General features: G+C 43.4%; 2 protein-coding genes, 3 long non-coding RNA genes and 1 other non-coding gene across 7 annotated transcripts; 3 read left to right on the top strand and 3 right to left on the bottom strand.

Annotated features, from left to right (window-relative positions):
• The first annotated feature begins 1,041 nt into the window (after positions 1 to 1,041).
• LOC133252385 (uncharacterized) lies at positions 1,042 to 16,548 on the top strand. Its single transcript, XR_009737898.1, has 2 exons — positions 1,042 to 1,565; positions 16,255 to 16,548. It is a non-coding gene; the product is annotated as an uncharacterized LOC133252385 (long non-coding RNA).
• On the bottom strand, positions 11,844 to 65,109 carry MFAP3L (microfibril associated protein 3 like). Of its 2 annotated transcripts, none has more exons than XM_061424932.1 (3): positions 64,948 to 65,109; positions 31,623 to 32,045; positions 11,844 to 17,907 (listed from the first exon to the last, which is right to left on the bottom strand). In XM_061424932.1, exons 2-3 carry the CDS (start codon positions 31,912 to 31,914, stop codon positions 16,994 to 16,996), a joined length of 1,206 nt encoding a protein of 401 aa, XP_061280916.1. In that variant the 5' UTR covers positions 31,915 to 32,045; positions 64,948 to 65,109; the 3' UTR covers positions 11,844 to 16,993. The 2 variants fall into 2 exon arrangements, with proteins under 2 accessions (XP_061280916.1, XP_061280914.1); XM_061424930.1 differs by lacking the exon at positions 64,948 to 65,109 and adding an exon at positions 32,550 to 33,968.
• Positions 65,110 to 65,610: 501 nt separating this feature from the next.
• Positions 65,611 to 213,630, top strand: LOC133252384 (uncharacterized). The gene is made up of 3 exons (XR_009737897.1): positions 65,611 to 66,050; positions 66,344 to 66,540; positions 209,513 to 213,630. It is a non-coding gene; the product is annotated as an uncharacterized LOC133252384 (long non-coding RNA).
• Positions 113,909 to 137,477, bottom strand: AADAT (aminoadipate aminotransferase). Its single transcript, XM_061424929.1, has 13 exons — positions 137,041 to 137,477; positions 136,306 to 136,474; positions 134,830 to 134,962; positions 129,785 to 129,859; positions 127,764 to 127,973; positions 126,636 to 126,701; positions 124,936 to 125,018; positions 124,447 to 124,543; positions 123,166 to 123,227; positions 122,834 to 122,898; positions 119,023 to 119,129; positions 115,164 to 115,265; positions 113,909 to 114,247 (listed from the first exon to the last, which is right to left on the bottom strand). Exons 1-13 carry the CDS (start codon positions 137,105 to 137,107, stop codon positions 114,206 to 114,208), a joined length of 1,278 nt encoding a protein of 425 aa, XP_061280913.1. The 5' UTR covers positions 137,108 to 137,477; the 3' UTR covers positions 113,909 to 114,205.
• Positions 213,631 to 219,860: 6,230 nt separating the features above from the next.
• On the bottom strand, positions 219,861 to 219,933 carry TRNAC-ACA (transfer RNA cysteine (anticodon ACA)). The gene has a single exon. It is a non-coding gene; the product is annotated as a tRNA-Cys (tRNA).
• A 38,593-nt stretch (positions 219,934 to 258,526) lies between these two features.
• On the top strand, positions 258,527 to 265,194 carry LOC133252386 (uncharacterized). Its single transcript, XR_009737899.1, has 3 exons — positions 258,527 to 258,703; positions 264,752 to 264,794; positions 264,962 to 265,194. It is a non-coding gene; the product is annotated as an uncharacterized LOC133252386 (long non-coding RNA).
• The last annotated feature ends 23,164 nt before the right edge of the window (positions 265,195 to 288,358 follow it).

The raw sequence follows: 288,358 nt of genomic DNA on the forward strand, positions 1-288,358 counted from the left end.
CAAATCCAGGCCCCCTGCATTAGGAGTGCAGAGTCTTAGCCACTGGGCTACCAGGGAAGTCCCAGGAAGAATTCTTTAAGGGGAGATGAATTCAGAATCATGTTAACTGCAAACGAGGAGAGATACCTTTGTTTTCTATTTCAGAGACATTCTTAATCTGAAAGACAGTTTGAATAACATCCATACTTCAGGATGATTCTCCAAATTTATAAGTACTTTTGGCCTTTCATTTGAAGTTTATCACTGGAACTTTACCAAAAAATGACTGTTTTGCTTTAGTGAAAAATACCACTTTTCAGTGAGTCAAGAGGTTGTATATACCCATATCAAAATGAAGGATCCTTTAAAACAAATGCCTATTTCTTTGCTGGGTGGACTTCTCTACTGATGAAGGTGATACTCTGCTATTCTTCTGCAGGCACCATGAGAGGATGAGATGCATGTTATCTAGTCACCAGTTAACACCGGGAGGTCTGATTGGACCGCAGGAACCTCTGCTCAGCTGGTCTGCAGGAAAAAATGCACCCCAGGCTCATGCTGGGGAGACTCTGAGACACATCTAGGATAATCCTCCACATCTTCTTACCCTTACTTTTTTCCCTGCTGTTTAGCTTCAATCTGGGGCCTCTCTGGTGGCTCAGCAGTAAAAGAATCCACCTGCAATGCAGGAGATGTGGGTTTGATCCCTGGGTCAGGAAGATCCCCTGGAGGAGGGCCTGGCAACTCACTCCAGAATTCTTGTCTGGAGAATCCTTATGAATAGAGGAGTCTGGTGGGCTACATTCCATAGGGTCACAAGAGTCAGACAGCTTAAATTTAATACACAGTATAAAATAGAAGTAGATCCAGAGGTTATCAGATCAGGAAAACCATAGAGTAAATAAACCCTATTCATTTCCATGAACTTACTGCTTATTGGGTAAGCAGATAAGGTAACCAGATAATAGAGTAGGATTTATTTTGACTCAGTTTAAGGACCATTTACAAAGTAAGCACTTGATAACTGGCGAAACAGAATTCTTGAGTATTCAGTAAGAGCAATTAAGATTTTATTTGCACAGTATTTGCATAAAAGTAAAAACCAGCTGGGCCTATTTTGGTTCCACATCCAGTGGGGATAAAGGCAGCTCAGAGACACACAGTCAAGAAGCAGAGGAAAGTTGAGTTACAAAGGATCAAAAAGATGTCTGCCCTGTAATTAAGTAACACCTAGGGGTTAGCCTCCATGATTGTAAATATCAGGAAAGGGGATTTGCCAAGGGGTGGGCAGGGCTGAGGTCAGCAGGACTGAGGTCAGCAGGACTGAGGTCTGCCAGATGACGGGCGGACAGAGCTCGGGATCCGCGCCTGTCTTGGATCCGGGCGGCAGCGATTACAGAACCAGACATCACAGGGGAGTGTGGCCATTTGGCTGCCCCGGAGCCTGGCAGAAACGTGTAGAATCTGGCCAGGAATTCCCCGTTCACCACTGCCTCTGGATTGTTACTCAACCTTCAGATGGAAAGCTGGCGTTGGAACCAAGACCGAGATCTGGCCGATCCAGTCGTGGGTGCGTTTCTGCCCAGGTAGGTGACGCGGGGTGAAGGCGTTGACAGGGATTCTCACAATTCAGATGTCAGCCTCCCCACAGCAAGTGTGCGCATGTGCCCCGTGGTGACGCAGTTCTGCCTTTACAGGACCATCCTCTTGATTTTCCACAGTTGCTTCTTTTTAAGAAAGATAACTGTATTTATTTATTTTAGGCTGTGCTGGGTCTTCGTTGTTCGCGGGACTTTTCTCTAGTTGTGGCTCGTGGGGGCTGCTCTTCATTGCGGTGCTCTGGCTTCTCAATGCAGTGGCTTCCCTTGTTGCGGAGCCCAGGGCCCGTGGGCTCAGTAACTGACTCGGCTCCTGACTCCAGAGCACAGGCTCAGTACTTGCAGCGCATGTGGGGTCTTCCCTGACCAGGGATCGAACCCGCGTCTCCTGCACCGGCAGGCGGATTCTCAATCTCTGGGTCCCCAGGGAAGCTCCATAGCTGCTGTTTCTGAGACAGATCAGCAGGGATTATGGCCCTGGGATGACGTGCCTGCTGTGCCCTGTCCAGGGCCTCCTCAACCCTGAAATAATTTCCTCACATAATAAGGCGTGTCGTCCTGCTCCTCCAACAAGGCCAGCGGGCAGTGCTGCCCTGTTTGTGCCCTGAAAGCAGGTCAGGGAGAGGACACACCCCTGGTTGTTTAGGGAGCATTTAAAGCTCTCAGTTGTGTGTGGTTCCTTTTCCTCCGGGGTGGGTCTATCCTGGCAAAGGCTGAAGGAGAGTGCAGGATGGGCTTCTGGAATGGGATCCTCCATGAGAATTTTGTTTGAGATTAAAAGAAACCCAGGAGGCAGTCAGGGCAGCCTGGGCAGTTAAGCTGTAACCTCTCCCGAGGGCAAGGGGGCTGTCCCCGCCAGTCCCTGAGCTGCAGAAAGGCTGCGCTTTTATTTTACTTAACCCTCCAGGATCTGAAAAGTGCCCGCAGAGAACACGGCATGAAAACACAGAGGTGATTCCAGTGTGACTGTTCCTTTTTCTTGAATTCACCGCAGGTTTCTAATTGTGGAAAGCGGTCTCACCAAGACAGCCCCAGAGTGGACAAAAGACCTTTAAACATCCCTTTAAAAGATATATATTAAGTTAAAGTTGACAGAAAGAGAAGAGTTATATTCCATTTTTTGAAAAAGAAATCTACCCCATCCTGAGAATGGGGGAAGACTCTACAAGCATGGTTTTAGCTTCAAAGAGATTCTTCAAAATGTACATTTTATCCTTCACTGGGCCCTGTGAATGAAGACATTTAATCCATTACCAATAGATCCTAATTAGCTGCAAGACGTGTTTGTTTTCATTTAATGTTGACTAGAGGCTTGGCATCTTTCTGCTTCTGCTGGGAGCACTGTGGGGGTTCAGACATGGTTGTTATCTGCACAGAGCTCTGTCTGGTAGCTGGAGAATCTCCTACGGTCTCAGGGAAAATGACTCAACTATTTCGTTCTTCAGAACATGGGACCATCTTTTGGGCTACACTGCCTGTAGGACAGGGAGGAAGAGGGGTGTCCTGTTATAAAGGGGAAACCAAAGAAAAGACTTAAGGGTTTACCCAGGTGTATCTGGTGGCTCAGACAGTAAAGAATCTGCCTGCAACACAGGAGACTCGGGTTTGATCCCTGGGTAGGAAAGATCCCCTGGAGAAGGGAACCCGCTCCAGTATTCCTGCCTGGGAAATCCCGAGACAGAGGAGACTGGCGGGCTATAGTCTATGTGGTTGCCAAGGGTCGGACAGGACTCAGCGACTAACACTTTCACTTTCTTTCCAGCTTTATCTAAATAGTCTGACATGAAAATTGACAGGAAATGTTCCATCTCAGTGTTGATGAATGGGCATAAATAATTTCGTAAGGCTGTGACATAACAGCCTGTGCGCAGGAAACACAGTTAAACTTAGATAACACATCTGAACATCATGGTTAGACTGAGGTGTGCAGACTTGGTGTTTTGCCCAGAGTGGAAAACACAACAGCAAGGTTACTGCAGCGGCAGTTATGAAAAAGACACTTTCGATCTTGATGGAGACAAAATATTCCAATTAATGCATCACAGTCAAAATAAACAAACATTTGAAAGAGGCTTCAGTGTTGCTCCTTAAAGGGAAGTCTGCCCTCCCCACTACCACAGGGCATCATTTCTTAGAAATGGTTTAATAACCTGAGTTCTGTAACAGGAGCCCACTGATTAGCTTAGCACAAAACACTTTGGGCATTGGGGTTCATGTCACCGAGGAGATGACCAGGACCTAAACTGGAGGTTTCTTGGCTAGAAATTAGGTGGGTAGCCATTCCCTTCTCCAGGGGATCTCCCCAACCCAGGGATTGAACACTGGCCTCCTGCATTGCAGCCAGTTTCTTTACCATCTGAGCCACCAGGGAAGCCCAAGGAGTGTAATTTCTGTAATTTTAATAATGGATTCACACAAGCTAATGCATTTACCAGCTGGCATATTTTAAAAATTCACTTTTATCCAGGCTGGCTAACAGTACAGAGATCGGTTTCTCAGTTTCCCTCTGCTTCCTTCAGGCAGCTCCTTTGAAGCTTTCAAGAGGTTGGCATCCAGATCAGGCTGCTCAGGTCCTCCAGCCGTGGCTGGCCTCCCAGAAGTCCCCTTGGGACCTTCATCCCTCCTCCCCACTCTCCTCCATGATCTGAGTCCTGGGCACTCAGATTTCAGCTGCTTGGTAGGTAAAATCACTGGAGTAAACCAATCCAGACCACTTATCCATAATGCCTGATGTGATTACAAGTCCGGGTATTTGCACAGTAGAACAATGTTATCTGGAACGAAGGAATCTTTCCTGGTGCCATTTCAGTGGCTTTGAATGAGGACTCTTCAAGGCTCATCAGATGATCCTGTTCTGGAAGCTGTCTCCTACACTTTCCTGGGTTGGGCAGAGGACCTTTAACTGTGGCCAGCTATCCTGGTCTCAACACCTGAGACGGTAACTGGCATTCATGCTTTCCTAATGTGACATCAGAAGTGACAGGCTGGGGACTGGCACTGCTCTCCAGCTCCTGTCTTACCCTGGGGAGGCTAACGAGATCAGCAGCGTCAGAAGGTGTCCGAGCCTTTCCCACTGACCGTTACCACTCTGTGCCTTAGCTGTGGAACTTCTGGAGTATATGTCGCCCTTGTGGAGGGAGGACATTATCTCTGAGACTCGCCAAGGCACAGAGCCCCCACGCCTCTGTTTGCTGCTCTGCATCTTCCGGCCGCACTCGGGTGCAGGCTGTGATCTGGGAGTCCGAGGACCCTGCCAACAAGACACCTGCCTTGAGCCCCTCCTTCTCAAGGGCTTTCCAGGGACTCATGTGTCTGGTGGTCTTTCCTTGGTTTCAGAAACCACACCTGTCTGCCTACATTGAACCAGAATTTCTAAAGCAACAGGAACTCAGACACCAAGAAACAGAAATCTGCACTCTTATTTCTATTGGAAAATATGATGCTAAAGCTGAAGCTTCAATATCTTGGCCCCCTTATGGGAAGAGTCGACTCATTGGAAAAGACCCGGATGCTGGGAAAAGATTGAGGGCAGGAGGTGACAGAGGATGAGATGGTTGGATGGCATCACTGACTCAATCAGTTCAGTTCAGTCCAGTCACTTAGTTGTATCTGACTCTTTGCGACCCCATGAACTGAAGCACGCCAAGCCTCCCTGTCCATCACCAACTCCCAGAGTTCACTCAGATTCACGTCCATCGAGTCAGTGATGCCATCCAGCCATCTCATCCTCTGTCGGCCCCTTCTCCTCCTGCCCCCAATCCCTCCCAGCATCAGAGTCTTTTCCAATGAGTCAACTCTTTGCATGAGGTGGCCAAAGTACTGGAGTTTCAGCTTTAGCATCATTCCTTCCAAAGAAATCCCAGGGCTGATCTCCTTCAGAATGGACTGGTTGGATCTCCTTGCAGTCCAAGGGACTCTCAAGAGTCTTCTCCAACACCACAGTTCAAAAGCATCAATTCTTTGGCACTAAGCCTTCTTCACAGTCCAACTCTCACATCCATACATGACCATTGGAAAAACCATAGCCTTGACTAGATGGACCTTTGTTGGCAAAGTAATGTCTCTGCTTTTCAATATGCTATCTAGGTTGGTCACAACTTTCCTTCCAAGGAGTAAGTGTCTTTTAATTTCATGGCTGCAGTCACCATCTGCAGTGATTTTGGAACCCCAAAAAATAAAGTCTGACACTGTTTCCACTGTTTCCTCATCTATTTCCCATGAAGTGATGGGACCAGATGCCATGATCTTCGTTTTTTGAATTTTGAGCTTTAAGCCAACTTTTTCACTCTCCACTTTCACTTTCATCAAAAGGCTTTTGAGTTCCTCTTCACTTTCTGCCATAAGGGTGGTATCATCTGCATATCTGAGGCTATTGATATTTCTCCCGGCAATCTTGATTCCAGCTTGTGTTTCTTCCAGTCCAGCGTTTCTCATGATGTACTCTGCATAGAAGTTAAATAAGCAGGGTGACAATACACAGCCTGGACATACTCCTTTTCCTATTTGGAACCAGTCTGTTGTTCCATGTCCAGTTCTAACTGTTGCTTCCTAACCTGCATACAGATTTCTCAAGAGGCAGGTCAGGTGGTCTGGTATTCCCATCTCTTTTCAGAATTTTCCACAGTTTATTGTGATCCACACAGTCAAAGGCTTTAGCATAGTCAATAAAGCAGAAATAGATGTTTTTCTGGAACTCTCTTGCTTTTTCCATGATCCAGCAGATTTTGGCAATTTGATCTCTGGTTCCTCTGCCTTTTTTAAAACCAGCTTGAACATCAGAAAGTTCATGGTTCACGTATTGCTGAAGCCTGGCTTGGAGAATTTTGAGCATTACTTTCCTAGTGTGTGAGATGAGCAAACTCAGGGAGATAGTGAAAGACAGTGAAGCTTGGTGTGCTGTAGTCCATGGGGTCGCACAGTTGGACACGACTGAGACACTGAACAACTACTATTGGAAAAACACACTGATTACAGTTGGTTCCAGAGAAACTTGTTATCTAATTAAGTTTACTGCATATTAAAAAAAAAAAAAGTGTGTTCTGGGTGGGAAGGAGGAAGGTGTGGTTATCAAAGGGAAACTGAGGGATCCTTGACCTCCTGGAATTTCTGTGTCTTGGAGGTGGTGGTGGTGGATGTGCAGACATACACATGTGGTGAAGTGTCACAGAACTACATGCACACACACACACACAGTGTGTAAAACCAGAGCCACCTGGTCGACACTGGAGACTGCTCCAGTGTTGGGGCCCCGACTGTGATGGTGTACGATGCTTCTGTTAAGAGGTGACCCCTGGGGGAACTGGTCAAGTGTACATGACATCTCTCTGTGCTGTTTCTTACAACCCCACAGGCACCCAGAATTCTCAGCATAGAAAGTCTGATTATCACACACTGGCAGCTTAAACAAAAAACATTCATTGCTCACGGTTCTGGAGGCTGCAGAGTTTGTAACCAAGGCTCTGAAGATGCACTGTTTGCTGAGGCCGGCTTCGTGGTTCAGAGATGGCTGTCTTCTCGCTGTGTCCTTGGAGCCCTCTGGGCCTCTTTTCTAAGGACACAAACCCCATTCCTGAGGGCTCCACCCTCACAACCTCACTACCCTCCAGAGGCCTCATGGCCAAATACATCACGCTGGGGTTTGGGATTTCCCTGGTTTCTGAGGGGATCCAAACATCCAGTCTGTGAGCATGGCATCATCGTCTTCTGCTCCACAAAACCTTCCATTTTCAGCTACCGACAAGAGCATTTCTAGATCATAAGATGATTACACCGCTGTCCTGCTTCTAGAGTCATTCTTAAAGTCTCTTACTGATTCAAGATGATTGGGAGTAAAATCTTTGATTAATATGGTAGTCGGGTTACTGAGTTAGTGAGCCTGTGTCAGACACAGCAGTTCCAAACTTCAAAGGATGCACAGAAAGTAAAATATATTTAACTCAATCACCTCTAACCCATTATGGGATGGGAGAAGGAAACATAGAATAGCACGATGTAAGAATTATCCATCTATAAGTATTTTTAAAGACATGTTAAATTTTTTTTCTAGGACCCACCCGGCAGAATTTCATAAATATCACTAATGTATCTCAATAATTACTGTAATGACAAAAAGCTAGGATAGTTATATTCTGCACATAAAAAAAATGTAATGATCCCAGATTCCTCACATCAGCCGTCACCTTTCTTTTCTCCTACAAATTTAAATTTCTAAGGTCGTAACACTTTCAAAATGACTTCTACTAATAGAAGTAATCTAATCTACAAATATGGTTGTTGTTATTGTTTAGTTGCTGAGCTGTGTCTGACTGTTTTGCGACACCATGGACTGTAGCCTGTCAGGCTCCTCTGTCTATGGGATTCTCCAGGCAGGAATACTGGAGTGGGTTGCCATTCCCTTCTCCAGGGGATCTTCCTGACCCAGGGATTGAACTTGAGTCTCCTGCACTGGCAGGCAGATTCTTTACCACTGAGCCAGCAGGAAGCCCACAGATGTGGTTCAGTTCAGTTTAGTTGTGTCTGACTCTTTGCAATCCCATGGACTGCAACGCGCCAGGCTTCCCTTTTCATCACCAACTCCTGGAGCCTACCCAAACTCATGTGTATTGAGTTGGTGATGCCATCCAACCATCTCATCCTCTGTCGTCCCCTTCTCCTCCCGCCTGTGTCATCCCCTTCTCCTCCCGCCTTCAATCTTTCTCAGCATCAGGGTGTTTTCCACTGAGTCAGTTCTTTGCATCAGGTGGCCAAAGTATTGGAGTTTCAGCCTCAACATTAGTCCTTCCAATGAATATTTAGGACTGATCTCCTTGAGGATGGACTGGTTGGATCTCCTTGCAGTCCAAGGGACTCTCAAGAGTCTTCTCCAATACCACAGTTCAAAAGCATCATTCATCTGTGCTCAGCTTTCTTTATAGTCCAACTCTCACATCCATTCATGACTATTGGAAAAACCACAGCTTTAAACCATATTTTGTTGGCAAAGTAATGTCTCTGCTGTTTAATATGCTGTCTAGGTTGGTCATAACTTTTCCTCCAAGGAGCAAGCGTCTTTTAATTTCATGGCTGCAGTCACTATCTGTAGTGATTTGGGAGCCCCCCAAAATAAGTCAGTCACTGTTTCCAGTGTTTCTCCATCTATTTGCCATGAAGTGATGGGACTGGATGCCATGATCTTAATTTTCTGAATGTTGACTTTTAAGCCAACTTTTTCACTCTCCTCTTTCACTTTCATCAAGAGTCTCTTTAGTTCTTCACTTTCTGCCATAAGAGTTGTGTCATCTGGTGCCAGATTCTAACTTTTGTAAAGCTTCAGGTTTAAAATAATTTTAAATACAGCCAACATTAAAATGCACCTCTTTTATGTTCAAGGGCCTAATACATGGTGGATGAATTTTCTCACAGTCTCTATCTGTAATCAAGCCATTTACTTCATGCATAATAGCCTCGTCCTCTGGCCCAGAGGGTAAGGAATGCTATGGCAGGAAAGACAGGAGACATCACCCCACGGTGAGGGCCACGTGACCAGCTGGAACTGAAGACTTCTCTTTGTTCAAACGAACTTGTCTTTTTTTCCCCACTTCATGTAAAAACCTTAATGTTTAGAATTAAGAGTACTTTTAAAGCTTTGGGACAACTTTAGTCACCTCATCAAATGGCTGGGAGGAATAAGTGTGCCACAGCAGGTGTAATAATCTATCAGACTTAAGAGTCAGAGACACGGATCCCCTCGGGGTCTCCAATGCACCTGAGCTTCACAGGAGTCATGAGAACTTTCAAGAAATAGATGTTGTAAACTGAACAACAACAAAAATCCCTTAATCTAGCTAAAGGTCAATGTACAGGTGATTTTTTGCATGATTCACGGGGATCTCTATTCCATAAATGAGCTTTAAAATTAAGTTCATTATAAGAAAACTCTCTAAGAAAAACATCACAAGAAATTTGCTTGTTGAAAAATTCATATGCTATCAGCCTTTGTGCTTATTTTTTAGCTTATTTAATATGAGTTAATATCTTAAGAAAATTCTTACTCTTGGCATCTTCATGTTACCTAATAGTTAAATGCAGTTGGTACAGGCTTTACTTCACCTGTTATTTAAAAATACCTCAATAAACCACAAACACATACATATACTTCATTCAATTTTTGTTTGTTGTTTAGTTGCTAAGTCACATCCAACTCTTTTGTGATCACATGGACTGTAGCCTACCAGCTCCTCTGTCTGTGGGATTTCCCAGGCAAGAATACTGGAGTGGGTTGCCATTTCCTCCTCCAGGGGATCTTCCCCACCTAGGGATTGAACCTGCGTCTCCTGCATTGCAGGTAGATTCTTTACCACTGAGCCACCTGGGAAGCCCACATTTCTTTCAGCACGTCAGTTCTAATGGTCTTTCCAAAACATACTCATCTACTGAGCTTTCATTTCAATCATCTGCTGATTCTTTCATTTTTCTAGCCATTGAACTATCTTTCTATTTAATGAACTGCAGCCTCAGGGTATCTCAGGGGCCGAGGGAGCACCAGAATCATTTGACTTCTGCCTCCAACACCCCGCTGGCAGAAACCATCTAAACTCAAAAGAGTGTGAGCCACGTGATCTGTAATTAACATAGTGGTGCCAGTGAAGTGAAAGTGCTAGTGGCTCAGTCGTGTCCGACTCCTTGCAGCCCCATGGACTGTAGCCTACCAGGCTCCTTTGTCCATGGGATTTCCCAGGCAAGAATACTGGAGTGGGTAGCCATTCCCTTCTCCAGGGGATCTTTCAGACCCAGGGATCGAACCCGCGTTTCCTGCATTGCCAGCAGATTCTTTACCGTCTGAGCCAGTTGGGAAGCCTTAGTGGTGTCAGGAGCACCCACATTTTTTGGTAATCCTCTCTTCGACACAAATACATTTATAACTGTCTTTTTAGGTTGATGGTAAAAGGATGGCTTCATTGTGGCAGGACAAACTCATGCTTTCTGTTCCAAATGGCTGGACAAGGACCAGTGTAGCACCATTTTTAAGATTTTTGACTTGGCACTTAAAACCTACCAACACCAGAGTATGTCCTCCATGCGGTCAAGGGCTCCGCTTCACCAGTGGTTTTCAAGTAGAGAGGAACCATGTGTGTTAGCTACTCTGCCTTAAAAGATAGGGAAATCAGAAAACCTGACATTTAATTTCCAACTCTGTGACTAAACACTTGAAAATCCCTCAGATGAAGCCTTACCTAGGCTCTTTTGATTAAGGCCCATGAAAGAATGGACTATTCCAAAACCTGTTAAAAATAAAAGCACAAAAATTAGCAGCTGTTTGTCCTGAATCTGAAAATATCTACCAGTCAACATTACACAGTTAGGACAAAACTTTCCTATTTTCTCTTCCCTAATGGCACATTTGTTAAAGTTTCCATAATGCCACTGCAGTTCTCTTAAAGCCTGTTTTGTTTGAAGAACTTACAGATATTAGTTATGTGCATAGTTTATTGGGTAACCCACTCAAAATTTTGTTTGCCTCTTCAGATTGTATCAAAATTTAATTTCTTTTCCATCTGGTGTTGTTCAGTCTTGTCTCATATACACAGCCTTATCTCAACCCTGAATATTCACTAGAAGGACTGATGCTGAAGCTTGAATACTTTGGCCACCTGATGTGAACTGGTGACTCATTAGAAAAGACCTTGATGCAGGGAAAGACTGAGGGCAAGAAAAGAAGCTGGTGACAGAGGATGAAATGGTTGGATGGCATCACCGAGCCAATGGACATCAATCTGAGCAAAATCCGGGAGATAGTGAAGGACAAGGAAGCCTGGTGTGATGCAGTCCATGGGGTCACAGAGTCAGACACCACTTAGCAGCTGAACAACAATCTCAGCTTATCTGAGAGGAACCCAGCTTTGAGAACTCTCATTGGGCACGTTCAGAGCAATCTGGCCTGAACTGAGTGCTCTCAGGTTTCTGCGTGAGGTCTGCAACTAACACCTTCTCTTGGGTGAGTTTCCTGGTCTTTGCGGATCTTCTGCAATCAGCTTGATGTTACATGTTAAAATTCCCTCTTGATATAAATAAATGGCCATCAAGTTCGTTAGGACAGAGTTAAGATTTTTGACTTTGGATAAAGTTTGTAGATTCACATGAAAATTACTTCCTTTACCCCATTTCCCCTAAGATATGCCACAGATGCAAAAGGTAGGGATGCACACTGCCCACATACTTCTTACACAAGTAAAAAGTAAATCAGGCCACATGCACACAGCCTTGACCAGGGACATGGCACGCTCGGCACACCTGTGCAAATCCTTTATTAAAGCAACAACCAAAGTACAGGATGGCTCACATGTTTTTTTTTTTTTTTGCTGCTATATCAAATTAAATATTAATCATTTGTTTATACATTTAAATTATTTTAAAAAGGTGAACATTTATAGCTCACAAATCAACGGAGTGACATTTCCACCCAGATACATTTTTCCATCTTAGTTCCCAGTTTTAACAACGGACATTCAGAACCAGAGGGACAGCACATCAAAGGTAAGTGGCAGCACCTTCTGTGAGCAGCGCCAGGGTGTCTGAGAGATACACTGAAGGTTTACATTCTTCATTAAATAAAAACAATTTATGCAGGAATATTCTTAGACCTATTTGCTTTATTTTTACATTCTCTATGAGCTTTAAGTTTGGTGGTGGCATTCTGAGCATTAGACCTCTTACAAACGACATCTCTGAAAAAGTCTTAATTAAAGGTCATTATCACTGTCATATGATATTTTCTTGTATAACAGACACTCAGTCTTTCAGAAAGCAAAATAAGCAATTTTATTTGATTTTTCACCCCACCACTGATTTGTTTAATCCAGATCTTGTTAATCACTGTAGAAACCCTATAAGTCATTAGGAAGATGAACTTTGTTATCTACTAGAGGATTTTACAATGAATAGGTGAATGTAAAAATGACTAATACCTTGAAGATGGTGGTGGTTTAGTTGCTAAGTTTTATCCAACTCTTTGCCCCTGTAGCCCGCCAGTCTCCTCTGTCCATGGGATTCTCCAGGTGAGAATACTGGAGTGGGTTGCCATTCCCTTCTCCAGGGGATCTTCCCTACCCAGGGATCAAACTCGCATTTCCTGCATTGCAGGTGGATTCTTTACTGCTGAGCCACTAGAGACACCCAACCTTGGAAACAACAGAGATCAAAATATGTGGGTGACTATACAATGAGATTTGGTGGCTATTTAAAGAGTACCAATGAATTAGTCTAAAGAGCCAGAACAGAAACAGGGATTATGACGTAAAGGAAATGCAAAAAGGGTGTGTGAAGATGGATACTGGGTAGTCATTGAACTGTGCTGAGTATAAAATAGAGTATCTGAAAGATACGTGAAATGCTGTGTTTTCTCACCCAATGAAACACTGAGACGAAACCCCTGTTCACAGAACGACTGGGGCTGTGAGGAGTTTGAGCACTGGTGAAAAAGTAAAAGTGGCAGTCACACAGTCGTGTCCGCCTCTTTGTGACCCCGTGGACTGAAGCCTGCTAGGGTCCTCCATCCATGGGATTCCCCAGGCAAGAATACTGGCGTGGGTTGCCATTCCCTTCTCCAGGGGATCTTCCCCACCCAGGGACTGAACCCAGGTCTCCCGTGTTGTAGGCAGATTTTTTACTGTATGAGACACCAGGGAAGCCCTGGTATAAGACTGAAATTCAACCTGCACATACAGGTGGGCTGGTTTGCCTTTCTGAAACAGCTCCTCAGCCAGCAGGGATTGGGGTCTCTAGGGTTGAGCTGGTTTGTGTCGGTGGCACTACATTTAGAGGCTATCTGTTCAAAACAGGCAAACATTCTTTCTGCCTTACGCTTTCTTCATGGGCTAAAGAGCTGAACAGATTCAAGGTTACCAATAAGTAACAATCCATGTATTATATTTGAAATGTTATCAGTCCAGTGAATAAGCTACATAGCCATCATTCAAGCCCAGTCTCCACCAAACTGCTTTCTTATCACATGTGCCCTTCAAAGGAAGTCTGAACAACACAGATGTCTACAGTTAAAAATGAAACACACAATAAAGAAGCAAAGGATTCCAGACTCCACTGTGTGGGAGGTCAGGACTTTTGGCCTTGGCTTTGGGGAAAAAAACACAAACGCCCATCAGCAATCATTCTGGGTGTAATGACAGTACAGTAATGCTCAGGACGAGCGAGGACATTCAGGTGTTTCTAGAGCGATTTCTATATGTTACAGATGTCACATTTGGTTCCTAGAGATTTAGTCAAGTATTAGTATCTCGTTTTGTCAAGTATGATATACAAAAAGATGAGAATAGTAGATGTGCCCTAAAGATATGAAAATATATATAAAACAAAACCATTATAAATTACATAGATTTGCAATATAAAATTGTTTTTCCCCCATTTAGAATAAATACCATCCAAGTTTATAGGTCATTGCAGTGAATTAAATATGCACACATATCTGAATCATTTTCAGAACTTCAAGAAAAAAAATTGTTATAGATATGACCAGCTGACTTGGAAACCAGAAACTGCTTGCTTTTGAGAAGAATGACCTAAGACCCAAGGGACATGGCTTGGGATTCAGTGTTAAGCTGCAAAACTGCCCCAAAGAGCCATATGTAGCCATACTTCTATAAATTTCTATGAAGCTGAACAATTTATCTTTGAAAAACCAGGTGAAAGTCATGAGACTGTCTCTGTCCCGTATTCTAGTGGGAGAGCATTTCTATTTCGTAAAGAAGCTATAGCATAAACAAGAAGAGACAGAGACATCTTTGTGGTAAGCCAGCCTCATCTCTGGTTGGCTATTAATATTATTCTATCAAGAGCTTTCTGATGCCTTAAAGGGGAACATTTTAAAAATCTACATAATCTCCCCAGTCTAAAGAAGCTAAAACCAACCTGAAAACATTCTTTGGTCACTCAGTTCTGCTCCTGCTTTAAGAAAAATCTGCCTGTGTTTAACTATCTGTATCCGACATCCAGGTGGGAGATGCCTTCTCCTGTCATTTCCACGTGGAAACCTGTATGTGGGTTTCGGTGGAGGGAGAAGGGGACGGAATGGGAAAAAGTTTATTTGCGGACCCCCTATTGTGGCTTTGGGTGCATAGATCCATGGTAAGGATCTGCTGACCTCCACAAGTGGAAAAATGTTTACATTCTAAGACGTATGATTAAACTTCTCCACAGGCCAAATACAGAAAACCTTTGTCCAGGGAGCCCATGCGGGGGTCAAGGTTTCTCTGGACTGTTCACTTCTCATGTTTTAGGTGACCACCCAAGACACTCCAAACTGATGGCAATGGGTCATCTGAGGCCAAGAGGAATCTGACCCAACTGTGTGTGTGTCAGACCACCTTTCACATCAGTTATCTCTACATAGAAAAGCCACTGAAGCCAAGCCCTCTGTTCTCAGCTCCAGACCCAGATGAGTTTCCTGAAAAAGTTGGCAGCAAAAGCATCTAATAACATCACAGGCCCATTTCTGCTCCTAAGACTCCTTGTCTCGTGTAAGGGGGGCCATCATGGGAGATGACAAGCTTTCCACAAAACTCTAAATGTCAGAACCAGGTGGGATCTGGGGACCCAAGTACCACCTCCGTGTTTGGCAGACGAGAAAGATTCAACCCAGGGACGCGGCGAAGTCTCACTCACGCAGACAGTGAGGACGTGAGGACTAAGCCTTGGGTCTGTTCACCAACCGTGCAGCCCAAGGGAACTTTGTGGACCCATGACGTGGCCATGACACTCATGACGACCTCAAGGTTATGGCACTCCTGCTCATAAATGGCAAGGAAGTTATACCTCTCCTTTTCATGGTTACATCTAAACTGCGGACGTTGCTCTAATGCTTTGGGGGGCAGAAGATCCACAACTGTCTTAAAAAGCTTTGAGTTTTGTAAGCTGGTTCCTTGAATTTGCAACAGTACTGATTTTCAGCATAAAAAATGTTAGAAGAACCACAGAGGACAGTGGAAACCTGAAAGCAATTGTGGAGAAGGGCAGGGTGATGATGCTGGTTTGGTAATGTGGGCAAGGGAAGCACTTAGATGGAGCCGGGGAGTGCGTGGGGTGCCCCCCACTTGCACAAAGCCCACCGTGGTTACCAGCACAGGCCAGTGAGGTGTGGGCCTGAGGCAACTAGCTTCGGCTTCTTTCTAGAACATCACTCTGGCCTCACACACAGCTGCCTTCTTTGGGGGCTAAAAATGAATTCAAGAATGCTGGCATGATGATGCCATTATCCTAACCTGTCTCTGCCCCCTTCAAGGATGGACAAGTCAGCCATGCAGCTAACAGGAGTGGGCCTGGTGGGGCGACCCCCAGGACCCTCACGCTTGCTGCCCTAACCCAAGCATTGGGGTCCCCTGACATCCGTGGTCCATGGCAGCCGTGGCGGGAGCCGCACGCTCCCCACTTAAACAGATTCCTCAGGCGCCTCTGTCTCTGGAGGTGACATGCCTTCCAGATGAAGCAGCAGCTGGCTTGGAGGGGGACACTGCTCAGACATAAGAACAGGGCTTTCCACGGGCAGTCTGGGCAGATTCAAGTTCATGGTCTCCCTCCAACCTCAGCTGAGCTCACCCAAAGGCTCTCAGAATGGGACGGGTAAACCTATTTTTATTTGGCTATTAAAGTGCTATTCCTGGGCAAGGTTTTATTTTTTTTCTTCTCTCAGTTTCACCACAGCAGCTTCACTGGAAATGAACGAACAAAAAAAGCAACGATGGAGACAGGCCTGGGAAACGACAAACATCAGGAGGCTGGTAGCTAGCTGCTTTGGAATGTTAAGATGACTCGTGGGAATCAGCCCTGACACCAAAGCCTGGGAGGTAAAAGTCTGGGGTGTGCGTTAGACGGTGGAGGTGGGGGGCGGGAATAAGGACAGAGTGGCCAAGGGAACAGACCCGCAGGAACGGTCAGCATTCAAGTCACAATGCCTGGGTTATAAAGCGACAGTGATGGGGCAAAACTGAGAAGAAAGTGCAACAGAGCCGCGGAGGGATGGACTACAGCTGCTCCCTTAGCAGACCCATTTTTCAAAAGAAGAGCGGCGCCCTGTGCCCCAGGCAGGGCTGTGAACTCAGAGTCTCTGACAGTCAGTGTTCTCTGCCAAAAGGGCAGCGGCGGTTAAGGTTATCTGGCGGAGAAGAGCCTCTGAGGTTCATGTCATGTGGACAGACACCTGCCCAAGGTCACCACCCCGCTCCCCGACGATGCTCGCATCCCCCTTGGCTGGGGGTCGACTGGGGCGTGCGTGCGGGGGCCTGACTCATACGTGCGTGCGTGCGGGGCCAGACTCCTACCTACGACTGGCGTCTCCGGTAAGGCTTAGCGGCGAGGGTGGCCTGCATCTGTCCCGAGGGGTGGCCCTGAATCTCGGGGTGTGCATAGCTTCAGGGTTGGGGGGTACACTGTTAGACATGGCTTTCATAGACGACATGGGTGCTTCCGTCCCGCGGCCTGGCTGGCTCCGCGGCCTCTAGCAGACCAGGCGGCAGGACGTGGTCCGGCACCTCGACGGGCGTTGGTTCCTCGGAGGTCAGCGCTGCTGACGTGACCTCGGTGGAGGGCGCCGCGGACTCCGGGGAGTGCTCGGCCGACGGCTCGGTGTCCTCCTCCTCGTCTCCGGCCTCGAGGGCCCCGGCGGCCCGGTCGTCTGAGGGCTCCCGGTGGGCTGGGGGGTGCACAGACACCTCGATGGCGATCTGCTGGGGCTGCTCGTGCAGCGACGAGGCATCAGAGTCGGCGTCGGGGATGGTGTAGACCTCGTCCCCGTCGGCGGCTGCGGCCTCCTGGCCCTCAGGCGTGTGGCGCACGAAGTTCTGGTGGCCATGCTCATCCAGGCCCACCACTTCCATGAGCTCCTCCACGATGGTCCTGCAGTTCATGATGAGTGGGGGCAGCGGCACACTGCGTGCCAGCTCCTCGATGTAGCGGGCGAACTCCATTGTCTTGAACTGCGTGACCTTGGCCAGCTCCAGCGTCTTGGCTGAGGTGATGATTGGGATGCGCTTAGCGATCTCGAAGGCCTTCTGCAGCTTCTCAGCGCCCTCCGTGCGGAAGAACTCGTTGATGGCCTTCTCGGTCTTCTTCAGGTGGCTGCTCATCATGCAGAGGCGGGTGACGTTGAGCACCAGCACGACGGCGAAGGCCACCAGGCACACCACCATGTAGTACACACCCATGTCGCCCGACGTGAAGACCACCCGCAGCGTCACCGTGTTGTTCACAGAACCGTGCACGTTGGAGGCCATGCACGTGTATCTCCCTCGGTCTGAGAAGGACACCTTGGTGATGTTCAGGAGGCCGTCATGCATCTGCCACTTTCCTGTGGGAGAAGGAGGACAGGGTCAGCTGGGCCCTCCGCTCCCCGCAGTGACCATCCACGTGGCACTGTGTGTGCCTCACACCACTACCGAGGCCGGCAGTGAACAGTGAACACCTCCCTCCACCACTGACGGTATGCACGGTGAGCTCTGAGCACACCTCCGACAACCAGATCTGCTGCTGCTGACGATGGGGACAGTGAATGGTGACCTCGACAGACGGGGAGGGGAACAGTTCTTAATCCACAGAACTCAGGTAAAAGTCACGAGCACCAGCCCATTTTATAGGACAGAGAAACTGAGGGAGGGGCCTCTAAGGAATCAGGAATTGGAATTAGGAATCAGTTGAGCTAGATGCGAATTCAAGCCCAACAAGTTAGACTCTGAACACCAAATCATACTGTGCAATTCCACACTCTAGAGAAAAATTAGAAACACAGTCAGTCTGGAAAAACACTGTGCTATTACTAGGGAATTCCTTAATGTGGCATCTGATTTTCTCCCCTGCCTGTGAGCATGGCACTGCAGATACTGCAGAATATATGTTCACTGGAAAGTTTTTGTTTATAAAGTATTAAGAATATAAAGTACATTGGGATCAACCTAAGAAACAGAGTGAAAGTGTTAGTCACTCAGTGTCTGACTCTTTGTGACCCCATGGACTGTAGCCTCCCAGGCTCCTCTCTCCATGAAATTCTCCAGGCAAGAACACTGCTTGCCATGCCTTCCTTCAGGGATCTTCCCAACCGAGGGATTGAACCCAGGTCTCCTGCACTGCAGGCAGACTCTTTACCATCTGAGCCACCAGGGAAGTAAATCAGTTAAATTATAATTGTTTACCTGGGTTTCTCATATTTGAGATTGAAGTTATCCTCAGTTGATGGAAACATGACTTAAATCATTCATTCAGAGACTCTACAATGAACTACATCACTTACATTGTGCAGATTCAGAAGCTGGGTGTGAATAAATATAAATTTGGTTTTGCTTTGCAAATAAACAATAGACCCATCAGGTTGAATGGAGAAGGAAATGGCAACCCACTCCAGTATTCCTGCCTGGAGCATCCCGTGGACAGAAGAGCCCAGTGGGTTACAGTCCATGGGGTCGCAGAGTCAGGCATGACTGAGCAACTGAACAACAAATTAGGTTGAAAGCAGGCCTCACACCATGGAGAACACATGATAAAAAGTATTGAAACAGAGACAAACTCTTCCCTGTCTGGCCTGGAAAGGATCCAGCACTGCCCTGGGAATCAGGTTCTTAATCTGAACTAATCTTTGCTAGGAGAAGGCAATGGCACCCCACTCCAGTACTCTTGCCTGGAGAACCCCATGGATGGAGGAGCCTGGTAGGCTGCAGTCCACGCGGTCGTGAAGAGTCGGACACGACTGAATGACTTCACTTTCACTTTTCACTTTCATGCATTGGAGAAGGAAATGGCAACCCACTCCAGTGTTCTTGCCTGGAGAATCCCAGGGATGGGGGAGCCTGGTGGGCTCTGGGGTCGCACAAAGTCGGACACGACTGAAGCGACTTAGCAGCAGCAGCAGCAGCAGGGGTTCATCCTTAATCTGCCTGTGTACCCGCAGGTCAAAAGACCCGACCCCAGGGCCCCAGGAAACATGACCCTAGGTCTGCCTTTCAGGTTTTGGGTCTGAGTCTTCTGCAGCCCCTCCATCTCCCCAGATGGGCCCTCAGAGACACAAGGCCAGGCCCGGCCCTGGGAGAGTTCTGAGAGCTGGCTGATATTTCTGTAAAAGCACTAATGTCCCCAAGCGAGCCAGAGAAGCTCTCCTGAGAGATGGGGCAACTTAACTATAGTTTCCTTCCAAGTGTCTGTTATCACATTGCATTTTTGTTTGTTTCATCCCCCTCTGGCATAAACTTAAGCCTAATGAGAAGTCTGATAGTTCCCCAAAGCAACTAGCGACTGTTTTAAAATAATAAAACAATCTGTAAGCATTAAAGTGACGAGGGTCCCCAGGGAGTGTGAGACAGGAAATAGCCTGCATCACTCCAGGTCCTCTGCCTCAGGGACCGTCCTCAGGGAAGCTGGCTGGAGCCGTGGGGGCCTGCAGCACCACCTCCCCCTCCCGCCCCCGCTAGCCTGGGGAACCTGGCGGGAAGCCTGCCATAGAAGGCGCTGTCACATTTTCTGGAGGAACATCTGTGGAGAGGGGCTCTTGGCGTCCCTGAGCACCCGGCTTCTAACAACTTAGCCAGTGTCCTCTCTGAGAGTAGAAGACGTGGGAAATCTAGTTAATTTCAATCTCCTGTGAGTGTGCGCAGACAGACCAACCTGTACCCACTGTGTGAAACCTCCCCTTGTCCACATGGGCAGGGGCCAGCCTCCTACTCTATTTACTCCTTGAATATCAGGCTTCAGATGTGATACAGCAGACTTATCCAAATATAAAAGCATCTGAGCAAGGGAAATGATCAACTTGATCTTCCTGACCCAGGGATCAAACCCACATCTCCTGTGTTCCCCTGCGTTGGCAGGTGGATTCTTTACCAACGGCACCACCTGGGATCAAACCAGACTATAGAAGGCACAGAAAAAAAGAACACGTCTCGTTGACTCAAAGTTTATGACAGACAGGGAAGGTGCTGAGCTCAAGAGGACTGCAGATTCTATCTGTGGGAACTTCTCACACTGACCTTCCTCACTTCGGTGGGAAATACAGCAGCAATAGGACAGGAGAAGGTGACATTATTTGCATGGGGAACACTTGGGATCAATCTGTTCACCTCCTACCCTTTCATCCCCACTCCCTCTGTGGAGGAATCATCTACGAGTTCAAGGTCAGAGAAGGAGGAACCTGGGTGTAGAAGAGGAGGAGCAGAAAAGAGAGCTGAAGTCAGGAGGCAGGCACCTGACGGGAACATAAATGGCTTTTCCCAAATATCTCAGCTATGCTTTTAGTGATGGCTGTATTCTAACTGTTACAGAAAAGTGAAACTCAGAAATGCATATTAGTTACAAGTATTGACTATTCAAAGGGTTTCTGAACTTGGATTTTATAGTTATCTTCAGGGATGTGTTCAACTGTCTCAGTTCAGTCCAGTTCAGCTCAGTCGCTCAGTCATGTCCGACTCTTTGCGACCCCATGGACAGCAAACACACCAGGCCTTGCTCTCCATCACCAACTCCTGGAGCTTACTCAAACTCATGTCCATTGAGTCGGTGATGCCATCCAACCATCTCATCCTCTGTCGTCCCCTTCTCCTCCCACTTTCAATCTTTCCCAGCATCAGGGTCTTTTCCAATGAGTCAGTTCTTCTCAACAGGTGGCCAAAGTATTGGAGTTTCAGCTTCAGCATCAGTCCTTCCAATGAACACTCAGGACTGATTTCCTTTAGGATGGACTGGTTGGATCTCCTTGCAGTCCAAGGGACTCTCAAGAGTCTTTTTCAATACCACAGTTCAAAAGCACGAATTCTTTGGTGCTCAGCTTTCTTTATAGTCCAACTCTCACATCCATACATGACCACTGGAAAAACCACAGCTTTGACTGGAAACTGTCCACAGACATGTATTTATCTGGCCTGGGCCCAAGCGATTCAATGCAGATACAGACTCAAACACGTCAGAAGTTCCTAGTCACAGGTCAAAACAGGCCCCGTCTGCAGTAAACACAATTAGGTGACACTTGTGATTCGTTTGGGGGAAACCAGTGGGATAGTCAGTGCATAAATTGTTAGTTTCGTGCATATTCTGCTTCTTAGCCCAGAACAATGGGTCCTTAGACTAACACCTATTGTAGACTTTATCCAGTAATGAACCTTGTTTATTCTTGAAGTCTGAAGCCTCTCTGTGTGATAAAGTTGACGTCTTTAGAAGGACAGCTGTCTTTTTTATCTTGTTCATGCATTCAACAAACTTTAGTTTACAAATTGTCTGTCACCAGGCTCCCTAACAGATAATGCAGATGCAAAGATGAATCAGACATGACCCCTGGCTGCAGAGACCAGTCATGTGGAGAGGGACGCAGACTCCCTGCCAAACCGGGGTGCATGGCACGTGCCCTGAGTGGGCAGGGCACCAAGGATGCTGCTGGATGAGAGGATGCAGTCCTGAGTGGGGCTGGGGTTGTTGGGAGACGAACAGGAGGAAGAGAAAGCACTCCAAGGCCAGAGCAGGTGATGGGACATGTGAGAAAAGGAGGGGAGCCCATGTGCTGCAGGGGCAGAGAACTGCGGGCAGAGGCCTGGCCACCCTACCTCTTCCCCTGCTCTGAGCCCTGGTTCAACCAGCGGAGAAAACCTAAAGGTCCAGACGCAGATGCCGGAAAGCGGGGGGATTTTAAATTAAGGAAGATGTCATTTCAAATCAAGGGGGCTTGTTTGAAAAAAAAATAAAGTTAAATTCCTAGTTTAGTGACACATAAAAATAAATCCCAAGTACTCTGAAGATCCAAATGTAAAACTATAAGTATAATATCAATAGAAGACATGAAAATATTTCTATGGCCTTGGGACAGGTAAGCCTTTTTCAGCATTTCAAGAATCCCAGAAACTGCCAACAGAGAACCCTAATGGATCAGACTTCTCCCCAGTTAAAAGTTCCACACTATGATATATGCTATACTAAAGTTATAAGCAAATGATAGAGTAGGAGAAAATTCTAGAATATCCGACAATTGCTCAGTAACTAGAAACCAAGAAGAACTCCTACATGTGTGTGTGTTGAGTTGCTTCAGTTGTGTCTGACTCTTTGTCACCCCATGGATTGCAGACCATCAGGCTCCTTCAGGCTCCTCTGTCCATGAGATTCTCCAAGCAAGAACACTGGAGTGGTAGCCAGTCCCTGCTCCAGGGGATCTTCCCAACCTAGGGATCCAACACATCTCCTGTGCCTCCTGCACTGCAGGTGAGTTTGTTACCACTGAACCACCTGGGAAGCCCAAAGAATGCCTAAAAATCAAGACAATAACCCAAAAGGAAAAAAAAAGGTAGGGGGAGGATTTGGACGAATAAGTCACAGAAAAATGGAACGCAGGTAGCGCCTAAGTACACAAAATCACCTGTGGTTAAATCATAGCAAAATTTAAAGAAATTCAAGTAATTTCTAAAACAGGTAACTTTTCCACCTTGCAGAGTACCAGAGGAGGGATGCAGGGGCGGTCATGGGAGGATGAGAAAGACATACTGCCCACAGATGCGGCTGCTGTGGGGACGCTGCTGCAAGGCTGCTTTCTGGAATCTACCGAAGTTCAAGATGAGTGTATCTGTTACCCACCTCTAGGATTCTTGAAATGCTTCAAATCAGGCAGGCCTAGATCTGATCGGGAAAATATTACTGAATGTAAGAAAATCAAGGGCGTGGAAATATCTTTTCAGCATCTGTCTCCTTGGGGACACAGTTCTGGGACCTTCCTCCCAGCTAACACCCTCTGGGTGAAGCCGACATCTGGGTCCCAGGCCGGGAAAGCGGCTGAGCTTGTATCGCTTGTCACCTCGGGGCCTGGGCACACGGATGGTGAGTCACTCAGGGCAGCACAAGCTCACGTCCACAGAACTGGGTCAGGGGACCAGTCTAGCAACTAGAGAAGCGGTCAACAGCATCGTGTGGTGACAGCTAAACCTATGGTCCCAAGAAATGCCACGGTACATGGGATACTATGATTCGACATGACAGGTCAGGAATAACACCCATGCCAACACCTTCCAGTCAAATGACCACTGGACAGAACCAGAGTACCAACCTCTCCCGGAAGTGAAGCAGCTTGAGAAAGCTGGCAGTACAGCCATGGAGATGCTGTAAGCATATTTCTCCTCCAAACCCATGTCTGCCAAAACCCCCATCTGTCCAGCTATCTTGAGGACCACTCAGCATCAACAATTAACATCATGCCCATGAAAGCATTCAGTTCAGTTCAGTTGCTCAGTTGTGTCTGACTCTTTGCAACCCCATGGACTGCGGCACACCAGGCCTCCCTGTCCATCACCAACTCCTGGAGCTTACTCAAACTCATGTCCATGGAGTTGGTGATGCCATCCAACCATCTCATCCTCTGTCATCCCCTTCTCCTCCTGCCTTCAATCTTTCCCAGCATCAGGGTCTTTTCTAATGAGTTAGTTCTTCGTATCAGGTGGCCAAAGTATTGGAATTTCAGCTTCAGCATCAGTCCTTCTAATGAACACCCAGGACTGATCTCCTTTAGGATGGACTGGTTGGATCTCTTTGCAGTCCAAGGGACTCTCAAGAGTCTTTTCCAACACTACAGTTCAAAAGCATCAATTCTTCGGTGCTCAGCTTTCTTTATAGTCCAACTCTCACATCCATACATGACTACTGGAAAAACCATAGCCTTGACTATATGGACCTTTGTTAGCAAAGTAATATCTCTGCTTTTTAATATGCTATCTAGGTTGGTCATCGCTTTTCTTCCAAGGAGCAAGCGTCTTTTAATTTCATGGCTGCAATCACCATTTGCAGTGATTTTGGAGCCCCCCCCCCCAAATAAAGTCTGCCACTGTTTCCACTGTTTACCCATCTATTTCCCATGAAGTGATGGGACCAGATGCCATGATCTTAGTTTTCTGAATGTTGAGTTTTAAGCCAATTTTTTCATTGTTCTCTTTCACATTCATCAAGAGGCTCTTTAGTTATTCTTTGCTTTCTGCCATAAGGGTGGTGTCATCTGCATATCTGAGGTTATTGCTATTTCTCCCGGCAATCTTGATTCCAGTTTGTGCTTCCTCCAGCCCAGCGTTTCTCATGATGTACTCTGCATAGAAGTTAAATAAGCAGTGACAATATACAGCCTTGACGTACACTGACATGAAAAGCATACACACTAGCATGTGTAAAATAGAGAGCCAGTGGAAATTTGCTGTTTTGACTGGGCACTCAAAACAGGGCTCTGTAACAACCTACAGGGGTGGGAAAGAGGGGGAGGAGGGAGGGAGGTTCAAGAGGGAGGGCACAGATGTACACCTATGGTTAATTCATGTTGATGCATGGCAGAAATCAAAGCAATATTGTAAAGCAATTATCTTTCAATTAAAAATAAATTTAAAAAATTAACATCATGACCAAATACAAAGCTCTTAGAATTTCCCTTAAATTATTTCTTAGAAGGAAAGGATTTCTCTTTTTCCTTGGAGAGGTCTTTCTGTGAAAGGGTAAACCACTAATGTATGGTTAATCTACTCATGGATAGGAGTAGATATTGTTTAGTCCTTAAGTCACGTCCGACTCTGTAGTGACTCCATGGACTATAGCCCGCCAGGCCCCTCTGTCCATGGGATTCTCCAGGCAAGAATACTGGAGGGGGTTGCCATTTCCTGCTCCAAGGGATCTTCCTGATCTGGAGACTGAACCTACATCACCCCTGTCTCCTGCATTGCAGGTAGATTCTTTACCACTGAGCCACCTGGGAAACCCTGATAGGTGGTACAAGAAGGTTAAGTCTCTGCTCACAACCTCATTTAGACATGAAGGATCCGTTCAAACAAGGTTATTTTCATGAAACCAACTGAAGACTTTCCAGGAGGTGAGGGTCCTGACAGCGTTTACACAGACAGAAAGGAAGTGCAAACACTCAGTCGAATGGCGCCGCACTGAGTCCACACTTGTCTGGAAGTGTGGGGCCTGTTGTCCAGTATGTGAAATAGAGGAGACTCAGGGAAGGCATCCAGCCTTTCTACAAAACAGACCTGAACACGAACGGAGCCCCACATGGCTGTCATGGGGCTTCTGCAACAGGTGCGAGCCACCCTTCCCGCCTCCCCAGAGCCCAGCCACTGCAGAGACCCAGGGCACAGACACCGTAGCAGCCAGGCCCCCGTGCCCCAGGGTCCCATCCTCCTGGGTGGCCTCTTCAGCCAGTCCTGGGGCTGCTAACAAGCTTCTTCCTACATCACATGGGGCCAAGGAGCCTGGGATCATCCCGGCTTAGTTCAGCTCTCTGCTCAGGAATGGGGGGGAGGGACAGGGGAAAGCTCAGGGTGTACACAGCCTGCTGTTGTGCTCCGCTTTAAAGGATCAAGAATACCTGAAAAGAAGCCATCTTTTCATTTCCTGGCAAGGGAAACATCTGACTCACCAGCTAATTCAACCTGATAATCTTCATTTTTATAAAAGTGCCAAGCACACCACTCCATGCAGGCTGGCAAGAGTCTCTTCTGAGAGCGCCCAGCACTGGGTGGAGAGAAATAACTTCCCGTTTTGGCATCTTGGCTCTCCTCATCTGAGAGTGATAGGGAAGGCTCTTCCCACTGCTCAGACTAAAAGCTGTCTGGGCTCACATCCCAAAGGGAGCACCACTCTGAAGAAACACTACACACGGCGGCCCGTTAGCAGGCTGGCCTCTGACATGATTCCTTCTGGAAAATGAACCAAAGTACCACTTTTATGGGAGACTACATTACCGGTTCTCACAGGTGACTTAACTGACTGTGGAATGATTCTTTAGCTGGCTAAGATGCTTCTTTAGGTGGGACCAGGGTTTCTCCAGTTGATGATGGACAGAGAAGCCTGGTGTACATGGGGTTGCAAAGAGTTGGACATGACTTGAGCAACTGAAATGAACTGAACTGAACTAAGGGTTTTTCCACTTGGGCTGGCATGTTGCATCAGATAATTCTTTGGAGGGCTTCGCTGGTGACTCAGGGGTAAAGAACCTGCCTGCCAATGCAGGAGACACGGGTTTGATCCCTGGGTGGGGAAGATCCCCTGGAGAAGGAAATTGCAACCCACTCCAGTATTCTTGCCTGGGAAATCCCATGGACAGAGGAGCCTAGCGGGAAACAGTTCCTGGGGTCTCAAAGAGCTGGACATGACTAAGTGACTGAGCAACAACAACACTTCTCTGTAGCGGGCTGTCCTGTGCATTGTGGGATGTTGAGAATATTCCCGTTTTCTACCCACTAGATGTCAGTAGCATCATCTCCCCCTCCTTCCTCTCCTGCCCTGTCCGCGACTACCAAAGACGCCTCCAGACTTGGCTGGTATCCTCTGGGTGAGAGAACCACTGGTTCTGGCAAAAGGAAAGTACACTGTGTGCATAACACCCCCCAAAGCATCCACATGCACTGCTTTCTCCACGGCCGGAGCACATGGGGGTCAGCGGGCCTCTGTATACGGAGGGAACGTGCCAGGAAGGGGAGGTGGCTGACGGAAGAGAAGGTGCCTCCCTTGCCATCACAGTGTCATCTCAAGATTTTAAATAACACTGCAGGGATAGACATGCTTTTTAGTTTTTGGTTTTAAGGTTGAGAACTTGAGAGAGTGAATACGAAATTGCTCAGAAATGTATTTTCTTTCTTTACAAAACACACCGTCCTATGAAGCAGAGACAGAAGCACTTGGGATCTTGACTGTGACAACACAGAACGAGGATGAAGTGACCGGTAACAGTGATGCAGCTGCCGTTTCCTGATGTCGTGGTGTATTCTAGGTACCATTGTTGTTCAGTCATTAAGTTGTGTCCGACTCTTTGTGACCCCATGGACTGTAGCCCGCCAGGCTCCCCGGTCCATGGAATTTTCCAGGCAAGCATACTGGTGGGTTGCCATTTCCTTCTCCAGGAGATCTTCCTGACCCACGGATCGAATCTGTATCTCCAGCATTGCAGGCAGATTCTTTACCACTCAGCCACCTGGGAAGCCTCTCCAGGTACCATACTGAGCATCTAATACATCATGGAAGGCTCACAACCCTCCCTGGAGGTACAAGAGGATTATCTCTGCTTTACAGATGGGAAAACTGGCTCCAAAAAGTGGAGGAACTTGCTCAAAGAGCCGTCATTGTTCTGTTCTGCTGAATTTCCAGTGGTATATTTACAGTTACACAAATTTTGTCTAATTTTGAGGAATCAACTTTTTAAATCTCAAATATTTAACTTCCTAAAAGAAGAATTTAGTGTAGCACTTTCATGGGTTCACACACTATTCCTTGCTTCATCAGAGAGGCAAACAATGATGTACACTTAATGCTGTGGGCACGGACTCCCTCCTGGATATGCTGGATTGGGGGGAGATTCACTCAGGTCTGAAGATGTGACCAGCACAGTTTTCTGTGATCCCTTGGCAGGAGGAGGTAAAAGCATCTCACAGGCTACTAAAAACATCTGCAGGAGCAGAGGATAAAAACACCAGAGCAATGTAAACTAAACCAAAATTCATAACAATGAATTCTACAAAGGTGGAGCAGCCATGAAAGAACTGTGAACTTCATAGAACTCAGCTAACTCTGGGTGTGCTTATTTTCAGAGATAATTCTTAATTATTTTTGGTGACAGAATGCTATAAGAGAATGGAGAGCAAATCCACAGGGAAACCTAAACCCTCACTTGAAGTAAGAATTTCCAGCATAATTGAGCCAGGCATGATTGCCAGGCCTGTGCCTTTTCCGGAGCAGACTTTCTTGAAATTCTTGTTATTTATTATCTGATAAAGGTGCCAATGTGCATTTTCATGGTTTAAAGTCAGAGTAAGAAACTACAGCAAAAATACACTGGAGAATTCATGCCTGAAATAATAGGGGCATTTTTATAACACTTGCTGGCACTTACATATGGCTACTCACCTGTAGCAAAAGAAAAACTGAAAAAAGGACATTTTGTGGCCATGTGTGGTTACTCACATTATTGGAGCTCTGGGTTATTTTTGTAAAATGGTGGACCACCTCAAACATGTCCTTTGCATGTGTGCTAAGTCGCTTCAGTTGTGTCTCACTCTTTGTGACCCCATGGACTGTAGCCCACCAGGCTCCTCTGTTCATGGGATTTTCCAGGCAAGAATACTGGAGTGGGTTGCCATTTCCTCCTTCAGGGAATTGTCCTGATTGAACCTGGGTCTCTTACATCTCCTGTGTTGGCAGGTGGGTTCTTTACGACTAGCTCTACCTGGGAAGCCCAGGTGCATCCTTCGGTGAACTCCAAAAAAAAAAAAAAGAGTCCCCCAGAAACAGATCATACAGTGGCCTCTCCTGATCTGTGGCATTGAAATGACAACACGAGGGACACAAAGCAAGCCAGCTGCTGCTCCCACCAGCGAGGGGCAACAACCGATGCCTTCTAGGACCCGCAGGGCTGGCACCAGGAACAGTTGCGTCACTTTCTCAGCACCAGCAAGAAATGGAACTATTAAACACTCCTGGAATCACAGAGCACGCATGGCGGGCGACTCACCAAATGGTTCTGAACACACCTGGTGTATGCATGCTTCGTGTATGCATCACGGTGGGGGCCTAGCACTGCCTCTTGGTGACGGTGATGGGGCTGGTGCACCAACCATCCAGCCTCTCATCTGTTCTGTCTGCTCAGGGGCTTTCACCACCCCTTGCCTGCTGACAGCTGGAGGAGGAGCAGGTGCTGGTAGGCACAGAGGGAGAATAAAGCCCAACCTGGCCACGCCCTGCTGAATACTGTCTTCTCCATCCCCCTGCTTCTCAATCCAGACCCGTGAGGATCAAGGCCACGAAACCCTCACGCCCACTGTAAGGACCAGAAACAAACTGGGCAACACGGTACAGGGCTTAGTCAAAAGGGTGGTTGCTAATGGGAGTTACGCTCGCCTTGTTTGATTTCAGCAGTGGTCTGTGGCTCAGTGGTAAAGAACCTGCCTGCAGGAGATGCAAGAGATGAGGGTTCAATCCCTGGGTTGGGAAGCTCTCCTGGAGAAGGGAATGGCAATCCACTCCAGTAATCTTGCCTGGAGAATCCCATGGACAGAGGAGCCTGGTGGGCTACAGGGGCCTTGGGGTCACAAAGAGTCGGACGCGACTGAGCGACTGAGCACAGCACCAGGCAGCACTGCAGCGTACGCATGTAACTGACATTCTAGGATGTTAGCGCTGTTCCCACACTGTGGCAACCACCTCTTTGTTGAGTTATTAATGAAATACCACTCCATGTAAACTCCTAGCTGATCAGCCCAGATCTACATCCTGGTTAGAAGGTGGACATCTTCCTGTCATAAATGAAGACTTTAAGACCTTGGCTCCTCGAGTGGCACACTGATGCTCAAATTTTATGCTGAGGATAAACGTTCCATTTCCTCTGTCTTGCTCGGTGGTTCTGAATTTTACCCCGTGTTACTTGTGTCCTGAAATGACTGTTATTATGTGAGGTAATCACTAGAGCTGAGCTGGCACGTTAAGTACCAATATTACAAGTTCTTCTAAAAAATCTAGTGTGTCTTTCCTCATGAGGCTTTAGAATAGCCAAGGGATTTGTCAGCACGAATGCAGCTACAAACAGGACTGGAGGGCTCTGGAAAACGAGCCATGAACCTAGCCTCTGCCTCCAGGCCACCTGTGTCTGCTCCTTCCACCCCCGGTGCCCACAGATGGAAGGGAAGTGACCCCAGGTGACTCCAGGGCATTCAACCACCCAAAGCACAGAGAGAGCCATGAAGCACAGGTCCACCTGCCGAGACTGACTGGTCACCATCGAGATCTCCTTGGAGTGGTCAGTACGACTCCAAGACAGACCTCGAAACATCACTGCTGAAGTCCAGGCCCGCTCTGTGCCCATACTCTCCTCTTGCCAGGACACAGGGCTCAGAGTCCCTGCCATGGCCCTCTATACGTGGGACCACCTCTGCTCCAGGCCCAAGGGGGCAGCAGACTCAGTCTGGAGTCCCTGGTCACTTCAGTGTCCTTGGAATCCCTAGCCCTGCAGAAAAACCCTTGGGGTCCAGGGACTTGAATATGTGCACATTGCCGTGGTTACCGTCCCCTCACAGGTGTGACGTCACTTCCTCCTGACTTACAGTGAGAGGAAGGGGCTGGACTGTTCCGTCTGCTCACCGTCAGTATGGATCAGCTCTGTGACCAGAGTAGTATCAGCAGGGAAGGTTCTGGTCACAGCTAACGACCACAGGACCAGGGAAAAATCACATGAGAGAGGGGCTTCGCCTGTGCAGTCTCCAGGGTTCCTTCTAGTGGGCAAGTTCTGTGGTCCCATCATTGCTTCTCCCTCTTGCAGCCTCCCCCCCACCTCCTGGCCAACAGTCTAGAAACTTCAGCCAGGTTGCCAGGAAACACAGGTGATCTGTGGCTGCTAGCGAGAAGCTGCACAGAGCCTGCTTTCAAAAAACGTGACCTCGAGGGACTTCCCTGGTGGTCCAGTGGTTAAGAATCCACCTGCTGATGCAGAGGATATGGGTTCAGTCGCCCGTCCAGGAAGATCCCACACGCATCGGAGCAACCAAGCCTGTGCACCTCAACTACTGAGCCTGAGCTCTAGAGTCCACGTGCCTCAACGCCTGAAGCCCGTGGGCCCTAGAGCCTGTGCTCCAGAGCCAGAGAAGTCACCACAGTGAGTAGCCCCTGCTTGAACAACCAGAGAAATATGGCACAGCAACAAAGACCCAGCACAACCCAAATAAATAAAACGTTTTAAAAAAGCATGGCCTTTAACAACCGCTACATTCCATGAAACCAAGGAAAACTCCCTTATGAATGAGACACGTAAGGAAAACCCACTATATTCCACCCCTACAGCAATTAGTATGCATTATACTGTAACATTTTAAGAGGTTTTTTAAAAGACACTAATGCTTGCCTTTTGTTTTCTGAGTCAAGAGCGAAAAAAATGAATTCATTACCGCTGTGAATCCTTATCTAGTTCTCTCTCTTTCCTGAGAAAAACAAGACTCAAGAAGAGCCTGAAATGACATGATTAAGAACCAGAGACGTCTGGGGCACCCGCCCAACCCCTCCTCGTTTTTCTGACCCTGGACTAGTGGGATGGCCTACCTCCCCCTTGATCCTCCTCATTCTCGCTCAGCAGTTTGCCCGCCGAATTGTACCACTTGAACTGGGGTTCGGGAAGGCCGGAGACGCTGCAGTTGATCAAGGCACTGTTCCCTTCCTTGACGATGATATGGTCAGTTCTGGCAACGACCACGGGCGCCGAGCCCACAGCCACGTCGGTGCCGTTTAAAGTGCTGCTGGTCACACTGCTGGCGGTCGCCAGAGTGGATACTAGGATTAACAAGGGCACAGGAGGCAGGAAGCACACAGGCAGATGTCTCTTCACTCCATCCATCTTCTTCGCTTGTTCTTTACGGAGGCAGAGCCAGCTGGCCGGGGGAATCCTCTAGTGGGTGACACTCTGCTCATAGCAGGCCAGGGGCCAAACCTGGCCTGGCTCCATGGAGTTGGCTCCTGATTAAAAACCTGTTTAGAAAAAAAAAAAAGAAATGCATAAATACTAGCATTCATACTTTAAAATGATTATTTATGTTAGAAACCCAGCTAAAACACATATCTGGCTAATTTTTAAATAGCACACCAAATATGAAGTTGTTCCAAACGTTCATGGAAATCATGATATATGAGTTTGTTACTTCTGCTACTGAAGCATAAGACTCCTAGCAGAAACAGCGTAACTTTGTATCACACGACTTGCAGGGCTCAAAGGCCGGCCCGGCTTTCCTCAGTCAGCACCTCGAGGCCTCCTCTCACCCCCTACCTGTCTGCTTGTGGACCCCGGGGTGCACTGGGTACTTAGAATCTCTCTCTGCCGCTGGACAGGCCCTCTTCCTGCTGCAGTGCGCCCGGGGGTCTCCCCCAGCATCAGCTGGCGTGTCCCTCCCCCGACTGGGACGCCCTACCCCTTTCAGGCAACCACTCCCGCGCCCTCTGCCCCGGCGACCCTCCCCACCCCCCGACGTCACTCACTGAACTCCTCGGTCTCCATCTTCATGTGCCTCCTGGGACGCAGGATGTGACATGGTGGGTGGCTGCACTTGCTCACCCAAGATCTAACCCCCGCCTACTGCCCTCCCCTCCATCTCACCCACTAAGCACATGGCCACACCCCGGGGCCTTTCTCCTCTCCACATTCTAAATTCTGAAGTTCCAGGTCATCCTGAGGTTCTCAGTAGCCGTCCTGCCCTGTACCCCCCCTGCTCAGTGCCCTCTCTGGGTTCCTGGTCTCCCGACTCCCCTCAGGCTGCCCCTGCTGCCCCGGCCAGCACCCGGGCACACAGACCACCCCCCCCCCCACCAAGACCACGTCCTCCTGCCAGCATCCAGCGGGATGCAACCCACCCCGGGATGTCCTGGCTCTCACCACAGAGGCCTGCGCAGAACTGGGGATGAACTACACCCATGACGTGCTCGCAGAAACCAAGGCACGTCTCCGGCCCAGCCAGGATCCCAGCTTGCTGGTCCACTGTCCTCTTCCCTCCATGGTCTCTCCAGCTTCAGAACCAACACTGTGGCCCAGCGTGGTACAGCCTGCCCCCCGCAGGGTGCGGGGCTGAGTCCCCTTGTCCGCCTCCCACCCACTGGGGAGGCCTCCTGCCTCTCAGCCGCAAGCTGTCAGCTGCCATCAGCTCCTCTAATGGGGACACTCGGTGTCCACCTGCTCTCTGTTGAAGCGGATCCTGTTCACATCACCAGTCTCTTCCTTACCAGACCTGTGGCAACTATCACTGTGACAGCGGCTCTCCCCAGCCTCTCCTCCTGTGGGGTCTCTGTACTCCACCCCCCACTGATGGTGCTCCCTGTTCTTCCCCAGCCCCTCTCCTCCCCCTGCGGCTAGTCCTGCCACCTCCCACCCAAGCACCCTCTGGGCCAGATTCCTGGTTCTGACCCCCTCCCTGCGGACAGTACCACCCACAGCTCATGCACTTCCTCACCAGGATGCTCTGTGGGGACTTGCGTCAGGCCCTCAGACCAGCCGGTCAATCTGCCAAACAGGCTGTGGCACCGTCTATGCAGGAAGGCACAGGGACAGTCCTCAACTCCACCATCACCCTCTTCCTCTCTGAACGTCCCTAACACCACACTGTGAACTCCACCTGCTGAACACTGCTTGGGTGGGCCCCCCGTTTCTGTGTCCTCTGAGGCCCTCCCCGGGGGTCTCCGTGTCCCCCTCCTAGGAGCAGGGAGGGAGCCTTCTGGGCTGACCGCCAGCCTTCAGTCTTGGCCCAGGTTCCAGGCCGACCCCTCCAGCCGCTCTAAACACGAGCCACACGGTGCCCCTACTTTCTGTAGCAAGAATCTGCATCTTTGCGCTGCTGTGCTACACAATCTGGATTCCTTATCTCTTCTATTTAAAAAGAGTTACTGAACATCTACTATGAAAGTGAAAGTGTTGGTTGCTCAGTCTTCTCTGACTCTTTGCGACTCTTATGCACGGCAGGCCCCCAGGCTCCTGTGTCCGTTGGATTTCCCAGGCAAGAATACTGGAGTGGGTTGCCATTTCCTTCTCCACTGGGTTGAACTCACGTCTCCTGCACGCAGGCAGATCCTGCACCTGAGACACCAGGAAACATCTACTATGGGCAGACGTTATTCTAGGTCCCCGAGACAGACGAACAGACAATACAGATCTTTCCTGTAGAGGTTATATCCTCATGGGAAAAGCAGAGTAAACACCATGGGTATAAGAACTTCGGATAACCACATATGCTTTGAAAAACACACCATGATGCACCTGAGTGCCAAATGAGGCAGTCCTAGAGAACTTCCCTGAGGGGGTGGCCTCGGAGCTCTTTGGGGATCACCCAGGCTCCAGAAAAGGGCACTCCAGGAAGAGCCAACCACTAAAGCAAATGGGGCACTACCAGATGTGTCAAAGAGGACGGGTCCAGATCTCCTAGGGCTCTAGAGGACAGACTAAGGAACCTGGATTTTATCAGACGTTCATCGAAAAATGTTATGCAGGGGAGACAGAGGATATGATTTCTCTTTTAAAATCAACTTTGCTCATGCTCAGTCACGTCTGACTCTTTGCGACCCCTGGACTGTAGCCTGCCAGACTCCTCTGTCCATGGGCTTCTCTAGGCAAGAATACTGGAGAGGGTTGATATTTTCTCCTCCAGAGTCTTTCCAACTCAGGGATCAAACTCACATCTCTTGCGCATACTGCACTGGCGGGCAGATTCTTTACTGCCAAGCCACTCACATCAGATCAGATCAGTTGTTCAGTCGTGTCCGACTCTTTGCGACCCCATGAATTGCAGCACGCCAGGCCTCCCTGTCCATCACCAACTCCCGGAGTTCACCCAGACTCACGTCCATCTCATCCTCTGTTGTCCCCTTCTCCTCATGCCCCCAATCCCTCCCAGCATCAGAGTCTTTTCCAATGAGTCAACTCTTCGCATGAGGTGGCCAAAGTACTGGAGTTTCAGCTTTAGCATCATTCCTTCCAAAGAAATCCCAGGGCTGATCTCCTTCAGAATGGACTGGTTGGATCTCCTTGCAGTCCAAGGGACTCTCAAGAGTCTTCTCCAACACCACAGTTCAAAAGCACCAATTCTTCGGCCCTCAGCCTTCTTCACAGTCCAACTCTCACATCCATACATGACCACAGGAAAAACCATAGCCTTAACTAGACGAACCTGTGTTGGCAAAGTAATGTCTTTGCTTTTGAATATGCTATTTAGGTTGGTCATAACTTTCCTTTCAAGGAGTAAGCGTCTTTTAATTTCATGGCTGCAGTCACCATCTATAGTGATTTTGGAGCCCAGAAAAATAAAGTCTGACACTGTTTCCACTGTTTCTCCACCTATTTCCCATGAAATGCCGAGCCACTGGGGAAGCCAAAAATCAACTTTACTGTGCTGTAATTTACAAATTAATACAAGTACCCATTTAGGGTATGCATTTTAATAGGTTTGGGCAGATTTACGCACCCATGTAACCACAACAATACACAAGATGTGGAATGCTTCCATCATAACCAGAAGCACTCTCGTGCACCTTCCAGTTTTAGCTTTTCCATGGACCCACTTTGGTTACTTTGTATGTGGTGTAAGGAAGAACCAAGGTTCATTTCCTCCCCACAGGGGCATCCAGCTGTGTTTGCATCATCTATAGAAAATACCCTCCTTTTTCAGTGGCTGGCCTTGCCCCCTTGTCAAACACAATGAGTCTGTTTCTACACTCCTCCTGTTCCACTAGTGCTGATGTCTTTCCCGAGGCCAATACCATCCGGACCATACTGTCGACCTCAACATGTCTCTGTGGAGTCTTACATGTTCCCTGACACTTTAGATGCCCAAAGAATTGTTGAATGAATGAATCTGTCTTCAAAAGCAGAAATCATCATTCCAACTGTGTGGATAAAAACACTGAAGAGGTACTGGGGATGATAAGGCAGCTTCAGGTCACAGATTTCTTCAGTAGGAAAGACACACAGTCCCCACAGGGCTGGGTGCCTTCCTGTCCTGGACAGCCCACATGTGACTCTCCAGCAGCAACTAGGGGGCCCAGGATCATGACACATTACCCCCTGAGACTATGGTTTTCTCTACGTGGCTCATCTTGTGGTTTTCTTTCAGCAGAAGTTATCAAGCTGACCTGCTCCTTACCCAACAGTTAAGACATGGCCTCAGGTTTGAGAGCAACTAGGCGAGGATCCTGGAGTAGGCAATGGCACCCCACTCCAGTACTCTTGCCTGGAAAATCCCATGGATGGAGGAGCCTGGTGGGCTGCAGTCCATGGGGTCGCTAAGAGTCGGACACGACTGAGTGACTTCACACTCACTTTTCACTTTCATGCATTGGAGAAGGAAATGGCAACCCACTCCAGTGTTCTTGCCTGGAGAATCCCAGGGATGGGGGAGCCTGGTGGGCTGCTGTCTATGGGGTTGTACAGAGTCGGACATGACTGAAGCAACTTAGCAGCAGCAGCAGCAGGCAAGGATCCTGGATCTAACCCCCCTGACAACCAGGCTGTCTGTTACTACTGGTAACAGACTTACCAGTAAAGACTGTTACAAGGATTTATGATCACATGTATGTCAAACATGCACTGCTTGGCTTGATAAATAAAAATTACTAATACAATGTACAAAGAATCCTTCACTGAAATTAATGCTTCTTGAGTTTACTCTAAGTTATATCACATCTTGTTTTCAGCTCTGTTGAATACATTGTGACTGCCATCCCACCACTGGAAATCATGACAACTGATTTGCAGCCATGGTTCCTCTGAAGGGGCTCAGATCCGAGAAGTGCGAGCACCATGGCCAGCACCTGTGGTCACTCCAACTCCCTAGAGGCAGGCGAGGACAGATGCTGACCAAGGACCTCAGGGAGAATGAGAAAGAAGTCATAGCAGGAGACAGGTTCTCATGAATATGTGCTGTAAATACACCGTGAGTTTTTTTTTTTTTTTTTGCAATTAGAGAGAATGCAGTAAATGCAGACTTTCAGTCAGTTCAGTCGCTCAGTCATGTCCGACTCTTTGTGACCCCACGAATCGCAGCACGCCAGGCCTCCCTGTCCATCACCAACTCCCGGAGTTCACTCAGACTCACGTCCATCGAGTCAGTGATGCCATCCAGCCATCTCATCCTCTGTTGTCCCCTTCTCCTCCTGCTCCCAATCCCTCCCAGCATCAGGGTCTTTTCCAATGAGTCAACTCTTCGCATGAGGTGGCCAAAGTACTGGAGCTTCAGCTTTAGCATCATTCCTTCCAAAGAACACCCAGGACTGATCACCTTCAGAATGGACTGGTTGGATCTCCTTGCAGTCCAAGGGACTCTCAAGAGTCTTCTCCAACACCATAGTTCAAAAGCATCAATTCTTCGGCACTCAGCTTTCTTCACAGTCCAACTCTCACATCTATACATGACTACTGGAAAAACCATAGCCTGACAAGACGGACCTTTGTTGGCAAAGTAATGTCTCTGCTTTAAGCATAGTCAAAGCTATGGTTTTTTTCAATAGTCGTGTACAGGTGTGAGAGCTGGGCCATAAAGAAGGCTGAGCACTGAAGAATTGATGCTTTCAAACTGCAGTGCAGGAGAAGACTCTTCAGGGTTGCTTGAACTGCAAGAAAATGAAACCAGTCAATCCTAAAAGAAATTAACCCTGAATATTCATTGGAAGGACTGATGCTGAAGCTGAAGCTCCAATACTTTGGTCACTTGACATGAAGAGCTGACTCACTGGAAAAGACCCTGATGCTGGGAAAGACTGAGGGCAAAGAAGAGGGGGGCAGCAGAGGATGAGATGGTTGGATGGCATTGCCAACTCAATGGACATCCGTTTGAGCAAGCTCTGGCAGACAGTGAACAGGGGAGCCTGGCATGCTGCAGTGCATGCAGTTGCAAAGAGTTGGACACGACTTAACAAATGATCAACCACAGGTCTGAGAAGCATGAGCACCATGGACAGAGCGTGGGGTCAGTCTGACTCCCTGGAGTGGGGGGACGCCTGTGCAGATGCTGACCAAGGACCTCAGAGAGAAACAGAAAGAAGACACAGTAGGAGAGGTTCTCGTGCATATGTGCAGTGAGCACACTATGACATTTTTTTCTCCCCCGCAATTAGGAAGAATATGGTAAATGGGAGATCGTACTAGGCTTTAAGATGCATAAATCAGACGTACTTTCAAACAAAAGCTGGCCACATGGTTTCTACTTTCCAAGACACTGTGCAGGCCAGGACAAAGAGAAGAGGAGACTACTGTCCAATCATTTTCCAATCATGTTCATCAATGTTCTGGGCTAGAAACATAGTAACTGTTCCGGACTGGCATCTGGTTCCCTCAGAGACCTTACCAGGTAAGGGGCGGGGGCATCCCCTCCCACCCCACCCCCATGCAGGCCAAGTAGGGAGCTGACTCATCCCTCCCCTCCTTCCCCATCTGAAAAGTCACTGAGGCACTTAGAGAACAGAATGTGTCATTTATGGGCTGTTTGTAATCCAGGCGTTTTTACTGTAAAAACTCTCTGTGAACATTTATTTTTGAAAAGAAAGCATTTAATGCACATGAATGAATTAACAGTTTTTAATTAAGAATTCATCCTATTTCATGCAGTGCCCTTTCAAGTTCAGATTTTTACAAAAGTGTCTATTATGTGCCGGGCACACTGCCAGGGACCTGCGGAGTCAACACGCCATAGAATGCAGAGTTATAGGCCGTGTCTACTTACAGTGGCCTGCGGTGAGAGCCAGCAGTTAGTTCAGCGTGCTCTGCCAGTGCCGGGAGCATGGGGGTGGGCTGACGACACTGGGAATGGGTGTTTTCTGTTGGCCTCCCCAGTACCCAGCCCCACTCCAGCTCTGTCCCCACCCCCGGAGTCCCATGGTGCAGACCCGAGTCCTAATTGTCCCAGGGCAGGTACAGCTTGTTCCAGACTCCCTGACACCCCTCCCACACAAGCCCTTGGCTTCTCAGGGACGCGGGGCAGCTCAGCAGACTCTTCTCCCTCCCCAGCACCCAAGGTCCTGCCTCCTTCCTTCCACACCTGCTCTGCAGCCACACTGGGGTGGAAGCCCCAGGTAGCTGCTCAAGAGGCAGGAGTCGCCAAAAGAACAGAAAGGCATCATGTCCCTTTGCACGCTGGGAAAACGTTCCACAAACGGACTTTGTTCAGCTTGTCAGACTTTGCACATGGTATCGCGAGGAGTTCACTTAATATCACCGTCACACTCAGAAAGACATTTCAGCTTCTGAAGAATAAATCACGAGGGCTAAAATCCACCAGCTTAAAACACAGTCCTTCAGAATACAACAAGGAAGGCCACAGATCCCCAAAACCAGGCTTACCCACAGCCACAATAGACGAATTGTTGAGGTTCATGGGTAAGCTCGGAAAACTTTCACAGAATACTTGACTTTAAAAATAAATGAAACGAAAGAGAAAACAGTTAGCAAGCATCAAAGGTCCTTTCTTCAGCTTGGCCCTTCCCCTACTTCCAAACAACTGCATTTTATCTAAATGCATTTTAATAAAATGCTTTGTGGCGTCTTATTTGCTATCTCTTCACCTATAATAAAACAGGACTATTGACCATGAAGCTCTGGAGTTGGAAGGGAAAGGGCCTCTTGTGTCAGGGTGTTCTGAACTACATGAATGTACATGATTGTTTTTTTCTTGGCAGGGTCCATGCTGGCGCTTCCCCATCAACTGTGATGAATAATTTTATACTTCATACAATGGCATTTTGTCACAACATCTACAAAGAGTCATCACTGGCTCTCACTTGTGCAGAAGTGATGTAAGCAGCACAGAGGCCTCCCCTTAGATAAGACGCATTCTTGATCGGTCCCTATTCCTCAGGTGTGGTGGGAAATCTCAACTTCCTGCGGAATGGAGAGGGCCGGACACAGTACGTCGTAGATGCTAACATTGAAAACTGACAGCCTTGGGACTTCCTTGGCCGTCCAGTGGTGAAGACTCTGCCTTCCAGGGCAGGCGGGACAGATTCAGTCCCTGGCTGGGGAGCTAAGAATCCCACATGCCTTACAGCCACCCCTCACCCCCACAAAAAACCCCATAAAACAGAAGCAATATTGTAACAAATTCAATAAAGACTTAAAAACAAAAAGAGTAGTCCGAATTGAAAAAAAAAAAACCCCAAAATAAAAAAACACAAGACAACTGATAGCCAGCTGCCACCACCCTGGTTTGGCTATCTTCCCGGAGCTTCCTTTCCTGTGTCTTAGAATCAGTGAAAAACACCCACACTAACCTTTTTAACCTGGGCTTCCCTGGTGGCTCAGCAATAAAGGACCCACGTGCCAGTGCAGGAGATGCAGGTTGGGTCCCTGGGTTGGGAAGATCTCCTGGAGAAGGAAATGGCAACCACTTCCAGCATCCTTGCCTGGGAAGTCCCATGGACAGAGGAGCTCGGTGGGCCATGGGGTCACAACAGTAGGACACAACTGAGCGACTAAACAAGAACAAACCTTCTTTTACAAACATGGTTTTAAAATGACTTTCTTTTGCAATTTTAAAGAAAAATGAAAAATTCTACCAGCCCATTCTTTCTCCAGTCACTTAAGTATTTAGGTAGTGAAGGTGACGTCTGAACATGGGCTGTGCTGTGTGCTGTGCTTAGTCGCTCAGTCGTGTCTGACTCTTTGTGACCCCATGGACTGTAGCCGGGCAGGCTCCTCTGTCCATGTGATTTCCCAGGCAAGAATACTGGAGTGGGTTGTCATTTCCTTCTCCAGGGGATCTTCCAACCCAGCAATCGAACCTGGGTCTTCTGCACTGCAGGCAGATCAGGCAGATTCTTGACCAACTGAGCTACAAGGGAGATGCCCAAACACAAGCTAAGGGCGTCTAAAGCCAAGATGAAGAGTTGTGTGGAGCAAGCATGTTCCTGCATGGGTGACTGCAGCCCAGCCACAGCATTTAAGTCCTAAATCAGCTGAGTTCTGTCTCAATGTCCAAAGTCATGTTAGAGAAATAGGGTCACGCAGTCCTTCTTTCTTCCTGACATGTACTCTGGCATGTATGCCTGTGCAGGGATCCTGATGCCTCTCATCACACAAAGCTAACTCCCCACCCGGACGGAGATGTGAAGGTTACAGAAAAGTAGGAAGAGCATCTTTGGAGGCACCAAGCATCCGTCCACACCACTGCGCAGTAACTGAGGAGATTCCCTATGCCAGGCACACTGCTGTGGAGCACACGGGGAGGACAGGTCCTTACCCCAGTCCTCCAGAGTCAGGAAGGAGGACTCAGAGAGTGAACCAACAGTGACAGGGCAGTGGGACAACTGCCCCATCAGACAGGGCCCAAAGAGCCATGTGGTACCGCACAGGAGACTGCAGTGGTGCAGGCTCCAGGAAGAACCTTCTACAGGAAGTGACCCTGGGATCTAATGACAAAGGAGTTCGCCAAGAAGGCCAGGGGCCAAAGAGACCACAGTGCTTGGAGAGGACCTGGCATGTGGGGAAATGGATATGACGGTGATGGGTGGCTGAGTCACTAAGTCATGTCCGACTCTTGCAACCCATGTGCACTGGACCCCATGTGCACTGGTAGCCCCGTGCACTCAGGCTCCTCTGTCCACTGGATGCTCCAGGGAAGAGTACTGGAGCGCGGTGTCCTTTCCGCTTCCAGGGGATCTTCCACACCCAGGGATCGAAACTGTGTCTCTTGCATTGGCAGGCGAGATTTTTTTTTTACCACTGAGCCACCAGGGAAGCCCCAGTTCAGTTCAGTTCAGTCGCTCAGTCGTGTCCAACTCTTTGTGACCCCATGAATCGCAGCACGCCAGGCCTCCCTGTCCATCACCAACTCCCAGAGTTCACCCAGACTCACATCCATCGAGTCAGTGATGCCATCCAGCCATCTCATCCTCTGTCGTCCCCTTCTCCTCCTGCCCCCAATCCCTCCCAGCATGAGGGTCTTTTCCAATGAGTCAACTCTTCGCATGAGGTGGCCCAAATTTTGGAGTTTCAGCTTTAGCATCATTCCTTCCAAAGAAATCCCAGGGCTGATCTCCTTCAGAATGGACTGGTTGGATCTCCTTGCAGTCCAAGGGACTCTCAAGAGTCTTCTTCAACACCACAGTTCAAAGGCATCAATTCTTTGGCCCTCAGCCTTCTTCACAGTCCAACTCTCACATCCATATATGACCACAAGAAAAACCATAGCCTTGACTAGACGAACCTTTGTTGGCAAAGTTAAGTCTGCTTTTAAATATGCTATCTAGGTTGGTCATAACTTTCCTTCCAAGGAGTAAGCGTCTTTTAATTTCATGGCTGCAATCACCACCTGTGGTGATTTTGGAGCCCCCAAAAATAAAGTCTGACACTGTTTCCACTGTTTCCCCATCTATTTCCCACGAAGTGATGGGACCAGATGCCATGATCTTCGTTTTCTGAATGTTGAGCTTTAAGCCAACTTTTTCACTCTCCACTTTCACCTTCATCAAGAGGCTTTTGAGTTCCTCTTCACTTTCTGCCATAAGGGTGGTGTCATCTGCATATCTGAGGCTATTGATATTTCTCCCAGCAATCTTGATTCCAGCTTGTGTTTCTTCCAGTCCAGCATTTCTCATGATACACTCTGCATATAAATTAAATAAGCAGGGTGACAATATACAGCCTTGACGTACTCCTTTTCCTATTTGGAACCAGTCTGTTGTTCCATGTCCAGTTCTAACTGTTGCTTGCTGACCTGCATACAAATTTCTCAAGAGGCAGATCAGGTGGTCTGGTATTCCCATCTCTTTCAGAATTTTCTACAGTTTATTGTGATCTACACAGTCAAAGGCTTTGGCATAGTCAATAAAGAAGAAATAGATGTTTTTCTGGAACTCTCTTGCTTTTTCCATGATCCAGTGCATGTTGGCAATTTGATCTCTGGTTCCTCTGCCTTTTTTAAAACCAGCTTGAACATCAGGAAGTTCACGGTTCACATATTGCTGAAGCCTGGCTTGGAGAATTTTGAGCATTATTTTACTAGCATGTGAGATGAGTGCAATTGTGTGGTAGTTTGAGCATTCTTTGGCATTGCCTTTCTTTGGGATTGGAATGAAAACTGACCTTTCCCAGTCCTGTGGCCACTGCTGAGTTTTCCAAATTTGCTGGTATATTGAGTGCAGCACTTTCACAGCATCATCTTTCAGGATTTGAAATAGCTCAACTGGAATTCCATCACCTCCACTAGCTTTGTTCATAGTGATGCTTTCTAAGACCCACTTGACTTCACATTCCAGGATGTCTGGCTCTAGGTCAGTGATCACACCATCGTGATTATCTGGGTCATGACCAACATTATACAAATTTGTACATCAAGGATGAGCTGCACACAGGTAACGAGGGAGTGACCCCCAGATGAGGTTGGCTGCTGCTGCTGCTAAGTCGTTTCAGTCATGTCCGACTCTGTGCGACCCCATAGACTGCAGCCCACCAGGCTCCCTCATCCCTGGGATTCTCCAGGCAAGAACACTGGAGTGGGTTGCCATTTCCTTCTCCAATGCATGAAAATTGAAAAGTGAAAGTGAAGTCGCTCAATCGTGTCTGACTCTTAGCGACCCCATGCACTGCAGCCTACCAGGCTCCTCCATCCATGGGATTTTCCAGGCAAGAGTACTGGGAGTGGGGTGCCATTGCCTTCTTCAGATGAGGTTGGCAAGGTCACTGAACAATTCAGAAGGAGCTAGAACAAAAAGGTCTCATTCTACACTATGAACTACACTGATGTTCAGGCCTGTACAGCATCGTACGCTTGGTTATTTTTCTGATACACAAAAGGCACCTAACTTTTCAAAAATGGATGTTTTAAATCACTGTTTTTCAAACCTAACAATGAATGAGAAGTGCCAAGATGTCATCTCTGTAATACTTAATTTTTTTAATGGATCCAGCATAAAAAGAAACCCTTCTTGGGTCTTCATTTTTTTCCACATGCTGTGCCTTTTCTGATTAAAAGTTAGAATCATCTTACTCCTCTGCCATCATCTTCCACTTTTCCATGGAGAGTGGCATGGAAGCACATACACTGCCATATGTAAAACAGAGCCAATGGAAATTTGCTGTATGACTCAGGGAACCCAAACTGGACCTACAGGGGTGGGAAAGGGTGGGAGGTGGGAGGGAGGTACCAGACCGAGGGGACACATGTATACCTATGGCTGATTCATTTTGATGTTTGACAGACAACAAAATTCTGTAAACCAATTATCCTTCAATTAAAAAACAAATAAATTTAAAATAAATAAATAAATATTTTAAAAAGAGGAATAAAGTAGGAGTCATATAAAATAAAACTCATAAATATAATGTTTAGAAAAGGAGAAAGAGAAAAGGAACAGTATTAAAGGTTTTCCACTAGTGTTAGTTGCTCAGTCGTGTCCGACTCTTTGCGACCCCATGGACTGTCGCCTACCAGGCTCCTCTGTCCATGGGATTCTCCAGGCAAGAGTACTGGCGTGGGTTGCCATTCCCTTCTTTACGGGATCTTCACCTAAGACAATTGTCAGGCAAGATAAAAACAGGTCTATTGCATGTATCTGTTCACAGAACAAGAATGTTAGGTCTGGAAAACCCTGGGCGTCTCTTCTCAAAGGTTTTTTTGTTTTTGGTGGGGATTTCTGTTTGTTTTAGTTTTTTAACACAAGGTAATCATGATGGTGTGATCACTCACCTAGAGCCAGACATCCTGGAATGTGAAGTCAAGTGGGCCTTAGGGAGCATGACTGTGAACAAAGCTAGTGGAGGTGATGGAATTCCAGTTGAGCTATTTCAAATCCTGAAGTATGCTGCTGTGAAAGTGCTGCACTCAATATACCAGCAAATTTGGAAAACTCAGCAGTGGCCACAGGACTGGAAAAGGTCAATTTTCATTCCAATCCCAAAGAAAGGCAATGCCAAAGAATGCTCAAACTACCACACAATTGCACTCATCTCACAGGCTAGTAAAGTAATGCTCAAAATTCTCCAAGCCAGGCTTCAGCAATACGTGAACCGTGAACTTCCAGATGTTCAAGCCAAATTTAGAAAAGGCAGAGGAACCAGAGATCAAATTGCCAACATGCACTGGATCATGGAAAAAGCAAGAGAGTTCCAGAAAAACATCTATTTCTGCTTTACTGACTACACCAAAGCCTTTGACTGTGTGGATCACAATAAACTGTGGAAAATTCTGAAAGAGATGGGAATACCAGACCACCTGATCTGCCTCTTGAGAAACCTATATGCAGGTCAGGAAGCAACAGTTAGAACTGGACATGGAACAACAGACTGGTTCCAAATAGGAAAAGGAGTACATCAAGGCTGTATATTGTCACCCTGCTTATTTAACTTATATGCAGAGTACATCATGAGAAACACTGGGCTGGGAGAAGTACAAGCTGGAATCAAGATTGCCGGGAGAAATATCAATAACCTCAGATATGCAGATGACACCACCTTTATGGCAGAAAGTGAAGAGGAACTAAAAAGCCTCTTGATGAAAGTGAAAGAGGAGAGTGAAAAAGTTGGCTTAAAGCTCGACATTCAGAAAACGAAGATCATGGCATCTGGTCCCATCACTTCATGGGAAATAGATGGGGAAACAGTGCAAACAGTGTCAGACTTTCTTTTTCTGGGCTCCAAAATCACCACAGATGGTGACTGCAGCCATGAAATTAAAAGACGCTTACTCCTTGGAAGGAAAGTTATGACCAACCTAGATAGCATATTAAAAAGCAGAGATATTACTCTGTCAACAAAGGTCCATCTAGTCAAGGCTATGGTTTTTTCAGTGGTCATGTATGGATGTGAGAGTTGGACTGTGAAGAAAGCTGAGTGCCAAAGAATTGATGCTTTTGAACTGTGGTGTTGGAGAAGACTCTTGAGAGTCCCTTGGACTGCAAGGAGATCCAACCAGTCCATTCTAAAGGAGACCAGTCAGTCCTGAATATTCATTGGAAGGATTGATGCTGATGCTGAAACTCCAATACTTTGGCCACCTCATGTGAAGAGCTGACTCATTGGAAAAGACCCTGATGCTGGGGGGGATTGGGGGCAGGAGGAGAAGGGAACGACAGAGGATGAGATGGCTGGATGGCATCACTGACTTGATGGACATGAGTTAGGGTAAACTCCAGGAGTTGGTGATGGACAGGGAGGCCTTGTGTCCTGGGATTCATGGGGTCGCAAAAAGTTGGACACGACTGAGCCACTGAACTGAACTGAATTGAAGACAGAGAGACCAAAGAAGGTAAGAGACTGCCTGGGGACACACAGTTTAGTGGCTTCAAACCAGGATAAAAAGCCATGCCCATATCAGATCTGATAACATATTAAAACCTCTTGGCTCCATAAAGGTAGTTTTTCATTGTTCTGGCAGCTGAGACAGACACTGAGGGCTGTTCTAATCACAAGAGTATCTTTCAGAAGAGTTTATTGATGTTTTGGCCTGTATTTTACATCTTTGAATTCTCATTTCAAATGATCAGGCTAAAACAGTTTGGGGCCCAATTAATGAAAATCATTACTTGATCAGAGAGATACTTCCTCAGAAATCTGACAGTGCAGGGAATAAACCAGACCTGGGGACTGAATACAAATGGGATCAACCACTGGTGAGGGGGTGCACTGTGCTGCCAAACCTGTTCCCGAAGCATGGCAGGAGGTGGACAGAAGGTGAGGATGCTGCGTTGGCATTCTTCTCTCACCTCGGACCCCGTGATGATCAGATCACGTATCAGACTTAAAGCTGGTACAGAAGCACCTTGAGCTGTTTCTCACTTTCTCCTCCTGTCTCTATCACTAGGCATTTTCCCAGATTCTCCTTCTACTTATAAAAAAAAAAAAAAAACCTGAAACTAAATTATGTCCTTTCAAAACATTCTTCCTATCCTTTGGAGAGTGTATATAGGGAGATTCGATCAAACTTAAGTTTGATCCCTGGGTGGGAAGATCTCCTGGAGAAGGAAATGGTAACCCACTCCAGTATTCTTGCCTGGAGAATGCCATGGACAGAGGAGCCTGGGGGGCAACAGTCCATGGGGTAGCACAGAGTCAGAGATGACTGAGCATGCACGCATGCTGCTATAGGGAGATTCAAATTTTCATTCGAGAGCAATTAATTTTCTCTTATTGGCTAATCTACAGCATAGCTTCAGCTGACCTTCTATCCTTCCTTGTTTAATTTCACTGTGAGTCCATTTTCAAGACACTCATGATGTACTTTGTAAATAAGCTCCTCCGTGCAAAGTGAGACCAGGCAGGAGCTGGGGCGCATCTGGGAGCCTAGACGTCTCCACAGGCCAGAACTGCCTTCCCGCCTGGAACAACAGGCAGAGGCGCCCACGTTCTGGAGTGATGCGTGATGGATGTGCTGATCCTGAGCCCTGCCCACGAGTCCAGTGCTCTGCCTTGATAGAGGGGTAGCCTCCTCCCCCGACAGGCTGCATAAACCAGAGACCAATATTCTTAACCTGCTTCCTAAATATGATGTTCAGGCTTGAAGCGACTGTGCACTTAGATTTTCTCAGATTCTGGCATACATAGTAAACACTTAAGGCCATGGCAGAGAAAGCCCTTTTCTCAACCAATCTGCCTGTACATGGACGACCTCCCACTGGTCAATGGTGATGCCCCGTGTGGACTGGGTGGGGAAGGGGGGTTTCTCCACTGACTGGGGTGCATGGCTGGTTATTTCTTCTCCAAACCCACCATCCTGTGACCACAACAAGCAGGGGTGTGGCTGTGCTGTGGAGGGAGGGAGCTGGGAGGTGTCAGTCTGCAGACGAAGGTCCTCCTGCAGGAAATTAAGCGGGACAGAACACCAGATTGCCAGCTGCCTCTGAGCTCTTCCTTTTGATAGACTACCTTACTGGTTTTCCAAATGGCTCAGTGGTAAAGAATCTGCCTGCAATGCAGGAGACACGCGTTCGATCCCTGGGTCGGAAAGATCCCCTGGAGAAGGGAATGGCTCCCCACTCCAGTATTCTTGCCTGGGAAATCCCATGGACAGAGGAGCCTGGTGGGCTACAGTCCATGGGGTCGGGCTGCAAAGGGTCATACACAAGTGAGTATACACACATACACACACCTTACTGGGCATCCACGCAGACCCTGCTTTCCTCCAAATTCCACCCATTTCTTAGGAATTCTAGGTAACTGTGCCCATTCTTTACCACAAATCTAAGTTTAAAACATAAATCGCGGTTTCCCTAGAGCTCAGCCATCAACATATACTTGTGGGAGAGGCAGGGCACTGCCCATGAGCCCCTGGACGTGGGCAGGGCCAAGGACTCAGGCCTGCGAGGTGAGTGAGGTTTATTGGGACTCTGGTACGTACCTATGATTGAGGAAATGGCATTTATATTTCACAGAGTCAAAACCACCCCTCATTCCTGGTCTCCCTGGTGTCTGATTAGTGCCATTGAGAGTTACCGCAGAGGGACTGGATCACCTGGGGAGTCTTCCTTCATCAGAATAAAATCTCATCTATTTGAGAAAATATGCTCATAACTGCAGAGAGCAGTTAGAAAGCTTTTATTCTCCTTACCAGTCCCGCTGCCACAAAGTGGTCACATGAGTGCTCTTAACAGGCTCTCTCTAAGAACCAGGTCTTAACAAAGACAGAAGAGATGTTGTAATTCCAACTCTACTAGATTCAATTCTTGTTCACAGTATGAAAACAACATCCCTTATACTCATCCGGCATTTATGATTTATAAGACACACCCTCGGATACTACCTCTTAGAGCCTTGCCATGACCCTATGACATGGGAAGGACCGTGTAGATCTGTCTACACTGACAGCGAAAGAGGCCAAGGCCAAGCTGCCCGCTGTACAGGGAGGCCCCGCGGACCCTGTGGCCCTGGCTGGGGCTCCTGCCACCTGGCCACAGTGACTGGGGGTCGGAGGTCACGGCCAGGGCACACTGGGTAAATGCCACTAATGGCCAAACTGCCGTGACTGCCATTTTCAAATGGTGATTTTTAAATATTTTCATATTTTTTAAGTTATTGTTTTAAAATTTGGGATATAGAGCAATAATTTCCAAAATGCATTTGAACCAGAATAACCTTCTAGCTGAGTTCAATGCATATGTCTTAAGGTCAATCTTCCCTAAAGTTTAAGTGTGTTTCAATGTGACACTGTGGAAAATTATCTTCACAAAAATACCAGAAGAAAAGTCGAAAACGTGGATTTAGTGTTTTCCATCACAATAAACTGGAAAATTCTTACAGAGATGGGAATACCAGACCACCTTACCAGCCTCCTGAGAAACCTGTATGCAGGTCAAGAAGCAACAGTTGGAATCAGACATGGAACAACAGACTGGTTCCAGATTGGGAAAGGAGTACGTCAAGGCTGTATGTTGTCACCTTGCTTATTTAACTTATACGCAGAGTACAGCATGTGAAATGCCAGGCTGGATGAGGCACAAGCTGGAATCAAGATTGCCCAAAGAAATATCAATAGCCTCAGATATGCAGATGACACCACCCTTATGCCAGAAAGTGAAGAAGAACTACAGAGCCTCTTGATGAAGGTGAAAGAGGAGAGTGAAAAAGCTGGCTTAAAACTCAACATTAAAAAAACTAAGATCATGGAATCCAGTCCCATCACTTCATGGCAAATAGATAGGGAAAAAAATGGAAGCAGTGACAGACTTTATTTTCTTGGGCTCCAAGAAAATCTGCACCATCACTGCAGATGGTGACTGCACCCGTGAAATTAAAATATGCTTGTTCTTTGGAAGAAAAGCTATGACCAATCGATACAACATATTAAGAAGCAGAGATATTACTTTGCCAACAAAGGTTTTTTCAGTAGTCAAGTATGGATGTGAGAATTGGACCATAAAGAAGGCTGAGTGCCGAGGACCTGAGGCTTTCGAACCCTGGTGTTTGAGAAGACTCTCGAGAGTCCCTTGGATTGCAAGGAGATACAACCAGTCCATCCTAAAGGAAATCAGTCCTGGGTGTTCATTGGAAGGACTGATGTTGAAGCTGAAACTCCAATATTTTGGCTACTTGCTGCGAAGAGCTGACTCATTTGAAAAGACCCTGATGCTGGGAAAGATTGAAGGTGGGAGGAGAAGGGACGACAGAGGATGAGATGGTTGGACGGCATCACTGACTCAATGGACATGAGTGTGAGCAGGCTCTGGGAGTTGGTGAAGGACACAGAAGCCTGGTATTGCAGAGTCAGACACGACTGAGCAACTGAACAGCAACAATGCACTCTCTGAAGGAAGCTTTGCCTCTCTAGGCTCTAACGGGAGAAGGCCCTGCTAGGCTGAGCACACTCTCCAGGTGTTCTCGATGACTTGTCAGGTGGGCAGTTAGATTCCTCTCAGTGATAAAAACAATTAAGACTCAGTCATCTCAATCAACTGGAACTCAAAGTATTTAGGCGGCCCACTGTTATCAGTTCATACTGCTCTGGGGCTTAAGAAATTTCTTAAGACCAGATCTTTACACTCAAGGCACTTATATTCTTGGTGATACCTGTATACAGAGCAATACATAATTAAGTGCTAAACTGAGTAAATACTGCAGAAATTTAGAGAAAGACCAGCTGGAAAGGTCCCAGAATGTTCACTGGGGTTGGCCAGGACTTGAAGGGCAAGAAATGGAGACAGGAGAGTTTTCCAGCAGGAGCAATGGCTTGGTTTAGCCAGGAGGGCGTGGCCCACCCATTAAAAACAAACATCTTTCTCACAGTACATTTTAGCAGGACTCATGCAGCAAGAGCCAAGTCATTGGAAAAGACTCTGACACTGGGAAAGAGTGAGGGTAGGAGGAGAAGCAGACACAGAGGATGAGATGGTTGGATGGCATCACCAACTCAACTGACATGAGTTTGAGCAAATTCCCTGAGAAAGTCAAGGACAGAGATCCTGGCAAGCTGCAGTCCATGGGTCACAAAGAGTCAGACACACTTAGCCACTGAATCAGCATCAACAACATGCAATGCATCTGCTGTGCATGCTCATCTTGAGAATGCCAGCATATCAAGGTGCTCCTTCAGTCCAGGGCTTCTTAGGAGCAATGATAAAGGATCAGGACAGAGATCCATTACTCCAGTGGAGGAAGAGGAGATAACCAGAACCCAGAGAAAGGAAGAGATGGACCCGCTACAAAGGCAGAAGGGTCAAGCCTACCAGAGGTCCTGGGGTCAGACATACAGGGGAAGAAGCCCAGCCCCCAGTAAAGCAGAGGATTAGTAATATTCAAGCATTTTCTGGAAATTAATTTCAAGTTCCTCAAAAGCATTTTAAAATGGATTTCAAAAGCCAGGTTATCTTTGGGATGTCTAATGAGAGCTAGACTCACTCAGAGACCAACACCTAGGGTTGTCCAAGCCCCGAAGGACAAAAACCTTCCTTCCACCCAGTCCAGGAACAGAAATCTATAGGATGAAACTAACAACAGCATCTGAGAAGCAAGAAAGCTCCACAGGTACTGGAAGTTTAAGCCATTCCACGGCCATCCTGGGGTGTGCACACCCAGAGTGAAGACCTGGGTGAAGCTTGGAGCCAAACCCTATGGCCGTCTTCACTCCAATGCCTTCTCCTGCTAAGGGCCAGAGAAAGTGGGCTCTTTACCTTTAGAAAGCATCACTATGAACAAAGCTAGTGGAGGTGATGGAATTCCAGTTGAGCTATTTCAAATCCTGAAAGATGATTCTGTGAAAGTGCTGCACTCAATATGCCAGCAAATTTGGAAAACTCAGCAGTGGCCACAGGACTGGAAAAGGTCAGTTTTCATTCCAATCCCAAAGAAAGGCAATGCCAAAGAATGCTCAAACTACCACACAATTGCACTCATCTCACACGCTAGTAAAGTAATGCTCAAAATTCTCCAAGCCAGGCTTCAGCAATATGTGAACCGTGAACTTCCAGATGTTCAAGCTGGTTTTAGAAAAGGCAGAGGAACCAGAGATCAAATTGCCAACATCCACTGGATCATGGAAAAAGCAAGAGAGTTCCAGAAAAACATCTATTTCTGCTTTACTGACTACACCAAAGCCTTTGACTGTGTGGATCACAATAAACTGTGGAAAATTCTGAAAGAGATGGGAATACCAGACCACCTGATCTGCCTCTTGAGAAACCTATATGCAGGTCAGGAAGCAACAGTTAGAACTGGACATGGAACAACAGACTGGTTCCAAATAGGAAAAGGAGTACGTCAAGGCTATATATTGTCACCCTGTTTATTTAACTTATATGCAGAGTGCATCATGAGGAACGCTGGACTGGAAGAAACACAAGCTGGAATCAAGATTGTCGGGAGAAATATCAATAACCTCAGATATGCAGATGACACTACCCTTATGGCAGAAAGTGAAGAGGAACTAAAAAGCCTCTTGATGAAGGTGAAAGTGGGGAGTGAAAAAGTTGGCTTAAAGCTCAACATTCAGAAAACGAAGATCATGGCATCTGGTCCCATCACTTCATGGGAAATAGATGGGGAAACAGTGGAAACAGTGTCAGACTTTCTTTTTCTGGGCTCCAAAATCACTGCAGATGGTGACTGCAGCCATGAAATTAAAAGACACTTACTCCTTGGAAGGAAAGTTATGACCAACCTAGATAGCATATCTAGAAGCAGAGACATTACTTTGCCAACAAAGGTTCGTCTAGTCAAGGCTATGGTTTTTCCTGTGGTCATGTATGGATGTGAGAGTTGAGCTGTGAAGAAGGCTGAGCGCCGAAGTTGATGCTTTTGAACTGTGGTGTTGGAGAAGACTCTTGAGAGTCCCTTGGACTGCAAGGAGATCCAACCAGTCCATTCTGAAGGAGATCAGCCCTGGGATTTCTTTGGAAGGAACGATGCTAAAGCTGAAACTCCAGTACTTTGGACACCTCATGCGAAGAGTTGACTCATTGAAAAACACTCTGATGCTGGGAGGGATTGGGGGCAAGAGGAGAAGGGGACGACAGAGGATGAGATGGCTGGATGGCATCACTGACTCGATGGACATAAGTCTGAGTGAACTCCAGGAGTTGGTGATGGACAGGGTGGCCTGGCATGCTACGATTCATGGGGTCGCAAAGAGTCAGACATGACTGAGCAACTGACTTGATCTGATCTGATCTGATTACCTTTAAGAAAGCACAACTACCCCTTTAGAGTAGACAAAGGAGTCAGTGGGCCAACGTGGGATGGTCCCCACTGCCACAAATGTCACAGAGCTCTTGGCACATTCAAGAAAGTAGGGGGAAAGTGTTAATCAGAGGGAGAAACACTTAAATCAGGCACAGCCCTGGACACAGCAGCCATGTGGGCAGAAGGGAGAAGAGGCATCATAACTCCTGCATGGTTGGAGCATCTGTCAGCTGTGTGACGACCCCTTCCAGAGGGACTGAGGGCAGAGAGACTGTCCACCACAATGTTTAACCAGAGAGATGGAAGCGGCAGGCGGGAGGGGGAGGTGGGGGCAGGAAAGCCCAGGTTAGTGTTAGCTGCTCAGTCATGTCTCTTTGTGACCCTGTGGACTGTAGCCCACCAGGCTCCTCTGTAAAGGGACAGGCATGGAAATAATCATGTCCCATCTCTTATAGGAGACTTACTGCTTTAAGGAGCTCCAGTCTGCTACCTCCAGCTCTGTCAGTGGGTACCGACTCCAATTCTTTGATTTTTTTTTTTTTAAGGAGCAAACGATTCCCTTACACTTTTCCTCAAACCATCAACCACCTCAAATCCTCAATAGAAGGAAAGGGTTGTGACACTATTTAGACATCTGCCCAGCAAGCTTCCTCTTTCCCACTGATGACAAAGAAGCAACTTCAGCCGAGTGTCTAACAGAGCGCACAGCTCAGTCGTTTCAGTCATGTCCAACTCTCTGCGACCCAATGGGCTGCAGCCTGCCAGACTCTGTCCATGGGATGCTCCAGGCAAGAATACTGGAGTGGGTTGGCATTTCCTTTTCCCAGTTTCTAAAAGAGTCACCTTCTAAATCCAGAATTAGGAATTCTACCCACACTGATTTCCTTTCAGTCTCCCTGGAAAGCCCCAGACTTCTGACCAGAAGCTGGATAATCGGTTCAGTTCAGTACAGTTGCTCAGTCCTGTCTGAATCTTTGCAATCCCATGGACCACAGCACGTCAGGCCTCCCTGTCCATCACCAACTCCCAGAGTTTACTCAAACTCATGTCATTGAGTCCATAATGCCATCCAACCATCTCATCCTCTGTTGTCCCCTTCTCTTCCTGCCTTCAATCTTTTCCAGCATCAGGGTCTTTTCCAATGAGTCACTTCTTCACATCAGGTGGCCAGAGTATTGGAGTTTCAGCTTCAACATCAGTCCTTCCAATGAATATTCAGGACTGATTTCCTTCAGGATGGACTGGTTGCATCTCCTTGCTGACCACAGGACTCTCAAGAGTCTTCTCCAACACCACAGTTCAAAAGTATCAATTTTTCGGTGCTCAGCTTTCTTTATAGTCCAACTCTCACATCCATACCTGACTCTGGAAAAACCATAGCTTTGACTAGATGGACCTTTGTTGGCAAAGTAATGTCTCTGCTTTTGAATATGCTATCTAGGTTGGTCATAACTTTTCTTCCAAGGAGTAAGCGTCTTTTAATTTCATGGCTGCAGTCACCATCTGTGGTGATTTTGGAGCCCCCCAAAATAAAGTCTGTCACTGTTTCCAGTGTTTCCCCATCTATTTGCCATGAAGTGATGGGACTGGATGCTATGATCTTAGTTTCCTGAGTGTTGAGTTTTAAGCCAACCTTTTCACTCTCCTCTTTCACTTGCATCAAGAGGCTCTTTAGTTCTTTTTAGCTTTCTGCCATAAGGGTTGTATCATCTGCATATATGAGGTTATTGATATTTCTCCTGGAAATCTTGATTCCAGTTTGTGCTTCATCCAGTCCAGCATTTCTCATGATGTACTGTGCATGTTGGGGGCCAGACTGAGGTACTCCGCCCGTGGCAAAGGTCATGAGGAAGGAGGCTCGACATACGCAAAGGCAGGATCGAGCCTCAGGAGTCCCCCTGGAAATCCTTGAGCATCTACCCCCGTAACCGGAGCCTGCCTACTTTACTACTTTGTGCTCACCTACACCTCTGACTTTATGGGGGGCTGTCCCCCACCACCTCTTTCAGAGAAGGAGTTAACTTAGAGCTCCAGTTAATAATAATTCCTGGGCGTGATAAGAGTGTTTTAACCTACAAACTCCTCGGAAGGTTCTCTGGCCTGCCTGACAGGCTTGTCCAGCCACATGTGATCGCTCACAGCCTCCCAACCGTGAGAGGCACAAGATGCTTTAAACCTTCTAAAAACAGGTTGCTTAGAAAAGTTAGAAAACTATTAGTATAAGTATAATGGGCTGATTAGAAATTGTATTGGTGAAGGGTTTTTCATTTGTTGAGCCAATGTTTGTTGCTAAGTCTCCATATCCCCTGCCCTTACACACATTAATGAATATATAGAAGAAATAAGTATTAACCTTTGATATTAATCACGTTAGACCTTAGGCTAAGTAAATTCTTTCCTTAACTAAAACCCACTATACCCTCACCCTGTAACTTTATTTGGGTGGCGTCTGTTTTGAGAATAATCACCCCGGAGAAATAAGTGTCCTGGTTGACTGACCACTGTCACAAGGAGAGGGTCATAAATTGTCAGCAGGCCCCCTGGCCAGAAGATGATGTAACACCCCTAAGACCTCTGTATACATTTGTATGAAGCACCTGACTTTGATAAAAGTCAGGACTGCTGACCCCGCGTGACTTTTGCGTAACATCTCAGTGTATAAAAGTAGACCATGGAAAATAAAGAATTGGGATCAGTTTCTCGAAATACTGGTCTCCCCATGTCGCTCTCTCTCCCACTCTGGCTGAGTCTCCATCTGGAGCGCGGAACCCACCATGCTTACTAATTATGCCTGGGCTTCTAAGATCCGACCGGGGAGGCCTCAGTGTCTCCTCTCCTTCGGGAGAACGGAAGGACGCCTACGGCCTACGTAAGTGGTGCAAACTTCTTGTCTTGAAGTTTTATTGGTCTCCCGCGTAAACCAAGCTACTCAGCCTCTTTTCTCCACTGAATTTTCCTACTGAGCTATCCTCATCCTATTACTCTTTGTATCTTTGATAAAATATTTAAATAAATAGGTCGCCGACGCCGTCCCCGCTTCGAATACCCTGGATCAGCCAGGGCTGGACCCCGGCATGTGCATATAAATTAAATAAGCAGGGTGACAATATACAGCCTTGATGTAACTCCTTTCCCAATTTGAAACCAGTCTGTTGTTCCATGTCCAGTTCTAACTGTTGTTTCTTGACCTGCATACAGATTTCTCAGGAGGCATGTAAGGTGGTCTGGTATTCCTATCTCTTTCAGAATTTTCCATAGTTTGTGGTGATCCACACAGTCAAAGGCTTTGGTGTAGTCAATAAAGCAGAAGTAGATGTTTTTCTGGAACTCTCTTGCTTTTTCAATGATCCAACGGATGTTGGCAATTTGATCTCTGGTTCCTCTGCCTTTTCTAAATCTAGCTTGAACATCTGGAAGTTCACTGTTCACATACTGTTGAAGCCTAGCTTGGAGAATTTTGAACATTACTTTGCTAGTGTGTGAGATGAATGCAATTGTGCAGGAGTTTGAGCATTCTTTGGCACTGGAATGAAAACTGACCAACCAAGCTGGATAATCACCAGAGAATTAATCCCTTCTTTCTTTCTCCCTTGCCTGGCTTAGGAAGTCTGTGCCCTGCAGTAATGCAGTTCTGACTACAGCCCTGGGGCTTCCCTGGTGGCTCAAATGGTAAACAATCTGCTTATAATGCAGGAGACCATGATTCCATCTCTGGGTGTGACGATCCCCTGGAGAAGGGAATGGCAACCCACTCCAGTATTCTCGCCTGGAGATTCCCAGGGACAGAGGAGCCTGGTGGGCTCCAGTCCCATGGGGCTGTGAAGAGTGGGACATGACTGAGCGACACTAACTAACCTGGGCTTTCCTGCTCTGCTCCCATCAGCTTCAGTTCCGTCTGGTTAAACCAGTCTCGTGGCCCATAATCCCTCTAGAAGCAGCTGTCACACACCTGACAAATGCGCCTCCTCCCTCCTCCTGGTTTAAGCGCTCACTCCTGACTAGCACTGCCTGATGGATCCCGTCCTGCCGGCCTGCCTGCAATCCACACACTGAGGGGCTGCTGAAGCGGGCTGACTCTGAGAGATCCGATTCAGACATCCTCCAGGTCCTCATCCCGCCACTAGTATAAAACTGAAGTCCATGGCAGGACACACAGGATCCTCCATTCGGACTCCTGCCTGCAAGCCTCTATAGCCTTGTTCAGAGCTCTCTCAGCACCCATGTCCTCTAGACGTGCTGCCTTCCACAGTCTCACACACCTGGAACCCCCTACTCAGCCCTCAAGTCTCGGTTCAAAGCCAACCAGGACTTCCCAGATAGCCCCAGACACTCCTCTACTCACTGAGCTTCACCCAGAACCTCACAGTTTCACTGCAATCATCTTTGTGCACAGCTGTCCTTCCCCTCGATTATAAGCTCTCAGGTTATCAATATTTGCTGAGATGAATCAGTGAATGGATGAGACAGGCTTATCTGAAGGCAGAGATTTGGGGACACTGGCGTGTGGGTGACTGGTATGGTCATGGAGAAAAATAGATCACCCAGAAGGAACAAAATGGACCTCATGACGAGAGGAGTAAGGTTAGTGAAATGAAGTCGCTCAGTCGTGTCCGACTCTTTGCAACCCCATGGACTACCAGGCTACCAGGCTCCTCTGTCCATGGGGTTTCCCAGGCAATAGCACTGGAGTGGATTGCCATTTCCTTCTCCAGGGGATCTTCCTGACCCAGGGATCGAACCCAGGTCTCCTGCATTGTAGACAGACGCTTTACCATCTGAGCCACCAGGGAAGTGTTAGAAACCAGCAAAGGAAAGATAAACCCTTAGAGAATGACAAACCTGTATCCCAGAGCCTAAGGGAGAGGAGCATCAAGACAGAACAGCTTATACTGAGCTTGTCCTGCGCAGTGTAAAATAATAGTTAGTGCATTTTTATACTCAATTAAGGAAGTCCAGGTATAAACCTTACAAAGTTATGCAGATGGAAGCTAAACTGTAGATTCACAGCTGTGTTTCCATTAAGGTAAGTTTCGATCACGTCTCAGTGTTGGTCCTAGGGTTGGATTTTGTCAGCACAGGGCTTCCTTTACCATGTTGTTGGAAAAATCTGTTCTCCCTTACTAATTTTTCTACATGTAGTTCCGTTTCAACTTGGAGCTACTCTTGTCACACCTAAGGTAGAAGATTTCTTCAGATTTGGTTTTCCAGACACACAGAGATGTAAATTTACCCCAATTACAGGTTTTTACAGGACCGATATTAAGCCCTTGTATGTGAAAGAGACTGTATATAAAAGAGACTGGAAAGAATGATTGGATTTCTTAACATTTAAATCCGTAAGTTAGGGTGCCTGGTATGATAACTGTCACTTGCCCCCCAGCAAATGCAGAGCCTACAGAAACACTGCTGATGGGGGTAGCAGTTTCTCAGTGGAGTCCCTATGAGCCCATGACATGACAGACAGCTCCCGCCCACTGGTCAGAGTTGGCCCAGTGACCTGGCATCGCCTCAAGGTAGCACGTTCAACCTGACTTGCCCACAGACTCATGTCTTTATGTCTGCTGTGCTCCGTGTGTATTCAGCAGAGCAGCTGTCTGTTGGGAGGACAGTGACAGGAAGCTCAGTTTGGCGCTCTGTGACGCACTAGAGGGGTGGAGCGGGGAGGGGAGGCTCAGGAGGGAGTGGATGTATTAATATGTATCATTATGGCTGATTTGCATTGTTGTAAGCAGAGACACAACACTGTAAAAATTAGATAACAAAATAAGCTACAAGGATATACTGTAAAATATGGGAACACAATCAAATTTTACAATAACTACAGATGAAGCACAACCTTTAAAAAAGTGTGAATCATTGTATTGTATACCTGTAATTTATATAATAGTGTACAACTATGCTGCTGCTGCTGCTAAGTCACTTCAGTCGTGTCCGACTCTGTGCGACCCCATAGACAGCCTCCTACCAGGCTCCTCTGTTTCTGGGATTCTCCAGGCAAGAACACTGGAGTGGGTTGCCATTTCCTTCTCCAATGCATGAAAAGTGAAAAGTGAAAGTGAAGTCGCTCAGTCGTGTCCGACTCTTAGCGACCCCATGGACTGTAGCCCACCAGGCTCCTCCGTCCATGGGATTTTCCAGGCAAGAGTACTGGAGTGGGGTGCCATAGTGTACAACTATACTTTAATAAAAAAAGAGGACAACGAACAGAAACAAAATAGTCAAAATGTGACCACTCCACTGCTTTACTGTCTCCGTTCTTCCTGTACTAATGAATTGTGAATGCAAGTTTTCTTAAGCTCTTTTTTAAAATTAGTTCTTTGGCTGCATTGGGTCTTAGCTGCAGCCCATGGCATCTTCCATCTTGTGTGCTGCACTCGGGATCTTTAGTTGGAGCATGTGGACTCTCAGCTGCGACGTGTGGGATCTAGTTCCCTGGACAAGAGAGTGAAGCTAAGGCCCTCCCACGTTGGGAGCAAGGAGTCTCACCCACTGGACCACCACGGAGGTCCTATTTTAAGCTGTTAATTTCACACATGCATACTAAGGCCATTTCAGATTAAAGAGGAGAACTGAGTTATACGACACACTGGTTCCAGATTCCCCACTGCCACGGATGACCTCCGGTTACACACCCTTTGTCGAACTGCCCTGTGAATCCTGGGGTTTAGGAAGATAAAACGGCAGCAGTTTGTCTGTCACAGGCTCCTGTTTAAAAGTCCTTAGGTCTTTTTAAAAGTCCCATATTTATCAAGAATATGATGAAATCCAAACTCCTCTGCCCCAGCTCCCGATCCCATCACACCAGACCTTTCCTCGTGTACGGTCAGATGACCTTTCTTGGGCTCCCTCCTAAGGCACCAAGTCACAAACCTAGTGACTTAGAACACACCCCTGTTATCTTTCGATCCTGCAGGTGAAAAGTTCCGCATGGTCAGGACGGGCTAAGCAAGGAACTGGCAGGGGGTGGGGGAGGGACATCCGTGTCCTCACCTTCACCAGCTTCCATAGGCTGTCCCGCCCCCGCCTCCCTCCTCGTTCCCTGGCCCTTCCATCTTCAAGGGCAGCAATGGCCAGCGAGTCTTCCTCACACGCATCTGACACTGAGTGGGCTTCCCTGGTGGCTCAGCAGTAAAGAAGCTGTCTGAAATACAGGAGATGTAGGAGACTCAGGTTCAGTCCCTGGGTTGGGAAGATCCCTGGAGAAGGGAATGGCAACCCACTCCAGTATTCTTGCCTGGGAAATCCCATGGACAGAAGAGCCTGGTGGGCTCCAGTCCATGGTGAAGTCGCTCAGTCGTGTCTGACTCTTTGCGACCCCGTGGACTGTAGCCCACCAGGCTCCTCTGTCCATGGGATTCTCCAGGCAAGAATACTGGAGTGGGTTGCCATTTCCTTCTTCAGGGGATCTTCCCGACCCAGGGATTGAACCTGGGTCTTCTGCATTGAAGGCAGACGCTTCACCCTCTGAGCCACCAGGTCCATGCGGTCGCAAAAAAGTCAAACGTGACTGAGCATGCACACACACACACACACACACACTCTGCTTCTCTCTTCCACTTGTAAGCACGCTTGTGATGACATGGGGCCCACTGGATAACTCAGAACAATCTCTCCATCTCCAGACCCTCCATCTAATCACACCTGCAAAGTCCAGAAGTGGACATCTTGGGCAGGGAGGGAGGGCATTGGCTTAACTACCATCATGGTGGTCTGTCTGGAGAGCCCACTTCCAGCCAGAAGACGCCTATCCAATTCCTCAGGCATTCCTATTATTATCACTATTATCATGAAGCCTCCTCCCCTCCACCCCAAGGGCCTCCTTCCTGCACATTTTCTGCTCCTGGTTCAGATGCCTCTTGGGCAGCACTTACCTTGTTATTTGTGCTCAAGCCTGTCTCTCTGACTAGATTGTGAATCACCATGTCTTACTCACTTCTGCAGCCTTAGGGGCTTGACTATAAAGATGGTGGGGAGAAAAAATGAATGTGATGTTTTAAAGAGTAAAGACCTCAGGTAGAGGCAAGACCAATAAACACACAGGGCTTCTGTGCTGAGTATAACTTAGAAACTAGTTCTGACAGCTCTTTACTGGTCCTTATCACATCATCAACCAAGCCCTTTAATCCTTTAACTATTCCAGGGAGGTTTTCCAGCAAACTTAAAATCAACCATTTGCATCTAAGGCTGTTTCTAACTTTATAATTTTATTTATTTATTTTTTGGCTGTGGTGGATCTTCATTGCTACACAAGCTTTTCTCGAGTTGCAGCGAACAGGCTTCTCATTGCAGAGGTTTCTCATGTTGCAAAGCACAGGCTCTAGGGCACATGGGTTTCAGCAGTTGTGGAGCACAGGCTCAGGTGCCGCACGGCACGTGTGATTCTCCCAGATCAGGGATCGAACTCGTGTCTCCTCCAAGGCACGTGTGATTCTCCCAGATCAGGGATCAAACTCGTGTCTCCTCCAAGGCACGTGTGATTCTCCCAGATCAGGGATCGAACTCGTGTCTCCTCCAAGGCACGTGTGATTCTCCCAGATCAGGGATCGAACTCGTGTCTCCTGCAAGGCACGTGTGATTCTCCCAGATCAGGGATCAAACTTGTGTCTCCTCCAAGGCACGTGTGATTCTCTCAGATCAGGGATCAAACTCGTGTCTCCTCCAAGGCACGTGTGATTCTCTCAGATCAGGGATCAAACTCGCGTCTCCTCCAAGGCACGTGTGATTCTCCCAGATCAGGGATCGAACTCGCGTCTCCTGCAAGCCACGTGTGATTCTCCCAGATCAGGGATCGAACTCGTGTCTCCTGCAAGCCACGTGTGATTCTCCCAGATCAGGGATCAAACTCGTGTCTCTTCCAAGGCACGTGTGATTCTCCCAGATCAGGGATCGAACTCGTGTCTCCTCCAAGGCACGTGTGATTCTCTCAGATCAGGGATCAAACTCGTGTCTCCTCCAAGGCACGTGTGATTCTCCCAGATCAGGGATCAAACTCGTGTCTCCTCCAAGGCACGTGTGATTCTCCCAGATCAGGGATCGAACTCGCGTCTCCTGCAAGCCACGTGTGATTCTCCCAGATCAGGGATCGAACTCGTGTCTCCTGCAAGCCACGTGTGATTCTCCCAGATCAGGGATCAAACTCGTGTCTCTTCCAAGGCACGTGTGATTCTCCCAGATCAGGGATCGAACTCGTGTCTCCTCCAAGGCACGTGTGATTCTCCCAGATCAGGGATCAAACTCGTGTCTCTTCCAAGGCACGTGTGATTCTCCCAGATCAGGGATCGAACTCGTGTCTCCTGCAAGGCACGTGTGATTCTCCCAGATCAGGGATCAAACTTGTGTCTCCTCCAAGGCACGTGTGATTCTCTCAGATCAGGGATCAAACTCGTGTCTCCTCCAAGGCACGTGTGATTCTCCCAGATCAGGGATCAAACTCGTGTCTCCTCCAAGGCACGTGTGATTCTCCCAGATCAGGGATCGAACTCGTGTCTCCTCCAAGGCACGTGTGATTCTCCCAGATCAGGGATCGAACTCGTGTCTCCTCCAAGGCACGTGTGATTCTCCCAGATCAGGGATCGAACTCATGTCTCCTGCACTGGCAAGCAGATTCTTTACCAGTGAGCTACCAGGGAAGCCCTTCTCTAACTTTTCTGTGATTTGCCATGGATCACAAAGTTCTGTCAAATGTCCTCCTGGGCTTGGCTAGAAAAGGGCGAGCCACACACCAAATGCTTGGTTAGATGCTGCATTGGGGAATTATTATCTGCACTATTTCTGCCCAAGGAGAAGGAAAGGGCAACCCACTCCAGTATTCTTGCCTGAGAAATCCCATGGACAGAGAAGGAGCCTGGGGAACTACAGTCCACAGGGTCACAGAGTCGGACACAAGTTAGTGACTGGGCACATGCACTACTTCTGAATTCCAAGAAATGATTCTTGACCAAATCTGACTACTGTGTTGTGGGTTAAAAGCAACTTCGCCACAATAATTATTTGGTATTAGGAAGCAGCCTGAGAACACGAGTCCCATCATACCAGGTAAGCTTTACATGTATGTAATATACACAGGAGATTTTGAACTGGATGTACTTCTACAGAAAGGGGAAGCACATTTTCTCAATATTTGACTTGGTTCTTTCTCAAACTTCTAAAATTTTCTACAAACACATTAAGAAAAATGTTTAGGAGCAATGAACACCACCAACCAAACTTTTTGACTAAAATGAAGAATTGCAGGTCTAATTTGCAGAAAGAGTCAGCATGTTGCTGTTCTTGTGGTCTGGACACTTGCAACCTGTTTTCCCATTCCATGACATGAAGCAAGTAATTCAATGTCAACTTGCTATGGAGTCAAATGCTCTTGTTATTAAATCTCAGTCACCTACAGGCAGGGCACACAGCCCGCATGGGGAAATGGTTTAGAGCATCTGGAATGAGAGCTGGCACCATCTCACCCACGAACAAACATTAAAAGCTATTCACAACCAATGAAAAGCAAATGCACCTCAAAAGTCTACTAGAATCTATAAAGAGCACAAAGCAGATGTTTTGTAACACGCTTAATAAACAAAACAACTGTATCCACTAAGTGGTGCTTTTGGCCACCAGCTTGAGAATCAGAACTTTAGTTAGAGGCAGAACTATTCCCCACTGGAATAAGGATTGTTTTCCTTGCTCCCGAAATCCAGTAACCATAAGGGTAGTAATGGTGCCAAATGTTTCAAGAACCAGCAAAAACTGTGGTGGGACCTACAAACTGCATTTGTCATGAAAATTATAAGCCCAGTAGAACTACATTGTTCTAACTTACTCCTTTCTGAAAACATTTTTTCCCCCATCTTCCATTTCATCCTGAACAATTTTACTATGTTCAGCATAGTAGCAACTGAGAAAACATGTTTCATTTAGAAACAAAAGTGAGAAAACTTTATAAAAAAAAAACACTGTGCTTCTGCCACATGGTATTTCCAAGTTCTTATACGTATAAAATATCGCACAATAAAGATGGCTACAGTAACCCAACTTCTGAAAAACAATGACAATTCAACCATAACAGATTATTTTCTACACTGTGAGCAGATAGTGCACCTACAAACATTTTGTTTTTCCTTTTTGCTAGTTTTCTTTATAAATCTTGCAGACTCAAGTTTTTCTCTTTTTTTGGACTGGAAGGCGGGTTAATGGTCGAGCTTAAAATAAATCGGCTTTGCAATTACTCTGTTTTTTAAGCCTATGAAGCACGTTTTCCCATTTCACGCCATGAAGCAATTCGATGTCAACTTGCTATGGAGTCAAATGCGACAAACTCCGGGAGCTCCAGCGGAGGCGGCGGCTCCCTGAGCGCATAGCTCCCCGCTTTCCTGCGGCACCAGGATGCGCCGCCAGCACTCGGGGCCTGCGGGGCCCAGGACAGTGCACACCCCCCATCCCGGTCACTAAGGTCCGGTGACCCGGGCAGCCGGAATCGGCGAAGGCCCCACCGTGGCTTGACGTCCCCTTTCCTCCGAGACCTGCCGGCTCCTCGGCTGCGCGCGGTGCACACCGTGCTCCTCGCCATGGGAGGGCTACGACACGAGCCTGGGACGCGATGTCCCCACACCGCTGCTCTGGGATCCCGCAACATCTTGCGACCCTGGAGCCCACTGCGGGGACCCGGGCGCCTCCCAGAGCGCAGCCCCAGCCGCGGGCTCCTCCAGCCCCAGCACCCCAAAGTTGGGTGGCCGCTACCGCGGCGACTCGGCCACCACGCGGTGCAGGGCTCCCCACCGCCCGCGCCCCGCCCGCCGGCGCCCAGCTAACCCGGCTAACCTGACGCCGCCTCGCCACTCCGGCGGCTGCCGTGCGCTCCTCGCCATGGCCAGCCCGGGAGCCGCGCCGTGTCGACGCCCGCAGCCTCTCGGCGGCTGTCCCTGCCCCCGCGCCGGCTGATGTGCGGGCTGCGGAGCCTCCCGGAGCCCAGCCTCCCAGAGCAGAGCGGAGCGGAGCGGAGCCCAGCGGCCGGGCGGAGCATGCCCAGTGCGCGCGCCGCGGCGCCGCCGGGTCTTCGCTGCAGCGCGGCGGGGCGGGGCGACCGGCGGGGCTGGGGGCGGTGGGCAGGCCCGCGGGGGAGGGACCAGGGCCGGGAGGTGGGGCGCGGCCCCTTGGTCCTAGCGGACCCGCGGCGGGACCCCGCGCCCGGCCGTCCCCGTCCAGTGCCGGCTCCGTGCGGCCTTGGCAGTCCCGGGGGAGTCCCGGGCTCCCGCCCTCAAGGCTGGGGACCCGCGCTGGACACGCGACGCTGCACCGCTCCTGCACCTACCCTTGCAGGGACCCTGTGCGGCCGCGAGGAGCCGCAGGAGCGGGACGTCAACCGGCGGCTTCTGAGCCGGAGCTCGGGATTCTAGACCTCCTTCTAGACTACTTGTAGTTTCTAAGTTTTCTCTAGTGACCACTGCGGGGCTATTTCAGTAAGAAAGACAGATTTTCCAAGGCGCCTGCAGAAGTTGAGCGGCCCGGCCTCGCTCTGCAAGCTCGCCTCTTTGCAGACCCGCCGGACCCCGCGATGCGGGGACCCGGACCAGGCTCCTTCTAGGGCCGCCCCCGCCGCGGCGGCCACGCCCAGACACGCCCACATCAGCTTCCCGGGTCCCGCCCCCAGGGCTGCGGCGAAAACCCGGCGCGGCGGACTTCTCGCGGCGCCGCGGGGGCCGACGTTCGCCGGGCTGGAGCCCCACGAGGGCAGGCTGACCCTGCTCGGCTCTCCCCACGCCGCTCTCTCCCCGTCCCCTGTGAGCCTCGCGGGCGAGCGTCCCGACCCCCGCCGCGTCCCGGCCGCAGAAGCGGGTCAGGACCCGACTGAGCATGCTCGCCCGCTCGCCGCCGCGTCTGGACGCAGCCGGGCCTCTGGATCCGGCCGCACAGGGGCGGCGCAGGTGCGCGGTCCGGGCGCAGGTGCGCGGGAAGCGGCCGCGCCGGGCGTGGAGGGGGTCTGGCTCACGGGCGAGTGGACCTAGAAACCCTATTTTAACATTACTTTCATGACCTCAGGAACTTTCGGCTGGTTTTTTCTTTCAAGAAGCCTGAACCCTTCATTCCCGTCTCCAGGGTAGGAAGCATCTTTGACAACCACACGAGGACACGACATTGTCATCTGGTTTTTCAAACATTAAGGCCTTGTCCTCACTCTCAGGTCATTTTGCAATATGATAGTCCTCTTTGTCTTCAGACAGGTCTTCCTTTGAGACCCCACACTCTCCAGGGCCCTGCAGGACTGCGCTCGGCCACCTTGGACGAACTTGAGGTGGGCGTGGGAACTTCTGGGGTCATGGTTACGGAGGAGAGGACGGAAATGGAGAGCTTCCAGCGAGGAGAGTCTGCAGGCTGGAGAGGCATCAACTAAAGACCCCAGAGAGATGCCTTCAGGTCAGTGGGGTGAGGCCTGTTTCCCGTCTGGGGTGGGATGCGGGGAGCCGGGAGCGCTGGCCCCACCAGGTTCTGCGCTATGGTGGGGTCCCCTATGTGGGGCGGCATCACTTTCCCCTCGTCCGGTCCCAGGGCAGCGCCAGCGTCCTAGGAGACACCACCTGTCGTGGAAGGTCACGCAGGCAAAGAACTTCCTGGGAAGCTTACTTACGCTGGTACTTCTCAGAGCCCTACCTTGTGCTGGGGTCCCCGCCTCTCTCCCCCGTCATTGTCCCTGCCTCCTGAGCCCTGCTCTTGAGCTTGCCCAGGCTCCTTGGCAGTCCTCAGCGCGAAGAGTCTAGCCTGGGAGACGATGGGTGAGAATTTGCACCCGGCCTGTCCCCAGCAGAACTGGTGAGCTGTGGTTGCCCCTCACCCTCATGTCCTAGCTCGGTGACCGGTACCCTTCTTCTCAGCTGTACACCCTTACGGATGTTGTCCCGGAGTCCTCATCCACTTTCCCCTGTTGTCTAGCTAGTTGCTGGCCCACTCACTTGCCGGTAGACGTCGCTGGGGGCAGACCCACCACCTGCCCCACCCTCTTCAGTCGCATGATCTTGGCCATCAACCAGAGTAACGACGCTCCAGAAGGATACTCCCTTAGTGATCTCTTCAATCCATCCTGTCTCCACACACTCTTCTTTCTAAGCAAATTGTATTTCAATATGTCTGCTAAAAATTCTTACATGGATTCCCAGTGCCTTCAGGATAAAGTCCGAGTTTAAGCATGAACTGGCCCCCAGCTCCCTCTCTGAATTAGCATGTCCCCCATCCCAGTGACTTACCATGCAAAGTCATACCTCTGTGTTCCTGTAGCTTTCCTGTGCCTCCTTTTGTCTTGCTCACCCCTTTGCTGACTTACTTCTTCAACACCCAGCACAGGTTGGGTGTTCTCTGACTTTCCCAGGGCTTCCTGGTGGGCACCTTGCCTGTTCCATATGCTTTGTCTCCATCTGACACACCTGACCTTGATTTATTTTCCTTCATCTCCACTGAACCGAGGCAGCATGGCTGCACAAGCTCCTGTGGACACTCTCTGTCTTCATTAAGACTATGCTTAATTAGTGAATGATAGATTTATGCACCCCTATAATATTTCAACTTCATTAATTTAAAAAACTCTTTTCAAGATTACACATTGTGTTTTGTTGCATTGAGCAGCTTCAGCTGCATGCAACAAATTCTGGTACAAATATTTTCTAATTTTCCTTGTTACAGCTTCTTGGTCTTCTATGTGCTCAGTTGTGTCTGACTGTTTGTGGCCCCATGGACTGTGGCCCACCAGGCTCCTCTGTCCATAGGATTTCCTAGGGAAGAATACTGGAGAGGGTTGCTATTTCCTCCTCCAGGGGATCATCCCAACCCAGGGATAGGACCCGCATCTCCTGCATCTTCTGCATTGGCAGGCAGATTCTTTACCACTGTGACACCTGGGAAGCCCATGGCTTCTTAAATACACTCATCATTTAAAAGTGGACATTTAATTTCCAAATACATGGGGATTTTAAAGTATCTTTGATATTAATTTCTCATTTAAATGCTTTCTTCTCTGTAATCACCCTCTGTGTTTTTTCATTCTTCTAATTTTATTGAGGCTTTTGATGATTAAGTCAAAGATCTCTCCTTGTCACATTGCACTTGAAAACATGTGAGTTATTTTCAAGTATCTTTTGACGTTGATTTCTAACATAACTCCACAGTGATAGAACAGATTCTGTATGATTTCAATACCTTTAGCCCATGAAATTTTTGCACCTGGTTTTACATCCCTGTGCATGTTCCAGTGTCTCCTAGTTTACAGTCTATGGGAACTTGAATAGAATTTGTATTATACTGTTTTGTGAAAATTGTATAAATCTTAATTATATTGAATTGGCTCATGGTACTTTTCAGGTCTACTGTATCCTTCTACTTTTCTATATTTTCATTCTGTTAATTTTTGAGCTTTTTATATTGAAACTCCAACTAAAAATCTTAATTTAGCTACTTAAAAATAATTGTAATATATAGTGAAACTATATGTAACTTTGTTCTGTGTTTTCTGAGCCTCCCAGAAATGTGTTGTCATACCTTCATAATTTTAAAAAATGACAGTAAAAAAAATAATGCTGCAAAAAATATCCTTTCTGAGAATTGTAAGGAAAAATACTAGAATAAAGTTACATCATATGCAATTTGCTGAATGGCTGTGCTCCTCGGTGATGTAAGTGAGACCTCAGATCTGACCTCTGGCCCAGTGGATTTTCTTCAGCTTCAGAGGTCAGGGCGTGTTTGCCGAGCCAGTCTCAGGCCCTTGTTTATCAGTCTGTGGCTGCAGAGTTCCACATGGTATTGCTCATTAATCCGCAAACTCCTGTGTCCTCTCTCCTCGGTTCCTTCTACAGCGTAGTCATAGCCTTCTAATTATGGGTTACTCTTAGAATAGATTGTGTTTGTTTTTTTTTCCTGTTGAGAGTGTGGCACCAGGGAGGGCAGATTAACCGTTTAGAAGGAACGTACTTTCTGCGTCTCTCCTGGATCTCGTTGCTTGCCTGGCAGGACCAGCACTTGGAGCTGACTGTGGCAGGACTGGCCCCCTACTTCAGATTAGCTGGGGCTGGTTGGCACGCCCAGACCTCCTGGGCAGAGTGGACCGGAGCCGGCAAGTCCAACAGGCTGTCCGGGTGACACCTGGGTTCATTTGAGAAACACAGTTGTATGTCATTTGGGTAAAAGAAAAACACTGACGAGTCCAGAACTTCAAGTTGCCCCTGTCGTGGTTTTCTCGGGTGGAGAGCTGCATGTGGGCGGGAAGCGTGTCAGGTCAGCTGTCTCAGAAGTGTTACCCGTGTGTCTGCTTGTTGATCAGCCGGCACTTGTGTTAGGGAGTCTGGGGGTCCTCACCAGCACAAAATAAGGCAGCTGCTTGCTCCTCTGTGTGCTTTACTTGGTGGCTGTTAGGCCACGTGTGAGTCCCTGGCACTCGCGTCCTCAGGGCAGCCCCCCTTGAAGGGGGTTGGGGGCTGTGGATGCTCTGACCTGACCCCTTCCCGGAAGAGTCTGGGAGGTGCAGCGTGACTCTCATTAGGCAGTGTCCTTGTTCCTGGGAGCCTGAACAGGCATGGGGCGGGTGGGGGAAGCCTGAGTCAGTGTTAGGAAGCATTCCCTTCCTTGTTCTGGATGTAGACGGAGCACTGATGCTGATCCTCTGAGGGTGTGTGCACGTGTGTGGTCAGACCAGTCAGCCGGACACTGGCAGAGCAAAGGGCTGCCTGTGGCTCACGCAGGACTGGTGACCCAGCTGGGGCTCACACCCTCTCCGACTGCCTTCTGAGGCCATGGCAAAGCCCTGGTCACCTTCCAGCGGAGCCTGCTGCCCACCAGATTTCATTCCAGATTGTGACTCGGATTAGGAACATGGTTTATGGGCAGGAGAGGGATGAATCTGGGAGTCGCCTCTGTGTGCAGGGCCTTCCCCAGAGGAGAGGTGTTGGTGCAGGAAGGTCAGGGGAGGGCATCTCTCTGCAGAGAGCCTACATGGGAGGTAGGTGGGGGTGGAGGCTTTCTAAAACAAGACTTCAGAGCTGTGTTTCCTGTGGATTCTGAGAAAGTGATCTCTTGTGTGTAGCCTTTGTTCTGGTCTTTGAGTTTAGAGTCACCTCTGGAAGGAGGAAGGGAAGACATCCCCTTCCCCACCGTGGGTTAAAGTTGAGTGACCCGTGTAATGAAACTGACAACCATGTCGCTGATCGGCAAGTGAGAAACAGAGACGCAGAGAGGTGCCCCAGGAACTCCAGTCGGGAGACCCTGTGCCCACGTCGGGAGACCCTGTGCCCACGTCGAGTGCCGCTCTGCCCTGGACTTTGCCCAGAGGGGCACCTGCAGCCTGCAAACTGGGTGGGAGGGACCGTGGACCCAGCACCTGAGAACTCCAAGGGGAAGCGAGAGAGTCGAGGTGTGGTTTTTGTGCTGGTGATTCCACGCTTCACTCATTTTTCAGCAATTATGTGCTAGAACTAGGAAGGGGCTTCCCAGGTGGTGCTAGTGGTAAAGAACTCCCCTGCCCACGCTGGAGACATCAGTTCAGTTCAGTTCAGTTGCTCAGTCATGTCCGACTCTTTGCGACCCCATGAATCGCAGCACGCCAGGCCTCCCTGTCCATCACCAACTCCCAGAGTTCACTCAGACTCACGTCCATCGAGTCAGTGATGTCATCCAGCCATCTCATCCTCTGTCGTCCCCTTCTCCTCCTGCCCCCAATCCCTCCCAGCATCAGAGTCTTTTCCAATGAGTCAACTCTTCGCATGAGGTGGCCAAAGTACTGGAGTTTCAGCTTTAGCATCATTCCTTCCAAAGAAATCCCAGGGCTGATCTCCTTCAGAATGGACTGGTTGGATCTCCTTGCAGTCCAAGGGACTCTCAAGAGTCTTCTCCAACACCACAGTTCAAAAGCATCAATTCTTCGGTGCTCAGCCTTCTCCACAGTCCAACTCTCACATCCATACATGACCACTGGAAAAACCATAGCCTTGACTAGACGGACCTTAGTTGGCAAAAGTAATGTCTCTGCTTTTGAATATGCTATCTAGGTTGGTCATAACTTTCCTTCCAAGGAGTAAGTGTCTTTTAATTTCATGGCTGCAGTCACCATCTGCAGTGATTTTGGAGCCCAGAAAAAGAAAGTCTTGACACTGTTTCCACTGTTTCCCCATCTATTTCCCATTAAGTGATGGGACCAGATGCCATGATCTTCGTTTTCTGAATGTTCAGCTTTTAAGCCAACATTTTCACTCTCCTCTTTCACTTTCATCAAGGTGCTTTTGAGTTCCTCTTCACTTTCTGCCATAAGGGTGGTGTCATCTGCATATCTGAGGTTATTGATATTTCTCCCGGCAATCTTGATTCCAGCTTGTGTTTCTTCCAGTCCAGCATTTCTCATGATGTACTCTGTGTATAAATTAAATAAGCAGGGTGACAATATACAGCCTTGACGTACTCCTTTTCCTATTTGGAACCAGTCTGTTGTTCCATGTCCAGTTCTAACTGTTGCTTCCTGACCTGCATACAGATTTCTCAAGAGGAAGGTCAGGTGATCTGGTATTCCCATCTCTTTCAGAATTTTCCACAGTTTATTGTGATCCACACAGTCAAAGGCTTTGGCATAGTCAATAAAGCAGAAATAGATGTTTTTCTGGAACGCTCTTGCTTTTTCCATGATCCAGCGCATGTTGGCAATTTGGTCTCTGGTTCCTCTGCCTTTTCTAAAACCAGCTTGAACATCAGGAAGTTCATGGTTCACGTATTGCTGAAGCCTGGCTTGGAGAATTTTGAGCATTACTTTACTAGCGTGTGAGATGAGTGCAATTGTGCGGTAGTTTGAGCACTCATCTCACATGCTAGAGTCCCTTGGACTGCAAGGAGATCCAACCAGTCCATTCTGAAGGAGATCAGCCCTGGGATTTCTTTGGAAGGAATGATGCTAAAGCTGAAACTTCAGTACTTTGGCCACCTCATGCGAAGAGTTGACTCATTGGAAAAGACTCTGATGCTGGGAGGGATTGGGGGCAGGAGGAGAAGGGGACGACAGAGGATGAGATGGATGTGAGTCTGGGTGAACTCCGGGAGTTGGTGATGGACAGGGAGGCCTGGCGTGCTGCGATTCATGGGGTCGCAAAGAGTTGGACACGACTGAGCAACTGAACTGAACTGAACTTGAGCATTCTTTGTCATTGCCTTTTTTGGGATTGGAATGAAAACTGACCTTTTCTAGTCCTGTGGCCACTGCTGAGTTGTCCAAATTTGCTAGCATATTGAATGCAGCACTTTCACAGCATCATCTTTCAGGATTTGAAAGAGCTCCACTGGAATTCCATCACCTCCATTAGCTTTGTTCATAGTGATGCTTTCTAAGGCCCACTTGACTTTACATTCCAGGATGTCTGGCTCTAGGTCAGTGATCACACCATCGTGATTATATGGGTCGTGAGGATCCTTTTTGCATAGTTCTTCTGTGTATTCTTGCCACCTCTTCTTAATATCTTCTGCTTCTGTTAGGTCCATACCATTTCTATCATTTATCGAGCCTATCTTTGCATGAAATGTTCCCTTGGTATCTCTAATTTTCTTGAAGAGATCTCTAGTCTTTCCCATTCTGTTGTTTTCCTCTATTTCTTTGCATTGATCACTGAGGAAGGCTTTCTTATCTCTTGCTATTCTTTGGTACTCTGCATTCAGATGCTTATATCTTTCCTTTTCTCCTTTGCTTTTCGCTTCTCTTTTTTTCACAGCTATCTGTAAGGCCTCCCCAGACAGCCATTTTGCTTTTTTGCATTTCTTTTCTGTGGGGATTGTCTTGATTCCTGTCTCCTGTACAATGTCATGAACCTCAGTCCATAGTTCATCAGGCACTCAATCTATCAGATCTAGGCCCTTAAATCTATTTCTCACTTCCACTGTATAATCATAAGGGATTTGATGGTCTAGTGGTTTTCCCTACTTTCTTCAATTTAAGTCTGAATTTGGTAATAAGGAGTTCATGATCTGAGCCACAGTCAGCTCCTGGTCTTGTTTTTGTTGACAGTATAGAGCTTCTCCATCTTTGGCTGCAAAGAATATAATCAGTCTGATTTCGGTGTTGACCATCTGGTGATGTCCATGTATAGAGTCTTGTCTTGTGTTGTTGGAAGAGGGTGTTTGTTATGACCAGTGCATTTTCTTGGCAAAACTCTATTAGTCTTTGCCCTGCTTCATTCTGTATTCCAAGGCCAAATTTGCCTGTTACTCCAGGCGATTGTTGACTTCCTACTTTTGCATTCCAATCCCCTATAATGAAAAGGACACTTTTTTGGGTGTTAGTTCTAAAAGGTCTTGTAGGTCTTCACAGATCTGTTCAACTTCAGCTTCTTCAACGTTACTGGTTGGGGCATAGACTTGGATTACTGTGATATTGAATGGTTTGCCTTGGAAACGAACAGAGATCATTCTGTCGTTTTTGAGATTGCATCCAAGTACTGCATTTAGGACTCTTTTGTTGACCATCATGGCTACTCCATTTCTTCTAAGGGATTCCTGCCCACAGTAGTAGATATAATGGTCATCTGAGTTAAATTCACACATTCCAGTCCATTTTAGTTCGCTGATTACTAGAATGTCGACATTCACTCTTGCCATCTCTTGTTTGACCACTTCCAATTTGCCTTGATTCATGGACCTGACATTCCAGGTTCCTATGCAATATTACTCTTTACAGCATTGGACCTTGCTTCTATCACCAGTCACACCCACAGCTGGGTATTGTTTTTGCTTTGGCTCCATCCCTTCATTCTTTCTGGAGTTATTTCTCCACTGATCTCCAGTAGCATATTGGGCACCTACTGACCTGGGGAGTTTCTCTTTCAGTATCCTATCATTTTGCCTTTTCATACTGTTCATGGGGTTCTCAAAGCAAGAATACTGAAGTGGTTTGCCATTCCTTTCTCCAGTGGACCACATTCTGTCAGATCTCTCCACCATGACCCGCCTGTAAAAGACTCAAATTAGATCCCCGGGTTGGGAAGAACCCCTGGAGGAGGGCATGGCAACCCACTCCAGTATTCTTGCCTGGAGAATCCCACAGACAGAGGAAGCTGGTGGGCTCCAGTCCATGGGATCTCAGAGAGTCAGATACGACTCTGAAGCGACTTAGCATGCACACAGGAAGGAAGGAAAGGAATTCTGTCCTCTGTTTATCTTGTGGGTGCTTATGATAAAAAGTGGCTCCAGCTGGGACAAAGGCTGAGGGGAGCCCCAAGGTGCAGCTGAACCTGGTGGGCAGAGGCCCAGGTGGATGGCAGTGGAGAGGAGCCTGGTGAGGAGAAACAAAGGGCGTGGGGATAATGGGTGCTGGCTCTGCAAAAGGCAAAAAGAGCTGGTTTAGGAGAACTGAAGGACTGGGAGGCCCAGAGGCCCTGCTTTCCATGGGTACTGGCTTCCTCTTGGGCCTTCCCCTCTGCCAGGTTCCGGTCCTGGCAGTCCAAGCCTTGCCCTGGGGCAGCAAGGTGGGGGGAGGCGATGGGGGCTGGGGGGTCAGGTTCTGGAGCCAGCAGCATGGGGGCATTGGACAGCCACACAGGAATTATCACCACAGTGATAGGATGGGGCTGAACTTACTTCTGATGCTGGTACCACTGTAACTTGAGCCCTGTCAAGGAAATGAAGTCTCCCAATAGATTGAAAGTCCTCCCCTGTCACAGGAGACACACTGAAGTGTGCCAAGCTTCATTCTGATCCCTGCCCCATCTCCCTAACAAGTGCAGTGTCTACCATTGCTACAGGAACAGTTGTGGGGTGTATTCTCCATGGTGGGCAAGTGTGCTTGTGAATCGTTCTTCACTGCTTCCAGCCACACAGGGGTTGACCCAGCTGAATCATCCGACCCAGTGCAGAAGAGTCTCCTCCTGGCTGGACCACACCAGAGTTTCAGACAGACACAAATTCTGCAGCTTCTCTTCAGCAGGCATTTCAATCTCATCGCATATAGATTCTGGCGTGTAAGCTAGGCCAATACATTTTGCTGAATAAAATGTTGGAATTGGTGTTAGACCCACATGTTGGAGTATTTTGGAGGCGGGCGTGTAAAAATACAAAATCTGTCATTCAGTTGGTTAGTGGGAAATGCCATCCAGGCTTTGGGCTCCATCTATGTCATGTTGATTTGGCTTTTCTCTCTGGTGAAGTGCTTTAGATCCGTTACCAGTGTGTTTCTCCCTTACTTGGGGCAGCTGGCAAAAAGGCAGAGCTGCGAATAAATCCTGGATGAGTGTGGGACTGAATTCATGTAAATTTTTGCAGAAGGTTACTAAGTGGCTGGTTTTTTCAGCATCATGGTTCAAGGGCCCTCTATTGTGATAGATGAGCGTTTCTGCTATTAATTTCAACGAACCTTTCCTTTTGCTTTAATAGGAATCCTAACATGTCTTGGAATCAGCCCTTCCTTGGGGAATGTTGTGATTGTGCATATGAACTGAATGCGCCAGTTTGCTCATGTTGAATGGAAATGGGCTGTAGGATCAGGGAGAAAGGCAGTCAGAAATTGCTGACACACCCAATGACACTGGCTGGTGATGTCCTGCATCATCAGAGCGGAGTTAGGAGAGTGCTCTGCAAGGCTGGGTCCACGTGGCTGACTTCAGTGAGTTATAGGTCCATGGGTCTGTGCTTGGCCTGTAGTGCTAATGACTGCAGATGGACTGAGCTAGCCAGCCGGTCTTCAGGAACCTCTGGCTGGTACATGAATATAACATTTAATTATGTTAAAAGTCCACTGTCGCTTATTCCCCATAAGAGACAGAGGAGATGATGGCCCGTCATCTGCTAGCCGCTTATCGATGTGTAATTCACCTGCCACTGGGCCCGCAGTCCTCTGGCGCCAGAGAAGTGGGAGAGCCAGGGCGGCTCTGAAGGTGTCCTGAGCCCCAGACTAGCCCGGCCGCAGCCTGGAGTCGTTTCCATGGGCAGGGTCAACATCTGCCTTCCAGCCTTCGGGGCTTCGGTTCTGAAGGTCCGGTCTGGTTTTCTGTCTCTCTCGTTTTCGCTTGTATTGACTCTCACCCTACTCATTCTCTTGAGGGTGTCATTTCTTTCCTTTCGTCCTGTCGTGGGATGACTCCTGAGAAGACTTACCGGAAAAGGAGGAGCCACATCAGTGCTGAGACCCCAGGGATGGGGGGAGGCCAGGCTGCAGCCCCTGATGGCGGTCTCCCTAGCCTCTCGTCCAGGACGGCTCCCAAGACCGCACACAGGGCATGCTGAATTGATTTATCTGTAACGAGATTCTGGCTCAGGTTTCCCTTGAATAGTAGTTGTTACCTAACTTGGAGGATTCAGAATGTGACCTGACAGGCCAGTCAGGAGCATTGAATTACACAATTCAAGCCCTGCCAGCTTTCAGACCCCCTGGAAATACACCTTTGTCTGCTGTGATGTGCTGTGTTGGATTGTCAGGAATCAGTTAGGACCGCGGGACCGCGGCCCCAGCTTCACCGAAAGCCCTCCCGTTGCTGGGTCTGCCTGGGCCTCACCTCCTCTGGGAGGAGCCTCTGTCTATGTGGGCCTCTGCTGGCAGGGCCTGGGGGCCAGGGGGCTGAAGGCCGAAAGCGCAGGGTGATGGGCACCTTCTGGGGCCCACGGTTCCGGAGTTTAGGAGGGGATGTGTGTCTGCACTTCATCCTCTTGTCAGTGGAGTACGATGTTTTTATGGACTCTGTATGTCTAATATTTATAAACGCATGTTTATACTTTTAGAGGGAGAATATTTTTCGTTTGCTGCACCAGGAGTCAAGCTGCATCCTCCTAAACAGCTGGGCTTCCCTGGTGGCTCAGTGGTAAATAATCCACCTGCAATGCAGGAGACATGAGAGATGCAGGTTCGACCCCTCAGTTGGGAAGATCCCCTGGAGAAGGAAACGGCAAATCACTCCAATGTTCTTGCCTGGAGAATCCCGTGGGCAGAGGAGCCTGGAGGGCTATAGTCCATGAGGTCGCAAAGAGTCAGGGCAATGATATATGAGCATCATGACAATTTGCTCTGAATGTCAGCACAAGAAATTAGTCACAGAACTTGTGACTTTTAGAAAGGATTAGATGCAATATTTTGGACCAGTGAAAGTCATATTGCACATAAGTGAGAAAATAGAGTCTAATGCATGCATTTTAATTTATTACAAAATAAATATGCCAAATTTGTCTAACAATTTAGAGACATTGCATAATTTATAGTGACAGTTCATTTACGAAAGAACTAGGGTATCTTTTTTTTTTTTTTAAGTCATAAAACAAAGTGGAGAGTGACTCTTATCCCATGAGTGATTTATGGCAGAAGATTAATAAAAAAAAATTAAGCATAATGAATGTACTTGCATGACAGGATTATAGCAGGAATAAATATCACAATAAATAGCAACAAATTTTACATTTTTAATCAGTCTAAGGAATTTTACTACACAGCAAATTAATTTTGTTTTTATCTGGCACAACATTAAAATTGTTTTATCAAGCAAACTGCATTGAACACACATTGCCCGTCCTCCCAAACTAGTTGAAACTCCTTGGGGACGGAAGCCTGTCTCTGGTTTATGCAGCCTCTGCATCCAGGGTGTTACTCTGCGTGATCGATACTGGCTCAGTGTCTGCTGGGTCAAACCTGACTGTAAGGTTTTTTATTTTGGACTATAGTTGATTTACAATGATGTATTAGTGTCTGCTGTTAATATATATATATATTAGCAAAGTGAATCATATATATATACACATACATACACACATGTGCTCACGTGTACTCAGTCATGTCTGACTCTTTGCGACTCCATGGGCTATAGCCCTCCAGACTCTTCTGTCCAGGATTCTCCAGGCAATAAATTGGATTAAAGATTTATTGAGCATGGTCCCACCCATCAGAACAAGACCCAGTTAACCCTCAGTCAGTCTCTCCCATAAGGAAGTTTCCATAAGCCTCTTATCCTTCTCCATCAGAGGGCAGACAGACTGAAAACCACAATGACAGAAAACTAACCAATCTAATCACATGGACCACAGCCTTGTCTAACTCAATGAAACTATGAGCCATGCCATGTAGGGCCACCCAAGACGAACGGGTCATGGTGGAGAATTCTGACAAAATGTGGTCCACTGGAGAAGGGAGTGGCAAACCACTTCATTACTGTTGCCTTGAGAACCCCATGAACAGTATGAGAAGGCAGAAAGATAGGACATTAAAAGATGAACTCCCTAGGTCGGTAGGTCCCCAATATGCTACTGGAGATCAGTGGAGAAATAATTCCAGAAAGAATGAAGAGACAGAGCCAAAGCAAAAACAACACCCAGTTGTGGGTGTGACTGGTAATGGAAGCAAGGTCCGGTGCTGTAAAGAACAATATTGCATAGGAACCTGGAATGTCAGGTCCATGGATCAAGGCAAACTGGAAGTGGTCAAACAGGAGATGGCAAGAGTGAACGTCGACATTCTAGTAATCAGCGAGCTAAAATGGACTGGAATGGGTGAATTTAACTCAGATGACCATTATATCTACTACTGCAGGCAGGAATCCCTTAGAAGAAATGGAGTAGCCATGATGGTCAACAAAAGAGTCCTAAATGCAGTACTTGGATGCAATCTCAAAAACAACAGAATGATCTCTGTTCGTTTCCAAGGCAAACCATTCAATATCATGGTAATCCAAGTTTATGCCCCAACCAGTAAGGCTGAAGAAGCTGAAGTTGAACAGTTCTGTGAAGACCTACAAAACCTTCTAGAACTAACACCCCCCAAAGATGTCCTTTTCATTATAGGCGACTGGAATGCAAAAGTAGGAAGTCAAGAAACACCTGGAGTAACAGGCAAATTTGGCCTTGGAATACAGAATGAAGCAGGGCAAAGGCTAACAGAGTTTTGTCAAGAGAATGCACTGTCATAGCAAACACCCTCTTCCAACAAGACAAGAGAAGACTCTACACATGGACATCACCAGATGGTCAACACCAAAATCAGATTGATTATATTCTTTGCAGCCAAAGGTGGACAAGCTCTATACAGTCAGCAAAAACAAGACTGGGAGCTGACTGTGGCTCAGATCATGAACTCCTTATTGTCAAATCCAGACTTAAATTGAAGAAAGTAGGGAAAACCATTAGGTCATTCAGGTATGACCTAAATCAAATCCCTTATGATTATACAGTGGACATGAGAAATAGATTTAAGGGATTAAAGCTGATAGAGTGCCTGATGAACTATGGAATGAGGTTCGTGACACTGTACAGGAGACAGTAATCAAGACCATCCCCAAGAGAAAGAAATGCAAAAAAAGCAAATTGGCTGTCTGACAAATAGCTGTGGAAAGAAGAGAAATGAAAAGCAAAGGAGAAAAGGAAAGATACCCATCTGAAGGGAGAGTTCCAAAGAATAGCAAGGAGAGATAAGAAAGCCTTCCTCAGTGATCAATGCAAAGAAATAGAGGAAAACAACAGAATGGGAAAGACTGGAGATCTCTTCAAGAAAATTAGAGATACCAAGGGAACATTTCTTGCAAAGCTGGGCTAGATAAAGGACAGAAATCGTATAGACCTAACAGAAGCAGAAGATATTAAGAAGAGGTGGCAAGAATACACAGAACTATTCAAAAAAGATCTTCATGACCCAGATAATCACAATGGTGTGATCACTCACCTAGAGCCAGACTTCCTGGAGTGCAAAGTGAAGTGGGCCTTAGGAAGCATCACTACGAACAAAGCTAGTGGAGGTGATGGAATTCCAGCTGAGCTATTTCAAATCCTAAAAGATGATCCTGTGAAAGTTCTGCACTCAGTATGCCAGCAAATATGGAAAACTCAGCAGTGGCCGCAGGACTGGAAAAGATCAGTTTTCATTCCAATCCCAAAGAAAGGCAATGCCAAAGAATGCTCAAACTCCCACACAATTGCACTCATCTCACATGCTAGCAAGGAAATGGCAACCAACTCCAGTACTTTTGCCTGGAGAATCCCATGGATGGAGGAGCCTGGTGGGCTACAGTCCACGGGGTCGCAAAGAATAGGACACTACTGAGTGACTTCACTTTCTTTCTTTCATATGCTGGCAAAGTAATGGTCAAAATTACAATACATGAACCATGAACTTCCAGATGTTCAAGCTGAATTTAGAAAAGGCAAAAGAACCAGAGAACAATTTGCCAACATCTGTTGGATCATTGAAAAACCAAGAGAGTTCCAGAAAAACATCTATTTCTGCTTTATTGACTTTGCCAAAGCCTTTGACTGTGTGGATCACCGCAAACTGTGGAAAATTCTGAAAGAGATGGAAATACCAGACCACCTGTCTTGCCTCCTGAGAGCTCTGTATGCAGGTCAGGAAGCAATGGTTAGAACTGGACATGGAACAACAGACTAGTTCCAAATAGGAAAAGGAGTACATCAAGGCTGTATATTGTCACTGTGCTTATTTAACTTCTATGCAGAGTACATCATGAGAAACGCTGGGCTGGAGGAAGCACAAGCTGGAATCAAGATTGCCAGGAGAAATATCAGTAACCTCAGATATGCAGATGACATCACCCTTATGGCAGAAAGTGAAGAAGAACTAAAGAGCCTCTTGATGAAAGTCAAAGAGGAGAGTGAAAAAGTTGGCTTAAAACTCAACATTCAGAAAACTTAGATCACGGCATCCAGTCCCATCACTTCATGGCAAATAGATGGGGAAACAGTGGAAATAGTGTCAGACTTTATTTTTCTGGGCTCCCAAATCACTGCAGATGGTGATTGCAGCCATGAAATTAAAAGATGCTTACTCCTTGGAAGAGAAGTTATGACCAACCTAGACAGCGTATTAAAAAGTAGAGACATTACTTTGCCAACAAAGGTCCTCCTAGTCAAGGCTATGGTTTTTCCAGTAGTCATGTATGGATGTGAGAGTTGGACTATAAAGAAAGAAAGCTGAGCACCGAAGAATTGATGCTTTTGAACTGTGGTGTTGGAGAAGACGCTTAAGAGTCCCTTGGACTGCAAGGAGATCCAGTCAGTCCATCCTAAAGGAAATCAGTGCTGAGTATTCATTGGAAGGACTGATGTTGAAGCTGAAACTCCAATACTTGGGCCACGTGATGTGAAGAAGTGACTCATTGGAAAAGACCCTGATGCTGGGAAAGATTGAAAGCAGAAGGAGAAGGGGATGACAGAGGATGAGGTCATTGGATGGCATCACCAACTCAATGGACATGAGTTTGAGTAAACTCTGGGAGTTGGTGATGGACAGGGAGGCCTGGTGTGCTGCTGTTCATGGGGTCGCAGAGAGCTGGACACTACTGAGTGACTGAACATTTGCATGAGTAAAAAGTACTGGTTTGTCAAGTTGCTTCTGAGTCTTGGGCAGAATGGACTTGAAGACAGTCTTTGGTAAATATATAGTTCATTAACATAGCTTAAGACAAACATTGCCATAAGGAAAATGCATTGGTCAGGTCAAGGTTTGAGAAGAATTAAGTTCAGGTGGAGCCAGGTGTTGTCATGGCAACACAGAACTTTAAAAGGAACCTCTCTTTAAATTTGTATAGAAAAAGAAAAAATCTAGGACTTGTAGTTTGTTTCCTCCTGCAGCTAAAGAGAGAGATAAAAAATGTCTGACACTTGCAGCCAATTTCCTCCATTTGGAGACCCCTGGCCTTCCTGCCTGTTACCCTCTCATGTCTGGGCAGTAAAATCCACAGCACTGTATTGAAGAAACCTCTCAAATTCCTAGGTAGCTGGCGGCTGGGGAGATGCCCCAGGGTCCCTGATCACCCACAGGATCTAATCTGTTCTGCCTTAGTAGTAAACCTTCAGAAACTTCATTGGTGGTCCAGTGGTTAGGAGTCCAGGCTTCAAATGCAGGAGGCACAGGATCAGTCCTCGATCAGGGAACTAGGGTCCCACATGCCATGCAAAGTGGCCAAAAAAAGAAAAAAAAAAACCTTTATGCTTCAGTGCATTTTACTATAAGGATTAGACTTAAGTCACATTTTCTCCATCGCATGCAAGAAAGGGTCAGATGCAGGAGTCAGAGACCACACTGCCTTTTGTCCTCTAAGGAAGGTTTCTGTGATGTGAAGGAGACTGGAGATCACAGCAGATCTTTCATTGAGGTGTGTTATTGGAGGGGCAGCCATTCAGCAGCCTGGCTATGCACAGAGGTTTTGATCTAGCTTGAACTTTTCAAGGGAGGCCTGCTTGATTGGCCACTGCTCTCAGATCATAGGACATGTGACAGTAAAAGCAGGGTATTATTTATGATTAGAATTTAGTCTCACTCTATTCTGGTTTTAAGACCATCACAGGAGGTTGCTTGAGGCAGAGATGACCTGTGAGATCTGATGGGTGGTCCCAAGTTCATCAATATTGTCTTTGGACCAGAGGCACAGTATTTCTGTTCTAGCTGTGTGAGTGAGTTTCTCCATCTGCCCTTTGTTTCTTGACCTTTCCTTTAACAGGGACCTTGCTAATCTCACTGCCTTCAGAGTCCTGTGTGTAATCTGCTAAGGAATCTGGGGGATCACAGCCAGTGCGAGATTCATCCTGAAACAACCAGATGGTCTAAACGCCAGGGATGCCGCTTCAGTTTATGCTCCCGGACCAGGGACCGTGATGGCTTATGTTATAGCGAGATGCCTGCTGACAGTGCCGTGAGGGTACCACGTGCAGGAAGCGTCCCTGGGGCCACTGCGCTGAAGGCGCCCCCATGCCGAGTAAGAACTGCACATGGAGGCTGTGCATTCCAGGAGCTCTGTGACTTGGTTGTCTTCTCATTAAAGTACATTTAATCTTGAATAAGTACATTTCGTTTTTGTCAATTAAATTTCATTTTTATTAGTAATTACATTTGACTTAATAATAATTGCATCTAATAGTGGCCTTCCCAGATGGCTAAAGAATCTGCCTGCTAAACAGGAGACACGTGTTCAATCTCTGGGTTGGAAAGATCCCCTGGAAAAGGAAATGACAACCCACTCCAGTATTCTTGTCTGGAGGATTCCATGGGCAGGGGAGCTTGGCAGGCTACGGTCCATGGGGCTGCAAAAGAGTAGGACCTGACTTAGGGACTAAATAGCAGCAGCAGCAGTGTTTAATATTTCCAATAACGAACCCTTCCCAGCAGCCTGGTGTCCTCTGGGGGCCAAGCAGCTTGGGTCCATGTACTCAGTTCCCTAGACATCAGATGCTCCATGTCCTGGCCGGTGGCCCCTGGCCAGCCTGCAGATGGGGTGTCTCTCTCCAACACATGCAGTCCTGCCATCTGAGCTGCCTGCGTTTACCAGGGCAGCTGGTCCTTCCCTGACATGTTGTGACATTGTGTCCAAGGGTGTGCCCTGCATGGCCGTATGTGCTGTGTCCCTGCGTCCTAGCACCTGGGTGGGGGCAGACCCCAAGCCCACTGGAGTGAGTCTGTTGCAGGAAGGAGGACCCCTTCCAGGGCCTGAAACCAGGCTCTTGTCTAACACTCGGAAATGAATTGTCTGAGGAGACACATGTGCTGACAAAGCAAGAGATTTTATTGGGAAAGGGCACCCGGGCAGAGAGCAGTAGGGTAAGGGAACCCAGGAGAACAGCTCTGCCACATGGCTTGCAGTCTTGGGTTTTATGGTGATAGAATTAGTTTCTGGGTTGTCCTTAGCCAATCATTCTGACTCAGAGTCCTTCCTGGTGGTGCACGCCTTGTTCAGCCAAGATTGATGCCAGACAGAAGGATTCTGGGAGGTGGTCGGACATGTGGCGTCTCCTTCTGACCTTTCTGGAACTCTTCCAGTTGGTGGTGGCGTATTAGTTCCGAGTTCTTTACCAGGACCTCCTGTTGTAAAACAACTCATGCGTATGGTTACTATGGTGCCTGGCCAGGGTGGGCAATTTCAGTCAGTGTGCTTCCCCTAACAAGTCCTGCTGGGCTTGTGCCAAGTGTGCACCGAGGGGTGATGTCCATGGGCTGGTCCGCACAGGCTGGCAGGTGGGGTCCATCCTTCTCTGTGCCATGGATGGAGTCCTGTTTCCCCCAGAGTTTCCCACGTGGGAGCCTAATTCCCAACGGGCTGGTCTTAGGAAGGGTGGATGGGTGCTGAGGGTGAGCTCTCCTTCTGGGCTGGCACTCCTGTGAGCAGAGTCAGAGAGGGCCCTCCTCACATGGGGACACAGCAGAGGCAGCTGTGCAGGCTGGGAACACTGCCCCCAGCCCTGCCAGAAGCTGACCCGTGGACTCCCAGCCTCCAGAGTGTAACAGTAATGTCTGCTGTTTAAGCTCCCAGCCCAGGCAATTGTGACAGCAGCTTAGGCTGACTGAGATGCCATGTTTCCAGGGGAGGTTTGTCTAGAACATGGTCTTTCTGTCAGCTCACAGCAGGGTTACTGGGAGGCCAGCTATGGGGGTGGCAGCATTCGGGTCGCCCTTAGCACAGATACTGCTGTGGGGTTGTTTGTACTTGGTGTTTATGGGCCTGTGACTCCAGTGCAGGGGCCTTAGATCCAACTTTTGAACTGGTTCTGGATTTTGCTCATTTTGAGACACTTTGTTAGTCACTCAGTCATGCCCAACTCTTTGTCTTCCCATTGACTAGCCTGCCAGTCTGCTCTGTCCATGGGATTCTTCAGGCAAGAATACTGGAGTGGGTAGCCTTTCCCTTCTCCAAGGGATCTTCCTGACTCAGGGATTGAACCCAGGTCTCCTGCATTGGCAGTTGGGTTCTTTACCGTCTGAACTACCAGGGAAGCCTTTATGATAATTCAAAAGCTCTCTTACAGAAGAGGTGTATAATGTATTTGTTCACACTGAAACTCTTGGATTCTGAGTTTTTGTTTTAAAATTTTCTTGCAAAATCATTTGTTAAAATTATTAAATTAAAAAAAAACCTTAAAATTTGTTAAAATTATAAAAATTAAAAAAGAAAAATTTCCAGGTTATTCCCATCTGTGAGCTCATCCAACCCCTCGACTGTTTCATTGGTCTCCACCGGCAACCAGGCTAGGTTTTAAGACAGCAAAAGAGGCTTACCCAGAGTCTTTGAATTGATCTAGCCTCTGCACAGTCACCCCCTCCCCCACCCACCATCTGCAGTTCTAATGGCTGACTCCTTCTGCTTACTTCTGCTGGGTCTCACTGTGTGTATTTACACATAACCAAATATATTGAGATAAAGGTAGTGAAATTTAGGTGATGAGTGTTAGTAGTTTGCTAGGGTTGTGGTAACAAAGTTTCACAAACTGAGTTTCACAAAGGGAAACTTGTCTCTTAGTTCTGGAGGCTAGAAACCCAAGATCAAGGCGTCAGTCAGCAGGACCATTGTCCCTCCGGGAAGGGGTCCGTCAGGACTTCAGTGTATGAATTTGGGGGGACACAATTCCACACATAACTGTGATTGGCGTGAAGACAGTCTGCTTATGGAGGCTTAGAACCAGTGGGGTCCTGGGAGATTATTGGATGCAACCTTAAAATTTGGACATGAGCTCAGTGGGCAGTAAAGACCTTATTATATTCAAAATTAAATCAGGTGATTTGTCATTGTTTAGTCATGCCTGGCTCTTTGTGACCCCATGGACTGTAGCCCGCCAGGCTCCTCTGTCCATGAGATTTCCCAGGCAAAATTATGGAGTGGGTTGCCATGTCCTCCTCCAAGGGATCTTTCTGACCCAGGAATCGAACCCGTGTCTCTTATATCTTCTGCATTGGCAGGTGGGTTCTTTACCTTCTGAGCCACCAGGGAACTCCTTAATCAGCTAAACCATCCTCCAAATGCTCCAAAATAATGAACGCTCCCTGCTGTCTGCCCATGTCTCTTCTCCAGCCCCAGTGGGCATTCTCTTTCTCCAACTGCCCATCCTCCTGGTTCCAGCCCACCTCCACTGCCCCAGGAAACATTCCACCCAACCCTGCACCACCAGCCTTGTAGTAACTAGGTCCCTTCTGTCTCCTGATTTTTATTCACTGAAATTTTCAATGTACACACCACTTTATGTTTTAATCATGTTGTGCATTTTTAGGCTCTGTGCATTTGTCTATGGAAAAGTTTCTGGTTCTGTTATTAAAAGGAACTCTGATACTTAGGCACGTGAAATTTTTCTGAAATATAGTTTTTTTCCTTTTTCCTTTTTTTTTTTTTTTTTTTAGCTGTATCAAGTAGCATGTGGGATCTTAGTGCCAGGACCAGGGATCAAACCCAAGCTCCCTGCATTGGAAGCACAGGGTCCCAACCACTGGACAGCCAGGGAAGTCCCCTGAAATACAAGTGTTAGTCACCTGGATTTTGAAGAGTGGATGTGTGTGGCTGGGCTGTGGAGTGGATAGTAATGAGTGTCTGGCTGGCCATTCCTCACCCATACGTGAAACATGCTGCTCATTTGCACTTTGACAATGGCAGGCCTTTTGTTGGGACTGTATGTGCAATCACATATTTAGGAACTTTAGGGAGTCCTCAGGGGCAGACTCTGTTGGTCTTATCTCTATAACAAGGCTGTGTGCTCCTCAAAGGCATAAGCCTTCTCTTTCCTGCTTGGTGATGACTTCCTGCTGGGGCAGGGCTGTGCTTGGGGACCTGTCACCGTAGCTAGGGAAGCCAGAGGTCGTCTTAATGTAAGTAAGGTCAATGGGGGAAAAGGTGTTGTCTCACTGGACTAGACCCAGCCAATATTTTGAGAGTAAATGTATTTACCATGATTATCCTATGGGGTTTGCCATTTGAATTTTGAATACAATGTGAAATATACTTTTAAATATTGTAAAAATTACAGCCACATTAATCTTTCTGAAAAGTTAAAGGTAAGTTTTATTATTTCTCTACAATGAATGAAAATGCACATCTTTAAAAAAATTAAATGAGACACAGGAGTATGCAGCATACAATTACTGACATGCCTTACACAGGAAGACAAAATAGATTAAATGTCTTAATGGGAAAATCAATGTTTAAATATATTACTTCCCCCACTATGACTTATAATGGCCTAGATGTTAATGCTTTATGTGAAATGTGCAGAATTGTCTTGATTAATTCTCTTAATACCTACTACATATATTATCTTGTATTCTTGCAGTTAATGGAATGAACAAATTTAAAAACATTACTCACGAAACTCCAGGCAACATTATGATTAAATAATGTTACATTCATAATTCCTGCTAAATATGAGACACATTTGGATTTTTGACTCAGAATCAAAAATTTACTGTAATCTGGCTTCAAGCTTTTGAAGAAATCATGAGGCAAGCCTGCCACCTGCTGGCCAAGACTTGTTACTTCAGTCTACATTTCAAATAATCTGGGCATTTTTGATTACAGCAAAAGAATGTAATACAACTTGAAGCAATCCTACATGTGGACTTTTGAGATTTCCCAAGCTGTCATGAATTACTGAAGCCTGAACATCCCAACAATTTTCATTCCCACAAGCCTTTCATGTTTATTCTTCCTTCTTGATGACCACTGATGATAAATCTAGGGCTACGTTTCTGAGCCTTTGATACAGAGTCCAAGTACAATTCGGGCTTCTTTCTCTTGAGCAGTTATGTGCCAAGAACCTAACTGTAAGTGCTCCCACCGTCCTGCAGGATTGCACTCCTCTGCCTCTTCTTTCCTGACCACACCGCACACACACACTGGCGGAGTCACCATGTCCCCGTCATGGAGGACCCCAGGGGGGCTGCACCCCCAGAGCCACCTGGGAAACCCCCGTTCCATTAACAGAAGACCCTTGTGGCTCTGTTTTGAAAAATCTGGACACCAGCCTTTCCTAACTATCTGGCTGCCCTCTTCTGGGTCCGAGTCACTGTCCTCCCAAGTCTGAGTTAGTGCAGTAGCCCTTCGACAGGCCTCCCTACCTCTCCTGTTCCCCTCAATTCAGCAGCCAGAGCCGCCCACTCAAGCTGGAGGCCTCCTCTTTTTCATGGTCAACATCCCACCATGGTTCCCCCGCTTGCAGGGTAAAAGCCAGAGTCCTCACCGGGGCAACAAGATGCCACCCCACCCTCCTTTCCCAGTGGGTCCCTCTTGTTTGCTCTGTTGCAGTCACCCTGGTCCTTTGGCTGTCCCCTGAATGAAAAGGCTCAAATCTGAGGTCTTACTCCTCCACTAGATACCCGTTTGGGTCCAGTCTAGCGTCCTGAATTCACCCTGCACCATGCTCCCTGCCTGCATCTCAGCCCTCTCTGCCAGGCAGCACCCACACGGCCCTTTGTCCCGTCTAAGATGCTATATGATATACTTGTGTATTGTGCTTATTACTTATGGTCAGCCTCCTCGGTGAAAAGGTAAGCTCTGTGATAACAAGGATCGTCATTCACTGATGGGTCACAAACACTTAGAACTGTGCCCACAAATATAGGCATTCAGAAATACTAAATATGTGGATATATCCCTTTGTTAAGCCAAAAAAAAAAAAAAAGAAAACAACCAAAAACAGCAACAAAATATCAGGTTTATATTGTAAAACAAACTGCTTTATCAAAACTCTTTTGCATAGTATTTCCTGAATATTTTCCCATGTCAATAGACATGCACCTCATTTTTTTCTAACTACATTGAATGCCACTGTATGGTAATTGACTTTGTGTTAGTCGCTCAGTCATGTCTGACTTTTTGTGACCCCATGGACAGTAGCCCGCCAGGCTCCTCCATCCATGGGGTTCTCCAGGCAAGAACACTGGTGTGGGTTGCCATTCCCTTCTCCAGGGGATCTTCCATACCCAAGGATCGAACCCAGGTCTGCTGCATTGCAGGCAGATTCTTTACCATCTGAGCCACAATTAGTTTACTGTTTAATTAATTAATTTGTTTTAATGGTAACCTTTTAAAACTAGCTTTGTTGAGATGTAATTCATACAACACAAACTTCCCCATTTAAAGTGTATGATCCAAGGGACTTCCCTGGCCATCCAGTGGTTAAAGTGTCCCAAATAAAGTGCAGAACCCAAGGGCAGGAATCACTTACTGAAGACCTGCCCCCCGGCCAGGCGCTGAGGATGAGCCCTGAGGATGCGGCCACGAGGAGCGTGGCTTGGCTCCTGTCCTCAGGGCCTGGGAGGAGAACGCTGATTAACAGCAGCAGGGAGAGTTACTGACCATGGGAAGAGCTGCAAGGAAAAGTGGTGCTGCCTGATGGCGGCCCTGTCCTGGCCAGTGCAGGGTGATGGCGATCTGGGCCTCCCCTCCACGAGCAGGGGGCCGCAGGACCCGAGTCCTCAGCGTGAGCCGGGGTGGGCGGTGGGACGGGGGGCACTGGAAGGAAGTTGCTGTGGTCGGCCGCCTGGGCCGCTTCTTTCTTAAGGTGCTGTGATGAAGGGCCTTCAACTGTCTCCATCCGTGAACTCGGAGCTTCAGGTGCTCCGACAAGACGTATGCAGGTCTGGCCTTCCTGCCTTTGTTCGTCCTCTGCTTTCTGAAAATTTTAAGAAGAATTGCTGGAAGGGTGTCTAGGGAATCCTTGGTGTCCCTGTGGCTTCGTTGTCTCCGTCCTGGGACTGTTCACAGGCAGTTAGAGGCACCTGGGGAGAAGCCCCAAGGCAGGTCTTTGCAGGTGAAGGCTGTCCCGGGGGCAGCCTCAACCTGGACTCTCAGTCAGGCTCCAGTGTTCTTGAATTTTAGCCAGACTTGTTTTTATTTTCTCCTGGTTTCTTCCTTGAATGTAAAATCACTAAGAGCCCCGTGAAGTTCTCATCTGAAGTGCTTTTTCAATGACTCTAATAAACATATGACTGTAGTGTCTGGGCAATCCAGCTTGTAAATACTCAATGTTACTGGAATTATGACTGTATTACGAGCTAGTACTTAAATTTTCAGTGTCAGTTATAAATTTCAAGATTTAAAAAGGACATGAAACATTTACGAGAAGTATGAAATACAGAAAAAAAAAAAAAACCAAAAAAAAAAAAAACAAACCATGAAAGCAGGAATACAAAAGAAAAGCAAATGAGCCAAACCAAGCTAGTAAGTGAGAAAATGAGTTACATATTCAGAGCAGATGAGAGCAGGAACCGTGCAATACTTGCTTCACCCTCAATTCATTGTTGTTCAGTTACTCAGTTGTGTCCGACTCTTTGTGACCGCACACCAGGCTTCCCTGTCCTTCACTGTCTCCTGGAGTTTGCTCAAACTCATGTCCATTGAGTCAATGATGCCATCCAACCATTTCATCCCCTGTCGTCCCCTTCTCCTCCTGCCTTCAATCTTTCCCAGCATCAGGTCTTTTCCAACGAGTCAACTCTTCAAATCAGGTGGCCAGAGTATTGGACCTTCAGCTTCGGCATCAATCCTTCCAATGAATATTCAGGGTTAATTTCCTTTAGGATTGACTGGTTTGATCTCCTTAAGTAGCCTTTTAAAATTTCATTTGTATTGAAAGGTCATTTTGCTTCTTTTCCTCAAGTATCTGCCCTTTATTCAGATTTCGCTTTAGAGGCTGCGTTGGAAGAGTTTGTCCTGATCCCCTAGTTGAGATGGAATGTCCCATCTGCAGGCTCCTCGGGGCTCCCTCAGTGCTTCTCCTGCTCCATGGTGACCCATTTTCTGGTCAGGATGGCCTTCGAAAGCCAAGTCAGTTCCGCCATTCTCCTGCTTAGAACCCTGCAGTGGCTCCCACGTTCTTGGGCTAATTCCAGATCTTGCATGGCCTGTAAGGCCTTACCTGGTCGAGCACCCCTCCACCTGCTCTCTGTCTCGTATCACTTTTCTTATGGGCTGAGTTGGGGTGGGGTATTCATATGTTGATATTCTAACCCCCAGGACCTTAGGATGCGCCTGTATTTGGTTGGAAAGCCTCTAAAGAGGTGATTAATTTAAACTGAGGTCATTAGGGTGGGTCCTGGTCCCTTAGGACACCTGTGACCATGGTCCTTATAGGGAGAGGTGAGGACACAATCATGCACAGAGGGATGACCACTTGAACGCAAAGGGAGAGGCAGCCATCCAACCATAAGCCAAAGGGGGAGGCCTCAGAAGAAACAGCCCTGCCTGCCCTGGATCTCAGACTTCCGGTCTGCAGACTGTGGGCAAATACATTTCTGTTGCTGAAGCCAGCTCTCTGCAGGGCTTTCCCCACCTCCACTGACCCTGCAGCCTCTCTGAGCTCTTCACAGTTACTTCTCAGGCCCCTGGGCTCCACGGCCACGTGTGTGGTGTCTGCAGTCTGCCCTCTGCCAGCCTCACCTGCCCTCTCCAGCCCCCACTACAGGAGCACCCCAGCTTTACATCACCCTTTATCTTGAATTGCTTTCTTTGTTGTGCTTAGTACTGCATAAAACACTAATAAATTTCTTTACTCTCCATCTTCCTCTGCCAACTCTTCTTTGCCCCAAATGTAAGGATCTCTCTGTTTTGTTCACTGCTTTAGATTCAGTGCTTAGAGTAGTACGTGTACGGTGAGTTCAGAGAAAAAGAGAATGATCCAAGCAGTCGGACAAGAAAAGGGAATTTATTAGAGGGGAAGCCAGAGGATGACTGGCCCTTGAGAAGAACCCGTGTCCTCCCTTTCTGACCCGGTCTTTTTTATACCCCGCCAATGAAAAATTCTCTGAAGGGATGGTTAATTTTTAGCCTGTAGCTGAGTCCTGCAGTCATGTAGCCAGAGGTCTGGAATCTGGTGGTCTCGTAGCCTTGAAAAAGTAAGTGCCAGTGGGAAAACAGAATGTCCTTTGGACAACTTGGTCAGTCTCAAGGGTCACTGTGGCTTTATTCTTTGGTTTTTGAGGTCAACATAATGAGCCATTTCAACCATGGGCCCCCATGTAGACCCTATCAGTAGGCACTCAGTAAATATTTACTACCTGAATGAATAAAATGAATAAATGAAATGTTAAATTGGGAAGCGTCGAAGTAAGGTAACTCTAAAGGCACACCAGTCAATGGGTATGTTCTGCCACCTGAGCCACCAAGGAAGCCCCAGTACATACATTAAAACATAATATTCCCCTAGTTAGTGTGGGGTTTCAGAAAAAGGGGTTAAGGTCCATGACTTCAGGAATCTTGATACACATTACCAGTTAAAATGAGATATTTAGTCAATATTTGATTTTCATGGAGATTAGATTCTCCAAAATTTTTAATGAAACCTACTTTTGTTAAAGTCAGTAATTGCTACCCACTGATGGTTTAACTGGACTTCTCTGTTGGCTCAGATGGTGAAGAATCTGCCTGCAATGCAGGAGATCTGGGTTCAATCCCTGGGTTGGGAAATCCCCTGGCTAAAGGCATGGCAACCCACTTCGGTATTCTTGCCTGGAGAATCCCATGGACAGGGGAGCCTGGCGAGCTACACTTCATTTGGAAAGGAATTTGAAGATACACCATGCTGTAGAAGTATTGTAGGAAAGCATGAAAGGTTTAAGGAAGTGTGGCAGGAGTGTGGAATTCCTTAAGTGGACAAGTCAATACTTGAATTTAAATGAGAAGAAAACCATGCAGAGTGACAACTGTTGACTTCAGGTCAATTTGAATCAGTCCTGTTAATTCCCACCAGGACCTAACAGCTCTGGCTCTTTAGGTGGCTGTGGACCAGGGTGGTGACCCCGGGGCTGCCATGGAAGGTCCGGGCACCAACAGCAGGAAATCCACACAGACCACAGGTCCGACCGTGCATTTGGTTTTCCCTCTGGTAGTGGTCACCCCACTCCAGTACTCTTGTCTGGAAAATCCCATGGACGAAGGAGCCTGGTGGGCTGCAGTCTATGGGGTCGCTAGGAGTCGGACACGACTGAGCGACTTCACTTTCCCTTTTCACTTTCATGCATTGGAGAAGGAAATGGCAACCCACTCCAGTGTTCCTGCCTGGAGAATCCCAGGGACGGGGGAGCCTGGTGGGCTGCCGTCTACGGGGTCGCACAGGGTCGGCCACGACTGAAGCGACTTAGCAGCAGCAGCAGCGGCAGTGGTCGCCCCCACGTGCTGGCTCCATAGGTGCTTTGTACCACTGCCTTTCAGAACGTCTGTGTATTTGAGTGAGAGAAGTGTGATTGGCTTGCTTAGGGTATGAAAAAGTAAATTCATTATTTCAGCTCTTAAAGAACCATGTTAGAGAAGGTTTTGTGAATAAAGAAAAGAAGTGACCCCACTGTTACCCTCCGCCCCTCACCCCCTCCTTTTTTTGGTAAATGTCTCAGCTTTTACACAGTTGTAATTCAAATTATCTAATCTGGGTGGGGAGACCCTTAGGTAACGGATCCTGAGAGAGTCATTTCCTAGGCAGGTTGATAAGAAGTCTAGGGGTCCCCAAGGAGACAGGGGTCTGGAATTCTCAAGGAGGAAGAAAGGACAAACTTTTTCCCTCTACATTCTTAGGATTATGTATCCTGCCTGAGGACAGTCTCTGGATTAAACCTGGCTAATCATGTTATCTTAAAATGTAAATTATGGGAGTAGGTCTGGTCTTTACAAGGATTATACAACAATAATGTATCCTGCCTGAAGGCAGTCTCTGGACTAAACCTTCTAGCTAATCCTGTTATCTTAAAATGTAAATTATGGGAGTAGGTATGATGAGATCTTTGCAACCTCCAGACATTCTTTGGATTCATTGGAGAGTATGTAATTCCATTGCTAACACTAGCAAGGGGGTACTCTTTTTACCCACTCTGATGTCTATGTAAGAAGCTTTCTCTATCTCCTTTATACTTTAATAAAACTTTATTACACAAAAGTTCTGAGCGATCAAGCCTAGTCTCTGGCCCCAGATTGAATTCTTCTCCTCCGGAGGCCAAGGATCCCGGAGTCTTTGTGTAATTCAGCAACAAACTTTCATCTTGGGGGCTCAACTGGGATTCTTCAGGACAAGGTAAGGATGCTTGGAGCTCTAGTTCTTCGTTCTCCTAGCGAACATGTTTTCTGCTGCACTTTACTAACTCTACAGTGTGCTTGCGTGGATGAATGAAACACCCTGTGTGAAGCAAGTGAGGAGCCCTGCTCTGTGGTTCCGTGGTGACCTCGTACAGCTTATGGCAGAAACCTGTCGGGGTTTATACTGACCTGCCATTGCCAAGAGGCACCCAACGTGTCTGACTGTTTGCGACCCCATAAACTGCAGCCTGCCAGGCTCCTCTGTCCATGGGGATTCTCCAGGCAAGAATACTAAAGTGGGTTGCTCTGCCCTCCTCCAGGGGATCTTCCCAACCAGAGATCTAACCCAGCTCTCCCACACTGCAGGTGGATTCTTTATTGACGGAGCCAACAGGGAAGCCCAAGAATTCTTGAGCGGGTAGTCTATCCCTTCTCCAGGGGATGTTCCTGACCCAGAAATTGAATTGGGGTCTCGTACATTGCAGGTGGATTCTTTACGAGCTGAGCTACCAGGGAAGCCCAGATTTAAGTATCAGTTCAATTCGGTTCAGTCGCTCAGTCGTGTCTGACTCTTTGTGACCCCATGAATCACAGCACGCCAGGCCTCCCTGTCCGTCACCAACTCCCAGAGTTTACTCAGACTCATATCCATTGAGTCGGTGATGCCGTCTAGCTATCTCATCCTCTGTCGTCCCCTTCTCCTCCTGCCCCCAATCCCTCCCAGCATCAGGGTCTTTTCCAATGAGTCAACTCTCTGCATGAGGTGGCCAAAGTGTTGGAGCTTCAGCCTTAGCATTAGTCCTTCCAATGAACACCCAGGACTGATCTCCTTCAGAATGGACTGGTTGGATCTCCTTGAAGTCCACGGGACTCTCGAGTCTTCTCCAGCACCACAGTTCAAAAGCATCAGTTCTTCAGCGCTCTGCTTTCTTCACAGTCCAACTCTCACATCCATACATGACCACTGGAAAAACCATAGCTTTGACTAGACGGACCTTTGTTGGCAAAATCATGCCTCTGCTTTTCAGTTGGTCATAACTTTCCTTCCAAGGAGTCTTTTAATTTCATGGCTAGGTATACATTTCTCAAAGAAGTCATGCAGATGGCCAACAGGCACATGGAAGGGTGCTCAACATCACAATTATCAGAGAAATGCAAATGAAAACTGCAGTGACAGCCACACCTGTCAGAATGGCTATGGTTGAAAAATCTACAAATAACAAATACTGGAAAGGGTAGGGAGAAAGGGAACCCTCCTATACTGTTGGTGAGCAAGTAAATTGGTGTTGCCACTCTGAAGAACAATGTGGAGGTTCCTTAAAAAACTGAAAACATGAGTATCATATGGTCCAGCAATCTCATTCCTGGACATATATCTGAAGAAAAGCATAATTTGAAAAGATACAGGCATTTAATGTTCTTTGTAGCACTATTTACAATAGGAAGACATGGAAGCAACCTAAAAGTCTATTGATAGATGAATTGATATAGGTGTGGTGCATGGGTGCGTGCTCAGTTGCTTCAGTCATGTCCGACTCTCTGCGACCCTGTGGATTATAGCCTGCCAACCTCCTCTCTCCATGGGGATTCTCCATGCAAGAATACTGGAGTGGGTTGCCATCCTTCCTCCAGGGAATCTTCCCAACCCAGGGATCGAACCCGTGTCTCTTACATCTCCTGCATTGGCAGCCAGGTTCTTTACCGCTAGTACTACCTACATATGTGGTACACAGACACAGACACAGACACACACACACACACACACACACACACACACACAGAGGAGTATTACTGAGTCATGAAAAAGAATGAAATAATGCCATTTTTAGCAACATTCATGGACCTACAGTTTATCATATGAAGTAAGTCAGATGATGAAAGACAAATATCATGATATCACTTATACATGGAATCTAAAAAATGATACAAAGGAACATATTTACAAAGGAAATAGATATCACAGACATACAAAACAAACTTATGAGTACTAAAGGGAAAGAGGAGGGGAGAAATAAATTAGGAGTTTGGGATTAAAATATACATACTACTATATATAAAATAGATAACCCACAAAAGCTTATAGCACAGGGAAATGTATTGACCCTCTTGTAATGACCTATAATGGAAAATAATCAGAAAGTCTGTGACCCCATGGACTGCAGCCTCCCAGACTCTTCCCTCGATGGGATTTTCCAGGCAAGAGTACTGGAATGGGTTGCCATTTCCTTCTCCAGGGGATCTTCCCGACTCAGGGATTGAATCTGGGTCTCCCTCATTGCAGGTGGATGCTTTACCCTCTAAGCCACCAGGGAAGCCCTGTATAACTCAATTGCTTTGCTGTATATCTGAAACTAAGACAACATTGAAAATAGACTATATTTCAATAAAAATTTAAAAATAACAATAATTGAGTGAAAAAAATTTTTACAACGGATAAGCAAACACTTTTCTTAGCAGTCAAATGTAAAATTGTTCACTAAATGAGAGTTATCCAGACTGCACTTATGGTGAACTGAAAAGGTCTTAGACTTGAAAATCAGATGCTATATGAAAGTGAAAGTGTTAGTTGCTCAGTCTTTACTCATATTAAACTTGTCTTAAGCCTGGGGTTAGGATTAGATTGTATAATTTGTTGTTGTTGTGCTCAGTTGTGTCCGACTCTTTGTGACTCCCTGGACTGTAGCCCATCAGGCTCCTCTGCAAGAATACTGGAGTAGATTGCCATTCCCTTCTCCAGGGGATTTCCCAGATCCAGGAATCAAACCTGGATCTCCTGCATTGCAGGCAGATTCTTTACCGTCTGAGCCACCAAACATGAATGAAAGAAGTCAATACTGGATCATGAAATAAACAATATGGACATCAGCATGTTCCCTCACAGCCTGGCATTGTTCTCTGGACATGTGAAAATGTGTGTGCACGTGAACAATTTGCACAGACACAAGTCTTATATTTATAGGCATTGTGTAATCTTATGCCTAAGAAGTTTAGGAAAATAATTAACACTCAGTATCCACTAACTAAGAAAAGGCAATTATTTTAACTTAGTTTTTAAAATTATGACCAAATACATAAATAATAAAAAGTTGCCATTTTAAGGTGAGGGATTCAGTGGCATTAACTACAGTCACATGTGTACATCCATCGTTACTATTATTTTCCAAAATCTTTCATCACTACAAACAGACCCCTTGTACCCATTAAGCATGAACCCCTCATTTCCAACTCCCCCCCGCCCCGGTTCCTGTAACCTCTGATCAACTCTCAGTCTCTATGAATTTGCCTATTTCAGATATTGTGTATAGTGGAATCACACAATGTTTGTCCTTTAGTGTCTCGCTTCTTTCATTTGGCATCACGTTTTCAAGGTTTATCTGTGTTGTAGGAGGTACCAGAACTCCCTTCCTTTTCCTGGCTGAATAATCTTCCACTGTGTGGACAGACCACATTAATCCATCCACTGATGTACACTTGGAAAAACCCATATTTTGGCTATTATATTGCTGCTATGAACATTTACATTTCTGTTTGACCCCCAGGTTTTCAGTCTTTTTTGGTATGTACTAGGAGCAAAATGTTGAGGCACTGATAAACTGTTTTTTACAGGGGGCTACACCATTTTGCATTTTAACCAGCAATGTACATTTTCACCAGCAATTTCTATGACTTGCTATGTTCCATTAAAAAATATAATAGACATCCTGGTTGGTGTGAAGTAGTATCTCATTGTGGTTTTGACTTTCATTCCTCTAAGGACTAGTGATACTGAGTATTTTTCATGTACTTATTGGCCATTTATGTATCTTCCTTGGAGAAATGTCTGTTCAAGTCCTTTGTCTAGTTTTAAATTACTTTTGTTGTCTTTTGCTATTCAGTTGTAGGAGGTCTTTATAGACTCTGGATATTGAACTCTTATCATATATATGATTTGCAGGTGTTTTCTCCTACTCTCTAGGCTGTCTTTTCACTGTTTTCATGATGTCCTTTGATTCGGAAAAGATTTTAATTTTTGATGAAGTCCAATTCATCTATATTTATGTTGTTGTTGCTTGTATTTTTGTTGTTATGTCTTAGTGCCAAATCCAAAGTCAAGAAGATTTGCCATTATGTTTTCCTCTAAGAATTTATAGTTTTAGCTCTTATATTTAAGTGTTTGATCCGTTTTGAGTTACATTTTTATACAGGGTGAGGAAAAGGTCTGATTTCTTTCTTTTGTACATGGAAATCCAGTTATTCCTGCACAATTCATTGAAGAGATTATTTTTTTTTCCTATTGAGTGGTGCCCGTGTCAAAATCAATTGGCCACAGCTGTATGGTTTATTTCTGGATTCTCAGTTCTATTTCATTGGAATATCTGTCTATCCTTATGCCAGAACCACCTGATTTGGATTAGTATAGCTTTGCAGTTGATTTGAAATTGGGAACCGTGGAGTCCACTAACTTTGCTCTTTTTCAGGAATGTTTTGGCTATTTAGACATCTTCCAATCCCAAATGAATTTGAAGATTGGCTTTTCTATTTTGCAAGAAAAGCCATTGCACTTTTGATAGGGACTGTGTGGAAGGTGTGTTTCACTTTGGTAGTATTGACCTCTGAACAGTATTAAGTCTTCCTATCTGGGAGAAGGTGATGGCTTTCTGTTTACGGGAGTCTTCTCTAATCTCTTTCATCGATGTTTTATAGTTGTTAATGTGGACATCTTTCACTTATTTTGTTAGATTTATTTCCAGATATTTTATTCTTTTGGGTGCTATTATAAATGGAATTGTTTTCTTAATTTCCTTTTCAGTTTGTTCATTAGAAAAGCAATGTTTATAAATAATTTTACCTCTACCCAGGAGTGTTGAGGAAATATGCCTTTCATCAAGACAAGGTAATTGCTTTATACATATTCAGTTTTACAAAGACAATATTAAATTAGAAAAAAGATAATCCATGAAATTAAGACCAGTGAAGCATGAGAATCACGTCATTAAGTCACCTAGTCTAAGCTGGAATTACTTTGCTAGCATTTGTGTGAGGTGGCCGTGAGTTACTTTGTGCGCCTGCAGTGATGGGCCTGCTCTCCTCCTCAGAGAGCAGGTAAGGCTGTGCTTAGAAAGTTACACTGACATGAACTTGCTTCCCTGTAGTTTTCGCCCTTTGGTTCCAGTTTCGTCAACCTAAGGACGTGCACAGACAAATCTAACTCCTCTGTGACACGGCTAACTTTAATGTAGTTGAGGACAATTGTCACGTTTCGATGGAGTCTTCTCTTTCTGGGAAATAGAGTAGTTCCTAAAACCATTCATCGTGTGTTTCCAGTTCGTTGTTTACTCTGGTTGCTTCTCTCTGACTGTGCTCCAGTCTGTGTTTATATCGACCCAAAAGCATTGTGCCCCAGACAGTGCTGTGTTCTGGCCAGGGCCCACAGACCAGGTGATCCGCCTCCTTATTCTGGATATTGGGATCTGTTAGTTAACACTGGATATCAAAGTACTAGACTTAACATATTAGTTTTCAGTTATATTGACATATGCTTATACTTTGACTTGTGGGAATACAGATGGTAATAAAAAACGTCTTTGTCAATTGTCACATTTCAAGTGAAATAATAAGAAATCTGGACATGATTTTGTACAATCCAATTTTAACACCTCTACATTTAGACTGTCAAGGACATATATAAATAGAGGGTATATACATTTGACATATTTTGCACATGTTAAAGATTCTGTTACAGAAGAAATATGCTATTTTATTTTTCAGTGGAAAGATAATTCTAAAGTTGTGGTGTTTTCTCCTTATTTATTATGAGAGACAGAGAGTAGCCTTTTGTAGGAATTTGTACTCACGGCATGAATTGTTCCTGAATAAGTAGGTTCGTTTACAAGGATATTATCTCCAGGATTAACGATCATTTCAAACATCTAACAAAAGAAGCACAGGTTAGCTTGTATGCTTTCCAGCCATAGAAACCCCCACAACATTTTTTTTTTTTTTTAAATTTTGAGCTCACTAGTGTTCTAGAGTAGGCATTGGCAGGTTTTCTGTAAATACTACATGGGGCGTGTTCTGTGGCCCTGGTGTCAGCGTTGCCACTGCTCATCTCTGTCTCTGTGGTGAGAACGCAGCCATAGGCCACGTGTAAGCCGATGGTGTGGCTGAGTTCCAGTAAAGCTCTACTCACAGGATCAGACAAGGGCTGGTTTTGCTCTCAAGCCACAGTTTGCCAACCTGTGTTGAAAAACAAAACGTAACTGATTTGGCTCCTACAATTCATTTCTTCCTTATTTGTAAACATTTTAAATATTTGCTAGAAACCACATCTGTGTAAATGATGGAGATAAAGTGGTGAGAACAACTGTATAGTTTTTACCCTTATGGCAGTGCTCGGCCACCGTGATGACTCAGTTTGCAGAAGTCCCAGAAACATGGGCTTCCCAGGTGGCACTAGTGGTAAAGAACCCACCCGCCAATGCAGGAGACACAGGAGATGCTGGTTTGATACCTGGGTGGGGAAGATCCCCTGGTGGAGGGCATGGCAACCCATGCCCAGGAATACTCCAGTATTCTTGCCTGGAGAATCCCATGGACAGAGGAGCCTGGCAGGCTACGTCCTTGGGTTGGCAAAGAGTTGGACACAATTGAAGCAACTTAGCGCTCATAGAACCGTCCTTTCCTACCCTGGGATGTTTCATAGTCCCCAGGCCAAGAGTCTCCTCTGTATCATTTTAACAACCCAGAGCTCTTGATAAACAGCAGGGCCGTTATCCATTGAGACAGAAGATCTGACTTTAGTTTCCTGATATGGTCTCAGATCTTCCATTTACCATTCCTCATGAGCTTTTGGCATTTTAAGACAAAAACAGCGTCCTTCTCTGAAGAGTTTCTAACTGAGTCAGGATTTACAGGACCTCCTTTGTTGTTGTCATTGTGTAGTCACTAAGCCGTATCTGACTCTTCTGTGACTCTGTGGACTGTAGCCCGCCAGGCTCATCTGCCCATGGGATTTTCTAGGCAAGGTTGCCATTTCCTCCTCCAGGGGATCTTCCTGACCCAAGGATCAAACCTGAATCTGTTTAACTGGCAGGCAGGTTCTTTACCACTGAGCCACCTGGGAAGCACACAGGACCTTTAAGGGCCAAACAAGTCACTAGGGTGGCTTGTGTATTATCCAGGAATCAGATGAAAAACCTCATCACAGACATTTCCCATGTTGATGAGGGACATGAGAAAGTCCAATATCCTAAATGAGGAGGGAGGGCTGTTTATTATCTGAGACACAGGCATCTAAAATAATATCTATCCTGGAGAACAAAGTGGAAGAAAGATTGAACTGGATTCCCAGGAGATCTTGGTAACAGCATGGCGACAAGCCAGTGAGTTACTGGTACATTTGGCCACCTTTGCTGCCTTTCTTCTTCATATGACCAGTGTTGAGACAGACAAAAAAGAAACTTTCTTGTGCATCTTTCTGGGGAGAAAAAAAGGCTCGCAGTATACCTTCTTAAGAAAAGAATTTCACTGAAAAGAACTTTTTCTCCTACTATTCTGGGGCATCACAAATGTTTGTATTCAAGAAAAAGACTCAAACAGCAGCTAATCCTTTTATTTTTTGCTTGTTAAGTCCAAAAAGAGGGGAAAAATGTGAAGTCTTATTACTTTAATATATTATTCTTAATAATAATTTAATTAAAATTCATTGAAACTGACCAGATTATGTCTTTCATATTTACATAAAAAAGGAGCAAGAAAGCTACTCTTGTTTGATATAAACAAGAGTCAGACTTTAATCTAGAGGTAAAGACTGAATTAGAGTCTTATCCAGGACTAATTATTCAAGAAAAAGAAAAGAAAAAGATATATGAAACTGAGAACTATATACGCAGTCTCTTTATCAGGGGAACCCCCAGTGGTGGTTACCTCGGTGGACTTCCTGGAATCCAGAAGAGAGGCAGAGAGAGAGACAGACAAACAGAGAGAGAGAGAGAGAGAGAGAAAGAGAAGACGCTAACGCAGAGGAGAGGTCAGCCACAGACCAGACGTACCCTTAGATCTGGAGAAGCACAGCCAAGAGGGAGACTGGGTACAAGAGGCAGCTGGTACAGACGATGGCAGCAACAGACACACAAAGGGACGAGGCCTCAGCTCAGGAGGGTCAGGACGCACCCTCGAGGAATTAAACAGTCGTACAGACATAACCACGGCCTAACTCAACGTGGCCTGAATCTCTGAGCCACATGAAAGTGATCCTTGCTCACTAAGCTGCAGGGAATCTTGTCTGAAGGACTCAGAGCTCTGGGCTCTCTGTTTAAGAGAAACCAGGTTGGTTTCCTGGTCTTCAAGTTCTACTTATGATTCTAGTGAAGACCTGGTGTCCCACAAAACATGCTGCTCTGTGGTTAAGGGAGAGATGGCTGTATGGGTGCACATGTTAGATTCTTGCCATGGGTGCCCTTCCCCTCCAGTCTTACCTTACAGAGATCTTCTTGGCTGCCACATATGACACGTATGTCCATCTGTCCTTGGCTGGGTGCATAATGGATGATGGGTGGATTATGCAATTTTCTTGTAACTGTTTTAACCAGGATAACAGTTCTGGGTATCTAAAGCAAAAAATGCATTTTGAAATTGACATTAGTGAAAATCATAATAGTAGTAGATAGCAACCATATGGTAGCTTCATGGTGGTGGTGGTTTTCTTGCTAAGTTGTGTCTGACTCTTGTGACTCCATGGACTGTAGCCTGTCAGGCTCCTCTGTCCATGGGATTTCACAGGTGAGAATACTGGAGTGGGTTGCCATTTCCTTCTTCAGGTGGCTTCGTACCAGGGACTTTATACATTCAGTTTAAAAATCCTTAAATGCTTTTTGCTGATATTAATATCTTACTTAAAATATAAGGCAACAAAGTTATAGATTAAGAAAATCCACATAAAGTTCATCAGCTGGTGGTTTAATGAGCTGAGACTTGAATCTGCTGCTTTCTTATTCAAAGCCTGTACTTTTTCTTTTACATCAGAGAATTCACTGTGTATATGATTTTTTGTTTTTCTTAGGGAGATTTTTGTAGGATACCTAGAAGTTTGGGTTCAGTAAGTTGTTTGCATCACAGAAAGAAAAGCCTAGGTATTCATTATGTACAGTACTATTGTTATGCCCCCAATGTGTATTAATCCTTCAATCACAGAGGAAATAAACTCTGATAAAGTATAGTTAATAGACATTCTGTAAGTTACCCTTCATCACTGGAAGAAGACCAGCTAAAGAAAGCTGTATAATATTTGTTCTGTTTCCTTTATGAAATTAAACACATCTGAATTGTTGGGAAATGTGTTTCCATAGCTGCCTGTTAGAATAGAAATATAATTAGTGAAAAATTCCCAAGGCCCTAAAGTGTTTTCTGGGTCATCTTTTTCCTCCTCTCTTCTCCCCTGCTTCTTCTCCTAGTTTATCTTCTTTCTGTCTTTCCAGTCTCAGATCAAATGGTACCTGCTTTTGAAAACTTCTCCTTCTCCAGGTGACTACTTTTAAGGTTGAAAAGCAGGCACTGAGGAGTGTTAAGCAGTCAGTATCATTCCTGCTGTTAATTTCTCTTGAACAACTCTTCCCCAAATCTTCCTAACTGTTGAATATCCAGTTAAAAAAGACACAGTCATTTATCAGCTGGCTGCAGACTACTGCTCATGAAAATGAACCAACTAAGTTAAATTATCTACTGATCAGATTGAGGGCAGGAAGAGAAGATGGCAACAGAGGATCAGATGGCTGGAGAGCATCACTGACTCAGTAGACATGAGTTTGAGCGAACTGTGGGAGGTAGTGAAGGAGAGGGAAGCCAGGCTTGCTGCAGGCCATGGGATCGTAAAGAGTCGGCATGCCTTAGTGGCTGAACTACTGATCAGTACCCAGCACTCTGAGAATACTGCAGTGCTCTCTTCATCATCTGTTCATTAAATTGGAAGGGTTTTCCGTTTTCTATGGTGATGACCACAGTCTTGAAAGGGAACGTGTTGGGGTTTGGTGCCCCAGTTGCCAAGCAGAGGACAGATTTTGGTGCCTTGCCCAGTTTCTCACTTTCAACAAAGGGAAGAGAGTAAGAAACATGTGTTTTGTAAACCGAGAGGGTATGTTGCATTAAAGGCAATAAAACTTTACAGTGTAACTATGTCTAGTGATAGAATGCTAGTCTGAAAGAAACATAAGATGACTTTGTACGGACCTCACTAGTAGAGGAACTGAGGAATCAACACGTGCCACTGAGAAGGCGGACTGATCGTCCAGACAAAGCAGAGGCCACAGTGACAGAAAACCCTCCTCCACTCGGCCCCTCCCTGCCTGCCAGGCTCCCTGCAGCCCCTTCTGTCCTGTGTACCCGCCCTCCCCGCTCTGCACGCGCCTGCAGGCTGTGCTGAACCCTGACTCCTGTGCCAGAAGAGCCCCCTGAACTCTAACCATGACCGTGACCTGGCCTCTCTCTGTTGTGATTTACTGCCCTTGTGCCAGTTCCAACTGAGTTCTCTGAGAGCGAGGGCAGTGCCTGTCCCAAGTCTTCTCAGAGCCGGGTTCAGACCTCCTGGAGCAGCTCTGCGGGGACCCCTCCCTCCTAATGGAGAGCTGCACCCCAACTCACCAATGACTCGAAGGGCAAAAGACTTTCTGGCTGCGCTTCTAGCCATGATGAGCCGTGTGTAATTCATTATCGAATCTAAGCACCAAGCCCCTCCTTTGGTAGTTGAAGACTAGGAAAGCTAAGGATCCACCTCAATCGTTCCTCCTAAATCTTGCCCTGAAAAGGTCACCTCCTCTGTCCCCTGAGTCTGAGTCTGGTGCTTGGAGCAGGAGAGGCCGGAGAAGCCCTGGCTACAGGTGTTGCTTGAACTTGGTTAGGAACCGGCTGCAGCGGATGGCAGGACTGGCAAAGTCCATGGCAGTGGCAATATACGTACCCCTTCCTGCCCCGCGGCCTTTGGTACCTCCCTTCGTCATGCCCATCTTCTGGCCACCGCCCCCGGCCTTGCCTCCATCCTGGTCTAGGTCCTGACTGCTCCTCCAGCCTGGTCATCGGTCTTGGCACAGGCAGTGTGGGAACCTGGCCCTCCAGCATTGCAGCCCTAACCAGGGTTAAAAATCCAGTCAGATTCCTGACTCTGCAGCTGGAGTTGCAGAAGAAAGTGGCGGATTGACTGGGGAGCCACCTGGATCCAGGCGAGAGGCTGGTGGAGGGCTCTTAGTCTGCCCTGCTCAGGTCCTGGAGGAAGGCCACCTGCCTGGCTTCACACCGTGACCAAATCAGATGCAAAGTTCTCCTTTCAGCAGTGCAGACTGTAGACCCTCTCCTGGCAGGTCACCAAAGTGAACTGACGATTTCCAGAGCCTCTGTCTCCAAGACCTGAGAGTTTCACAGTTTTAAAACCACGTTTTAAACTCTGTTTCTGCCGAGTGCATGTCTTTCCCTGGTTGTCGGCCGTGGGTGCTTGTCTCCAGGTGCCCTAGTCTTCTTGATGTGGGGGGTGCTTCTCTTGTAGCAGGGCACAGGCACCCTGGCCTCTGGGCTAGGCAGCTGTGGCCTGGTGGGCTTAGCTTCCCAGGGCAGGTGGGATCTTAGTTCCCTCATCTAACCCAAGCTCACCCAAGCGGCCTTCACTGGAAGGCCTAGGACCCAGGGAAGTCGCAACCAGAGTATTGTAGAGTGAGGATTCAGTGTTGATGCAAACTTTGCAGGAACCACTCTGAGGGTCTCCTCAGATTTTACTATCTCCTCTTCCCTTGGGTCCTCTGACCATCCATTATAGATTTAGGTTGGAAGTGTAGATCCAAAAAGATTCAGGACTTTGGGGCTAACACCTTGTCCCCCTTTTCTTATAGAATAATCCTCCTCCCCACACCCTCCACCAGTTTTCTCTGTGATTTCTCTTTTCTGAATCATCAAAATGGAATGCACAGGCTTCCATGGGAGCCCTTAATGAGAGATTTGTAAACAGTCCTTTTCTTTTTAAATTCTTAAATGGGTATTAAGTCATTTCTTTTTAACCAAATTCCTAACTGGATTCATTCATTTGGTAAACACTGTTGAGTTCTTCCTGAATGAGTGAGTATTGACCCTCTGCCAAAGGACTTTCTTAGACATAATAGTTTGATCTTGGAGTCCCTTCTGCTCTTATCTAGGTCCTGGCAACAGCAGGATGAGACCAGGAAAATCTTTATGCCCCCAGCTTGCGTGCTCAGTCATGTTTGACTCTAGTGACCCTATTGACTGTAACCTGCCAGGCTCCTCTGTCCGTGGGATTTTCCAGGCAAGAATACTGGAGTGGGTTGCCATTTCCTTCTCTAGGAAATGGCAGATCTTCCTGACCCAGGGATCGAACCTGCATCTCCTGAATCTACTGCCTTGCAGGCAGGTTCTTTACTTGCTAAGCCCCTGGGGAAGCCCCTAGCTTAGGAACACAAGGGAATATATTATTAAAGCTGCTAGAAACCTAAAAGGCAATGATGGCGTTCTGGATTCAGAGACCTCAAGTGGTTTAAATCCCACTTAATGAAGTTATTTAATCTTGCTGTGCATCAGTTTGCTCCCGCTGTGAGCGGGATTAAATCAGAGAATCTCTGAGGCTTATCAGCACAGTGGCCTGATCTTATAAAAGTACTCAGTGACTCTTAGCTGTTATATGACTAGTAACACTGTCCTTGGAGAAGGAAATGGCAACCCACTCCGACCTGGAGAATCCCAGGGACAGAGGAGCCTTGTGGGCTGCTGTCTATGGGGTCGCACAGAGTCGGACACGACTGAAGTGACTTAGCAGCAGCAGCAACAACAACAAGGTTCTAAGCAAACCTAAGAACTCAGCCTGCTGATGGCATTGGCTAGAGAAACTATATGGCAACTTTTAAGGAAAATTATGTCCTTTGTTAATTCATATATGCAATTAAGAATCTTTGTGAGGTTACCTATTTAGAAAAGTGTTGCCTCTGAATGTTTCTAGAAATTAGCTCAAGAAGCTCTAACTTTTAAAATTAACTAAGTTATAAGCAATAGTTAATTATGAAATAAAACTGCAGATACTGATGTTACTAGAGATTCAGGATCCTCCCCCCGCCCCCATTAGTGTGATTCCCTTGATACTTAATATAAATCCAAACTTCTTCCCTTTGGCAGCAGGAAAGTGTTTGGTGAAAGGTATTTGGTGTTCTGAGCCAAGAAGAAAACTAGAATTTAGCCTTTGTAGCCATATTCTTGCACAGGTCTGTGCTTCTCATAATATTTATTATAAAGTTTTTTTTTAAGTATGGAACTAATCTCCACCCACACTTTCAGTCAATGATAACAGAACTAAAGGAGTCCAGAGTAAAGAGATTTTAGGCCAGCTTGTCATATCATGCAGGCGCTCAACCTTCATCAGTTTGCTGAATTTTATACTTGGCTGTAGGAATGCTGATTCACTGTGAGGTGGTGATCATTGAGGTCATGCAGAGAAGCAGAGAAGTAACCCATCAGAGCAGATACTGAATGCAGGGGACCTGAGGCTGTGCTTGGAAATTCAAGGCAGAGAATGGCCAGTGTGGTGGGAAAGGGTAGGCAAAGGCTAAGCTAGGGACAGCTCACCTAAGAATCAGAAGCTGAGGAGATGATTGGTTGCTAGAAAATCAAAGAGACCAGACTTTGAAATTGTCAGGAGCAACCGCAGGAGGAATGAGTGATCAAGGTTCGCAGCTCAGGCTGCCTTTTAAAGGCTTGGCTTAGGACTCTTGGGTACAGAATGAATTATAAGGCCAGGTGTTCTGGACCCAGTCATTCTCTAAACATTTGTTGAGTGCTTGCCCTGTGCTGGGAGCTGTATCACGTTTAAAAGTGATGATGGAGACGAGCCACAGGTCCAGAGGCTGTAAGTACAGGATGAAGGCATCGGCAGGCATGGTTCTCTCCGAGACCTGTGACCCAGAATCTGTTCCAGGTCTCTCTCCTAGATGCTGGTGGTGTGTGGTATGGTTGAACGTTCCTTGTCTTGTGGCTGCATCACCATGATGTGGCCTTGGTCTTCACGTGGCGTCTCCCTGTTGTGTGCACACCCCTGCTGTCAAACTCCTTATAAGGACACCAGTCTCATTAGACCAGGGCTCACCTTCATCGCCTCGTGTTAACTTGGTTACCTCCGTAAGGACTTTGTGTTCAAATAAAGTCATACTCCTAGGTACTAGGGGTTAAGACTCCAAAGTATCTATTTTAAAACATTGAAGTGTAGTTAATTTACAATGTTCTGTTAGTCTCAAGTGTACAACAAAGTGATTCAGTTATGTATACATACATGTGTATTCTTTTTCAGATTTTTCCATTATAGGTAATCACAAGATATTGAATGTAGTTCTCTGTGCTGTACAGTAGGTTCTTATTGTTTATCTATCTTACGTATGCTCCGTTGCTCAGTTGTGTCTGACTCTTTGTGACCCCATGGACTGTAGCCCTCCAGGCTCCTCTGTCCATGGGATTTTTTCTAGGCAAGAATACTGGAGTGGGTTGCCATTTATATTTTAATCTCAGACACTCCTGCGTAAGCTTCTTCTTCTCCCTGTCATCTCTCCATCCCCATTAGAAACACTAATTTTATGTTCTATGTCTGTGACTCTTTTCCTGTTTTGTAAATAAGTTCATTTGTATCATTAAAAAAAAATTCCATATATAAGTGATATACAATATTTGTTTCTTTGTCTTCATTTAATATAATACCTAGGTCTGCCTATGTTGCTGCAAATGGCATTATTTCATTCTATTTTGTTTTTTAATGGCTGAGTAATATGTACCAGATTTTCTTTTTCCATTTATCTGTGATGTCCATTTAAGTTGTTTCCATGTCTTGGCTATGTAAATAGTGCTGCTATGAACATTGGGGTGCATGCATCTATTTGGACTAGAATTTTCTCCATATATATACACCCGGGAGTGGGATTGCAGGATCATATAACAACTCCACTTTTAGTTTTAAAAATAAGCTACATAGAATTTTCCACATGGATATACCAGCTTACATTCCCACCAATAATGTAGGAGGGTTCCTTTTTCTCCACACCCTCTGGAAAATTTTATTTTGTAGACTTTTTAATGATGACCATTCTGACCAATGTGACATGGTACTTCATTGAAATTTGGATTTTCATTTCTGTAATAAATAGTGATGTTGAACATCTTTTCATGTGCTTGTTGGCCATGTATATTTTCTTTGCAGAAGTGTCTATTTAGGTCTCTTGACCTTTTTTTTTTTTTTTGACTGGGTTGTTTTTTTCATGTTAAACTGTAATAGTTCTTCGTATATTTTGGAAATTAATTTTTTGTCAGTAGCATCTTTTGCAAATATTGTCTCCTATTCCCTAAGTGGTCTTTTCTCATTTTTATGGTTTCCTTTGCTCTGTAAAAGCTTTTAAATTTAATTAGGTTCCATTTATTGTTTTTCTTTTTATTTTCATTAGTCTAGGATTGATCCAAAAAGATATTGCTGCCATTTATGTCCAAGAATATTCTCCCTAAGATTTCCTTTAGAAGTTTCATAGTATCTATTCTTACATTTAGATCTGTAAGCTATTTCCAATTTATTTTTGTTTACGGTATTAGCGAATTTTCTAATTAATTTCATTCTTTAACATGTAGCTGTCCACTTTTCCCTGTACCGCCTGTTGAAGAGACTGTCTCTTCTCCATTGCATATTCTTGCCTCTTTTGTCACAGATCACTTGACCATACATTTGTGGGTTTGTTTCTTGGCATTCTATGCTATTCCACTGGTCTGTATTTCTGTTTTTGTGCCAGTTCTATAGTGTTCTGATGACTCCCTTATATCAGTAGTCAGGGAGCATGATTCCTCCGGCCCCATTCTTCTTTCTTAAGATTGATTTGGGTATTTGCGGTGGGGGGGGGGGGGCGGTCTTCTGTGTTTCCATACATTAAAAACATTATTTATTTGTTTCCTTTTGGCTGTGCTGGGTCTTGGCTGCTGTGTGAGGGCTTTCTCTCGCTGCAGCAAGCAGTGGCTACGCGTCACTGCAGTGCGCGGGCTCCTCATTGTGGTGGCTTCTCTTGCTGCGGAGCACGGGCTCGCTTGGTTGCCCCTCAGCAAATGTGATATTCCCACCAAGCATCGAACCTGTGTCCCCTGCATCAGTAGGCAGATTCTTAACCACTTAACAGAACACCAGGGAAGCCCTCCATACATATTTTATTTTCTCAAGTTCTGTGAAAAATGTCTTTGGTAATTTGAGTGGTATTGCATTGAATCTGTAGATTGGCTTGAATAGTATCATTTGAACAATATTGATGCTTCCAGTCCAAGAACAAGGTGTCTCTTTATACCTGCTTGTGTCGTCTTCTAAATCTTTTATCATTATCTAACAGTTTTCGGAGTAGAAGTCTTTGTCTCCTTAGGTAGGTTTAATCCTAAGTATTCTATTCTTTTTGATACTGTAGTAAATGAAATTGTTTCCTTAATTTCTCTTTTGATATTTCCTTGTTTGTGTACAGAAATGCAACAGATTTCTGTATGTGAATTTTGTGTCCTGAAAATTTACAGAATTTATTAATGAGCCCTAATAGTTTCCTGGTAGGGTCTTTAGGATTTTCTACGTATAGCAGCATGTCATATGCAAACCGTGATAGTTTTACTTTCTTCTTTTCCACCTTGGATTCCTTTTATTTTTCCTGTGTGATTGCATGGCTAGGAGTTCCAAATCTATGTAGAATAAAAAAGTTGAGGGGACATTATCTTCTTGTTTCTGAGCTTAATGGAAATGCTTTCAGCTTTTCACTGTTGAATATGAGATAAGCTACTGGTTTGTCACATATGGCCTTAGTATGTTGAGATATGGTCCCATTATGCCCACTTTCTGAGGAGTTTTTAATCATAAATGGATGTTGAATTTTATTAAAAGCTTTTTCTGCATCTGAGATGATAATACGGTTTTAATTTTTCAGTTTGTTAATATAATGCATCACATTGATTGATTTCTAAATAATGAAAACTTCTAGCACCCCTGTAATAAATCCCCTTGATCATGGTGTGTGATCTTTATATTGTATTGTTGGAGTTGATTTGCTAGTATTCTGTTGAGTATTTTTGTATCTGTGTTCATCAGTGATATTGGCCTATAATTTTCTTTTTTTGTGATATCTTTGTCTGGTTTTGTTATTAGGGTGACAGTGGCCTCATAGAATGAGTTTGGAACTGTTCCTTTCTCTGCAATTGTTTTGAAATAGTTTTAGAAGGATGATTGTTAACTCTTCTTCAAATGTTTGGTAGAATTCACCTGTGAAACCATCTGGTCCTGGGCTTTTGTTTGGAGTTTAAAATTTTCTGATTCAATTTCAGTGTTGATAACTGGTCTGTTCATATTTTCTATTTCGTCCTCATTCAGTCTCGGTACCTTCCTAAGCATTTGTCCCATTTCCTCTGGCTTTCCGTTTTATTGGTGTATACTTGCTCACAGTAGTCTTTTAGGGTCCTTCTTATTTCTGTAGTGTCAGTTGTAGCTTCTCTCTTTTCATTTCTAATTTTATTGATTTGAATCCTCTTTTTTTTTTTTTCTTTCTGAGTGTGGCTAGTGGGCTTCCCTGGTGGCTCAGATGGTAAAGTGTCTGCCTGCAGTGTGAGAGACCCGGGTTCTATCCCTAGGTTGGGAAGATCCCCTGGAGAAGGAAATGGCAACCCGCTCCAGTACTCTTACCTAGAAATTCCATGGATGGAGGAGCCTGGTGGGCTACAGTCCATGAGGTCACAAAGAGTCAGACACGACTGAGCAACTTCAGTGGTTTATCCATTTTTCTCATCATTTCAAAGAACCAGCTTTTAGTTTCATTGATCCATAGGGAAGCATAAAAGACTTTCTTACACTGGGGGGAGGGACTCCTAAAGTGGACATGTCAATATTTAAATTTAAATTTGAAGGAAACCATGCTGAGTGACAACTGTTCCCTGTGTATGGCTGTTTCTATTTGCATCATATATTCAGGTGTACCTGTGTTGGTTGCATAGATATTTATACATGTATATCTTCATCTTGGATTGATCCCTTGATCATTATATAGTGTCCTCCTCTGCCTCTTGTAACAGTCTTTAAAGTCTATTTTGTCTGGGTATTGCCACTCTAGCTTTCTTTTGGTTTCCAGTTACATGGAATACCTTTTTCGAACTCCTCATTTTCAGTCTGTATGTGTCCCTAGATCTGAAGTGGTGCTTGTGTAGACAGCGTCTTATGTTTCTGTCCACTGAGCCAGTCAGTGTCTCTCATTCAAAGCATTAAATTCATTTACATTTAAAGTAATTATCCATAGGTATGTCCTTATTACCTCTTTGTTAATTGTTCGTTTTTACGAACCTTTTTTCCCCCTTCCTCTTTTGTTCTCCTCTCTGATAATTTGATAGCTAACTTTAGTGTTGTATATGGATCCTTTTTTATGTTTGTGTCTATTGTAGATTTTCAGTTTGTGGTGATCAGCGGGTTTTGATATAGCATCTATATATAAACACGATTATTTTAAGTTGCTGGTCTTTTAATTTAAATGCATCTCCAGGACCCTGCATTGCGCTCTCCTCACGACTGATGCTTTTGGTATCGTAGTTAGGAGTGGCTGATTTCCTATGTTTACCATGTGTATCTTTACCAGTGAGCTTGTCCATTCATAATTTTCTTTTTTCTAGCTGTGGCCTTTTCTTTTCCACCTAGAGAAGTTCCTTTGGCATTTGTTGTAAAGCTGGTCTGGTGGTGCTGAGTTCTCTTAGCTTTTGCTTATCTGTAAAGCTTTTGATTTTTCTGGCAAATGCATGAAAGCCTTGCTAGGTATTCACTTTCTTCCCTTTCTTCACTTTAAAGCTATCATGTCACTCCCTCCTGGCCAATGTTTCTGCTGAGAAATCAGCTGATAACCCTATGGGAATTACATTGTATGTTATTTTTTGCTTTCCCTTTTTTAACTTTTAATATTTTTCTTTGTCTTTAATTTTTGTCAGTTTGATTTGTATGTATATCTTCATGTTCCCCTCAATTTATTCTGCCTGTGACTCTGTGCTTCCTGACAGTTAGTTCTTCATTTTAAGTCAGCTTGAAATAGCTATAGTGATGACCACCAGGACCAAACGCTCCAGCTCATTCACATGGTGGAAAAATAACAACTGTCATGGAGGTTTTTATGTACATAAGGATCTTGGGAATGACAGTGACCTATACTTCTCATTCCTTACAGGACCTGATAACTTCACAGTGACTAGATTGGAATGCTGGTAAATTGTTCTATAGGGACAGAAAATGGATACAGGGTGTTTATGATACTGTCCTAATGACATCCTATGCTCATGTACATGCACAGAAACATCTAAAAGGATGGATGATAAATGGTGTAATGAGACAGGCAGTGGCTTTTACTTTATCCTTTACATTTCTAGGATTATCTGAAAAATTACATGAGCATATTTTTAATAATCAGATGGGAAAATAAAGATAGTAAAAGATGAGAAAGAAAATCATTAAAAAGTATATCCTGAGTACCTCAAAGGTATGTAGTAGCTTGAAATCACATAACTGGTAAGAATGTGTTTTTGAAGTTGTGTAAAATCATAAAATACAATGTAGTCCATTTTTCAAAGTCCTCAGTCTCCCCTCCTCAGAATTAATAGGAACATCTTTAGGTATGTTTAGTTTTAGAATTTCATGTTATAGAGATTTTTATATTATATAATGTCTGTGATACTCTTACTGAAAATTATGCATAATGGTCAAATTCTAACAACTTTTGCAATAAGCTTTCATTGAGTGAGTGCTCAGTCATGTCAGACTCTTTGTGACCCCATGGACTGTAACCAGCAAGGCTCCTCTGTCCATGGGATTTCCCAGTAAGAATACTGGAGTGGGTCACCATTTCCTACTCCAGGGGATCTTCCCAATCCAGGGATTGAACCTGAGTCTCGTGAATTGGTGGGCAGATTCTTTTACTACTGCTCCAGGTGGAAGCTTTCATAACATTTCCTTAAAAAGAGATAAAGTTCACATTATATGCCATTTTAAACTTATTGGCTTATAAATAATTTACTATAAAATGTCAGTTTCAAAGAAGATTTATGGGAAATTATAAAGTGAATACAGAGTTCTTTACAATAAAACCCAGGATAAAATTAACTGTGTGGGTTGAATATTTATCAAAAAGTATGGATGAATTATATTTTGGAGATCTGATGGGTTCAAGGGCACTTTGAAAGCTGTGTAGTTAAATGACTACAGGCATGACATATTTAGTGAAACCCTGTCTGTAAATCTAGCACCAATGATTGTTTCTTCTTGCTGAAATACAGAAATAATTTATCTGAAATCCATGAGTGCTATGAAGAGTTTGATTTCTTCATAAAGATTCTTTTATAAGTTGGGCCAGTCTCTGAAAGGCCTAAAATAGAACAGAGAGAAGAATTAAGAAAATTAGATGCCATTTAGGAAAAGTCTGTCATAACTTAAAAAATTCAAACAAAGAGATCAGACCATGTAAGGTCAGGCTTAAACCTCAGCTCTATCTGAGTCAGACGCCATCATGTCCACTAATATAGGAAGATGGAAGCATATCAGAGTCCCAGGAATTTTTAAAAATTCTTATTCCTTCAAGATCATCTTTTTCTGTCACAACACAAATTGGTTTTTGCGTATACTCCCTCACTTGCATATGCCTTCTGTATAGTTTCAATTGTCCAACTCTATTCACATACAACTTACGAAAAGCATATTTAATGATGTGAGAAAGCAAGTAAATCAAGAACACACCCAGAAGCACCCCATCTCCAAGGATAAGTATACACTCTTCTCACAGTTACTGGATCTCAGTGTATGGCTCTTCTGTGAGTTCCCAACACATCAGTCAGTGCCTAGGAACTTGCTTTCTGTTATCTTGGTTGAAGATGGACTTTGTGATTAATCAATTAATTAACTCTAATCATTAATATTATTTTATTTGGCCTTTGCTGAATTTTTCCTTCAGAGATAGAGAGAGATGACTTAATGAATTTATACTTTTGGCTCATGTTAATTCCATGAAGGAGTGAAAGAGTTTCTCTTTGTAACATGTTGATAATCTGCAAACAATGTTGAGTAAGTCTGAAAACTTCATGAAGACAATAAAAATTCAACTGCAACTTGCTCTCATCATTTTTCTAAAGAAGTCTGGCAATTTCTTTGAATGGTAACTTATGACTTTCCAATTATTCTAGCTTTTCAGAAAACAAGGAAGACAACAAATAATGTTGTAACTCACAAAATGAACACAAAAAATAAATTGATATCTAGTGTTTCTCTAAAGAGAATATGGTACTCACCAAGTCCATCTGTTCTGGAGAAGCTGAAGAGAAGGATGCTCTGAAGTACGGGCAAGGAGCTGAACTGTCAGTGTAGAAACCACATCCCGGAAGCATGAATATCTGAGAGAGTTTATGGAAAATGGGTGATATTCCATTAAAGGGACAATAAAAACAGAGGAAAATCTAACCTGAGTAGGGGAAGACTTTTTAAGTTTAAAAGCAATTGAAGAAATCACAAGAGAAAAATCAATTTATATAAAAATTCTGCATGTCTTACAATAAACAAAACTAAAAGCATAGAAACTGGGAAAGTGTATAAATATTTAATGTAACCAGAAAAGTGAAATAAATCCAAACCGCTTTTTAAGGTATCAAATTTGGAGGTGACCTTTAAGCTGGGACTTGAGAGATAAGTAGGTGTTGGTCAAGCAAAAGTAAGGGAAGAGTCCTTCAAGGAGAAGATATAGAGTATGGAGGCCCCGAGTGGAAAGAAAACTGATCACTCAAAGAGGTGGTAACACTTCATACATAGAGTGATGGAATAAAAATGTCAAGTAATGTGTCCAAATGGTGGGACAGCTGCTCTACTTGGTGACCTCTGTGGCTGACAGCTCGCTGCCCTAGAGCACATGTCCGCTGCTTCCTGGCCATGAAAACACTGTTGCCAGCCTCTTTCTAGATGCCTGTGGCTGAGTGCTCGAATCCCAGCCAGGAGAGGGGACGTCTTGGTGCTCCTTCTCAGCCTGGCCCCGAACACCTCCTGTGTGACCCACCATGCCCTCTGCAGTGTGCAGTCATCATGGATCTGTGTGCTGAAAAATGCAGAGCAAGAAGGTGGCATGAACCCAGGTCTCAGACTCATGGCAGGAGCAGAGGAGCCTGCAGACCATGTCTTTGAAAATCGTTCCCGAGTGAGAAACAAAATCCTTGAGACGATTGTCTAGTACAATCATGACATTCAAAGTTTTAAGTAACTGCTTGTTGTTACATGGTGTGAGTGTGGGACCTCTGTGCTGAAGTTAGATGAGGTGGGAATGAAATGATCTGGGGCATTCTGGGGAGAAGGTTTCAAGGCAGAAGATGAGTTTTGTGTCTTGATTAACGTGCTAACTCGCTTCAGTTGTGTCTGACTCTGTGTGAGACTATGGACAGTAGCCCACCAGGCTCCTCTGTCTATGGGATTCTCCAGGCAAGAATACTGGTGTGGATCGTCATGCCCCCTCCAAGGGATCTTCCCGACCCAGGGATCACACCCATGTCTCCTGCAGGTTCTTTACCACTAGTGCCTCCTGGGAAGCATCTAGAATGAAAACCGTAATTTCTTTCAATATTGTGGGACTCTTTTGGAATGTGCCAGAAGCAAATTTCTGTAGAGAAGGAGGAAGTGGTAGTAATTTCCTTCCAATATGGTCAAAATCTAGATTAAGAGAGTGGTAATAAAGTTGATGATTATTTAGAAAAGTTAAAGGTACATGCAACAGGGAATAGGGAATAAATGAAGGGGACTGAAAAAACTATGATAAAACATGAAGTCTGTATCCTTAGCTCAGGGATACACACAAATAGCCATTCATCAAATGTTCCAGATGATTATGGCATTGATAAGAAAGCAAACAAAATGTTATAAAATTGACTTATTATACTAAAATGCACTTCTTTGAGTCAGGTAAGTATTTATTAAGCATTTACTATGTGCTGTCATTAGAATTAAAAAATTCATAAAGCACGAGTCCTGTGCTCAAGTACAACAGTTAGAGAAGGTGAGTGACTTTCCCAGGGGAGTGGATTTGGCCTCAGGTCCAGTCAGCCAGTTCCCAGCTCTGACCTCTAGACTGCCTCATCTCTTATGCTCTAGCATGGGAGTTGGCCAATATCAACAGTCTGTTCTTTTGTACGCATTGCTTCAAGAAAAAAGGTATTCTAGAAACAGATCTGGGTGTTTAGAAAAGAGTGACAAAAACCATAAAGGAATTAATTAATAGAGAAAGGATAATTTATTTGGTAAATTGGAAAGCCAGACAAAAATGTTTAGATTTCCCAGTGTAATCAATGTCTCTGAATGAGAGGGGATGTATATCTAAGTATTCTTATGATTTAAGTATAAAAGGAGAGAAAAACCCAGAAGAAATCCTTGCAGGATAATTTTAAGTAAAAAAGCAGGATGTAAACTTTTCTGTGTAATTTTAATCATTTAAAACAATTGCATAGCCATATTAAAAACTTGATTAAAAAATGCACATCACCCACAAGTGCATGAGAAGATGCTCAACATCACTAATCATCAGAGAAATGCAAAGTAAAACCACAATGAGATATCATCTCACACTTCTCAGAATGGCTATAAACAAAAAGAACACAAATAACTAGTGTTGGCAAGGATGTGGAGAAAAGGGAACACTCATGTACTATTGGTGGAAAAGTAAATTGGTGCAGCCACTATGGAAAACAATATTGAGGTTCCTCAAAAAATTAAAAATAGAGCTACCAAATGATCCAGCAATTCCAATCCAATCATATATCTGGAAGAATAGAAAACTCTAATCTGAAAAGATACATGTACCCCAATATTATTTACAATACACAAGATAAAAGAACAACTTAAGTGTTCATCAAACATGAATGAATAAAGAAGATGTGCTACACATATACATCGGAACTCAGCCAGAAGAAAACGAAGTCCTGCCACTTGTGACAACATGAATGGACTTGGAGGGTATTATGCCTAGTGAAATAATTCAGAAGAAGAGAAACACCATGTTATCACTTATATGCAGATAACAGAAAGAAACAGACCCATGCCTATAGAGAACAAACTCGTGGTTACCACTGGGAAGAGAGAAGCAGGGAGGGGCAACACAGAAGCAGAGGAATACGATGTACAAACCACTGTGCATAAAGTAAATAAGATACAGGGATGTATTATACAGCATAGGGAATATAGCCGAGATTTTATAACTTTAAATGAAGTCTAACCTTCAAAAATTTTGAATCAGTATGGTGTACACCTAAAACTAATGTAATATTGTAAATCAACTATACTTTAGAAAATAATTTCATAGCCAAAATACTAGGTATATACAAACTCTTTAAGAAAATATATCACAAATGGTAATAAAATCTGGGTGGTAAAACTATGGGCTATTTAAAATTTTTTCATTATGCTTTAATGAAGTATGATGCTACAGTGAATATGCTTTACTTTCTTTTTATTTTATTTTATTTTATTTTTTTTTTGCTTTACTTTCATAGTCAGGAAAAAAAATGTACTTTAAATATTATAATGGCCAATACTTAGCATTTACGATGTTCCAAGCATTAGTTTAAGTGTTTTTTTCCGTGTTGATGCCTGTCATCATCATAGCAACTCTAAGAGGGAAAGAGTCCTATTACCTGCATTTTCCAGATGAGACTTGGTGAGGGCACCTCACCCAGCACCACATATCAGGGCAGGGCTGGAGCTGGGGTTCACTCCTAAGGACTGAGGCTCCAGAGACTGTGCTCTTAGCCACTAGGCTAACCAGTAGCTGAGCTGAATGACTGTATTTCCCCTAGTTTAGACCAGAAGACTAGTTCTGTAACCCCAAATCTATCATGATCTCAGGACTTCTCCTAATGCAGAGGCTCTGGGTTCGATCTCTGGTTGGGGAACTAGATTGCACATGCCACAGTGATGTTTTTATGCTGAAACTAAGTAAATAAGTAAATATTAAAAAAAACAGCCCCCCCCCCAATCTATTATGATCTTAATAATAAGATATTGTAACTGATACACAAAATCATCCTTCAGTTGGTGGGCAGTGATAAACATCTCTTGCTGTTTTTGTTAAGATACCACCTTACAGAAAAAGTATAGCTTCCCCCCCACCCCCTGTTTTACCTCTTTCTTAAAGGCTTTTTCTTCAATCAGTTTTCTTACATCATGAATGCCCTTAATTTTAACCCATAGAAACATTCCTGCAGTAGGAACATGCCATTCTGCCAAACCTACAAAGAGAAGAAATATTTCCTAAGGCCATTGTTGATGATGTCAACTATATTGCTTAAATGATGTATTGCAGTAACTGTAAACTAGTATTTCCAAAAAAGTTCCCTTGGAGATAGCATTTTTTAAAAAAACATAGTTTTTATGAGTCCTGAAGAATGAGTGTTACAGTTTTATTTCAAAAAGCAAGGGGAACATTTGAAAGGGAGAGAGGAGACTCATGTATACTTAAGATTTTAGTGGGTCTCAGGGCCATTCAGGAACTCCAATGTCATGCTTGCCTCCCTTCCTTAGAGCTGCCCCTAAGACACTCTTTCAATTTTAGGAGAGGATTCTTCAACTCTTTCTAGAGTCTTCTAGTATTTCAATAAATCCTATCATTTATATAGCTGTTCAGAAGTCCAATAAAGTTCTTTTTTTTTTTTTTTTTTTAAATCAGAATGTACTAATAATTAAGAAGTATGGGCTTCCCAGGTAGCTCAGTGATAAAGAATCCATCTGCCAATGCAGGAGATGCAAATTCGATTTCTTGGTTTGGGAAGATCCCCTGGAGAAGGAAATAGCAACCCATGCCAGTATTCTGGTCCAGGAAATCGTATGTCCAAAGAGTTCAACCAAAGAGTTGAACATGACTTAGCAACTCAGCATGCATGCACAATTAAGAAGTACTTAAAATTCAGGAATTCCAGGTATATTTGTAGGTTTTGTTTCATTGAATATAAGCATAGAGAAACCAAGAAGGAACAAGAGTTACTTTGATTTTAGTCATTACTCTTTAGGGGAAAAAAAAAAAAACAAAACATGGATGAGGATTAAAACCTTTTTTTCAGCACAACAGAAGTGATGCAATAGTACTCTTATCAAAAAGATAAGACTTCATAGGGAAGCAGATATGATGGAAACAAGGAATTGATACTTTGTATATACTATTATTCTTGCCAAAGGCATTTTCAGTGGGATAATTAAAGCCATGCAATTCATTTTACTTTCTTTGTCAATAGACAATTAAATCTAAACTATTCTGAAATCAGATTAGTGATAAAAAATATTAGATAAATGAAGTTAATAATTACAAGGCAAATCATCTGTAATGAGAAATCCACCTTAGATTGCATTTAGCTTGTACTATAGTACTATTTTGTCTTTACGGAGTCAGGTTAGAAAAGGAATATATTGCTTATGTCACAATTCCTCTTCTATTTGGAGCAAAATTTTGAAAATCTTTCAATACAGATGTTGGCTTTAAGTAGGTTATTGATAGTTGATTGTTAGCTTAATTGATCTTTTTTTCTGAAAACCATAGATCCTTTCCTGAAGCCAGGTATAGACTTCATATATAGAAATATGTAGAGTTGTGTCAGGGTTTGTGCTGTTGTTCAGTCGCTCAGCTGTGTCCGACTCTGTGACCCCATAGACTGCAGCAAGCAGGGCTTTCTGTCCTTCACTATCTTTTGGAATTTGCTCAGACTCGTGTCCATTGACTAGATGATGCCATCCAACCATCTCATCCTCTGTCATCCCCTTTTCCTCCTGCCTTCAATCTTTTCCAGCATCAGGGCCTTTTCCACTGAGTCAGTTCTTTGCATCAGGTGGCCAAAGTATTGGAGCTTCAGCTTCAGCATCAGTCCTTCCAATGAATATTCAGGACTGATTTCCTTTAGGATAGACTGGTTGGATCTCCTTGCAGTCCAAGGGACTCTCAAGAGTCTTCTCCAACACCACAGTTCAAAAGCATCAATCCTTCAGCACTCAGATTGCTTTATGGTCCATCACATCCATACATGACTACTGGAAAAACCATTCAGTTCAGTCGATCAGTCGTGTTCGACTCTTTGCGACCCCATGAATTGCAGCATGCCAGGCCTCCCTGTCCATCACCAACTTCTGGAGTTTACCCAAACTCATGTCCATCGAGTTGGTGATGCCATCCAGCCATCTCATCCTCTGTCATCCCCTTCTCTTCCTGCTCCCAATCCCTCCCAACATCAGGGTCTTTTCCAGTGAGTCAACTCTTTGTGTGAGGTGGCCAAAGTATCGGAGTTTCAGCTTCAGCATCAGTCCTTCCAATGAATATTCAGGACTGACTGATCTCCTTTAGGATGGACTAGCTGGATCTCCTTGCAATCCAAGGGACTCTCAAGAGTCTTCTCCAACACCACAGTTCAAAAGCATCAATTCTTTGGCGCTCAGCTTTCTTCACAGTCCAACTCTCACATCCATATACAACCACTGAAAAAACCATAGCCTTGACTAGACGGACCTTTGTTGGCAAAGTAATGTCTCTGCTTTTGAATATGCTATCTAGGTTGGTCATAACTTTCCTTCCAAGGAGTAAGCGTCTTTTAATTTTATGGCTGCAATCACCATCTGCAGTGATTTTGAAGCCCAAAAAATAAAGTCTGACACTGTATCCACTGTTTCCCCATCCATTTGCCATGAAGTGATGGGACCAGATGCCATGATCTTCATTTTCTGAATGTTGAGCTTTAAGCCAACTTTTTCACTCTCCTCTTTCACTTTCATCAAGAGGCTTTTGAGTTCCTCTTCACTTTCTGCCATAAGGGTAGTGTCATCTGCATATCTGAGCTTATTGATATTTCTCCCGGCAATCTTGATTCCAGCTTGTGCTTCTTCCAGCCCAGTGTTTCTCATGATGTACTCTGTATAGAAGCTAAATGAGCAGGGTGACAATATACAGCCTTGACGTACTCCTTTTCCTATTTGGAACCAGTCTGTTGTTCCATGTCCAGTTCTAAGTTTTGCTTCCTGACCTGCATATAGGTTTCTCAAGAAGCAGGTCAGGTGGTCTGGTATTCCCATCTCTTTCAGAATTTTCCACAGTTTATTGTGATCCATAGTCAAAGGCTTTGGCATAGTCAATAAAGCAGAAATAGGTGTTTTTCTGGAACTCTCTTGCTTTTTGATGATCCAGCGGATGTTGGTAATCTGATATCTGGATCCTCTGCCTTTCTAAAACCAGCTTGAACATATGGAAGTTCTTGGTTCATGTACTGTTGAAGCCTAGCTTGAAGGATTTTGAGCATTACCTTGTTATCATGTGAAATGAGCAAAATTGTGTGGTAGTTTGAACATCCTGTGGCATTGCCTTTCTTTGGAATTGGAATGAAAACTGACCTTTTTCAGTCCTGTGGCCACTGCCGAGTCTTCCACATTTGTGGCATATTGAGTGCAGCACTTTAACAGCATCATCTTTTAGGATTTGAAATAGCTTGGGTGGAATTCCACCACCAGCACTAGCTTTGTTCATAGTGATTCTTCTTAAGGTCCACCTGACTTCACACTGCAGGATGTCTGGCTCTAGGTTAGTGACCACACCATAGTGGTTATCCAGGTCATTAAGACCTTTTTTGTAAAGTTCTTCTGTGTATTCATACCACCTCTTCTCAATTCTTCTGCTTCTGTTAGGTTCTTACCATTTCTGTCCTTTATTGTGCCCATCTTTGCATGAAATGTTCCTTTGGTATCTCTAAGTTTCTTGACGAGATCTCTAGTCTTTGCCATTCTATTGTTTTCCTTTATTTCTTTGTGCTAATATTACTAAGATTATTTATAGAGTAATATTTTCTTGTCAAGAATACTCCTGGACCCTGTTTCCTTCCCCGGGATTATTAACAATACTCTGTGGTATCCCTCACTCATATAAGGACTGCTGCTCATCCCAGGATAGGATGTGCGTTCCACTCACCACTTAACCACTTGTCTGCTGCTGCCATTAATGCATCCCTCTGCTTCCTGTAGAAATCAATAACCCTAGAGGAAGAAAACAATGAAAAATATGTGTTTGCTATACTGATTGCAGAAACCAAAAGGCTCTGAGGGTCCAGTCTATAAGAATCTATTTTATATCTTGATGAAGATGTTGAATTCTTGATGAGGGAATAGACCATATATCTTTGATCTGTCCAGTGGTAAACTTTCTAATTTGTAGTGTTTCCATTATTTTGGAATAATTAGAAAATGAAAATTAATAGGGTGAAGTCCATTTCTATGTAAAGTATGAAACCTCAAATACATTACCTGTCTACGTGACCCAGGAAGCCCTCTTCTCCCCATTGGTATAGAAGCTGTGATACCAGGAGCTAAAAAGCATGAGACAGTAACAAGGTTCACACTCTAAATGTGTTTTTGCCAAAAATGAAAGCAAATCACTCTTGACTATGTGCAAACCATCCTAAAAAAGATGCACCAAGCTGCAACAAGCTTTTTCGAGTCAAGCTTTTTATAATAATGCTGATTAACAACAGTGACAACAATAACATTAAAAATAACAAATGTTTATCAGGTTCTCACTGTGTGTCAGAAACTGCTGTACCATGTGAATATATTAATATTTCAGATTAGTTGGTCTTTGTAATACCCTTATTAGGCAGGTCATTGTCTCCACTCTACTGAGGAAGAGACTGAAGCATGAGGTGAGCTTTCCTGAGGTCACAGCTCATCACAGAGCCTGGACTCAAGTAAGACTGTCCAGTCCCAGATCTACTCAATAAATGCTGCCCTGGATGGCCTAAGTATAAAACACATACAGTTGATGCTAAAGTTATACAATATTTCCAGAGATTTTTTTAATCCAGAATAGACGTTCTAAATGTTGTAAATGGATAGTGAAATTTCGTTGATAACAGATACAGAAAATATGGAAAAAGTCCCCAAGGTGATAAAACATGCAGGCATCTGCACTTTGTGGAACATATAATATCAAACAAATGTCCATTTTACATAAACTACCCTTTTGGGTTTCATAGCTAGCAGTTCTGTCCTTAAGGTTTGATTTTCAAGGTTGCCTTAGGGATGGGTCCAATTATTTCTCAAAGCTTGTGAAGAAATGTATGCAATCTCCAAAAATAATTTTACTGTCTTTTAATTAAAATGCATCCCAGCTGGTCTCTGTAGGGAGCTTAGCGCGTGGGCAGTGAAGGCAGACGCCTGGCCACTAGCAGGTCCGGAACCCTTGCTCTCAGACTCCAGGACAATGGAGCGAGCTGTGTGTTACTTCACCAAACCCCTTCCATCCTGTTGAGTCTAACACTGTTTTTATTGGGTTCCTGGGCTAGATGCCAGGACACAAGATGAATGAGATCTCTGACTCTCAAGGGGCTTGGTCTACACTTGAAACATCATCAGGTCCATTCAAATCTCTTTTGCCTTTTGGAGCAAATACGTGCTGTCTAGCTAGTCCATGTGGAGCTAGAGATGGAGTCGGTGATCTCTCTCGTAGTGACACCTTACTCTATTTGCCAAGATCTATTTCTTTTATGATCTGATTCAAAAAGTTGATATTTCATAAACCGTCATTACCTGAGCAAAAGTGCTGGGGTGCATTGTTGAAACTTGTATGTGTAAAACAATTCTCTCAATCAAGGGCTTTGGACCAGTTATAAACCCTATTCTCAACCTGCTCAAAACGAAAAGGCACATTACCAATCATGCATTATCAATTAACACCATGTTACTGATTTCATGACTTAACACCTTCTAGTAAAACTTCTTATTTAAACTTAACTGTACACTTAAAATAGAATGAATATCTGACAAGGTATTTTTAAAGTCTTCTGTACATGACCCAAACTTGACCAGTTCCCTTACAGGTATAGCTTAAAGGTCAAGGATCTTTGACCAGTGGGGATGGATCGGGAGAAAATCTGTTAGTAATAGTAATAATCGAACAGATGTGTTAAGGTGAGTGTGTACAAGCATCTTAAGTGAGAAGAACTGTCTGCACTAAAGATGCTGAGGGGCAGCCCTGTCACCTTTATCTGCAGCCTGAAGGCAGAGCCAGGGCCTTACCCTGAGGACAGGACTTTGGAAAAAGAGTCAGCTCGGATGACGCGCCCATCCTCGTCCATGGAGAGAAATGTCGGTGCCCAGGGCTTGAAATGGAAGATAAATATGATATTTATATCTGTTAGATCTGTATCCCTACTTTGTGCAGAGTGGGGAAACTTCACCTAGGACCTCCTTGTCCCAAGGCTTGAGATCCAGGATGAACAGTTTCCCAGGAAGGATTCCAGGAAAACTAGTTTGGAAAAGACCACAACGAAGAGGGTCATCAGCATGCAGGGCTGTTTAGAAAGGGAATGCTGACCCTTAGAACAACCAGAAACCCTGAAAAAGTATAAATGAAGATGAGCCATGTAGTCAGCGTGCAATGCTGAAACTTCCATGTTTATTTCAAAGTAAATGCCCACAGGGAAGGGGGCCATGGTCGTGTTTAGGGTGGGTGGCAGGCAGACATGATAGGCAAATAGATAAAAAGCCAAGAATTGTGTTTCTTTTCAGTAGATTTGTAGTGGGGACTGAATCCGTGTGTCTGTTCTCTGCAGTCCTGAGAGCAATTCTAGTGTTAGATTTTGAGGAACTGGGCGCTGGAGTCTGGGCCATTACTGCTGTCTCCTAGGGAACAGTGCTCGGGGACAGTGGTGCACGTGGACACTGGGGAAGGATCTCCTGCTGCTGCTGCTAAGTCGCTTCAGTCATGTCCGACTCTGTGCGACCCCATAGACGGCAGCCCACCAGGCTGCCCCATCCCTGGGATTCTCCAGGCAAGAACACTGGAGTGGGTTGCCATTTCCTTCTCCAATGCATGAAAGTCATGTTGATGTGTGGTAGAAGCAATACAATATTGTAAAGTAAAAAAAAAAAAAAAAAAAGTGCAGAGCAGACTATATAATATGCAATGTTTTGTGGAAAAAAGAAAAGGAAATAAAAATACATATTCATGTTTGCTACTAGATGCATAAAGAAACTCCAAAAGAATTAAAAGAAATTAATAAAAATGATTACCTGTTGGAGTAGTGATGGGAACTGGGGTGAGTGAGTGTGACATTTTTCCCTGTATATTTTTATATATGATTTGCTTCTTGTACCATATGAATGTACTGTCATTAAAACTGAATAAAATACAAAATATAAATGAAAAAAAACAGGAAAGTGAAGTCGCTCAGTCGTGTCTGACTCTTTGCGACCCCATGGACTGCAGCCCACCAGGCTCCTCCGTCCATGGGACTTTCCAACTGGAGTGGGTGCCATCGCCTTCGGTCCTTTATTGTGCAGGTGCGTCCCGTCCCTACGCGACAGGGATGGCAGGCAGGGAGCATGATGCTAGGAGCGCCCTCCTCTGCTCACAGCACATCACTGATGAGCACAGCCCTCCGCCTTCTCTCGGAACACAGCTCCCAAGTCCTCCAGCACATCAGCCTCCCCTGAGAGACTGAGGCTAACACCCCAGGAGATACCCACTCCACATCCCTGGTACCATGTCTATGGAACTACGATCAGGATGTGGAGTCAAGACGACCCTCACCTTGACTCACATGTTCCTTCATGTGCCTGACACAGAGCCAGCCACTATTCTAAAAGTAGGGAAATTCTGGAATAAGCAGTTAACACCACAGAAGAAAATATTCAGCAGCCAGGCTAATATTCAATCAGGTGCATTAACAACACCTCATCTTCTAACTGTGGGCTGAGTTGATACCATCGCTTACCTTGTTGAACTGCATAAAATAGTAAGGATCATCTTCTATGATGAGGAAGTCATATTTTCTTGCGAGCTAAAACACATTAAATAAAGTAAGAGTAAAGTTAAATTAAGAGCTGTGTAAGATGAAAATCACTTGAAATCATTCATAGTTCTTTGTACTCATTCAATCACTCATTCATTCATCCCAGCAGCTGCTGAGTGCCCACTGTCCTAGGAGGAGGAACCGGCCCTAAACGTTCTGTCCTCACAGAACTTTCATTCTGGTGGTAAAGACAGAACCTGAGCTCCTAGATAGTGACCAGAGAAGGATTAGGTGGGAGGTTCTGAGGGCCCGGCAGATGGTTGAGGAGGCTGATGTTTGAGAGAGCGAGACAGGGAAGCTGCAGGAGAGCCCAGGCTGACCGGAAGGATCAGTTGTGCAGATGCTGGGGGAGATGTTTAGACGGAGAGCAGGGAGCAATGGCCCTGGAGGCAGAAAATACTTGGCATGTTCTAGGGACAGAAGTTTCTAGAAGGCATGGCTGTTTAAGGGACAGAGGGAAGGATGTGAGAGCCCCCAGTTTGGGAGCAGAGGCCCAGGTCTCATCAGTGTGTGGAAGTGAAGGACTTTTATCTTTATTTTCCGTGTGTGGTTGGGAAGCGGCTGGAGGAGGGGCTGTCGGTCCACACTTGAATAGGAAGGGTTTCAGTGACTGGTGGTGGGGCCGGCGCTGGGGGACGGGGCGTGTGTGTGGGGAGGAGCTTCACGAATGAGTCCCAGGGTCAGGGCAGGAGGGTGGCTGAGGAGATGGTGGGTTTGGGTAAGTGGTTGTTGGGGGCCATGGGATGGATTGGAGGTGGGAGATGAGGGGCAGACAAAAAAAGGGAGTAAGAGGTGAATGTAACATCACACCAAGAAAAGCATCTCTTTCAATGAAAATATCAATTAAAGGGAAAGGAATATATCATAGTCAACCAGATTGTAGTAATTTCTTGTGTTTAAATTTGTGGCGACCCTGGCATAGATGGCTTCTTTTTATTAAAAATCATCTTCCTTGAGAGGAAGAGGCTAACCAGAGAAGGAATTTGGGAGCACTCTTCTAAAGAGTCAGAAGGAATCAAGCACACAAGTACGTAACACCTTTGAAAATACCTCATAGATTTCCCTTTTGCGCTCAGCTGTTAATGAGTTCCCAGAGGGGTTGTTGCCATTTGGGACAGTGTAAAGAAATTTGGGGCTGTTTTTCTTGGGGTTCTTTGAATCTTCTGGTTTCCATTTGGAAAGTATTTCTCTGAGGGAGTCTGGAATAATCCCGTGCTCATCACTGGAAACATTAATCATGTTGCAGCCCAGGGGTTGCAGCTGTCAAGTACACAGAGAAAAGCAAGTCTGAGATTGAGACATGACTATAAAATATCAGTGCCAAGGGTTCTTACACTAAGGAGAATGTTACCATTTACACCCTTAAATGCAAACCTGCCCTCAGCTCTATGCCCACATTGCATCATCTTCACAATTATGATTAGAACTGGTTCTTAAATAGGTGTTTATTAGGGAGTGATTTTGAGAAAGGAAATCAATCTTAGAAAGCACCTGTGATGCTAATACATAAAAAGTTATAAGCAGAGATGATACTCAAAATATTGGACAAGTGGTGTAGCATGGGAGCAACAGACACAGAGCAGGGTGGAATGGGGTCCTGGAGACTCCCCGCCATGCCAGCATTAGCTCTGCACTGTGGGGGTTCAGGGTGGTCGCAGGAGATGGGTCAGGGGGTCCAGGGTGGTGCTAGGGCACCAAGGAGCATCCAGGCCTTGGCTCCTCAAGAAGTGTGCAAGTATTTCTATATTGTACTGATTGCAGGGGCTGTAGTTGATAATAGTGGCCTTGTTCATGAACACAGTTTTATAGAAGTCTTGCACACGGATCTTCAGCCTATTCCCTCAGAGCCTGGCACAGATCTCTGTTTGGGCACGTGACAGTGTGGTGCATCCAGCTATTTACATAGATGCAAGTTTTATATGTACATTTGAGGAAAGTGATTAATAATTAGCCTCCAATCATGAAGAAAAGGGAATTATTTTTAGTTTTTAAAGTTGTGGTAAAATGTGTATTCCTAAAAACTGTGCCATTCTAAAGTGTGTGATTCAGTGGCAATAACTGTGTTCGCGACATGTGCGTCTCGTGACACTATCAAGTCCAGAATCATTTCATCACTCCACACAGAAACCCTGGACCCAGTAAGCAACCACTCCCCGTTTCCCCTTCCCCAGTCCTTGGTCACCTCCAGTCAACTTCTGGTCTCTATGAATTTGCTTGTTTTATATATTTTGTATAAGCGGAATCATACAATATTTGTTCCTTTGTGTCTGGTTGCTTTCTCTGAGTGCCTGCAGTGATGGGCCTGCCTTATTCCTCAGAGAGTGGGTAAGACTGATGGTTAGAAAGTTGTTACATGGAGTTGAAATTGCTTCCCTGTAGTTTCCACACTTTGGTTCCAGTTCTGTCAACCTAAGGACATACACAGACAAATCTAACTCCTCTGTGACATGGCTAACTTTTATGTAGTTGAGGACAATCCTCATGTCCCCGTGGATCTCCTCTTTCTGCGGGAAAAAGCATGGTTCCTAAAAGCATTCAACGTATGGTCTCATTTCCAGTTCTTTGTGACTGTGGTGCTTCTCTGACTGTGTTCACATCAGTCCCAGAGTACTGTGCCCCAGACAGTGCTGAGTTCTGAGCAGGGCCCAGCAGAGCAGGTGATCTGCCTCCTTATTCTGGGTCTAGAGTCTTCTAATAAACACTAGATATGAAAGTCCTGGTCATACTAATAGGTTTAGTTATATTACATTGACATATGATTTGTCTTAGACATGTGGTAATATAGACAGTAATGAAAAATGTCTTTGTAAATTAAGAGGCATTTCAAGTGAAATATTAAGAACACTGGACAGGATTTTGCACAACTGAATTTTAGCACCTCCACACTTAGATTTTGTAAAACGTAATGTATATATCAGAAGTTATGGTTAGCATATTTTGCTTCTATTAAAACTTCTCCTCTTCACAAAGATGCTATTGTATTTTTCAGTGGGCAGATAATTCTAAAGGTGCAGTGCTTTCTCCTTATTTACTATAAAAAAGAGTTGCCTTTTGTAAGAATGTGTACTCACAGCATGAATTGTTCCTGAATAAATAGGTTCATTTACAAGGATATTATCTCCAGGATTAACGATCATTTCAAATACCTAATAAGAGAGGCAAAGGTTAGCTTGGAGAGTATGATTTCCAGTCGTAGAACCCCCCACAACTTTATTTTGAGCTCACTAGGGTTCCAGAGTAGGAGTTGGCAAGTTTCCCATAAACGCCAGATGGGGCGCGTTCTGTGGGCCCTGGCATCTGTGTTGCCACCACTCATCTCCGCCTCTGTGGTGACAGCACAGCCACAGACAGCATGTAGGCTGAGTTCCACTAAAGCTCTACTTGCAGGATCAGACATGGGATGATTCTCTTTGGCTCTCAAGCCATAGTTTGGCAACCTCTCTTCTACACTGAAAAATAACAGAACTGATTTGGATCCTAAACACATTTACGCCTTCTTTGAAAAAAGTTTGTCTCTGTTATAAGCCAGGCCTGTGTAATGTATGGAGAGAAAGTGAAGATTGTATGGGATGGTTTTACCCTCATGAAGGTGCTAGAGCACTGAGCTAGACACCACTCAGATAAATATGCGTGTAAAATCAGTGATAAGTACTGCCGTGTAGATGCCAGTGTTCTAGTGCTCATTGTAGGAGGACTTGGGCACTCGGCAGACTTGGGGTACTCAGGGAAGGCTTCTTTGAGGAAGTGAAGAGTTGGGGAAGAGGTGACGATAGGTACACATCTGAGAAACTGAAAGAATCCTGTGGCTTGGAGGTGGAGTGTGAAGAGGAGAGTGGAGGGAGGTCAGAAGGAAGTGGGCAGAGAGCATCCCATGGAGGCCTTTGGACAAGTGAGCCAGGGAGACTTTTAAGTAGAGGGCGGGACCCAGGAGTCATGAGATCAGACAGGCATTTGAGAAGGTCATTCTGGCTGCAAGATCAAAGTATCAGAGAGGAGTGAGAATACAGGTGGAGTCCGGGAAGATTTTAGGCTCATTTGGGAGGTTTTAGCTGCAGTCCCAGGGAAAGGCAAGGGTGGTCTGGATGGGGTGGTGGTGGTGGAGCTGAAGAGAGCTGAGGGGCATTGAGGAAACCAGTAGCAAGGGACACAAGTGTGGGCTGAGGGGAAGCAGGGAAGGAGGGGTAAGGAGGGGCCTCTAGATTCCTGGCTGTACAGCAAGGAGGTGATGGGAGGGGTGTCATTCACTGGAAAACACCCCTGATGTTGTCTGTTCTGAGGGAGAAGCAGCTGAGTGTGTTTTGGTGTGAGGTGCCCCTGAGACAGCCTGGGGTGAGGTCACTGGGGGCGGTGGACACGTGGATGTGGAGGGCGCCTGGCGATGGAGGTGGGGGCAGGGGCACCTGGCGTGATGTCCAGGGGAGGTGTGTGCGGGAAGGGAAGAGGTCCGAGGCCCAGTCTTGCGGGGCTCCTGTGGACCATGGACACTGCAGGGTGGGCAGGGCAAGGACGGGGGAGTTTCCAGAAAGGACGGTTTCAGCAAGGGCTCAGGAGACGTGGAGGTCAAGGGAGACCAGGCCTGCAAATCAGAGCAGATCTTGAGGACCCTGTGATGCCTCAGAACATCAGCAGAGCCAGAGAGAGATTTTCCCTGCCTGAATCAGAGGGGTCCGTTCCAACGAATCTTACACAAGGCACAGAACCATCCTTGCCTACCCTGTGATGTTTCATCAGCCCCAGGTCAAGCCTCTCCTCGGTGTCATTGAACAACATAGAGCTCTTGACAAGCATCACGGCCAGTATCCATTGAGACAGAAGATCTGACTTTTCTTTCCTGATTTGGCCTAGGATATTCCATTTACTATTCCTCATGAGCTTTAGGCATTTTATGACAAACACAGGCCTCCTCTGACAAGTTAGTTGATTTACATTTTACACGACCTCCTGCTACTGCTGCTGCTAAGTCGCTTCAGTTGTGTCCGACTCTGTGCGACCCCAGAGACGGCAGCCCACCAGGCTCCCCCGTCCCTGGGATTCTCCAGGCAAGAACACTGGAGTGGGTTGCCATTTCCTTCTCCAATGAGTGAAAGTGAAAAGTGAAAGGGAAGTTGCTCAGTCGTGTCTGACTCTTCTCGACCCCATGGACTGCAGCCTACCAGGCTCCTCCATCCATGGGATTTTCCAGGCAAGAGTACTGGAGTGGGGTGCCATTGCCTTCTCCAACAGGACCTCCTAGGACCAAGCAAATCCATGTATAATTCATGGATCAGATGAAAACTTCATGACCAACATTTCCTGTGTTGGTAAGGGGACATGACAAAGTCCAATATCCTAAATGAGGAGTGAGTGCTGTTTATTATCTGAGACTTGTGCACCTAAAATAATATTTATTCTGGAGGGCAATTCTTCCAAAAGTGGAAGAAATGTGAAACCATATTCCCAGGAGGCCTCTGTAACCACATGTCTGTGAGCCAGTGAGTTACTGATGTTTTTGGGCATGTGTGCTGTGTTCCTCTTCGATAGGACTAATGTTGAGATGGACAAAGAAGAAACTTTCCAGAGCATCTTTTGTAGGGGGAAAAAAAGGCTCATGGTGTACCTTTCTAGGAAAGGTATTTCACTGAAAAGAACTTCTTTCCTACTGGTCTGGGGCATCACAAATATTTCTCTTCAAAAAAAAAGCACCTCAAACAAAACACTCTCCGACATAAATCACAGCAGGATCCTCTATGACTCACCTCCCAGAATATTGGAAATAAAAGCAAAAATAAACAAATGGGATCTAATTAAAATTAAAAGTTTCTGCACAACAAAGGAAACTATAAGCAAGGTGAAAAGACAGCCTTCAGAATGGGAGAAAATAATAGCAAATGAAGCAACTGACAAACAACTAATCTCAAAAATATACAAGCAACTCCTACAGCTAATTCCAGAAAAATAAACGACCCAATCAAAAAATGGGCCAAAGAACTAAATAGACATTTCTCCAAAGAAGACATACAGATGGCTAACAAACACATGAAAAGATGCTCAACATCACTCATTATCCGAAAAATGCCAATCAAAACCATAATGAGGTACCATTTCATGCCAGTCAGAATGGCTGTGATCCAAAATTCTACAAGCAATAAATGCTGGAGAGGATGTGGAGAAAAGGGAACCCTCTTACACTGTTGGTGGGAATGCAAACTAGTACAGCCACTATGGAGAACAGTGTGGAGATTCCTTAAAAAACTGGAAATAGAACTGCCTTATGATCCAGCAATCCCACTGCTGGGCATACACACCGAGGAAACCAGAATTGAAAGCGACACATGTACCCCAATGTTCATCACAGCACTGTTTATAATAGCCAGGACATGGAAGCAACCTAGATGTCTATCAGCAGATGAATGGATAAGAAAGCTGTGGTACGTATACACAATGGAGTATTACTCGGCCATTAAAAAGAATACATTTGAATCAGTCCTAATGAGTTGGATGAAACTGGAGCCTATTATACAGAGTGAAGTAAGCCAGAAAGAAAAACACCAATACAGTATACTAACGCATATATATGGAATTTAGAAAGATGGTAATGACAACCCTGTATGTGATACAGCAAAAGAGACACAGATGTATAGAACAGTCTTTTGGACTCTGTGGGAGAGGGAGAGGGTGGGATGATTTGGGAGAATGGCATTGAAACATGTATAATATCATATAAGAAAGGAATTGCCAGTCCAGGTTCGATGCATGATACTGGACGCTTGGGGCTGGTGCACTGGGATGACCCAGAGGGATGGTATGGGGAGGGAGGAGGGAGGGGGGTTCAGGATGGGGAGCACATGTACACCCGTGGCAGATGCATGTTGATGTATGGAAGACCAATACATAAAGTAAAAAATAAATAAATAAAAAGAAAAAAAAGAAATAAATATGAGAACTAATAAACTATATTATGTTCTAAAAAAAAAAAAAAGAAATGTTAAACCATATTCCCAGGAGGCCTCTGTAACCACATGTCTGTGAGCCAGTGAGTTACTGATGTTTTTGGGCACGTGTGCTGTGTTCCTCTTCGATAGGACTAATGTTGAGATGGACAAAGAAGAAACTTTCCAGAGCATCTTTTGTAGGGGGAAAAAAAGGCTCATGGTGTACCTTTCTAGGAAAGGTATTTCACTGAAAAGAACTTCTTTCCTACTGGTCTGGGGCATCACAAATATTTCTCTTCCAAAAAAAAAAAAAAAAAAACAAAACACCTCAAACAGCAGCTTATCCTTGTTTTTGTCCTAATTAAGTCATAAAACAGGGAGGAAGTTTTAAAGTGTTATTGCTTCAATACATTATTCTGGAATAATAATTGAATTAAAATTCATTAAAAGTAACCAGATTATAGGTTTCCTCTTATACATAAGAGGAACAAGAAAACTACTCTGGTTTAATATAAACAAGAGTCATACTTTAAGCTAGATGTGCAGATGAATACAGAATCTCCTTATCCAGGACTACTTATTCAAGAAAAAGAAAAGAAAAAGATATATGAAACTGAGAACTATATATGCAGTCTCTTTATCAGGGGAACCCCCAGTGGTGGTTACCTTGGTGGACTTCCTGGAATCCAGGAGAGAGGTAGAGAGAGAGACAGACAAACAGAGAGAGACAGAGAGAGATGACGCTAACGCAGAGGAGAGGTCAGCCACAGCTCAGACGTACCCCTGGATCTGGAGAAGCACAGCCAAGAGGGAGACGGGGCACAAGAGGCAACTGGTACAGATGATGGCAGCAGCAGACACACAAAGGGATGAGGCCTCAGCTCAGGAGGGTCAGGACGCACCCTCAAGGAATTAAAAAGTCGTACAGACATAACCACGGCCTAACTCAATGTGGCCTGAATCTCTGAGCCACATGAAACTGATCCGTGCTCACTAAGCTGCAGGGAATCTTGTCCAAAGGACTCAGAGCTCTGGGCTCTCTGTTTAAGAGAAATCAGGTTGGTGCATGTCTTCAAGTTCTACTTATGATTCTAGTGAAGACCTGGTGTCTCACAAAACATGCTGCTCTGTGGTTAAGGGAGAGATGGCTGTATGGGTGCACATGTTAGATTCTTGCCATGGGTGCCCTTCCCCTCCAGTCTTACCTTACAGAGACCTTCTTGGCTGCCACATGTGACACATATGTCCATCTGTCCTTGGGTGGGTGCATAATGGATGGTGGGCGGATTATGCAATTTTACTTGTAACTGTTTTAGCCAGGATAACAGCTCTGGGATTCTAAAGCATAAATACATTTAAAAATTGACAGTAGTGAAAATCAGAATGGTAGTAGACAGCAACTAAATGGTGACTTCATACCAGGCACTTTATATATATTCAATTTAAAAATCTTTGAATGCCTTTCACTGATATTACTATCTTTACTTAAAATACAGGGCAACAATCTTACAGAGTAAGAAATTAACATAAATTAATCAGCTGGTTGTTAAATTAGTTGAGACTTGAATCTAAAGCTTTCTTATTCCAAAAGCTATAGTTTTTCTTTTCCGTTAGAGCATTTACTGTTACTGACTTTTTGTTTTCCTTTGGGAGAGTTTGTAGGATACCTGAAGTTCAGGTTCACTAAGTTCTTTGCATCATGGAAAGAAAAGCCTCTCTGTGTTAGCTGCTCAGTCATGTCCTACTCTTTCTAACACCATGAACTGTAGCTTGCCAGGCTTCTCTGTCCATGGGATTATGCTTGCAAGAATACAGGAGTGCGTTGTCATTTTTTTCTGTAGGAGATCTTCCCAACCCCAGGATCGAACCCGCATCTCTTATATCTCCTGCATTGGCAGGCGTGTTCTTGGCATACATTATATACAATTGTTATGTACCTAACATGAATTATTCTTCCATCACAAAGCAATGGACTAATAAAATATAATTAATAGACACTCTGTAAGTTACCCTTCATCAGTGGAAAAAGACCAGCTAAGGAAACCTTTAGAATATTTGTTCCATTTGCCTTTATGAAATTAAATACATCTGAACTGTAGGCAACACATTTCCATAGCTGCCTGGTTAGCATGGAAACATAATCATTAAAACTTTTTCTCAGGACCTAAAATGCCTGCTTCCTGTGTCATCCTCTCCTCCTTTCTCCTATCCTGGTTTATTTACCTATCTATTTTCACTTTGTATTTTTTCCAGTCTGAGCACAAATCGTACCTACTTCCAAAATCTTCTCCCTCTCCTAGTCATATAAGGTTGAGAATCAGTCATTAGGGATCTTAAGCAGTCAGAAACATTGCTGCTCTTAATTACTCTGAAAACTCTTCCCCAAACCTTCCTAAATGCTGATATCCAGTTTAAAAAGACACAAGATGCTTTATCAGCTGGCTGTAGAATATTGCTCATGAAAATGAACCAACTAAGTTAAATTATCTACTGATCAGATTGAGGGCAGGAGGAGAGGGGGCGGCAGAGCATAAGATGGTTGGATAGCATCACTGACTCAGTGGACATGAGTCTGAGCAAACTCTGGGAGACACTGAAGGACAGGGAAGGCTGGCGAACTATGGTCCATGGGGTCATAGAGTCGACACAAGTTAGCGGCTGAACTACTGATCAATAAATACCCAGCACTCTGAGAATACTGCAGTGCTCTCTTCATCATCTGTTCATTAAATTGGATGGGTTTTCCGTTTTCTATGGTGATGACCGCAGTCTTGAAAGGGAACGTGTTGGGGTTTGGTGCCCCAGTTGCCAAGGAGATGACAGATTTCGGTGCCTTGCTCAATATTTCAGCTACAACAAATATGGAAGAGAAGAAGAAACACTTTCAGTGAAGACTTTCATGAACAGAGATGGTCAGTATGTTGCATTAGAGTCAATAAAACTTTACAGTGTAATAATGTCTAGTGATAGAATGCTAGTCTGAAAGAAACATAAGATGACTTTGTACGGACCTCACTAGTGGAGGAACTGAGGAATCAACACGTGCCACTGAGAAGGCGGACTGATCGCCCAGACAAAGCAGAGGCCACAGTGACAGAAAACCCTCCTCCACTCGGCCCCTCCCTGCCTGCCAGGCTCCCTGCAGCCCCTTCTGTCCTGTGTACCCGCCCTCCCCGCTCTGCACGCGCCTGCAGGCTGTGCTGAACCCTGACTCCTGTGCCAGAAGAGCCCCCTGGACTCTAACCATGACCGTGACCTGGCCTCTCTCTGTTGCTGATTTACTGCCCTTGTGCCTATTTCGGCCCGATTTCTGTGCTAAGTCTGCGTAAAGCCAGGTTCACCCAGGCTGGAGCCGCTTTGAGGGCACCCCCACCCCCACTTCCAGCCCATGGGAGAGGGGCACAGCTCGGACTCACTCATGACTCGGATGGTAGAAGGCTTTCTGGCCGCGCTCGTGGCGGTAATGAACCGAGCGTAATTCATTCTCCTTCTCCGATTGGAGGTTTTTCTCAGTCCGGCCTAACCCTTGCCTGAGAAAGGCACCTCCTCTGGGTATCGGTTTCTGGCGTGCAGGGCCAGAGTCCCGGCTGCAGGCTGCGCTCGGGCCTGGTTAGGATTCGGCCGGCGGGTGGCAGGCCTGGCAAAGTCCACTCACAGGCTCACGACGCGTGCCCCCTCCCTCCCTGCGTGACGCGGTCTAGAGCCAATGGCCACCACTCCCAGTCGGTTTCTCGCCCCGAGACCACGCCTCCACTCCCGTAGTGGCTGCGTGCCGCGCCTCGGGTCTGGTTTCCGCCTCCAACCTGTGAGGAGTCCCGGCCTCCCGGCGGCAGCAGGTCAACCCCACCCCTGGCCGCGCCTCTAGACGGGTCCTCGCCTCCAGCCCCTTGGCCGCAGAGAACACGCCTCCATTCCGGCACCGCCCTGATGGCCCGCCCCTCCAATCCGAGGCCCGGCCACACCCTCTAGCTTGGTCCTGCGTCTTGGGGGGCCAGGCAGTATGGGACCTGGCACCCCGCATTAGCAGCTTGAACCGGGACCTGGAGTCTCTGCAGGAGACTGGACCTGGAGCGGCCAGGACTTCCTGGAGACTGGACCTGGAGCGGCCGGTTGGCCGGGAGCAGGATAGCCGGGGCGATAAAATGGAGATGTTGATGTGACTAGAGAGATTCAGGATTTCCTCCTCACATTTAATTAGTGTGATTCCCTTAGATACTTAATACAAACTTAAACATCTTCCCTTTGTCAGTAGGAACCTGTTTGGTGAAAGGTGTTTGGTGTTCTGGGCCAAGGAGAACATTAGCCTTTGGAGCCATATTCTTGTACAGGTCTGTGCTTCTTATAGTATTGATTACATACAGAATTTTATTTTTTAAAGTATGGAAATTATCCCCACCCACATTCCCAATCAATGGTAACAAAACTAAGGGAGCCAAAACTAAAGAGCTTTCTCTTCATAAGATGCAGGCTCTGAACTTGCATCAGTTTCTGCTGAATTTTCCACTCAGCTGCAGGAGTGGGACAGGTGAGAGTTTGAGGGTGCTGATTGACTGTGAGGTGGTGATCATTGAGTTCAGGGAGACAGGCAGAGAAGTGACGAATCAGAGCAGATACTGAATGCAGGGGACCTGAGGTTGTGTTTGGAAATTCAAGGCAGAGAATGGCCAGTGTGGTGGGAAAGGGTAGGCAAGGGCTAAGCTAGGGACAGCTCACCTGAAGATCAGAAGCTGAAAACTGAAAAAATGATTGATTGCTAGAAAATCAAAGAGACCAGACTTTGAAATTGTCAGGAGCAATCGCAAGAGGAATTCTCCTGAGGGTGTGGAATGAATGATCAAGTTTCGCAGCTCAGGCTGCCTTTTAAAGGCTTGGCTTAGGACTCTTGGGTACAGAATGAATTATAAGGCCAGGTGTTCTGGACCCAGTCATTCTCTAAACAATTGTTGAGTGCTTCCTCTGTGCTGGAAGCTGTATGTTGTTTAAAGTGATGATAGAGACAAAGGACAGGTCTGGAGGCTGGCAGTACAGAATGAAGACATTGGCAGGCATGGTTCTCTCTGAGACCTGTGACCCAGAATCTGTTTCAGGCCTCTCTCCTAGATGCTGGTGGTGTGTGGTAATTTTCAGCGTTCCTTGGTTTGTGGCTGCATCACCGTGATGTCGGCCTTGGTCTTCACATGGCGTCTCCCTGTTGTGTGCACGCCCCTGTTGTCAAACTTCTTATGACACCAGTCTCATTAGACCGTATGGGGTCACACAGAGTCGGACACGACTGAAGCACCTTAGCAGCAGCAGCAGCACCTTCATCACCTCGTGTTAACTTGGTTACCTCCGTAAGGACTTTGTGTTCAAATAAAGTCACACTTCTAGGCACTAGGGGTTAAGACTCCAAAGTGTCTCTTTTTAAAAATTGAAGTATAGTTAATTTGTAATGTGTAATTTCAAGTGTACAGCAAAGTGATTCAATTAAACATCTATATTCTTTTTCAGATTTTTTCCATTATTAAAAGATACTGAGTATAGATCCCTGTGCTATACAGTTGGAACTTATCTATTTTATATATAACATACTTTATTTTAATCCCAGCTCCTAATTTAACTTCTCCCTCCCTTCTCCTCCCAGTGACTTTGGTAAACACAAGTTTATGTTATATGTCTATGAGTCTCTTCCTATTTTGTGTATAAGCGCATTTGTATCTTTTTTAAAAATAAGATTCCTCATATAAGTAGTATCATATAATGTTTGTCTTTCTCTGACTTCACTGAATATCATAATCTCTGAATCTACCCATGTTGCTGCAAATGGCAGTATTTCATTCTTTTTTATGGCTGAATAATATGTACCATATCTTTTTTCATCAATTCATCTGCCAGCAGACATTTAGGCTTCCATGCCTTGTCTATTGACAGTAGTGCTGGAATGAGCAGTGAGGTGCATGTATCTTTTTGAATTAGAGTTTTCTCCAGGTATATGCCAAGAAGTGGGATAGCAGGATCACATGGTTTTTTAAGAAACCTCCAAACTATCCTCTATAGTGGTTGTGGCCGTTTACATTCCCACCAGCAACGCAGGAGGGTTCCTTTTTCTCCACACTGTCTCCAACATTTATGCTTTGTAGACTTTTTAATAATGACCACTGTGACGTGATGTTGTTGTTTAGTTGCTAAGTCGTATCTGACTCTTTTGTGACCTCATGGACTGTAGCCCCCAGGCTCCTCTGCCCATGCAATTTCCCAGGTAAGAATGCTGGAGTAGGTAGCCAATTCCTCTGCCAGGGGATCTTCCTGACCCAAGGATCGAGCCTATGTCTCCTGCTTTGCAGGTAGATTCTTTACCACTGAGTCACTTGGGCAGCCCTTGTGATGTGATACCTAATTGTAATTTTGATTAGCATTTCACTAATAATTAGTAATGTTGAGCATCTTTTAATGTGCCTGTTGGTAATCTGTATCTCTTCTTTGGAGAAATGTCTAAGTCTTCTCTCCATTTTTTGATTGGATTTTTTTGGTTTGATATTAAGCTATATGAGCTCTTTGAATATTTTGGAAATTTATCTTTTGTCAGGAGCATCTTTTAAAGTATTTTCTCCAGTTCCCTAAGTTATCTTCTCATTTTATTTATGGTTTCCTTTGCTGTGCAAAAGCTTGAAAGTTTAATTAGGTCCTATTTGTTTAGTTTTGTTTTTATTTCCATTTAGTCTAGAAGATGGATCCAAAAAGACATTGCTGCCACTTATGTCAGGAATGTTCTACTTGTGTTTTCCTCTTGGAGTTTTATTTATTTATTTTTAAATACATAGAAATGAATTTAATGGGTAAAACACCTGTACACTAAAAATATAAAGTACTATTGGAAGAAATAAATGCAGGGACAGACTATGTCCATGGATCGAAAGACTCGAAATTTTAAGATGGCAATAGAACAAATTGTTCTTGGAGGCTCAATCCAATCTCTATCAAAATTCCAACTGCCTTTTGCAAAAATAAACAAACTGATTATTGAAACACAAATGCAAGAGACTCCAGATAGTCAAAACAATGTTGGAAATGAAGAACATAACTGGATAAATTAAAACTGTTGGCTTCAAACCTTACTACAAAGCTACAGTAACCAATACAACGTGCTCCTGGTATAAGGATAATTACAGGATCAATGGAATTGAATTGTGTTTCTAAAAAACACACGTATATGTAGTCAATTGATTTTTGAGAAGGTTGCCACAATAATTCAGTGGGCAAAGAACAGGCTTTTCAAAAAAATGGTGGGGTAACAAATGGACCTCACATACAAAATAATAATATTGGATAACTACATCACATCTGCTACCAAAATTAACTCAAATGGATTAAATAGGTAAATATAAGAGATAAAATGTAAAAATTTCAGAAATATACATGTAAATTTTTTATGATTTTACCTTAGAGAAAAGTTTCATTATAACACCAAAACAGCCAACACACAAAAAAATTATTATTGGACGTCATCAAAATTAAAACTTTTGTGTGTCTAAGATACTGTCAAGGAAGTGAAAAAACTCTTGGAGTTTTATAGTATCCTTTCTTACATTTAGGTATATAAGCCATTTTCAGTTTATTTTTGTGTATGGTATTAGAGAATGTTCTAATTTTGTTCTCTTACGTGTAGCTGTCCAGTTTTCCCAACACCACCTGTTGAGGAGACCGTCTTTTGCCATTGTATATTCTCGCCCCCTTTGTCATAGCCTAGGTGACCACAGGTTTTATTTCTGCACTTTTTATCCTGTCCCACTGGTCTAATGTCTCATTTTCTGCCAATACTATACTGTTTTGATGGCTGTAGCTTTGTGGTGTAGGCTGAAGACAGGAAGCATGGTTCCTCCAACTCGATTCCTCTTTCTCAAGAGTGTTTTGGCTATTTGAGATCTTTGGTATTTCCATAAAAATTTTTATTAAAAATTTTTTTAAAATTTATTTTATTTTTTAAATTTACAATATTGTATTGGTTTTGCCATATATCAACATGAATCCGCCACAGGTATACACGTGTTCCCCATCCTGAACCCTCCTCCCTCCTCCCTCCCCGTACCATCCCTCTGGGTAAAAAATTTTTAAATTATGTGCTCTAGTTCTATGAAAAATTCTTCAATGGGTATTGTATTGAATCTGTAGATTGCCTTGGATAATATGGTCATTTGAATAATACTGATACTTCTAGTCCAACAACACAGTGTGTCTTTCCATCTGTTTGTGTCATCTATATTTTCAATATGCTGCTGCTGCTGCTGCTAAGTCACTTCAGTCGTGTCCGACTCTGTGCGACCCCATAGACGGCAGCCCACCAGGCTCCCCCATCCCTGGGATTCTCCAGGCAAGAGTACTGGAGTGGGTTGCCATTTCCTTCTCCAATGCTTGAAAGTGAAAAGTGAAAGTGAAGTCGCTCAGTCGTGTCTGACTCCTAGCGACCCCATGGACTGCAGCCCACCAGGCTCCTCCATCCATGGGATTTTCCAGGCAAGAGTACTGGAGTGGGGTGCCATTGCCTTCTCCGTATTTTCAATATATCTTTTATCAAATCTTATAGTTTTCAGAGTATAGATCTTTGCCTTCTAAGGTAAGTTTAGTCACAGGTATTTTATTATTATTATTATTTTTGCTCTAGTGAATGGGATTGTTTCCTTAATTTCTGTTCTGATATTTTCTTTTGTTTGTCTATAGAAATGCCACAGAGTTCTATATATTAATTTTGTATCCTGCAAGCTTACGGAATCCACCAATGAACCCCAGAAGTTTCCTGGTAGCATTTTTAAGGTTTTTTATGTCCTACATTGTGTCATCTGCAAATGGTGAGAGTTTTACTTAGGGGAAATGCTTTCAGCTTTTCACAGTTGAGTACAGTATAAGCTGTGGGTTGTTATATTTGATGTAATTATGATGACATCAAAGTAAGTGAGTGAGAGTTGCTCAGTCATGTCTGACTCTTCGTGACCCTATGGACTGTGGGTCACTAGGCTTCTTTGTCCATGGAATTCTCCAGGCAAGAATACTGCAGTGGGCTGCCATTTCCTTCTCCAGGGGATCTTCCCGACCCAGGGATTGAACCCAGGTCTTCTGCCTTGCAGGCAGATTCTTTACCATCTGAACCACCAAGGAAGCCCGTATGGTTCCTTTATGCCCACTTCCTGAAGAGATTTTTTAAAGTCACAAATGGATGTTGAATTTTATCAAAAGATTTTTCTGCATCTATTGAGATGATCCAAATTAAAAATAAAAACCATCTTTAATTTGTTAATGTGGTATATCACATTGATTATTTTCTTAATATTGAAAAATCCTAACTTCCCTGGGATAAATCCCCTTGATGATGGTGTGTAATCTTTTTAATGTTTTGTTGGAGTTGATTTGATAGTATTTTGTTGAGGATTTCTTGCATTTGTGTTCATCAGTGAAATTGGCCTGTAATTTTCTATTTTTGTGGTATCTTGTCTGATTTGGTATCAGAGTGATGGTCGCCTCAAAATGAATTCAGAAGTTTCCTTCCTCTGCAATTTTTTGAATAGTTTCAGAAGTATGGGTGTTAATGCTTCTGTAAATGTTTAATAGAATTCACCTGTGAGGCTATCTGGTCCTGGACTTTTGCTTGTTGTGACCTTTTAAATTTCTGATTTAATTTCAATACATGTAATTGGTCTATTCATATTTTTTCTTTCCTCCTGGTTCAGTCTTGGTACCTTCCTAAGAATTTGTCCATTTCTTCTAGGCTGTTCATTTTATTGGTGTTTATTGTAGTTGCTTGTAGTAGTATCTCATGATCCTTAGTATTTCTGTGGTGTCTGTTGCAACTTCTCCTTTTTCAGTTCCAATTTTATTGATTTGAGTTCTCTCCTTTTTTTCTTGATGAGTGTGTCTAGTGGTTTATCAATTTTGCTTATCTTTTCAAAGACCTAGCTTTCAGTTTCAGTGATCTACAGGGAAGCATTGAAGACTTTTTTACATGGGGCCAGAGGAGGGACTCATAATTGACAAGTCAATATTTAAATTTAAATCAGAAGGAAACCCTGCAGAGTGACAACTGTTCTATTTGCCTTATATACTGAGGTACTCCTAGGTTGGGTGCGTATATATTTACAATTGTTATTTCTTCTTCTTGGATTGATCTCTTGATCATAATGTACTGTCCTTCCTTGTCTCTTGTAACAGTCTCTATTTTAAAGTCTATTTTGTCTGATATGAATATTGCTACTCCAGTTTTTTTTTGGTTTCCATTTGCAGAGGATGCATTTTCCCGTCTCCTCACTTTCAGTCTGTGTGTGTCCCTAGATCTGAAGTGGGACTCTTATGTATAAGGTATTGTTTTTGTATCCATTCAGCTAGCCAATGTCTTTTTGTTGAAGCGTTTAATACATTTAGGCTTAAGGTAATTTTCAGTATATATGTTCTTCAGTTCAGTTCAGTTCAGTCGCTCAGTCATGTCCGACTCTTTGCGATCCCATGAATCGCAGCACGCCAGGCCTCCCTGTCCATCACCAACTCCCGGAGTTCACAGACTCAGGTCCATCGAGTCAGTGATGCCATCCAGCCATCTCATCCTCTGTCGTCCCCTTCTCCTCCTGCCCCCAATCCCTCCCAGCATCAGAGTCTTTTTCAATGAGTCAACTCTTCGCATGAGGTGGCCAAAGTACTGGAGTTTCAGCTTTAGCATCATTCCTTCCAAAGAAATCCCAGGGCTGATCTCCTTCAGAGTGGACTGGTTGGATCTCCTTGCAGTCCAAGGGACTCTCAAGAGTCTTCTCCAACACCACAGTTCAAAAGCATCAATTCTTCAGCGCTCAGCCTTCTTCACAGTCCAACTCTCACATCCATACATGACCACAGGAAAAACCATCCTTGAGGATGGACTGATTTGATCTCCTTGCAGTCCTTCTCCAATACCACAGTTCAGAAGCATCAATTCTTTGGCGCTCAGCTTTCTTTATAGTCCAACTCTCACATCCATATATGACTGCTGGAAAAACCATAGCTTTGACTAGACGAACCTTTGTTGGCAAAGTAATGTCTCTGCTTTTGAATATGCTATCTAGATTGGTCATAACTTTCCTTCCAAGGAGTAAGCGTCTTTTAACTTCATGGCTGCAATCACCATCTGCAGTGATTTTGGAGCCCCCAAAAATAAAGTCTGACACTGTTTCCACTGTTTCCCCATCTATTTACCATGAAGTGATGGGATAGGATGCCATGATCTTCGTTTTCTGAATGTTGAGCTTTAAGCCAACTTTTTCACTCTCCACTTTCACTTTCATCAAGAGGCTTTTGAGTTCCTCTTCACTTTCTGCCACAAGAGTGGTGTCATCTGCATATCTGAGGTTATTGATATTTCTCCCGGCAATCTTGATTCCAGCTTGTGCTTCTTCCAGTCCAGTGTTTCTCATGATGTACTCTGCATATAAGTTAAATAAGCAGGGTGACAATATACAGCCTTGAGGTACTCCTTTTCCTATTTGGAACCAGTCTGTTGTCCCATGTCCAGTTCTAACTGTTGCTTCCCAACCTGCATACAAATTTCTCAAGAGGCAGATCAGGTGGTCTGGTATTCCCATGTCTTTCAGAATTTTCCACAGTTTATTGTGATCCACACAGTCAAAGGCTTTGGCATAGTCAATAAAGCAGAAATAGATGTTTTTCTGGAACTCTCTTGCTTTTTCCATGATCCAGTGCATGTAGGCAATTTGATCTCTGGTTCCTCTGCCTTTTCTGAAACCAGCTTGAACATCAGGAAGTTCACAGTTCACATATTGCTGAAGCCTGGCTTGGAGAATTTTGAGCATTACTTTACTAGCGTGTGAGATGAGTGCACTTGTGTGGTAGTTTGAGCATTCTTTGGCATTGCCTTTCTTTGGGATTGGAATGAAAACTGACCTTTTGCAGTCCTGTGGCCACTGCTGAGTTTTCCAAATTTGCTGGCATATTGATTGCAGCACTTTCATGGCATCATCTTTCAGGATTTGAAATAGCTCCACTGGAATTCCATCACCTCCACTAGCTTTGTTCGTAGTGATGCTTTCTAAGGCCCACTTGACTTCACATTCCAGGATGTCTGGCTCTAGGTCAGTGATCACACCATCGTGATTATCTTGATTGTGAAGATCTTTTTGTACAGTTCTTCTGTGTATTCTTGCCATCTCTTCTTAATATCTTCTGCTTCTGTTAGGTGCATACCATTTCTGTCCTTTATCAATCCCATCTTTGCATGAAATGTTCCTTTGGTATCTCTAATTTTCTTGAAGAGATCTTTAGTCTTTCTCATTGGGTTGTTTTCCTCTATTTCTTTGCATTGATCGCTGAAGAAGGCTTATATAAGAATATATGTTCTTATTGCCATTTAATTAATTGTTTGGGGTTTGTTTTTATAGATCTTTTTTCTTCCCCTCTGCTTTTGTTCTCTTGTGATTTGATGATTAACTTTCGTATTGTGTTTAGATTCCTTTTCTTTTTTGTGTGTATCTATTTTAGATTTTTGGTTTGTGGTTGTCATGAGGTTTTGACATAGCATCTATATACAAGATCGTTTTAAGTTACTGGTCTTTTAATTTCAAAGGTATTTCCAGTATCCTATGTCTATGCTGTACTCTTCTCACAATTGCTGGTTAGAAGCATTTACTGTACATTTGCCTTTGTATGCATGAATGAGCTTTTCCGTTCATAATTTCTGTGTTTTTAGTTGTGGCCTTTTCTTTTCCATCTAGAGCAGTTCCTGTAGCATTTGTTGCAAAGTTGGTCTGAAAGTGAAAAAAGATGTTAGTTGCTCAATCGTGTCTGACGCTGTGACCAAATGGACTGTAGCCCACCAGTCTCCTCTGTTCATGGAATTCTCCAGGCAAGAACACTGAAGTGGGTAGCCATCCTTTCTCCAAGATATCTTCCTGACCCTGGGTCTCCTGTATTGCAGGCAGATTCTTTACCGTCTGAGCCACCAAGAATTCCCTGGTGGTTCAGATAGTAATGCTTTTCAGTCTCTGATGAAATGCTTTTCATTTCTCTGTAGAATCTGCATGAGAGCCTTGCTGGATATTCTCAGTTGTAAGTCCTTCCTTTTCATCACTTTAAATATATCATGTCACTCCCCTCTGACTTGCACAATTTCTGCTGAGAAACCAGCTAACTTTATGGGGATTCCTTTGCACATTATTTATTGCCTTTTCCCTTAATATTTTTAATATTTTAATATTCCCTTTAATATTTTTTCTTTAATTTTTGTCAATTTGAGTACTATGCCTCTCAGTGTGTTCCTATCTGGGTTTATCCTGCCTAGGGCTCTCTGAACCTTCCGACAACTCTTAATTTTAGGTTAGCTTGAAATAACCATAGTGATTCTCACCAGGGCTCAATGCTCCAGCTCATTCAGATGCTGAGAAAATAATAGCCATGATGGAGACATTTATATATATATAAGGAAGGTGGGAATAACACTGACATAAGTGTCCTAATTCCTCAAAGAACCTGATAACTTTATAAGGACTAGATCATGGAACGTAGGTAAAGTTTTCTACAGCAACAGAAAACAGATACAGGGTATTTTTGATACTGCCCTAATGACATCCTATTCTTGTACATATTATGTGTACATGCACAGAAACATCAAAAAGGCTGGCTGATGCATGCTGAAGCTGAGACAGCCAGCAACTTTAACTTTATTGCTTATTCTTCCTGGATTGTTTGAAAACATTTAGATCAGCATATATTTAATAATCAGATGAGGGAAATAAAGATCATAAAGGTGAGAAAGAAATCATTAAAAAGTATATTCTAAGTACCTGAAAGGAGTGTAGTAGCCAGAAATCCTATAACTGATATGAATACATTTTTGAAGTAGTGTAGTATAAAAATACAATTTAGTCAATTTTTCTATGTCCTGGATCTCTCCTCCTCATTTAGAATTAGCAAGCAGACCTTTAGGTATGTTTAGTTTTAGAATTTTATTTTAAAGAGATTCCTATGCCATAATATAATGTCTGTGATCCTCTTACTGAGAATTATGCCCAATGGTCAAATTCTAACAACTTTTGCAATACATTTTTATTAAATTTAATTAAAAATAGAGTTTACATGATATACCATTTTGAATTTCATTATATTCTTACAAATAATTTACTGTAAAATGTTAGTTTCAAAGAAAATTTATGGGAAATTACAAAGCGACTATCAGCTCAGTTCAGTCACTTAGTTTTGTCCAACTGTTTGCGACCCGTGGACTGCAGCATGCAGGGCTTCCCTGTCCGTCACTAACTCCCAGAGCTTGCTCAGACTCATGTCTATTGAGTTGGTGATGCCATCCAACCATCTCATCCTCTGTAGTTCCCTTCTTCTTCTGCCTTCAATCTTTCCCAGCATCAGGGTCTTTTCAAATAAGTCAGCTCTTCGCATCAGGAGGCCAAAGTATTGGAGTTTCAGCTTCAGCATCAGTCCTTCCAATGAATATTCAGGACTGATTTCCTTTAGGATGGACTGATTGGATCTCCTTGCAGTCCTTCTCCGATACCACAGTTCAGAAGCATCAATTCTTTGGCGCTCAGCTTTCTTTATAGTCCAACTCTCACATCCATACATGACTACTGGAAAAACCATAGCTTTGACTAGACAGACCTTTGTTGGCAAAGTAATGTCTTTGCTTTTTTGTATGCTGTTTAGGTTTGTCATAACTTTTCTTCCAAGGAGCAAACGTCTTTTAATTTCATGGCTGCAGTCACCATCTGCAATGATTTTGGAGCTTGATTCTAGCTTGTGCTTCATCCAGCCTGGCATTTTATTATAGTAAGTGTGAAAAGGCAGAAAGCGACTATAGAGTTCTTTACAATAAAACCCATGATAAGGATATCATTTGGGGGGTTGAAAATTTATCAAAAGGATTATAAATATATTTTGGTATTCTGATGGTTTCAAGGGCACTTTAAAAGTTTTGTAGTTAAATTTTTACAAATGTGACATATTTGTTGAAACCCAATCTGTACGTCTTACACCAATGATCATTTCTTCTTGCTAAAACATAGAAATAATTTATCTGAAATCCATGAGTGCTATAAAGAGTTTGATTTCTTCATAGAGATTCTTCTATAAGTTGGGCTAATCTCTGAAAGGCCTAAAATAAGACAGAGAGGAGAATTACTGAAATTAACATGCTTTTTGGGCTTCCTTTGTGGCTCAGCTGGTAAAGAATCCACCTGCAACGCAGGAGACCTGGGTTCTACTCATGCATTGGAAAGATTCCCTGGAGAAGGAAAAGGCTACCCCCTCCAGTATTCTGGCCTGGAGAATTCCATGGACTACATAGTTCATGGGGTCACAAAGAGTTGGACATGACTGAGCAACTTTCACTTTCAAGAGGCTTTAGGAGAATTCTGCCATAACATTAAAAATTTTAAAAAGGAGTCTTATCTTATGTTGAGATCAGATAATGAAAGCTCAGGGTTAACCTCAGGTTTATCTGGGTTGTATGCCATCATGTCCACTAATATATGGAAACATGTCAGAATCCCAGACATTAAAAAGACATTTTTTTACCCTCAAGTTCATCATTTTCTCCCAGAACACCAATTACTTTATTTTTTCAAATATTCTTTCATCTGCATATGCCTTATATGTAGTTTCAGTTGTCCAACTCTACTCATATATAACTTATGAAGAGCATATTTAATGATGTGAGAAAGCAAGTAAATCAAGAACACACCCAGAAACACCCCATCTCCAAGGATAAGTATTACAATCTTCTTGCAGTTACTGGATTTCAGTGTATGGCTCTTCTGTGAGTTCCTGACATGGTAGTAGTTAGCAACTTGCTTCTTTTCTTCATATTATCTTGATTAAAGCTGGACTTTTTGATTAATCAATAAGTTAATTCTAATCATCAATATTAGTCTATTTGACCCTTGTTGATATTCTTCCTTCAGAGAAAGAGTCCGATGGCTTCGTGAATTTGTACTCTGACTCATGTTAATTTTATGCAGGAGGGAAAGAGGTTCTCTTTATAACATGTTGATGATCTGTCAACACTGTTGAGTTAGGTCTGAAATCTATTCACAGAATCAATAAAATTCAACTCCAAGTTGGTCTCATTACCTTTCCATAGAAGTCTGGCAACTTCTTTGAGTTATACTTCACGACTTTCCAACTATTCCCATTTTTCAGAAACCAAAGGAGACATCAAATAATGTTGTAACTCACAAAATGAACACAAAAAATAAATTGATAACTCACCATGTCCATCTGTTCTGGAGAAGCTGAAGAGAAGGATGCTCTGAAGTAGGGGCAAGGAGCTGAACTATCAATGTAGAAACCATATCCTGGAAGCATGAATATCTGAGAGAGTTTTGGAAAATAGGTAATTAAAAGAAAAATAAAAATAGAGGTAAATCTAATCTCAGAGTGTCAGAGGACTTTCTGAGTTTAAAAGCAATGAAAGAAATTTGAAGAGAAAAAACAACTTACAGAAGAATTCTGCATGTCATACAATAAACAAAACTAAAAGCACAGAAACAGGAAAAGTATTTAGGATAAATATGACAGTCCTATTTCTTCTCTGTATACTAAAATAAAAAAGCACAGAAACAGAAGAAAAACACTAAATTTTAGCTTTAATGGACAAAGGACAGATCCTACAGGCAACAGAAATTGTAATAAACATAATAACCATTTAATGTAACTAGAAAAGTAAAATAAATTCTAACAATGAAACATTCTTTATGAGATATCAAGTTTGGAAGTGACCTTTAAGTTGGGACTTCAAAGAGAAGTGGGTATTGACCAAACAAAATGTAAGGAAAGAGTCCTTTGGGGAGAAGATACAGAGTGTAGAGGCCTGAAGATGCAAAGAAAATGGGTCACTCAAAGAGGTGGAAGCAATACTTAGACTGGAGGAATAAAATGGCAAGTAATTCTGTCAGAACTCTGGGACACCGTCTCCTTCGGTGACTTCTGTGGCTGCCAGCTTGCTGCCCCCACACAAGTGTCCTCTGCTTCCTAGGCATGCAAACACACTGATTCCAGCCTCTTTCTAGATGCTCATGGCCAAGTGATTGAATCCCAACTAGGGAGGGGAAGTCTTGGTGTTACTTCCTGGCCTGGCCTGTGAACATCTCCCCATGTGACCCGCCATACCCTCTGCATGCTGTTTTCATTGTGGTCCATGAATTGAAATGCCATGCAAGACGGTGGCAGGAGCCCAGGTCTCTGACTCAAGGAGGGAGCAGAAGAGCCTGTAGACCATGCCTCTGAAAATTGTGCCAGAGAAAGAAATAAACTTGCCTTGTGTTAAGTCTTTGAAATTGTTGTCTAGTAAAATCATGATATTCAAACTTCAAGTAACCATTGTTATTACTTGTTATAAATCTGGGCTCTGGTCACTGAAGTTTGATGAACTGGGAATGAAATGATTTGGGGAACTCAGGGAAGAAGATTTCAAGGTGGAAGAAGAGTTTTTTGTCCTCATTAACAATGAAAATGTCATTTCTCCCAATATCGTGGAATAGTTTTGGGATGTGCCAGAAGCAAGTTTCTGTAGAGAAGGAGGAAGTGGTAATAATCTCCTTGAATGATGACCCAAATCTGGTCTAAGGCAGAAGTGATAAAGTTGCAGATTATTTAGAAAAGTTAAAGTACATGCCACAGGATATATGGAATAAGTGAAGGGGACTGAAAAAAACTACTATAAAATAGGAAGTATCTATCCTTAGCTCTTAGTTCAGGGAGCTGTTTTCTTACACAGAAATAGCCACTTATCAAATATTCTGGATAATGACATTGATAAGAAAGCAAACAAAATGTAATAAAATTGACTTATTATAAGTTCAATTGCTCAGTCGTGTCCGACTTTTTGCAACCTCATGGACTGCAGCACACAGGGCTTCCCTGTCCATCACCAGCTCCCACAGCTTGCTCAAACTCATGTCCATTGAGTCGGTGATGCTATCCAACCATCTCATCCTCTGTCATCTCTTTTTCTCCTCCCACCTTCAATCTTTCCCAACATCAGGGTCTTTTCCATTCAGTCAGTTCTCCACATCAGGTGCCCAAAGTATTGGACCTTCAGCTTCAGCATCAGTCCTTCCAAAGAATATTCAAGACTGATTGCTTGAGGATTGACTGGTTTGGTCTCCTTGCAGTCCAAGGGACTCTCAAGAGTCTTCCCAAACACCACAGTTCAAAAGCATCAATTCTTTGGTGCTCAGCTTTCTTCACAGTCCAACTCTCACATGCATACATGATCACTGAAAAAACCATAACCTTGACTAGATGGACTTTTGTTGGCAAAGTAATGTCTCTGCTTTTTAATATGCTGTCTAGGTTGGTCATAACTTTCCTTCCAAGGAGTAAGCATCTTTTAATTTCATGGCTGCAATCACCATCTGCAGTGATTTTGGAGCCCCCAAAATAAAATCTGACACTGTTTCCACTGTTTCTTCATCTATTTCCCATGAAGTGATGGGACCAGATGCCACGATCTTCGTTTCTGAATGTTGAGCTTTAAGCCAACTTTTTCACTCTCCTCTTTCACTTTCATCAAGAGGCTCTTTAGTTTTTCACTTTCTGCCATAAGGGTGGTGTCATCTGCATATCTGAGGTTACTGATATTTCTCCTGGCAATCTTGATTCCAGCTTGTGCTTCATCCAGCCCAGCATTTTGCATGATGTACTCTACATATAAGTTAAATGAGGAGGGTGACAATATACAGCCTGATGTACTCCTTTCCCAATTTGGAACTAGTCTGTTGTTCCATGTCCTGTTCTAACTGTTGCTTCTTCACCTGCATACGGATTTCTCAGGAGACAGGTAAGGTGGTCTGATATTCCCATTTCTTTAAGAATTTTCCACAGTTTGCTGTGATCCACACAGTCAAAGGCTTTTGCGTAGTCAATAAAGCAGAAGTAGATGCTTTTCTGGAACTCTGTTGCTTTTTCAATGATCCCATGGATGTTGGCAATTTGATTTCTGGTTCCTCTGCCTTTTCTAAATCCAGCTTGAACATCTGGAAGTTCACGGTTCACATACTGTTGAAGCCTGGCTTGGAGAATTTTGAGCATTACTTTGCTAGCATGTGAGATGAGTGCAATTGTACAATAGTTTGAACATTCTTTGGCATTGCCTTTCTTTGGGATTGGAATGAAAACTGACATTTTCCGGTCCTGTGGCCACTGCTGAGTTTTCCCAATTTGCTGGCATATTGAGTGCAATGCTTTCACACCATCACCTTTAGGGTTTGAAGTAGCTCAACTGGAATTCCATCACCTCCACTAGCTTTGTTTGTAGTGATGCTTCCTAAGGCCCACTTGACTTTGCATTCCAGGATGTCTGGCTCTAGGTGAGTGATCACACATCGTGGTTATCTGGGTCATGAAGATTGTTTTGTATAGTTTTTCTGTGTATTCTTGCCACCTCTTCTTAATATCTTCTGCTTCTGTTAGGTTCAAACCATTTTTTTTCCTTTATTGCGCCCATCTTTGCATGAAATGTTCCTTTGGTATCTCTAATTTTCTTGAAGAGAGTCTTTCCCATTCTATTGTTTTCCTCTATTTATTTGCATTGATCACCGAGGAAGGCTTTCTTATCTCTCCTTGCTATCTTTCCTTTTCTCCTTTGCCTTTAGCTTCTCTTCTTTTCTCAGCTATTTGTAAGGCCTCCTCAGACAGTCATTTTGCCTTTTTGGATTTGTTTTTCTTGGGATGCTCTTGATCACTGCCTCTTGTACAATGTCATGAACCTCTGCCCATAGTTCTTCAAGCACTCTGTCTGTCAGATCTAATCCCTTGAATATATATGTCACTTCTACTGTATAATTGTAAGGGATTTGATTTAGGTTATACCTGAGTGGTCTAGTGATTTTCCCTACTGTCTTCAATTTGATACAATGAGATGGTGGAGTAGAAGGACATGCACTCATCTTCTCCTGTGAGAGCTCCAAAATGACTTATTAAACTAAAATGCAAATCTTTAAGTCATGTAAGTATTTATTAAACAATTACTATGTGCTATCATTAGCATTATAAGAATTGATAAAGCATGAGCCCTGAACTCAAGGATGATGGTTAGAGAGGATGAATGACTTCCCCAGGAGAGTGCATTTGCTCTTGCTTCCAGACAGCCATTTTCCTGCTCTGACTGCTAACCTGCCTTGTCTCTTATGTTCTAGCACAGGACTTTGCTAGCATCAACATGGTTTTTCTTTTGTACTTAGTACCTCAAGACAAACATGATACTAGAAACAGATCTTAGTGTTTACATAAGACTGATGAATATGTTAAAAAATTAATGTTGAAAGGATGATTTATTTGATAAGTTGGGAAGCTGCACAAAAAATTATTTAGATTTTTTAGCTTTATCAATGCCCCTAAATTAAATCTCAATAGACTTATGGTTTAAGCACAAAATGTGCAGACATCCTTGTAGATTAATTAAGTGAAAAAAGGTGGATGTAATTTTATGTAAAATTACATGTAAATTTCCATGTAATTTTAATCATGTAAAATAAATGTATAGCTATATCAAACAAATTAAAAGTCCTGTTAAAAAACAGCAGAAGACCCAAATAGCCATTTTCCAAAGAAGATATGCAGATTGCCAATAGGCACATGAAAAGATGCTGAACATCATTAGTCATCCAGGAAAGGCAAATCAAAGCACAATGAAATATCATATCATACCTCTCAGAATGGCTCTCATCAAAAAGACCACAAACAAAAAATGTTGTTGAGGATGTGGAGAAAAGGGAACTGTCATGTACTATTGGTAGGAATTTCAACTGGAGTAGCCATTTTGGAAACCTGTATGAGATTTCTCAAAAAACTAAAATAGAACTATACTATGATCCTGAAATTCTATTCCTGGGTATACATAAAATAATTTAAATATTAATTTTAAAAGATACATGCACCCCTATATTTATAGCATTATTTACAATTGCCAAGATATGAAAGCAACATAAATATCCATTTGCAGATGAATGGATACAGAATTTGTAGTATGTGCCTATGATGGACTACTACTCAGCCATACAAGGGAATTAAACCCTGCCATTTGTGACAGCATGGACAGATTTGGAGAGTATTATGCTTAGTGAAATGAGTCAGAGATAGAAAAATGCCATATGCTATTGCTTCTATGCAGAACCTAAAACAGAAATGAATAAATATAACAAAAAGAAATAAGCTCATAGGTATAGAAAACAAACTTGTGGTTACTGGTGGTGAGAGGGATGGGAGGAGGGGCCGGATAGGAGTAGAGGATTAATAGGTACAAACTATTATGTATAAAATAAATAACACATAAGGATATATTATACAGTGTAGGGAATATAGCTAGTGTTTTATATTAACTTTATGAAGAGTATAATTTTAGAAGTATTGAGTCACCGTGTTGTATACCTGAAACTAATGTAATATTGTCAATGAACTATACTTTAGTAAAAAAAAAAAAATTTCATTTCATTAAAAAAAAATTAGATACATACAAGCTCTTCAAGAAAATGTACCATGAATGGTCAAAAAACCTGGGTGGTAAAATTATGGGCTATTTAAAAAAATTCAGAAGTAATACAGAACACGGTGGAGTAAAAGGACTTGAGTTTACTTCCTCTCGTGAAAACACAAAAGTTACAACTAACTGCTAAACAACCGTCAACAAAACGAACTGGAACCCACGAAGAAAGATAGTTCCATATTCAAAGAAGAAACCACAACACGATGCTGGGAGGGGTGCATTTGTGAGATTATCAAATCTCAAACCTGCCAGGTGGGTGACCCACAAGCTGGAAAATAATTACAGCTCAAAGGTTCTCCCACAGGAGTGAGAGTTCTGAGACCCCCACCAGATTCTCCTCGGCATCAGGGGGAGGAGCTCCACTAGAGCATTTTGTCTTTGAAGGCCAGCAGGGCATGATTGTGGGAGTTTCACAGGTTTGAAGGAGAGAGAAACTCCACCCTTGAGTGGCACAAAGGAGGTTTCGTGTGCACTAGCACCCAGGGGGTAAAAGCAGTGACTTCCCAGGAGCCTGGAATGCACCTATCTGTGTGTCTTTGTGGGTCTACTGGGTGGGAGGTGTGGTGAGTGGGAGGCAGAAGTGGCTTAATGTGGGGGCAAAGACACTGGTGGCAGTGGTACTGGGGAGTCCTCATTGGCATGGTCTGTCCTGGAGGTTGTCACCCTGACACCAAGACCTGGCCCCACCCAACAGTGGCTGCAGTGCTGGGACACCTCAGGTCACAGAACCAATAGGATGGAGACACAGCCCCACCCATCAGCAGACAGACTGCCTAAAATCTTGCTGAGCTCACAACTACCTCTGAACATACCCCTTTACATGGCCCTGTCTGCTAGTGGGCAGGAAACATCCCCTCCCACCAGGAAGCCTGGATAAGTATCTTATACCTGCCTCATCTGCCAGAGAGCTAACACCAGAAGCAAAGAAGCACTATAACCCTGCAACCCGCTGAATGAAAACTGCAAACACAGAAAGTTAGAAAAAATGAGATGGCGGAGGAATATGTTCCAGATGAAGGAACAAGATGAAATCTCAGAACAACCAAGTGAGGTGGGGATAGGCAATCTACCCCACTAAAATTCACAGGAATGATACTAAAGATGATTCTAGATCTCAGAAAAGGAATAGAGGCACAGAACAAGAAGATACGAAAACGTTTAACAAAGATCTAGAAGACATAAAGAAGTGAGTTAAACAATACAATAACTGAAAAGAAAAATACACTAGAAGGAATCAATAGCAGAATAAATGAGGCAGAAGAATGAATAAGTGAGCTAGGAGAGAGGATAGTGAAAACCACTGTCACACAACAGATTAAAGAAAAAAAATGAAAAGACGTGAGGACAATTTGACACATCTGGGACAACTTTAAATGCACCAGCATTAGTGTTATAGGGGTCCCAGAAGGAGAAGAGAGAGAGCAAGGGCCTGAGAAAGTATTTGAAGAGAAAATAGCAGAAAATTTCCCTAATGTGGGAAAGAAAACATTTACCCAAGTCCAGAAAGTGCAGAGTCCCATACAGGATAAACCTAAGGAGGAACACACTGAGATACATAGTAATCAAATTGAAGACAAAGAAATGAATCCTAATTGGAGAGGAAAAAGTAAAACTAAAATTGTTTGCAGATGACATGGTACTATATATAGAAAATCCTAAAGATGCTACTAGAAAACGACTAGAGTTCATCAATGAATTTGGTAAAGTTGTAGGGTAAAAATTAATGCATAGAAATCTGTTAACTTCTATAACACTGAAAGATCAGAAAGAGAAATTAAGGATTAATCACATTTACCATCTCATCAAAAAGAATAAAATACATAGGAATATAACTAACCATGGGAAGAGGGAATGGCAAATCACTCCAGTATTTTTGCCTAGAGAATTCCCATGAACAGTGGAGCCTGGTGGGCTGCAGTCCATGAGGTTGCAAAGAGTCAGATATGACTGGGTGACTAAGCACAGCATAGCACATACCTAACCAAGGCCTCAAAAGACCTGAATTCTAAAAGTATGAGATGCTAATGAAAGAAATCAAAGATGACACAAACAAATGAAAAGATACACCACCATGTTCTTGGACTATAAGAATCAATATTGTTGAAATGACTCTACTACCGAAGACAATCTACAAGTTTAATGTAATACCTATCAAATTGCCAATGGCATTTTTTTTTTTGCAGACATAGAGTAAATAAATCTTAAGATATATATGGGAACACAAAAGACCCCAAATAGCCAAAGCAATCCTGAGAAAGAAAAAGGGAGGTCAAGGACTTGGGGTCCCTGACTTCAGACTATAATGCAAAGCTACAGTAATTAAGACAGTGTGGTACTGGTGAAAAAAAAAACAAAAACAAAAACAGAAATATAGATGAATGGAACAGTATGGAAAGCCCTGAAATAAACTCATGCACCTGTGATCCATTAATCTACGACAAAAGGGGCAAGACTGTAAAATGGAGAGAAGACAGTCTCCTCAATAAATAATACTGGGAAAACCAGAGAGATACATATAAAGAAACAAAATTAGGACATTCTGTAACACTATACACAATCATAAACTCAAAATTTATTAAAGACCTAAATGTAAGACCTGAAATTATAAAACTCTGAGAGGAAAACATAGGTAGAACACTCTCTGACATAAATTTCAATAATATCTTTTTGGATTCACCTCTTACAGTAAGGGAAATAAAAGCAAAATAAACAAATAGAAGCTAATTAAACTTAAAAGTTATTCAGCAAAGGAAACCATTAACAAAATAAAAGGTCAGTCTATGGGATGAAAGAAAATATTTTCAAACAATGTGACTGACAGGGGATTAATCTCCAAAATATATAAACAACACATGAGCTCATTATCAGAAGGATCAAACAACCCAATAAAAAAATGGACCAAAGATCTAAATAGGCATTTCTCCAAAGAATACATACAAATGGCCAAAAAGTACATGTAGAGATGCTTAACATCACTAATTAATAGAGAAATGAAAAATGAGAACTACAATAAGGAATGACCTCACACAGGTCAGAACGGCCATCATCAAAAATTTTACTAACAATAGATGGTAGAGAGGGTGTGGAGAAAAAGGAACACTCCTACACAGTTGGTGGGAAAGTAAATTGGTATAGTCACTATGGAGGACAGTATTGAGATTCCTTAAAAAACTGAAAATAGAGCTACTGTATGATTCAGGAGTCCCACTTCAGGGAAAATGTCTGGAGAAAACCAAAATTCAAAAAGTTATATGTGCCTCACTGTTCACTGAAGCACTTTAGACAGTAGTCACAGAGGCATGGATAAAGAAGTTGTGGTACTATTGAGTTCAGTTCAGTTCAGTCGCTCAGTCATGTCTGACTCTTCACGACCCCATGAATCAGAGCACGCCAGGCCTCCCTGTCCAGCACCAACTCCCGGAGTTCACTCAGACTCACGTCCATCAAGTCAGTGATGCCATCCAGCCATCTCATCCTCTGTCGTCCCCTTCTCCTCCTGCCCCCAATCCCTCCCAGCATCAGAGTCTTTTCCAATGAGTCAACTCTTCGCATGAGGTGGCCAAAGTACTGGAGTTTCAGCTTTAGCATCATTCCTTCCAAAGAAATCCCAGGACTGATCTCCTTCAGAATGGACTGGTTGGATCTCCTTGCAGTCCAAGGGACTCTCAAGAGTCTTCTCCAACACCACAGTTCAAAAGCATCAATTCTTCGGGGCTTAGCCTTGTTCACAGTCCAACTCTCACATCCATACATGACCACAGGAAAAACCATAGCCTTGACTAGACAGACCTTTGTTGGCAAGGTAATGTCTCTGCTTTTGAATATGCTATCTAGGTTGGTCATAACTTTCCTTCCAAGGAGTAAGCGTCTTTTAATTTCATGGCTGCAGTCACCATCTGCAGTGATTTTGGAGCCCCCCAAAATAAAGTCTGACACTGTTTCCACTGTTTCCCCATCTATTTCCCATTAAGTGATGGGACCGGATGCCATGATCTTCGTTTTCTGAATGTTGAGCTTTGAGCCAACTTTTTTGCTCTCCACTTTCACTTTCATCAAGAGGCTTTTGAGTTCCTCTTCACTTTCTGCCATAAGGGTGGTGTCATCTGCATATCTGAGGTTATTGATATTTCTCCCAACAGTCTTGATTCAAGCTTGTGCTTCTTCTAGTCCAGCGTTTCTCATGATGTACTCTGCATATAAGTTAAATAAGCAGGGTGACAATATATAGTCTTGATGTACTCTTTCCCCATTTGGAACCAGTCTGTTGTTCCATGTCCAGTTCTAACTGTTGCTTCCTGACCTGCATACAGATTTCTCAAGAGGCATGTCAGGTGGTCTGGTATTCCCATCTCTTTCAGAATTTTCCACAGTTTATTGTGATCCACACAGTCAAAGGCTTTGGCATAGTCAATAAAGCAGAAATAGATGCTTTTCTGGAACTCTCTTGCTTTTTCCATGATCCAGTGGATGTTGGCAATTTGATCTCTGGATCCTCTGCCTTTTCTAAAACCAGCTTGAACATCAGGAAGTTCATGGTTCACATATTGCTAAAGCCTGGCTTGGAGAATTTTGAGCATTACTTTACTAGTGTGTGAAATGAGTGCAATTGTGCGGTAGTTTGAGCATTCTTTGGCATTGCTTTTCTTTGGGATTGGAATGAAAACTGACCTTTTCCAGTCCTGTGGCCACTGCTGAGTTTTCCAAATTTGCTGGCATATTGAGTGCAGCACTTTCACATCATCATCTTTCAGGATTTGAAATAGCTCAACTGGAATTCTATCACCTCCACTAGCTTTGTTCGTAGTGATGCTTTCTAAGGCCCACTTGACTTCACATTTCAGGATGTCTGGCTCTAGGTGAGTGATCACACCATCGTGATTTTCTGGGTCGTGACGATCTTTTTTATACAGTTCTTCTGTGTATTCTTGCCACCTCGTCTTAATATCTTCTGCTTCTGTTAGGTCCATACCATTTCTGTCCTTTTTCGAGCCCATCTTTGCATGAAATATTCCCTTGGTATCTCTAATTTTCTTGAAGAGATCTCTAGTCTTTCCCATTCTGTTGTTTTCCTCTATTTCTTTGCATTAATTGCTGAGGAAGGCTTTCTTATCTCTTTTTGCTATTCTTTGGAACTCTGCATTCAGATGCTTATATCTTTCCTTTTCTCCTTTGCTTTTCGCTTCTCTTCTTTTCACAGCTATTTGTAAGGCCTCCCCAGACAGCCATTTTGCTTTTTTGCATTTCTTTTCCATGGGGATGGTCTTGATCCCTGTCTCTTGTACAATATCATGAACCTCATTCCATAGTTCATCAGGCACTCTATCTATCAGATCTGGGCCCTTAAATCTATTTCTCACTTCCACTGTATAATCATAAGGGGTTTGATTTAGGTCACACCTGAATGGTCTAGTACAATGCCATTTGCAGCATGGATACACCTGGAGGTTATCGCACTAAGTGAAATCACACAGAGAAAAACAAATATGTGATTAAACTGTATATGGAATCTAAAAAAAAATGATACATAGGAACTTATTTCTAAAACGGAAACAGACTCGGAGATTCAGAAAAGTTTACCAAAGGGGAAATGGTGGTGGTGTGTGTGGAAAGGATAAATCAGGAGTTTGGAATTAACATATACACACTACCATATGTAAAATAATCAATAAGAACCTACTTGTATAGCACAGGGAATTGACTCAGTGTCTTATAATAACCCGTTTTCTAATATGGGAAAAGAATCTGAAAGGCATAAATATATGCCTATGTATAACTGAATCAATTTTCTGTATACCTGAAACTAACACAGCACTGTAAATCAACTATACCTCAATATCAAATAAAAATTAAAAAGTGACATTATGCTTTAATGAAGTACAATGCCACCCTGAGTGTGCTTTACTTTCATAACGGAAAAACCCTTCTATTTTAAATACTAATGGCTAACACTTATCAAGCATTTACTATGTGCCAGGCGTTAGTCTAGGAGTTTTTTCCATGTTGATTCCTTTCATGATAGCGAGAGATTCCTATTATCTCCTTTTTTCAGATGAGACTCAACACCACATATCATGAAGGACTGGAGCTGGGATTCATACCCAAGGACTGTGGCTCCCAAAACTGTGCTCTGGCCACTAAGATAACCAGTAGCTGAGCTGAATGACTGTATTTCCCCTACTTAGGAGACTAAATCTGGAACCCAAAATCTATCGTGATCTTAATAATGAGATAGTGTATCTGATAGGCAAATGTAATGCCTTGTGCTAGTTGGCAACGATAAACATCTCACAATTTTTATTAAGAAATTACAGAAAAAGTTTAGCTTTTCCTCCCATCTTACCTCATTCTTAACGGCTTTTTCTTCAATCAGTTTTCTTACATCATGAATGCCCTTAATTTTCACCCACAGAAACATTCCAGCAGTAGGAACTTGCCATTCTGCCAAACCTACAAAGAAAAGAAGAGAAGAAATATTTTCTGAGTCCAGTTTTCATGATGTCAGTTATATCACTTAAATGACAAATGACAGTAATTGTAAACTAGCATTTCCAATGGAGAAGGCGATGGCACCCCACTCCAGTACTCTTGCCTGGAAAATCCCATGGACGGAGGAGCCTGGTAGGCTGCAGTCCATGGGGTGGCTGAGGGTCGGACACGACCGAGCGACTTTCCTTTCACTTTTCACTTTCATGCGTTGGAGAAGGAAATGGCAACCCACTCCAGTGTTCTTGCCTGGAGAATCCCAGGGATGCGGGAGCCTAGCAGGCTGCGGGAGCCTAGCGGGCTGCCATCTATGGGGTCGCACAGAGTCGGACATGACTGAAGCGACTTAGCAGCAGCAGCAGCAGCAGCAGCAGCATTTCCAAAAAGTTCCTTCAGTGACAGAATTTTAAAAAATATATTTTTATGAGTCCTGAAATTGGATGTTCTGAGTTTTATTTCAAAAAGTGAGGGGAAGTTTTGAAAGGGAGAAAGGGGACTCATGTGTATGTATAGGATTTTAGTAGGTTTTAGGGCCATGCAGAAACTCCTGTGTCATGCCCATCTCTCTTCCTTAGAGCTGTCCCTAAGGCATACATGTCTCTTTCAAATTGTAGGAGAGGATTCCTCAACTCCTTCTAGAATCTTATTAGTGTTTCAGTAAATTGTTCAGAAGTGTAATGAATTGACATTTTTATCAGAATGTAATTAGTTATAAAAGTCATACTTAAAACTAAGGAATTCTGGGTGCATTTGTAGGCTTTATGTTTCATTGAATATAAGGATAGAGAAACCAAGAAGGAAGAAAATTATTTTGATTTTAATTATTACCATTTAAAAAAAAGAACTTGCTGTTGATTAAAACCTTTTTTCAACTTTACAGTGTGGTAAAATAGTACTCTTATAAAAAATACTAATTGTATTTTTACCAGGACTTCATAGGGAAGAAAGTATGATGGAAATAAGGAATTGATACCTTGTATTAGGGCTTCCCAGGTGGCTGAGTCCTAAAGAGTCCACCAGCAATGCAGGAGACCTGGGTTTGATCCCTGGGTCGGAAAGATCCCTGGAGAAGGGAATGGCAACCCGTTCCAGTATTCTTGCCTGGAGAATCCCATGGACGGAGGAGCCTGGTGGGCTACAGTCCCCGGGGTCACATAGAGTCGGACTGAGCCATGTTCACTTCACTGTGTATTCACCATTATTTTTGCCAAAGGCATTTTTAGTGGTGTAATTAAAGCCATGAAATTCATTTTACTTTCTTCCTTAATAGAAAATTAAATCTAAACCATCCTGAAATCAAATTAGCAATATAAAAGATTAGATAGTAGATAAATGAAGTTAATGATTAAAAGGCCAATCATCTGTAATGAAAAACCTGCCAAAGATTGCAGTATTTTGTTTTTATAGAGTCAGAAAGAATTATGTTGTTGATTTCACAATTCCTCTTCTCTTTGGAGCAACATTTTGAGAACCTTTTTGGTTCAGAGATTATTTGGCTCTCAGTAGCTTATTGCTGGTTGATTGTTAGATTACTTGGTCTTTTCTTCTTTAAACCACAGATTCTGTGCAGCAGTCAGGTATGGTAGAAATGCTGTAATTGTGACAGGGTTATTGCTGGTTGGTTGTTAGACTGATTGGTCTTTTCTTCTTTAAACCACACACTCTGTGCAGCAGTTAGGTGTAGTAGAAATGCTGTAATTGCAGCAGGGTTACTGCTGTTGCTTCTCACATTATTTATAGGGTACCACTTTCGTTTTTGAAAAGTACTTATTTCTGACTGCGTTGCATCTTTGCTGCTGCGTGTGGGCTTTCTCTGGTTGTGGTAAGCAGGGGCTATTCTAGTTGCCGTGCACAGGCGTCACTGTGGCTTCTCATGCTGCAGAGCATGGGCTCTAGAGTGCCAGTCTGATAGTCATGGTGCCTGGGCTTAGTTGCCTGGGGCATATGGGATCTTCCTAGAACAGGGATTGAACAGGTGTCCCCTGCATTGCAAGGCATATTCTTAACCATTGCATACCAGAGAAGCCCTAGAGTAACATTTTCTTGACCAGAATAGGCCTGGACCCTATTTCCTTCCCCAGGGTTATTAACAATACTCTATAGTATCACTCACTCACAGAAGGACTGCTGCTCGTTCATCCCAGGACAGGATGTATGTTCTACTCACCACTTAACCACTTGTCTGCTGCCGCCAGTAATGCATCCCTCTGCTTCCGGTAGAAATCAGTAACCCTAGAGGAAGAAAACAATGAAAAATATGTGTTTGCTACACTGATTGTAGAAACCAAAAGGCTCTGGAGTCCAGTCTATAAGAATCTATTTTGTATCTTGATGAAAATGTTGAAACTCATTGAGGGAATAGAGCATATTTGTTTGACCTGTCAGGTAGTAAACTTTGTATCATTGTGATTTTTCCATTGTTTTGGAATAATTCAAAACAGAAAATTAATCAAGTGAAGTCCATTTCTATATAAACTATGGAACCTAAAATACAGTACCTGTCGATGTGAGTCAGAAAGCCCTCTTCTCCCCACTGATGCAGAAGTTGTGATACCAGGAGCTAAAAGGCATGAGACAGTAACAAGGTTCATCCTCTAAAATGTACTTTTTGTCAAATGTAACAGCAAATCACTCTTGATTATGTACAAACTACACTAAGAAAATGCAATAAGCTGCACCAAGCTTTATAGGGCCGGTGACTTATAACAATGTTGCTTAATAACAATGACAACAATAATAACAAATATTTATATGGTCCTTGGTATATCCAAGAAACTGCTGTACCATACATTTCAGCAAAGTTGGTCTTTGCAATACCCTTATTAGACAGGCCGTTATTTCTCTGTACTCATATTGAGACTGAGGCATTGCTGCTGCTGCTGCTGCTAAGTCACTTCAGTTGTGTCCAACTCTGTGCAACCCCATAGACGGAAGCCCACAAGGCTCCCCCATCCCTGGGATTCTCCAGGCAAGAGCACTGGAGTGGGTTGCCATTTCCTTCTCCAATGCATGAAAGTGAAAAGTGAAAGGGGAGTCGCTCAGTCGTGTTCGACTCTTAGCAACCCCATGGACTGCAGCCTACCAGGTTCCTCCATCCATGGGATTTTCCAGGCAAAAGTACTGGAGTGGGGTGCCATTGCCTTCTCAGACTGAGGCATTAGGTGAAGTTAAATTTCCTGTGATCACTGTTGGTCACAAATCCTGGACTCAAGTCAGAACGTCCAGGCCCAGATCCATTCAATAACTGCCACCCTGCACAGCCTCTCGAAATAATGGTGTGTTACTTCACCAAACCTCTTCCGTCCTGATGAGTTTTTATGGGGTTCCTGAACTAGATGCCAGGACACAAGATGAATAAGATCTCTGACTCTAGGAGCTTGGTCTACACCTTGAAACAGCTCAGGTATATTTAAATCTCTTTTGCCTTTTGGAGCAAACATCTGTGGTATATCTGATCTTCTAATTCAGCCCATAGGGAAATAGAGAAGCAGTCAAATGACTTCACTCCCTGACACCTTCACATTGTCTTATTTGCCCGCATCCATTTTATGATCTGATTTCAGACATTCCTGTTTCCTAAATTGTCTTAAATTCCTAAATTTCCTAAATTGTCTTCAGTGATCAATGCAAAGAAATAGAGGAAAACAACAGAATAGGAAAGACTGGAGATCTCTTCAAGAAAATTAGAGATACCAAGGGAACATTTTGTGCAAAGATGGGCTCGATAAAGGACAGAAATGGTATGGACCTAACAGAAGCAGAAGATATTAAGAAGAGATGGCAAGAATACACAGAAGAACTGTACAAAAAAGATCTTCACGACCCAGATAATCACAATGGTGTGATCACTGACATAGAGCCAGACATCCTGAAATGTGAAGTCAAGTGGGCCTTAGAAAGCATCACTATGAACAAAGCTAGTGGAGGTGATGGAATTCCAGTTGAGCTATTTCAAATCCTGAAAGATGATGATGTGAAAGTGCTGCCCTCAATATGCCAGCAAATTTGGAAAACTCAGCAGTGGCCACAGGACCAGAAAAGGTCAGTTTTCATTCCAATCCCAAAGAAAGGCAATGCCAAAGAATGCTCAAATTACCGCACAATTGCACTCATCTCACACGCTAGTAAAGTAATGCTCAAAATTCTCCAAGCCAGGCTTCAGCAATATGTGAACCATGAAATTCCTGATGTTCAAGCTGGTTTTAGAAAAGGCAGAGGAACCAGAGATCAAATTGCCAACGTCCCCTGTATCATGGAAAAAGCAAGAGAGTTCCAGAAAAACATCTATTTCTGCTTTATTGACTATGCCAAAGCCTTTGACTGTGTGGATCACAATAAAATGTGGAAAATTCTGAAAGACATGGGAATACCAGACCACCTGACATGCCTCTTGAGAAATCTGTATGCAGGTCAGGAAGCAACAGTTAGAACTGGACATGGAACAATAGACTGGTTCCAAATAGGAAAAGGAGTACGTCAAGGCTGTATATTGTCACCCTGTTTATTTAACTTATATGCAGAGTACATTATGAGAAATGCTGGACTGGAAGAAACACAAGCTAGAATCAAGATTGCCAGGAGAAATATCAATAACCTCAGATATGCAGATGACACCACCCTTATGGCAGAAAGTGAAGAGGAACTCAAAAGCCTCTTGATGAAAGTGAAAGAGGAGAGTGAAAAAGTTGGCTTAAAGCTCAACATTCAGAAAACGAAGATCATGGCATCCGGTCCCATCACTTAATGGGAGATAGATGGGGAAACAGTGGAAACAGTGTCAGACTTTATTTTTTTTGGGCTCCGAAATCACTGCAGATGGTGATTGCAGCCATGAAATTAAAAGACGCTTACTCCTTGGAAGGAAAGTTATGACCAATCTAGATAGCATATTCAAAAGCAGAGACATTACTTTGCCAACAAAGGTCTGTCTAGTCAAGGCTATGGTTTTTCCTGTGGTCATGTATGGATGTGAGAGTTGGACTGTGGAGAAGGCTGAGCACCAAAGAATTGATGCTTTTGAACTGTGGTGTTGGAGAAGACTCTTGAGAGTCCCTTGGACTGCAAGGAGATCCAACCAGTCCATTCTGAAGGAGATTAGCCCTGGGATTTCTTTGGAAGGAATGATGCTAAAACTGAAACTCCAGTACTTTGGCCACCTCATGCGAAGAGTTGACTCATTGGAAAAGACTCTGATGCTGGGAGGGATTGGGGGCAGGAGGAGAAGGGGACGACAGAGGATGAGATGGCTGGATGGCATCACCGACTCGATGGACGTGAGTCTGTGTGAACTCCGGGAGTTGGTGATGGACAGGGAGGCCTGGCGTGCTCTGATTCATGGGGTCACAAAGAGTCGGACACGACTGAGCGACTGAACTGAACTGAACTGAACTGAAATTGTCCTTACCTGAGTAAAAGTGCTGGTGTGCAATGTTGAAACTTGTATATGTAAAACAATTCTCTCGATCAAGGGCTTTGGACCAGTTATAAACCCTACTCTCAACCTGCACAAAGACAGAAAAGGCATATTATCAACCCTGCTACATCAGTTAACATCATGTTACTGAGTTCATGGGGAAGGAGGTTGTAACCTGGGGACAAAGGAATCTAGACAGTTAACACCTTCTAGTGACACTACTTCTTATTTAAAATACAGATTTAAATTTAATTGTACACTTAGAATGCATATCTGACCATATATTTCTAAATGTGTTTTTTCATACATGCAACCAAAAACCTGGGCAGTCCCCCTACACCTATAACTTAATTTGACCACTGAGGATGGATTGGGAGAAAATCTGTTAGTAATAGTAATAATCTAACAGATGTGTTAAGGTGAATGTGTACAAGCATCTTAAGTGAGAAGAACTGTCTGCACTAAAGATGCTGAGGGGCAGCCCTGTCACCTTTATCTGCAGCCTGAAGGCAGAGCCAGGACCTTACCCCGAGGACAGGACTTTGGAAAAAGAGTCAGCTCGGATCACACGCCCATCCACGTCCATGGAGAGAAATGTCGGTGCCCAGGGCTTGAAATGGAAGATACATACAATATTTATATCTGTTAGAGTCTGTATCCCTACTTTGTGCAGAGTGGGGAAACTTCACCTAGGACCTCCTTGTCCCAAGGCTTGAGATCCAGGATGAACAGTTTCCCAGGAAGGATTCCAGGAAAACTAGTTTGGAAAAGACCACAACGAAGAGGGTCATCAGCATGCAGGGCTGTTTAGAAAGGGAATGCTGACCCTTAGAACAACCAGAAACCCTGAAAAAGTATAAATGAAGATGAGCCATGTAGTCAGCGTGCAATGCCGAACGTTCCACATTTATTTCAAAGTAAATGCCCACAGGGAAGGGGGTCATGGTCGTGTTTAGGGTGGGTGGCAGGCAGACATGATAGGCAAATAGATAAAAAGCCAAGAATTGTGTTTCTTTTCAGTAGATTTGTAGTGGGGACTGAATCCGTGTGTCTGTTCTCTGCAGCCCTGAGAGCAATTCTAGTGTTAGATTTTGAGGAACTGGGCGCTGGAGTCTGGGCCATTACTGTTGTCTCCTAGGGAAGAGTGCTCGGGGACAGTGGTGCACGTGGACACTGGGGAAGGATCTAGAAGTCCTTTATTGTGCAGGTGCATTCCCATCCCTACGCGACAGGGATGGCAGGCAGGGAGCATGATGCTAGGAGAGCCCTCCTCTGCTCACAGTACATCACTGACTGAGCACAGCCCTCTGCCTTTTCTCGGAACACAGCTCCCAAGTCCTCCAGCCCATCAGCCTCCCCTGAGAGACTGAGGTTGACACCCCAGGAGACACCCACTCCACATCCCTGGTACCATCTATGGAACTACGATCAGGATGTGGAGTCAAGATGACCCTCACCTTGACTCACATGTTCCTTCATGTGCCTGACACAGAGAGCCAGCCACTCTTCTAAAAGTAGGGAATTTCTAGAAAAAAAGTAAGCCTCCAGAGATGAAAACACTCAGGATCCAGGTTAAAATCAAAGCAGTGCAGTAACTTACAATCACTTATCTACTGATTGTGTGTGGAGTTGATACCATCACTTACCTTGTTGAATTGCATAAAATAGTAAGGATCATCTTCTATGATGAGGAAGTCATATTTTCTTGCGAGCTACAAAAAGGTTGAAGGAGCATATTTATTTCTTAAGAGTTATCTAAGATGAAAATCACTTGGTATCAAAGTTCTTTGTACTCACTCATTCATTCATCCCAGCAACTACTGAGGCCCCGCTGTCCTAGGAGGGGGAACCAGCCCTAAAGGCTCTGCCCTCACAGAACTTTCATTCTGGTGGTAAAGACAGAACCTGAGCTCCTAGATAGTGACCAGAGGAGGATCAGGTGGGAGGTTCTGAGGGCCCGGCAGATGGTTGAGGAGGCTGATGTTTGAGAGAGAGACAGGGAAGCTGCAGGAGAGCTCAGGCTGACCGGAAGGATCAGTTGTGCAGATGCTGGGGGAGATGTTTAGACGGAGAGCAGGGAGCAATGGCCCTGGAGGCAGAAAATACTTGGCATGTTTTAGGGACAGAAGTTTCTAGAAGGCATAGATGTTTAAGGGACAGAAGGAAGGATATGAGAGACCCTAGCCTTACACAGAGGCCCAGGTTCCATCATTGCATGTGGCAGGTGAAGGACTTTGATACTGTTTGCAGTGTGGGGTGAAGTGGCTGGAGGAGGAACTGTAGGTCCACACTAGAGCAGGAAGGATGTCAAGGGCTGGTGTGGGGGTCGGGGTGGGTAACTCCAAAGTGCTCACAGGTCAGGGAGGGAGTGTGGCCAAGGAGATGGTGGGTTTGAGTAACGTGGGTGGTAGGAGCCACTGTATGGGGTGGAGGTGGGGGATGAAGAGAAGACAGAAAGAAGAGATGGGTGTAAGAGGTGAGTGTAACATCCCACCAAGAGTAGCATCTCTTTCAGTGAAAATATCAATTAAAGGGAAAGAAACATCATAGTCAACCAGACTGTAGTAAATTCTTGTGTTTAAATTTGTGGCAACACTGGTATAGATGACTTTGTTTTATTAAAAACCATCTTCATTGTGAGCAAGGGGCTAATAAGAGAAGGAAGTTGAGAGTACTCTTCTAAAGAGTCAGAAAGAAATAAGAACACAAGTACGTAACACCTTCTTTGAAAATACCTCATAGATTTCCCTTTTGCGCTCAGCTGTTAATGAGTTCCCAGAGGGGTTGTTGCCATTTGGGACAGTGTAAAGACATTTGGGGCTGTTTTTCTCAGGGTCCTTTGAATCTTCTGGTTTCCATTTGGAAAGTATTTCTCTGAGGGAGTCTGGAATAATCCCGTGCTCATCACTGGAAACATTATCTGGAATAATCCCGTGCTCATCACTGGAAACATTAATCATGTTGCAGCCCAGGGGTTGCAGCTGTCAAGTACACAGAGAAAAGCAAATCCAAGATTGAGACATGATTACAAAATATCAGTGCCAAGGGTTCTTACATTAAGGAGAATGTTATCATTTACCCTTCACAAACCTGCCCTCAGCTTTATGCCCACGCTGCATCATCTTCACAATTATGATTAGAACTGGTTCATAAAATAGGTGTTTATTAAGGAATGTTTTTTTGACCCAGTAAATCAATCATAGAAAGCATCTGTGATGCTAATACATGAAATAGTTATAAGCAGAGGTGATACTCAAAATATTGGACAAGTGGTGTAGCATGGGAGCACAGACACAGAGCAGGGTGGAATGGGGTCCTGGAGACTCCCCGCCAATCAGCATTAGCTCTGCACTGTGGGGGTTCAGGGTGGTCTCAGGAGAGGGGTCGGGGGGGCCAGGGTGGTGCTAGGGCACCAAGGAGCATCAGGGCTGTGGCTCTGCAAGGGATGTGCAAGTGTTTCAGTACTGTACCAACTACAGAGGCTGAAGTCGAAAGTGGTGGCCTTCCTTATAGACAGAGTTTTGTGAAAGACTTGCATTTTCATATTTTATGTTTATGGATGAACAAAAGAAAAAACATGAGACTTAGTAAATAAGAAGGAAAGGAAACCATACACAAAATGAAAAGACAACCTATGGATTGGGAGAAAATATTTAGAACAATGCATTTGACAAGGGATGAATTTCCAAATTATACGAACAACTCGCACAATTCAATATCAAACAAACAAAAACAAAAACAACCCAGTCAAAAAGTGGACAGAAGTCCTAAAGAGATATTTCTCCAAAGAAGACCTACAGATGGCCAACGTGCACTTGACAAGGCACTCAACATGGCTGACTATAGAGAAAAGCTAATGCAAACTACAGTGAGGCGTATCTCACACCAGTCAGAACGACTATGACCAAAAAGTCTGTAAACAGTAAATGCTGGAGAGGTCCCATTTGTTTATTTTTGCTTTTATTTCCAATATTCTTGGAGGTGGGTCATAGAGGATCCTGCTGTGATGTATGTCAGAGAGTGTTTTGCCTATGTTCTCCCCTAGGAGTTTTATAGTTTCTGGTCTTACGTTTAGATCTTTAATCCATTTTGAGTTTATTTTTGTGTATGGTGTTAGAAAGTGTTCTAGTTTCATTCTTTTACAAGTGGTTGACCAGTTTTCCCAGCACCATTTGTTAAAGAGATTGTCTTTCCTCCATTGTATATTCTTGCCTCCTTTGTCAAAGATAAGGTGTCCATATGTGCGTGGATTTATCTCTGGGCTTTCTATTTTGTTCCGTTGATCTATATTTCTGTCTTTGTGCCAGTACCATACTGTCTTGATGACTGTGCCTTTGTAGTAGAACCTGAAGTCAGGCAGGTTGATTCCTCCAGTTCCATTCTTCTTTCTCAAGATAGCTTTGGCTATTCGAGGTTTTTTGTATTTCCATACAAATTGTGAAATTATTTGTTCTAGCTCTGTGAAGAATACCATTGGTAGCTTGATAGGGATTGCATTGAACCTATAAATTGCTTTGGGAAATAAATGCAAAAATAAACAAATGGGACCTAATTAAACTTAAAAGCTTCTGCACAACAAAGGAAACTATAAGCAAGGTGAAAAGACAGCCTTCAGAATGGGAGAAAATAATAGCAAATGAAGCAACTGACAAACAACTAATCTCAAAAATATACAAGCAACTCCTACAGCTCAATTCCAGAAAAATAAATGACCCAATCAAAAAATGGGCCAAAGAACTAAATAGACATTTCTCCAAAGACGACATACAGATGGCTAACAAACACATGAAAAGATGCTCAACATCACTCATTATCAGAGAAATGCAAATCAAAACCACTATGAGGTACCATTTCACGCCAGTCAGAATGGCTGCGATCCAAAAGTCTACAAGCAATAAATGCTGGAGAGGGTGTGGAGAAAAGGGAACCCTCTTACACTGTTGGTGGGAATGCAAACTAGTCCAGCCACTATGGAGAACAGTGTGGAGACTCCTTAAAAAACTGGAAATAGAATTGCCTTATGATCCAGCAATCCCACTGCTGGGCATACATACTGAGGAAACCAGAACTGAAAGAGACACGTGTACCCCAATGTTCATCACAGCACTGTTTATAATAGCCAGGACATGGAAGCAACCTAGATGTCCATCAGCAGATGAATGGATAAGAAAGCTGTGGTACGTATACACAATGGAGTATTACTCAGCCATTAAAAAGAACACATTTGAATCAGTTCTAATGAGGTGGATGAAACTGGAGCCTATTATACAGAGTGAAGTAAGCCAGAAAGAAAAACACCAATACAGTATACTAACACATATATATGGAATTTAGAAAGACGGTAACAATAACCCTGTATACGAGACAGCAAAAGAGACACTGATGTATAGAACAGTCTTTTGGACTCTGTGGAAGAGGGAGAGGGTGGGATGATTTGGGAGAATGGCATTGAAATATGTATAATATCATATATGGAACGAGTTGCCAGTCCAGGTTCGATGCACGATACTGGATGCTTGGGGCTGGTGCACTGGGACGACCCAGAGGGATGGTATGGGGAGGGAGGAGGGAGGAGGGTTCAGGATGGGGAACACAGGTATACCTGTGGCGGATTCATTTTGATATATGGCAAAACCAATACAATATTGTAAAGTTTAAAAATAAAATAAAATAAAAAAAAAATGCTGGAGAGGGTTTGGAGAGAATGGAACCTTCCTACCCTGTTGATAGAGATGTAAATCATATAGATCCTATGGAGAAGTGCATGGAGGTTCACTAACAGACTAAAAATAGAGTTACATATATGATCCAGTGATCCCACTCTGGGACAATTAAAAAATATATATCCACACCAATGTTCAGCACAATTTACAATAGTCAGGACATGGAAGCAACCTAATGTCCACTGAGGGATGAATGCATAAAGAAAATGTGGTACATATATAGAGTGGAATATTGTTGTTTAATCACCAGGTTGTGTCCGACTCTTTGAGACCCCATGGCCTGCAGCACACCAGGCTTCTCTGTCCCTCACATTCTTTTGGAGTTTGCCCAAGTTCATGTTCATAGCATCAGTGATACCATCCAACCAACTTATCCTCTGTTACCTTTTTTGCCTTTTGCCTTCAATCTTTCTAAGCATCAGGGTCTTTTCCAGTGAGTTGGCTCTTCACATTAGGTGGCCAAAGTATTAGAGCTTCAGCTTCTGTATCAGTCCTTCCAATGAGTATTCAGGGTTGATTTACTTTAAGATTGACTGGTTTGATCTCCTTGCAGCCCAAGGGACTCTCCAGCACCACAGTTCAAAAGCATCACTTCTTTAGCACTCAGCGTTCTCAACCATACACGACTACTGGAAGGACCATAGCCTTGACTATATGGACTTTGGTCGACAAAGTGATGTCTTTGCTTTTAAACACACTGTCTAGGTTTTTTCATTGCTTTCCTGCCAAGAAGCAATTGTCTTTAATTTCATGGCTGCAGTCACCATCTGCAGTGATTTTAGAGCCCAAGAAGAGGAAATCTGTCAGTACTTCCACCTTTTCCCCTTCTATTTGCCATGAAGTGATAGGGCCAGATGCCATGATCTTGGTTATTTAATATTTAGCTTTAAGCCAGCTTTTTCACTCTTGTCCTTCACCCTCATCAAGAGGATTTTTAGTTTCTCTTCGCTTTCTGCCATTGGAGTGGTGTCATCCACATATCTGAGATTGTTGATACTTCTCCTGGCAATCTCAATTCCAGTTTGTAACTCATCTAGGCTGGTATTTCTTCACGATGGGCTCTGTGTATAAGTTAAATAAACAAGATGACAATAAACAGCCTTGTCATACTCCATTCTCCATCCTGAACCAGTCAGTTGTTATATACAAGGTTCTGTCACTTCTTGACCAGCATACAGATTTCTCAGGAGACAGGTAAGATGGTCTGGTATTCCCATCTCTTTAAGAGTTTTCCACAGGTGGTTATGATCCACAGTCAAAGGCTTTAGCGTAGTCAATGAAACAGAGGTAGATGTTTTTCTGGAATTCCTTTGCTTTCTCTATGATCCAGGCAATATTGGCAGTTTGATCTCTGGTCCCTCTGCCTTTTCTAAACTCAGTTTGAAAATCTTGAAGTTCTTGATTTACATAATGATGAAGCCTAGCTTGCAGGATTTTGAGCCTAACCTTACTAGCATCGGAGATGAGTGCAGTTGTCTGATGGTTTGAATCTTGTTTAATATGCCCTTCTTCGGAATTGGGATGGAGATTGAGCTTTTCCAGTCCTGTGGCCATGGCTAGGTCTTCCAAATTTGCGGACATATTGAGTGCATAACTTTAATAGCATCATCTTTTAGGATTTTAAGTAACTCTGCTGGAATTCCATCACTTCCACTAGCTTTATTGATAGCAGTGCTTTCCTAAGGCCCACTTGATTTCAAATGCCAGAATGTCTGGCTCTGGGTGAGTGCCCATACCATCATAGTTATCTGGGTTATTAAGATCTTTATGCACAGTTCTTCTGTTTATTCTTTCCATCTCTTCTGCTTCTACAACGTCTTTAGTCTGCCCTTTACTGTGCCCTTCTTTGGATTAGATATTCCTTTGATATCTCCAATTTTCTTGAAGATATCTCTAATCGTTCCCCTTCTGTTGTTTTCCTCTATTTCTTTGCATTGTTCATTGAACAAGGCCTACTTCTATATTCATTTCAGTTCAGTCGCTCAGTCATGTCTAACTCTTGGCGACTCCATGAATCACAGCACACCAGGCCTCCCTGTCCGTCACCAACTCCCAGAGTTCACTCAAACTCATGTTCATCGAGTTGGTGATGCCATCCAGCCATCTCATCCTCTGTTGTCCCCTTCTCCTCCTGCTCCAATCCCTCCCAGCATCAGGGGCTTTTCCAATGAGTCAACTCTTCACATGAGGTGGCCAAAGTATTGGAGTTTCAGCTTCAGCATCAGTCCATCCAATGAACATCCAGGACTGATCTCTTTTAGGATGGACTGGTTGGATCTCCTTGCAGTCCAAGGGACTCTCAAAAGTCTTCCCAAACACCACAGTTCAAAAGCATCAATTCTTTGGCGCTCAGCTTTCTTCACAGCTCAACTCTCACATCCATATATGACCTCTGGAAAAACCATAGCCTTGACTAGACGGAACTTTGTTGGCAAAGTAATGTCTCTGCCTTTCAATATACTATCTAGGTTGGTCATAAGTTTCCTTACAAGGAGTAAGTGTCTTTTAATTTCATGGCTGCAATCACCATCTGCAGTGATTTTGGAGCCCAGAAAAATAAAGTCTGACACTGTTTCCACTGTTTCCCCATCTATTTCCCATTAAGTGATGGGACCGGATGCCATGATCTTCGTTTTCTGAATGTTGAGCTTTAAGCCAACTTTTTCACTCTCCTCTTTCACTTTCATCAAGAGGCTTTTGAGTTCCTCTTCACTTTCTGCCATAAGGGTGGTGTCATCTGCATATCTGAGGTTACTGATATTTCTCCCGGCAATCTTGATTCCAGCTTGTGCTTCTTCTAGCCCAGCGTTTCTCATGATGTACTCTGCATATAAGTTAAATAAGCAGGGTGACAATATACAGCCTTGATGTACTCCTTTTCCTATTTGGAACCAGTCTGTTGTTCCATGTCCAGTTCTAACTTTTGCTTCCTGACCTGCATATAGGTTTCTCAAGAGGCAGGTCAGGTGGTCTGGTATTCCCATCTCTTTCAGAATTTTCCACATTTTATTGTGATCTACACAGTCAAGGGCTTTGGCATAGTCAATAAAGCAGGAATAGATGTTTTTCTGGAACTCTCTTGCTTTTCCCATGATACAGGGGATGTTGGCAATTTGATCTCTGGTTCCTCTGCCTTTTCTAAAACCAGCTTGAACATCTGGAAGTTCATGGTTCCCGTACTACTGAAGCTTGACTTGGAGAATTTTGGGCATTATTTTGCTAGCGTGTGAGATGAGTGCACTTGTGTGGTAGTTTGAGCATTCTTTGGCATTGCCTTTCTTTGGGATTGGAATGAAAACTGACCTTTTCCAGTCCTGTGGTCACTGCTGAGTTTTCCAAATTTGCTGGCATATTGAGTGCAACACTTTCACAGCATCATCTTTCAGGATTTGAAATAGTTTAACTGGAATTCCATCACCTCCACTAGCATTGTTCATAGTGATGCTTTCTAAGACCCACCTGACTTCACATTCCAGGATGTCTGGCTCTAGGTGAGTGATCACATCATTGTGATTATCTGGGTCGTGAAGCTCTTTTTTGTACAGTTCTTCTGTGTATTCTTGCCATCTCTTCTTAATATCTTCTGCTTCTGTTAGGTCCATACCATTTCTGTCCTTTATCGAGCCCATCTTTGCATGAAATGTTCCCTTGGTATCTCTAATTTTCTTGATGAGATCTCTAGTCTTTCCCATTGGGTTGTTTTCCTCTATTTCTCTTCATTGATCACTGAGGAAGGCTTTCTTATCTCTTTTTGCTATTCTTTGGACTCTGCATTCAGATGCTCATATCTTTCCTTTTCTCCTTTGCTTTTTGCTTCTCTTCTTTTTACAGCTATTTGTAAGGCCTCCTCAGACAGCCATTTTGCTTTTTTGCATTTCTTTTCCATGTGGATGGTCTTGATCCCTGTCTCCTGTACAATGTCAAAAATCTCAGTCCATAGTTCATTAGACACTCTATCTGATCAAGTCCCTTAAATCTATTTCTCACTTCCACTGTATAATCATAAGGGATTTGATTTAGGTCATACCTGAATGGTCTAGTGGTTTTCCCCCACTTTCTTCAATTTAAGTCTGAATTTGGTAATAAGGAGTTCATGATCTGAGCCACAGTCAGCTCCCAGTCTTGTTTTTGCTGACTGTATAGAGCTTCTCCACCTTTGGCTGCAAAGAATATAATCAATCTGATTTTGGTGTTGACCATCTGGTGATGTCCATGTGTAGAGTCTTCTCTTCTGTTGTTGGAAGAGTGTTTGTTATGATCAGTGCGTTCTCTCGGCAAAACTCTATTAGTCTTTGCTCTGCTTCATTCTGTATTCCAAGGCCAAATTTGCCTGTTACTCCAGGTGTTTCTTGACTTCCTACTTTTGCATTCCAGTCCCGTATAATGAAAAGGACATCTTTTTTGGGTGTTAGTTCTAAAAGGTCTTGTAGGTTTTCATAGAACTGTTCAACTTCAGCTTCTTCAGCGTTACTGGTTCGGTCATAGGCTTGGATTACCATGATATTGAATGGTTTGCCTTGGAAAAGAAGAGAGATCATTCTGTCGTTTTTGAGATTGCATCCAAGTAGTGCATTTTGGACTCTTTTGTTGACCATGATGACTACTCCATTTCTTCTAAGGGATTCCTGCCCACAGTAGTAGATATAATGGTCATCTGAGTTAAATTCACCCATTCCAATCCATTTTAGTTTGCTGATTCCTAGAATGTTGACATTCACTCTTGCCGTCTCCTGTTTGACCACTTCTGTATTACTCAGCCACAAAAAAGAATGAAATGATGCCATTTGTAGTCACATGGGGTCTAGAGATTATCATACTAAGTGAAGTAAATCAAAGAAAGACAAATATTATATGATATCACATATATGTAATCTAAAAAATGATACAAATAAACTATTTGGAACTATTTTACACAACAAATAGACTTACAGACATATTATAACAACTTGTGATTATTAAAGGGGAAATGTGGGGAGGGATATAGTAGGAATTTGGGTTTGACATATACATACTACAATATATAAAATCAACAGCAATTTCCTACTATATAGCATAAGTAACTATATTCAATGTCTTATAATAACCTATAATGGAAAAGAATCTGAAAAGAACAGATATATATTGTAATATATATATATGTATGCACATATATATATATCTGAATCAGTTTCCTGTATACTTAAAACTAAAATGACATTGTTAATAAAGTATATTTCAATAAAATTAAAAATAATAATAATTAAGATTAGCTTCTCAGAAAAATAGTTTTCAAGGGATAAGCAAACATAGTTAGTAGAGGTCAAATGTATACTTATGCACTGAGAATAGTCTAGACCATATTTGCAGCAAATTTAAAAGATCTTAGACTTTCCAAGCACGTCTACATGAATACAAGAAGTTGATGTTGGGCGATGAGATAAATGTGCATGGAACTTCAACCTCTTCCCTCAGAGGCTCGTACGATTTGTGTTTTGGCATGTGACAATGTATGTGCATCCAGCTATTTACATAGACGCGATTTTACATATATGCTGCTGCTGCTGCTAAGTCGCTTCAGTCGTGTCCAACTCTGTGTGACCCCATAGACGGCAGCCCACCAGGCCCCGCCATCCCTGGGATTCTCCAGGCAAGAACACTGGAGTGGGTTGCCATTTCCTCCTCTAATGCATGAAAGTGAAAAGTGAAAGTGACCTTATGAGTTTAGGAAGGTAGTTAATAATTAGTCTCCAATCACAAAGAAAAGGCAATTATTTTACTTTAGTTTTAAAAGGGCTTCCCTGCTAACTCAGATAGTAAAAAATCCACCTGCAATGCAGAAGACCCCGGTTTGATCCCTGGGTTAGGAAGATCCCCTGGAAGAGTGCATGGCAACCCACTCCAGTATTCTTGCCTGGAGAATCTCCATTGACAGAGGAGCCTGGTGGGCTACAGTCCATGGTGTCTCAAAGAGTCGGACCTGAAGCACAGCACACCTGGTGGCTTGGCCAGTAAAGAATCTGCCTACAATGCCGGAGACACAGGTTTAATCCCTGGGTCAAGAAGGTCCCCTGGAGGAGGGAATGGCAACCAACTCCAGTATTCTTGCCTGGAGAATCCCATAAACAGAGGAGCCTGGGGAGCTACAGTCTATAGGGTCACAAAGAGGCGGACATGACTGAGCAACTAACACTTTCACTTAAAAGTTTTGGTAAAATATATATTACTAAAAAACGTGCCATTTTAAAGCATGTGATTCAGTGGGAATAATTATGTTCACAGTTTGTGCAACTCTCATCGTTATTAATTCCAGAATCTTTTCATTACTCCAAACAGAAACCCTGTGCCCACTAAGCAAGAAATCCCCATTTCCCCCTCCACAGTCCTTGGTCACCTCCAATCAACTTCTGGTCTCTATGAATTTGCTTGTTTTATATATTTTGTATAAGCGGAATCATACAATATTTGTTCCTTTGTGTCTGGCTGCTTTCTCTGAGCACCTGCAGTGATGGGCCTGCCTTATTCCTCAGAGAGTGGGTAAGACTGAGGGTTAGAAAGTTGTTACATTGAGTTGAAATTGCTTCCCTGTAGTTTCCACACTTTGGTTCCAGTTCTGTCAACCTAAGGACACACACAGACAAATCTAACTCCTCTGTGACACGGCTAACTTTTATGTAGTTGAGGACAATCCTCATGTCTCCTCTTTCTGCAGGAAAGAGCATGGTTCCTAAAAGCATTCAACATATGGTCTCATTTCTAATTCTTTGTGACTGTGGTTGCTTCTCTGACTGTGTTCACATCAACCCCAGAGTACTGTGCCCCAGACAGTGCTGAGTTCTGAGCAGGGCCCAGCAGAGCAGGTGATCTGCCTCCTTATTCTGGGTCTAGAGTCTTATAATAAACACTAGATATGAAAGTCCTGATCATACTGATAGGTTTAGTTATATTACATTGACATATGATTTGTCTTAGACATGTGGTAATATAGACAGTAATGAAAAATGTCTTTGTAAATTAAGAGGCATTTCAAATGAAATACTAAGAAAATGGGACATGATTTTCCTGACTGAATTTTAGCACATCTACATTTAGATTTTGTCAAAAGAAATGTATAAATCAGAAGGTATGTTTAGCATATTTTCCTTATACTAAAACTTCTCTTCTTTACAAAAGAAAGATGTTATTTTATTTTTCAGTGGGCAACTAATTTTAAAGGTGTGGTGATTTCTTCTTCTTTATTATAAGAAAGAGACTTGCCTTTTGTAAGATTATGTACTCACAGCATGAATCGTTCCTGAATAAACAGGTTCATTTACAAGGATATTATCTCCAGGATTAACGATCATTTCAAACACCTAACGAAAGAAACACAGGTTAGCTTGCTAATATAGTTTCAAGTCTTAGAACACCCCCTCCAACTTTTTTTTTTTTTTTTTATGAGCTCACTAGGGTTCTAGAGTGGGTGTCTCTGATAGCTCAGTTGATAAAGAATCCGCTGCAATGCAGGAGACTCCGATTTGATTCCTGAGTCAGGAAGATCTGCTGGAGAAAGGATAGGCTGCCCACTCCAGTATTCTTTGGCTTCCCTTGTTACTCAGCTGGTAAAGAATCTGTCTGCAATGCAGGAGACCTGGGTTTGATCCATGGGTTGGGAAGATCCCCTGGAGAAGGGAAAGGTTACCCACTCCAGTATTCTTGCCTGGAGAATTCCAAGGACTGTATAGTCCATGGGGTCACAAAGAGTTGGACACGACTGAGCGACTTTCACTTTTACTTTCAGGGTTCCAGAGCAGGAGTTGGCACGTGTTCCATAAACGCCAGATAGGGCGTGTTCTGTGGGCCCCGGTGTCCGTGTTGCCACCACTCATCTCCGCCTCTGTGGTGAGAACGCAGCCACAGACAGCGCGTAAGCTGAGATACACTAAAGCTCTACTTACAGAATCAGACAAGGGTTGGTTTTGTTCTCAAGCCATAGTTTGCCAACCTCTGTTCTAGGTTGAAAAAAAATAACTAGTTTGGCTCCTAAAGTGTATTTATGCATTCTTTGAAAAAATTTTAAATCTTTGATATAAGCCAGGCCTGTGTAATGTATGGAGAGAAAGTAAAGATTATATAGGATGGTTTTACCCTCATGAAGGTGCTAGAGCACTGAGCTAGACACTACTCAGATAAATATGCGTGTAAAATCACTGATAAGCACTGCTGTGTAGATGCCAGTGTTCTAGTGCTCATTGTAGGAGGACTTGGGCACTCGGAAGACTTGGGGTACTCAGGGAAGGCTTCTTTGAGGAAGTGAAGAGTTGGGGAAGAGGTGAGGATGGGTACACATCTGAGAAACTGAAAGAATCCTGTGGCTTGGAGGTGGAGTGTGAAGAGGAGAGTGGAGGGAGGTCAGAAGGAAGTGGGCAGAGAGCATCCCATGGAGGCCTTTGGACAAGTGAGCCAGGGAGAGTTTTAAGTAGAGGGTGGGACCCAGGAGTCATGAGATCAGACAGGCATTTGAGAAGGTCATTCTGGCTGCAAGATCAAAGTATCAGAGAGGAGTGAGAATACAGGTGGAGTCTGGGAAGATTTTAGGCTCATTTGGGAGGTTTTAGCTGCAGTCCCAGGGAAAGGCAAGGGTGGTCTGGATGGGGTGGTGGTGGTGGAGCTGAAGAGAGCTGAGGGGCATTGAGGAAACCAGTAGCAAGGGACACAAGTGTGGGCTGAGGGGAAGCAGAGAAGGAGGGGTAAGGAGGGGCCTCTAGATTCCTGGCTGTACAGCAAGGAGGTGATGGGAGGGGTGTCATTCACTGGAAAACACCCCCGATGTTGTCTGTTCTGAGGGAGAAGCAGCTGAGTGTGTTTTGGTGTGAGGTGCCCCTGAGACAGCCTGGGGTGAGGTCACTGGGGGCGGAGGACACGTGGATGTGGAGGGCGCCTGGCGATGGAGGCGTGGGCAGGGGCACCTGGCGTGATGCCCAGGGGAGGTGTGTGCAGGAAGGGAAGAGGTCCGAGGCCCAGTCTTGCGGGCTCCTGTGGACCATGGACACTGCAGGGTGGGCAGGGCAAGGACGGGGGAGTTTCCAGAAAGGACGGTTTCAGCAAGGGCTCAGGAGACGCGGAGGTCAAGGGAGACCAGGCCTGCAAATCAGAGCAGATCTTGAGGACCCTGTGATGCCTCAGGACATCAGCAGAGCCAGACAGAGATTTTCCCTGCCTGAATCAGAGGGGTCCGTTCCAACGAATCTTACACAAGGCACAGAACCATCCTTGCCTACCCTGTGATGTTTCATTAGCCCCAGGTCAAGCCTCTCCTCGGTGTCATTGAACAACCTAGAGCTCTTGACAAGCATCACGGCCAGTATCCATTGAGACAGAAGATCTGACTTTTCTTTCCTGATTTGGCCTAGAATATTCCATTTACTATTCCTTATGAGCTTTAGGCATTTTATGACAAACACAGGCCTCCTCTGACAAGTTAGTTCATTTACATTTTACACGACCTCCTAGGACCAAGCAAATCCATGTATAATTTATGGATCAGATGAAAACCTCATGACCAACATTTCCTGTGTTGGTAAGGGGACATGACAAAGTCCAATATCCTAAATGAGGAGTGAGTGCTGTTTATTATCTGAGACTTGTGCACCTAAAATAATATTTATTCTGGAGGGCAAAATGGAAGAAATGTGAAACCATATTCCCAGGAGGCCTCTGTAAGCGCATGGCTGTGACCAGTGAGTAACTGATGCTTTTGGCCATGTGTGCTATCTTCCTCTTCAATAGGACTAATGTTGAGATGGATAAAGAAGAAACTTTCCAGAGCATCTTTTGTAGGGGAAGAAAAGGCTCATGGTGTACCTTTCTAGGAAAGGTATTTCACTGAAAAGAACTTTTTTCCTACTGGTCTGGGCATCACAAATATTTCTCTTCAAAAACAAAACAAAACAAAACAAAAACAAAACACCTCAAACAGCAGCTTATCCTTGTCTTTGTCCTAATTAAGTCATAAACAGGGAGGAAGTTTTAAAGTGTTATTGCTTCAATACATTATTCTGGAATAATAATTGAATTAAAATTCATTAAAAGTAACCAGATTATAGGTTTCCTCTTATACATAAGAGGAACAAGAAAACTACTCTGGCTTAATATAAACAAGAGTCATACTTTAAGCTAGATGTGCAGATGAATACAGAATATCCTTACCCAGGACTACTTATTCAAGAAAAAGAAAAGAAAAAGATATATGAAACTGAGAACTATATATGCAGTCTCTTTATCAGGGGAACCCCCAGTGGTGGTTACCTTGGTGGACTTCCTGGAATCCAGGAGAGAGGCAGAGAGAGGGACAGACAAACAGAGAGAGAGAGAGAAGATGCTAACGCAGAGGAGAGGTCAGCCACAGACCAGACGTACCCTTAGATCTGGAGAAGTACAGCCAAGAGGGAGAGGGGGCACAAGAGGCAGCTGGTACAGATGATGGCAGCAGCAGACACACAAAGGGACGAGGCCTCAGCTCAGGAGGGTCAGGACACACCCTCGAGGAATTAAACAGTCGTACAGACATAACCACGGCCTAACTCAACGTGGCCTGAATCTCTGAGCCACATGAAACTGATCCGTGCTCACTAAGCTGCAGGGAATCTTGTCCGAAGGACTCAGAGCTCTGGGCTCTCTGTTTAAGAGAAATCAGGCTGGTGCATGTCTTCAAGTTCTGCTTATGATTCAGGTGAAGACCTGGTGTCCCACAAAACATGCTGCTCTGTGGTTAAGGGAGAGATGGCTGTATGGGTGCACATGTTAGATTCTTGCCATGGGTGCCCTTCCCCTCCAGTCTTACCTTATAGAGACCTTCTAGACTGCCACATGTGACACATATGTCCATCTGTCCTTGGCTGGGTGCATAATGGATGGTGGGCGGATTATGCAATTTTACTTGTAACTGTTTTAGCCAGGATAACAGCTCTGGGAGTCTAAAGCATAAATGCATTTAAAAATTGACAGTGAAAATCAGAATGGTAGTAGACAGCATGGTGTCTAAATGGTGACGTCATACCAGGCAATTTTACACATTTGAGTTAAAAATCTTCAAATGCTTTTTGACGATATTAATATCTTTACTTAAAAGACAAGGTAACACACTTAGAGATTAAGAAATCCACATAAAGTTAATTGGTTGGTGTAAAAGAGCTGAGATTTGAATCCACAGCTTTCTTAGTCCAAAGCCTGTACTTTTTCTTTTATATTAAGCACTTCCTGTATAATTTATTTTTCTTTTCTTTTTGTTTTGTTTTCCTTAGGGAGATTTTCTTAGGATACTCAGAAGCCCAGGTTAAGTTCTTTGCATCATGAAAAAAAAAACAAAAAACAAAACGTAGGTGTACATTGTATACAATTCAATTCTTATTCACCCAACATGCATTGTTCTTTAATCACAGAGGAAACAGGCTTTAATAAGGTATAATTGATACTCATAGGTTACCCTTCATCACTGGAAGTAGATCAGCTAAGTAAAGCCTTTGAATGTTCGTTCCATTTGCCTTTATGAATCTAAATACATCTGAACTTCAGGCAACATATTTGCACAGCTGCCTGTTTACAATGGGAATATAATTAGTGAAAAATGCCCCCAGGAAATAAAATGGCTGCTTCCTGGATCATCTTTTTCCTCTTTTCTCCTACGCTGCTTCTTCAGTTAGCTTATCTTCTTTTTTTATCCCGTTTCACTTTTTTTCCCCCAGTCTCAGCTCAAATGATAATCTCCTTCAAAAGCCTTCTCTCCTTCTCCTAGTTATGTATGGTTTAGAAGCAATCAGTAGTGGTGTTAAGCTGTCAGTGTCCTTGCTGCTTTTAACTCTTCCTCAAACCTTCCTACCTACTGACTATCCAATTAAAAAGACACAAGTAACATTGTCAGCTGGCTGTAGAACATTGCTTATGAAAATGAATCGAGTAAGTTAAATTATCTACTGAACAGGACCCAGCACTCTGAGAATACTGCAGTGCTTTCTTCATCAACTCTTCGTCAAACTGGATAGCTTTCCCGTTTTCTATGGTGATAACTGCAGTCTTGAAAGGGAACATATTGGGGTTTGGTACTCCAGTCGCCAAGGAGATGACCGATTTCGGGGCCTTGTCCAATTTCTCATCTTAAACAACGTGGAAGAGAAGAAGAAACACTTTCAGTGAAGACTTTCATAAACAGAGATGGTCAGTATGTTGCTTTAAAGTCAATAAAACTTTACAGTGAATAATGTCTAGTGATAGAATGCTAGTCTGAAAGAAACATAGAAGATGAATTTTTCTGGGCTGACCTCACTGGTGGAGGAAGTAAGGAATCAACAGGTGAAGCTAAGAAGGCCGGCTGATCAGGCAGTAAGCCAGGGGCCACAGAAACAGAAAACCCTCCTCCACTCGGCCCCTCCCGGCTCGCCAGGCTCCCTGTGCCGCTTTTCTGTCCTGTGTACCCACCTTCCCTGCTCTGCACATGTCTGCAGGCTGTGCTGAACCCCACCTCCTGTGCCCAGAAGAGCCTCCTGGACCCTAACCAGGACATGCCCACTGCGGCCTGGTCTCTCTCTGTTGCTGATTTACTGCCCTCCTGCCTATTTCAGCCTGACTTCTGTGTCAAGTCTCCACAGAGCCAGGTTCACCCAGCCTGGAGCTGCTTTGTGGGACCCTCCTCCCCTCCACTTTCGGTCTGGAGGAGAGGGGCGCAGCTTGGACTCACACATGACTCTGATGGAATAAGGTTTTCTGGCCGCACTCTTGGCTGTGATGAACCGTGTGTAATTCATTCTGGATTCCAAGTACCAAGCCCGTCCTTTGGTGGTTGAAGACTAGGAAAACAAAACAAGGATCCACATCAGTCCTGCCACCTAATTCTTGCCCAGGAAAGACTTCTTCTGCTGCTGGTCAGTCCCACTCACATGGTCAGGCTTCATGTCCCCTCCTGCCCATCAGAGCAGCTACTGGAATGCAGGGGACCTGAGGTTGTGCTTGGAAAATCAAGGCAAAGAATGGCCAGTGTGGTGGGAAAGGGTAGGTGAGGGCTAATCTAGGGACAGCTCACCTGAGGATCAGAAGCTGAAAACTGAAGAGATGATTGATTGCTAGAAAATCAAAGAGACCAGACTTTGAAATTGTCAGGAGCAACCGCAGGAGGAATGAGTGATCAAGGTTCGCAGCTCAGGCTGCCTTTTAAAGGCTTGGCTTAGGACTCTTGGGTACAGAATGAATTATAAGGCCAGGTGTTCTGGACTCCGTCATTCTCTAAACATTTGTTGAGTGCTTCCTCTGTGCTGGAAGCTGTATGTTGTTTAAAGTGATGATAGAGACAAAGGACAGGTCTGGAGGCTGGCAGTACAGGATGAAGACATTGGCAGGCATGGTTCTCTCTGAGACCTGTGACCCAGAATCTGTTCCAGGCCTCTCCCCTAGATGCTGGTGGTGTGTGGTAATTTTCAACGTTCCTTGGCTTGTGGCTGCATCACCGTGATGTCGGCCTTGGTCTTCACATGGTGTCTCCCTGTTGTGTGCACGCCCCTGTTGTCAAACTTCTTATAAGGACACCAGTCTCATTAGACCAGGGCTCACCTTCATCACCTCGTGTTAACTTGGTTACCTCCATAGAGACTCTGTTCAAAGAAGGTCACACTCCTAAGTACTAGGGGATAAGACTCCAAAATGTCTTTTGTTTTTAAATTTGAAAATAGTTAATTTACGGTGTTGTGTAGTTTCAGGTGTATAACAAAGTGACTCAGTTAAACATATATATTCTTTTTCAGATTGTTTTTCATTATATGTTGTTTTTTAAATATTATTTTATTTATTTTAAATTTATTTATTTTAATTGGAGGCTAATTGCTTTACAATATTGTCCTGGTTTTGCCATACATTGACATGAATCAGCCATGGGTGTACATGTGTTCCCCATCCTGAACCCCCTCCTACCTCCCTCCCCATCCGATCTCTCAGCATCATCCCAGTGCACCAGCCCTGAGTGCCCTGTCTCATGCATCGAACCTGGACTGGCGATCTGTTTCACATATGATAATATACATGTTTCAATGCTATTCTCTCAAATCATCCCACCCTCGCCTTCTCCCACAGAGTCCAAAAGACTGTTCTATACATCTGTGTGTCTTTTGCTGTCTCGCATATAGGGTTATCATTACCATCTTTCTAAATTCCATATATATGTGTTAATATACTGTATTGGTGTTTTTTGTTCTGACTTACTTCACTCTGTATAATAGGCTCCAGTTCCATCCACCTCATTAGTACTGATTCAAATGTATTGTTTTTAATGGCTAAGTAATATTCCATTGTGTATATTTATCACAGCTTTCATTATATGTTATTAAAAAATTTTGAGTTTAGATCCCTGTGCTATACAGTTGGAACTTTATCTATCTTATATATAATAGTGTGTATATTTTAATCCAAACTCCTAATTTATCCCCGTGCTATCTGCTTTAGTAACCATAAGTTTCTTTACTATGTCTGTGAATCTACTTCTGTTTTGTAAATAAATTTATCTGTATAATTTTTTAAGACTCCACATATAAGCAGTATTAAATGATATTTGTCTTTTGCTGTCTCACTTATTTCACTTAGTATGATAATCCTCTGTCCAACCATGTTACTGCAAGTGGAATTTTTTCATTCTTCTTTATTGCTGAGTAGTATTCCATTGAATGTGTGTGTATACACACACACACACACACACACGTTCTTCATCCATTCATCTGTCAATGCACATTTATGTTGCTTCAGTGTTTTGGTCATTGTAAACTTTGCTGCTGTGAGTATTAGGGTACACATATCTTTTAAGATTAGTTTTTCACTGGATATATATCCAGGAGTGGATTTTGTAGATCATCTGGTGGGTCTGTTTTTAGTTTCTTAAGAAATTCCCATATTGTTCATCACCAATTTACATTCCTAACATCAGTGTAGAAGGGTTCCCTTTTCTCTAAATACTCTCAAGCATTTATTATTTGTAGCCTTTTTTTTTATGGTGGCCATTCTGACTGCTGTGAGGTGATAACTCATTGTAGTTTTGGTTTGCCTTTATCTAATAATCAGCGTTGTTGAGCATATTTTCATATGCTTTTGAATTGACTTTTGTGTATGGTGTTAGAGAGCACTCTATTGTCATTCTTTTAAATGTAGCTGTCCAGGCTTGCCGCATCACTTACGGAAGAGACTGTTCTCTGTTGTATTCTCTCGCCTCCTTTGCCATAGACCAGGTGACCGCAAGTTTGTGCGCCTGTTTCTGAGCTTTCTATCCTGTTCCGTGGATCTCTGTCTTTTTTCTGCCAGTTCTGTACCTTTCTTTGATGACTATAGCTTTGCAGTATAATGTCAGGGAGGCTGAGTCCTCCAGCTCAGTTCTTTCCTGTGATTCTTTTGTCTATTCAGAGTCTTTTGTGTTTGCACATAAATTAAAATTTTTTAAATCTAGTTCTGTGACTATGCCATTGGTATTTTGATAGCGAGTGCCTTGAATCTGTAGATTATCCTGGGTGGTATGATCATTTTAACAACATTAATGCTTCCAATTCAAGAATCTGGTATATCTTTCTGTTTGTCACGTCTTTAGTTTCCTTCATCAGTGTCTATAGTTTTTTGGAATAGAGCTCTTTTGCTTCTTTAGCAGGTTTATTCCTCAGTATCTTATTCTTTCTGATGATAGTGGTAAATGAGATTGTTTCCTTAATTGCTCTTTCCAGTGTTTTGCTATCAGTGTATAGTAATGCAACAGATTTTTGCATATTAATTTTGTATACATCAACCCTGCCAAATTCATGGATGAGCTCTAGGAGTTTTCTGGTAACATCTTTAGGATTTTCTATGTATAGTATCATGTGTGTGTGCATCCATGCTAAATCACTTCAGTTGTGTCCAACTCTCTGTGACCCTGTGGAGTGCAGCCCACCAAGCTTTTCTGTCCATGGAATTCTCCAGGCAAGACTACTGGAGGAGGTTGCTGTGCCCTCCTCCAGGGGATCTTCCTGACTCATGTATTGAAGATGTGTCTCTTAAGTCTCCTGCATTGACAGGCATGTTCTTTACCACTAGCGCCATCTGGGAAGCCCCGTATAGTATCATACAAGTGCTAAATGTTGATAAAGAAGAATCTAATTCATAGTGTAGATTGGTCCCAACCTGTGCTTACCAAGCTCCAGTGGTTCTGTGTTACTCCCTGGGGACGCTGCACGACTGCTTGGTTCTTGATAGTAAACCTTCAAATCCAGGCATCTGCAAACAGTGGCAGTTTTACTTTTTCTTTTCCAATTTGGATTCCTTTTATTTCTTTTTCCTCTCGAATTATCATTGCTAGGACTTCCAAAAGTGTGTTGAATAATTGTGGCAAGAGTGGGCATCCTTGTTTTTTTCCTGATCTTAGAGGAAATGATTTTAAAATTTCAATGTTCAGTATGGTGTTAGTTATTACTGATTTCTTTCTGGATGATCCATGCATTGATAAGTGAGGTGTTAAAGTTCCCCGCTATTATTGTGTCACTGTTGATTTCTCCTTTTATAGCTTTAGCATTTGCTTTATATATGGAGGTGCTCCTAAGTGGGGTGCATATATGTTTACAATTGTTATATCTTTTATTGGATTGATCCATTGATTATAATTTACTGTCCTCTTTTTCTCTTGTAACAGTCTTTATTTTTAAAGTCTATTTTGTCTGATATGAATACTGCTACTCCAACTTTCTTTTGATTTCTGTTTGCATGGAATACCATTTTCCTTCCTCTCACTTTCAGACTGTATGTGTCTCTTGATTGGAAGTGGGTCTCTTATAGGTAACACATGTATGGTTCTTATTTATAGGTTGTTATGAATTTGTTTTTTCTCACACAGCATGTGGGATCTTTGATCCCTGACTAGGAATCAAACAGGCACTCCTTGCTTTGGAAGCATGGAATCTTAACCACTGGACCACCAGTGAGGTTCCTATGGGTCTTGTTTTTGTACCATTTATCCAGTCTATGTCTTTTGGCTGGAGCATTTAATACGTTTAGAGTAATTATAGATATATTGCATTTTGTTAATTGTTTTGGGTTTGCTTTTGTAGGTCTTTTTTCTTCTCTTCCTCTTTTGTTCTTTTCTCCTGTGATTTGACAGTTAACTTTAGTGTTGTGTATGGATGCCTTTCTCTTGCGTGTGTTTGTATCTATTGTAGGGGCTTTCCAGGTGGCACTAGTCATAAAGAACCTGCCTGCCAATGTGGAAGACATAACAGACGTGGGGTCAACCCCTGGGTCAGGAAGACCCCCTGGAGGAGGGCCTGGCAACCATTCCAGTATTCCTGCCTGGAGAACCTCATGGACAGAGGAGCCTGGCAGGCCACAGTCCATAGAGTCACAGTCAGACATGACTGAAGCGACTTGGCATGCACGCACACAGCTATCATAGATGTTCCCTGAAGCACTGTTTCTCAGATCCTGTTCCAAGGATTATTTGCATCAGAATCACTTTAAGGGCTTATTAAAAATTCAAATTCCTGGGCTCTGCCTCTTACCAAGTAAATTAGAATCTGCCAGGAGGAGTTGGGTGAGAGGGTTGGAGGATGGGTGGTATGACAGGAAAGAGCTCTGAATCCTTTACAAATGAAGTAAGAAAGCCAAGGCTCAGGTTTGTGGTAACCATGAGGTTTTGATATAGCAGTCTATATATAAGCAAGATTGTTTTATTTTTTATGTATTGATTTTTTGTTTCCCTTTATTTAAACTAATTTTTAATTGGAGGATAAGTGCTTTATTTTCAATGTTATGTTGGTTTCATAACAGTGTAAATCAACTATAAGTATAAATATATCCCTATACTTTTTAACCTCTCTCCCACCCACACCATCCCACCCCAAGATTGTTTTAAGTTTCTGGTCTTTTAACCTTGGCTGTACCACCTGCCACCCAGTGTACAGACATATGTGTGGAAATAGGAAATCTTGTTGCAGGTATAGGAGGGCTTATCTACTTATTTTTCTAGAGAATTAGGAGGTCCAGTGCTGAAGGAGAAGGGGGATGTGGAGGATTGGGCATTTGATGTGAAAGAACAGGATCTGAATGTTTAATATGCAAGCAGAGCAGTGGCATAGCATCCCTGAACAGTGACACAGGCCCATTTGAGGCTGGCAACTACAGGTGGGACCAGGCTACACTATGAATTCGATTCTTCTTTATCAATATTTAGCACTTGGGTGCAAACACAGATGACAAGGGGTAGCTGTATCTATCCAGGATCAGGGTTTTGCATGTGGAGGCAATGAGCGGTCTGTGGCAAACATTAGGAAGAGAGGAGTTGAGATTGTATCTAAAAGGGTGCAGGTGACGGGACACAATGAAACAGCTGATGGATAATGTGAGGGTAGGGGCTTCTGTGGGCTTCCCTGGTAGCTCAGCTGGTAAAGAATCCGCCTGCAATACAGGAGACCCTGGTTCAATTCCTGGGTTGGGAAAATCCCCCTGTAGAAGGGATAGGCTACCCACTCCAGTATTCTTGGGCTTCACTGATGGCTCAGATGGTAAAGAATCCACTGCAATGTGGGATGCCTGGGTTTGATCCCTGGGTTGGGAAGATCCCCTGGAGGAGAGCATGGAAACCCATTTCGGTATTCTTTCCTGGGAAATCCCATGGACATAGGAGCCTGGCAGCCTACAGTCCATGGGGTCACTGAGTTGGACCTGACTGAGCAACTAAGCACAGCACAACACAGAGGCTCTTCTGTAGATGGGAGGTTCCCTGGAACTTGGTATGGGAAAAATACTCTGCGCTGGGCACCCTGGCGGTGAAGGAAGCTGGCCCATAATAGTGGCAGCATAGGCAGATGCGGAGTGTGCCCGAAGGCAGGGTGTAGAGGGGTCAGATTGCCTGAGTCTCCAGGGAGTAGGGCCTGCTGAAGAAAGTGTGTGAGCGATGGTGTGGACGTGGTTTTGGGAGAAATGAAGGTGCCAACCTCATTTCTCAAGTGCAAGGTAAGGGGGGTGTAGGAGGATGGGCAGTTGTTGCCTAAGGAAGCTACAGGAGTAGGCATCCGCAGTGGTATGCAGGCTGAAGTAAAGCCAGAGCCTGGCAAGGCCAGGGAGCGTGGAACAGAGTTTAAAGGTCAGAAGGAATTCTGATGATCCAGCCATTCCAGAGGCTTGAGAGGTGGAAAAGAAGTGAGTTGCTCAAGGAAGTAGTCACACAGGTTATTTGTGTGATGAGAGTGTGTAAATAACCAAAAGGCTTTATGTTAGAATAGGAACCAAGGAAAACAGGGATGTGTATCCTGGTTGATGTGCCAGCTGTTCCCTGAAGCACTGTTTCTCAGATCCTGTTCCATGGATTGTTTGTGTCAGAATCACTTTAAGGGCTTATTAAAAATTCAGATTCCTGGGCTCTGCCTCTTACCAAGTAAATTAGAATCTGCCAGGAGGAGTGGGGTGAGAGGGTTGGAGGCATGGGTGGTATGACAGGAAAAAGCTCAGAACCCTTTACAAATGAAGTAAGAAAGCCAAGGCTCAGGAGGAGAGTGGACACATACTTCACTAGAGGATGCCTGCAGTGCTGGATGGGAGCCCAGAGCAGGATGCTCAGAGGTGGTGAGCCCAACAGGGAATCGTTCATCCTGGTGTTCAACGGCTGTGGACTGGCCTGCCGTAGTGGATTGATTGGACGAGACTAGGGTTTTAAGTCATACGAGGCTGAACTTCCTATAGATGAGAATGAGGCTGTCCTTAAAGCTAAAAATGACCCCAAAACTTTGAGATCTGCCCCAGGTCTTGTCAAGGGGCAGGGAAAGGGGAGCCCACAGAGTCTGTTTGTTGGCAGTAAAGAGAAAATTTACCTGTTTCCAGGGTTTCCCTGGCAGTCCTGTGGTTGGAACTGCACTTCCACTGTGAGGAGCATGGGTTCAGTCCCTGGTTTGGAAACTGGGATCCTGCATGCTGGGTGGCACGGCCAAAAAATAGGGGAAAAAAATCTGCCTCCTAAATATAATTCCATCAGATCTGGCCTTTCCATGAACTAGTTACACTTTCAGGGTTCCCTCCCTACCACAATTCAGTTTTGACTGGTAGTTCTCTTACCACTTGGAAGATTTCATCTCATTTGTGACCTTCCCAGAAAATCAGATCCCAACCGTCTACATTCTATCCAATTTCTCAAAGTTAGACTGATGTCATTGCAGCTGCTTAGACTGGCTCTTGTCTGGTAGAGGCTGACTTTGTGGGTTCTGGCAGCCTCCCATTACCTGAATCCCCATTACCAAAGCCAACAATCAGGGGATATTCCAGTTGAAGATCTGGAGGGCTTTTGCTTCACCTGCACCATTATCTCAGCTATTGACAGGCCAGTGTGACACCTTTCCGTCTTGTGTGTGGAAACTTGTTCCAGGATATTTGTAAGTCCAAAAGTTGCAGGCTTCCCTGGTGGCTCAGACAGCAAAGAATCCACCTGCAATGCAGGAGACCTGAGTTCGATCCCTGAGTCAGAGAGATCCCCTTGAGAAGGGAATAGCTACCCACTCCAGTATTCTTGCCTGGAGAATTCCATGGAGAGATGAGCCTGGCAGGCTAAAGTCCATGGGGTTGCAAAGAGTCAGACACGGTTGAGCAATTAATACTTTCATAGTTCAAAGGCTGTGGGAGTAGGACTCCTAGAGGGTGGTGGGTAGGAAAAAAAATCCAGCTGTATTTGGGGTGCTAAAGCAGAGATTACTGCGTGGGAACACACGATCCCATGGGTCACTAGCTTGTATGTAGCAGTTTTAACTGTTATATCTGAGGGCTTATCTAGGACATGAAAATCTGTCAACCTTCATAGCTTTAACATTGCATTGTGTGTATAGTATATTCTTAGACTAGAGCCAAGAATCTTTAGCTTCTCTCTGGATGGATGTGGTTGTTAGAAGATGGACACATAGGGGTGGAGAGAATTTCACCTCACATAGTTGTGGTCTTCTAGCTGGGAGAATGGAAGAGATATTATTAAGGCAAAACTAGAGCTAGGGAGCTATAGAATTCAGGCGATGGGTCTCAGGCAACTTTATAGGAAGTACATCAGGCTGGTGACCCTAACAGTGCTCTTAGGAAGTCATCTTGGGAGTGAGTGGGGACAGCTGATTATCAGATATTCTTCTGGTCTCCCGAGCACATGGACACCCAGCTTTATCTTTGTTTTCCAGTGTCCTTTGTGACCAGGGGCCATGTGACCCAGTTCTAGCCAATGGAAAGTGATGTTCTCTGCTGGCATAACTGGATCTGACGCCTGCATCAGACATAACAGCTTGCGCTCATGCTCTTCCATAGCAGTTTTGCTCTTCCGTCTGTGGCCTTACAACCAGAGCACTGGCTTTGCACCCGTGTTCTTGTCTTGACCCTGTGAAATCTATTAGCTCAGCTTGTCCTTTGTGGCTTCAGTGGAGTGGGCTGGGGCAGTGGTCCCATGCCAAGGGCATCTGCTGTCCCAGCTGCATGTGTTCATTCAAAATAAATTTGGGTTGATTGCCTCCAAAGGCACACAGCTTTTCTGATTTGATGGGATGAAGGAGGGTGCACATATTCAACTACAGAGGTGCTGTCCAGGGAGTGTGGAGCCTCTTCTCGGGCAGGGACTTTCATTCAGGGCTGGAAGGGATGGACCAGTTAGAAATGTGGCTCAGATGTGCCCTCAAGTTACTGACTGTGTTTGATGAAGCGAAGTAGGTGTACCAGCTGGACTGGAAAATCTTCCCACACGAGGAAGGAGGAAGTGTAACCCAGGAGGCAGACCTGTGCTCGTTATGTAAGAAAAGTTTGTAAGGAAACAGGTGCAGATAAGGCCTACCCTGGATGATGGCTCAGCTGAGAGGTGAGGATGCAGTCACGGGGAACAGATCTGTGTCATCACCACTTAGGTCAAGAAGTGGGCTCTTCCCAGGACCCCAGAAGCACTCCCCACTCCTTCCTCAGTGACCACTTCCTCTTCTCTAAAATTGATTTCTGTCTTGACTTCCAATACCGCAGGTCGCTTATGCCTGCTTTTGAACTTGATATAAAATGGAACCAGGCAGTTTGCCTCACTTTGTTTTCTTTTCGACAACATCGTGTTTGGGAGATTTACTTACATTGTTAGTAGTAGTACTTTATTCACTCCTGTTGCTGCATTCCAGTGTATGACTGTAGCATCTTGTATGTGACTGTGTATCCCTTGTACTGTTCATGGACATGCGGAAAGTTTCTACTATTTGGCAGCTAAGAGTGTTGCATTCATGAACATTATTGTACACATCTTTTGGTGAAAATACCTATGTATTTTGGATATACACCTAGAGATGAAATTGCTAGGGCTTCCCAGGTGGTGCTCGTGGTAAAGAACTGTCTGCCAATGCAGGAGACGTAAGAAATGTGGGCTAGATCCCTGGGTTGGGAAGATCCCCTGGAGGAGCACATGGCAGCCCACTCCAGTATTCTTGTCAGGAGAATCCTGTGGACAGAGGAACCTGGCAGGGTACAGTCCCTAGGGTCACAAACAGTCAGACACGACTGAAGTGACTTAGCATGCAGGCGGGATATATACATATTTTGTGTTGATAGAAACAAACAATTTTCCTAAGTGGTTATTTGCTACTTTACCTTTTCGTTAGCAGTGCATGAGAATTCCAGATGCTCCACCTTATCAACTTTGGGCATTGTCTCCTTCTAAAATTTTAACTATTCTGGCAAGTGCATAGTGATAGTTCATTGTGTGCTAAAGACTGAATGTCTGTGTCTGCTTCCCCTCCCCTCCTCCCCCCATTTCACGTGCTGAAATGCTAGTCTCCAAAGTGATGGTAGGAGATGGGGCCTTTGGAAGGTGCTTAGGTCATGGGGATAGAAGCCTCATGAATGAGATTAGTGTCCTGATAAAAGAGACTCCAGAGTGTTCCCTAGCCCTTCCACCATGGAGAACACAATGAAATATCTGGCCCCTGGCTGAGGATGTCACCCAGCCATGCTGGCACCCTGATCTGAGACTTTCAGCCTCTGTGAGATATACGTTTCTATTTATTATCAACAACAACAAAAATATTGCTTGCTTTGAAGTCCCTCTTTTCCTATCACATGAGCTTGGTCCTTGCCATGCCCATGACCCAGCTTCAACCATGCAGAGGAGGACAACCCGGTCATATAGGGGTCATCAAACTACAACCCTTGGCCCTTTATGGAATTATTTTCATATTTTTAAATGGTTGGAAAAACTCAGAAGAAGAATTATATTTTAACACATGAAAATTATATTAAATTTAGATTTCAGTGTCTATAAATAAAATTTTATTGGAACTCATTATTTTAGCCATACCCATTAGCCATACTCATTATTTTTTTTCACTTACTGTGGTTGCCTTTGCAGCAGGGTTGAATAGATGTAACAAAGATGCTATGGCCTGCAAAGTGTGAAATACTTACTATCTAGCCCTTTCCAGGAAAAAACTTGCCCACATCTACTTAGAATATTGCTAAACAAAAAATAAAATGAATTTGTGACCTTAAATGTCCATGAGAGCAAAGCTACTGACCACATGAGGGGCTAGACCATTATCTTACTTAAGTGACTCCAGTAAAAACAATTATGGCAGCCTTTTTACCCTAATACAGAAATTAATTCTGCAGGCAGAGTGTTGCTGTAACAAGAAGCTAAAGCCATATGGCATTGGCTTAATGGTTGGGCAGTGGATGGTGAGGAACATTATTTCTGGAAAACTGGAATCAGGTGACTCAAGTCGGTTGGTGAGTGTGGCTCCCACCCCTGATAATTTAGAAGTCAGATCATGAGTTTTTGGTGCCTATTGCTTAGCGGAAGGGGTTGCCAGGACTCTTTCCTAGTTGCATTTAACAAGGTATAATAAAAATGGGATGAGCTGGCAAGAACTGGTTCATTTTGAAGCATATTTGGAAGCAAATGGGCTTTAGGTTTGAAATCCAAATGTTTCCAAATTCAAACTCTGGAGACAAAACTTACTCAGCGTCTTTATCAGCTAAACAAAACATTCCTGCTTTATAGCAAAATCAGGCTAAAAGATTGTTATCCAGCTCAAGCCTATTATTTCAGATAATATTGTGGGCATCAAGGTAGTCTTCAAAAAATGGGGGAGAAATGCTTGACACAAGCAATGAACCCGTAAACACAAGACAGGTATAAATATTTGCTCTGGAATACAACTTCAGTTAAGGCTCCAAGTACATAATGCTGATTCAAAGTCAATACACAGAAAAGATGCTTGGAATGATTTCTATTTTTTTTGAATTTACCAAGGCTAGATTTATGGTCCAGGATGTGATCTATCCTGGAGAAGGTTCCATGTGCGCTTGAGAAAAAGGTGAAATTTATTGTTTTGGGATAAAATGTCCTATAGATATCAATTAGGTCTAATTGGTCTATTGTATTGTTTAAAGTTTGTGTTTCCTTGTTAATTTTCTGTTTAGTTGATCTATCCATAGGTGTGAGTGGGGTATTAAAGTCTCCCACTATTATTGTGTTATTGTTAATTTCTCCTTTCATACTTGTTAGCATTTGTCTTACATATTGCGGTGCTCCCGTGTTGGGTGCATATATATTTATAATTGTTATATCTTCTTGGATTGATCCTTTGATCATTATGTAGTGACCGTCTTTGTCTCTTTTCACAGCCTTTGTTTTAAAGTCTATTTTATCTGATATGAGTATTGCTACTCCTGCTTTTTTTTGGTCCCTATTTGCATGGAAAATCTTTTTCCAGCCCTTCACTTTCAGTCTGTATGTGTCCCCTGTTTTGAGGTGGGTCTCTTGTAGACAGCATATGTAGGGGTGTTGTTTTTATACCCATTCAGCCAGTCTTTGTCTTTTGGTTGGGGCATTCAACCCATTTACGTTTAAGGTAATTACTGATAAGTATGATCCCGTTGCCATTTACTTTATTGTTTTGGGTTCGAGTTTATACACCGTTTCTGTGTTTCCTGTCTAGAGAATATCCTTTAGTATTTGTTGGAGAGCTGGTTTGGTGGTGCTGAATTCTCTCAGCTTTTGCTTGTCTGTAAAGCTTTTGATATCTCCTTCATATTTGAATGAGATCCTTGCTGGGTACAATAATCTGGGCTGTAGGTTATTTTCTTTCATCACTTTAAGTATGTCTTGCCATTCCCTCCTGGCTTGAAGAGTTTCTATTGAAAGATCAGCTGTTATCCTTATGGGAATTCCCTTGTGTGTTATTTGTTGTTTTTCCCTTGCTGCTTTTAATATTTGTTCTTTGTGTTTGATCTTTGTTAATTTGATTAATATGTGTCTTGGGGTGTTTTGCCTTGGGTTTATCCTGTTTGGGACTCTCTGGGTTTCTTGGACTTGGGTGATTATTTCCTTCCCCATTTTAGGGAAGTTTTCAACTATTATCTCCTCAAGTATTTTCTCATGGTCTTTCTTTTTGTCTTCTTCTTCTGGAACCCCTATGATTTGAATGTTGTAGCGTTTAATATTGTCCTGGAGGTCTCTGAGATTGTCCTCATTTCTTTTAATTCGTTTTTCTTTTTTCCTCTCTGATTCATTTATTTCTACCATTCTATCTTCTAATTCACTAATCCTATCTTCTGCCTCTGTTATTCTACTATTTGTTGCTTCCAGAGTGTTTTTGATTTCATTTATTGCACTATTCATTATATATTGACTCTTTTTTATTTCTTCTAGGTCCTTGTTAAACCTTTCTTGCATCTTCTCAATCCTTGTCTCCAGGCTATTTATCTGTGATTCCATTTTGATTTCAAGATTTTGGATCAATTTCACTATCATTATTTGGAGTTCTTTATCAGGTAGATTCCCTATCTCTTCCTCTTTTGTTTGGTTTGGTGGGCATTTATCCTGTTCCTTTATATGCTGGGTATTCCTCTGTCTCTTCATCTTGTTTAAATTGCTGAGTTTGGGGTGTCCTTTCTGTATTCTGGCAGTTTGTGGAGTTCTCTTTATTGTGGCGTTTCCTCACTGTGTGTGGGTTTGTACAGGTGGCTTGTCAAGGTTTCTTGGTTAGGGAAGCTTGTGTCGGTGTTCTGGTGGGTGGAGCTGGATTTCTTATCTCTGGAGTGCAATGAAGTGTCCAGTAATGAGTTATGAGATGTCTATGGTTTTGGGGTGACTTTGGGCAGCCTGTATCTTGGAGCTCAGGGCTGTGTTCCTGTGTTGCTGGAGAATTTGCTTGGTATGTCTTGCCCTGGAACTTGTTGGCTCTTGTGTGATGCTTGGTTTCAGTGTAGGTATGGAGGCGTTTGATGAGCTCCTGTCAATGAATGTTCCTTGGAGTCAGGAATTCTCTGGAGTCAGGGTTTGGACTTAAGCCTCCTGCTTCCAGTTATCGGTCTTATTATTACAGTAGTTTCAAAACTTCTCCTTCTATACAGCACCATTGATAAAACATCTACGTTAAAGATGAAAAGTTTCTCCACCATGAGGGTCACCCAGAGAGGTTCACAGCATTACACGGAGAAGAGAAGAGGGAGGAGGGAGTTAGAGGTGACCCGAAAGAGATGAGGTAGAATCAATAGAGGAGAGAGTGGGCTAGCCAGTAATCACTAATTGCAGAGGAAGGTAAACTTCCAACTCATTCTATGAGGCCACCATCACCCTAATACCAAAACCTGACAAAGATCCCACAAAAAAAGAAAACTACAGGCCAATATCACTGATGATATAGATGCAAAAATCCTTAACAAAATTTTAGCAATCAGAATCCAACAACACATTAAAAAGATCATACACCATGACCAAGTGGGCTTTATCCCAGGGATGCAAGAATTCTTCAATATCTGCAAATCAATCAATGTAATACACCACATTAACAAATTGAAAAATAAAAGCCATATGATTATTTCAATAGATGCAGAGAAAGCCTTTGACAGAATTCAATATCCATGTATGATAAAAACTCTCCAGAAAGCAGGAATAGAAAGAACATACCTTAACATAATAAAAGCTATATATGACAAACCCACAGCAAACATTATCCTCAATGGTGAAAAATTGAAAGCATTTCCTCTAAAGTCAGGAACAAGACAAGGGTGCCCACTTTCACCATTACTATTCAACATAGTTTTGGAAGTTTTGGCCACAGCAATCAGAGCAGAAAAAGAAATAAAAGGAATCCAAATTGGAAAAGAAGTAAAACTCTCACTGTTTGCAGATGACATGATCCTCTACATAGAAAACTCTAAAGACTCCACCAGAAAATTACTAGAACTAATCAATGATTATAGTAAAGTTGCAGGATATAAAATCAACACACAGAAATCCCTTGCATTCCTATATGTTAATAATGAGAAAACAGAAAGAGAAATTAAGGAAACAATTCCATTCACCATTGCAACAGAAAGAATAAAATACTTAGGAATATATCTACCTAAAGAAACTAAAGACCTATATATAGAAAACTATAAAACACTGGTGAAAGAAATCAAAGAGGACACTAATAGATGGAGAAATATACCATGTTAATGGATTGGAAGAATCAATATAGTGAAAATGAGTATACTACCCAAAGCAATTTATAGATTCAATGCAATCCCTATCAAGCTACCAATGGTATTCTTCACAGAGCTAGAACAAATAATTTCACAATTTGTATGGAAATACAAAAAACCTCGAAGAGCCAAAGCTATCTTGAGAAAGAAGAATGAAACTGGAGGAATCAACCTACCTGACTTCAGGCTCTACCTCAAAGCCACAGTCATCAAGACAGTATGGTACTGGCACAAAGACAGAAATATAGATCATTGGAACAAAATAGAAAGCCCAGAGATAAATCCACGCACATATGGACACCTTATCTTTGAAAAAGGAGGCAAGAATATACAATGGATTAAAGACAATCTCTTTAACAAGTGGTGCTGGGAATACTGGTCAACCACTTGTAAAAGAATGAAACTAGACCACTTTCTAACACCATACACAAAAATAAACTCAAAATGGATTAAAGATCTAAACATAAGACCAGAAACTATAAAACTCCTAGAGGAGAACATAGGCAAAACACTCTCCGACATACATCACAGCAGGATCCTCTATGACCCACCTCCCAGAATATTGGAAATAAAAGCAAAAATAAACAGATGGGACTTAATTAAACTTAAAAGCTTCTGCACAACAAAGGAAACTATAAGCAAGGTGAAAAGACAGCCTTCAGAATGGGAGAAAATAATAGCAAATGAAGCAACTGACAAACAACTAATCTCAAAAATATACAAGCAACTCCTACAGCTCAATTCCAGAAAAATAAATGACCCAATCAAAAAATGGGCCAAAGAACTAAATAGACATTTCTCCAAAGAAGACATACAGATGGCTAACAAACACATGAAAAGATGCTCAACACCACTCATTATCAGAGAAATGCAAATCAAAACCACTATGAGGTACCATTTCACGCCAGTCAGAATGGCTGTGATCCAAAAGTCTACAAGCAATAAATGCTGGAGAGGGTGTGGAGAAAAGGGAACCCTCTTACACTGTTGGTGGGAATGCAAACTAGTCCAGCCACTATGGAGAACAGTGTGGAGAGTCCTTAAGAAACTGGACATAGAACTGCCTATGATCCAGCAATCTCACTGCTGGGCATACACACTAAGGAAACCAGAATTGAAAGAGACACGTGTACCCCAATGTTCATTGCAGCACTGTTTATAATAGCCAGGACATGGAAGCAACCTAGATGTCCATCAGCAGATGAATGGATAAGAAAGCTGTGGTACATATACACAATGGAGTATTACTCAGCCATTAAAAAGAATACATTTGAATCCGTTCTAATGAGGTGGATGAAACTGGAGCCTATTATACAGAGTGAAGTAAGCCAGAAGGAAAAACACCAATACAGTATACTAACACATATATATGGAATTTAGAAAGACAGTAACAATAACCCTGTATACGAGACAGCAAAAGAGACACTGATGTATAGAACAGTCTTTTGGACTCTGTGGGAGAGGGAGAGGGTGGGAGGATTTGGGAGAATGGCACTGAAAAACGTATAATATCATATATGGAATGAGTCGCCAGTCCAGGTTCAATGCACGATACTGGATGCTTGGGGCTGGTGCACTGGCTAGACCCAGAGGGATGGTATGGGGAGGGAGGAGGGAGGAGGGTTCAGGATTGGGAACACATGTATACCTGTGGCAGATTCATTTCGATATTTGACAAAACCAATACAATATTGTAAAGTTTAAAAATAAAATAAAATTAAATTAAATTTTAAAAAAAAAAGGAAAAAAAAAACACACAAAAAAACAAAGTCAATACACAAAACTTCCCAAGCTCCTGGGGGACTTTTATCATCAAAGAAACTGATACTGGCCTCAATAAGCCCTATTGTTGTTGTTGTTATTGTTTAGTCACTAAGTCATGTCCTATTGTTTACAAGCCCATGGACTGTAGCCTGCTAGGCTCCTCTGTCCATGGGATCTCCTAGGCAAGTATACTGGAGTGGGTTGCCATTTCTTCCTCCAGGGGATCTTTCCTACCCAGAGATAGGACCCATGTCTTCTGCATTGGCAGGTGGATTCTTTATTGCTGAGCCACCTGGAAAGCCCTCCAAAATGCCCTGAGGCTCCCCTAGTCTGAACAATGGTGGGGAGATGGAAAACCTACAGCACCAAAGACAGCAGATACTCTAACATCCACCTCAGGTGTGGATACTGAGTAGGGACAGGAAACAGGAGGCATCTCCACTGGCCACCTGCACAGTGGGCAGAGGTTCCTCCTGGCAGGTACTGCAGGGCAGAGCAAAGAACAGACTTCAGGCAGAGCCCAGATTCCATTATTTTTAAGATGTAAAATTCAAAAAGGTAAAAATCACAACACTCATACCCATATAAAATGAGCACATGTCAAAGATTTCATTTAACTCATTGTGAGATAACCCATAAAACATTAAAATGAATTGATAAGAGTGAATTCAATTAAAATTAAATTGAATTGATAAGAGTGAACATCGACATTTTAGGAATCAGTGAACGGAAATGGACTGGAATGGGTGAATTTAACTCACATGACCATTATATCTACTACTGTGGGCAAGAATCCGTTAGAAGAAAAGGAGTAGCCCTCATAGTCAACAAAAGAGTCCAAAATGCACTACTTGGATGCAATCTCAAAAATGACAGAATGTTCTCTGTTCATTTCCAAGGTAAATCATTCAATATCACAGTAATCCAAGTCTATCACCTAACCAGTAATGATGAAGAAACTGAAGTTGAATGGTTCTAGGAATACCTACAAGACCTTTAGAACTAACACCCAAAAAAGATGTCCTTTTCATTATAGGGGACTGGAATGCAAAAGTAGAAAGTCAAGAAACACCTGGAGTAACAGGCAAATTTGGCCTTGGAATACAGAATGAAGCAGGGCAAAGGCTAACAGAGTTTTGTCAAGAGAATGCACTGTCATAGCAAACACCCTCTTCCAACAACACAAGAGAAGACTCTACACATGGACATCACCAGACGGTCAACACCAAAATCAGATTGATTATATTCTTTGCAGCCAAAGCTGGAGAAGCTCTATACAGTCAGCAAAAACAAGACCAGGAGCTGACTGTGGCTCAGATCATGAGCTCCTTATTGCCAAAATCAGACTGAAATTGAAGAAAGTGGAGAAAACCACTAGACCATTCAGATATGACCTAATCAAATCCCTTATGATTATACAGTAGAAGTGACAAATAGATTAAAGGGATTAGATCTGATAGACAGAGTGCCTGAATAACTATGGACGGATGTTCATGACATTGTACAGGAAACAGTGATCAAGAGCATCCCCAAGAAAAAAAGAGGCAAAAGGCAAAATGATTATCTGAGGAGGCCTTACAAATAGCTGTGAAAAGAAGAGATGCAATAGATAGAGCAGAAAAGGAAAGACATACCCATTTGAATGCAGAGTTCCAAAGAATAGCAAGGAGAGGTAAGAAAGCCTTCCTCAGGGATTAATGCAAAGAAATACAGGAAAACAATAGAATGGGAAAGACTGAAGATCTCTTCAAGAAAATTAGAGATACCAAAGGAACATTTCATGAAAAGATGGGCACAATAAAGGACAGAAATGGTATGGACCTAACAGAAGCAATAGATATTTAGAAGAGGTGGCAACAATACACAGAAGAACTATACGAAAAAGATCTTCATGACCCAGATAGTCACGATGGTGTGATCACTCACCTAAAGCCAGACATCCTGGAAGGTGAAGTCAAGTGGGCCTTAGGAAGCATCACTACCGACAAAGCTAGTAGAGGTGATGGAATTCCAGTTGAACTATTTCAAATCCTAAAAGATGATGCTGTGAAAGTGTCGCACTCAATATGTCAGCAAATTGGGAAAACTCAGCAGTGCTCACAGGACTGGAAAAAGTCTGTTTTCATTCCAATCCCAAAGAAAGGCAATGCCAAAGAATATTCAAACTACTGCACAATTGCACTCATCTCACATGCTAGCAAAGTAATGCTCAAAATTCTCCAAGCCAGGCTTCAACACTATATGAACTGTGAACTTCCAGAAATTCAAGCTGGATTTAGAAAAGGCAGAGGAAACAGAGATCAAATTGCCAACATCTATTGGACCATCAAAAAGCGAGAGAGTTTCAGAAAAAAATCTACTTTTGTCTTTGTTGACTATGCCAAAGCCTTTGACTGTGTGGGTCACAACAAGCTGTGGAATATTCTGAAAGAGATGGGAATACCAGACCACCTGACCTGCCTCATGAGAAATCTGTATGCAGGTCAAGAAGCAACAGTTAGAACTGGACATGAAACAATAGACTGGTTTCAAATTGGGAAAGGAGTACATCAAGGCTGTAGATTGTCACCCTGATTATTTAACTTACATGCAGAGCACATCATGAGAAACACTGGACTGGATGAAGCATAAGCTGGAATCAAGATTTCCGGGAGAAATATCAATAACCTCAGATATGAAGATGATACCACCCTTATGGCAGAAAGTGAAGAAGAACTAAAGAGCCTCTTGATGAAAGTGAAAGAGGAGAGTGAAAAAGTTGGCTTAAAGCTCAACATTCAGAAAACTAAGATCATGGCATCTGGTCCCATCACTTCATGGCAAATAATGGGGAAACAATGGAAACAGTGAGAGACTTTACTTTTGGGGGCTCCAAAACACTGCAGATGGTGACTGCAGCCATGAAATTAAAAGACATTTGCTCCTTGGAAAAAAAGTTAGGACCATCCTAGAGAGCATATTAAAAAGCAGAGGCATCACTTTGCCTACAAGTTCCATCTAGGCAAAGCTATGGTTTTTCCAGTAGTCATGTATGGATGTGAGAGTTGTACTCTAAAGAAAGCTGAGCATGGAGGAATTCATGCTTTTGAACTGTGGTGTTGGAGAAGACTCTTGAGAGTCCCTTGGACAGCAAGGAGATCCAACCAGTCCATCCTAAAGGAAATCAGTCCTGAATATTCATTGGAAGGACTGATGCTGAAACTGAAACTCCAATACTTTGGCCACCTGATGCGAAGAACTGAGTCATTTGAGAAGACCCTGATGCTGGGAAAGAGTGAAGGTAGGAGGAGAGGGGGCTGACAGAGGATGAAATGGTTGGATGGCATCAGCAGCTCAATGGACATGAGTTTGAGTAAACTGTGGGAGTTGGTGATGGACAGGGAAGCCTGGTGTGCTGCAGTCCATGTGTTCACAAAGAGTTGGATGTGACTGAGTGACTGAACTGAACTGAGCTGAATTGACAATTTTTTTCAGATTTTTATTTTATAAAGGGACAAAATTCATTTGCTTTTTTATGAGCAAGAATCATTTCTACTGATTTTGATAGCAAACATTACTTTTTAAATTCAAAGTATAGTTGATTTATAGTATTAACATTAATTTCATGTGTATGATATAGTGATTCAATATTTTTATGGATTATACTTAAAGCTGTTGCAGAATAATGGTTACATTTTCCTGTGCTGTGTAATGTATCCTTGTAGCTTGTTTATTTTATACACAGTAGTTCCTATGTCTTAATTCCCTTCTTTATCTTATCCCATGACCTCTCTCCCCACTGATAATCTCCCCAGAGATAGTTTGTTCTCTGTATCTGTGAGTCTATTTCTGCCTTTTTTGGTATTGTTCATTTGTTTTATAGTTTAGATTCCACATGTAAGTGGAAATATACAGTGTTTGCTTTGCTCTGTCTTATTGCACTAAACATGATACCCACTAGGTCCATCCATGTTTTTGCAAATGGCAAAATTTCATGTTTTTTGTGGCTGAGTAATATATTTCATTGTGTAGCTATATTACATTTTCTTTATCCATTCATCTGTTGATGGATACCTATGCTGCTTCTATATCTTGGCAGTGTTAATAATGCTGCTATGAACACTCGGGTACTTATATCTTTTTGAATTAGTGTCTTCATTTTCTTCACATGTATACCAAGGAGTGGAATTGCCTGATCATATGGTAGTTCTATTTTCAGTCTTCTGAGGAACCTCCATACTGTTTTCTATAGTGGCTGCACTAATTTACACTCACACCAACAATGTATCAAGGTTCCATTTACTCTGTGTCCTCATCAACATTTATTTGTTGTCTTATTGACAATAGCCATTTTGACAATGAGTTGATATTTCATTGTGATTTTGATTTGTATTTACCTAAAAGTTAGTGATGGTGACCATTTTTTTTCATGTGCCTGTTGGCCATCTGTATGTATTCTTTAGAAAAAGGTCTATTCAGGGCTTCTGCCAATTTTAAAATTGAGTTGTTTTTATAATATTAATTTGTGTGAGATGTTTTTATATTTTGGATCTCATCCTCTTATTGGTTATATAATTTGCAAATATTTCCTTCCATCCTGTAACTTGTCTTTTCATTTTTCCAATGGTTTCTTTTGCTGTGCAAAATCTTTGTTTAATTTGGTAAAATTTATTTATTTTTGCTTTTGTTTCCCTTTCCTGAGGAGATGGGTCTAAAAAACATTGCTATGACTTATATCAAAGAGTGCTGTATCTGTGCTCTGTTATAGAAATTTTATGGCTTTTGGCCCTACACTTATGTCTTTAAACATAAAGAATTTATTTTTGTATATGGTATGATGGAATGTTCTAATTTCATTCTTTTACAGGTAGCTGTCCAGGTTTCCCAGCACCACTTGTTAAAATAAGAGACTGTCTTTTCTCCATTGTATATTCTTGCCTCCTTTATTACAGATTAATTAAGTGTAGATATGTGGGCTTATTTCTGGGCTCTCTATTTTTTGCATTGATCCATATATCTGTTTCTATGCCAATACTATGGTGTTTTGATTACTGTAGCTTTGTAGTATAGTCTGAAGTCAGGGACCATGATAACTCCAGCTTTGTTCTTTTTTCCTAAGATTGTTTTGGCAACTTGGGGTATTTGTGATTCCATATAAATTTTAGGATTATTTGTCCTAGTTCTGTGAAAACTATTATGGGTATTTTGATAGGGATTGCATTAAATATGTAGATTAGTTTGGGCAGTATGGATATTTTAACAAGATTAATTCTTACAATTTATTAACACTGAATTTCTCTCCATTTATTTTTATCATCTTCAGTTTATTTTCTCAGTGTCTAATAGTTTTCAGAGTATAGGTCGTTCATCTCCTTGGTTAAATTTATTCCTAGGTGTTTTGTTCTTTTTGATGTGGTTGTAAATGGAGTTGTTTTCTTGTTTTCTCTTTCTAATAGTTCTTTATTAGTGTACAGAGATGCAATACATTTCTGTATATTAATCTTGTATCCTGCAACTTTACTGAATTCATTTATTAGTCTTTTGGTGGGGACTTTAGGATTTTATATATAATATCATGTCACTTGCAAATAGTAACAGTTTTACTTTTCCCCTTCTGATTTGGATGCCTTTTCTTAATATTTCTTTTTCCTGTTTGACTGCTGTGGCTAGGGCTTACAATACTTTATTAAATAGTATTGTATTTAAGAATGGGCATCCTTGTCTTGGGAGGAAAAGTGCTCAGCTTTTCACCATTGGGTGTAATATTAGCTGGGGTTTGTCATAAATGGCCTTTATTATGTTGATAATAATAGATATATTCCCTCAGTGACAACTTTGATGAGAGTTTTTCTTTATCATAAATGGATGTTGAATTTTGTCAAATTGTTTTTCTGCATCTATTGAGATGATTATGTGATTTTTATCCTTTCTTTTGTTAATGTGATGTATCAAGTTGATTGATTTGTGGATATTGAACCGTCCTTGCATCCTTGGAGTAACTCCTACTTCATCATGGTGCATGATCCTTTTTATATATTGTTGGGTTGTTTTGCTCATATTTTGTTGAGGATTTTTTTCTCTGTACTTTTCTTACTTTGCTGTGTCTTTGTAACATTCGCGGGCTTCTCCAGGTGGCTCAGATGGTAAAGAATCTGCCTGCAATGCAAGAGACCTGGGTCCAATCCCTGCTTCAGGAAGATCTCCTGGATAAGGGAATGGCAACCCACTCCAGTATTCTTGCCTGGAGAATCCCATGGAAAGAGGAACCAGCTGGGCTACAGTCCATGGGGTCTCAAAGAGTTGGACACAACTGAGCAACTAACACTTTGACTTGTAACATTTGCATTGTTTAACTTATATTTTATCCTTACAGGGTTGTAAAAAGCTTAGTCAAAGACAGAACACAGACTTATAGAATCTGGTGACTGCAGGAGGGCCTGCTGGACTACTTAGATTGGAAGGATGCCCAGTAATCTTGCTGATTTCCATGTTTACACTATGGAACTGTGACTTCTGTGTACTTTCTAACCTTTCACTTCCTGAATGGCAGTTTTATCGTGGTGTTTCTGGTTCATGTATCTGTTGTGAGTATATGGAGAGCAGGTCACTTTCTTTTAGTCTGTTTATCCCTGGAGAGTATATCACTTGAAGGGTCTGGACTTTAAGCTGGATATACAGTGGGATCCTGGGTTGTGTCTGAGGGGAGTTGTCATTTGTAGAACAAGGGTACTGACAGAATTTAGATGGCCAGAGAAACAGACATGACTTTCATTCCAATTCTGTTCTTTCCTTCACCGTGCCTTCCCAGCTAGAAACTTTATCACCTGGCCTTATTTGCAGCTAGGTGTCACTTGGTGACTGAATTTTCACCGATGAAATCTTAACAAAGCTGTCTAAACCTCACTGTGCTTTCTTTTTAAAAACCACTTATGCACTCATTTTTGGCTGTGCGGGACCTCCGTTGGTGGGCTTTCTCCAGTGCAGTGAGTGGGGGCTGCTGTCTAGCTGTGGTGCACGGTCTTCTCATTGTGGAGGCTGCTCTCCTTACAGAGCACAGGCTGTAGGGCACACGGGCTTCAGGAGCTGTGACACGTGGCTCTAGCTGCCCCATGCATGTGAAATATTCCTGGACTCGGGATCAAACCTGTGTTCCCTGCACTGGCAGGTGGATTTCTCACCATTGGACCCCCAGGGAAGTCCATACTGCATTTTCTTAAGAGAAAATGGCTGACTCTGGTGTTCTTTTTTCCCCTCTACTCTGACTTGGGAATGGAAGTAGCTGTGACCCAGCTTCAACCCTGCAGATGAGCATGACTCTTAGAGTGTGTTGGAGTGAAAATACGGGAGAAAACAGATCCCATAAGGACCCATGGAGCAGAGCTACTGGTCCAGACTTTCTGGACTATTACATGGGAGAAAGATGAATGCTTTTGTCTTTTTAAAAAAATTTCTTAAAGATATTATTGCTACATTTTAGCCTTTGCCCTGAATTATATAAGAGAGCTTAGAAAGGGGTACGATTATCTGACCCTTTCTGTGCAGCAGTCTTAAGAAGAATTATTTTTCTCTTTCAGGAAGAAAGCTATGCTGCCGCTGCTGCTGCTGCTAAGTTGCTTCAGTCGTGTCTGACTCTGTGCGACCTCATAGACGGCAGCCCACCAGGCTCCCCCGTCCCTGGGATTCTCCAGGCAAGAACACTGGAGTGGGTTGCCATTTCCTTCTCCAATGCAGGAAGGTGAAAAGTGAAAGTGAAGTCGCTCAGTCATGTCTGACTCCTAGCGACCCCATGGACTTCAGCCTACCAGGCTTCTTGATCCATGGGATTTTCCAGGCAAGAGTACTGGAGTGGGGTGCCATTGCCTTCTCCGAAGAAAGCTATATCCCATTTAAATGAGCAAGTTTATTCATTGAATTCATTTACTCTCTCATTGTGAGAAATATCCTCTGGCTTACTCCAGAAGGGGCCCTCAACAGCAGGATACTGTCAGATGAATCCTCAGGAGGTGATTCTCTGTAATGTTTTGCAGCTACTTATTATGAGGACATGTCCAAGCACTATAAATGCCTAATTCTGTTGTTCTTCTCTCACGTATCTAAGGGCCTATGAGATTTATTCCCACAGCCTTCTAACATTCTTTCCCTGGAAGATGGAAGAAGAGGGACATGAAGGCCAAGCCCTTTGGGGTCTGGGTAGAACTGATGCCATCTTGTTTGGCAGCAGATTAAGGGTCCAGAAGCAGAGTCTGAGGGTGAGATGTTGGAACTGAGGTCCAGAGAACAGCAGCTCTCAGATGCCTTCCTGAAGCTCCTTCTCTATTAACTACCAGAGTAATATTAGCAAGTTGAGCGTCAGATCTGAATGTCCTTAGACTCCTCAGCTGATCTCCAGGAGACATCTGAGTGGTTATGGTATCAACCTGGGGGAGCGTCAAGCCAATTTTCTCACACTCTTGAGAAAATTGTGTCCCTTATAAATGAAATGTCAAAAACAAACTAAACTTGTGATGAAGAACCATCTTCTGCCACTTTTGTTTCAACAGGGGTTCAAACATATTAGAATGGAGAAGAGTTTTATGTTGTTAAAAGGGGAAATCTGAGAGAGTGTTAGTTGCTAAGCCTTCTGAGGTGAGGCTTGTGTGATCAAAATCTCCCTAATTATAACTGTAAATCTTTGGTACATTTGGTTGTCTTTGGTTGGCTTCCAGGGGACAAGTGAGCAGTTTCAGGACACTTCAAAAGAAGAGTTATTCAACATTAGGGGCAGAGGGTTTTTTGTGGCCAGTGATTCATGGAGTAAGTTAGGATTGGTGGCAGTGACACTTTTGCTGTAGGAAGAATCTGACTGCCATGATAACAGTTCCCAGAAGGACCTGACTATGGAAAGTTAAGGCTCTTTTCTGAAATTCTTTAGCAAAGGCTGCCTTTGGACACTAGTTAGTAATGTTGTGCTTAGTTGCTGATTTGTGTCCGACTCTTTGTGAGCCCACCAGGCTCCTCTGTCCATGAGGATTCTCCAGGCAAGAATACTGGAGTGGGTTGCCATGCTTTCTCTAGGGGTCTTTCCAACCCAGGGATCAAACCTAGGTCTTCCACATTACAGGCAGATTCTTTTACTGTCTGAGTCACCAGGCATGCCCAGTTAGCAATGGAGAGGTGTTTCTAGAATGGCAGGTGTCAGAGTCGGTTGTTGGGGTGTCAGGACATCCAGGTTTTGTGGATCACTCCCGTTCTCAGTGTGAACAGTCCTTAAGTAACAATGACCAGATGCCTACATCAGGGTGAGCACAGTGCTGGGGCAGCGCAACAAGGAGACGGGAGGTGTTGGTATAGAGGTCTTTGCACCAGGAGACTCTAGATTAAGAAAGCATGCATCAGTGCAGTTCACACCAACTATGGGCCAGGAAATTCTCCATCTCCTCTTGACCCAAGATTTAGTGTTATCCTAGTTATCAAAGCTGGTCTGGCAAAGGGAAGAGGGGGAAGCCGAGGCCAGTTTTGTGGTCTGCGGATGCAACTCTTGAGCAAAGACTTGATTGTGGAGCCTGCTGAGGCTCTGGTGTCTAGAAGACGGCCTCTCCAAAGTTCTGAGAGAGTCTTTTAGGCCTCTGGGATACAGAGTAGTGTGTTCTACTGGTAGCCTGAGCCAGGGATCAGTGAGGGAACCATAGAGCCTTGCAGAGCGGGGAAGTACATTCCGTGGTCAGAGCACATGCTGGAGACAAGGAAGTGGGTGTAAACCCAGGGCTGTGAGTGTCTGGGGCATGGGAGCAGACCTGTCCTCCTCTCACTATCTCTCACCCTTCACTCACTCTCACAGGTTTGCAGAGTCCAGGCTTCTTTCACTCTTTTCATTCTCCATCTTCTCGCTGGACAATCTCTTTAACATACAAACCTTCAAATACCTTCTCTGCTAACAAAACTAAAGATGTAAGCCCCGATTTCCCATGCTTACCCCAAACCCCACAAAGAAAAGTTGTCCTTATATCAAACCCTCAAACAACTACATAAGCTCATAACAGAAACTCCTCTTTCTCATGAAGCAGTTCTGTTTTTAAAGATAGTCATCATGTACATTTTTTTGGAGAGAGTAGCATGGAAACATATACACTACCATATGTAAAATAGATAGCCAGTGGGAATTTGCTGTATGACTCGGGGATTTCAAACCAGTGCTCTGTGACAACAGAGAGGGGTGGGATGGGCTCGAAGGTGGAAGGGAGGTCCAATGGGGAGGAGACATTAGTATAGGTATGGCTGATTCATGTTGATGTATGGCAGAAATTAACACAATATTGTAAAGCAATTATCTTTCAATTAAAAATAAAAAAATTTTAAAAATAAAATTAATTTTTATTGGCATATAATTTATTTACAATGTTGTGTTAGTGTCTACTGTACAGCAAAGTGAGTCAGCTGTACATATACATATATCCTCTCTTTTTTGAATTTCCATCCCAGTTAGGTCATCGCAGAGCACTGAGTAGAGTTCCCTGAGCTATACAGTAGGTTCTCATTAGTCATCTATTTTATACAGAATATCAATAGTGTATATATGTCAATCCCAATTTCCCAGTCCATCCCACCCACCCCTCCTGCCTTGGTATCCATACGTTTGTTCTCTATGTCTGTGTCTCTGTTTCTGTTTTGGAAATAAGATAATCTGCACTATTTTTCTAGATTCCACATGTATGTGTTAATACACAATATTTGTTTTTCTATTTCTCACTTCACTCTGTATGAAAGTCTTTAGGTCCATCCGTGTCTCTACGAAGACCCAATTTCATTCCTTTTAATGGTTGGGTAATATTCCATTATGGATATGTAGCATATCTTCTGTATCTCAATCCTCTGTTGATGGACATTTGGATTGCTTCCATGTCCTGGCTGTTGTGAACAGTGCTGCATTGAATATTGGGGGTACATATATCATTTTGAATTATGGTTTTTCTCTAGGTATATGGACTTCCCTGATAGATTAGTTGGTAAAGAATCCACTTGCATGCAGGAGACCCTGGTTTGATTCCTGGACTGGGAAGATCCACTGGAGAAGGGATAGGCTACCCACTCCAGTATTCTTGGGCTTCCCTGGTGGCTCAGCTGGTGAAGAATCTGCCTGCAAAGTGGGAGACCTAGGTTCGATCCCTGGGTTGGGAAGATCCCCTGGAGAAGGGAAAGGCTACCGACTCCAGTATTCTGGCCTGGAGAATTCCATGGACTGTATAGTCCATGGAGTTGCAAAGAGTTGGACATTTCTGAGCCACTTTCAGTTTCACTTCTGGGTATATGCCTGATGTGAAGAATCGACTCATTGGAAAAGACTCTGATGCTGGGAAAGATTGAGGGCAAGAGGAGAAGAGGGTGACAGATGGTAAAATGATTGGATGGCATCACTGACTCAATGGACATGAGTCTGAGAAAACTCAGGGAGATAGTGAAGGACAGGGAAGACTAGGGTGCTGCAGTTCATGGAGTTGCAAAGAGACACGACTTAGCGACTGAACAGCAACAACTGGGTATATGCCCAGTAGTGGGATTTCTGGATCATATGGTAGTTCTATTTTTAGTTCTTTAAGGAACCTCCATACTGTTCTACATTATGGCTACTATTATATTACATAAATTTACATTCCCACCAATAGTGAGAAAGGGTTCCCTTTTCTCCACACTCTCACCAGAATTTATTGTTAGTAGATTTTTTTTTTTTTTATTCTTCCAATTTTATTTTATTTTTAAACTTTACATAATTGTATTAGTTTTGCCAAATATCAAAATGAATCCGCCACAGGTATACATGTGTTCCCCATCCCGAACCCTCCTCCCTCCTCCCTCCCCATACCATCCCTCTGGGCCGTCCCAGTGCACCAGCCCCAAGCATCCAGCATCATGCATCGAACCTGGACTGGCAACTCGTTTCCTACATGATATTTTACATGTTTCATTGCCATTCTCCCACATCTTCCCACCCTCTCCCTCTCCCACAGAGTCCATAAGACTGCTCTATACATCAGTGTCTCTTTTGCTGTCTCGTACACCGGGTTATTGTTACCGTCTTTCTAAATTCCATATATATGCATTAGTATACTGTATTTATGTTTTTCCTTCTGGCTTACTTCACTCTGTATAATAGGCTCCAGTTTCATCCACCTCATTAGAACTGATTCAAATGTATTCTTTTTAATGGCTGAGTAATACTCCATTGTGTATATGTACCACAGCTTTCTTATCCATTCATCTGCTGATGGACATCTAGGTTAGTAGATTTTTTAATGATGGCCATTCTATCTGGTGTGAGGTGCCACCTCATTGTAGTTTTGATTTGGATTTCTTTTATAATTTGTAAGGGATTATGCATTAAGAAAATGTATTATTTGCTTATGTTTTTATGACTCAACCTTATCACGAGAAGAAGTATTCTAATGTTTTTGAGAATTGCTAGGTGTAGAAATAACAATTACTTGTCTAGTCAAGCTCTTGTTTTTTTTTGTCTAGCCAGCTCTTGTCATCATTTGGTTCGTCAGCCAATTAATGTTGGAAATTTTAATCAAATCAAATTGTTTTTGTTACTATTGTTGCTGATGTTAATACAGACAACATTAGTGAGTAAAAGAGATTCAGGTACTTAGGACTTTCAAACAAGTAGCTGTATTTTGAATCAAGTGTCTAGGAAAGTCACAAAAAGTATTTATGCCTATCAGAATGGAAGATGGAGTCAGGTAGAGGAACAAAAAAATGGTGCTCACGTGGACATGGGGACTTGTTCTGGTTCCTGGTTCAGTATGTTAGTTGCTCAGTCGTGTCCAGCTCTTTCTGACTCCCTGAACTGTATTCTGCTAGGCTCCTCTGTCCATGAAATTCTCCAGGCAAGAACACTGGAGTGGGTTGCTTGTTCCCTTGTCCAGGGGATCTTCCCCACTCAGGAATTGAACCTGGGTCTCCCGCACTGCAGGCAGATTCTCTACCATCTGGTTATCTATTGCTATTTAACAAATACACTCAAAACTTAGCTGCTTAACAGTCAGTCATAGAAGAAGCTCTTCCCTGGGGTCCCTGGGATGTGGTCTCAAGGAGGCTGGGGATGAGTCATTGGAAGGTTTGACTGGGCAAGGCATCTTCAACAGTTCTCCACGGTGGTGGCGGTTGATGCTGACTATAGGCTGTGGATTGAAGGGCCTCTCCCCTCGGCCTCCCCACTCAGCCTCCCCACAGGGCTTAGGCTTTGATTTGTTACATCTGAAACAGGCACAGAGTTAGTCCTCCTGATTTTAATCAAGGCAGTCATAGGACACAATTAGACCAAACAGTGTGGAGAAATGAGCACTTCTAGATGGAGGAGAGAGAGTCACACACAGAAGAGTGGGTAGGATGGGAAATACGATGGAGGCAGTCTGTGGAAAATACAATCTTCTATGTCCTATGTTACTTATTTTTTTTTCCCACTGTGCTATCAAACTCTGTCACCATTAATTACATCTGAGGCTAAGGAAAGTCTAGCAAGCAGATTTTAGCCCAAATTTTCCATGCTTTTCCAGATAGGTATAAGTTTTTTTTCTGCCTAAGGGCAAGATTCTCTGCTGAGGACTATTTCTTTAAGGTCTGACTTTTCCTGTTTCCCGTAATGGATTTATGAAATCCATTATCTGACTTTTCTAATGTAATCAGCACAAATATTCAATTCTTGCAATAAGATGAACTTTGCTGCTTTGACAGGGAATTTGTGGTAGGATCTATATAAAGGTGATTTCATGATCCTCACTTATTCAGGGGCAGATTTAAGGGAGAAAAGAATCCCTTCCAGACACTTCTTGTTACCTACTGCATTCATAACGTGAAAAACCACTCCTTTCGGCCTGAGGTTTGAGTCTGCAGCTCTTACTTGGCCTTGTAATGTAGTAACAGTAATTGCTGCTATTTTTTCAGTGCTCATACTGTGCCAGGCACTGTGCACGGAGCACTGGATACAGTTAATTTTATCACTTAGATACTCTTGTGGACAGGTGACAGGCAAACACACAAAGCTAGTAAGTCACGTAAGAACCTGAGAACTTCATATGGGGTCCGCTTCAGTTACGAATTTACATTAGGCCAGAATCCAGGCTGGGTTTAAATAACTTAATGCAAGGTTACTCTTACTTTATTTATAATAAGAATAGTGAACATTATGAAGGGTGTATATCATGTAACGTAAAGTAATGTAATATAAAGTAATGCCCCCACAAGTCAGTGGTCAGAGCAGACCATGCTGAGGAGCTCAAAGGTACAGCTGTGTTGAGGGACCACACCGTCCCTCAAGAAAGGGTTCACCCTGTTGCCATCCTGGGCAGTTTCCCAGTGGGCCACAGTGGTCAGCCTCTGTGATACAGGAAGTCGGGCCATGGCCCACCATTGATCTTCTTTTATCTCTAAATAAGTTGAATCTTTCCTATTTGGGCTGCAAGTCCACTTACTTTGATTTCTAATTACTTCTGGATGAGAGTAACACATGTGGGAATAAAACCACACATGTACAAATGAACGCCGCTGACCAGCGCATCCTCTTTCCTGTGCTTGGCATACACTTACACACATGTACACATGTCTCAGGAACTTGGCAGCTGCTCTGCATGGCTAAGTTGGCATGTCTGAGACAGGATGGGACTCCAGGCCCTTTGCTGAAATGCTTATGCCTAAACCAACATCTCCTCGAGCAACAAAATACAAAGAAACTATAAGGGACTAAAAATAACTTCATGCATGCCCAGTTTGGGAAAATTATAGACAAAAAGATACAAAAAGGCCAGAAAGCCCAATTGCCACTTCTGAAGAGCTGGGAGCGAAAGCAGGGACTACACGTGCTCCCTGCAGTCACCACCACCGGGGGAGGGTGGTAGGCAAAACCCCTAAGCCACGTCTCTGACTGGAGCCCGGGGCACATTGCTACCCTCACCCCATGGAAAGAGCCAGCTCCCCACCCCTGGCCTTGGGGAGTGAGCGAGGGAAACTGTATTTGTTTTCACTGTATTTCCCTGCTGCAGCAGGGACCCCAATAAAGCCTTGCCTGAATCTCTAGTCTGGTTTCTGATCAATTCTATTGATTGCAGAAGGCCAAGAACCCTGGTTGGTATCTTTGTGTTTATAACTGGGGAATGGTTCAGGTGCTTAACCCATGTTAAGGAAATGGGTGAGCATCACATTAAAAAAAAAAACAAAAAAAAAACTAGAATGGACTTTTCCACAAATTCCTTTGTATTTATATTTTAACTTGTATCTGTCATGTCTGTTTGTCATTTGACTCAATATTGCAGTCAGTAGCCAATGCTAGACCTTCCTTTCTTCCTAAAGTCCAGCCTAGAGTCACCTTCACTACCAAAAAGAAGAAGAGAATACTATCACAACTTGAGGTGAACAGTTGCAAAGGCACTAGTGACCATTATTGGCTTCAATTCAGAGACTGGAGAACTGACTCAAATAAGGAAAGTGTAGCAGTTATGGCACCCCACTCCAGTACTTTCGCCTAGAAAATCCCATAGACGGAGGAGCCTGGTAGGCTGCAGTCCATGGGGTCGCTAGAGTCAGACACGACTGAGCGACTTCACTTTCACTTTTCACTTTCATGCATTGGAGAGGGAAACGGCAACCCACTCCAGTGTTCTTGCCTGGAGAATCCCAGGGACGGGGGAGCCTGGCGGGCTGCCGTCTACGGGGTCACACAGAGTTGGACACGACTAAAGCGACGCAGCAGCAGTTGCCTGGGTCACCTTTGCATCAGATCACCAGCTTCTGTTTTTTATTTCTTAGGTGAAGTCACATGATGTTGACGTGTAACATGGCAACAAAAGGATGTTCTAACAAGTGGAAGGGCATGTCAGTCTGTTGAGTTGGAGCCCGTCTTTGCTGAATTAGATAGGATTTTATCAGGAGGTAGATGAAACACTAAAATAGCAGCACTATTTGAGGTAGCTCAATGCCCTAGGGCTGTACCACTCCTAGGTACAGGACCTGAGGAGAGAAGCTGCCCTGCAGGGGCTGTGACCTGGGCTGGAGGCAGTCGGCCAAGGCCACCTTGTAGGAAGCGAGCCCAGATCAAGCACGCTGACCTCACCCTCTTCTCTTCGTCATCTTGGTAGAGATGAAACCTCTAATAAGGGTAGATTTTCAACTTTAATGAGTAGCCAAAGAGAGAGATTGTGTGGCCAGGAACCCAGATAAAATCAAAGACTCTACCATCATCACTAGGTTTCTGGGGTGGGATGATGAATGGGAACATATTAAGGCATTCCTACCAAAGTTTATAGTGGACACGTTAGTCTTTTCCCACTAACCAGTAAAAGTCAATCACAATTGCCATTCAGACAATGGCAATTTGAGTTCTAATGCTAGCCCATGTCTCATCTGGGAATAATCATGACACCACATACTTAGTATCTTGAAAAATTCCTATCTTTCAGTGACATCTGCTTCAGGAACAAGTCTTGAGTTATTGTGGACAGCCCTGCCTGTGGCCAGTAGATGCCAGAAGCATATATACTAGAGAGCTCAAGACTTAATTTGGGTGTAGTTTGGAGTCTTATAGGAGAGGCATAAAATAGCCTCTGATCTCTGGTAAAGACAGAAAGGGCCACAGAGTAGCCATTATCACAGGAGAATACTATACCTGGCAAAGCTGCCCTTCAGAAATGAAAGAGAGAGAGACTTACCTGTGCAAAAAAAGGCTGAGGGAGTTCCTTGCCTCTAAACCTGCCTGGCAGGAAATTCTAAGGCTGTTCTTCAAGTAGAAATAAAAATTAATTAACATGAAAAAATGTACAAATGTGTAAAGCTCACTGGTAATGATAAAATATAATCAAAATCAGATATCCTCTAATATTGTAACTGTGGTTCATAATTCACTTACAACTCCAGCTTAAAAATTTAAAACAAATGTATTAAAAATGTAATGATAATAATTTGTTATTGGATACATAATGTAAAAAAGATGTAAAGTGTAACATTGATAACGTAAAATGTGAGTAAGGAGGAGAAGTAAAAGTATAAGGTTTCTGTATGCTGTTAAAGTTAAGTTGTTATCAGCTTAAAATAAAAAAATACCTTATAACTTTAAGGTATTTTGTGTAAGTCAGGAAAACCGTAACATAGTACTGGAATTTCTAGACAGAGCAACCAGGCAAGAAGAAGAAACAGAAAGGATCCAAATCTATGAAGATGAAGGAGAAGGGGAAGGGGAAGAAGAAAAAGAGGAAAAGGAAGAGGAAGAGGAGGCAGAGGAAGAGGAAGAGGAGGAGGAGGAAGAAGTAAAATTGTCTGTATGTGCAGATGACAAAATCCTATGCAGTAAGTCCCCTACATACAAACAAGTTCTGTTCTCAGAGCACATTGTTAAGTCCAATTTGTTGTAAGTCCAACAAAGTTAGCTTAGGTACCCAACTAATACAATTAGCTATATAATACTGTACTGTAATAGTTTTATAATACTTTCCACACAAATAATATGTAAACAGCAAGCAAAAACATTTTTGATCTTAAAATACAGTACCTTGAAAAGTACAGTGTACAGTAAAATGGCTGACACACAGGTGCTGGCATGGAGTGAACAGGCAAGAAGAGTTACTGCCTGGAGGAGGGAGAGGAGGTGGGAGATGGTGGAGCTCAAAGATTGTCAGCAATAGGAGGCAGGGGCAAACTGTAGTTTCAGTCATGGCCTGATGTTGATGGAATGTGTGTTCACATCTTTGAAAATTTGCAACCTGAAAGTTCATTTGTAGGGGACTTACTGTATGTAGGAAACCCTAAAGTAAAAGTGTAGTGAAGTTGCACAGTCGTGTACGACTCTTTGCGACCCAATGGACTGTAGCCCACCAGGCTCCTCTTTGTGACCAGGCTCCTCAATCCATGGAATTTTCCAGGCAAGAGTACTGGAGTGGGTTGCCATTTCCTTCTCCAGGGGATCTTCCTGACCCAGGGGTCGAACCTGGGTCTCCTGCATTGTAGGCAGACGCTTTACCATCTGAGCCACCAGGGAAGCTCAGGAAACCCTAAAGATGTCACCAAAAACTCTGAGACCTAAACATGCCTTTAGTAAATCTGTAGGATACAAAGTAAACATACAGAAATCATTTGCTTTCCTGTATGTTAGCAATGAAACATCTAACAAAGAAATAAAACAATCCCATTCAGAATATCATCGGTAAAAAAATACTTAAGAATAAATTTAACCAAGGAGTGAAATATCTCTACGTTGAAAACTATGTCTCTGATGAAAGAAATGGAAGACACAGAAAAATGGAAAGAAAGACATCCTGTGTTTATAGATCAGAAGAATTAATATTGTTTAAATGCCCAAAGTTCTCAAAGCTGTCTATAGAGTCAATGCAATTCCTATCAAAATTTCAATGTCATTTTTCACAGAAATAGAAAAAAAATCCTAAAATTTGTATGGATTTATAAAAGAGCCTGAACAGCCAAAGCAGTAATGAGAAAGAAGAGCAAAACTGGAGTCACCACATTTCCTGGATTCAAGCTATGCTTCAGTTCAGTTCATTTCAGTCGCTCAGTTGTGCCCAACTCTTTGTGACCCCATGAACTGCAGCGTGCCGGGCCTCCCTGTCCATCACCAACTCCCAGAGTTCACTCAAACTTATGTCCACTGAGTTGGTGATGCCATCCAACCATCTCATTCTCTGTCATCCCCTTCTCCTGCCCTCAATCTTTCCCAGCATCAGGGTCTTTTCAAATGAGTCAGCTCTTCGCATCAGGTGGCCAAAGTATTGGAGTTTCAGCTTCAGCATCAGTCCTTCCAATGAATACCCAGGACTGATCTCCTTAGGATGGACTGGTTGGATCTCCTTGCAGTTCAAGGGACTCTTGAGTCTTCTCCAACAGCACAGTACAAAGCATCAATTCTTCTGTGCTCAGCTTTCTTTCTTTTTTTTTTTTTAATTTAAATTTATTTATTTTAATTAGAGGCTAATTACTTTACAATATTGTATTGGTTTTACCATACATCAACATGAATCTGCCACGGGTGTACATGTGTTCCCAGTCCTGAACCCCCCTCCCACCTCCCTCCCCATACCATCCCTCTGCTTTCTTTATAGTCCAACTCTCACATCCATACACGACCACTGGAAAACCCATAGCCTTGACTAGACGGACCTTTGTTGGCAAAGTAATGTCTCTGCTTTTGAATATGCTGTCTAGGTTGGTCATAACTTTCCTTCCAAGGAGTAAGCATCTTTTAATTTCATGGCTGCAGTCACCATCTGCAGTGATTTTGGAGCCCCCAAAATAAAGTCAGCCACTGTTTCCACTATTTCCCCATCTATTTGCCATGAAGTGATGATGGGACTGGGTGCCATGATTTTAGTTTTCTGAATGTTGAGCTTTAAGCCAACTTTTTCACTCTCCTTTTTTACTTTTATCTATACTTCACTTTCAAGCTATACTTCAAAGCTATAATGGTATTGGCATAAAAAAACATAGACCAGTGGATCAGAACAGAGAGCCAGAAATAAAACCCTGAATTTATAGTCAACTACTATTTGATGAAGGAGTCAAGAATATTCAATGGAGGGAAAGAATAGTCTCCAATAAATGGTGATGGGAAAACTGGATAATCACATGCAGAAGAATGAAGTTGGACCCCTGTCTTATATCACCCACAAAACCCCACTAAATCAGAGAGTTAAAAGGTAGTCCTGAAATTGTAAAACTCCCAGAAGGAAACAAGAGAAAATGCTTCTTGATTTGGTCTTGGCAATGATTTTTTTGGATATGGCAAAAAGAAGCACAAGCAACTAAACAAAAATCTCAACAAGTGGAACTACATTAACAAAAAAGCTCTGTGCATTTTCATCAACAAAATAAGAAGGAAACCTAAGAATGGGAAAAAATTTGCAAATCATAAAACTGGTAAGGAATCAACATCCAAAATATATGAGGAACTCATACAACTCAGGGACAAAGGAACAAACCAATTAAAAATGAGCCAAGGACTTGAATAGTTTCCCAAAAGAAACACTCAGGTGGCCAACAGGTACATGAAAATGTGTTCAGCATCAGCAATCATCAGTCAGTTCAGTCACTCAGTCATGTCCAGCTCTTTGCGACCCCATGGACTGCAGCACGCCAGGCTTCCCTGTCCAGCACCAACTCCTGGAGCTTGCTCTAGATCATGTCCATTGAGTCAGTGATGCCATCAAACCATCTCATCCTCTGTAGTCCCCTGCCTTCAGTCTTTCCCAGCATTAGGGTCTTTTCAAATAAGTCAGTTCTTTGCATCAGGAGGCCAAAATATTGGAGTTTCAGCTTCAGCATCAGTCCTTCCAAAGAATATTCAGGACTGATTTCCTTTAGGATTGACTGGTTTGACTTCCTTGCAGTCCACGGGACTATCAAGAATCTTCTCCAACACCACAGTTTAAAAGCATCAATTGTTCGGTGCTCAGCTTTCTTTATAGTCCACCTCTCACATCCATACATGACTACTGGAAAAACCATAGTTTTGACTAGATGGACCTTTGTTGGCAAAGTAATGTCTCTGCTTTTGAATATGCTATCTAGGTTGGTCATAACTTTTCTTCCAAGGAGCAAGTGTCTTTTAATTTCATACTGCAGTCACCATCTGCAGTGATTTTAAAGCCCAAGAAAATAAAGTTTGTCATTGTTTCTGGGAATCATCAGGGAAATGCAAACTGAAACCACAATGAGATATCACCTCACATCTGACAGAATGGCCATTGTTAAAAAGACAAGAGAAAAACTGTTAGTGAAGATGTGGAGAAACCCTTTCTCCACTGTTGGTGGGAATGTACATTGATGCAACTATTATGGAAAACAATGTTGATGTCCCCCCAAAAATTAAATATAGAACTACCATGTAATCCAGCAACCCCACTTTTGAGTACTTATCTGAAGGACACAATATTATATCTGTATCTTTATGTTCATTGCAGTGTTGTTTATAATAGTTACGATATGGAAACAATGTAACTATCCGCTGATGAATGAATGGGAAAATGTGACATATACACAGTGGGATATTATTGATACATAGCCATGAAAGGAGAAAACCCTGCTGTGTGTGACAGCATGGATGAACATTCAGGGCATTGTGCTAGGTGAAATAAATCAGTCTGAGAAAGACAAACCATGTGTGACTTATATGCACAATCTAAAAACTGGAAACATATTGGTTGCGATGTGTGGAACTGGTGGGAATAGATGCAGATGGTCAAAGGCACCAACTCCTAGCTATTAAATGATGAAGAACTGGGATGTAATGTCACATAGTGACTACAGTGTACAGTACTCTACTGTGTACTTAAAACGTTGATGAGAGAAGACCTTTAAAGTTATCACAAAAAACCCAAAAGGTAACTAGATGAGATGATGGATAAAACTGACCTTATTGTGGTAATCATTTTGCAATGTATACGTACATCAAATAATCACATAAGATACCTTAAACTTGAATGATGTTAGGTGACCCACCCCAGTATTCCTGGGCTTCCCTTGTGGCTCACCTGGGAAAGAATCCACCTGCATCATGGGAGACCTGGGTTCGATCCCTGGGTTGGGAAGATCCCCTGGAGAAGGGAAAGGCTACCCACTCCAGTATTCTGGCCTGGAGAATTCCATGGACTGTAAAATCCATGGGGTCGCAAAGAGTCGGACACGACTGAGCAACTTGCGCTTTAGCTTTGAATGATGTTGTATGTCAATTTTCTCTAAATAAAGCTGGTAAGAAATAGAATTATGTGTAAAAAAGATATTTATGACGCATGCCCCCTTCCTTTTCTTTTCTTTTTTAGCAGAAGAAATTGCTATGTGATGATTAGAAGAAGGTTCGCCAAAAGTTGAGTTAACAGTTTAAGGTTCTGTTATTTTATAAATTATCAAACTTGGTCATGTGGATTCACAGTGTTTGGCTGAAGTTCCTGGTTCAACCCTGAAAAACAGCTTGCTAAGCTAATGTGGGGGAAAATTGCTAAAACCTGAAACAAGGTGTTTAAAAAGGTGATGCTTTACAAACATCTGTGAGAAGCAGGAAATAAATGCAAACTGTGAATTTTATTATCATAAATTTTAAAAGGCAGGATGACCTGTTTGTATTTTGTGCATCTCCTCAGCGAATTGTGTGTAAGCAACCATAGAGATTAAAACTGGCTGTGCGAGCATGGTGCTCATCCCTGGGAACAGCTTGCATCCAGACAACAGTGGAATTCATTGTAGGAAAGCATCCTTGCTTGACAGGTTCTGGGTCTTGTTTGGCTGTTTTTGGGTGTATGTGTGTGTGCTGGCAGGGACTGTGTCATCAACACACTCAGGAAACATGACTGGTGGGACATTTATTTGGGCGTCTTTCCTTTCTAGCTGCTTGGTGCTAGTCACTGTGGCAGCCTTCTCCTGTGAAGAGAGAGCCTCTGGTGTGTGTGTGTGTGTGTGTGTGTGTGCTTTTATTCACGTGGAGCACATGCAGCCTTGTTAAGGGAGGCCTGATCTTACCTGAGATGTGCAGTGGCCCGCACTCTGCAGGGGAGCTCTGCCTGCAGCTTGTTCTGAGATGGATGGGATTCCCAATTTGGGCTGTATTGGATCCTCTAGTCTGGCTTTTAGAAACTCACGCCGTATTAGAGCAGTTACCCACAGAAGCTGTTCTCTTACATAGTACGGGGTTGAAGGTGGAGGTCAGAGGTGCTGGAGATGTCTTAGACTATGTAGCGTGATGAGGCACTTTGTGACACAAGGCTGGGCAGGATGTGTGTGAGCAGGAGGTGGGGAAGGGGGTGCTTGTATAAGGAGGTTGATGAGCAGTACCTGTGGGGAGGTGATCCAGAAAGATGGCCTGCTGAAGCAAAGGACACACGCATGCTGACTTGTCCTACCGTCTCCTACCTCACTGACGCTTATCCTCGGGTCCTTCCTGGCTTCAAGTTACCACCTTTGCAGGTTTATCACAGGGTCTGTCATAGTGCATATAAGTCTGCCTCGCTCCTCCGTCTTCGCTGAGAAGTCCTTGAGGGCAGCTGCACTTTCTCATCCCTTTCCTCTCGTTTCCAGAACTGACTGCTTTCCTAGTGCCTGGAGCCTCTGAGTAATGCTTAACCATTTCTGGAATAGATGGATAGCTGTTTCACACTGTGAAATAGCACCCAAGTCACATGAGTAGGGCAGACCTCTTCACAGAGAACATTAGACAGAAGAGTCACCCAAGAGTCATGGTCCGTGGGAAGACGTGGACATGGAGTGCAGGGTGAATGGGGACTTTTGTCCTATGTTACTAATAGGCTTTATGACTTCAGGTGATGTAAATGAATTCATGCCTCTTTGGAAAATTAGGGAGCTTTAATTGAGAAGAAATAATAAATATTTTATTTGAAAGTGAGTATAAAAATATCTGCTCATAAAATTTTAACAATTGTTAAAATGACATTTTATATATACTGAAGAATATACTGGAGAATAAAAAAAATAAGTGAAATGAATCAGACAGAAACATGCCTCTGTAATAGAGATAATGCAGTGTTCATGGTGAAATGTTTCTTTTACACCAGATTCCCTCTTGTACTGAAATAGGTTGGAGTGGCAGGCTGCGGGACCCACAGTGGGAGGTCCTGGAGTTTCTGGAGACAGACCTGGGTTCGAACTTGCCATCTAGCTGTGTGTCTGTGTGAATGACTCACACACTCGAGATTTCCTCACACAGAGTTTGTATGTATATAACACTCTGAACTTCAGGGCTGCACGAAGGGTCTTGGTGGAGAGTGTACCACATACCAAGGACTCAGTTACAGGCAGGTCTGTTTCCTACGCTGTCCAGTGTAGTCTGCACCTCTAGAGCTTTCCTCTGGGGTGTCTCACCTTCTCCTACACCCTGATCAGTGTTGCTGCGGGGGGTGGGTTCACTGGCCCCGGTTCACAGAGGTGTGGGTGAGAGTGCAATGGAAACTTCCCCAGACTCCTGTGCAGTGATGGAGCAGCAAGTCTGAGTCCTAAGCACTGGACACTAGGTGTCTCTCTCGTGCTGGCTTTCAGCCTGGACTCACCAGGCTGCTTCGAGCTTCACCTGCACTGGATATGTGACTCTTCTGCATCTCTGGCCTGCACTGGCCTGCACTGCACATCTTCTCTGACGTCCGTGCCAGCCTCTCGCTGACCCTTGCCTCTGTTCAAACCTCCCTGCTGCCTCAGCCCAAACCTCCCTGCTGCCTCAGCCCCTGTTCTCTCCATGTCACTGCTTCCCAGAGCCCCACAATTTAGCTCTTTCCTTTTTTTTCCCAAAGGAGTGTCTTGCAGTGTCACATACCTCGACGTCCACACATAGTCCTCTTAACTCACTCCATCCAAAGCATTTCATAGGAAGCACATTGGCTCACAGGTTCATTCACTGATGTTTATGGAGTTTGTGTTCTGTGTGCAGCTGAGGCTCACCTTTTGGTGTGAAAACACAAGGCTTTCTCCCTGATGCATTTAGAAGACTCTGGAGAAAATGGAAATTTCCCAACACAGAAAAAGATCTCTTCAGCCACTAGAGTGTGTATGCCAGACAATTAAAAAAAAAATATCCATTTTCTGCCTTTGGAAAGGATAACTGCAGGAGATGCAAGAGACATGGGTTCGATCCATAGGTCAGGAAGATCCCTTGGAGTAGGAAATGGCAACCCACCCCTGTGTTCTTGCCTGGAAGATTCCATGGGCCCAGGAACCTGGCAGGCTATAGTTCATGGTACCACAAGGACTCGGACATGACTGAGCACATAATAACTGCATTCTGTTGTGGGTGCTTTGAGGGGAGAGGACACACTGACGTCTATTGAGAGGGAACAAAAAGCAGCAGAATGAGGACTTGCGTGTAGGACAATGAGAATGTGGGTAGAGCAGGACTCGACTGCTAAAGGGGGACAGAAGTCAGCAAAGGATGGGCTTGGCTAGGTAGTGCTGGGTCCTTCCCCTGATGGGTCTGTAGGTTGGTGATCTGTCATTGGGAATGGGCATCCCATTCATGTGTGTGAGCCCTGTGGGTGGTTCTGGGATGGCCTGGGTGGGCAGCTGTCAGGCAAGGGGTCATTTTCGTTACTAAGTGGAGACACTATTGTGCTTTGTTCCAAGCCCTCTGCAACTGATGACCACAACTGAGATGATGACCATATTTGTAGCTTCATCACCCTGCCTATACCGGGAGGTATTTTTAGCCCATTACCCTATCGCCTGTTAAGTTGGGAGTCAGTGTTATGCCCCATGCCTTGAGCATGATACACGTTTTGGCTAACCTACACGTATGCTTCTCTCTGTGAGCTCGTGAGTCCTCTCCACATATGGGATGGGCAGACAGGAGCTTCTATTTTGCCAGGAGTAGACTCCATGATATGATATATGAGCAGTGTGCTCAGCAATGTGGGAAAAAAAGAAAGGAAGAAGCCTTGGCCCCCCCGACTCCTATTTATAGGGCAGGTTCACGGTGCAGTGTCAGTTCAGGGAGTGAATGCACTTGCTAAAGGGTTCGTCTGCTTGAGACAGTCATAGGAACCAAGACTGTGTAGGTCTCTTCACTCTTCAGATATGGCTCAACTCTGTTTTAATACATTTTTCACCTGTCTGATCTCATGCGATATGTGTGAAACGAAAAGGTCATTTTCTGAATTTCTTGGAAAAGTCAAATGTCCTCTGTAAAGTCTTTTGTTGATAGGTGATATTACACAGAGGGAAAATCATGGGCTGCTGGCTTGATGGGTTTCTAGCTGAACACCTGCATGTACAAGGTGTTAATCTGACGATGAGGATGAGTATTCCGGCTTCATGCTGGATCCTGTTCTGTTGGGTACATTCATCAGGGACTTGGATAAAGATCCTGGGGACACTCTTGTCACATCTGTGAGTGATGCAGAGTGAACAGGATTAATAAAGGAACAAAATGACAGAATCAGATGATGAAAGAGGTCTCAACGTGCTAGACAGATGAACCAAACTTTTAAAGAAGCTTGATGGGAATAAATACCAAGGACTATGTGATTTGTTGTTGTTGCTTTAGTATTGTTGTCTCTTAACTTTAGAAGCATAATAGAACAAAATAAGAAAAGACACACCAGGATGTGATAGTTCAAAACATGTATTTATGAACACATAATTACACTATTTAAAACACATGCAATTGTATAATTAATGTAATACTTCAGAACAATATTTTACAGAGGGACATGACTAAATAGATAGTTCGCCTTTTTGTGGTCTAGGTCACCAATCATTCAAATAGCAACAGCCTGAATCCTGGAGGACTGTTTCATTTGTCCTCTTTGAGACTTGTATTTTGGTGATGACGGTCTCAAAGTCAGCCTTATTTGTTCTGAAAACAGCTGGCCAGGAAAGTCTGCCTGAGTAAGAAATCTTATATTTCCCTGGTTAAAGCCCAGAGTAGCTTGTCGGCAGCGGCATGACAGCTGCAGTGTCAGCCTTGTCGTTCACGAGGCCACACACTTCTAAACATCACCGAACAAAGCTGCCCTATCCTCACCCATGACTTTCTGTCTTTGTGAATCAAAGGAACTTCAGCACCGAATGTGTCTGCAATTAGGTAGCACTTTTGGAATCACTTTCATGAGAGGAAGCAATGAGACAGATCCCCCACTTTGCAATATTTTCTTGAATCCACTGCAGACTATAGGCTCTGCAGGGAAACTATCTTCAGGAATATTTTTTAAAATATCTGTATGTGAGAAGTGAATATCTGCCCTAGTTACTGAAGTCATAGTGGTCACAAGTTTTATAGAAATTGGAGTATGGGTCACGTTTTGGTGTTTGTTTCTTTGTTTTTTTTTAATTGAAATATAGTTGATTTACCATATTAATTTCAGATGTACAACATAGTGATTCAACATTTTTATAGATTATACTCCTTTGGAAGTTATTACAGAATAATGGCTATATTTCCCTGTGCTGTGTGATGTATCCTAGTTGCTTATTTATTTTATACATAGTATTTTGTGCTTCTTAATCCCCTACCCCTATCTTGTCCGTCCCCTCATTTTCCTCCCCCTACTGGTAGCCCTTGGTTTGTTCATTATATCTGGTATATTTATTAGTTTGTTCATTATATCTGTGAGTCTGTTTCTGTTTTGTTATATTCACTAGTTTGTTGTATTTTTTTTCTTTATAATTTCACATATAAGTGATATCATACAGTATTTACTTTCTCTGTCTCCTTTATTTTACTAAGCATAATAATCTCTAGGTTCATCCGTGTTGTTGCAAACGGCAGAATTTCATTGTTTTTATGTCTGAGTAGTATTCCATTGTGTATATGTACCACATCTTCTTTATCCGTTCATCTGTTGATGGGCACTTAGGTTGCTTCCATATCTTGGCTATTGTTAATAGTGCTGCTGTGAACCAGAGGTCACCTGTATCTTAGAGTTTTATTTAATTTCATCTCCACTTGGATGTGGGAGTTTTATTTTTAGTTTTTTTTTTGCAGATCCTCCATGCTGTTTTCCATTTATGTGTTTCCATTATTGTGTCAATTTATGTTCCCACCAACAATACATGAGGGTTTCCTTTTTTCCACATCCTCTTGAGCGTTTGTTATTTATGTTCCTTTTGATGATGGCCATCCTGACAGGTGTGAGGTGATATCTCATTGTGGTTTGACCTGCATTTCCCTAATGATTAATGTGATGCTGAGCATCTTTTCATGTGCCTGTTGGCATCTGTATATCTTCTTTGGAAAAATGTCGATTCAGATCTTCTGGGCATTTTTAAATCGAGTTTTTTGTTCTTTTGATATTGATCTATATGGGCTATTTATAACTTTTGGATATTAACCTCTACTGAATGAGAGAAAATATTTGCTAATGTCTCTTTGTTTTTTTCTATCTGGGGGACAGAAACACTCCTTTGATGACGGATGTAGTTTTGCAAGTATTGATTTGATGAGAGGTTTTGCTGGGGCATCCTATTTCCTCACAGTCACTCCACGTGACAAGCCCAACTTCATCTCTTAAACCTCCACAGTCTCTACTCCAGCGTCCTGGTTGCTGAACTCCGTGGTGGTCACCTTGCTCAGATCCAGACCCGTCTCTTCACCACTTTTGAGGACACATCCTGGCTGAGCTGCTGCTGAACTGAGAGGTCCTAGGCTTGGTGGAGGCTATTGGGCTACTGGGGCATGAGAATGAAAGCCACTTAAGAATAGAAATTTTATGAATTACAGCAAAAGAAAACAAAAAACAAACTAATGTTCAATTACAAAATGAGGGAGACTTAGCAGTAATGTTTGTGAAATGTTTTAGAGGCTATTAGTAAACATCTTCTGAAAACAAATGCACTGTGTAATGTGGCCGCAAATCCATGCCTGTGTCACGCAGTGTCAGCCGAAGTGCATCAGAGTCAGGAAGTCAGGACCCACGCCCTGTGAGTCGATCGGTTCACTCCTTCCAGTGTTTTCGTTTCAGCTTTTAGCAATGCAACTTTCTTTTTAAAATAGCATTTATTATTTGCTTTTATTACAAAGTAGTGTATTTTAACTATAAAAAATCTGGAAAGTACAGAAAAATCCATCAAGTAAAATGTCATCTGTGATCTTATCCATGGGAGAGAACTGCGGGGAGTGAGCTCCGCCCGTGGCAAAGGTCATGAGGAAGGAGGCTTGGCATACGCAAAGGCGGGATTGAGCCTCAGGAGTCCCCCTGGAAATTCTCGAGCATCTACCCCCAAAACCAGAGTCTGCCTACTTTCTGCTTTGTGCTTTCACCTACACCTCTGACTTTACGGGTGGGCTGTCCCCCACTACCTCTCTCTGAAAAAAGAGTTAGTTTACAGCTCCAGTTAATAATCCCTGGGTGTGACAGTGTTTAACCTACAAACTCCTTTGGAAATCCTCTAGCCTGCCTGAATAGGTTTTTCCGGCCACATGTGATTGTTCAGAGCCTCCCAACTGTGAGAGGCAGGAGATGTTCTAAACTGTCTAAACACAGATTCCTTTGAGTAGTTAAAAGATTGATTAGAAATTGTATTGGTGAAGGGTTTTTCACTTATTGGGCCAATGTTTGCTGCTAAGTCTCCATACTCCTTACCTACTGTGTCCTTGGCAGTGTATTGACTGATATAATGGGTGTATAGAAATGTAAGTAGTAGCCTCAATGTTTGTAACCTTGGACCCTTGAGTTAATTCTTTTCTTGATTGAGCCCACCTCACCTTTGCCCTATAGGAATGCAGCTTTGTCCAATGCTTTTTTGGAGGCTGCTGCCTGACTTTGGAATAATCACCTTTAGAGAAAGATAAATTTCTTAAAATGTTAACAGGCCTCCTGGCCAGAAGATGATGTAATTCACCTGAACTTTTGCATATGATAAGTTTGAAAGCCTGGCTTCGATTAGGACCAGGAACTGCTGTCCTTGCATGACTCCACCCCTTCCCCCATTATCCTCTATGCATAACTTAAGGTATAAAAACTACTTTGAAAAATAAAGTGCAGGCCTTGTTCACCAAAACTTGGTCTCCCCATGTTGCTCTCTCTCCCAAATTCTGGCTGAGTCTCCATCTGGAGCACGGAACCCACCATGCTTACTAATTATGCCTGGGCTTCTAAGATCTGACCAGGGAGGCCTCAGTGTCTCCTCTCCTTCGGGAGAACGGAAGGACGCCTGCGGCCTACGTAAGTGGTGCAAACTTCTTGTCTTGAAGTTTTATTGGTCTCCCGTGTAAACCAAGCTACTCAGCCTCTTTTCTCCGCTGAATTTTCCTACTGAGCTATCCTCATTCTATTACTCTTTATATCTTTGATAAAATATTTAAATAAATAGGTCGCCGACGCCATCCCTGCTTTGAATACCCTGGATCAGCCGGGGCTGGTCCCCGGCAGAGAACCACTGTTAAAGTCTTGTCACATGATCTTCCTGAACATACACAGATATATACACATGAATGATCTCACTATACACTTTGGTGAGATCCTTTTTCTTCCTCTTTACAACATAGTAAACATCTGAATGCCATTCAGTTACTTCTTCAATGTACTTTAAAATTTTATCATGTAAGTATGCTATACATGCTACATTTTTGAAAACTGTAAGTAACTCTGTGATGACATTATTGTAGACAAATGTTTTTTTCATATACCTGATCATTTCCTAAAGAAAACTCTTAGAAGTGTAAATTCCAGATGGACAAATGAAGTATGTTCAGAAGACAGTGACTTTATTTCATGAAGGGACTAGAGGGACTAGAAATGATGTCATTGGGAATAGTTGCAAGAGAATAATTGAAAATCATTGTGAGAGAAAAAAATGGGGATTCAAATCTTCACATATTTCAGGTCTGTCACAAAGAGAAGAGGAATAACATGACTCAGAAATATAATACCAAGAACTTGAAGCTAGAGGGAGACACAGATAGTTTGATGCAGGATGCTCATTACTGCCAGAGCTGCCGAGACCCAGCTGAAAGGGATTCAAGGGGAAGCGCTCTCAACTTGGAGGCATCTTCATAGGCTGATGGCCACTTGGGAGAGATGGGGTCACAGGTGTTCAGGGCCAACCGTGGGGTGGGCTCTTCTAACCTTCTGAGTCAATGATTTGTCCTAGGCAGAAAGTTTTCTTAATAAATGGATCCCTGATTAGATCATGTCAATAGGAAATTATTTACACAGGGTTTTGGGGAAAAAAGAAACAGCTGCAAAGCTGGCTTATTTCAGAATTCAGGTGTATTTTCTTTCTAAAATAATTCTAGTGGAAATATTTCTTGTAAAGGAATTGATCATTTCCATCATCACTGTATTCATTATCATCTGGATTTTTAAAATTTATAATACATGTGTATACATACATATGATACATATACACAGATATATATCTATGATATATCTATATATAATCTGTAATGGGATGCCCAACTGAGTGTCCCTTTTATGGTGGTTTCCCCCCATTTATTTTAGGGAGAGAGCAGTCAGAGGTCATGTTGTCAATCTTGGCAGGTGTGAAGGCAGCTTCCTCCACAGAGGGCCTTCCTGGGGGCAGTTGCTGCTGTGGGCTGAGCCTGATACAGAGTAGGTCATCGGCAAGTGTTTGGAAAGTGAATGAAAGGATGAACGAATGGTGTAAGTGATGCCTTCTGGAGACTGAAGAGAGTCCTTCCGATTTCTAAGCAGAGAGTGTGCTCAGATTCTGGGTCCCCAAGTGGAAAGGAAGTAGCTGTCTGGTGTCTAGGGATGTGGCTTTCTTAGAAGGGCAGAGGGATGGTGGCTCAAGGTCTACAGGAGGCTGAGGGCTCAGCACAGTGCTCCTGGGTGTGTCCCCTTGGGGTAAACTGAGGATTGGCAACAAAGGGAGTCCAGGCAATGGAAATTCTAGCCTGCCCTGGCTTGTTCTAATTTGGAGGAGGCTGGGTTATCCTCCTTAAGAACCACCAGGGTCTGTGGGGGAACTGAATGCATATCCTCTCAGCTGACCAGCATGAAAATCAGACTCGGTGTCAGCACCATTAGTGGGACAGGGCCAGGGGCGTTGGCCACCATGTGCTGGCAAGAAGCAATGGGGTAATGGGCTTACGCAGAGAATACAGATTGTCTTTGCTTAGCTGTGGAAATCAGGCTGACACTCTCACCTTTGGACTGAGAAGGCTGTTAAGGTTTGGGTGATTTAGGGAGGGTCCGGGAGACTGTCAGCTGACCGAGGGCTGGAGATCCTGCATGCTGTTTACTCACGCGTCCTAAGCAGAGAACAAGGCCTGGCTCATAGTGGTCACTCTGCAAGTATTAGTGGAATAAAGGAGTACTGGACTTCCGCTGCTATGGCACGTGGAGTTCAAGCTGTTGGTTACTTAGAAAAATAAAGATATCGCCATATATTTATACTGATCTGTGGAACAGCTTATATAATTTCCTAATTATCTACTAACACATGCATAAGGAGATGTGAGTATACATGTGTAAAAGATGACATTTTAATTCCAAAAAAGGAATTCTTTTCAACTGGCTTCAATACCGCAGCCTATCCAGCCACAAGTTTGCCAATGTCATCACTGTTACCAGTGAGTTGGTTATAATTCTGGGTTATAATACTGACTTATCTTTCAAACCAAATTTTCGTCTGTGTTGTGAAAGCAAAATTAGATGGAGCAAGGATCAATAAAGTGTCCACTGAATATACTATTGTAAAAATGGAATTAATAATAAGAAATGAAATAACCTGACAAATGCTGTTGTAAAAAACCTCAGGGTGTCATTTGAAATTGATATTGTAAGGAAACTCTAGTTGTAGAGTGAACTTTAACATATAAATCTTCCACAGCACAGGTTGTTCATGATTTATTTCTGAAGATGTTGGGCATCATGATGTGAAGTATATTTCAGACTCATTGACTGACTCAGATTTCTGTTTCTTTCTTTTTCCTGGAACTCACACAATATGACTTAGAAGAATATTTATTTTAGAATTCCAAAATTATCATTTTTACTTAAAGATTAACCATAATTGGATAGGTTTCCCCTTCTCTTTTTCCTTCTTGTAGAAGGACTTCAAGATTAAAAACACTGAGCGTATTCTAGGGGCCAAGGCACTTCAGTGTCAGGAGGAGCTATTTCCTTTTGGTAGAGAGGGTGTGAAGTTTTAACACCTAGCCAGAGAGGGATTGTAACCTCCATGCTGTTACTAAAGCTACTTTTTTGAGATGAGACTTAAAAAAATTTTTTTGGCTGAATTCACATGTTCAAAAGTCAGAGAATCATTTGGCTCAAGGGCTTTTCCATTCACTTTGAGTCCAAGGATACATCCAGTGTTTGGTAAATATTCAGATTCTCTGAGAGTTAATGCCCAAGCAAGTTGTGCATGCCAAACAACTCCCAGCGTGGTGTTCTTTCTGGTAGCATGACAATCAGATGTGCCTGTCACCTGGACCCTGGAAGGAGCTTCCATTTGATGTGGTTATGAATATAAACAGAGATGAATGACAAAGATCTTGGACTGGCAGTTCTAATGAGGGGGATGAACCTAGAGTCTATTATACAGAATGAAGTAAGTCAGAAAGAGAAATAACAATATTGTATACTGATGCAAATATATGAAATCTAGAAAGATGGTACTGATGAATTTATTTGCAGGGCAGCAATGGAAAAACAGACATAGAGAACAGACCTATGGACATGAGGGGAGGGAAGAAGGGAGGGGGTGAGATGTATGGAGAGAGTCAAGTGGAAACTTACATTAGTATATGTAAAATAGACAGCCAGTGGGAATTTGCTGTGTGACTCAGGGAACTCAAACAGGGGCTCTGTGACAATCTAGAAGGGTGGGATGGGGAGGGAGATGGGAGGGAGGGAACATGGGTGTACCCATGGCTGATTCTTGTTGATGTTTAACAGAAAACAACAAAATTCTGTAAAGCAATTATCCTTCAATTAAAAAATAAATGAAGTGGCAAAAAAAAAAAAAAAAAAAGATCTTGGGGTCAGAATTTTTAAGATGGTAGAAAACTGATATTGTTTTTGTGTCAATTACAAAATCTTCAACTTGAGCCATCTTCCCCACTGCCCACCCCCCAGTATTAGGGTCCTAGTTATTTACTTATTTCCTAGCTTTATTGAGATATTCTTGATATAATAACATTTTATAAGTTTAAGGTATACAGTGGGATGATTTGATACACTTACATATTGAGAAATGATTTCTATGGGAGAATTAGTTATCACCTCCATAACTCACATAGTTACTATTTGTTTGTTTGTGGTGAGAAATTTTAAGATCTACCCTCTTAGCAACCTTCAAGTATATGAAAGTGAAAGTTAAGTTGCTCAGTTGTGTCTGACTCTTTGCAACCCCATGGACTGTAGCCCACCAGGCTCCTCCATCCATGGGATTCTCCAGGCAAGAATACTGGAGTGGGTTGCCATTTCTTTCTCCAGGGGATCTTCCCAACCCAGGGATCGAACCCAGGTCTCCCACATTGCAGGCAGGTGCTTTAACCTCTGAGCCACCAGGGAACTATAGTCATTATGCTCTACCTCAGATCCCCAGAACTCATTCATCTCATAATTGGAAGTTCATAATCTTTGATCAGCATTTCCCCATTTCCTCTACCCCCAGCCCCTGGTAGCCATCAGGCTATACTCTCTGTTTCTATGAGTTCTGCTTTCTTAGATTTCACATTGGCATCTGCATGCTTGCTCAGCCATGTTTAACTCTTTGAACCCCATGGGTTGTAGCCCACCAGGCTCCTCTGTCCATGGGATTTCCCAAGCAATAATACATTACTTTGCTAACAAAGGTCCTTCTAGTCAAGGCAATGGTTTTTCCAGTGGTCATGTATGGATGTGAGAGTTGGACTGTGAAGAAAGCTGAGCACTGAAGAATTGATGCTTTTGAACTGTGGTGTTGGAGAAGACTCTTGAGAATCCCTTGGACTGCAAGGAGATCCAACCAGTCCATTCTAAAGGAGATCAGCCCTGGGTGTTCTTTGGAAGGAATGACGCTAAAGCTGAAACTGCAGTACTTTGGCCACCTCATGCGAAGAGTAAACTCCTTGGAAAAGACTCTGATGCTGGGAGGGATTGGGGGCAGGAGGAAAAGGGGACGACAGAGGATGAGATGGCTGGATGGCATCACCGACTCGATGGACATGAGTTTGAGTGAACTCCGGGAGATGGTGATGGATAGGGAGGCCTGGCGTGCTGCAATTCATGGGGTCACAAAGAGTCGGACACGACTGAGCGACTGAACTGAACTGATGATTTGTGATGCTGAGCATGTTTTCACGTACCTGTTGGCCATCTGTGTCTCTTTCAGGAAAATACCTATTCAAGTCTTTTGCCCATTTTTAGTTGGCTTGTTCTTTTGTCCCTGAGTTGTATGAATCCCTCATGGTTTTTAGACATTAATCCCTTATCAGATATATGGCTTGTGAATATTTTCTCCCATTCTGTAGGTTTCCTTTTAATTTGTTGATGGTTTCCTTTTCTGTGCAGGAGCATTTTGTTGATTAGTTCCACTTGTTGATTTTTGGTTGTTGCTTGTGCTTTTGGTGTCATATCCAAAAAAATGTTGCCAAGACCAAAGTCAAGGAAGATTTTTTTTCCCTGTTTCCTTTTAGGAGTTTTGCAGTTTTAGGTCTTATAATCAGACCTTTACTCCATTTTGAGTTATTTTTTTGTGGGTGTTATAAGACAGGCTCTAGCTTCATTCTTCTGTGTGTGACCATCCAGTTTTCCCAACACATTTATTGAAGAGATGATTCTTTCCTCACTGAGCATCCCTTGTCAAATATTAGTTGACTGTAAGTACAGTAGTTTATTTGTAGTGTAGAACTTAGGAAGTGTGATGTCTCCAGCTTTGTTCTTTTTTCTCAGGAGTGCTTTGTCTATTCAGGGTCTTTTGTGGTTCCATGTGGATTTTAGCATTGCTTTTTTTCTCTTTCTTTGAAAAATGCCATTGGAATTTTGATAGAGATTACGTTGACTTTACGGATGGCTTTAGATAGTATGGACATTTTGACGATATTAATTTCCTGATCCATGAATGCAGGATATCTTTCCACTTAGTTGAAACTTCTTCAATTTCATTTTGTGTCAAAAATTTCTACACTAATAGAAAATTCACAGTGACTTTTTGACAATTACTGTGTTCTTTATACCTAGGCTGTCTCTTTTGGGTGCATTTCAAATTGTTTTTCTACACTTCCTGGGGACACCTGGAAACAGCACCTCTTACTTCTGCACACGTGTGTAACATCCCTCTGTGTTTCATGACTTTGCTCAATTATTCATTTCTCTTTATAGCTCCTCTGTTTGTAATGACTCCGCTGCAGGTATCTTTTCACATATGGGAGACATGTGGGTGAGGGTCTTATATTGGACCCCGAGCCCCTGCTTCCAGGATGCTGCGAGTGAGCAGCTGCCAGCCCCGTCAACCACAAGGGCTCCAGTGTTCAACCAGTGATGTGAGAGGTGATGTCCTGAGAGTCTTATATTCTCTGCACAGACCTGAGTTTCTTTTTGCTTTTTAAGTTCCTGAAAACATTGACTCTTTGTGGAATATAAAAATAATTCATTGTCATAGTAGAAATACTGGAAAGGCTAAAACCTTTTAAAAAGAAAATAAAAACTACACAAGACTACACAGGGATAACTATTGTTAATATTTTCACATATTAATAAAAATTCCTTTCTAACTTTTTTCTCTGGAAAAAGGTCTTCCACCCAAATTTTGAGGGTTTCTCTCCAAAACCCATTTTGTATATGGTTTTTAGTATTCATACAGTTTTTTCCCACTTAATGTTGTATCATGAGCATTTAAATAATATCATGAATTTTCCCTTGGAAACAGGAATTTCTTAATGGCTGCATAATACTTGAACATATAGATATACTGTAATTCATCAGAAATGCACTGATGCTGCAAAGATGAGCATTTCTGGGCTATATGAAATAATAACCATTGCCAATAACTAGAATACCCCATGCCATAAGTGATTGGCATTGGTGATTATTTCACATAGCCCAGCAATGCTCATCTCTGCACCATCAGTGCATCTCTGATGAGCTTTTTTTTAACATGTTATTATGTAAAATGTCAAATAGATACAATAAAGGGGAGAATATTTTATTACAGAAATTTTATTCTTTCCATCACTAGTTTTAACAATTAAAAACTCACGGCCCATCTGGTTTTATCTATACACTCTCTTACTCAGGTTGTGTTGAAGCAAATCCCAGACATTATTAAATATCAGTAGTTATCACTAAAACATAAGGTCAAAAGTACTGCAATGCTACCATATCACACCAAAAAATTTATCCATAGTTCCTCAATATGTGATACTTCTTTTAGAGAGTAGGTCTTTAGAGGCAAATGATCACTGCTTGAACAATATATCTCTTGACAAATATTACTTTTTAGGAAAGTTTTAAAACTTGTACTTCCATTTCAGTGTATGGAGATTTCTGTCTGGCCTCTAGAATCACATTGAGCTCGGATCCAGGTCTCCCGCATTACAGGCGAATTCTTTACCATCCGAGGCACCAGAGAAGCCCATATTATGTTGTTAAATAGGGAACAGTTTGAAGGGCAAATAATGGATGAACATTATTCAAGGGAGTGGTTGAACACCCACTGTGCTCTGGAGTTGGACTGGAGTGAACTATCTGGGGGCATGGCTCTGGGTTTTACACTCACTTTTACTTTACCTTTGATTGTGCAATGTCATCTTTAACAACAGCAATTATACTTGGGTTCACACACATTTTGTGCATTAACTTCATCTCTGCTTTTACTTAATTTTCTTTTGTCCTGATTGTACTTTTTTTTAATGTAGGTATTTAATTAGAGATGTATTAGTTGCTAAGAAAGGAAAAACACAGGATGAAGTTTTATCATAAAGTAGGAAATTCAACTAATCATTAAAATTGCTCCCAATTTTTGCCTATTTTAAATGATGATGTAATGAACATAGTCTGACGACATTCCTATCCCCCTGTTTTGTTTTTAAGGAAAATTTCCTACAGGTGACATTATGAGGTCAATGGGCATGATGCTTAATTTTGTTGGTGGTGGGGGTGTTCCGAATAGCTTTTTCTGACCTGTTTTCCAAAATGTCTATATAATTTGCACTGCCGTCAACAGCTGTGAGCTGAAAAGCTTCTCTTCACCTTTGGAAGTATTGTTGTCATTTGGAAAAGAATTGTGTTTTTTGCTGAAAAACTAAATAATGATACCTGAAATTATTGGATTACTAACAGAGTGGAATAGTTTTCTTGTATATTTATTTATAAATTAATTTCATCTTGACTTCTGGGAAAAACTGAATGAAAAGTAAAAAGAAATTTAGGCTGAAAATGTAGAGAGAAGAGATCAAATGGAAACTCTCAGACTTCTGAGTTGTGCCTTGAATGGAGATGGACTCTGGGGATGAGAAATTGATGTGAAAGCTGTGAGAAACTTTGTGGGGTCTGGACAGGAGGCCTGGCACTCCCACTGTGGTGGAATTCACTGCATTTGCAGAATCTGGAGACTGGAGGGCTTCATGCAGGAGGGGACTGAACACAGAGAAGCTGGTCCTGGGAAAGGCATAGGGTGAGGGTGCACTCTGGCCCTCTGGGTCCTTCCCTGCGATGCTTAGATTGGGTCTGCAGTTTCCTCTTCGGGCCCTGGTCATAGTCTCTAATTTGCCCCTTGTTCCATCCATCACATGCAACTCATTTCTCCTCAGCTGCTTCCAGGGCGGCATTTCTAAAGCATAAATGTGTACATTGTGGAGTGGATCTGCCGACTTAAGGCTTCGAACCTTCTGGACTCCACTGACAAGGAAATCTGTGAGCCAACACAAGCCTTCAGAAATTTATGTGGAAACATGTGTGCAGATTGATTGGCGGCTATAAACCATCTTCTCCCTAGAATTTACAGCTCACCTGAGACCTTTGGGTCAGGACCACCTAGTTATTTCTGGAATGACAGTTTATTGCCTTGACAGAGGACTTTAACAACTATTTTTTACTGTAAGTCTTTGCTAAGAATACTTCCACCTGTTTTACTACCTAAACGTGATTCAGAAAATGCAGAGGGTAAAAAGGCATTATTTGTTAACAATTTTAGTGTCCTGTTTTTAACCATCTAAGTATTTATTGGTGATACATTCTGTGTTTAGCACAGGGTTAAGAGTTTGAGAAATTTGGGGCAAACTAGATATAATATTGCCTTTATCCTTGTTGGAAAGACCAATGATACGTATGATGAAATTAAAATATCATAGTTTAATAATATAATAAAATAATGTAATAATGATAAAAAAGAAATAATCATAATAATATAGCTAACACTGGACAATTACTGTATGCCACAAAGTATGTTATACAGGTTTACATGAATTATTTTAACTGTCACATTTAATTTTTACAACCAGCTTATGAGGTACATTAATTAAAGGTCAGATGTCATCTATTGAGACAGATGTGGTCAACGCCTAATTTGATTAAGTCCACAGGAGGGAGAATCACTTCCAGAATTGTCATAAACACCTTCAAGATGGGAGAGAATTTGAAACTCTCTCTGAAGGCTGGGTGGGGATCACACAGATGAATATAAGCAGGAAGCAGAGATGAGGGTGCCCTGAGCAGATTCCCAGAGGTAAGGATCTCAGTTATTGTGAGTATTACAGGATGCAGAGGATTTGCAGAAGGCGATGAAAGAAAACACACGAAGGTACGCAGGCTGGGAGTAAGTAATATATGTGTACAGCTATGACTTGCAGGCAGGCTGGGCGCTTCACGTCTAAGAATTAGGCTCCAGAGCTTTTTCGCTTGCCCCCTTAGCCTTTTTCTAGAGTGCTATGCTTTGGGATGACTCTGGGCGGAGGTTCCGGCGGAGAATTTCCTTGCCGTGTGGTCTGTGAAACATCAGAGGAGCTCTGCAGCAGACCTTTCTGAGGACCGCTACCTTGTTACCTGAAAACTATCCAGATTCTGGGTCGGGATTTATGGTTTCAAACTTTCTTCTCAAGCCGTGGCCATCGTCATGGGTTCAGCTAGTTTATGTTTCATCTGTGATGGCCCAGGTGTTGGGGTGTGGGCTTAGTATAAGCAAACCTCAGAGACACTGCTGGTTTGGTTCCAGGCACCCCAATAATGTGTGCTTCCCTGATATGTCATTTGGTAAAGAATCAGTCTGCAGTGCAGGAGACCCCAGCTCGATTGCTGGGTTGGGAATATCCCCTGGAGAAGGGAAAGGCTACCCACTCCAGTATTCTTGCCTGGGAAATCCCATGGACAGAGGAGCTCGGTAGGCTACAGTCTATGGGGTTGCAAAGAGCAGGCCTGACTGAAGTGACTTAGCATGCACAGCATGCATGTATTTCTGTACAGCTTAGTGCCGAGCTTCCAAGTGCAGACTCTGGAGCTGAATTGTCTGAATACTAATCCCAGCTCGTCTGTGGCCCAGTCTTTATTCCTCTTTCTTCACATGAAAATCTACTTTGAGTTCCTTGATTAGATTATTGAGTCTGTGGACAAATACCTCTCTTAATGTATATAAGATGTGTCCGATAATGCATTTATTGGAAATGAATTACTGTTTTGCAGACCCAAGTTCAGGAAGCACACTCTTTTCTATCAATGTTGTGTATGTGTGAGGTGGACCACAGTGACCATGCTTCCCTTCCCGCCCTGGGTCCTCTTTGCTACTATCATGTCACCCGGCGACAGAACCGATAAGACCACCAGTCGCGTTCATGCATCCTCCTGTCCTGTTCTGGGCTTCAGTGTGCCTAGAGACACTTGCTGGTTTTTCAGACTGCCTTTACCTCCACATCAGTAGGTGTGGGGAGGCAGAGGCCGTGAGCAATACACTGTGTCCGGGGCTTGAGCAGGTTGTCCTTATGACTCCTAGCTGTCTTCCTGAGGAGAAGCCTGGGGCCTGGGCTGTGTGAGTCTGTTTCTCGCATCCTCCCCCTGGGGAGGTGACATGCCTTCTGAATTTCTCCACTACTCTATCTGGGGCAGCTCTATGTTTATTGGAGGGGAGTAACAAACCAGTGTGAAGTCCATCTCTCCTCCAATTTTTAGAGGTCGGAGAAGGCAATGGCACCCCACTCCAGTACTCTTGCCTGGAAAATCCCATGGACGGAGGAGCCTGGTGGGCTGCAGTCCATGGGGTCGCTAAGAGTCGGACACGACTGAGTGACTTCACTTTCACTTTTCACTTTCATGCATTGGAGAAGGAAATGGCAACCCACTCCAGTGTTCTTGCCTGGAGAATCCCAGGGACGGGGGAGCCTGGTGGGCTGCCGTCTATGAGGTCGCACAGAGTCGGACACAACTGAAGTGACTTAGCAGCAGCAGCATGGAGCATTACATGGTTTCTTGTAGGAAGTCTGAAGCTCTTCCCTATAACACAGACTTTCTCCTTTATTCACAATATCCTGGTCTTTACACGTCTACCTGGTAATGATTTCTGTTCACCCTGTAGAATATTCTTTTCCAGCTCCTTCTCAGGTTTTTGCATCTCATTTTTAAAGAATACTCACTGTCTGAACCAGTTCAGGCTGCCATAACAAAATACCACAGACTGAGGGGCTTAAACAATAGAAATGTTCTATCTCACAGTTCTGGAGGCTACAAGCCGGAGACCAAGGTGTCAGCATGTTGCTTTCTGGTGAGGGCTCTTTCCCTGGCTTCCTTCCTTGCCTTCTTGTGTCCTCACACAGCGGGGAGAGTGAGTGAGCAAGTCCCTGAAGTCTCTTCTTGTAAGGGCACTAATCTCATTAGGAGAACCCCAACCTCATGAGCTCATTTAAACTGTCACCTCCCAAAAGCCCTACCTCCAAACACTGTTGCATAGGAGGTCAAGGCTTCAACATGTGAGTTTTAGGGGATACATTCAGTGCATGCACACATGATCTCTAAACTAGAGGTGGACACACTCCTCACCAACAGGGAAGACACACGGACTCCCTCCTGCAGCCTTAGGGGATACATTCAGTGCATGCACACATGATCTCTAAACTAGAGGTGGACGCATTCCTCACCAACAGGGAAGACGCATGGACTCGCTCCTGCAGCCATGTCTGCAGGCACCTCTCTGTTGCTCTGCAGCCTCTGTTTCCTGTATTTGCCTCCTTGTAGGCCGTGGCTCCTGGAGGGTGAGCAGTGTCCTTAGACTTGAATTTCTAGCACAGCCACAGGGAATCTGTAGGTGTGGGTTACTGGATAAGTCAGCACTCTCAGTCTGAAACATCCCTCGATGTTATCGCCGTGGTTTCGTCAGTGCCCACTGGCTGAACTCCCTGTTTCCCTTGGCTTTCTAACCCTGTCTCTGTGGTGCTGGCTCTCTTCCTGTTCTTTATATGATAAGCCACTTGGCACAACTCTCTCCCTGGCTGCTTTGCTGGGTTAGCAGTTACAGGTTATCAGCACTTTCATCGTTCTGCATTTTTTTCTTGTTATCTATTACTGTGTGCATGTATGTCACACACATGGCGGGAAGGAGGCCCACACTCACCCTCATCATGTGTGTTCACCAAATTCCATTTGGGCCTTTCTCCCCAAGTATAAGGATAGCAAATTTCTTACATTTTAGAAATGACAGGATCTGTGGTTGTGAATCTGTGGTGTTTTAAGATATTTTTTCTTAAGCATGATTATATAGAAATCACTTCACTGGGAAACCTCACAAATTCCCAAACTGTCAAACAACATCCACCAAAATTCAAAATTGAACTGAAAACATAAGACACATAAACAACAAACAGTCTCCACCCCACCCCCATTAAATGAAGTTGACATTGATTTTTCACTGTGATATACTTGGAATTTTTTTTCGAATTGTCATAGTGGATGAAGTTTTAAAGTTAAAAAGAAATTCTCGTCTATCAATTAAGACCAGAGGAAATCAAATAGAAAGCAAAGGCATGGATTATGTTAAAAATGGAAGGGCTGTGAATATAGACATCAAATATGACTGAATGTGAGCTGTTTTATTTCCCTGAGCACTGCAGATACACGAAGCAGCTCTGATTTCTCAAGATTCAATAGACTGAAAAGTCAGTCAAGTGGCTGGAGTTCTATTTCTTTGATGGGGAATTAGGCAAGAAGGCCCTCAGAGCAGGTTTTGCCAATTTTTGAGGGAATGGTTGGAACAGCACTTCTCTAGTCAGGATTCATCATGAGCAGCATAGCTGATGGATGAGGGCAGAAAAGATGGAGTGTGTGGGCAGAGTTAACACCCCAAACACAGCACAGGGGCTGGGGGACAAAGAGGGATGCTCTGGGGGTGCAGCCCTGCCCTTTCTGCCCCTGGGCAGCCCAGTTTCTTTGGTTTGGGGTTGTTTTTTTTTTTAAAGCAGTGCAACTGCTGCAGTGGTCTCCACCAGGCATCGAACAGTAGCATTTTTAATGCATCAATTCCATTGATTTTTCTTATGTTCAACTTGGCTTTCATTGAGAGAAGAACCCCTTTCCTTTTACATTTTCATTTTATTGGTTTCAGTTCAGTTCAGTCCTCAGTTCTGTCCGACTCCTTGTGATCCCATGGACTGCAGCGTGCCAGGCCTCCCTGTCCATCACCAACTCCTCGAGTTTATTCAAACTCATGTCCATTGAGTTGATGTACCATCTAATCCTTTGTCATCCCCTTCTCCTCCCACCTTCAACTTCCCCACCATCAGGGTCATTTCAAATGACTCAGTTCTTTGTACCAGGTGGCCAAAGTTTTGGAGTTTCAGCTTCAGTATCAGTCCTTCCAATGAATATTCAGGACTGATTTCCTTTAGGATGGACTGGTTGGATCTCCTTGCAGTCCACAGGACTCTCAAGAGTCTTCTCCAATACCACAGTTCCAAAGCATCAATTCTTCAGTGCTCAGCTTTCTTTATAGTCCAAATCTCACATCCATACATGGCTACTGAAATAACCATAGCTTTAACTAGATGGACCTTTGTTGGTAAAGTAATGTCTCTGCTTTTTAATATGCTGTCTAGGTTGGTCATAACTTTTCTTCCAAGGAGCAAGTGTCTTTATATTTCATGGCTGTAGTCACCATCTGCAGTGATTTTAGAGCCCCCCAAAATAAAGTCAGTCACTCTTTCCACTGTTTCCCCAACTATTTGACATGAAGTGAGGGGACTGGATGCCATGGTCTTAGTTTTCTGAATGTTGAGTTTTAAGCCAACTTTTTCACTCTCCTCTTTCACTTTCATCAAGAGGCTCTTTAGTTCTTTGCTTTCTGCCATAAGGGTAGTGTCATCTGCATGTCTGAGGATATTGATATTTCTCCCAACAATCTTGATTCCAGCCTGTGCTTCACCCAGTCCAGTGTTTCTCATGAGGTACTCTACATATAAGTTAAATGAGCAGGGTGACAATATACGGCCTTGACATACTCCTTTACCAATTTGGAATCAGTCTGCTATTCCTTGTCCAGTTCTCACTGTTGCTTCTTGAACTGCATTCAGATTTCTCAGGAAGCAGGTCAGGTGGTCTGGTATTCCCATCTCTTTAAGAATTTTTCACAGTTTGCTGTGATCCACACAGTCAAAGGCTTTGGCATAATCAATAAAGCAGATGCTTTTTTCCTGGAACTCTCTTGCTTTCTCGATGATCCAGTGGATCTTGGCAATTTGATCTCTAGTTCCTCTGCCTTTTCTAAATCCAGCTTGAACATCTGGAAGTTCACAGTTCATGTACTGTTGAAGCTTGGCTTGGAGAATTTTGAGCATTACTTTGCTAGTGTGTGAGATGAGTGCAATTGTGCGGTAGTTTGAACATTCTTTGGCATTGTCTTTCTTTGGGATTGGAATGAAAACTGATCCTGTGGCCACTGATCCTATGGATACTACTGAGTTTTCCCAATTTGCTGACATATTGAGTGCAACACTTTCACAGCATCATCTTTTAGGATTTGAAATAGTTCAACTGGAATTCCATCACCTCCACTAGCTTTGTTCATAGTGATGCTTCCCACTTGACTTCGCATTCCAGGATGTCTGGCTCTAGGTGAGTGATCACACCATCATGATTATCTGGGTCATGAAGATCTTTTTCATATAGTTCTTCTGTGTATTCTTGCCACCTCTTCTTAATATCTTCTGCTTATGTTAGGTCCATACCAATTCTGTCCTTTATTGTGTCCACCTTTGCATGAAATGTCCCCTTGGTATCTCTAATTTTCTTGAAGAGATCGCTAGTCTTTCCCATTCTATTGTTTTATTTCTTTGCATTGATCACTGAGGAAGGCTTTCTTATCTCTCCTTGCTTTTCTTTGGAACTCTGCATTCAAATGGGTATATCTTTCCTTTTCTCCTTTGCCTTTTGCTTCTGTTCTTTTCATAGCTATTTGTAAGGCTTCCTCATACAACCATTTTGCCTTTTTGCATTTCTTTTTCTTGGGGATGCTCTTGATCACTGCCTTGTGTACAATGTCATGAATCTCCGTCCATAGTTCTTCAGGCACTCTATCAGATCTAATGCCTTGAATCTATTTGTCACTTCCACTGTATAATTGTAAGGGATTTGATGTAGGTCATATGTGAATGGTCTAGTGGTTTTCGTACTTTCTTCAATCTATTGGTTTACGTAATGTTTAATAAAATGCTGGTTATAACAAGGTCTAGTGACACATGCAGTTTTGTGACCAGATGAAACTGGTAAGCAGTGGTGGATGAAAGGAAAGTCCAGGAGTCCAGCTGGGCTCATTCATGTGTCACAGGCAGTCAGTTCTAAAGAGAAAATAAAACTCAGGCATTTGAGTAGGTAAAGTTTCAGGCAGTTAAGAGAGCTCTTTTTGTAAATGGCATGAACATATGTGTTTACTCATTTATCTTTCATGTATACCATATTCAAATATGGAATAATTTATACAGACGTTATCATGCAGCAGTTTTTCTCGAAGGTTTAGTTTTATTTTGTGTCAGAGTTTCTTCTGCCCCTAACGCTGTCGAGTCTTCTTGCCCTTAATGCCCTGCTGCTTTTAGCATTTCTGCAGTGATGTCTCAGCTAACTTCCCAATCTTTTTTTTTTTCCCCTTTGATTTGTCTAGGGCATGATTCAAAATCTCCCATTAAAGCCAGCTCTAGCCAAGTTCATTTTTATGATCCAGTTTTGTGAAGCACACTTGACTTTTTTCCCCCACACTTCAACAGATTTAAAACACGATAACACCGACTCGATGCACATGAGTCTGAGTGAACTCCGGGAGCTGGTGATGGACAGGGAGGCCTGGCGTGCTGTGATTCATGGGCTCGCGAAGAGTTGGACACAGCTGAGCAACTGAACTGAACTGAAGGGGTTTTGAGGGTAGTGATAACCTACGCACCGTGCAGGTCCGTCAGGGTATTGAGAGGAAGCAACTGCTTCTTTGGTGACAGATGACATCTGAACCCTCCAGTCTACATACAGCATTCTGTTGGCAACTCGATGTTTAGCAAAAGGTTCGGCTTTGCCCCTGGCTTTGTTTGTGCTCAGCCGTCTTCCACGTTAGGCACTGACAACAGAGTTCAGTGGCGGAGCTTCTCACGAATGGTGACGTTAACTATGCAGCTGGCAAACTCATGGCTGCCGCCCGGATGGTACCACGAATACTACCTTGAACTTTACTGTTGTTGTTTAGTCGCTCCGTTGTGTCTGACTCTTTTGCAACCCCGTGGGCTAGCCTGTCCGTGGGATTTCCCAGGCAAGAATACTGGAATGGGTTGCCATTTCCTTCTCCAGGGAATGTTCCTGTCCCAAGTGGATTCTTTACAGCTGAGTCACCTGGAAGCCCAGCTTAAACAATAGCTCAGCAATAAAACAGGGTCCTAGTTCTTCCTCAAGGGATACACATACCAACAATCTGACACATATCTTTGAGCTGTTTGGTAGAAACCAAGACTCCTGCCCAGGTGGAAGATGGTGACTACATGCTGACCACAAGCACACAGACCCCAGGCTGGTTGGAACTAGTAGGCTGATGAATAAGATAACCAAAGCATCACCCCATTACCTCAGTGCTAAGCAATCAGAAGAAAGTCCACAAGCTGCAACACTCAAACCAAATGTTTCCTTTAAAAACCCTTCCCTGGAAACCACTGGAGAGTTCAGCTCTTTTGAGCATTAGCTGCCTATTCTTTAAACTTTGTGGCGGACAAATCGCAATTAGTCTTAGGTACGAACCAGACAGCACTTGGCTTCCTGCAGCAGTAAACATGTGAAGCCCAGAGGTTGTAATTTCAGAGTGACTGACTGGCTCTGTATCAAGTCTAAACGCCCAGATGGAAAGGGAAAAGCAGTGTCCATCGGAGCGCAGGTGATGCTCACGGTGCCTGTTTTTTTTCCTCCTGATTTTAGGAAAGTATTTCTAGAGAAAAGCCAATAATTTATGCTTTGCTGCTGACTTCAACAGTTTTCTGCATGCCTATCAAATGTAAACGTGTATTGTAGGGACAGGCTGGGGCTTTCAGGCCATGGCAAGATGTCTGGGTGCACAAGATGAATGAGATAAGAACACTGCCTGGGAGGAGCTCACATTCTAGTGATGCAGACAAACACGCCCAAACTCACGTGGAGATACGTATGGGAGTGGAGGAATAAGCTCTTGACTGGGGTGAACAGAAGGAGGAGGTGACCTCTGAACCTTGAAGATAAGCAAGCACTTGTCAGGCAGATAGATGCTCTGAGATGGCAGAGTCTGCAGCCCAGATGCCCAGCATCTTTGGAATATATAATAATGGCTATCTTCGGGAAAGTAGAAATACACACAGAGATCTTTAAACAAGTAACCTCTTAGGATTAGTACAGTAATACTTGCTATGAAGGCAAAGCGGTTACAGATGAGAGCTGTAGAGGGATTCTAGGCAATGGAGAGTCATTACAGGTTTCCGTGCAGTTCTCTGAAGTGTGTGTGTGTGTGTGTGTGTGTGTGTGTGAGAGAGAGAGAGAGACAGAGAGAGAGAGGTTTGAAGAGAGATCTATGTGGCAATGTGCAAGAAACACTTGGGCAGGGACTGGAAGAGTCTGAAAACAGAGATACCCATTAGGAACCGGAAACAGTGTAGGCAAAGGAGGTAAGTTGTGAACTTCAGAACTGACAAAGGAAAGAGAGAATAAAAATATAAATTTAGTTATTTCCCAGAGGGATCTGACCAGAGATTTATTCATTCATTGACCAAACAATCAATCATTCATTTAATATTTATTAAACACACTCTATTTTCAAAGCATTGTTCTTTCAAGAAATAGAAAGAGGAGGATTGCGTTTGAGAGTTCAGTAGGGAAATCAGGCATTATACTCTACTAGTTGGGGTTCCCCAGAGAAACAGAATCAGTAAGATATATATTTATAGTGACTGTGTGATGGTGGTGACTTAGTTGCTAAGTTGTGACTGACTCTTTCGGTACCATGGACTGTAGCCAGCACCATGGACTGTAGCCAGCACCATGGACTGTAGCCCACCAGGCTCCCCTGTCCATGGAATTTCCCAGGCAAGAATACTGGAGTGGGTTGCCATTTCCTTCTCCAGGGTGTGTGTTTATAGTCTATTTCTTATGATGTGTATGTATATCTATCTATCCACCTAGAGATAGCGATTTATTTTAAGGAATTGGCTCACATAATTGTGGGTTCTGGCAATTCTGAAGTCTGTAGGACAGGCCAGTAGCTTGGAGACCAAGAAAAGCCTGATGTTGCATCTTGAGTTAGGAGACCTCAGTTTTTTCTCTTAAGATCTTCAACTGATTAGACGAGACCCACCTATGTTATGGAGGGTGATCTGCCTTATTTGAAGTCCACTGATCTAAAGGCTCATCTTGTCTAAAAATGCTTTTGTAGCAATATCTTGACTGGTTTTGCCCTAAAATCTAGGTACCATGGCCTAGATGAGTTTACAGATAAGATTAATCATCACACACAAAAATAGCTGAGAGAAACCTGTGTGTGTGTAAGAAACTGTATTTGAGCTTAGCTTGGAAGAAAGGGATGAGGATGAATGTTTGAAATGGAAGACACAGAATGAAAATAAAGATGGAAATGAGGAAAAAGCAGGATGTGTATAGAGAATTATAGTTTCCTTTGATTAATGTGGTGTGTGAGGAAGGGAGTGATGGGACTTAAACTCGAATTTTTAATTTGAACTTCGTGTCCCATGAAGACTGAGGTGGAGGGGCTCCAGTCAAGCTTTTTGCTCAAAGGATTGTGTTTTTGGGGTCAGTATGGAGTTCAAGCTGACAGCAAGGCCTGGTCAAGCCGCCTTAGAGTCAGGTGGCTTCCACGGGGGCAACTGATGCACCTTCTTGCTGTATGACCATCCAGAATACGATTCTCTTGGAAGGTGGGTATGAAGAAGTCCCAGACTATCATTTAGGGTTTCAAGGTCATCAAAGAACATGATTGCTGGAACATTGCTTACAATTGTTTCATAAAAAGATATCACCCATTTTAAACAGAGGGCATAGATGAAAAAAAGAACCTGTGGGTGAGATGTAGCTGTTCAAAAGTAATTAAGATGGGAAATCAATTCTATTGTACTGCCTGAGTTCTTTCTTTAAATTCTTGATGAACTTGTTGAAAAAAATTCATAACACTGGTTTCACGCCTGAGAAGGACTGATACATTATTTTCCATGACTTACTCTTTTGTACTAATAATTCTTTACTTACAAAGATTTTATGGTTGCTGATTAACTTATTTGAGTTAAGGCCTTTGGTTAATTGTAACCCTCTCAGTTCAGACATTTCTTATATGGCTTAAGCCAAGTGCAGAATTTCCCTCTTTTTGTGTTTTTGATTAATTTTTTTATGTTTTTAAGGACATTGAGTTGTGGTCCATTTTCTATTATGTTGATCCTTGGATTAGCCTAAAGGAACCCAGACATTTGATTTTGCTTCTTTGGAACAAAATATCCCCAGGCTTTGCGGAAAGTATGGGTGTGTATTACTAGGGTCTTCATGGCAAGGGCTTAGTCCCTCCCATCCATCCATCCACAAAGTGTCTCTCTGTAGGACCTTGTAAGAGAGATATTCCATCTAGCAAACTTGCTATTTTTCTTTCTTAGGATAATGAGTAGGTTATATTAATCTGGTTTCTAGGAATCTAAATCTTAGATCCCCCAGCAGCCTGCCTGGGACCATATTGCTAAGGCTTTGGACATTGGAGCCAGGCTTTCCGGGTTAGAATCTGGCTTTGTTACCTGTCCTGTGTGCTTCTGTGAGCTACTTAACCATTTTGCCCCCATTTCACACCTGCAGAGTGAGGATGGGAATACAGCATTATTGCTGTGAGGACTGGAGGATTTAATGATACTCAGAGTTTAAACAGTGCCTCTCATGTGACACATGCTCCGTAAGTGCTAAGTCTTGTCATCTCAGGTGAGAACTGGGTGGGTGTGCTGAGTTGTTCAGAAGAATCTTGTACCATTAACAAGTCTTGGATGACTGTTTTTGGCTACATAAATGGAACTTTACTTCTCTGGGACAATCACTAACCCTAAGCACAGCTGTCCATGGATAAAGCTGTAATTTTCTCTTTCCTAGGTCCTTTCTCTTTTTAGATACCTAGTTATTGTTCCACCTGGAAAGACTCATTAGAGAAGCAACATGTAGTTAGTTTTTAAATGATGGAAGAGGATGGGATTGCCCCCCGACTGGGTCAGCTGTCACCTGTACAATGATTATGAGATGAGTAGGAAGGTGCAGGAAAAATTAGGGTTTCTCTCTGGCCAGAGTGGAGACTTTTTTCTGTGTACATAAACATCCTTACAGACATAGTGGTCTTTAAAACTGATGCAGTGACATTTACGTGTTGATAAGTAAAATCACTTTTACGTATTATTGTATTATCTCCTGACTTTTGTGGCCAGACTGGTAACTTATCGGGGATATTGTTCAGCATGCATTATACAAGGTCTGTAACTCTGGTGATGCGATCAGAAAACATGTGACAATTTGTCTTCTTGTCATGCTGGTAATCTGGAAATCATATGTACCATGATAGGCAAAATGGGCAGTAATTATGTTTCATAAGGAAAATACAGGTTTTAAAACTGTCTAGTAATAGTGAAAATCTCATTGTAACTGCGTCTCCTATGTCTTATACGACTAGAAAAGCAAAGAGGAGGAAATGCATCTGCAGCTCCTATCCCTAAGAACCAGAACAATCAGAAAAACAAAGAGACATTCCTATTTAATTGGTTTCTTTTTATGTACCCTCTTGGTGTTTCAGGAATCCCATTTTCTTTTTATTGGCATCTTAGCTGCTCTGTTTATGTGCCCCAAAGCTAGTGATTTTTTAAAAAACTTTCTATTTCTTTTCCTCAAAGCCTTTACGTAACTGCTGATCCTCTTTCCACTGTTATCCCCGACAGATGATTTGTTAGTTTCATTTCCTCTTCTGATCAAAACTCCTTTGTCTGGATGACTCCAAATTACTCACATCTAATCTTGCTGATTCCCTGAATGACATTTCCATGAAGTTATCAGCAGGCGGTGCGCTGTATGATGAAAAACATTAAAACGTGAAGCCTGTTTTGACAGCAAGATTCTTCCCTGGGCAATGCTAAGCAGTGTCTATGTCTGACCGGTGAATCATGATGAGAATCACAGGACTTAACAGCAGTAGTAAAACCTCGTGATAAAGCACCTTGTTTTCCCACCATTTGGATAACACAGTGGGTCCAATCTGCTCCCTCGAGACCAGAGTGTAATATCATGACTGCATCTCTTTAATACGATCCACACCCTTGTGGCTCTCATTTTCCAGCAGACAAATGAGTGCCTACTCGATGTGCAGCATTCTAGTATCATGAGTGGGTCCTCCTCCTTTTCTTAATTTTATTTTTTATTGACATATTATGGTTGATTTCTGATGTATTAGTTTCAGGTGTACAGCAAAGTGATTCAGCCACACACACACACACCACACATACACACACACATATATACACACACACACACATATATATACACACATGTATGTGTATATAGGCTTCCCTGGTGGCTCAGTGGTAAAGAATCTGCTGGCCAATGCAGGAAATGAGGGTTCAGTCCCTGGGTCGGGAAGATGCCCTGGAAGAAGAAATGACAACCTGCTCCAGTATTGTTGTTGTTCTGTCACCCAGTTGTGTCCGACCCTGTGACCCCCATGAACTACAGCACACCAGGCCTCCCTGTCCCTCCCCATCTCCCGGAGTTTGCCCAAGTTCATGTCCATTGCATCGGTGATGCCATCCAACCATCTCATCCTCTGACGCCCTCTTCTCCTTTTGCCCTCAATCTTTCCCAGCATCAGGGACTTTACCAATGAGTCAGCTGTTCGCATCAGATGACCAAAATACTGGTATACTCCAGTATTCTTGCCTGAAAAATCCCACGGACAGAGGAGCCTGGCGGGCTACAGTTCATGGGGTCACAAAGAGTCGGACACGACTAAGCGTGAGCATGAGTGTGTGCGTGTGCACGCACGTGTGCGTATATTCTTTTTCAGATTCTTTTTCCTTACAGGTTATTACAAAATGCTGTCTATAGTTCTCTGTGCTGTACAGTTGGTCCTTGTTATTTATCTATTTTATATACAGTCGTGTGTATATATATGTTAACAGGAGTGGGTTCTTCTGTTTTTGAATTTATGAAACATTTTCTTTTCACGACTCCGAGAACACCTTTGGCTCATCCTCATAGCGGTTTAAGAGGTTAAGAGCTTCAGTAATGAAGAGAAACCTGAGAACCAACTGCTCATTCCAGAACCGTGTAGGCAGCCCCTGTCTGCATCTCATCCAGTGGCCACACTGTGAGATGGGGGCATGTGGATAAATAAGATCTGGGCTTCACAGTCCATGTCTTGGTGAAAGGATGGTGGGGAGAGGAGAGGTGAACCAACGTGTACAGAGTGACATGCAAGACCCCTCACAGACGTACTTCTTAAATCGTGTCAACAGCGTTGGTAGACCTGGTGCTCCCTCTGTTTTACATGGAAGAGACCGGTTCTCAGAGCAGTTGAGTAGCTTCCTCAGGGTCCCAGGGCCAGTGTGAGCTGGAGCAGTGGTTTCCACCAGGGCTGTCCTCCTTCCCATCTGTGCTCTGTCTGCCCTTTGCACGGGCCACTCACAGGCAGAAGGAAAAATCAGCAGGGCAGTGATTATAGGAGTTCATGGTCGTGTGTCTTCATGGTCAAGGAAGTCATCATGCAAAGAGTTCCAAAAACCTAAAGGTGAAACTGATGATCTATCAAAAGGGAGAGCAAATGTCTTCCTTGAGGTGGTGAAGTATACTGAAAAACTAGAAAAATACCTGTGCTAGATTAAAGCTCACTGCCTCAGATTGCTTTCTCTACAGCCTGCCTCTTCTAACGTGCTCTGTCTGCTATCAGCAGCTCTTCAGGTGCCAGGACACGGAGTTATATGGAAATTCCCTGTCACTGCAGCTACTTCAGTGTTTAGATTTTTAGGCAAAGATTCTTTCCTGTGGTCATTTTTACAGGCATAACTTATGGGAGAATACCAATCGTGAAATAGAAGCTGTTTTAAAATGAAAATGCATCTGATAGATGCTGTAGAATCTAGTCCTAGGATGGTGTAGCAATCTGAAACAGGCTTTGAGACAGAGAACATAAATATTCATCCATATCCAGTTCATTTGTCTTGTGCCTTCTGCTTCCATTACTCATCTGAAAAGACTGTGTGCATGTGTGTCTGTGTGTATATATATGTCTGAGAGAAAGTAATTTTTCTTGAGAGTATTTTAAGTTTAATATTGCAGAAGGTGTACCAGCTGTATGAAAAAAAGGCCCCAGTTCCAGTAGACTGGAGCTGGTGTCAGTGGGCTTAAGGCTCCTACGTGAGCTCTGCCCCTTTGGACACAGAGTAGCTGATGGTTCCGGCCTCTGCCATTTGACAGTCGTTCCCATTGGGCAAATCCAAGATCCTGCTCTTGCACCATGGCTGGCCTGTTTTTATAGAGTTTTCCTGAGACATGGCCGCACTAACTGGTTGACATGCTGTTCATGGCCGCTCTCATGCTACAGTGACAACTGATTAGTTGAGACCCTGTGGTCCAGAAAGTAGAAGATGTTTACTGCCTGACCTTCAGGGAAAAGTTTTCTGGCTCTAGTCGGGAGCACCCAGCCTTTATCTATGTTTACTGGACTTAGTCCTAAAATACATTGCATTGCACTAGAGCTTTACAAAACCAACATTGCATTAATGAAACTTAAGCAATATTTTGAAATACATCAAAGTCCTTTGGATATAGAAGACTAGGAATGGAATAGTCACAGTTTCTGGATTTTCTCTTGCCCCGAATTTGCATCCATAGGCTTCCAAATTGTATTCTCTTTCACAGACACTCTGTTGGTCTCAGTTTTTAAATCTGAAATCTTTCACAGGATGCCGTGCACAAAAAATGTGATACCTGGCAACATAGAATGGGATTAAATTTTTAGTCTGTGGTTTTAATACTCTGTGAATTTTCCTGTTTCTTTCCCTCCTGTTTCACTGGGTAGCCTTCAGATGTACATCATCCACTGGAACTCATCCTTTACATTTTAGTTTGTCAATTTCCTGAATTTAACACTCTCATCACCATTATCTGCAAGCTGCAAAATATAAAAATCCTGTTGTGAAAATGGTCAAGAATCTCCATAAGCTCCAGTGTTGACTTCTCGGCACTGGAATAACAGATATTTCCTATGGTAATGTAAAAGAAAAGGAAAACCACCAATTCTTTTAGACTTCTAGGTATAGATCTTTACAGAAAATCTACAGATTTGTTTTATAGGAACAGAGGAAACTTCAATGTTTCCTCTGTTCATTTTTAAATTTTCCGTATCTTTAGGCTTTATTTTCCTCTGTTCATTTTTAAATTTTCCATATCTTTAGGCTTAGTTTTCCATATCTTTAGGCTTTATTTCCTCTGATCATTTTTAAATTTTCCATATCTTTAGGCTTTATTACAGCTTTGCATGACACAGTTGTTCAAAAGACATTTTATGAAGCTGGATAATTTTTTCGTCTAGTGATGTTGTGTTAGTGGCTCAGTTGTGTCCAGCCCCATGGACTGTCGCCCACCAGGCTCCTTGTCCATGTTATTCTCCAGGCAAGAATACTAGTGGTGGAGGTGGTTTGGTCACTAAGTCATGTCTGACTCTTGCGACCCATTGACTATATAGCCTGCCAGGCTCCTCTGTCCATAGGATTCTCCAGGCAAGAACATTGGAGTGGGTTACTGTTTCCTTCTCCAGGGGATCTTCTCATCCAGGGACTGAACCTGGGTCTCCTGCGTTACAGGCAGATTCTTTACCATCCGAGCCACCAGTATTAATATGACAGGAACAGCATAGAGAGGTTCTGAAGTCCGTTTTAAGATGAAAACTCATATGCCAGCAGGAAAGAAGTCAGTAACAATCTGGATAATTTAATGAAAACAACCTCCCAGTTTTAATTACAGCATCACAAATGTGCAGATATAATAATTATGTTACCTGGACGTATATTTTCCAAAGGAATCCATAAAATAAATTCAAACGCAAGCAGATGGCTATCATGAGTAGTAGCATTTCTCCGTAGGAACAATACAATTGCATACATTTTTATAAAAAAAAGATGAATAAAAACATCCCAAGCTACAATATAGCATTTAAGTATTTTCTGCATGTCTTGTTTAAAAGCCTTTTCCTTATTATTATTTTTTTGCCCAAAGGGTTAGAGAGATGTAAACCTATGAAGATACTAGATTAGCTTGTTTAATTCCAGTATCTCTAGCCTTCTCTAGATGGCGGTCAAGTCACAGGGTTTTTTCAGTCTGCTTCTGTTGAGAGCCTACAGGAAGAACACAGCAGATTTCTTTTGTTGTTTGTCACAGTCCTCAAACAATGGTGATGAGACTATTAAAGTCGGGCAGCTGACATAATTGACATGAGAGGATGAATATAGCAAAGGATGCCTGTCTTAAGGCTGCACACGGAAACCAGAAAGCAAGGGACATAAAACAAGAAGGGAAGAGACTCAAGGGAAATGGGCCTGGACTAACTCATATCCAGTTATTACGTGTGTGTGTGTGTGTGTGCGTGCATGAGTGCGCACATGCGTGTGTGTACAGCATCCTCTTTGAAGATCTCAGATTTAAAAACAGGCCAGTTGAGCTTCCGTGGAAGAGAATGCACATTTGGAAGCCTATGGATGCAAATCTGGGGCAAGAGAAATATCAGAAAGCGTGACTCCTAGGCTGCAACATCCAAAGGACTGACTTACTGTAAAATTTGATTACAGCAAAGTGTCACTGATGCACTGGTTTTGGAAAGCTCTCGTGAAAGACAGCGTATTTTCAGATTGAGGCTGGGTGACCTTGGATGATGTCCGTACCTGGCACTCCTTAATAGTGAAAAGAGTCAGTGGTCTAGGACGAGAATACTTACTCGCTCATTTTAAATGGCTGATTGTGAATCCTGAGGAAAAGTGTTTGTGTAACATGTATTCAACATGCAACAGATATTTTTGACTGCTTCCTGTGCACCAAGCCCTCTGTTCAGAGACCGGGATTTAGATGGGTGTTGGTCCCTACCCCAGTGGCTCCATGAATGGATACTCTGCTAGGACAGATACAACTGGATGACGTGGGACCCCTGTCTCATGCTTCTAGCATAGGATTGAGAAGAGCTGATAAGATATGGTTAGATTTTCCATGAAGGTCTTTGTCCAGCGCTGGGATTTAATAAAATAGCAATGAAAACATCAACAAACCCACATTCATTTATTGTATATCTAAATAGACTGTGTTTTAAGTAACTTCATCTATATGTATTACATGAATCTGGCAAGGCGGGTATTAGTGCCTTTATCCAGGGATCGAACTCAGATCTCCTGCATTGCAGGTGGATTCTTTACCAACTGTCAGTCTTTACCCCGGGAAGCCTTCCAGATGGTGAAGCTCAGAGAAGGAAGATGTCCTTCCTAGGGGCACACCGCAGAGCACACAGATTCCAGCCAGGGTCCTTGCGTCTCCAGCAGGGGCGCTCTTCTACCACACCCAGCTGCCCGCACTGGGGGCTTCCCTGTGTGTGTGGTGTGTGCACTTCTTCCACCTGAGACGGATCCACCCATACAGAAGTGTTGGGGACAGCACGCACGGCCTTTCCTGGATCAGTCTGTGTTGGGACGACTCAAGGGAACTCAGTGCTGATGCTCCAGGGCTTACTGTCTGCTGACATGTTGTCAGGATCAGGAAGGGAGGCGTTTTGGCATCAAGAATATTTTTCATATCCCCTAACAGGTGCTGTGGTGACTCCTACTCCTCTGGTCCTGATGCAACTTGAAATGTGGCTCAAAGGAAAGAAGAAACACCGCCTTTGGCACTTGGTGTCTGAAAGTGAGTGTCCAAATGTAGGGACAGTGGCCGGGGAGGTGGACAGGCTCTTGTGGTTTCTGTGACCATAAAGACAGGATAAGTCTGCTCTGCAGCAGCCCTGTTGTAAGACTCAGTGTGAGCAAAGATGTTGTTCAGTCACTCAGTCATGTCCGACTCTTTGTGACCCAATGGACTGCAGTGTGCCAGGCTTCCCTGTCTTTCACCATCTCCTGGAGCCTGCTCAAATTCATGTCCATTGAGTCAGTGATGCCATCCAACCACCTCATCCTCTGACTTCCCCTTTTCCTCCTGCCTTCAATCTCTCCCAGCATCAGGGTCTTTTCCAGTGATTCAGTTTTTTGCATCAGATGGCCAAAGTATTGGAGCTGGAGCTTCAGCATCCGTCCTTCCAGTGAACATTCAGGGTTGATTTCCTTTAGGACTGACTGGTGAGTAAAGTGGTGGGTGTGTTGGTATCCCAGGACTACTGTAACAAAGTACCACAAACTGGGTAGTTTAAACAGCAGAAATGTATTGTCTCCAAGTTCTGGAAGTTAGAAGTCCAAAATCAAAATGCTGGAGGGACCACACTCCACTGAACGGGGCAGGAGGTCCTTCCCTGCCCCTTTCCGGCTCTGGAGAAACTGGGCCAGTGTCCTGCCAGTAGCCCTGTGCTCCTGTCTTGCAGCTGCCTCAGTGCAGCCCTGGCCTCAGCCTCAGGTAGCTCCCTTCCTGCGTCTCTGTCTTCTTGTGAAGACACCTGTTATACTGGGTTAGGGGGCACCCTAGTCCAGTATGACCACAATTTACAATCCAGTATAATCCAGCTCAGTGGAATCATACTTGTGATCTCCCAGTTTCCAAACAAGGTCATATTCTGAGGTACTGGGAGCTTAAAGATTCTAGCATGACATTTTTTAGTGAAAGATGTTTTTCTCCCATAACTATATGTAAAGCAAAGAACAGATTCTAGCACTAACTCTGTCACTAACTAGCCATGTATCTAGCATTTCCATCTCCCTGGACATTGGTTTGCTCATCTATAAAGTGTGGGAGCTGGAAAAGTTGACTTGTAAGGTCTTATTCTATTAGCCTGAGAATCAAGGGGCTGGGGCGTGGCCTCTGGGCATGCACCTCTGGCGCCTGGACATTGCTGTCAGGACAGGGTATGTGGCTCAACCAGGCTGGACACCATGCAGCTCTCTTCCTGATCCGACCCTGGTCTCCTTCTTCAGTCAGTTGATAGGCTTTGAGGATCCTCAGGATCTGAGATTTCATTTATTTTACCTCTGTGCTGTCTGTAGTGATACAACAAAGAAAATGGTATGAGGGAGGAGGGAGAGATTTATAAACCAGAAACCAGAGAACTAAAGGAAAAAACAGAGACAGTGATCACAGCTCCAATAGGTTAACCATGATAGGCTCCAAGTCTATTGCTGGTGGAAGGGGACAAGCAAAATTATTGCCTCAGTTCTAAGTGCAGATTGTATTGGACCAGTCTTTTCCAGCAGATTATTTCGTTACATTGAAGTGGATGTGTTTATGAGCAGGTTCAGAGCAAATGAATTCACAGAGAAAGTTGCTGGTGGCCTGAGTTGCAGATCATTTCCTTTAGAATTGCTTCATTCAGTGCATCCAGCTGCCCAAGTGACCATGCCTTCACTCCTCTACCTGTGAAGGTCACTCAGATGGGATGCAGGGACCTCTCTTCCCTCTCTAAGTAACTGCAGTGCTGTGCTTGTGAGCTCAGGAGTGATCAACAGTGTCATTCAACATACAGATGGCCAATAGGCACATAACAAGATGCTCAACATCACTATTAGAGAAATGCAAATCAAAACCACAATGAGATGTTATGTGCCTATTGGCCATCTGTATGTTGAATGACACTTTAGAAAGATGGTAACAATAACCCTGTGTACGAGACAGCAAAAGAGACACTGATGTATAGATCAGTCTTATGGACTCTGTGGGAGAGGGAGAGGGTGGGGAGATTTGGGAGAATAGCATTGAAACATGTATAATATCATGTATGAAACGAGTCGCCAGTCCAGGTTCGATGCACGGTACTGGATGCTTGGGGCTGGTGCACTGGGACGACCCAGAGGGAGGGTAGGGGAGGGAGGAGGGAGGTGGGTTCAGGATGGGGAACGCGGGTATACCTGTGGCGGATTCATTTCGATATTTGGCGAATACAAATAGCAAGTGCTTGAGATGGTATGGAAAAAGGGAACTGTACACTGTTCATAGGAATGTAAATTGGTGCAGCCACTATGAAGAACAGTATGGAGATTTTTAAAAAGCTAAAAATAAAGTAGCCATATGATGCAGCAATCCCACTCCTGGGCATATATCTGGAGAAAACTCTAATTCAAAATGATACATGCATTCCACCCTTCATAACAGCACTATTCACAGTAGCCCAGACATTAAAGCAACCTAAATGTCCATCGACAGATGAATGGATAAAGAAGATGTGATATTGATACGTATATACAACAGAATACTAGTCAGCCATAAAAAAGAAAGGAATAATGCCATTTGCAGCAACATGAATAGACCTAGAGATTATGATACTATTTTAAGTGAAGCAAGTCAGACAGAGAAAGACAACTATCACACAATATCACTCATATGTAGACTCTAAAAAAATGATACAAAGGCACTTATTTATAAAACAGAAATAGACTCACAGACTTAGAAAATAAACTTATCTATTATGGGTTTAATAGATACAAACTATATAAAATAAGTAAGCAGCAAGGATTTACTATAGAGCAAAGGGAACTATACTCAATATCCTATAATAACCTATAATAGAAAATAATGTGAAAAAAGTATATAATTGAATCACTTTGCTGTACACCTAAAACTAATACAATATTGTAATTGACTATACCCTGAATACAAATATGATTTCACAAACAAATTTTAAAGAACATTTTATAATAACAACTATCCATCCTCTTTTTCAGAAGTAGCATTATTGGGTTATATTTTGTGTACATTAAAATTCACCCATTTAAAATGTGTATTCCAATGGTTTTCAGTGCTTTCACAATATGGCATATTAATGTTCACAGTATATGTGACCCACATCACACTAGATAACTCTCATACTGGATAGCTATAACAGTCTGATTTTAGAACATTTTATTAACTCTTAAACTAGCGGTCACTCCCAGTTTCTGCTAACACTTCCACTCCCTGCCTTTGACGATCACTAGTCTACTTTCTGTCTTTACAAATTTCATATGCTGATAATTGCATGAAAATGAACTCATACAATATGTGATCTTTATGACTGGCTTTTTTCATTCAACAGAATAATTTAAAGGTTTATCATGATTTAGCAGGTACCAGTGATTTAGAACAGGCAGAGGAACCAGAGATCAAATCGCCAACACAGTTGTATCATCAAAAAAACAAGAGAGTTCCAGAAAAACATCGATTTCTGCTTTACTGACTATGCCAAAGCCTTTGACTGTGTGGATCACAATAAACTGTGGAAAATTCTGAAAGACATGGGAATACCAGGCCACTTGACCTGCTTCTTGAGAAACCTATATGCAGGTCAGGAAGCAAGAGTTAGAACTGGATATGGAACAACAGATTGGTTCTAAATCTGGAAAGGACTATATCAAAGCTGTATATTGTCACCCTGCTTATTTAACTTATCTGCAGAGTACATCATGAGAAATGCTGAGCTGGATGAAACACAAGCTGGAATCAAGATTGTCGGGAGAAATATCAATAACCTCAGATATGGAAGAAAGTGAAGAAGTACTAAAGAGCCTCTTGATGAAAGTGAAAGAGGAGAGTGAAAAAGTTGGCTTAAAACTCAACATTCAGAAAACTAAGATCATGGCATCTGTCTCATCACTTCATGTCAAATAGATGGGGCAACAGTGGAAACAGTGACAGATTTTATTTTTGGGGCTCCAAAATCACTGCAGATGGTGATTGCAGCCATGAAATTAAAAGACACTTGCTCCTTGGAATAAAAGTTATGACCAATCTGCTATTGCTACTGCTAAGTCACTTCAGTCATGTCCGACTCTGTGCGATCCCATAGATGGCAGCCCACCAGGCTCCCTCGTCCCTGGGATTCTCCAGGCAAGAACACTGGAGTGGGTTGCCATTTCCTTCTCCAATGCAGGAAAGTGAAAAGTAAAAGTGAAGTCGCTCAGTCGTGTCTGACTCTTAGCGACCCCATAGACTGCAGCCTACCAGGCTCCTCCATCCATGGGATTTTCCAGGCAAGAGTACTGGAGTGGGGTGCCATTGCCTTCTCCGATGACCAATCTAGACAGCATATTAAAAAGAAGAGACATTACTTTGCCAACAAGGGTCCGTCTAGTCAAAGCTATGGTTTTTCCAGTGGTCATGTATGGATGTGAGTGTTGGACTTTAAAGAAAGCTGAGCACTGAACAACTGATGCTTTTGGACTGTGGTGTTGGAGAAGACTGTTGAGAGTCCCTTGGACTGCAAGGAGATCCAACCAGTCCATCCTAAAGGAAATCAGTCCTGAATATTCATTGAAAGGACTGATGCTGAAGCTGAAACTCCATACTTTGGCCACCTGATGTGAAGAACTGACTCATTTGAAAAGACCTGGATGCTGGGAAAGATTGAAGGCAGGAGAAGGGGACGACAGAGGGTGAGATGGTTGGATGGCATCACCGACCAAATGGATGTGAGTCTGAGTGAACTCCAGGAGTTGGTGATGGGCAGGGAGGTCTGGCGTGCTGCTGTCCATGGGGTCACAAAGAGTTCCGATACGACTGAGGGACTGAACTGAACTGAATGATTTAGCTTCTTTTTGTTGCTGAATGATATTGCATGGCCTGGATCCATCACAGTTTATTCTTTAACTCTCAAACTAGCGGTCACTCCCAGTTTCTGCCAACACTTTCACTCCCTGCCTTTGACGATCACTAATCTACTTTCTGCTTTACAAATTTCACATGCTGATAATTGCATGAAAATGAACTCATACAACATGTGATCTTTATGACTGGCTTTTTTCATTCAACAGAATAATTGACCTTCACCAGTGTTCCTTCACCAGTAGAGGAACACATGGGTTGTTTTCACTTTTTAGTTTCTATGAACAGTGCTGTTGTGAACATTAGAAATGATTTTTTATGTGGATTTGTGTTTTCTTTTCTCTTGGGTTTACAAGCAGGAGTGGAATTCTGAGTCCTGTGGAAGCTATATGTTTAACAGATGGAGAAATGGTCAAATTTTCCAAAGTGGCTGCACCATTTAAAACATCTGCCAGCAATATATGAGGGCTACAATTTCTCCTAATCTTTGCATATGCTTGTTATATTTTTTTTCATCCTTTTAATGATAGCCATTCTAGTGGATGTGAGATGGCATCTCACTGTGCTATTCTTTGGTATTTCCCTAATCATTACTGAGGTTGGGCACGTTTTTCTTCTGCTTATTGATCATCTGGAAGAAGGTCTATTTAGATTCTTTACCCATTTTTAAATTGGGTTGTCTTTTTGTTATTGACTTGTAAGTTTTCTTTGTTTTATTCCAAACACAAATTCCTTATAAGACCTGTCTAACAAATGTTTTCTCCCATTTTGTGAGTTGTTATTTCACTTTCTTGATGGTATTGTTTACCGCACAAAAGATTTTAATTTTCGCGTAGTCTGATTTCTCTCTTTTTCTCTTGTCCCTGTGCTTTGCTCAAGGAACCGTTGTCTAAGTCAGGGTCACAAAGATTTGCTCTTATGTTCTCTTCTAAGAGTTTTACAGATTTGGCTCTAACACTTCTACCTGCGGTCCATGCTGAGTTAGTTTTGTCTGGTGAGAGGCAGGGCTCCATTTTCATCATTCATATGTGGATGTCCAGTTATCCCACTACAGTTTGTTGCAGAGGCTGCTCTTTTCCCATTGAGTGGTTTCAGCATACTTGTCAAAATTCAACAGACACAACTGCTTTTTACATTTTATAGTACCTTGAAATTTTTTCATATTTAAACTGTTTCAGTAATTATGCATGCATATATTTGCATTATGGTTTTTAATTTAATAACATACATATTTTCCAGATTTCTACAGAGAATTTCAACGTTTATACGCCATCATTTTGAGGTATGGTATTTTACCAAACTGTTTCACTGTATTTTGACACATCCATTGCCACATTAACTTGGGGGAAAAAATGAATGAAATTTTGATTGAGTTTGGAATAAAAATTTTGAGTATCAGCATCTTTTGACTTAGACATGCAGGGAATAATAATATTTTCTGTAATCAAGGGAACTGCAGAAATGGAGGAATTTCTAAAAAACCTCACCAGAGAAAGAATGAGATGTAGAAACTTGCCAAATCCAGCAAGCGTGAAGCAAACATTCAACAATACCCATGAAGACTCTTCTCACTCTCTCCTCCATGTCTTCTCAAAATACTAGGAAGATGCTGATGCCAAAGTTAGCAGACTAAGGTAAGAATTGGTGAGAAACCCATTTTGATTGTTACATAGAATTAGAAAATCCAGTTTAAAATAGAATCATGATTGGAGTTTTTGTTGTGAGGATGGTACTTAAGGTAGATCCAAGAGTCATGAGAATTCCTAAGTTTTTATTCCAGGTAAGTGAGAGGAGAAGAAATTATGCAAGTTCACTTTAACCAGATTGTGTCTTATAAAGTTAACATTTCCTTTTGTTTCAATGGATAGGAGAGGAAATTATAGAAAAGTAATAGGATCTAAACTTAAGTAAAATTATTAGGCTTTTTTTTTTTCTTTTCTTTTTTCTATTTTTAGGAGTTTCTCTTTGTGTTGGGCAAATTACCTAGACAAATCTTTAGCAAAAATAAAATGAGAACTAATCTATTAGGCAGTGAAGGATCTATAGGTTATTCAGGAAAGAACTTCTTCTGTAAGTCATTTGGGAATAAAACCATTTTACAGTGGCTATGAACTAATAAGGTGAGGAGGCATCGAGGGTAAGATGAGCTGAGAACAAGTGTGAGCAGAACATACAAGAAGGTGCATGGAGGACTGGCAGGAAAGTAGGCAGGATGGAAAGTCAAGAAAATGAAATAAACCTAAACATCATTTGCATTGTTTGCATTGAAAATGCTAAGTTCTGATTTTTTTTTTTAATGTTTCTCTTTTGGCAAGTTAAAAAAATTTTTTTTTAAAACTAAGAAGTTGTTGAAAGAGAGCTTCACTGGTAAGCAACACAGAAATTGTACAGGAACCCACACGTTTTGTTTTAGAATTATGTTTCTGTTTATAATTTTACAGACTGTCCATAAGTTTTGAGTGGTATGTGACATTCTTAAGTCTCTTTGAAGGTGTGTTAACTTTATCTCTTGCTCTAAAGCAAGTTATCCCTGACTTCTGTGATTTTAGAACCACTATATCACGTCATCCATGATGTTGTGGGTCAGTAACTCTGGAAGGGCTGGCTGGATGATTCGTCTCTGCTTAGTTTGGCAGCAGCTGGGCCTGCAGGATCCACTCAAATCTGATTTCTCCGTTCGCATCAGGTGCCTGGTGCTGCCTGGCCTCTCTCTCTCTCCAGCATCGCATCCTCTGGGTCTTCTGTGTGCGGTGGGAGCCTCTCATGGACCATATTCTCAGGGCTCCAGCACTCCGGTGCTTGCATTGCTTGTCCAGGCCGAGCCTGGAGCTCGTCCCTAGCGTCCTGCTGGTAAAAGCAGCCGTGGTCCAGTTTAGATCCGTGGGGAGGGGAGAGAAAACCCACTTCCCCATGGAAGGAGGATCAAAGGCTTTACAGCTTTCTTCAGTCCTCCATGACCAGCTTATTTTATTTTACTTTTTTTTTTTAGCAGTTTTAGCTTCTGGGGTCTTCTGAGAATCCAGTGAAGGTTAGAGAAAACATTCTCTGCATTTTACATACACTTTTGGTATAATCACTTACCCTGAAGACGTGAGAATCTCAAGTAAGGCTGCTTGATGAAGGGAATTGGAGACAGTGTGGTAATCATTCCCTCGATGTCAGACCCCCTGGGCTGCTCACTAAACCCAGTCTCCTTGGCTCTCTTCCTGCCTCCTTGAGCACGCTTGATGCCCCTCCCCCATCCTTAACCTTCTCCTCTGCTTGCTGGAGGTCTGCCTTTGGAAGGATCTTGGTTGTAGTTTGGCGGTTATAATTTCACAAGGTTCATTTCTCTCAGGGTAGCAATAAACCTGTGAAGTATGACTGGGTCAACATTTCTCCAAATGAGTTCTTCTGTCCATAATTTATAGCCAGCACCAGACATTCTGTGACTAGAAAGACAGGAAGGAAATCATCTCCTGGGATGGTATTTTAATAGCCAGATGTCATTGCCATTAGCGAACTTTTAGGCTGGACACATGGATAACCTTGACAACAGACTTCCCACTCTGGTCCAAGCTGTCCACCTGGATTTTGGTTTTTACCCGCCGAAGTCAATACAAAGATTGTTTCTCAGTTTCATTCTGTAAACTTACAGTGACTGCAACCCGCAGGAACTGAAATGAGGCATCCCTCGCTTGGGAATTTTTTTCGGAAACAATTAACAGGCTTCTTTGGAGTTGTCTTTGTATGAGGAAGCTCTGCAGCCTGCTCACAAGCTTGTAATGTAATCTCAAGACACAGCTGTTGTTTCAGAGAGTTCATTCATGTCAGCAACAATTAAAAAGTTCTTTGTTTTCCAAACATGCTTCCCAGCCTGCCTTGAAGAGCTTGGCAGACAATGACTCCTGCAGCTTGTGGAGAGAAATCTTCCTTGGGGAGAAATCTTCCTTGGGGAGAAATCTTCCTTGGGTGTGGCAGAATGGGTGTGCCCCATTCCTGTCAGTCTGGTTCCATGATGTACTACAGGTACACCTGTGCGTTTTGACAGCGAGGTTTTAAATTTAGGAAATCCACAGTCATCGCTTTGACACTTTGAGGAGTGGCTGCTTGTCACAATGAGTTAAAACATGCTTATGAGATGGGGTGAAGCTCAAGCCACTCTCTTGCAATCACTGTTACCCTGTTTCTTTATTTTTTCATTTTGCATATCAAGGTGATGTTTCCCTGGGACATGAGCCTAATAGCCTGTAAGTCTCTCCCTTGAGTGAGGTGTGTCATACAGCTCACAGGCTCCCTGTGAAGGCTTCGTGCTTTGAGATTGGGAGCCCCTGAACCAGGGAGAACTGAAGGAGGGACATATGACACGATTTCAAAGCCTAGAAGCAGGTTCTTCGCCTGTCAGTGTGGTGAGCCTCTGTCAGGAGCGAAGCAAGGAACAGAGAACGTGTGCAGAGCAGTTTTGTGTCCATCTGACCCTTCACCCCGTGGACGGGGCTTCCTTCACAGCAGGCGGGTGCCAGCTGTGCATCTTTACAGACATTAGTGCCGTTAGTGTGTGCATCTCTCAGGTTGTGCACATATACTTTTTGTCATTTTAATTGTGTGTGTGTGTGTGTGGTAGTTAGAGAGCTCATCAAACAACACACCTCTTCTGTTGTGGTTTCATTTTTAGACCCCTCTTTCTGCTGTGAAGGAGGGAAACAGGTGGAGCTGGGGTAGGTGAGGGGAGCTCATTTATGATAAGCTGAAAGCCACCTTGTTGCACACCCAGGGGGGTGTTTTCCTCTCACTTTTTACGTAATCAGAACGAGCTGCTGGCATCGCGAATGAAATATTGTGTTAGCTACTTAAGAACCAGCTTTATATTCTTGCAAATGCCAATAAAATGAAACAAAACAACCCTGACCCCATCGTCTGAGGCACACAAAAGGTAAAGCTGGACAAAGTATTTCCAACTCAAGTTTCACAAGTCGACAGATTCTATAAAGTCTAATGACATCAATGTAAGAGTGTCAGGCATACATTAGAGTAGATATTGATAAGTGAGATTTTGACTGTCTTGCACGCCTATTGGCACACACCCATCCTGGCTCTCTTGTAGCCACATGGTTTCCATGGTTCAAACTCCCCTTGTCTGGAAAGACGCCCCAGGCCAGGGACACTCCTGTCTCATAAAGTCAGAGCCTCCCAGGGAAGACCTCCAGAGCAACGCAGGGCTGCCATCCTTGGTCTGCATCGCATGATACAGCTTTCTTATTCTGCCTTTGTGAAAGTCAAGACCCACAGTATCTCGGTGGTAGATGTGGACTTAGTCTCAAGTCACTTGTGAAATAAATCTTGCTTCATACAAAAGGAGGAGGATGCAACAGAAGCAGAGAGATTAAGGGATTGCCCAGGGCACACTCTGCTAGTGACAAAGCTGGGATCTGAACCCAGGCCTTTGGACTAAGTTGACCTCAAATATTAAATCAGAAAATTTGATATGAGTGTTCCAGTTGCTATAGATGGAAGGCTTGTGTTTCCTAATTTTCTGCATTGAAACCTAACTCACAACGTGATGCTTTTAGGAGCAGGGTCTTGGGGTGGTGATGTGGTCAGAGGGTGGAGGCCTCATAGCTGGAATTAGTGCCCTTATAACAGAGACCCTGCCCGATTTCCCAGGTGGAACAGAGGAAAGAATCCGCCTGCCAAGGCAGGAGACAAAGGAGACCCTGGTTTGATCCCTGAGTCAGGAAGTTTCCCTAGAGAAGGAAATGGAAACTGACTCCAGTATTCTTGCCTGGAAAATTCCATGGATAGAGAAGCCTGGTGGGCTACAGTCCATGGGCTTGCAAAGAGTTGGACGTGACCGAGCACACACACACCCACTCCAGTGCCTTGCCCCTTCCACCCTGTGAGGACTCAGAGAGAAGATGCCATTTACGGATCAGGACCTGGGTCCTCACCGGACGCTGAATCTGTCTGTGCCTTGTTCTTGGATGTCCAGCCTCCGAAACAGTGAGAAGTACACGTCTGTTGAAGCTGCCTCGTCTGTGATAGATTTGTTATGACAGCCTGAGCAGGCTAGGCCTTAGGTCTTTTTCTTTTTATAGTTTTATTGAGATATACTTCATACACCATAAAATATACTCATTTAAAGTGTATAGTTGTGTGTTTTCTCACATATTCAGAGAGCAATCACCGCTGCCTTTTAGGTCATTTTAATACTACATAAAGGGACTCTGTGCCCATTAGCAGTTGGTTCTCAATCACCCTAGCTGGCCCACGCCCAGCCCTAAGCAATGGCTAACACTCTCTGCATCTTTATGGATTTGCCTGTTGTGGGCAAGGGGAATCAATACAGTATGTGGTCTTTTGTGACTGGCTTCTTTCACTTGGGATAATGTTTCAAGGTTTGTCCATGTGTGGCAGGTGTCCATACTTCATACTTTTTAAATTGCTGAATAACATTCCATTGGCTGGCCAGCCCACATCTGTTTATCCATTCATCAGTGGATGGCATATAGGGGTACCCAGTTTTTGGCTGTTAGGAACAATGCTGTTGTGAACATCGTGGGCAAGCTTCATGCACACGTGTATTTGTATTTCTCATGGGTGTGTACCTAGGAATGGAGTTGTTGGGTAATATGGTAACTCTAGTCAAGGTCCGTCTAGTAAAGGCTATGGTTTTTCCTGTGGTCTTGTATGGATGTGAGAGTTGGATTGTGAAGAAGGCTGAGCGCCAAAGAATTGATGCTTTTGAACTGTGATATTGGAGAAGACTCTTGAGCGTCCCTTGCACTGCAAGGAGTCCAACCAGTCCATTCTGAAGGCGATCAGCCCTGGGATTTCTTTGGAAGGAATGATGCTAAAGCTGAAACTGAAGTACTTTGGCTACCTCATGTGAAGAGTTGACTCATTGGAAAAGACTCTGATGCCGGGAGTGTTTGGGGGCAGGAGGAGAAGGGGACGACAGAGGATGAGATGGCTGGATGGCATCACTGACTCGATGGACGTGAGTCTGAGTGAACTCCAGGAGTTGGTGATGGACAGGGAGGCCTGGCGTGCTGCGATTCATGGGGTCGCAAAGAGTCGGACACGACTGAGTGACTGATCTGATCTGATCTGATGGTAACTCTATTTTAATTTTTTTAGAAACTGACAAACTGTCTTCCATTGTTATTTATTTATTTTTTATGAGGTTTTTTTTTTGCTTTTTAATTGAGGTATAGTTGATTTGTAGTGTTGTGTTAGTTTCAGGTGTAGAGCAAAGTGATTTCATTATACATACATATTTATCTATTTTTTCAGATTCTTCCCTTTTATAGGTTATTATAAAATATTGAGTGTGCTATACAGTAAGTCCTTGATGTTTATCTACTTTATATATGGTAGTGTGTATGTTAATCCCAGGCTCCTAAAAGTTATCCCACTACATCCGACATGAGTTTGTTTTTACAACAAAGTGAAAATGTTATGTTGATAGTGACCATGAGCCAAGGAAACTTTAGTGAATTACAAATATATGCATAACTACATAAGCACAAGTCTGTATATAATAATACACAGTTCAATTATGGAAAGGAGCAAGACATTTCTCATAGCTAAAAATGAGACTATATAAAGCAAAAACCTTGCTTTCCACATCTCAGATTACTTGCACAGGCTATATTTAAACCAGCTTACAGACAACAGGCTTCTGGTTCACAGTTAGACAGATGTGGCCAAGTTAATGTTGTCAGCTCTTGTACTTGGCATTTCTGGGCACAGACAATGGCAACAGCTTTGTTATAAGGATGTTAGAGTATTTTGAAATACGAAAATGAAAGTCAGCAAGAGAGAAGACTGCCAATGCAGGACAGGGCTGGTTTTTACACTGAGGGTCTCTAAGCAGCCCGATTGGACTTGGCATCAGGGTCCCCGGGATGCAGACAGTGGTGTCGTCTGGAGCAGCCCTCGCTGACCCAGGTGCGAGCACACAGATGAGGCTGTTGGATTTTTCATTTGCATTTCTAGTAATGCATTTTGCCAGCCCTTTTTCTTAACTTTTCACTGTGTGTGATGGCAGGAATTCTAAGATCTATGTCCAGACTCCACACGACCCTTGCTCTGAGTCTCGGGCCCCACCTCCATCTGTAGCATAGGAGTCATTACCCCCCAACCACTTCCAGGGTCAGCATTCCCAGATGACAGGGAGAGAGTGGGTGGCACCAGCACTCTGAGCTGCCCAGCTCTAAAGAAAGGGTGCTGACACAAGCCAGGAGAACTCTGTCCTTGGGTAGATGGTCTAAGGGACACTGAGAATGCTCAGAGCACTGACTGACAATTTTGTTTCCAGATCTACCTGTGGTTGATACCCAGTGCTACTATGTACAGCACCAAAAAACACATTTCTAAGCTAATGTGTGTGTGTGTGCTCAGTCGCTTCAGTCATGTCCGACTCTTTGTGACCCCATGGATTGCAGCCTGCCAGGCTTCTCTGTCCATGGGGATTCTTCAGGCAAGTAACTGGAGTGGGTTGCCATTTCCTTCTCCAGGGATGTTCCCGATGCAGGGATCTAACCCACGTCTCTTATGTGTCTTGCATTGGCAGGCGGGATCTTCACTGCTAGTACCACCTGGGAACCCCTTCTAAGTTAATAGGCACAAATAAAAAGGTAATATTGTAAAGAATCGACAAATTTCCTCAGTGCATCAACATGAGGATTTCTTTGGCATGTATTAGAAAAAGCATGTGTGCGCGTTCAGTCGCTTCAGTTGTGTCTGACTCTTTGTGACCCCATGGGCTATAGCCTGCCAGGCTCCTCTGTCCATGGGATTTCCCAAAAAGAATACTGGAGTGAGTAGCCATTCCCTCCTCCAGGGGATCTTCCCAACCCAGGGATCAAACTTGCATCTTGTATGTCTCCTGCATTGGCAGGCAGATTCTTTACCACTAGTGCCACCTGGGAAGCCCCAGAAAAAGCATACAGCACAGCAATTACAGAAAAACTGCACTTACATTTTCTTTCCTTTTATCTCCCCAAAATACTTGAAGTTCACCATATGCCTAATGCTGCCTTTAGGGAATCTTCTTGTATTTTTTCTCAAAAAAGCAGATATGAAGGCATCTGAAACAGCTTCAGATCAGATCAGATCAGATCAGTCGCTCAGTCATGTCTGACTCTTTGCGACCCCATGAATCGCAGCACGCCAGGCCTCCCTGTCCATCACCAACTCCTGGAGTTCACCCAGACTCATGTCCATCGAGTCAGTGATGCCATCCAGCCATCTCATCCTCTGCCGTCCCCTTCTCCTCCTGCCCCCAATCCCTCCCAGCATCAGAGTCTTTTCCAATGAGTCAACTCTTCACATGAGGTGGCCAAAGTACTGGAGTTTCAGCTTTAGCATCATTCCTTCCAAAGAAATCCCAGGGCTGGTCTCCTTCAGAATGGACTGGTTGGATCTCCTTGCAGTCCAAGGCACTCTCAAAAGTCTTCTCCAACACCACAGTTCAAAAGGATCAACTCTTCGGTGCTCAGCCTTCTTCACAGTCCAACTCTCACATCCATACATGACCACAGGAAAAACCATAGCCTTGACTAGACGAACCTTTGTTGGCAAAGTAATGTCTCTGCTTTTGAATATGCTATCTAAGTTGGTCATAACTTTCCTTCCAAGGAGTAAGCGTCTTTTAATTTCATGGCCGCAGTCACCATCTGCAGTGATTTTGGAGCCCAGAAAAATAAAGTCTGACACTGTTTCAACTGTTTCCCCATCTATTTCCCATGAAGTGGTGGGACCGGATGCCATGATCTTCGTTTTCTGAATGTTGAGCTTTAAGCCAACTTTTTCACTCTCCACTTTCACTTTCATCGAGAGGCTTTTTAGTTCCTCTTCACTTTCTGCCATAAGGGTGGTATCATCTGCATATCTGAAGTTATTGATATTTCTCCTGGCAATCTTGATTCCACCTTGTGTTTCTTCCAGCCCAGTGTTTCTCATGATGTACTCTGCATATAAGTTAAATAAACAGGGTGACAATATACAGCCTTGACGTACCCCTTTTCCGATTTGGAACCAGTCTCTTGTTCCATGTCCAGTTCTAACTGTTGCTTCCTGACCTGCATACAGATTTCTCAAGTGGTAGATCAGGTGTTCTGGTATTCCCATCTCTTTCAGAATTTTCCACAGTTTATTGTGATCCACACAGTCAAAGGCTTTGGCATAGTCAATAAAACAGAAATAGATGTTTTTCTGGAACTCTCTTGCTTTTTCAATGATCCAGCAGATGTTGGCAATTTGATCTCTGGTTCCTCTGCCTTTTCTAAAACCAGCTTGAACATCAGGAAGTTCACGGTTCACGTATTGCTGAAGCCTGGCTTAGAGAATTTTGAGCATTACTTTACTAGCATGTGAGATGAGTGCAATTGTGCGGTAGTTTGAGCATTCTTTGGCATTGCCTTTCTTTGGGATTGGAATGAAAACTGACCTTTTCCAGTCCTGTGGCCACTGCTGAGTGTTCCAAATTTGCTGGCATATTGAGTGCAGCACTTTCACAGCATCATCTTTCAGGATTTGAAATAGCTCAACTGGAATTCCATCACCTCCACTAGCTTTGTTCATAGTGATCCTTTTAAGGCCCACTTGACTTCACATTCCAGGATGTCTAGCTCTAGGTCAGTGATCACACCATTGTGATTATCTTGGTCATGAAGATCTTTTTTGTACAGTTTTCTGTGTATTCTTGCCACCTCTTCTTAATATCTTCTGCTTCTGTTAGGTCCATACCATTTCTGTCCTTTATCGAGCTCATCTTTGCATGAAATGTTCCTTTGGTATCTCTGATTTTCTTGAAGAGATCCCTAGTCTTTCCCATTCTGTTGTTTTCCACTATTTCTTTGCATTGGTTGCTGAAGAAGGCTTTCTTATCTCTTCTTGCTATTCTTTGGAACTCTGCATTCAGATGTTCATATCTTTCCTTTTCTCCTTTGCTTTTGGCTTCTCTTCTTTTCACAGCTATTTGTAAGCCTCCCCAGACAGCCATTTTGCTTTTTTGCATTTCTTTTCCATGGGGATGGTCTTGACCCCTGTCTCCTGTACAATGTCATAAAACTCATTCCATAGTTCATCAGGCACTCTATCTATAAGATCTAGGCCCTTGAATCTATTTCTCACTTCCACTGTATAATCATAAGGGATTTGATTTAGGTCATACCTGAATGGTCTAGTGGTTTTCCCTACTTTCTTCAATTTAAGTCTGAATTTGGCAATAAGGAGTTCATGGTCTGAGCCACAGTCAACTCCTGGTCTTGTTTTTGCTAACTGTATAGAGCTTTTCCATCTTTGGCTGCAAAGAATATAATCAATCTGATTTCGGTGTTGACCATCTGGTGATGTCCATGTATAGAGTCTTCTCTTGTGTTGTTGGAAGAGGGTATTTGTATGACCAGTGCATTTTCTTGGCAAAACTCTATCAGTCTTTGCCCTGCTTCATTCCGTCTTTTAGACATGTGATTATTTTATTATATTTTATATTTAAATTGAAGTATGGTTGATTTACAATGTAGTTAGTTTCAGGTGTACAACAAAGTGAGTTCTAAATATATATATACATATTTAGATATTTATATTATTATATATAATATATAATATATTTATATATTATATATTTTATTAATATATTATATTATTATATATTAATATATATTGTTTATATTTATATACATAAATATATATATAATATATACAACATATTATATATATTAATTTATTGTATATATTCTATATTATAATATAATACATTATATAATATTATATATGTATTATACATATATATGTATAATATATAATACATATATATAACATATAGAATACATATATATTATATATAATATATTAAAATATATAATATATTATATATTAATATTAAATATATATACATATATACACACACATATATATACACACATTCATGTAATATATAGATATATATTAGATATATAATATATCTAACATATATATAATATATATATAATATATATAATATATAATAGATATATAATATATCTAACATATATAACATACATTATATATAATATATATAGTATACTTATGTAAATGTACATATATACACACATATGTATATATACATAGTATAATATATTTAATAATATATATTATAGTATATATTATATATGTTTATAATATGTATATACATATACATATACCTATGTATATGTGCATGTATATTATATATATGTACATATGTTATAAAATATATACATAATATCTATAGTATATATATTAAATATATAATATATAACATATAATATATTATATATTTATAATATGATTAATATAATAGTAATAATATATATATATATTACACATATTTTATATATATGTTATATATTATATGTTATAGATTTTAGATTATAGATTATATATGTATTATACATATATATAACATATAATACATATATAGAATACATACATATATGATATATATTATATTTATATATGAATATTATATATTATATATTATACTATATATAGTATATATTTTAGTATATATTATATAGTATATTTTAGTATGTATTTTAGTATATATTATATATTTTAGTATTTTTTTTAGTATATATATCACAGAGAAGGCAATGGCACCCCACTCCAGTACTCTTGCCTGGAAAATCCCATGGATGGAGGAGCCTAGAAGGCTGCAGTCCATGCGTTTGCTGAGGGTCGGACACAACTGAGCAAGAATTCAGTTGGATACGACTGAAGTGACTTAGTATAGTATAGTATATATTATATTTTATAATATATAATATGTTTATATATAATATATATAAACATATATTTATATATTTAAATATTTATATATAAATATTAAAAGTATTATATATATAAACATATATATTTATATATTTAAATACATTTATATATTTATATATATATATATACACACACACATACATATATTCTCTTTTCAATTCTTTTCCCTTATAGGTTATTACAAAATAATGAGTATAGTTCCCTGTGCTTTGTAGTAGGTCCTTGATGATTATCTATTTTATATAGAGTAGTGTTTATATTGGAGAAGGTGATGGCACCCCACTCCAGTACTTTTGCCTGGAAAATCCCATGGACGGAGCAGCCTGGTAGGCTGTAGTCCATGGGGTTGCGAAGAGTTGGACATGACTGAGCGACTTCACTTTTCACTTTCATGCATTGGAGAAGGAAATGGCAACCAACTCCAGTGTTCTTGCCTTGAGAATCCCAGGGACGGTGGAGCCTGGTGGGCTGCCGTCTATGGGGTCGCACAGAGTCGGACACGACTGAAGTGACTTAGCGGCAGCAGCAGCAGCAGCAGTGTTTATATGTTAATCCTGATCTCCTAATTTATCCCTCCCCTCTTTCCCTTTGGTGACCATATGCTTGTTTTCTATGTCTGTCTGTATATTTCTGTTTTGCATATAAGTTAATTTGTATCATGTTACATGCCAGTATAAATGATATCACTTAATTTTGTCTGTCTCTGACTTGCTTCACTTAGTATGATAATGCCTCAGTCCGTCCGTGTTGCTGCAAATGTTATTTCACTCTTTTCATGTATGGCTCAGTAATAGTCCACTATATATGTATCACACCTTCTTAAGCTAGTCCTCTGTCTAGGCTGTTTCCATGTCTTGACTATTGTGAATATTGGGATGAATATTGGGATGCATGTATCTTTTTGAAGTATTTTTTTTTCAGATATATGCCCAGGAGTGGGATTGCTGAATCATATTTTAAGTTTTTTAAGGAACCTCCATACTGTTTTTCACAGCAGCTGCACCAATTTACAGTCATACCAACAATGTAGGAGCGTGCCCTTTTCTTTACACTCTCTCCAGCATTTATTATTTGTAGACTTTTTGATGATTATTATTTTAAATGAAATATATGTAATTTGTTTCCTCTGCTAACCTATTGTGGACCAGCACCAAAATGAACTGTTTTCTTAAAATAGCTTCTACAAGATTCATTTAAGAAAAGGGAATTTGAGATAACCACCACTGGTACCAAACAGTGTCAATGACCAAGGTCAAAGCGGTACAGGGAAGATGGCCCCACAATGCCATTTCTTTTTCACTTCTACTCATTTATCAATATCATTACAGCTTCATTACCATTTCAGATTAAAAGTTTTCTTAAACGTTTATCTTAAAAGCATTACCTTAAAAACTTAGAAGGGTGATGCTATACTTTACCTTGGTAAATAATGGCAGACAGAAGATAAGGCCAATGATAGAAAATTTTAGTAAGAATAGATTCATAGAAAAAATAATTAGCATTTTTTTGAGAGCATTACATTTTGCTTGTGCCTAATTTTATGAATAGCAGCTGATCTGCCAGTTAAAACCAAGCATCAATATCTTAAGACAACACAGAGCTTGGTTTTGTTATTTTTTTCCCACCACCCAAGAGAAAAAACAAGGAGTTCAGCAGGGGCTGGTTCTGGAGAAAAATGACTTGCATCACGAGCATCTTCAATTATTTGCCTCACTTCACATACCTTCCTCTTTCCTCCCTCCAAGTTTTCATTCAAAAATCATTTACCACTAAATTATAGAAAAATAGTTTCTCCTAGAGCAGAAGTGCAGTGAAGCTGGGCATGAGTCAATAAACAATTATGAGGCTCTCAAATCATCAGAGAGATGCCACCTGAGACATATGACCTGTCCTGGCCTCCAGACACCTGGCATCCGTTTATATGGGGAGATTAGACGGGTGCTATTTTCTCTTCTCTGGAATGGATGGTCACTGTCATCTCAACTAAGAGTTTTCTTTGGAAGAGCAAAACATACCAGTGTTTGGAGGATGTACTGATGATACACATGGTGGCATCTATTCCCAGAAAACGGTCTGAAGCTCTAGTCATATTTTGACAACAGCCTCACATCACAGGTGCTGCAGCCACAGGAACCAGTCCTTGTTTTCCTTGTTGTGTGGCCGCACTAGTATGGTGTGGCCGGGCAGAGGCTCTGGGGCCGGCCAGGCCTGCCTTCAGAGTTGCCGCCTTACCAGTAGTGTGACTTGGGCAAATCATTGGATTTCCTGAAGCCTGCGTTTCTTTATTTAGGAACCATAAGACTGTGCACCAGGGTGTTCTTGTAAAGATTTGCAGAAGTATGGGTACAGTACGTGATGCACGCTGTGCGGCACACACTGCAGGGTTTCTTTTCTCTTTCCTTGCCAAAAGAACCCTGAGGCTATCTGAGTGATGGTGTGGCTGTGCCAGGGGCTTAGTCATGATTGTTTCAAAGCCGTTGTGACAACCTCATTGTCTATCACTGTGATTGACTGGTTTGGGGGCATGAAATCCAGTTCTGGCCAATGATATGTTAGGAGCAGCCTTCTGGGGCCCCCAGGAGAGACTGTCTACCCTGAAAGGACAGAGTGACAAGGAGAAATGTTCCCTCTGGTGTAGTCATTTTATGTGGCAGCAGCTGACCGGCCAGGGCAGAACTGAGATATACAACCAAGGCTGAGGACGTGAGCTCTGGAGGGGAGCTGGTGCCCCTCACTGTGGAGCACCATGGCTGCCTTTTGCAGTCTCTGAATAAGCAGCGAATCCCTGTGTTGGAGCTCTCCGAGTCTGATTTTCTGTTACTGCAGCCCAAAGTGTCATACTAATATGAATTAATCAGTAAATCTGAAAGGGGTTAAATTGATATTTCATAAACTGTTTTCATTGAATATTAAGAGAAAAGAGTCCCCAATATAATTCCAACTGTAATTCTATCATACTTTTTAAAAAAAATTTAAAAGCATTAAAACTTTAAAAATATTTTTCTTACAGGGAAGGTCTAATAATAAAATATAGCTGACGGTTATCAGTTATATTTTAAGACAAAGTAGGAAGCCATATAATCATACATTGGAAAGGATTTGTTAATTATTTTTGGATCTAAAGTTTAGATCATCTTCCTGTCTGTAATTTGTTGTTGTTCAGTCACTTAGTCTTGTCTGACTCTTTGTGACCCCCATGGACTGCAGCATGCCAGTCTTCCCTGTCCTTCACTATCTCCCAGAATTTGTTCAGACTCATGTCCATTAAGTGGGTGATGCCATCCAACTGTCTCATCTTCTGTCACCCCCTTTTTCCCCCGCCCTCAGTCTTTGCCAGAATTAGGGTCTTTTCCTAATGCCTGTAATTAGAGGGCACATTAAAACCATCTCGCAGGATAGAATTGGGGTTTTAAATTTAAAAACATAAGCTATAATATAGAAAAATTCCTAGATAATTCTAGATTAGGTTCATGTATACATTAAGTGGGCTTTCCTGGTGGCTCAGCGGTAAAGAATCCAGTGCAAGAGCCACAGAAGATATAGGTTGGATACCTGAGTCTGGAAGATTCCTTGGTGGAGGGCGCGGCAACCCGCTCCAGTATTCTTGCCTGGAGAAGCCCATGGACAGAGGAGCCTGGCAGGCTACAGTCCATGGAGTTGCAGAGTTGGACACAACTGAAGCAACTTACACATGCATGCATACATTAAGTGGTGGTGTTAATAATTATGGATGTAGGAGGAGAGATTCATTCTGGAGCACTCATGGAAAAGAATTGATCTTTTATTTCACATGAAGGAAGGTGTTTCTCATTCCTTCTTTTAATTACCTAGGTAGGATTTACCACACAGGAGAGCCTGATTTCTGTGGTATTTTCATTTCTCTGCTGGAGACTTGTCCCATTCCTTTGTTCTGCTTATACCTGACAGATCACAAAGCTGAGAGCACTATAAAACTTCTGAACCTGCCAATCCTAGAAATCTTTCTGGATTTTATTAGACCCTATGGTATCAACCAGGAATGAGAATCTTCTTTTGTTTTTGTCCTGAAACCTGCAGACAGAGGCCTTCTGTCCTGTTCTCTAAAAAAAGTTGGTAAGAAGTGGAATATAGCTCAGAAAATGATATGTGTGTGTGTGTTAGTTACTCAGTTGTGTCCAACTCTTTGCAACCCCACTGATGGTAGCCTGCCGGGCTCCTCCGTCCATAGGATTCTCCAGGCAAGAATACTGGAGTGGGTAACCAGTTTCTTCTTCAGGGGATCTTCCTGGTCCAGGGATTGAACTCAGGTCTCCTGCATTGCAGGTGGATTCTTTACCATCTGAGCCACCAGGAGGCCCAATTTATATATTCAGTTCAGTCGCTCCGTCGTGTCCGACTCTTTGCGGTCCCATAAATCACAGCACACCAGGACTCCCTGTCCATCAGCAACTCCCGGAGTTCACTCAGACTCACGTCCATCGAGTCAGTGATGCCATCCAAACATCTCATCCTCTGTTGTCCCCTTCTCCTTCTGCCCCCAATCCCTCCCAGCATCAGAGTCTTTTCCAGTGAGTCAACTCTTCGCATGAGGTGGCCAAAGTCCTGGAGTTTCAGCTTTAGCATCATTCCTTCCAAAGAAATCCCAGGGCTGATCTCCTTCAGAATGGACTGGTTGGATCTCCTTGCAATTTATATATAATTATACGTAAATTAGTAATCATATATATATATAGTTCATATATATGTTAGGTAACCAGATATATACACATATTTTTTTTTAATTACCAGCAACTCTAATGATAGGATATACCAAACAACATGGGAAGTATAGCCAATACTTTATCAGATCAGATCAGTCACTCAGTCGTGTCCGAGTCTTTGCGACCCCATGAATTGCAGCACACCAGGCCTCCCTGTCCCTCACCAACTCGCAGAGTTCACTCAGACTCACGTCCATCGTAACTATAAATAGAGTATAACCTTTAAAACTGTGAAAACTGTGTTGTACACCTGTAACTTATGTAATATGGTACAGTAGCTAAAACTCAATAACTATAACTCAATTAAAATATAACTCAATCTTCTCCAGGGGTTTTCCGTCTCACTGAGACATTTCTGTTTGCACCCCTCCAATCAAGCCCTTTGGCGCTCAGTGCACCAGTTACCCATCCTGGTGGCTCCCTGGCCTCATCAACTCCTGCTGCCATCCCCACTATCTCTCCTCCAGGATCCTGGTCCGAAGCCCAGAACAGGGGCTTGCACAGTGGGTGCTCAATACATTCTGGATAAATAAATGGTGACCCACATAGGTTCTGAGCTCAGACTGTCTTCTGAAACCCAAACAAACTTTGATTTCCGTCTTCCACTTTGTGTTTCACTCCTGACATCTTGGGTGAGTTCTGGGAAACTTACATTTCTCTTCTGTTTCCTCTCAATTCTCACTTGCATTCCGCAGTCTGCTCTCCCCACATGCTACCCTGTTTTCTGCATCCTACTGCTCTGGAGTCCCTGCTCACATTCTCTTCTCCCGAGTCCTGTGTGTGGCCGTCTTTGTTAAAGACTGGGAATAATGGAGCAGATGACAACACCTAAGATGAAATTACAGGGTAACCCCTGAAGTTAAATTTTAGGGATCTGCTTTCTTAAAAATCATTCATTTTTGTGCTGGGACCTGAGGACACTTCCATCTGTTCAAGCTCCACCCTATGGCCTCCTGCTGTCTTCTTTCCCCCATTCCCTCAGTCCTGCTGTTTTTCCTTTGCCAAGGCGCTGCACTCGGTTTTAGACCGTCTGTCAAGTACCTCTTTAAATTTTGAGTCAAAATCCATCTCATATTATTTTACTCATTTGTGGATAAAATTAGTTTTCCTATCTGTAGTTTTCATTTAGAACAAAAAGCACCCCTTTTCCAGTGTCACTGTCTTCTAGGGTCCTCAAAAATGTTAGCCATCTGGATGTATTTGAATATACATGCTTGAAAAGAAAAATATTCTTCCATGGGAAGCTGTATTTGTTTGGAAAAATAGATATTGATTAGTTTTCAAATGTAAGCTTTTGGCCACCTTACTAACTTTCTGATTCACACCAACTTTTTAAAAAACACTTTCTTTTTTTTTTTTTTCTGTTAACTTAACTTTCTTTTTTTTTTTTTTTAATTTTTATTTTTTTTCTAATTTTATTTTATTTTTAAACTTTACATAATTGTATTAGTTTTGCCAAACACTTTCATAACTGATGTTTTGATATGGTAAAAATTTTGAATAGTTTTTGATATTATTTAAGTTAATAATATTTAATATTAAATATTTATATTAAACATATTAACACCAATATAAATTTACGTTTATACAATTCCATATATTGGTTTTATTAATGAATTTAAATTACTACATTAATATTAAATATTAGTAATATTTAAATAACAAGATGTATTTCATGAAATACAAAATATTTTATATGATATATGAATTTACACTTTATGGCTAAAACTTAGCAAAAATAAACTATATGAAACCCCACATTTTGTCTGGTGAAACTTGTGTGAGGCCAAAGGTACAGTTTATTCAGAGCCTACGCGAGACTGGCCTCCGCCTGTAGGACCAGCTTTTCATTTACATGCATCTCATAGAGAAATGTAGGTAAGAGGTTGCAGGCAGCTACCTTCCTGTTCTGGGCTTTGAGCAGTGCCGGTGATTAATGGCCCATAGTGGTGACTAGTTCTGGGTTACAGACACCTCAGACGTTGGAGCAGTGAGACGGTAATGAATAGGGATTTCACGGCAGCTCTCCCAGGGTTTCCTCCCTAAGAGATGAGCTGACCTGATGCACAGGATGAGCCTGCTTACATAAAATTCCAGACGCTGCTTTTAGCCTCCCTTGCATGGCTGTCATAACTTTTTTAACTAAAAAAAAAACAAGAAACCTGTTTTAGAGTTAGGAAGTGTGCCAGCTGGAGAAGGAAATGGCAACCCACTCTTGTATTCTTGTCTGAAGAATTCCATGGACAGAGGAGCTTGGCAGGCTACAGTCTATGGGGTCGCAGAGAGTCAGACATGACTGAGCAACTGAGCACTCACATGCACTCACAAGTGTGCCAGAGAACGTTATGAAACAAATGCTACCCAAAACATTTGAAACCAAACTATTAGTCAACTGAAGAGAAACAGATTCTTATTTTCTAAACAAGCAACATATCCCAATGTCGGAAATATGCTTCTGAGAAAGCCAGTGAGTTACCCAGCCTGCCCCCACCCCCAAATAAAAGAAAACCCATGAGAGTGGAGTCCTGGGCCCTCCAGAGATGTGCCAAGCCAAGAGTCACTGATAACGCAGGACCAGGCTGTAGATAGATTAAATAACTGATACCAGAAGCAGGCATTTTGGACACTTGGAAGTGTCCCCTTCAAATGGTATGGCCCTTACACATTTGTATTAGTAATTTAGTCTTAAAATTTGCCAACCTCTGACCACATCCTGTCCGCCCACCTTCTTTTGCTTCAAGGATGAGTTTCCCACAGGCCCTGCTCCTCTGCTTGCCCAGAGTAGAGGTGTGTGTAGCCAGGGATGTGGTGGTGAGGCTGAGCGCATCCCATCCCACAGATGGGTGGAGGGGGCTTTGGACATTTGCCATCAGGTGACTTGAAAGGACAGGGTGGTGTGTTCATGAGGTGTGTGCATGCACGCAGTGCAATGCAGTCTACATGTTGAGCTGCACTAGGTTTGCAGGGGATTGAGTGCCACTCAGATGAACGTGGCAGAAATTCTTGGTCAAGGTTTTGAGGTGGGATAGTGAGACAAGATCATGTCTTCATGTGGTTTAGGAAAATAGTTCTTGTGTTAGTGCAGAGGACTTACCGGGATGGAGGGGGCCAGAAGAAGCTCTGTGTTTCTATTGGTTCACGCGAAGATCACTGGGACTTAGATCAGGGAACGGGTAGTGAGAAGGATGAGAAGACTACAAACTGAAGAGCTATTCCTGGCGGAAGGGGCAGGGCTTGGCACGTGACAGAGTTAAGAGAGAAAATGAGAGGAGCTGGAGGGAACTAGGGGCAGGACGAGGAGAGGTCCTAGTTTGTGGGACCAGGGGTGAGAGGGTTGTCTGGGGAGGTGTGTGCTGCATGAGGGGTGGGGCTGTGTAGGGGAATGGGTGAGGTGAGGGTGCACTGAGTTTGAAGGACTACTGAGTCACCTTCCAGACAATTAATGTCCACCTAGATGGTAGGATTTAGAATGAGGCCAGGGATGAAAGAGAAGATGGTTATCTCCTTAGTAGGAAACGTTTTCTCCGGTGCTCACGGGCTCTGGGTTCTGGGATGGCGGGTCCGCATTCTGCTCAGGGTTGCGTCCCTACTGCCCAGCATGACGACTGGTGTGAGCACTGCCCTGAACACGTACTGGGTGAAATGTTGTGTCATTTTACCAACTCCCCATTTATTTTTTCTTTTTGACTTTTTTTCTTAATTTATTTTTTATTGAAGGATAATTGCTTTACAGAATTTTGTTGTTTTCTGTCAAACCTAAACGTGAATCAGCCATAGGTATACATATATCCCCTCCCTTTTGAACCTCATACCCATCTTTCTCCCTACCCCACCCCTCTAGGCTGATACAGAGCCTGTATTTGACTTTCCTGAGCCACATGGCAAATTCCTGTTGGCTATCTATTTTACATATGGTAATGTAGGTTTCCATGTTACTCTCTCCATATGTCTCACCCTCCGCTCCCCTCTCCCCATGTCTTTAAGTCTATTCTCTATGTCTGTTTCTCCATTGTTGTCCTGTAAGTAAATTCTTCAGTACCATTTTTGTAGATTCTGTGTATATGCATTCAGTACAGTTCAGTTCAGTAACTCAGTTGTGTCTGACTCTTTGCAACCCCATGAATCGCAGCATGCCAGGCCTCCCTGTCCATCACCAACACCTGGAGTTCACTCAAACTCACGTCTATCGAGTCGATGATGCCATCCAGCCATCTCATCCTCTGTCGTCCCCTTTTCCTCCTGCCCCCAATCACTCCCAGCATTAGAGTCTTTTCCAATGAGTCAACTCTTCGCATGATGTGGCCAAAGTACTGGAGTTTCAGCTTTAGCATCATTCCTTCCAAAGAACACTCAGGGCTGATCTCCTTTAGAATGGACTGGTTGGATCTCCTTGCAGTCCAAGGCACTCTCAAGAGTCTTCTCCAACACCACGGTTCAAAAGCATCAATTCTTCAGTGCTCAGCTTTCTTCACAGTCCGACTCTCACATCCATACATGACCACTGGAAAAACCATAGCCTTGACTAGATGGATCTTTGTTGGAAAAGTAATGTCTCTGCTTTTCAATATGCTATCTAGGTTGGTCATAACTTTTCTTCCAAGGAGTAGGCGTCTTTTAATTTCATGGCTGCAGTCACCATCTGCAGTGATTTTGGAGCCCAGAAAAATAAAGTCTGACACTATTTCCACTGTTTCCCCATCTATTTCCCATGAAGTGATGGGACTGGATGCCATGATCTTTGTTTTCTGAATGTTGAGCTTTAAGCCAACTTTATCCCTCTCCTTTTTCACTTTCATCAAGAGGCTTTTTAGTTCCTCTTCACTTTCTGCCATAAGGGTGGTGTCATCTGCATATCTGAGGTTATTGCTATTTCTCCCAGCAATTTTGATTCCAGCTTGTGCTTCTTCCAGCCCAGTGTTTCTCATGATGTACTCTGCATATAAGTTAAATAAGCAGGGTGACAATATACAGCCTTGATGTACTCCTTTTCCTATTTGGAACCAGTCTTAGACTACAATATTTATCTTTCTCTTTCTGACTTACTTCACTCTGTATAATAGGTTATAGATTCATCCACCTCATTAGAACTGACTCAAAGGCATTCCTTTTTATGACTGAGATGGTGTGATCACTCACCTAGAGCTAGACATCCTGGAATGTGAAGTCAAGTGAGCCTTAGGAAGCATCACTATGAACAAAGCTAGTGGAGGTGATGGAATTCCAGTTGAGCTATTTCAAATCCTAAAATATGCTGCTGTGAAAGTGCTGCACTCAATATGCCAGCAAATTGGGAAAACTCAGCAGTGGCCACAGGACTGGAAAAAGGTCAGTTTTCATTCCAATTCCCAAGAAAGGCAATGCCAAAGAATGCTCAAACTACTGCACAATCGCACTCATCTCACACGCTAGTAAAGTAATGCTCAAAATTCTCCAAGCCAGGCTTCAACAGTACGTGAACTGTGAACTTCCAGATGTTCAAGCTGGATTTAGAAAAGGCAGAGGAACCAGAGATCAAATTGCCAACATCTGTTGCTGCTGCTGCTGCTAAGTCACTTCAGTCATGTCTGACTCTTTCTGACCCCATAGACGGCAACCCACCAGGCTCCCCTGTCCCTGGAATTCTCTGTTGGATCATCAAAAAAGCAATAGAGTTCCAGAAAAATATCTACTTCTGCTTTATTGACTATGCCAAAGTCTTCGACTATGTGGACCGCAACAAACTGTGGAAAATTCTTTAAGAGATGGAATAACAGACCACCTGACCTGCCTCTTGAGAAATCTGTATGCAGGGCAGGAAGCAAGAGTTAGAACTGGACATAGAACAACAGACTGGTTCCAAATAAGGAAAGGAGTATGTCAAGGCTGTATATTGTCACCCTGTTTATTTAACTTATCTGCAGAGTACATCATGAGAAATGCTGGGCTGGAAGAAGCACAGGCTGGAATCAAGATTGTCGAGAGAAATATCAATAATCTCAGATATGCAGATGACACCACCCTTATGGCATAAAATGAAGAAGAACTACAAGCTGGAATCAAGATTGCTGGGAAAAATATCAATAACCTCAGATATGCAGATGACACCACCCTTATGGCAGAAAGTGAAGAGGGACTAAAAAGCCTCTTGATGAAAGTGAAAGTAGAGAGTGAAAAAATTGGCTTAAAGCTCAACATTCAGAAAACAAAGATCATGGCATCCAGTCCCATCACTTCATGGGAAATAGATGGGGAAACAATGGAAACAGTGTCCGACTATTTTTTTGGGGCTCCAAAATCACTGCAGATGGTGACTGCAGCCATGAAATTAAAAGATGCTTACTCCTTGGAAGGAAAGTTATAACCAACCTAGACAGCATGTTGAAAAGCAGAGACATTACTTTTCCAACAAAGGTACATCTAGTCAAGGTTATGGTTTTTCCTGTGGTCTTGTATGGATGTGAGAGTTGGACTGTGAAGAAGGCTGAGCACCGAAGAATTGATGCTTTTGAACTGTGGTGTTGGAGAAGACTCTTGAGAGTGCCTTGGACTGCAAGGAGATCCAAACAGTCCATTCTGAAGGAGATCAGCCCTGGTGTTTCTTTGGAAGGAATGATGCTAAAGCTGAAACTCCAGTACTTTGGCCACATCATGTGAAAAGTTGACTCATTGGACAAGACTCTGATGCTGGGAGAGATTGGGGGCAGGCGGAGAAGGGGAGAAGGGGACGACAGAGGATGATATGGCTGGATGGCATCACTGATTCGATGGATGTGAGTCTGAGTGAACTCCGGGAGTTGGTGATGGACAGGGAGGCCTGGCGTGCTGCGATTCATGGGGTTGCAAAGAGTCGGACACGACAGAGTGACTGAACTGAACTGAACTGAAAGAGCCTCTTGATGCAAGTGAAAGAGGAGAGTGAAAAAGTTGGCTTAAAACTCAACATTCAGAAAACTAAGATCATGGCATCTGGTCCCATCACTTCATGGGAAATAGATGGGGAAACAGTGGAAATAGTGTCAGACTTTATTTTTCTGGGCTCCAAAATCACTGCAGATGGTGACTGCAGCCATGAAATTAAAAGATGCTCACTCCTTGGAAGAAAAGTTATGTCCAACCTAGATAGCATATTGAAAAGCAGAGACACATTTTGCCATCAAAGGTCCATCTAGTCAAAACTATGGTTTTTCCAGTAGTTATGTATGGATGTGAGAGTTGGACTATAAAGAAAGCCAAAGAATTGATGCTTTCAAACTGTCGTGTTGAAGACTCTTGAGAATCTTGAGAGTCTCTTGGACTGTGAGGAGATCCAACCAGTCCATCCTAAAGGAAATCAGTCCTGAATATTCCTTGG

The sequence above is a fragment of the Bos javanicus genome, chromosome 8, assembly GCF_032452875.1.
Source record: "Bos javanicus breed banteng chromosome 8, ARS-OSU_banteng_1.0, whole genome shotgun sequence".
NCBI classification, from domain to species: Eukaryota; Metazoa; Chordata; class Mammalia; order Artiodactyla; family Bovidae; genus Bos; species Bos javanicus.

Coding starts and splice junctions, on each gene's coding strand:
- AADAT (XM_061424929.1), bottom strand. CDS start 137,107: ATGAATTACGCTCGGTTCATTACCGCCACGAGCGCGGCCAGAAAGCCT. Junction 126,702..127,763: donor GCAAAAGGGAAATCTATGAG/GTATTTTCAAAG, acceptor AATGTGTTTTAG/CTCGCAAGAAAATATGACTT. Junction 122,899..123,165: donor TTCCTGGGTCACGTAGACAG/GTAATGTATTTG, acceptor TTCTTCCTCTAG/GGTTATTGATTTCTACAGGA.
- MFAP3L (XM_061424932.1), bottom strand. CDS start 31,914: ATGGATGGAGTGAAGAGACATCTGCCTGTGTGCTTCCTGCCTCCTGTG. Junction 17,908..31,622: donor TGAGGAGGATCAAGGGGGAG/GTAGGCCATCCC, acceptor CTTCTCCCACAG/GAAAGTGGCAGATGCATGAC.